The following is a 288,358-nucleotide window of genomic DNA, read 5'->3' as shown; positions in this document are numbered from 1 at the left end:
CACTGCTACACTGGAAACTTGAGTGCCAAGGGATAAGTGGTATCTAATAATTAATAAAAAGTGGTTGTGAAGCATTTTGCAAATATAAAATGCTAGATAATTTATAAATATTTAAATAGTTATTAAATTTAATATGAATATTACATAGATTCCATTTTGATTTTCTATGCTACTTTATTGCCTCAGAGTGCTTCACTGATATTAATTATGTTACTGTTGGTGTTATTGCTGTTAATTGTATGGTTTCTGGAGGGGTATATCCCAGGTAAGGAAGAGAGGGAAACTGGGGTGAATAAATTAATTGTAGGATTTTATTGCTGGAAGGAGTTATTCTCTTCTGTTGCAGTATATTTGAGGTTTGTCAGTTAAATGCCTGGTTCATAAGTTTCTGTCGTTACTTAGATCTGGTTTTGACTTTGCTCCTTCTGATCTTCTTTGCTGAATTATAAACTCCTCCAAGTCACACACTTTATTCAGCTTTGCATTCCTCCGAAGCTTCTTAGTGCAATGTCTACTTGACTGCTTAAAAAAATACTTGCTTGAAAGAGAAGAAAGCTAACACAGTAAATGCTCACATGTCCTAGTGGTTCCACTGCATAACTCAGGCAATGTTCATTCTCAAGGAGGCAAATCGTCCCATTTAAGAGATGAAGAAACTGATACCATGGCTGACCAAGGAGGGTTCAAAAATGTATCCACCTGGTAAGTGATGGCTCCAACTCCATTTGATGCTAAAGTGCTTGCCTTTTCTCATCGTTTAATATCTCCATAGAAATTCATCAATTAATGAAGAAGTGGAGTTGGTGGGAACAGAAGTTTGTAACGAATTATTTCATTTTAAAACATCAGTCTCAATTGAGGGTTAGAAAAGGCTTTGGAAACTTGACAAAGGAAAGAAAGAGGAAGCAGCAATGAAGGAGAAGGGGGAAACAATAGATAGACCCTCCAAAGCAAGAAAACATTAAAATACAAGGAATGCTGCGAACCCTTGGCTGCAGAAAAGAAGACAGACTGGAACTCACAGACCACCTCAAGGTAGTAACTTGCGCAGGGTGGGCACGGAGGATCATCAGGAATAGGATTTACCTAATACCCCAGAGGCTTAGTTGTGGAGGTGTGGTGGAGTCTATAAGCAAAACCACAAAGCAAGCACAGGAGAAAATAATTGGCTTTGCTGATAAGAGGCGAGCAGGAGAGCGGGCTGCAGGTGGGCCCAGTGATAAGCAGAATGTATGATGCTGTGAAGCCTTGATTGGAATAGTTTAATAAAAGCATGTGACTCTTGCCAATTAGAAGCTAGGGGTAAAATATGATTCTGCTGCTAATTTTGCATCCAAGTAGAATTATACCGTGATCAGGCTAATAGAACGGCATTGAAAATCCATCAGCACTGCATGGGAGACCCACTATCTAGCAAGCAGCTGAACAGCAGCAGTAAAGCATCACTATCTCCACCTTACCTGGCCCGGGAGTGGCTCATGCAGAAACAAACTTGTGCAGAGGCAGCTTGAGAAGGGGAATAGAGGATCCCCAATACACAGGGGGGCTTCCCAGGTGGCACAGTGGTAAAGAATCCACCTGCCAGTGTAGGAGACATGGGTTCGATCCCTGAGTCGAGAAGATCCCCTGGAGAAGAAATGGGAAGCCACTCCAGTATTCTTGCCGGGAAAATTCCATGGACAGAGGAGCCTGGTGGGCTACAGTCCATGGAGTCACAAAGAGTTAGACATGACTGAGCACGCTTACGAGGTGCACAGGAAAAGTGTGCAAGCCTCACCACCCAAAGAGTCCCTAGCCTGCTGGGAATTGGGTACCACTGGATACACTATACCCTGAGGGGCTTCTAGGGGAATCTAAGAGTAGTTCTTCCACAGCCTGCCAAGTGTCTTGCCCTGCAGGAATCCCGTGCCTATTGGAGGCCCCTCTGTGAAATGAGGTCCTAGTGTTTTAGACCAGGAAGGTCCTGCTGGAGATTTCTCCAACTAGGGTCAAGCTTCACTTCAACTCCAGTAATTAAGAAAGAAAGAGAGCACTCAACAATATATAGAGAGAAACTAGTGATCCAACCTGATTTAAAAAAACAAAACAAACAGGATATGCTCTTCTCTTCTTTGGCACAAGTTATGATTCTCTTTTCTCCTGACTCCCACCACTTCTCTCTTCTGTACTGTCCACACTGGGACTTGGATTAAAAGCTGATTTACATCTGCTGTGTGTCCTAATTTCCCAAGAGCGTATGCATGAATTTACAACAAAGGAGCTCTCCTTTTATTTCCATGAAATGCGGTGCACGGTGTCATTCAGCAGCTAGTGACATGTCGGCTAGCAGTAATAAGGCCTTGCCTTTTGAAATAATGTGAAGAGTCCATATTTAACCGTTCTTCCTATTCAAATGAATTCAGATATTGAGATCATACTGTCGAGCATCTGAACTCCTAAAGCACCGGGCAACCTGAGGCGCTATCCTGGTAGAGAAGCCACTGCCTTTTCTTTGAAACAGAAACTACTTAGCTGGTATGGAAAGAAAGATTAACACGATACAAACCACACCCAACCCACAGGCCTCCTGAGGCTTTGTACCGATACTGCTTTTCCAGTTTCATTCTTTAAGCCAGGCAAATACCATCCTAATTTCCACTCTAGTATTCAAATCCAAGTAGGTAAATTAACCCTGCTGTTTCTCCCAGAGGTGATAATACTTGCTTGATTTGGAAATACCGAAGTGAAGACCTTCTCATTCATTAACCAAGAACCCTGAATGTCTTCTTTCACATCTCAACAAAACTGAAAATAGAAAACTTTTTTTTTTTTAATCAAAGAGCATGCTGATTGGCTCAGACTGTTTTTAGCTCAAGTACATTTACTAGCAACAGAGATGCACGGCGTAGGAGGACCATACTCAAGTCCTTGAAGTGTTCTGACAAGGAACTAAATATTTGAGTCTCTATAATAATCTGATGCTGATGTTGCAGGAAAATGGGGTGCAAGAGAATGATCACGTCCCACGTCTCTGGCCAGTTCTTGGGAGGGGTTACCAAGTGAGGGTCCTTGACTTTACGCAGAAAAGAATTTGAGAGCAAGCCATAGGGAAGCGAAAGCAAGTTTGTTTAGAGAGATACACATTCCATAGACAGAGTGTGGTCTGCCTCAGAAGGTTAGAGTGGTCCTGAAATATAGGATAGTTAATTTTTATGGGTAAGTTTATAGGGTAATGAGTCGGGGGAATAGTCTAACTATCTTGGAGCATTGGTGAGAGTTTCCAGGAAGTGGGTCACTGCCCACTTTTTGGCCTTTTGAGGTTGGCCTTGGAACTATCATAGCATCCATAGTCATGACACATCCATGTGTCATTCAGCATGTGCTGTTATATCACAGTGAGTGTTTAATGGGCTCCAGGTCTACTAAAAATTGAATCTTCCACCATCTGGGCCTAGGAGGTTCTAACCAGTATTTCTGTACTATCTTCAACAGCTGTGTCATCCTGCTCTCTTCCCTCTTGTCTCATTAATTTGTACTTTATTGATTCTGTAGCATAATTGACAAGAAAGCTAATATGGTTAGTTCAAGAGGTCTAGTTGCTATAAAAATGCTTACTGAGTAAATGAATGAATTACAGTAATGCATAAAATAAATGTTGCTGCTGCTGCTGCTGCTGCTAAGTCACTTCAGTCATGTCCAACTCCGTGCGGCCCCATAGACGGCAGCCCACCAGGCTCCCCTATCCCTGGGAATCTCCAGGCAAGAACACTGGAGTGGGTTGCCATTTCCTTCTCCAATGCATGAAAGTGAAAAGTGAAAGTGTCCGACTCTTTGCAACCCCATGGACTGCAGCCTACCAGGCTCCTCCGTCCATGGGATTTTCCAGGCAAGAGTACCTGGAGTGGGTTGCCATTGGCTTCCGAAAATAAATGTTAAAACAATACAAATTCAAATGAGTACTCTTCCACATAATCTTTCCTCTTATATTTTATGGAAGTAATAATTGTAACCATTATCACTCTTGATAACTGATAATTCTTGATAACATGAGCATTCCTCCATATGTATTTTCTAACACATATATAATAGATCTCTCAAAGACATGCGTGATGTCATTCAGTCGTGTGTGATTCTTTGTGACCCTGTGGACTGTAGCCTGCCAGGCTTCTCTGTTCATGGGATTCTCCAAGCAAGAATACTGGAGTGGGTTGCCATGCCCTCCTGCAAGGGATCTTCCAGACCCAGAGACTGAACCAGCATCTCCTGCAACGCCTACATCACAGGCAGATTCTTTACCACTGAGACCCCAGAGAAACCCCTCTCAAAAATATTCATGTCCTAATCCCTGGAACCTGTGAACTTTACATAGTAATAGGGATTTTGCAAATGTGATTAAGTTAAGGATTTTTAGATGAGGAGATTATCCCTGATTATCCCAGATGATCTGGATCTACCAAATTAATCACAAGGGTCCTTAAAAGTGCAAGAAGGAAGCAAGAGAGCCAGAGTCAGACAGGAATTTGAAGATGCTGCAGCTGGTGCTTTAGAAGATAGAGGAAGGGACCACAAGTCAAGGAACGTGGGCAGCCTCAAGGATAGAGCCGACACTCTTAACCCGTCATGTATTAGTCTCAATGCATGATGGGTGCGTGACTCATTGTGCTAACATTCTTTTATCAGGAGTTATATTACTGAACTCAGGTTTAGCTCATTGCTGCTCAAAAGCCAATAATTAAGAGGCAAGTGTCAGTAGAAAGGAAAGATGCTTTAGTCAGAAAGGCCAGCAGTCTGGGGAGAAGGTGGACTTACGTCTGGAGATCATCTCTGCAGATTCTGTTCAGTTACTACAGTTTCTAAAGGGAAGGTGGGGGAAGAGAATCTCAGCGAATCATCCAGGCAGGAGGCTGGGTTCTGCACTGCCGTCTATTGTGTGCAGACTGGCTAACTCTTCAGATGTTATCTTCCTGCCTGCAGGATTGCTTAGGGGGGCTGCTGGGGGTTAGAAAGCTAATCATTCTTTAACTACTTCTTTCTTCATTATTACTTCTTTTTATCTAGGATAAGAATCAACAGGTTAGACTAGGCATGACGTGCATTCAGGAGAATATTAGTCAGGAGTTAGTTTAAATTGCCTGGTGATCTCATTCCTCATAATTAAGTTCTTTCAAGGTTAGAGGGAAGTAGAAATGGGCAAACAAGAAGGGAGCAGAGGAACTGCTTTCAGTTACTCAGCCACAACTTATTTGCATGACATGTGGGTTGCTTGTTATTAAGGTTCCCTCCATTCCATCACAATTGTCCCTTTGAAGCCGTCTCACTGATAACAGTAACTCACATCCTAATCTTTATGCCAGAGATGGTACATCTACAGCCATGCAGAGAAACAAGGGGCAGAGTCAGGGTTTCACCTTGTCTCTAAAGGACAGAAAGTTTGCTGCAAGCTGTCGCACAAAGAATGACTTCATTAAGTCCTAATTCAGGCTGAGTTAGAGTGCTGGGTGCCCTTGTTACTGAAGCAAAAGTTATTGTGAACAAAATTAGGTTGCAGATACAAATCTGAGTTTAAATATAACAAGCATTAATGAACAAACAAAAAAACAAAGGGTTAGAAAAATTAGAATGAGCTTTCAATTAATTCTTCCCTTGATTATGAGATCCTTCATCGTAAGGATTATGTTCAACTTTAAAATTCTCAGAAGCTAGTGCAGTTTACTGAATTTAGTAGAAGTTAAGTTAAATGTTCATTGTAGACTGGTCATTGACTGATGATACCATCAGAAATATATCTCTTATGGACATTGTTTCATTGCTCAGCAGTCTCTTTTGTAAGTTCTGGGATTTTTCCCATTAGTCTTGACAATATAGCTCTGTGACTCTCTCAAATGACATTTTCAAGGCCAGTAAACTGACTTCTGCCATTTTCTTTCTTACAAGATAATATTAGCGTGAGTTAATGTGTTTTCATAAGAATCCTCTAGGATATAGCAAATTTTTCAACTTGGTTTTAATAGAACAATAAATAAATTAGGGAAAAATATCCATGATAAATATAGCAACTGTCCCAGGATCCAGAATATGCAACCAGTAGTGACAAGAAGAATGGCCTTCTAAAATACCAGCTCTTTCTTACAAACAATTATAAATCAACAAAACTCACAGAAAATTATTAGAGCTTTCCAACATAAAACTTCTTTTAGGTAAAATTGCCATAACATTTAAACATTTAAACATAATACAAATAAAAGGTATGAAAGAATTAGCAGGCAACCATACTAGATCCTGCTCTTAGCTGAATTTTATGTCAACTGGGGCACATTTTCTAAAAGTAAATATCTATCAACTATCCCTGATTTAATATCAGCAAAAACGTGTGTGATCAGCTGGAAAGAAAAAGTTGCATAAGTAAGACATAGAGCTTAGGTCAAGTTTCTGAAATGTCTTCTTCTTGTCCACACTTTACTTGAAGGAGTCCCTCTATGTGGTTTGACACAGGTTATGACTGAGCAAGCCAGCAGGCTTGAGAAATTCTGAAGATGTCTCACATAGGATCCGTCAGTTGCTCAGAGGAATGATAAACCAGGTTCAATGGTGGAGCTGCAGAGAGTGGAGGCGAAGGCCCACTGAAGTCTTTCTGCAGTGACACTCTGCTCTTCTCCTAGAGTTTCTCTCTCAGGTCGAGTCCTATCCTCTTTCTCCTCTGTTCTACTTTTCTAATCCACTCGCCTTCTTTTCATCACTTTTCTTACCCTCCTTTATTTTCACATGTATTTTTTTTTCTGTCTACTTTTCTCTTTATATTTAACTGGACTTGACCAGATGTTGATGTATATTTTTATGACATGATATTCACGCAATACAGGTTTAAATGCTTTGCTTTTCATCTTGTCAATGGGCAAGTTGGACATTCTATGTATATTTTTCCTCTCTTAAAAAAAATTATTTCATTTTAAATTCTTCAACACTGATCGTTTTCTGTATATTGTCCTTCAAAGACTGGGTTTCCATTCTGCGGTCGACAAATGCTCCAGTTAGTGGGCAAGCTTTTCTTCAGTTCCCGCACCTGCAGAGACGTGGCCCAAGTGACCCAGTATTTCAGAGGGAGAAGCAGAAGGTGGCAGAGAGAGAAAACTGCTTTTCAAAAGGAAGCCGTCATTAAGCTAAGATGCACAAAGAGCAATTGTGAATTTGTGTTTAGGGACCTAGAATTCTCACCACTACCCTGATGGAATATAAAGGTGAGAGGTATTTTACTGATGTGTTTTTCCTTTAAAATAAATTGCAGTGTCTAATGCTAATGTAAAAACATGATACACATTTTCAACTCCATTTAGATTTTTTGTTACTGACAAAAATAGGAAATTCATCAATGCCCTAAAATATCTCCCTGTGGTTCAGGCAATATCGTCTAGGATAAGTTTTTCATTATGAATTTCAAACTCTTGAAAGCATTAAAGACAAAGGCTCCTCTATTCCAATGGGAATGTAGAAAATATGAATAAATCATAACACTCTGATGTTAAGGCATTACTAGAGGTCAAGTGGACTTCAAGCTATGTGGCAACTTCTTATCTGATATTTTAATAGAATTTCATTTCTCCTAAGAAGGATAAAAAATTTTGCATCCTGTATTATTTTCAGATGAGGGATACTCATTTGAATTAATATCAAGATGCATCCCACACAGAATTTTTAAAAAAATCATCAATCTGCCATCTTATCCACATTATTTTGTACCTTCGGGCTCTTGATGTAGTTTTTATGAACAGGATTCAAATAAATTGGCTCTTTTTCCTTGGTGGTTTCTTTAATTACTTTGTTATTATCCAAGGAACTGGCTTAATTTAAATGAACACTGTGTTCCTGCTACTACTATCCAGAGAAAACACAGACTCAGAACATGCTGTTTTGTAGTTAAAGTGTATTTCTCTGCACGGGATGCCAGAATCTGGCAGTTCAATAGCATCTTCCTGTTTTATATAAAGAGCAAATTCAATCCATCTTTTGAAATCAATGACTTCCCCCAAACACCTATTCATTTCACTAGCTACGATGAATAAGTAGTAAATATATAAAGCAATGCCTTGCTTTAAGTAAATCAGATAACATTTCATTCAAGACAAGCAATCCAGCAAGTGTATATAGCTTTTTTCCCCAAAAACATCTGTATAGGAGGTACTTTTTAAAACCAATTATGAGTCGATGTTACTGTGAGTGATCCAATGCCCCTCCCCTCAACTTCCCAGATTTTGACATTACACAGACTCTTACTGAACATGTATTTGGAACCGAGATGTTTGCAAAGGTGCAGGATTCCCTCCCTCCTCACAGCTTCGATCCAGCAAAAGTATAGAACAAGTTTCAAAGGAATCTAAAACACATATACATATGTATATAAACATTAAGATGCTATAAGTATTTTACAGACACCATGAAAATATAAAATTGCATTTCATTTCCTGAAATAGTTTTCAACCCCAGCTCCATCTCTTTAACTAAAGCCACGTGTGAGGAAAGCAAGTTTAATCTTCGGAAGCGTTCAGTTTGGGCTTATTGACTGAGCCCCTACAGAAATCATGGCCTTTCTCCTGTTGCAGGTAAAATGGAGATGAGACATGAGCATCTACTCGCAGAAGAGCCAGAAACGGAGCAAAGAAAGGCAAGTTCCCTGCCTGTGCAGAGGCAGCAGGCTCTTACTGTTTTGTTTCATATCTTTCACCTGAGACTGTACACGTCTGTCATACCATGGAGAATGGAGTCTTACTTTTTAATATGCAACAAGTAAGCTAAAACATGACCCTTTGCCAGAGGTGGCATTGCCTGTGACATCAGGAGAGTTGGTACATGCCCTTCAAATGATGGCAGGGACTATAGATGGCTATTGGAGGGAAGAAACAGTATCACTAATTGTAAGCTTCAAGGTCAGACTACAGTGATTGTAAAAGCTCACCTTCTGAAATCAAATACACCTAAATTTAAATGTTGTTATGTGGTCTCAGCTCCTGGAGGCCTTAGTTTCCTCTTGAAATGGGTATATGCACAGTGCCTGCCTCTTTGGATGGTATTGTGGGAATTCAACATGGAAAGGCACCCGAGACTTTTGACATGGCTGCTGGCATATACTGTTCAATGTCATCACCATTACTAAGGCGGGCTTGGAAACTTCTCATCGTGCCCTGAAGCAAACTGTCTGCTGTTACCCCAGGCATTGATCCTCTTAGCTGCTGCTGCTGCTGCTGCTGCTAAGTTGCTTCAGTCGTGTCCGACTCTGTGCAACCCCACAGATGGCAGCCCACCAGGCTCCCCCATCCCTGGGATTCTCTAGGCAAGAACACTGGAGTGGGTTGCCAATTTCCTTCTCTAATGCATGAAAGTGAAAAGTGAAAGTGAAGTCGCTCAAGTCGTGTCCGATTCCTAGCGACCCCATGAACTGCAGCCTACCAGGCTCCTCCATCCATGGGATTTTCCAGGCAAGAGTACCGGAGTGGGGTGTCATTGCCTTCTACAATCCCCTCAGCTAGTGTTTCTCAAACTGTACTTCTAGGACTGCCTGCATCAGACTCTCTTCAAGAGCTTGTAAATAGTACAAATTTCTGGCCTCTGCTCCAGACCCCAGAGTCTCTCGGTGTTAAGTTGGGACGCTCCACTTTTAACAAGCTTGCTAAGTTTGAAAACCACTGCCCGAAATGAGGTCACTTCTCAGCCTGTTCTCCAAAGCTTATGAGCTTGACACCAAGCGCACTTAACTCAGACAGCTAGTCATTACGGACACCTGCTGGGTCCCTTTTCACACGAGTACTTATTCAGGTACGGACTTAATGAGAAAGCGATGTTAATGGAACAAACTCTACTCAAGTGCTGTGCCCAGAACCTCCTGTACCTTCCTCTTCCAGCCTTCTGTAGCTAGGTCATTTTATGTACCCACCTCTCTTTCCTTCTCTTTACCCATAAATTCTGCAAACCCTTCACATCTAGCTCAGAGCCATTTCTTCAGGGAAAGTGGCCTGACCACCATTCCTTTCTTCCATTTTTGTGTTCCTACACCAAACAGCATCAGTAAAAGTCTGCTGGCTATTAACCATGTGGTCCCGGTTGTATTGTTTTCTAAAGCTGGCATTGTTACTTGTGCATGCCTTCTGCATATCTCTGTCTCTCTCCCTCTCTCGTGAAGGATATAAATCTCTTAAAGGCAAATGCTCTGTGTTAGATTTCTTAGACTTCTCAGTTGTCCTTGAGGACTGTGCATAGGGCTCTGAAGTTCATTTTCTGGAAATATCTGTTGAATGGGGAGGTGCGTATCAACATGGACACACTTCAGGTTTTCTTTCTTTGCAAAGTGTTGAGAAATGGAAGACTTGATGTTTCCTCTGATTAATCTTAACAATAATAAGTAGGACAGCCAGGCAGCACGTTTCCTGATTTAATGACACGGGAAATCTACAGCATCACCTACAAAACATCCTTGCTTGAAAATTTGAACATGAGTCTAAAAAAGTCTCGAGATTTACCAGTTTACAGAAAATTTGAGGGATGGAATGATAAGGTAAACTCCACCATACAAAGTTATCAATCAAATTCAGAGAATTGGAGGTGCTGTGACAAATGATAAATCAATGACAGAAAAAAGTTTGGGGAGGAACTGCTAACAAATAAAAGGGAATTTATAGAGACACACTGTGTGCAGTATGCTGACCTTTTAAGACAATGAAGGAAGTTTGAATGTGACTGGGCATTTCAATGAAATGAATAATTGCTACTAAACTTTTAGGTGTGAAATGGCATGGTGGCTCTTTTTATATGCTTTTATCAGTTAGACATGCATGCTAAAATATTTACAGGTTAAATGGACTAGTGTACTTTAAAATATTCCAAAGGAAAACGTGGCGGGACAGGTGAAGCATGATTGGCAAAGTGTTGATAGCTGTAGAAGCCTGCTGATGTGTACATGAGGGTTCACTATTCTAGCCTCTCTACTGTACTGTGTGTTTAAATAACAAAAAGCTTAAAAATATTTGGGCAGAAACATACCTCATACTCACCCTTTCCAATGGAATGAGAATAGAAATGCTTGTTTTGAATGTAAAAGGTCTGGCTTTCAAAACAGAGAGGATTTTTTTAAAGCTACCATTCAGAATATTTTAAATTTATTATTTATGTTATACATTTATATGCTGACTTGTTCCGCAAAGGATTTGAGAAGGAAAGTTTTTGGAACGAATATAATTGCTGCAGAAAGCATTGTTTATGCATTCATTCATTTAGGTCACTTAGAGGAGGTTTCAGCACCAGGGGTCTCTGGTTGCAAGTACAAAGAGAAGATAATAATCTAAGGGACCCCCTCACCTGGATGATTTTCCCATGTCAATCAGGCAAAAGCTTGATTGAACAGATGGGCCTTAAGCTGTGCCCTGAAGGCCAGCCGACTGTGTCAGAGCAGAGGGCGAAACAGACCAAATCATATGCCTTCCCTGCAAGATCTTTTCATCCTGGCAGAGGCACATCAGTGGAGTACAGGCATTAAAGCCCTGGTTGGCTGATTAAAAATTTATTTCACTGCTACTTCCAAAGAGGATTTGAAGTAGTGTCACAGAAATATATTCTCTGGGCCTCCTGCCCCAAATCTGGGGGTGAGTGGGGGAAATAGGGGGAGTGAGCTACATGACCACAGGAATGCCTGAGCTATGTAGGCACAACCAGAAAGCCAAGATCTTTCTCTCGCTCCAAAGCACCGGAAAATGCTTCAAATATTGAGAGTCAAGACAAGGTTGAGCTGTTTCTTAAAGGTCCAGAATCTAGACTTGATTAGTTTCCCAGAAATTGAAGAAGACAGCTCTGAGCAGCTACTGTTTTAAAATAAACCATTTGAAATTCCACTATTTGACCAGGTTGCCAAAGAAAGACAATTTCACGGGGCTCCACTTAAGAATATAATTGTCAGACGGGTTACGGTATGATTGTTAGAAGAAATAAAGACGAGAAAAGGCACAAAGGAGAACTAATAGGAAATACTGACTGATGGTAAGAGAGAAAGCAGACTGTCTTTCTTTGTTTTGAGGCTGGGTCCTTGGGACTATGATTAAATCATTAACAGAAATTAGAGAAGTCAGGACTGAGATGAATGGGATAATAAATTGATTAAAGAAATGTTGAATTTGAGATGATAGCCAAATTTGTAGGTAGAAACATTTCTACCTACATATTTGGAGAGATAAAAGGTAATACCTATTTATTTTATTTTTAATTGGAGGATAGTTGCTTTACAATATTGTTTTGGTTTCTGCCATACAACAATGTGAACCAGCCCCATATGGATACATATGTCCCCTCCTTGAGCCTCCACTCCACCCCCCGACCCCATCACACCCCTGCAGGTTGTCACAGGGCACCGGGTTGAACTCCCTGTGTTAAACAGCAACTTCCCATTAGTTGTCTATTTTACCTATGGTAATGTAAATGTTTCAATGTTACTCTCTCAATTTGCCCTACCCTCTCCTTCCTCTACTGTGTCCAAATCCCTTCTCTATGTCTGCATATAGGTTCGTCACTACCATTTTGATAGACTCTGTATGTGTATGTGCTAATATACGAAATGTGATTTTCTCTTTCTGACTTATTTCATTCTGTGTAACAGGTTCTAGTTCATCCACCTCATGAGAACTGACTCCGTGTTTTCCTTTCTATGGCTAACTAATATTCCATTGTGTATATGTACCACCACTTCTTTATCCATTCATCTGCTGATGGACAGCTGGGTTGCTTCCATGTCCTAGCTATTGTATAGTGCTACAACCAAGATTGGGGTATATGTGTCTTTTTCAGTTAAGTTTTTCTGAGTATATGCCTCGTAGTGGGACTGCTGGGTCATATGGTGGTTTTATTCCTGGTTTTTAAAATAATCTTCATACTGTTCTCCACAGCAGCTGTATCAATTTCAACTCCCACCAACAGCACAAGAGGGTTCCCTTTTTCCAAACTCTCTCCAGCATTTATTGTTTGTAGATTTTTTGATGATGGCCATTCTGATCAGTGTAATGTGATATAACATTGTAGTTTTTACATTTCTCTGATAAGGAATGATATCGAGCATCTTGTCACATGTTTATTGGCCATCTGTATGTTTTCTTTGGAGAAATATCTATTTAGATCTTTCTCCCATTTTTTTAATTGGGTTGTTTGTTTTTCTTATATTGAGTTGCATGAGCTGCTTGTATATTTTGGAGATTAATTATTTGTCAGTTGTTTCATTTGCAGTTATTTTTTCCCATTCTGAGGATTGTCTTTTCATCTTGTTTATAGTTTCCTTTGCTGTGAAAAAGCTTTTAAGTTTAATGAAGTCCCATTTGTTTATGTTTATTTTTATTTCTGTTACTCTAGGAGGTATGTCAAAGAGGATATTCCTGTGAATTATGTCAAAAGGTGTTTTGCCTATGTTTTCCCCCAAGAGTTTTATAGTTTTGGCCATACATTTAGGCTTTTAATCCCTTTTGAGATTATTTATGTGTGTGGTGTTAGAAAGTATTCTAATTTCATTCTCCTATGTGTAGCTGTCAATTTCCCAGCACCACTTATTGAAGAGGCTGTCTTTTCTCCATTGTATAACTTGCCTCCTTTGTCAATGATAAAGTGTCCACAGGTGTGTGGGTTTATCTCTGTGCTTTCTATGCTGCTCCATTGAGCTATATTTCTGTTTTTGTGCCAGTACCATACTGTCTCGGTTACTGTAGCTTTGTAGTATAGTCTGCAGTCAAAGGTTGATTATTCTGGCTCCATTTTTCTTTCTCAAGATTACTTTGACTATTTGGGGTATTTTGTGTTTCCATACAAATTGTGAGATTTTTCTTTTCTAGTTCTGTTAAAAATGCCATAAGTAATTTGATAGGGATTGCACTGAATCTTTAGATTGCTTTGGGTAGTAAAGTCATTTTCACAATATTGATTCCTCCAGTCCAAGAACATGGTATATCTCTCCCTCTGTTTGTGTCATCTTTAATTTCTTTCATCAGTATCTTGTGTTTTTCTGTATAGAGGTCTTTTGCCTCCTTAGCTAAGTTTATTCCTAGGTATTTTATTCTTTTTGTTGCAGTGATGAATGGTATTATTTCCCCAAATTTGCTTTCTGATTTTTCATTGTTAGTGTATAGGAATGCCAGGAATTTCTATGTATTAATTTTTTATCCTGCACACACACACACGTGTGTGTATATATACACACACATATATATTCATTATATATATATATTCATTTTATATATATATGGAAAATGAAAAATAAGAGGGAGAAAAATAATAACAAAGAGCAAAAAATAAAATAAGTTTAATAAGCTAATAGAAATAGTAGAAAAAATAAGAAAAGATAATAATTTGAAAACAAGAGAAGAGTCAGAAATAAAGCTAGATGCCAATAGTTAAATATGAGGATATTCATGTATGTTCACCAAGGAAAAGAATCTAAGAGAAAAACAGAATCCATGGGCTAAAACACAATGAGTTAGAAGCAGAATTCAGAGAATGAACTTAAGAAAGAAGATTCAAGGAATCAAGAAAAGATCATATCATGGTGACTATTGAATACAAAGTTCATAATACACAATATCTCCAGAGAATCCAAGTATATTGAATAATGCAGTTCAATGTCAGTTATTTCCCAGTTGACTCTGTCTGACCTTCTTGCCTTCATGATTAGTTATCATTTGTCTATTTGTTCATGTGAGGATAAGAGTACAACTAAACTGTTTCAGCTATGGTATTGGGGGTTTCTAGAATCATTCTTAAAGTAAATGTTTTCTCTCTCAATTTCTCTCTCTGTCTTTAATTTTGCATTCTTTCCAGACATTAAATGCTATACTTTTCTTTTTCTTATGAGTATTTCTAACCCTATGGTAGGTAGCATGTAGCAAACTGAGGTGCCAAGAGGAGGTGATTGCAGGCCCTTCCTGCCCTACCCTTCACAGGGCATGGTAGCTTTGGAAACTCTCAGCTGTATGCAGGGCTGAGCCACTGCAGCCTCTGGGACATCCTGGCCCTTTCATCATCTGTGTATCTGCATGGCTAGGTCTCAGCAGAACTTCTGTGATCATGATAGCCCTCATTTTCAAGGGAAGTTTTCTGTAAGTTAGAACAGGGCTATTGTATCTGGTCCCATCACTTCATGGCAAACAGACGGGGAAACAATGGAAACAGTGACAGACTTTATTTTCTTGGGCTTCAAAATCTCCGCAGATGGTGATTGCAGCCATGAAATTAGAAGATGCTTCCTGCTTGGAAGAAAAGCTATGACAAACCTAGACAACATATTAGAAAGCAGAGATGTTACTTTGGCAACAAAGGTCCATCTAGTCAAACCTATGGTTTTTCCACTAGTCACGTATGGATGTGAGAGTTGGACCAGAAAGAAAGCTGAGCACTGAAGAACTGATGCTTTTGAACTGGGGTGTTGGAGAAGACTCTTGAGAGTCCCTTGGACAATAAGGAGATCAAACCAGTCAATCCTAAAGGAAATCAATCCCGATTAGTCATTGGAAGGACTGATGCTGAAGCTGAAGCTCCAATACTTTGGCCACCTGATGTGAAGAACTGATTCATTGGAAAAGACCCTGATGCTGGGAAAGATTGAAGGCAGGAGTCCATGGAGCTGCAAACAGTCGGACATGACTGAGTGACTGAACTGAACTGATGGAGTATGCACAGTGTTTCCAGCCCTAGGAACTACTTAAGTCCCAGAAAAGATACACATTTTGAAGATTCCCTAGGGTTTCATCATGATTTAGAGAGATGCCATTGCTTAGGTTGTTACTAGTAATCTGAAATTCTCCCTTGTTTGACTCTTGCTGCCAGGACATTAGAGGACAAGAGAGAAAAAAGGGCAAAGACTTTACTTTCATTTAACTTGACCTCTAATTACAAAAGACCCAGCAAGTCTTCCTGAATGACTTAAGCTGGCTTCTCATTCCACCTGACCTCCCAGCAAGAAGGATTTTTGGTTGAACACCTGGACCTGGCCCCAGTGGTTCTGGGCCCAGTCCCAGCCCTGGCACACCTCTCAGCTGCACGTGTCTTGAATTCTGTTCTCTCTTATATAAATATAACCACCCAAACTGGAGAGAAAGGCTGGAATGAGAGGAAACTAATGGGCCTTGTGGAGTTGGTGGTTCTCAGGATGCCTGGAAATTGTGTTTGCCTAATTAGTTCTGCCCCACTATCAGTGTGGATAACCTAGAGAGCATCATGATTGGTTTGACAAAGTTAATGGATGATCTGCCATGAAAGCCTGATCACCAAGGAGCCAGCCACGGTTCCAGCTGGAGGCTGAACTGGGCTTCAGTCTTTCCACACATCATCTCACAGTTCTTGTGCCTGTGCAGTAATCCCTCTTGCAGGAGTCTTGAGCTTCTATGCTCCACAAAATATAAGCAATCCTCATTTTTCTCCATTATGCTAAGCTCCTATGGCCTACAGCTAGCTAAATTTGGAACAAGCATCACATTGGTATTTCAAGATTCCTTCTCCCCCCACCCCTCCAGCTCCCATTGCCAGATAGACAACAGAAAGTTAAATATCATTTAGCTTCAGGCCATGCTTCTGAGATTTATTCTTGACATTAGTGTCTGACACAGTAAGAGACAGTGCCTCCCAGATCAACAGTACCCCAGGAGCCTGTGAATAGGGGTGGCTTAGACAGTTCACTTCTGTGAATTCTAGACTTTGTTGGATCTTGCTACCTGGCTCCTCTGGACTTGCTTGTGGTTGTGAGTGTGACTGATAAGCATATCAAACAAATGCCACACAGATCCTGGGGTAGCTCAGATGGTAGCAAGATGACAGAGGAGAAAAAAAATAGAGTGATAGAGCAATGGATGTCTACAAGCAATACTATTTTACACATTTTCTGCTTATTCCATCAGCCAGCGTTTATGGAATACGTACCCTGTGCCAGGCACTAGTCTAGTTTCTACAGATAAAATAGTAAACTAGAAAGAGCACTTTTCCTGAAGGAGATTTTATGGTCTAATGGGGAAAGCAGGCCCGTGTCTTAGGTTTTCTGCCATGCCCTCTCCATTATTCCAGACATACCATTTATGGGAAATGGAAGTAGGATAAGAAGTGGCTCTGGTTTTTCAACACACAAAGGAAAAAAGATTCTCTGCTCAGCTTTACTCTGGCAGACTGTCTGGAGCATTCAGCCCTGGGATAAATCATCTTGCAACCGTAGTGGCCAGGCTATGGCTTGCATTTCCACTCCATGTCTCTAGCTTTGATGTAACTGTATAGTAAGTCCAAGCACGGTGTAACAACTGCAAGAGACTATCACCATATCACCAGGCATGAGGAAGATAGACCTGAAATGGTCGATGGTCTTCAGAGGTCTGGAGACTCAACTCAAATTGACAAGGGCAAAAGTAGTTAATGAGCTGAAAAGAACTGAGGTGGTGTGGTCCAGTCATTGTTGGGATATAGGAACTCAAATGATGTTAGCAGTCTTCAGAATGTCTATATCCCTTTGTCCTATAGTCCTTCATATTTGCTCCATTTTTGAGCAAGATCCCTAAACCACTTGAGGTAAGATGGCTGCTAACAGCTCCTGCCGTATATCCTTCAAGTGCCAAGTCAGACAGAAAAAAGTTCCCCACAACTCATCCTCAGCAGTACTTGGAACAAAAGTTTTGATTCTTCTCTTATTGGCATAAATTTGGTAACACTCCTAAACCTGAGTCAATCATTTTGTCCAGGAAATTGATTATATTCATTTACTGGGTTACATGACTAATATGAAGGAAGAGCTGTTCTCAGCATCATCCAAAGCCATGTCGAACAGTCTCCCAGAGGAAAGTAAAGGCACCGTTTTCAGAAGGAAAAAGGATAAATATTTTGAAGGAGGAAACAAAACAAAACAAAAAATACCTACAAATATCAACTCTAAGAATGCCAAAGTGGATTTTCTGTGCTTATTTTATTTCCCCAAAGCAGGAAATACATGGGATATTTGTGTAAATTGAAAAATCTCATCAAAAGAGTTGATATTTCAAAATTCATGATAGACTTTCAGAAACATGAAACCTAAGGACAAAAGAGAAGTTGTACATTGAGGGCAGAAGCCCTCTGTCTTAGGAAGACCTGAAACAGGTCACTGAGGCAGGCTCAAAGCAGGGACCCAGTAGGATTGCCAGTAAGGCTATCTCTTAGACTCAGCCTAAATGTCAAAACTAGATCATTGCTTTGTCACTGACATAAGTGTGATGAGGGGTTGAGAATCAAAGGGAGAAGGTCAAGGTCAGTTCTGGAAACATCAGAGGGGTTCAAACAACATATAGCTGACAGTTGCATTTCACAGTTTAATTTGATGCACATCTACCGGAATAGGGACAACCCAGAGGGATGGGGTGGGGAGAGAGGTGAGAGGAGGCTTCAGCATGGGGGGACTCGTGTGCACCCGTGGCTGATTCATGTCGAAGTCTGGCAAAACCACCACAATATTATAAACGAATTGTCTCCAATTAAAGTAAATTTTGAAAGGAGACAATGTAAACATATATACATGTATATATTTCTTATATAACACTGAATTCAGTTTTTCTTACAGTTCCACTGGGGAATCAGATATCTGGGTCTTTGCAACTGATGAGACATAGACTCTTAAGTTTGAGCCCAAGTCTATGAAATCCTTCTGGTAGGAGAATCCTACTCTTTCTTCTCAGTGAGATATGATTGGGATCAAATATCTGTATCTGAAGTCAGGGATGACCTATCAGCAGGTCACAGAAGTGCAGAGACCTAGTTCCAGGCAAGCAGTATATAAGCTTCAATAAGAAGAAACTTCCCCTGTGACCTCAGGAATGTTGCTCTTGAGGGCAGTTGGCACTTGATCTGACAATAATTCACAGACACGTCCTCCTGGCAGTGGAGGCAGCCATCTGTCCTAGAATCTTCAGCAGCCACAGTTTTCTTCTGTTAGCAGCCTTTGCGTTGTCCCTGGCTCTTTCATATCTCAGAAAACTAAGAATAGCATCCAGCCCTCAACTGCTCATTCTCCTCTCAGGCTCTAAGCTAACTTTGAGAAAAGTTGAGTCCATTTTCCTTAGAGTTCTGGTAGCTGGAGGACACAGTTAATTCCCCAGTTCTATGTAACATAGGCATCAAATCAAATCAAGTTGTTCCACTAATCTTGGGTACTCCATACCATGCAAGGCATATCTTTAAGCTAACTTATTAAAGAGTACCTTTGAGATCATTTTGGTAGTATATGGCACTGTAAAGTCATTTGGAAAATGAATCCTCAATAAAGAAAAAAAATGACAAAATTACTGATAATATAATTTTCACAGGATTTTTCTCTTTTTCTCTTTCTTAGTCTCCCTAACTCCTGGCCATCCCACACAAATATTATTTCTTCATTTCCACCAAAACAATCTATACAACATTAGGAAGCAGAGCCACAACTTCCAATGCCATTTTGACCATCACTTCTTGGACAAGACCTCTGAGTTGAGATACCACCAATTCAACCCAGGAAACTTATTCCAATTCTCCAACCTCATAAAAACCTAAAGCTGGTAGCAAATTAAAACCTGCTAAAGCAGATCAGACAAGGACTCTTCCTATAGTTAGTTTCTGGAGCTTTGACTCGCCCACTAGTCTCAATTCCTCTTTAAGGTCCAGCTGTGAATCACCTTGAAGAATGGTTTTCCCTCACATAGATAAAATCTAAAACAAAATATAAAGTGCGTTTTAGATGCATATGCCTATAAAAATGCTTTTTCTTTCATTTATAATTCAGGGAAGAGTATTCTCTGAAGTTAGTTTGAGAAATATTTTTGGTAGTGAGTTGCCTGTGAAACTCTCCCCAGGACCAAGTCCCTTTCTGATTTATGTAGTCACTGGAGGAAGAAAGAGATGAGGGCTCTCAGCAGTGCCAGGATTGACAGCCATTGAGGGTTTTGTTATCCAACTTGGGAAATAGTCAGCTGTGTTGGTAGAGTGGAGAAAGTTTTTTTTTTTTAATTTTGATTTGCTCAGCAACTTCTGCTAAGTGCTAAGTCACTTCAGTCCTGTCCGACTCTTTGCAACCCTCTCGACTGTAGCTCACCAGGCTCCTTTGTCCATGGGGTTTCTCCAGGCAAGAATACTGGGGTGGGTTGTCATGCCCTCCTCCAAGAGATCTTCCCAACCCAGGGATCAAATCCGCGTCTCTTATGCCTCCTACATAGGCAGGTTGGTTCTTTACCACTAGCACCACGTGTTGGCAGGATTGGAGAAAGGTGTTTTTTTTTTTTTTTTTTTAATTTTGACTTATTCAGCAACGTCTGAAAGTGAAAGTGAAAGTGAAGTTGCTCAGTCGTGTCCGACTCTTTGCGATCCCATGGACTGTAGCCCACCAGGCTTCTCCATCCATGGGATTCTCCAGGCAAGAATACTGGAGTGGGTTGCCATTTCCCTGGTAACAACAATTCAAATGTGGTTCACTAATTTAAAAAGATAAATGCCAGAATTATTATGTAATCTATCAAATGAGATCACACACTTCTTCCTTCTTCTTTATAAAGAAGTCACACAGTTGATATTCTCTAAATCTGTCTTTTCTCACTTTGATTGAAAAATGAGAGTATTATTTTGCCCTCAGTGAAGTAAACCATCATCCAGCCTGAGATGATTTGGTGGAATAGAATGAACAAGTAACTTGCCATTGTGGCCTAATTATTTCTATCTTATTTACCCTCAATCACTACTATACGTTAGTACTTGTAGCCAATGCATTAAAATAAAATCTGTCATTTTCTTAAACAATAGACACCTCCAAATTAAAAGGGTAGATTTCCAAAATGTAATAAGGTATCCAGATTAAGCTTCTATCATAGTCACTGAGAGAGTTCCCGGATTTAATAGTTTCTGACACTGAGTAGGTATTTGGCAAATATCTGTTGAGTAGTTGATCAGCCACAGTTTCAATGTCTGGTGAGCCATGGAGGGACAAGAGTATAGTCTCCTCAACAAGGCACTCCAGAGAGTGCTGGATGAAAACTATCTGCAGAGGAAGCTTAGTAATCATTTGGGGAAAATCAGAGCATCAGGGCCCCATAACGGCAACCATTACTATAAAGTCTCTAATTTCACCCCAGACTGGTGTGACTTTAGAAATCATGGGCTGCAAAAGAAAAAAGATAGAATGGACCTTTCTTCCTCCTTACCAATAGAGAGCTTGCCAAAGACGTGTGTGTGCTATGTTCCTCCAGTCATGTCTGACTCTTTGCAGTCCTATGGACTGTAACCAGCCAGGCTTCTCTGTCCATGGGATTCTCCAAACAAGAATACTGGGGGTTCTTACCATGCCTTCCTCCAGGGGATCTTCCCAACCCAGAGATCGAACCTGTGTCTCTTACATCGCCTGCATTGGCAGAGGGATTTTTACCACTAGCGCCACCTGGGAAGCCATCAAAGATACTTTCTGTTGTGTTTAGAAAACAAAAACAAGGTAGATAAGCGTCTGCCTCTTCCCCTGAAACACTGGAATAGTCAGTGCCCTCCCAACCCTACCCAGGTAGCAAAGACTGGGATGAGGGCTGTTTGGGCTTATGAAATAGCATAATGATGTTTTCCATTTAGCAAGCTTCCATTTGTCTTCTTACCTACACCCACCAAAAAGCAAAGGCCAGGTCTGGTATGAAAATGTGTCCAATTCAAAGCCTGCCCTGTGAGACCTTCTATGCACTTAACATTTCAGAAAAAAAAAAAATGCACTGAAGTATTTGTTAACCATTTTGAGCATTTACTTTTCAACTTACTAGCAGACTCCTACCATAAGTCCTTAATGAGCACAGCTTTTGATTTCTAATGATCAAGCGAGTAGAGGCACATCAGAAACTGATATTCTTAAGTCCTACTTGACATGTTACAAAAAGCAGATACAGTTCTCCTGAAATAATAGTCTGTCTTTCAAGCTCACCAAGGAGTGAGGCTCAGCCAACGAAAATCATCTAGGAAAATATAGAGTAAGAAAGAATAGGAGAGTAAGAAAGGAGGAATCACAGCATCAGACTTACTGGACATAACCTAAGGCAGAAACATTTTCCCATACAAACCTGGAGAAAATGCCTCACTTAAAGGACTCAAACTGTAGTCACAGACACATAGATTAAGATTTTAGGTTGCAACACTTTCTATTTCTGGATCATTTGTCCAGTGGCCTGCTTTTAGCTGGACCTGGCTTGTCAGAAAAAGCCTTTTACACCCCCCTGTTTAACTTGTTTCAGCATTAAAGAAATAATAGTAGTAAAGTTTCGACTTAGATCTAAGTGGAAGCTCTTTAGTCTGTTTAGAGGCAAAGTAGGAGAGGGTGGGCATGAGTGGGTGACCACGGAGGGAGCAGGAGGAAGGTGGTGCAAAATGAACCTTAAAGGACGGAACCCTCAGGAATTGTCGGTCTCAGACACATGCCATGCCAGGTTGGTGACCTGTGCGCCACTCAGAAAGGGTGGAAGGACTCCCGGTGAATCACCGCAACTGCCTCAACGAAACCCATGCACACTTCTGTGATGCGCCGACCACCCTCTAGTGTTATTTCCTGCCACAAAAGGGCTGATAAAGGACAAGCTTTGAAAAATCATACCGTTGTTGTAGAGAGAATACCGTGGACAAGAAATGTTAGCGCTGCGGGGAGGAGGGGGCAGAGGGGAAACATCTGGGGGCCGTACCTGACACCGCGGTAGATTTATTCCTCACTGAGCCTGCTGTTGTATCATTTTGCCCTTCCAGAAAATGGAGATAAAGTGCTCACTTATTATACCTTAGCAAGGGAAGCTTCATACATTAATGTAAAATATTTTGAAAACGTCACATAAAATCTATTATAAAAATACAGGATGTTACTAGCGCTTCTTTCTCTGGCAGATATATTAGAGGGGGGATAGTCTCCAATAGGAATGGAATTGTAGTTTCTAGCCCCCCTTGCTGGACAAGTAATGTAAAAACATCAATTTCTTCACCTTCCAGCTGCACAGCAGATGTTAGTGGGAGAAAATTTGGGGCAGAGCAATAGGTCTGGCTCAGTGTTAGAACTGTCGCTCACAGTCTTATTTAGACCTCACCGGGCCCCCATTTCTGCCGCGGATACTTAGGCGGGAAGACAGCCCTGCCTTCCTCCAAGTGAAGAGAAGAGAAATAATTAAGCTCATTGATAAACAATAATATATTACAACTTTTTTTTAAGGCACCATGGTATTTCCACCACCACCCCTCCCCCATGGCATTTTTACAATTTGTCTGTGAAATTTTATAACCACATTCAAAAAAACAGCCTCTACTGGGATGGCAGCTTTAACACAGTAGAAGGAAAAAGATGGAAGGCCATCACGTCTAACCAAAAACAACGGGGGAGCAGTGAGTGCAGTCAGCAGGATGTAATTACTGGGACGGAAATGTGTGGCGAGGACGTTGCGCCTTTCCAACCCACGTGATCTCAGAGGCCTTTGCCTCCCATCTTTGATAATGACGCAGTCACACCCAGAAAAGAGAGACCAGTCTAGGATGAATCTAACAGGGGCTCTCCTCTCTTCTCTGCCACCTTCTCGCATGTCTAAAAGAGGTTAGCGAACCGGCACCTTTGAAGGACATTTGGAAGGCAGCGGACGCAGCTTGACTGTCGGGTGGTGGTTTTTTAATGGACTTGTCAGCAGCCTTGCTCATTCGCAATAGAATTCCTTTTCTCCTCTCCCCTCTCGCAGGTTCGCGTTTTCCCAGTGCTGTGCCAATGCTGAATAATTTACAAGGGCAGAAAAAGGAAACTGTCACTATCGCAGTCCCAGGGCTCTCCACTCACTCATCTGTCGCATGGTCAAATGTCACCGGTGCCATTATTTGTGAGGGGTGAGATTAACGCCGTGCAGCGCCTCGCCTCCTTCCTTTATCTATTGTTAATGGTACTGAACTCCAGTGTGTGTGTTTTTTAAAGAGCTGGTTGCCATTTCTTCAACAAATGTCCCACCTAAGGAAATCCAAAGAACCGACTCCTCCTTCCATCTCACTCTTTCATCGCTGTTCATCTGTTTCCTCTTATCTGGCATTTCCACCCACAGCATAAAAATACAAATTTAGTTAGAACTCTATTCAGAAAAAAAATGCCAGTGTTCAAAGTGATCCCAGTCGCTTTAGTTCTTTCTGTTCCTTATTAGGAAAGAGAGGGAGAGAGAGAAAGGCCCTCCGGCTGCAGTAATCGGGAGTCTCAGAGAATCACAGAAGGAGCCAAGGAAAGATGCCCTGCACTTTAGGAATCAAGGCCATGGCTCTCCAAGGAATTACCGCAGGGCAGAAATAGGAGGATTATCATATTTTTTTCCAAACCAAGAGGGTGAAATAGCAGCATTAGTTAAATACTACAAAAGGAGAAGAAAGTATGCTAAGTCGCTTCAGTCATGTCCGACTCTGTGCGACCCCACAGACGGCAGCCCACCAGGCTCCCCCGTCCCTGGGGTTCTCCAAGCAACAACACTGGAGTGGGTTGCCATTTCCTTCTCCAGTGCATAAAAGTGAAAAGGGAAAGTGAAGTCGCTCAGTCGTGTCCGACTCTTAGTGACCCCATGGACTGCAGCCCACCAGGCTTCTCCGTCCATGGGATTTTCCAGGCAAGAGTGCTGGAGTGGGGTGCCATATAACCAACATCTAATTTTAATGTAATAGAGAAAATAAATACCATATAGTTAGAGGCTGATATTTACCTGTGAATAGTTATTGCCACGTGCTAAGCAATGGTCAGGAGAGTACCTATCCCTGATGGAAGAGAGGCTTTGAAAAGAACGATGTAAACATTTTAATAGTTCCTATCTTCAGTGTCTCGAATGTGAATATACCAAAATACTAGTGATAGTTAATATCAATTCAGTACTTAATGAGTACTCTAAATGTATTATTTCTCTTAATTCTTGTAAATACTGCAGCTATCATTATCCCCATCTTATAGATAAGACAATCATGACACAGCTTAAGTAAAGGATTAAATCATATATGTGGTGGTAGACCTGAGATTAACCCAGAGAAGAGGACATTAAACTTATTTTTTTAACGTGTAGTTATACAACACTGAAAAATTGGAGAAAGGCTAAAAATGATAACTTACTCTTATAAGCTTGGGTCACGTGAAAAATCTTACAAAGACTACACCATTTGTTTCTGCTTCTCCTGGTTTGAGTGCCAATTGACTGAATTAAATGTTTAAGAATTAACTTGCTCCTGGCCTGTTGAGTGAGCTAATTTGAAGTGACTACAATTTATCTGCTTCCTGCTCTTGTTCATGACATATGATTGGATCGTGGCTCTGGTTAATTAACAGGTAGGCTACAGGCACAAGTTATCCTGTCCCAAGTTGTCTTCTCATCCTTCAGCACCTCTTTGCGCTCCCTTTTGGTTTGCTTTGGGGGACACCCTGATATCCTATCTCCTGTGATACATTAGAACAGTAGATAAAAACACAGAACAGCTCTGACTGCATTAGCTGCTTTAGAAGGGCAAAGAAGAACTGAAGAGATTTGCTATTTCATTCACTGCCAGCAGATAAGTGCTCTCAAAGAGCCACAAAGGCAAAATCCCCAAGGAACCTACAATAAAGAAACTTGGGTCATCTTGTGAAGAGATTCAAGTTGAAACTCAGGAGCTGTTTTGTGAACACATAGAATCATCTAGAAAAATCAAGCTTGACCCCCCCTGGACACACAGGTCACTTTTTCCAAATGCCAAATAAAAACCTAGAGTCTCAGGGTAAAGCTCTGGAACTTTCTATCTCTTCCTTAAAGGAAGAGAGATTGACAGCAATACAGTCATTTGGGATGTTATCAGGTCTACAAACAAATGGATGCTGCAGACTGCCAGGGGACAGACGGCACAGGGACAGGACCACCCCAGATGCAGACATTTGCTCCTACTTATCTCGCTGTGCTGACGGTGAAACAATGTCACCAAATCTGATGGGAAGTTAGCATTGTATCGACACAACTTGGGGTGGATACAGATGTGTGGGAATTAAACAAATGCTGCACACTGGCTGTTCCTTCACATTGAACCAATCTTTTCTAATTCCAGATACTTAGAGCACCAACAAAAGCTTAGGAAAAGTGGCCGTGCAAAGTCATTGTAGGAAACCACAAATGGTTGCCCTTAAGATAGTAATGCGTGTAGGTGTTCTCAGAGGGAAAATGAGTCCATTCCTACAAGACTGACAGTGAAACATTGAAAACAATGTTTTTGAAGTGCCCCCAGCTCTTCAAGAACAAAGAGGGGAACCACAGGCTTCTTGGATTGACTCACTGAAGAATGATCCTTTGCAATGTCTTGTGCAACAAAACATTAATGCTGCTAAATCTCAGCCAGACAACTCGAGAAATCTGGAAGGGCTCTTGGAAGCGGAAATTCCAAGAGCGCAGAATGAGTCTGGCGTCTTGCTCCATCTCCCACAGTTTCTTTTTCTTCCTGACTTCTGTTTCCCTAGATTGCTTCTTGGAACTGAACTTTTCTGTTTTCTAAACTGATAAACATGAACTGATAGGGCACCAATTGAGGACACATTTTAAGAACCCGTATTGAAAATCATTTCAGGTGATCCATTATTGCCATCATTAGGCAGCAGAATCTTAACCCTCTGATGCCTCCGTGTGTGGGAATAATTCTTAGTCACACTGAGAAAATCCAAGAAAATTGCTAGTGAAGCCAACACACTGATTCATTCAACAATGATTACTGTTGCTGACGTTATATGTGAGGCACTGTGTGATACACTGGTGACGAAAAGAACAAGACCCATCCTTAACCTCAGGAAGACTGAAGTCTTCTAGGGAGGAAAAGATTCACAAGACCCATCCTTAACCTCAGGAAGACGGAAGTCTTCTAGGGAGGAAAAGATTCACATGATTAAAAAAATATGTTACATAAAATGATGGACATGGACCCAGGCTATTATGGAAAACACCAGCACAGATATTTTCTGTGATTCTTCTTTTGTGTGTGTGTGTGGTGGGGTTGAGGGAACTGAGCTACTTGCCTTTATACCATATAACCAAAGGTATCATTTTTAAAACAAATATAGCCATTTCTGTAAAACACCTACTTCATAGACAAAATATTTTAAAGACCCTTAGCATGTTCATGTTAGCAACAGATGTGGCTTATTAACAGTTAAATTTATAATTCATTGAAGCAAGCTTGAAAAGAATGCTAATTTAATAAAGTACTATAATTTATTACATAAATTTATATAACTCATACTCTTTCATTAATTCAAACACATTTTCCTACAAATTAGTGAAGTTGTAATACATTCTTGATTTCTTAATTCAGGCATCAGTGAGTAAGGATCAGCCTACTCAGGTATGCAAACATTTTTGATCAAAGAAGTCCTAAAAATAGGCTTTTGAAGGTAATTGTATCACTGTGAAATAACTTGGGAACAACTGAATTATAGATTTTGTGTGGCTCTTACAAAAGGTTTATCTGTATTTATAAACACATATGTATAATATATATGTGTCTTCACACTGATCCCACAAACGGTAAAGCTTAATATTTTTATGTGCTAGGTTACCATAGTGCTCAGATCTTTCAATCTATGTATTCTTTCCCATTGTCAGACTCTGAGCCAGCAAATGTGTCCATAATTGGAGTTGCAAATGTATAATATGCATTTCCAGCTATATATTGATCTATTTAGTATTAGGATTCTTTCACTGTAACAGAATAGGAGCCAACTTTATTTAACTGAAGAGAGAAAAGGATATATATAATGAAGGCTCAGAATTTATAATTAAGACAGCGATATTCAAGGAAACCAGATCCAGGGACTGAAAATCTATCCTGAATCCAGGCAGCTTCTCCAGAAATTTGCCTCATCATTTCTTTCTGATTCTTTACTCTGCAGTAGTGTGTGAATTTATGATGGCACCCTATAGCTCCTGAGTTTAGGACTTTGCTAGTCAAAAGACTTAACTTAGGTTGAATAGAGACTTTTGGTTCCAATTCAACATCCCTGGAAGAAAAGTCAGACTGGGTGAGCTTTGATCTGATGTCTTCTTCTAGTCCAATAAACTCTGACCAAAGGAGAACAATCCAGAAGAACAAATATGAATCCCGAGGCAGCCAGTTATGTAAACTGAAAGAAGCTTTTAAGCATCAATACAAGATATGCAGACCGTCTCACATGTGCCTATGACAAATGACTAGCACTTTTAGCATTCTTATTTTACAAAAGTGTTTTCATAAATATTTTCAAATTTTACCTCATTTGCTCTTCACAATGCCCTTCAGTATTTATTCTTATTCCTATATTTTGGATAAAGAAATAGGAGTTTGAAAGACCCTGTAGCTTGCCCCAAAGCTCAGAGCTAGAACGTCCAAGAGCAAGAACTAAGACTGATTTTCTGGCTCCAAATTTAGTACTCTAGAACAGCAGTTTCTGATTTGTAAACCTGTGGATTCACTTGAAGAAACATGTTTCTGGTTATTATTTTTCTTAAAACGGGATTCTAGTCTCTTCCCTGAGCAGGTTCCCCTCCCCACCCCCTACTGAATGTACCTTGGCATCCTCGAACAATTGTCCCCCAAGTGCTCGCAAAGCAGTTTACCAAACAGACTCAGCACGAAGTGTCTGCTTTATTCAGCTTTCCCTGCTGTTTCTCCCCCATCAATTTCTACTGTCCTTGAAGGGCCTGAAGACTCTCACCGTTGCCTCTCTTGGTAGGACACTTCCTGGGGAGGCTGATGGTTTCCAAAGGCATTCTAGCTGATGTTTTCAAAGCTGCCCCTCCTTGACGCTGGAGAGCCATGCTGAGATCCCTGTGGATGAGATAATGGCCCTCCTGTCTCATCACACTGCCTCACCCAGGCCACAAAGCAGCTCTGCTGGAGCCACGTCCCACAAAATTCACTGAAAGCAAGTTTCCTTTTCTCACCCTGACCTCTCTCCTAGGCAGTTCCAGTAAAGTGAAAGGGGATGCAGAGACAGGGGTCACATCCAGGACGTCCCTTGCACCTCTCTTTCTCTTCCATTCACTTTTCATCTAGCCATTCATTCAATGGGCATTTATTTCATCCCTATTATATGTAAGAGGGTGTGCTGGGTGTTGGGAAACACAGTGGTCGTGGGAGTCTAGGTCTTGCCCCTCTTTGGGCTCACTTCTGATTGAGGGAGGGGAAAGGAAAACAAAGAACTGAACAAATCCATCAAATGAGGTCAGAGAGTGTGGAGTTTGAAACTGGAAAGGTAACGGGGGCCAGAAGATAGGAGATCCTAGAGACTCCTAAGTTCAGCCTTTAACCCAGTGTCACTGGAAATTCTTAGAGGACTTTAATTGAAGAGTGAATGGTCAGGTTGTCAGATCTGTGCATTAAAAGACCACTGTGATTTCAGGGCACAAAATGAATTGGAGAAAAGCAACAATACAGGTCAGGTTAGATGTTGTTTGCAGTAAAAATCCAGAGCAGATAAGAGGGTGACTTGCACAACAGTTAGTGGCAGTAGAGATATTAAAGAAAAAAATCAACCAGAGTTAATGATTAATTGGATGTGGGGCTGGGAGAAAGGAGAGTAGGCTCGATCCTGTTAAAACATCACACTGCCATAAATTTTTCACGATGACAACACGTAGAGTTTTAATACCTTTCTGGTTGTTATTAATTACCATTATTGGCATCATCATTCTTATCACTTCATATTTTATTATCTCATTGAGACTGGCTGAATTCATGTTATTTAGAGAGACAGTGTGATATAGTGAAAAGTGCGGGACTTGGGAGACAAGAGAGAGATGGTTATGCAATTCTGGATATTTCCCATAGTAGCATGTGAATTTGGGCAAGATATATGACCTCTCCCAGATAGTTTCCTTACACTGTATGTGAAGACGCAATGTGTCTCTGCTAGTTGTGTAGAATAAGGAAAGTTTATATTAAGTGTCTGACTTAGTGCTTCATTGCCTGACAAGGAGTGGGTGCTCCATTAATAGTCGCTATTATTATACCATTCATATAGCACTTAATTTGACAAGCCAAATGACCATTTAGCTGGTTATTTTTCACAGCAGTTTTATGAAATAGTGGAGAAGGTAATGAAAAGAGATGAAGTCATTAAGGTGGGGGACAGAGGGATTCATATTTTTGCTTCTACCCTGGTCTGCCAAGGACATTGCACAGTATTGGCCATATCCATGAAAGTTCAACAATCATGTGCAGACTGTCCTGTCCACGAGTAAGGGATATTTAAGCAGTGTGTTAGTGGGTGTTTCATGAATTTTTAAATCCAAGTTTTGTTGTCAAGTAAGTTTAAGAAATGCTGGGCTTTGTTAAACCAATTTCTTTTCTGCAGAATTTACCACCGTTTTAATATTCTCAAGTGTGCTGTAAATCTCCAAGAAGGGAGATCAGATGCAGCATCTTCCAAACTTCCTTGATGAAGGAACTCTTGAGACTAGTTTTTCACAGAACACAATTCTGGGAAATTTTGCAACAGACTGTATTTTCTTGAATATCTGCATCTTGTACGTATGCTATCTTTACCCTAATTTAGAAATAGCCACCATATCTGAAAAACATAGTAAAGATCACTTTTCATGACTTAGGAAAAGAAAATGTTAGAATCATCTGAATATAAGAACATTTATATTCCATGACCTTGTCAGAAAATAATAGAAAGGAAGAAAAATAAAACTCATGGAAAGTATAGACATATTAACCATTTCCATACTATCTTTGTGTGTATATAAAATAAGTTAAATGGTTCCTACCATAGCAAGACATTACTAATGTAAGGCATAAAGAAGCTTTTCCATGTATGTATTTAAACCTTGTGGATACTATGAAGATACCAAATCAATGAATAATAATCTTTAGAAGTATGCATCCATCCTCAACTATTTGAAAGAAATCAGGTATATATAGAGATACATGTCAAAGTAACATTGCTAGTTGCAGAAGTATACAAATCATATTGTAATATCACAGAAATCAGAGTAAGCTGAGCAGGGAAAAATACATCAGTGGCTGGCTATTAAATTTTATTTTTGAGTGGCACTGATATTAACATCAAACCTAATATCTGTCATTGAGAAAGAACTGAAGAGTCTGGTCCACTCAGTACTCTGACTCATCTGCCATCCCATAATACCTTCGAAGGCGGCCCTTACTTTCCTCCTTGGTCAGTATCACTGACCAGGCTGAATGCCTTATTCTTGGCATCTTATTGTATGATTTTCTTGGTTGGTCTGTCCCTTTAGTAGATTATCAGACATCATAATTTTGGTTTGAATATTTCAGTGAATAGCCAGGATATTTTCCACTGATTCCTGAATGTACTTTATGAAATTTATCTTTATTTATAGATAGCATCATGTCTGTAAAGCACAAATGTAATCTTTATTGCTCCAAAATCATGTCCTGGATGATACAACAGGTTACCTACATATTTCTAGAAAGACACTGGTTCCCTGTAACCCACTCACCTTTTATTTTTTTAACTCATGAAGCAAGTCTTTGTGTCCATTTTCAGAAGTATATGTACTGCGCATTAGATTTTGTCCAACAAACTCTCCCTGTGCAGTGATCCCTCGTATCATTGCTACAAATTGTCAGTGCCCCAGCGAAATGAAGATATTGATTTCGCCATAACTCCTTTCACCACCTCCATAGGAGGCTCTTTCTTCAGATACAGAAAATGCATTAAAACCCCATGCTGTCACGAGGTAGATTAATGCCCCTGTGTCACAGCTCTCCTTGGAAACTGCATCAAACACCAAGCATTAGAACTGGATTAGGAGTCACTGAGACCTTTGAACATCCCAAGATTGCCATTCTCTTCGGTCCCCTGTGAACAATGGCTCCATTTGCAAATAGAGTCATGAAAATGAAAACGCCTGGGGACAGGAACGCACAGACAAAGCAGAATGGACAGTCACGGGGAGAGAGGATCAGGAGGCATCACCAAAATGAGGCAGAAAAGGCAGAAAACAGGGGAACGCCAGATACGTGAAAATGCTTTTGAAATATAACACAATAATAAAAAGTTCCTAAGAAATGATTTACCTGAGTGACCTCCTTGACCCATCAAAGGGGCCATTCTCCTGAAACTTCACCTAATACTTGTTTCCTGATCTCAGCCTTCTGAAATAAGAGCTTCTGTTGCTTTCCAGTTAACCCTCGCTATTTGCTTATTATTTTCGGAGCTTATTCTCACACAGGATTCCTTGATACACCACTTGGTTGAGCTAATTACTTGCTTTTTTAAATTCTTATTTCTGATTTAGCATGACTCTAATTTCAGTTTTTCTCTCCAGAACACTTTAAGCAGACTTGCCATTTCTATCACCATATAAAGCATTTATTCCTCTTATTTATCTCCTATCAGAAACAAAGAGCTTCTCCTTCTAGAGAAAGGAGCAGTGTCTATGAGGGAGGATATAATTCTGATCCCTGTGAGTGCCTGAAAGAGTGTGATGAAAATCCCTTTGCTTCCATTTTCTGTGAGTGACCCTCATGAAGGCCCAAAGAGTTCCAAAATCCTCAGACAGGAACCAAAGAACATTTATAAGGCTCCTATGCGTAGCCCTGCAGGCTGTTTAACATTTAACCCCAAGGGGCACCACACACATGAGCTACAGTATGACTGGTGTCCATGATATTCATGCAGCTCACAATTGAAACTATCATATACAGCAGTCCTACTCACAGCCACTCACATGATAGGATGAGTGAAAGGTTGGATAGTCTTTGTAGGTAGGGTCAACTTTTGGGTGAATTTGAATTTTGAGGGGGAGCATTCCAGTAAGCATTTGTTAATTAAAGTTAAGAAGTCATTGGCCTTCTCACCTAGTCTGTTTTTGGTAACAAGTCATGAGATCAGTTCTCAAAATCAGTGATGGAGATTGCAGCTCCCCTGAAGGGACATTCATACTCTTGTATTTTCACAGCATCTCATGGACTAAGTTCTGGCCTAAAGGAGGATCTGGCACCCACATGAAACCCTCATTTGCCAATTGCTTATCCATTGTTAAGGCTATGGTTTTTCCAGTGGTCATGTATGAATGTGAGAGTTGGACTATAAAGAAAGCTGAACGCTGAAGAATTGATGCTTTTGAACTGTGGTGTTGGAGAAGACTCTTGAGAGTCCCTTGGACTGCAAGGAGATCCAACCATTTCATCCTAAAGGAAATCAGTCCTGGGTGTTCATTGGAAGGACTTATTTTGAAGCTGCAATTCCAATACTTTGGCCACCTGATGCAAAGAGCTGATTCATTTAAAACGACCCTGATGCTGGGAAAGATTGAGGGCAGGAAGAGAAGGGGACGATGGAGGATGAGTTGGTTGGATGGCATCACCAACTCAATGGACATGGGTTTGGGTGGACTCCAGGAGTTGGTGATGGACAGGGAGGCCTGGCATGTTGTAGTTCATGGGGTCGCAAAGAGTCAGACATGATCGAGTGACTGAACTAAACTGAACTGAACTATCCATTGACCATTCCACCAAAGTGGAGCTATGGGTATAGGAGAGGCCCTTTATTAACATGTGGCTGGAAAGGCACTTCTGTTTATATTTTCTGTTGTTATGTTCTGGATGTACAGATACTTTTGTTATTGAAGAGGGCAATGACAGCTTTCAAACACCAATCAGGCTAACCAAGACTGGGAAAGCCTAAATCCTCCCCCAAGATAACAGAGAGATTATTTTAATGCCTTTGTGAGAAATAAGAATCCCTATAAAAAGCCCAAATCTACTTACTGTTTTACTTAATCCCACACTTGGCCCTAGAAGAAAGTGTGAATTAAGTTTATCACAGTTTGCCACTATCAAAGGGCAATGGCTATCTTGGTTCATGGGCCTTCTCATAAAACACAACACAAACAAAAACATTTTAAAGACATTTTCAGATATGTTGAAATCTCAAAACCAGATAATTTTGGACTACAGACCCCTATTCCTGAAGGACTTTCTCTTTAACTAAAAAACAAAATACTCATGACCTCTGCTGCTGCTAAGTCACTTCAGTCGTGTCCGACTCTGTGCGACCCCATAGACGGCAGCCCACCAGGCTCCCCCGTCCCTCGCAAGAGTACTAGAGTGGGTTGCCATTTCCTTCTCCAATGCATGAAATTGAAAGTGAAGTCGCTCAGTCATGTCCGACCCTCAGCAACCCCATGGACTGCAGCCTTCCAGGCTCCTCCGTCCATGGGATTTTCCAGGCAAGAGTACTGGAGTGGGGTGCCATTCATGACCTCTACACACATACAATTTCTAATCTAAGAGCTGGAAAAGCAAGTGTATGAATCTCCAAGATGTTTATAGGGCTACATCTCATATCAGACGATTGTTATGACACACGTCCTTGCTCCAGTGTTTCTTCCCCCTGACTTGACCTTAGCAATACAATCCTGTTTTATGTCCATTAAGCTCTATGATGCCAGCAGTTCTGAATGACAAGCTTATAAGGGGAGGAGTGGCCAGAGATGAAGTTAGACATAAGAAGAATCAAATCATGAAGGGTATTGTATGCCCAGTGGACAGATCTGGACTTTATCCCACAGGCAAAGAGGAATTCTTGATAATATTTTAAGCAGTAGATTAATATGATTTCATTTTCGTTTTGTAGAAATTTTACTCTGTCTGAACTTGGGAGAGTAAGATGGCAATAAAGTGAAAATTAAAGTTGCTCACTCATGTTTGATTCTTTGCAGCCCCATGGACTGTAGGCCATCAGGTTCCTCTGTCCATGGAATTCTCCAGGCAAGAATACTGGAGTGGGCTGCCATTTCATTCTCCAGGGGATCTTCCCAACACAGGGATTGAACCTGGGTCTCCTGCATTATGGCAGAGACTTTAGCCTCTGAGCCACCAGGGAAGCCCAAGATGGCAATGGGAAGACCCATTAGAAACCTATTATAGTAGCAGTCAAGAGTTATGATTTGGGCTAAAACAGAGGGGGTGGGGAAAATGAAATTGGGGGTTAAATGAGAGTAAAAATGTTAGGGCTAATTGGGTTAAAGGAATGTGAATAAAGAAAAGGGGAGATATTTGTGCTGACAAGATTTCTGACCTGGGATGATTATCCTTATTCCTTAAGGATATCATTCATCAAGATAAGGAAAACTTGGATGGGAGCACATTTGTGGGAAGATAGAATAAGGGTGTGTCTGCAGGCAGGTGAGGATGTGTGGTTAGCAGTTGGCCGGGTGCATCTGCGTCTCAGGAGAGAGCTATAGATTTGGCAGTCTTGAGCCTACCTGGTAAGTATAATTGTATGTTACAGCTGTGATAACAAGATATCACAGACTGGGTGGTTTCCAGGACAAAATTTATTTTCTCACAGTTCTGGAGGCTAGAAGTCTGAGGTCAAGCAGCATATATTCCTTCTGAAGGCCATGAGAGAAGGATATGCTCCAGGGCTCTCCCCTTGGCTTGCAGGTGGTTCTCTTCTTGTGATTCACGTTGGCCATGCCTCTCCACCCAAACCTCGTGTGTGTGTGTGTGTGTGTGTATGTTTATGTCTAAATTTCCTCTTCTTGAGATAGCACCAATCTGTCATATTGAACTGAGGTCCACCCTGATGACTTCATTTTAATTTAATTACTTTGGGAGTGATCTTGTCTCCAAAAATGATCAAATTCCATGATGCTGAGGGTTGGAACTTCAAGTTATAACTTTTTGTGGGGTATGCAGTTCAGCCCATAAAGAGTGAGTAAAGCCACAGAGTAGAGGGGATCCCTCAAGCAAGTGTGAAGAGAGAAAAGAATGCAGGGGAACAGTGGAGAGGGAACTGTTTGCATGGAGAGGGAAAGACCTGGGAGCACAGAGCCTTTGGAGACCTGGTCAGCGGCCTTGAGGAGAACCAGCAAGCAGAGACCTCTAAGATGCTTGGAAAGTTTCACGAAGGCAGCAGTCTGAGAATGAAGTGCCTCTGAGAACCACATACAGTGAGACTATCCTTGGTAGTCAGGACGTCACTGGTGGTCAAGCACTTTAAGGGGCTAAATGGACCTATGAGCTGGATAGCATTGAGTTGAGGATTGGAAAACGGGCAGTGACGTGTGGGCAACTGGAGACAGTGAGTCTAAAAGGAAGGAGAGAGACAGCTACGTATGCTGAGGAAGGGTGGGGTTTTGCTTGCTTGGGTTTGTTTTCATTTTTTAGAGTAGAGGAAACATTAGCTGGGAATAAAAGGGAATACAAGAAAAAGACTGAAAATAACCTTAGATCTATCTGAGACATAAATCTGACAGCATCATTTTTGGTGCTTTAATACTTCCAGTGGTTTCTAACAGATGAAAATAAGGTTCAAGTTACACACATCACACATGCCCTTTACAACCCAACCCAGTACCCCTTCTGTTCTCATGCTGTCCAAGCACCTGCCCTGTGCCTTGGCTACAAGGAACCCTCCCCATTCCCAGGTCTCCACACACCTGCACCTGCTGCTTCCTTGTTTCCTGAGATGCTATCTTTTCTTTATCCACCTGAGATATCCCACTCAGCCTTCAGACATCAACAACCAAGATACCTCCTCTGTGGAGTTTGACCCAAACATTTCCGTATACCTTACTCTCTCCAGTGCCTGCCACCCTTTGCTCCATTTGCATTGTCCAGCAGGATGCATTCCACTGTATTGAAGTTATTTGTATCCACACTTAACTACCCCTACAGACTGTAATATCCCCAAGTTCATGGACAGTTCTTATGTATTTTTGTTCTCCAGCACTTACCGCAATGCCTGGCTGCTACTAGTGCTCTGAATTTTTAGTGAATTAATGAATGATTTAATAAATTAAAGCTTCTGTGTATCTTGGTACTCTCAGTTCAGTTCAGTCGCTCAGTTGTGTCCAATTCTTTGCGACCCCATGAATCACAGCACGTCAGGCCTCCCTGTTCATCACCAACTCCCGGAGTTCACTCAAACTCACATCCATTGAGTCAGTGATGCCATCCAGCCATCTCATCCTCTGTCTTCCCCTTCTCCTCCTGCCCCCAATCCCTCCCAGCATCAGAGGGAGTCAACTCTTTGCATGAGGTGGCCAAAGTACTGGAGTTTCAGCTTTAGCATCATTCCTTCCAAAGAAACCCCAGGGCTGATCTCCTTCAGAATGGACTGGTTAGATCTCCTTGCAGTCCAAGGGACTCTCAAGAATCTTCTCCAACACTACAGGTTTTTTTTTTTTTTTTTGCTGGACTGAAAGAAACATAAGCTGGAATCAAGATGGCCGGGAGAAATATCAATCACCTCAGATATGCAGATGACACCACCCTTATGGCAGAAAGTGAAGAGGAACTAAAAAGACTCTTGATGAAAGTGAAAGTGGAGAGTGAAAAAGTTGGCTTAAAGCTCAACATTCAGAAAACGAACATCATGGCATCCGGTCCCACCACTTCATGGGAAATAGATGGGGCAACAGTGGAAATAGTGTCAGACTTTATTTTTGGGGGCTCCAAAATCACTGCAGATGGTGAGTGCAGCCATGAAATTAAAAGACGCTTACTCCTTGGAAGAAAAGTTATGACCAACCTAGATAGCATATTCAAAAGCAGAGACATTACTTTGCTGACTAAGGTCTGTCTAGTCAAGTCTATGGTTTTTCCTGTGGTCATGTATGGATGTACTTGGTACCTCTACTAATTTGCAAACATTTGTTTCTTCTTTCCAACTCCATTTTTTCCTTTGACTCCATCTAAGTTCTACTTATCCTTTATGGCCTGGTTGAAGCTCCAATTCTTCTCTCAAAGTACCACCATGCCCACCTCAAAGTACACACACGCACACACACAGAGATTCCAAATTACATTGAACTTGTCTTGAATTTCCACCGGTTCCATCCCTGCCTTTTAGGTCTTCATTTACTTTCAGTATTATTTTAGCTTCTAAGGACCTAAATATAAAGTGATTCCCTTAAGTTTTAAGGCATCCCTTAATCTTAGAAGGTAAAATTAAATTTGGAGCTTCTCTGGTGGCTCAGTGGTCAAGAGTCTGCTTTCCAAGGCAAGAGATGAAGGTTCAGTCCCTGGATTGGGAAGATCCTCTGTAGAAGGAAATGGCGACCCCCTCCAGTATTCTTGTCTGGGAAATCCCATGGACAGAGGAACCTGGTGGGCCAAGTCTGTGGGCCTGCAAAGAGTCAGATATGACTGAGTGACTAAGCACAGCACAGTGCAGAATTTAGCACAGAGCTTAAACTAACAACAACAACAATAAAAATTAAATCTAAGACTTAAATTTGTTCTCTACATCTGTCTCTATTTCTGCTTTGCAAATAGGATCATCTATATCATTTTTCTAGATTCCTCATATATGCATTAATAAACAATGTTCATTTTTCTCTTTCTGACTTATTTTACTCTGTATGATACACTCTGGCTGGAGAACAAATGTATGGGTATCAAAGTAGAAAGGAATGGTGGGAGGAATTGGGACATTAGGACTGACACATACACACTTTTGATACCTTGTAATGGATAACTAATGGGAACATACTGTATGGCACAGGCAATGCTACTTACTGCACTGTGGAGTTTCCATATGATAGATAGAAAATCCACATAGCAACACGAGTGTAGAAAAACAAGCAGGTGTTAGTAAATTTCCAAGAAACATTAATCTGTTTCTGCAAATACATCCTGCTGTTCATTTAAATGGAATGATCCCACTTTTAGGAAGACAACCCAAAAGGAAAGGAATATATTTTGATCATTTTGTTGTACACTAGAAACTAACACAACATTGTAAAGTAACTATGCTCCAGAAAAGATTAATTTAAAAAGTTGAGGCTTAAAGCATGGATTGTAAAGCTTCATTCAGGAAAAAAGAAATGCAGCATTTCCTCTCATCTAAGCTACTAAATGTTGTATCCCAAATAGTTATGTTCTTAAGAGCAAGGTAAGAGACAAGAGTCCAATGTTAGCAGAAGGCATGTTTGTAAGAGTAATGAGGAAAGGAATGGAGAGAGTGCCTTCTGACTATTCTTGTCCAAAGGCAGTAAATTGAAAAGTTCTGCCTTCTTACAATATATGGTCAGTTTTGTCTTGGTTACCTAAGTTTTATCCCAGAAAAAAAAAAACCTTCCTGTTAAAATCAGATTCAGTCTAGGTATTTCTGCTTAAATAGGCTTACTTGGGTGATAAAAGAGGTTCCCAGGACTTTTTAAAGAATACAATATATTTATATGGATTGCATCCAGTTGGCATAAACCACAGATGGTAATAATGACTATGAAAGTCCAAATTCATGATCTGCTGATCTCTAAAATTAGAGTTAAAATGATTTAACAAGTAAGCGGACATCAAGTAGTTTAAAGTTATAAATTATTTTATTATTGCTTATTCTATTTACTTAAGTAATATAGGCATGAAGGAAAAATGAAACATGGCAGAATGACTCGGGGTAAAAAGCAAAAGTTACTCTATTGCTACCACTTTACTCTGTCTAGACCCATCCCTTCATCCATCTTCCCAGACAATCACTTAAAATTCTTCTTCGATTTCAGTTCCATCAATGTTTCTGCCAATCCCTTTAAATGATGAATCTTTCTACAGCTTCTTTATTGTCAACCTCAGAATTTATATATTGGCCACTAATGCCACATGGATCCTCATTTCTCATTTTTTTCCGAGACAGATACAATCCCATTCACAGTTCCCCCAATGGTTATCTCTAGTTCAATCAATGACTACCACTTTTGAATAGTACAATGATAAATTATTTTAAATCTTCAAGTCTGACAGAATATAGTTTTTTTTCTTTTATAGATACAGTTGGTTTAGTATAGAACTTTGTTTTTGGCAGTTGCAAGATTCCATGACAGCTTTTGAAGTATACCTGTGATGTGTGTAAGTAAGATTGAAGCTTGATTCAAATGAGAGCTGAAACACAAAAGTTAAATAAAGAGCTTAAATGGTGAAAAAAGAAATTGGATTTCTAAACTTACTTTCACTTTGATCATCGAAGGTGTTATATATTACATTTTGATAGCTCAGAAAGTGACTGAAGTGGTAATTTTATAGAGTATCATTCCATTTAAATGAACAGCAGGATGTATTTGCAAAAACAGATTAATGTTTCTTGGAAATTTATTAACACCTGCTTGTTTTTCTACACCCATGTTGCTCTGTGGATTTTCTATCTATCGTAAGTAAATTCTATTCTTATTTTTAAAAATGAAAGATAATGAAACTGAAAGATCTGTTTCACACTGCAGCTAGTGACAAATGCCGTCAAATGTAGTCTATGCCCCATTGTCGGGAAGGGTGGTGAGACATTGTGGAAAGCCTAAGGACAGAGAACTCAAAAGAGCAACAGAAAAGCAGGTTGGCTGTTTCTCTCACTTGCTGCTAAGTAAGTACATTTCCTCCATCTACCCAAGCTCAATCCCTCATAGCTTGTAGCTTCTGGAGCTGCTGACAAAAGAGGATTCTGTGATGTTCTAAAACCAGTGTGATGAATGTGGAAAGGGGCAAGAGAGCCTTTTGGCTCAAGCACTGAAATGAGCCAGAATCCCTCTGAGAATAAAGAACAGACTTCACTGGACCTAGGCACCATCTCACTCATTAGCTTGGACTTTCAGGTTTTTAATACTAGATATGTATACGTGACATAGTCCCACTCCAGCTAACCATCCAATAAATAATCTTTGCCTACTTTCACAATCCTCAGTTTGATATCTCACTATGAACTTCTAGAACTTTGTTCTTCAGTGAAGATCAGAATGCTGTTCAAGGTTTGTTCTGTTGTTTGGGGCTTTGTGTGTATGTGTGTGATGCATTCCTGAAATTTAATACCTTTATATTTTATATTGCCCTAAATTTAACTGTTTTGGGATCTTTCCTTTCCCTCTTAAAATGAAACAAATAACATCTAGTGAAAAACCCTCTGTAAAAATTGAATCTTAGGAAGATGGCTCATGCAATTTAAGGCACTTATTGTATGAATTTGTGGTATTTTTTTTTTTTTGAAAGTGGGGATTTGCTAGACCTAAACCTGAACACATCACACCATATAGCATACAGTAAGGGCTGTCTGTCCATAAAGCCAAGTGAAAAAGGTTGATCTCTTTGGAGTTTCCACAATCCTATTTCATAAGGAGTTTTTCTCCTTCTAGGTTTAGATATGGAAAGAAGAGTTATTTAGAAAAGCCAGTGCTTTGAAGTGGATCAAAGTCTAGAGCCTGAGGGTCTCAGCTGACTGTTCAGAGCAGGCACCAGAGCTGGATGGCAAAATGGATCTAACCAGAACAGATGCCAGATAAACCAAGAGGCAGGAGCCAGAGAGGAAAGGCAGGTCAGGTGGACCAGTTCAAGGGTAACTGCAAGAGCCCTGCCCCATCTAATCCGGATCTTTGTGATTCCAAGGTCACATCATGCCATCTTCTTCACTGCCTTGCAGCTATACACCCACAAGGATTAAGTTCAAAAAAATTTTTTTTCTGCTAATATCACCAGGTGTTCTAGAAACCAAAAAATTACAATCACCAATGCCACCTTATTTTATTGGGTGGATAAACTATGGATCGAAGTGAATGAGAAATGCTTCAGTTAAGGTCATAAGCTAAGAGGTTTGGAGCTTTGACCTTTCTCGGTATTGCTGGAAACCTTTGATTTAGAACTCAAAATCTGAAAGGGCCTTGCTCACCTTACTTTTGGACTTATTCCTGCAAATAAAAGTATGATTTTTCATTTTGGAGCATCAGGGCTCTCACTCTTTTGGACTATGTCTATGAAGACGTGTTCTGAGATCTAATGTACCATGTCTCATCTCCACATTCCACATTTCATCTCTTCACTGCCGCCTGTTCTCACACAGCTTCTGCACCATCCTTGCTGCTTTTGGAAGCCTTCATTAAGCATATGGATGCCTGAGGATTAGATCTACTTCTAGATTCATTGAAATGAGTTCCTTTGATTTTTTTGTTAAATCCCAGTTATTGTTTTGCATGATTTCTAGATGTTTAAGGATGGAGATACTAAATTTTGTAGCCATGCACATACTAGAAACTCTTCAAAAAGTAATCAAAGAGAAATGGTCAGGACTTGAGGGTGAAAGGGGAGAAAGGAACATAAGATAGCAAAGAAGGAGCCGTGTTAGGGTTAACTAAGTGAAAGTGTTAGTCGTTCAGTCGTGCCCAACTCTTTGCAACCCCATGGACTATAGCCTGCCATGGACAGGCTCCTCTCTCCAGGGAATTCTCCTGGCAAGAATACTAGAATGGATAGCCATTCCCTTTTCCAGAGGATCTTCCTGACCCAGGGATTGAATCCAGGTCTCCTTCATTGCAGACAGATTCTTCACCATCTGAGCCAGTGTTAACTAAGGACAGTATGTCGTTCACATTTTATTAACTAATTCATTTTCAATTTGTGTTGGAATGAGAAGTGGGCACTTTCCCTCATTTATTTTTTGCTGGTAAATCTGTTTCAGTGTGATTAATATTTCACCTAACAAGAAGCATTTATAAATGATCCTAAAACCTACATACAGATAAGCATTCTTGTCCTCACTGTATCCCACCTCCCTTCAAATTCTTTTGTTTGATGAAAATATTGACATAATGTAAACAAGACATATTTTCTTCAAAGAAATATTTACTCTTCAGCATCTACCGAAAAGGTTCAGGTTTCTGAAAGCGGTCAACCAGACGACCTTAACTTTCCAGTCCATTCATTCTTCCCGGTGACTTCCTGTGTGCCCTAGTCTACGCATCCCATCACGTGCCCAAGCCTGTAGTAAACAGTACTCACCGTGTTCAGTGTAGGTGCCTGTTCCCGGGTACATGTTCATGCTGCACTTGTAACTTTCTGTGACCTCAAAAACTGTTTCAAAGGCCATTTTTTTCATAAGTCTTTACTGCCAATTTAAAGAATCATCCATGCAAATATTAGATGCATAGGAAATATTTCAATAATTTATCAAATACAAGTGAGCATCTTCTAACCTTGGTCTTGTCAACAGTGATGAAAGCACTTTTCTCTATGACTGGTTATTTTCGATATGCTCTCCTTATAATAATATTATTAGCTGGGTTTTTCTTCTTAAAGCATCGGTACAACTCATGATAATGCTTTTTTTCTCCAAAGTTGCTTCTAAGTTCATACATGAAGTGTTTAAGACCTATTTAAAATCTGAAGATTATGTCATGATAATCACCAAGGAGACCAGTGTCTGTGTGTCATTTGCGGAAGGAAATAGGAAGGCTTAGTTTGAAATATGATATGTAGAAAAATAACATTAATATACAACTATTATCTTTTTTTTTTGTATGACATCATCTTTTTCCTCATTTAAGTTTTGAGAAGAATTGCATCTTTGCCAGATTAATTTCTAAGGTTTTGCTGGGTAGAATTGGGATAATACTTGAGAGGGAGAATTAAGAAAACTGATCTGAGTGATTAACTGGAAAGAACAGAGAGAGATTTCTAGATAAGACCATTACATAGAGATTGAAAGGGTAGCAACAAGACAAGAAATATCTAGAACACAATGTGTTTGACAGAGAGTTAGAAGGATCTCCCAGAATGAAAGGAAGAGTTATTTGATTAGCTGCCATGATATAATTTCAAAAGATTGTATCTAATCTATCCACAAGATATATTTAATCTCTCAGAAGATAGATTGATAATTAAATTTCCTCTCCTTAATAGAAAACTATCCTTTGGTTTTTTGCAGTGACTGTTATTAAATCCTTTTGGATGTCAAAATTATTATTTTTTTTTTCTTGAATGTGATAGTACATGTACCAGTTTCACAGGCATTCCAATTAGGTTGCCACGTTAGAGTTAATAAAAGATATAGCAAAGCAGAAATGTCTTATAAGCAGTGAGAGTCACGTGGCTTGAGTTAGATCAGAGATGGCTTGGTGAGATTTATATATCATTTGTTTGGTTGTGGCAGCTGACACTAGGAAAAGAAAAGATCTCTTTGAGGACTGTAGTGTAACAGTGAAAAGCACAGAGGCCGTAGCCTCAGGAAAACAGTTATCTATACCAAGACTTGGGCCAAGGGGCATACAGATATTCACATTAGATATTCAGTAATGAAAGGGTTAGGAGCCCTGTAGATGACTAAATAGGAAGTTAAACAAAATAAGCCCAATGAGAGTGACTGAGGAATGCAATCTCACCAGAAAAGGCTGAACATTTAGAGTTTGAGTCAAAGAAACAGAATATGAGCAAGGACACAGGAAAAATATGGGTAAGAGCTACAATCATCCCCAAAGAAGTAACTGGTGCTGACAGAGTGGCTGCTGGCAATTTGGAGAAACCCTGGAAGAACTTATATCAGGCTTTGAAGAGAATATCTTCAAGTGGAAAGTTGTCAGGATGGCGGTAGGAGAAAAGGAGGCCATATCAGCATCTGGGGGCATCAGGACATCACTAAGAATGGCAAACTAAGGGCCTCTGGAAACTCACTTCTCTATAAAAGCAACTGGAATATTGACAAAAATTGTCAAAATCAACCATTTCACAATTCTGGAATTTAGGCTTGCAACCATCCGAGGAGTGTTTATTCAAGGATCTAGGATATCAGGATCTTTGGCCACCTGATGCAAAGAACTGACTCAAAAGACCCTGATCCTGGGAAAGAGTGAAGGCAGGAGGAGAAGGGGACAACAGAGGATGAGATGGCTGGATGGCATCACCAACTCAATGGACATGAGATTGAGTAAATTCCGGGAGTTGGTGATGGACAGGGAGGCCTGGCGTGCTGCAGTCCATGGGGTCACAAAGAATCAGACACGACTAAGAGACTGAAGGTAACTGAGGATATCAGTGCTCCATCCTATTCAACTCAGGAGTTCTGTGAGTTTCTCGGTAGAGGCTCCGTCACTGCTTGGGGCACTGTAGGGACTCTGATGTGTGGGTAACAACAAACCCCACTGAATCTCCAGCTTCCTCCCTCTGTCTTTCCTATAAGAGTTTTACTTGGTTCAGTAAGAGAGCTCAAGAGAACTCAAGGTTCTTTGGAATTGCAAAAATGAGATCCAGAATGGATAAAAAGTGGTGGTGGTGAGGTGTTGTGTATATATGTACAGAAGAAAGAAGCTATTTACAAGTTGAAAAAATCTGCTTAATTACACATAACTATATTTTCATATTCCCTCTTAATTCAATTATATTGTTTTCTGATGAATGCTCTGAGCAATTTTTGAAGATTCAATCAAATCAAACATGATATTTTCATGACTATTGCAATTCCAGAATGGTATTAGGTATTAGATAGTATTATTATAATACTATTTTTCCCTCAAACTTTATAAGGTGCTTTATGTCTTTATAAAGTTCTTTTACATGCAGGATCTCATAATCCTCATGAAAGTTTGGTGAGGATGGTGACATGATTCACAATTTGCAAATGAGCAAATTAAGATTCACAGGGATAATGTAATTTGCCTAAGGCTACCAAAAGAGAGAATGGTGATCTGTTCCTCACATTTTCTTCTTCTCCTCCTCTTCCTCCTCCTTCTTTTAAAATATTTTAGGGTAAAGTTTTAAAAGCACACAGTTATAACCATCACTCAAGTCAAAAAATAGAACATTATTACAGACATAGAAAATAAACATGATAACCAGCAGACAAGGGAGGTGAGGGAGAGGGATAAATTATGAGTAGGGTTGAAAAGATACATACCACTATATATAAAATATATAAACATGGTTTTACTGTACAGCACAGAGAAATATATCAATATCTTATATTAAACTATAAATGAGAAATTGAAAAGCAGAGACATTAGTTTGCCAACAAAGGTCCCTCTAGTCAAGGCTATGGTTTTTCCAGTGGTCATGTATGGATGTGAGATTTGGACTGTGAAGAAGGCTGAGCACCGAAGAATTGATGCTTTTGAACTGTGGTGTTGGAGAAGACTCTTGAAAGTCCCTTGGACTGCAAGGAGATCCAACCAGTCTATTCTGAAGGAGATCAGCCCTGGGGATTTCTTTGGAAGGAATGATGCTAAAGCTGAAACTCCAGTACTTTGGCCACCTCATGCCAAGAGCTGACTCATTGGAAAAGACTCATGCTGGGAGGGATTGGGGGCAGGAGGAGAAAGGGATGACAGAGGATGAGATGGCTGGATGGCATCACTGACTCGATGGATGTGAGTCTGAGTGAACTCCGGGAGATGGTGATGGACAGGGAGGCCTGGCGTGCTGCGATTCATTGGTCGCAAAGAGTCGGACACGACTGAGCGACTGAACTGAACTGAACTGAGAAGAAGCAAGGAATGCATAAATATATGCATGTATGTATATATAACTGAATCACTTTGCTGTACACCTGAAATTAACACATTATTATAAATAAACTAGAATTTAATAAAGAATGAATTAATTTAAAAAAAATAAAAAAGAAGCATTGTCAGAGTCCCAGAGGCTTCTTCAATATCAACTCTTAATCATATCCCCTCACCACCTGGTGTCTCAGACGGTGAAGAATCCGCCTACAATGCAGGAGACCCAGGTTCCATCCCTGGGTGGGTACGATCCCCTGGGGGAGGGCATGGTGACCCACTCCAGTATTCTTGCCTGGAGAATCCCATGGACAGAGGAACCTGGAGGGCTGCAGTCCATGGGGTTGCAAAGAGTCAGACATGACTGAGCGACTAACACACAACACCCTTCAAAAGTAAGTATTGTCTTTGCAAATATGACAATACTTTGTGTTCTTTACATTTTACCATCTAAGCAGTCATCTCTAGACTATGACTGTATTTGTGCTTTAAGTCGTACATAGAATCTATATATGTGTGTATGTGTGAATGTGTGTGTTTAAACACACTTGACTGCATGCATGTGTGTACATATGTATGTAAGCACATACATATAACTTGAATCCGATGTTTTTCATTCAAACTATACTTATCCATGCTTAGAAGTAGCTGAACTCTGTGTATTATTATCATTATTTTGCTGTATACCACATGGTGATTGTCTAGTATTAATTCCATTATTGATGGATATTTGTTTCTCATTTTCAGCTCTTTACAATAACGCTGCTGGGAGCATATTTGTATGTGTCTCCTGATGTGCCTGTGCACACATTTCTATTAAATATATCACTAGAAATGGGACACTGGGTTGTTAATTGTGCACATCTTATACTTTGGTAGAAAATGCCAACTCATTTATGCATCATAATTTGTGAAGTGCATGTTCCATTCTTCCATTTGGTTGTCTTTTTCTCACTGATTCTTCAGAGTTTAAAAAGAAACAGTTTGATTATCAGCTCTTTCTTAGTTCTGTGTGAGAAATGTCTTTTCCTAGTCCTTGATTTTTTTTTCACTCTCCTAATAGTGATAAGCAGGAATTCTTAGTTCATTACTTTTTCATTATGCCAAGTTCCATGTACTACTTAAGAAATATTTCTGTATCCTGAGCTCATTAAGATATTTTCTAAATTACCTCATAGAAGTTTTATTATTTAGTCTTTCACATTTAGATCTAAAATTAATCTAGAATTTTTATTTTGTTGGTATCATATATGGATTCCAATAGATACCCAATTGCCTTGGGGTATATTTAAAAAATTCTACAGTGGTATCTTTAAAAAAAAAACAAAAAACAAAAATCTCAGGTATCTGCACATATGTAGATACATTTCTAGAATTCCCATTATGATCCATAGGTTTGTATTTCTTCTCAGATCAATACCTCACTTTTAATTATTGTAACTTTATGAAAAATCTTAATATCTTGTTACTTAGATCTCTGAACTGTTCTTTTTCAATATTATTTTGGATATTTGTGGTCTTTAGCATATTTGTATGCAAACTGAGAAATCATTTCCTCAGTTTTCAAAAACTCCCCCCCCAATACACACACACAAAGAAACTTAATAAAATTTTGTTTGGAATTATACTGAATCTATAAATCAGTCTGGGAAAAATTGGCATCCATATAATATTGTATCTTCTAATCCATAAACATGGTATATTCTTTCATTTATTTAGGCCTTCTTTCATCTTAATCAGTAATATTTAATAGTTTTCTAAATAAAGTTTTGGTACATTTTGAGTTTTTTAACACAAATAATTTGATAAGAATGCCATTGTAGGGCATCAAAAGGAATTCAAAATTTTATTTTTCCAAATGTCTGTTGCTGGTGTATAGAACTATAATTGATTTTTGAATGTTGACTATATATTCAGCAGTCTTGCTAAACTTACAAATTCATATATTTAATTTATATTTTTGTATGTTTTATCATGTGATTTGTGAATAATAAATATTTTTAATTATTTTAAAATCAGGCTTAATATCTTTTATTAGTTTTGAAAATGTTTCATCATTATCCCTTCAAATATTGTTTTGCTCCAGTTTTTCTCTCTTATTTTTGGCCTCCAATTTCCCATATTAAACTTTTTCTATGTATTCTCTATGCTTCATACTATCTCATCTCTATTTGCCATAAATTTTGTTACTCCACGCTCTATTCTGAACATTTCCTTCTGTTTTATCTGGCTGTTCACTAATCCTCTCTTCTGTGGAATCAAATATGTTTTGTTAAATCCATCCTAATTTAGGTAATTTAAAATTTCAATTCTAATATTCTTCTTTGGATCTTTTGTTTTTTTAGAATTTTTTAAAAATTACTTTACAATACTGTATTGGTTTTGCCATACATCAACATGAATCTGCCACGGGTGTACATAAGTTCCCACTCCTGAACCCCCCTCCCACTTCCCTCCCCATACCATCCCTCTGGGTTATCCCAGTGCACCAGCCCCAAGCATCCTGTATCCTGCATTGAACCTAGACTGGCGATTCATTTCTTACATGATATTATACATATTTCAATGCCATTCTCCCAAATTATCCCACCCTCTCCCTCTCCCACAGAGTCAAAAAGTCTGTTCTGTACATCTGCGTCTCTTTTGCTGTCTCGCATACAGGGTTATCGTTACCATCTTTCTAAATTCCATATATATGTGTTAGTATACTGTATTGGTGTTTTTCTTTCTGGCTTACTTCACTCTGTATAATCGGCTCCAATTTCATCCACCTCATTAGAACTGATTCAAATGTATTCTTTTTAATGGCTGAGTAATACTCCATTGTGTATATGTACCACAGCTTTCTTATCCATTCATCTGCTGATGGACATCTAGGTTGCTTCCATGTCCTGGCTATTATAAACAGTGCTGCGATGAACATTGGGGTACACGTGTCTCTTTCAATTCTAGTTTTCTTGGTGTGTATGCCCAGCAGTGAGATTGCTGGGTCATAAGGCAGTTCTATTTCCAGTTTTTAAAGAAATTTCCACATTGTTCTCCATAGTGGCTGTACTAGTTTGCATTCCCACCAACAGTGTAAGAGGGTTCCCTTTTCACCACATCCTCTCCAGCATTTATTGCTTGCAGACTTTTGGATCGCAGCTGTTCTGACTGGTGTGAAATGGTACCTCATTGTGGTCTTGATTTGCATTTCTCTGATAATGAATGATGTTGAGCATCTTTTCATGTGTTTGTTAGCTATCTGTATGTCTTCTTTGGAGAAATGTCTATTTAGTTCTTTGGCCCATGTTTTGATTGGGTCGTTTATTTTTCTGGAATTGAGCTGCAGGAGTTGCTTGTATATTTTTCAGATTAGTTGTTTGTCAGTTGCTTCATTTGCTATTATTTTTTCCCATTCGGAAGGCTGTCTTTTCACCTTGCCTATAGTTTCCTTTGTTGTGCAGCACTTTTAAGTTTAATTAGGTCCCATTTGTTTATTTTTGCTTTTATTTCCAGTATTCTGGGAGGTGGGTCATAGAGGATCCTGCTGTGATTTATGTCAAAGAGTGTTTTGCCTATGTTCTCCTCTAGAAGTGTTATAGTTTCTAGCCTTACGTTTAGATCTTTAATCCATTTTGAGTTTATTTTTGTGTATGGTGTTAGAAAGTGTTCTAGTTTCATTCTTTTACAAGTGGTTGACCAGTTTTCCCAGCACCAGTTGTTAAAGAGACTGTCTTTACTCCATTGTATATTCTTGCCTCCTTCATCAAAGATAAGGTGTCCATGGGTGTGTGGATTTATCTCTGGGCTTTCTATTTTGTTCCATTGATCTATATTTCTGACTTTGTGCCAGTACCATACTGTCTTGATGACTGTGGCTTTGTAGCAGAGCCTGAAGTCAGGCAGGTTGATTCCTCCAGTTCCATTCTTCTTTCTCAAGATTGCTTTGGCTATGCGAGGCTTTTTGTATTTCCATACAAATTGTGAAATTATTTGTTTAGCTCTGTGAAAAATACTGCTGGTAGCTTGATAGGGATTGCATTGAATCTGTAGATTGCTTTGGGTAGTATACTCATTTTCACTATATTGATTCTTCTGATCCATGAACATGGTATATTTCTCCATTTATTAGTGTCCTCTTTGACTTCTTTCATCAGTGTTTTATAGTTTTCTATATATAAGTCTTTAGTTTCTTTAGGTAGATATATTCCTAAGTATTTTATTCTTTTTATTGCAATGGTGAATGGAATTGTTTCCTTAATTTCTTTTTCTACTTTCTCATTATTAGTGTATAGGAATGCAAGGGATTTCTGTGTGTTGATTTTATATTCTGCATCTTTACTATATTCATTGATTAGCTCTAGTAATTTTCTGGTGGAGTCCTTAGGGTTTTCTATGTAGAGGATCATGTCATCTGCAAACAGTGAGAGTTTTACTTCTTCTTTTTCAATTTGTATTCCTTTTATTTCTTTTTCTGCTCTGATTGCTGTGGCCAAAACTTCCAGAGCTATGTTGAATAGTAGCGGTGAAAGTGGGTACCCTTGTCTTGTTCCTGACTTTAGGGGAAATGCTTTCAATTTTTCACCATTGAGGATAACGTTTGCTGTGGGTTTGTCATATATAGCTTTTATTATATTGAGGTTTTTTTCCTTCTATTCATGCTTTCTGGAGAGTTTTTATCATAAATGGGCGTTGAATTTTGTCAAAGGCCTTCTCTGCATCTATTGAGATAATCATATGGCTTTTATTTTTCAATTTGTTAATGTGGTGAATTACACTGATTGATTTGTGGATATTGAAGAATCCTTGCATCCCTGGGATAAAGCCCACTTGGTCATGGTGTATGATCTTTTTAATGTGTTGTTGGATTCTGATTGCTAGAATTTTGTTAAGGATTTTTGCATCTATGTTCATCAGTGATATTGGCCTGTAGTTTTCTTTTCTTTTTTTTTTTTTTTTTTGTGGCATCTTTGTCAGGTTTTGGTATTAGGGTGATGGTGGCCTTATAGAATGAGTTTGGAAGTTTACCTTCCTCTGCAATTTTCTGGAAGAGTTTGAGTAGGATCGGTGTTAGCTCTTCTAAAAATTTTTGGTAGAATTCAGCTGTGAAGCCATCTGGACCTGGGCTTTTGTTTGTGGGAAGATTTCTGATTACAGTTTCAATGCTTTGGATCTTTTCCAAAACTTTTATTTCCTTTTTTCATAGTGTCCAGTTCTCAACATTGTCCTTCACCTTCTCTCTGAGTTTTAGATTATCTATCTTCACTTAAATATTAGTCTAGCAGATAAACTAAATTTCAAAAATATTTTGCCCAGCTTGTTGACAAAGTTGCTCTGAGTTATTACCCAGCCATCCATTACTGGAATCAGAGTCAAGCATCACTGGATTTTTTTTATCTTTTCACAGCTGCCTCCTTTTAGACACAATGCTTTCCACTCTTGACCTTTCATATGGCCAAGCAGATATGGTACATGTCCATTAAGCAGTTACAGAACAATAAAAGGTAATTAGTGATTAAATACTAATGTGAATGATATAGACATTAAGTGGTTTTGAAGCCAAGGGAAGGCAAAATATTCTGTAATAGAATTGTATAGAAGACAAGATATAAAGAATATTAAAAGTGTACAGGAGGGAAGAGGACATCTGAGTGGAAATGTCGAAATGGGAGTAAACATAAAGGTAAAGACAATAAGAAAAATGAGCGTAGGCACCTCCTGAATTGGGAGGGTCTTCACCCTCTTGGAGGATCATTCAAAGATTTTTTTAATGTCTGGGGGGCATATAAGTATGATTGGAAGTTGAAAAATATATTAATGGAAAAATTAAAGTTAATCTGAAGAGACTGGGGCTTTATTTGAAAACAATTGTGTCAATTAATGGTTCAGAACTTTGATGAGAAGTTCTGAAACACTGATGACATGGAAAATTAATTGCATAAGTCTTCCTGAAGATGATTGAAGGATTTGAGATGAAAAAATAGAAAAAAATTTAAGCAAGAAAGATTTTGCTTGTTATCACGGAGCCCAACATCTAAGGGAAGACCATATCCAATGGTGATAGCAAGAAAACAATGGAGAATATAAGAAAATACATATCCATGCAAAAACTTGTATGTGAATCTTCATAGAAACACTATTTATAATAGCCAAAAAGTAAAAACAACCCTAATGTCTATCACCCATTAAATGGATAACCAAAATGTAGTGTGTGCATATAAGGAAATCCTATTCTTAACTCACTCCAGTTCTTTCACTGTTGAAAGAAGAATAAGAAGCATCCTAAATGTGTGATATTTGTCACCAATACCTCAAAAAGAGTAGAGATTTTGATACAGAAGTCATTAAATTTTGTAAATTAAAAAAAAAAATGTATCATTAGCTGCACCCAGAATGTCATAGAGCATTTCACAAATCTGCTTGGGTAGAACCAAGTATACACAAATTATTAATAAAAATAGAGGACTAAGAATGAAAACTTCAAAAGACCCACATTTAACCATCTTTCAAATTAGTTTAAACTAAAAAAAAAAAAAAAAAAAAAAAAACACCTCTTGGTTCAAGTAAGATTGTGAGCTTCAGGCATAGCCTGATCAAGGAAGTTAAATGAGGTCAAGATTCAGTCTCTTTCAGTATTTCTGGACCCTGCTTTCCTCCTTCTTAACTTCATTCTTAGGTAGGCTCTTTATGCTTATTGTTCTCCAGTTGTTCTAGGTTTCATTTTTCAGTAAAAGAAGGTTTTCTCTCCCTAAACTTCTAGAAAAGGGCCGAGAAGCACTTTCATTGGTCTGGGATGATCTTAAACCAATCCTTGAATCAATCACTAAGACCATGCTCTGATTGGCCTGTCTGGGTTGCATGCCTGCTCCTAAAGCTCAGTGGTACAGTCAATCACACATGAACCACATGCAGAGAGGAAGAGAGTTGCTAGATTTAGCAAATAAAAATTCAAGATGCTCAGTTAAGTTTGAATTGCAGATAAATAATATTGTCTCAGTATAAGTATGTCTTATACAATGTTGGGAACAGGGGCTTCCCTGGTGGAGAAATCCACCTGCAATGTGGGAGACCTGGGCTCGGTTCCTGAGTTGGGAAGATCCCCTGGAGAAGGGTATGGCAACCCACTCCAGTATTCTTGCCTGGAGAATCCCATGGTGGGGGAGACTGGCTGGCTACAGAGAGTTGGATATGACTGAGCGACTAAGCACAACACACAATGCTGGGGACATATTTACATTAACATATTATTCACTCTCTGAAATTCAGATTTAACCAGGAGTTCTATATTTATCTGACAATTCCAAAGAGGATGCTTCGATAAAGGAAAAAATGGAATGCCATTATAGAATGGGAAATAGGTGCTCAGCAGGCAAAAATGCAAATATCTGTGAAGAATAAGCTAAAGAAGAAGCCAGTAAACAACCAGCATCTCTTTTTATCCTTCTGAAACTCTATCATCCAGGGTACTGAAAAATCTCTTCAGTATAGCCAAGGAATAAACAAAGGTCATGCTGACAACATGCCAAATTTGCAATCCTATTATTTAAAGCACTTGGAGAAAGTATAAATTATTCCAAAATTTGTCAAAATGATTTATTCACCTATAGAGTCACTTTCTTTTTCCCTGAATGTTAAAATAAAGGGGTTTGTTTCCATAAACCTGAAGGTTCCATGAGGTTTTAATGAAACTAAGTGTATTAATCCCCAAATGCCCATTTAACAAAAGAAATAATTCACGGAAGTACAAAGAATCACAAGTACGTATAAGTAAGTGTTACCACTCAAAGCTCATTCAGGCAGAAGCTAGAGGAGAATTTGACCATTATGATCTCTTGAATCCATATCTGAACCCTGATCTACAAAACAGAAAATGCTATTTTGGCCATTTATATAATTAAATCCCAGATCAACAGCATGATTGGAAAAATCAAGATTTGTAAGTTTTGTAACTGTAACATACTTGCATAAAGTGTTCCATAACAAAAACATTTTGCAGAGGGACAAAATGTTCCAAGTGAAATAAGCTAAAAGATAAATAAATGCGATATGTGTGCAGACATAAAAATTCATATAGAGAAATACTTATTCTTTAATTCCTATAGGAATATAAGTATGATTTTAAGGAGACATGATTGTACAAGTCACAGATCTTCCATTTAGCTGATTAAAAAAATGTTTTAACCAGGCTTCAGATCCCTCTCTCCACCACTCTGGACCTCCAGCGTCTACCTACACCTATCCATGCTCAGTGCCTCTCAGGAATCAACAGGACAGCTGAGAGGATTGAGGCAGATGCTTCACGTCATACCAAACACATACAGTTTCCATCCCTATTTGTGGTTGCCAGTTTTCCATGGATCATTCTCTCCCTCTTCTCCTTCTCTTTTCCTTTCTGCCTTCTCACACCTGTGTTTGTGAAACAACCTTAAGATCTTTTTACAAAAGCAAAGCATAGCAGCTGGGGGTTGTTTGTTTCACATACCTTCTGGCGAGTGCCGCTCCACAAATGTCCAATTTGCACTTCCATCCTGCCAATCTACAGGGAATTTTCTGCTATTTGTTGCCTTATTTGTGGACATGTCTTTGCTGTTTGGGGGTGTCTATCTGGGGGTGGGGTTGATGGGAAGCAATATGCTCTTTGGTTTCTGGGTTTAGCTATCATCATTTGTGATAGAGAGACAACGTTTAGTGGTTCAATGGAACCATACCAGTCTTCCTAACAAGAGAATAGATTGGTACTTACTAGAAACAGTGGTTTGCTATAAGGGAAACAACCAACATCCTATTTGCATCTGTGCATATCAACAATGCAATTAGGGCAAACTTCTTAGAGAATTAGATTGAGATGGTAATTAACGAATTGTGCCATGCATTTTAATGTGATCACAGAGAAGTAGATTATTTAGTACTGCCATACTCTCGCACTTTAGAATAAAATGCCCTGGGACTTTTAAATGAAAATTCCTCAAAATTGCACAGCTACTAGGAAACTGATAAAAGCAGAAACTATTTGTTTAAGACACAGTAGCTCAAAGGCTCACTACATTAAATCTCTCCAACAGAGGTGCAACTTACAGTGCTTGAATATGGGATACGTGATGAGATGAACTGAAGTTTGGGCCCCTAAAGCTAAAGAAATTAGGCAAAAGTACTTTCACATCCTAAATAGAAGTAGCATGCAGCTCCATCTTATTTTCACTAAAAAGTTATCAGAACTCATTAAATGATCAGCATCCCTCATTCCTATTACTTGCTTCCATTTAGAAGGGGAATAAAAACGCCTCAAGTTTGAGTATTATGGAGCCAAAACTGTGACATTTGGAGAAGGAAATGGCAACCCACTCCAGTTTTCTTGCCTGGAGAATCCCATGGACAGAGAAGCCTGGTGGGCTGCTGTCCATGGGGTCGCGCAGAGTCAGACACGACTGAAGCGACTTAGCAGCAACAGCAGCAGCTATGACATTTCTCCTTTATCCCACCCAAAGAAGAAAGGGTTAAGAAAACTGCCTTATGAAGGTCTATGTAAGGACAGACAGGAAACTGCTTGCCTGGTTGGACCTTATAGTAGCCTCCATGAGCTAGGAAGCGACCTGTGTTCCTGGAGCTTGCGTTCCACCTGGTAAGTTCATAAGGCCTGAGACTGCCCTAAACTACACGTGAAAGCAGGGGCTGAATTGGGAGAATGCCCTGTGTCAGTTGGCTTGGTGGAGTGTGTTTGTCACGTTGGCTCACGCCCTCATGACTGGAACCTGAACAAAAGGGAGGCCAATAGAGATTAGCAGATATCAGCAGGGAGAGGTTGAGAAATAGGGCATTGCCACAGCTAGCCAAAGAGTGTACCACTCACATCAGGAAATTACACAATGATTAGGTCCTAGTGGGTTTAAAAGATATCCAGGATTTGTTTTAACCAGGTATGCTAGGACAGAAAGACACAGAAATGATTGCTATGAGGAAAGAAGTTTATTATATGCACAGATCCCTAGAAACATGAAGTGTGACAAGCCACACAAAGGGGCCACTTGGGGAAGCACCAGGGTTGTTAGTCAAGGGCAGAGGGAACAAAGAGAAAATGTCAGAAGAGCCTTTATTATGGTTTCCACAGGAAGGAGTATGTGAAGGTGGGTAGGCAGGCTTAGGGTAGACTAGTTTGAATAATTGCAGCAGGCTCTGGCAAGGCAAACGGTAACAGAGTTTTGTCAAGAGAACTGGACATAGGAAAAAACCTTTTTTAACAACCCAAGAGACAGTTGTACACAAGGACATCACCACATGGCCAATACTGAAATCAGACATTACATTCTTTGCAGCCAAAGATGAAGAAGTTCCACAGAGTCAGTAAAAATAAAACTTGAAGTGGACTATGGCTCAAATCATGAGCTCCTTATTGCAAAATTCAGGCTTAAATTGAAGAAGGTAGAGAAAACTAATAGGCCATTCAGGTACAACCTAAATCAAATCCTTTATGATTATACAGTGGAAGTGACAAAGAGATTCAAGGCATTAGATCTGATAGCATGCCTGAAGAACTATGGACAGAGGTTCATGACATTGTACAGGAGGTAGTGACCAAAACTACTCCAAAGAAAAAGAAATGCAAGAAGGCAAAGAGGTTGTCTGAGGAGGCCTTACAAATAGCTGAGGAAGGAAGAGAAGCAAAAGGCAAGGGAGAAAATGGAAGATATATCCAACTGAATGCAGAGTTCCAGAGAATAGCTGGGAGAGATAGGAAGGGCTTCTTAAATGAACAATGCAAAGAAATAGAGGAAAACAATAGAATAGGAAAGAGTAGAGAATTCTTCAAGGAAATTAAAGATATCAAGAGAATATTTCATGGACGAATAGGCATGATAAGGGCACAAAGAAATCGTAAGGACTTAACAGAAGCAGAAGAGAATAAGAAGAGGTGGTAAGAATACACAGAAGAACTATATAAAAAGGTCTTAATGACCCAGATATCCATGATGGTGTAGTCACTCACCTAGAACCAGGCATCTGGAGTGTGAAGACAAGTGGGCCTTAGAAAGCATTACTATGAACAAAGCTAGTGGAGGTGATGGAATCCCAACTGAACTCTTTAAAATCCTGAAAGATGATGCTATTAAAGTGTTGCACTCAATATATCAACAAATTTGGAAAACTCAGCAGTGACCACAGGAATGGAAAATGCCAGTTTTCATTCTAATCCCCAAAAAGGACATTGCCAAAGACGGTTCAAAATACCATACTCATTTCACATGCTAACCAGGTTATGCTCCAAATCCTTCAAGCTAAGCTTCAGCAGTATGTGTACTGAGAACTTCTAGATATACAAGCTGGGTTTTGAAGCACCTGAGGAACCAAAGAGGCAGAGTAACCAGAGAACAAATTGCCAACACCTGCTGAATCTTAGAGAAAGCAAGAGAATTTCAGAAAAACATCTACTTCTGTGTCATTGACTATGCTAAAGTCTGAGTCTGTGGATCACAACTATAGAAAATTCTTAAAGAGATGGGAATACCAGACCACCTTACCTGTCTCCCTAGAAACCTATTTGTGGGTCAAGAAGCAACAATTAGAAGTGGTCATGGAACAATTACTGGTTCCAAATTGGGAAAGGAGTACAAGTCTTGTATATTGTCACCCTGCTTATTTAATTTATATGCAGAGTACATCATGCAAAATGCAGGCTGTATTAAGCACAAGCTGGAATCAAGATAGCCAGGAGAAATATCAACAACCTCAGATATGCAAATGACACCACTCTAATGGCAGAAAGTAAAGAGGAACTAAAGAGCCTCTGCATGAGGGTGAAAGAGGACGTGAGAGTTGGACCATAAAGAAGGCATGTTTACTACAATTACAGCAATGCCTGGCACATGGTTAGATCTCAATATATATATCACCATTAGCATCATCATTATTCTTAGACAGAAGACTCGTGTTAATCCAATAACTCATGCTAATCCAATAAGACATGAATGTAAAATCCCACGCTGAGATAAAAAGAATAAATACCAACTCATGATAGCGTGAGTCAGAGAGGAGACAGAGGAAAGAGGCAGTGGTTTCATCACAGAAAGCTTGCTTGACTAAGTAACGTTTAAGCTGAGCTGAGAGAAGTGATATGTCAATCAGCAGCATTTTGCCTATGAGCAGATACAGCAAACAGGTTTAAATAAAAGTCACTGATTGATTCAAGGAATTGAGAAATCTAAGCCAGGCCAGGCTTCCAGCAGGGTTGGTTGAGTCCAGGGAATTTGTCTATCATCCGACTCTGTTATCTTCTGTGTCAACTTCATTTTTCCAGAAGATTCCAGAATTCTCAGAAAGATCAAAAAAGCTCCATATTCATTCAACCATGTCTGCTACCTGAACAAGAGAAGGCTTCTCACTGCCAATGACTGCAGCATCAGTCTCAAGAATAAGTCCTGTGTCCTTCCCCAAGTGAGACCAGAAAAAGCGAATGCCGTGTGGCCAGGTCTGAGCCCTGTTCTCTTCTACCTGAAGCAAGGGCTGACTGAGGGGGAGAGAGAGCTCTCCTAGAAGGAACAAGAGAAACTGTTACTGAGGAAAGATACGGGTTCTAGGCAAGCAAAAGCAACCGCTGTACTACAAGCAACCAAGTCCATATGTTTGGAAGATCATCTCATTCAAAGGGAGCAACACATGCAGAATAGCAAAACCACCTTACCTGTCTTACAGGTAAGGTGTCCAGGCTTCATTATCCCCCGATTTTTTTGTCTGTCTCTGCCTTCAGCACCTTCAGTGTAGTTTCTACTGATGGTCGTGATCTTTGGATGGTAGCAGAAAAGAAGTACCAAATCTGGCCATATTCAAACCCCCCTGAGCAAGGGCAGCCTTTGTAATTTAACTACATCCTGTGTCTCCAAGACAGAGTCAAGTGGTAAGGAGAAGCCCTTCCTCTCATAATACCTGTTCAACTACACGACTTTATTTCAGAGGGGAAAATGTCTATGGGATGCGGATTAAGTTCAGCAAATCAGCTCAAACTAGCTTTTAAAAAAGTAAAAGAGGAACGAATGAATTCTGTAATTAAAGAAAATTCCTCTCAGACGCCCATAAATTGCTGACTTCAGTTGCTAGTGTTATGAGGTTTTATCTTAATTGTGCCATCATGAATTTTTAAATTGAGAGCTGAAGGAGACGCTTTCCAGGGACTGATACTATTTTATCCTGGCTGATGGCACAAGATACACTAGAGAAGTAATCAACTCTTTGTGACCAGTTGTATGCGGTAGTTGTTGGAGGAAAGCTTGCTTCTGGACTGGCACAGTGCAGGCAGGACTTCTACCTGGCCTGGGTTGATGGGTTGGCAGAAGGAAAGTTAATCATTGGGTCAAGAATGAAGGTGGATTTAGCCCTTGGATCCCCCTCCTGCCTTAAAATTCTGCCCCCATTTTTCCATATTAAAAGAATTTATAAAGTAATGGCCAGTAAATTCAGCCCATGGATAAATTGGTTGACCTGCATTGGGCATGGCACACTGCCTCCAGTTTACTACTTATCTGATGAGAAGAGAGAAAGAAAGGATAACTTATAAAACAAATTAATATGTTAAATTAAATAAACAAGGAGGCCATTAGATTGAAGTAGCTCTAATTTCTTGGCAACCTAAGTTTGCAAACCAAAACTCAAGTCAGAGTCAACACCTACAAAAGCACTCATATTAAAAAAAAGAAGAAGAAAGAAAAACAACCCTAAATAAGAAACAGCCAATCACACATTGCCACTTAAGCTTTCCCAGATTAGACAACTGCTTAAGTGACAGCCTATCAAACGATGTCCCTACTTGGTTGGGTTCACGGGCTGCTCTCTAAAACCCTTTCTCTTAGCGTCTGTGGATAGAGTGCTCTTGAGCACTTTGTTTTGGCACTGCCCAATTTGAATCCATCTTTGTTCAAATAAACTCTTGAAAAATTCAGTGTACCTTTAGTATATCTTTTAGCACCTGAAGTTATCAAGTTATTGTGCAAAAAAAATTTTAAAGGCAGATTCTATAAAATTTCTGTAAGTCATAGCAACTGCCAATTCTTCCTGAAGGATTCCAAGCAAGTGAGTCCATTTAAAACAGAAAGAACTTATCAGAAAGTAGATGGTGTGAAGTCTTCTAAACCCAAGGGAACTGCTTAAGAGAGGGCAGCAACCTAGAGGGGTGGGGTGGGGAGGAAGATAGGAAGGAGGTTCAAAAGGGAGGCTGATTCACGTTGAGGTTTGACAGAAAACAACAAAATTCTGTAAAGTTATTATTCTTCAATTAAAAAATAATTTTTTTTTATAAGAGAGAGAGCATCAAACACCAAATGTCTCTGCCGTGTTTCATCAAATTCAGAGGGGTGCCATTTGACAATAATAGAGGAGCTCCAGGTAGGTAAACGAAGCTGGAGATGCGGGATCCAAATGTCAGATTTGCATGAGGGGCAATGTGGGGACATCTTGTAAATCTCTTTATGCAGTTCCATATTGTTCTACATATCTGTTCTACCTGGTTAGTGAAGGAAACTGTACTCTCTTCATCCTCACAGAGGGGAAAAGGCATGATAGCCTGTGGTCCCTTTTTTGCTTATAACAATTATAATGCAGACTAAAGAGGCACATTAACCCTGAAGATCAATACTAACCATCTGCTGGGCTCGGACCAAAAGGATACCCCAAAAGGACTCTCTCAGCAGTCACCAAAAAATTTAGGGTGAGTCATTATATCTATTCCACAAAGCAAAGACTCAAAAAGTCTTGAGTTTTTGAGCAAAAACTGGGATGTAACAAACTACATCACTAGTTTGCTCTAAATAGCAGAATAAATCACAAACATGAAGGAAAGAGGTATTGCATATGAAAGGAAGGAAATGAAAATGAAACAGAAAAGGCAGAAAAAAGGAAAACAGAACCAAGGACCTTCAGAATAAACATTATTTAAAGAATTATGATAGATTTCACTCAGAAACTCAGTGATCTAGAAATTCAATGATATAGAGATTTATTGCTAATTTTTAATTAATTTGTTGATTAATATTTTTGGCATTGGCTCTACATCATTCGACCTTAAAGATGAATAGACAAAATAATAGGAATGTCACCTGGTACTGTGGTCATTGCTGTGCAGAGTGGGTCGAGCTGGTCCCACGGCTACAGTCAGGGCCTGTTCCCAGACATAATCCTATCAGACCTCATTTTGCTTATCAATAGCAATATCCATGCTTCTTAAATATCAAATATTCACTATATCCAAAAAGCAAATATCTGATCTAAAACTTAATGCAAATAATAACTGAATCAGATATCCCTGGAAAGCAATTATTTTTAAACAGCCATAGCTATTTTTATTACACGGACATTTAGGTTCTCTCTTTCCATGTTTAGCTTCTAAAGAGAGATGTTAGGATCAAAAGAAAAATGTAGCATGGGTTTCCTGACAGCTTAAAAGATATTTTAACAATTTCAGGTTATGAAGTGAGAACAGAATCCCTGTAGGAGTTTAGTCTTACCGGAAGTTATGTGGAGATGCCACTGCTATTGTTTTTAATAATAGAAAAGAGAACTTGGGATTTTTTTCTCCAACTTTTCTTTTTCCCTTTGTCATGGGAAAATGGTTTTATAAGCTGCAAATACCTGAAATGTACTTAAACATCGCTGGAACATGTACTAGTCAGAAAACTTCACCATGTATCAGGTGTCTTCCATCTGTAAAATGAGTTCAGCAGTGTTGTGTGACCTGGAATCCTCGTGAATAACTTCTTGTGCTATCCCAAGAAATGGCTGAAAAACTGTACAGATTAGATCACATACCTAATTCTGATGACAACACTCTAAAACAAGCTTTTAATTCCTGACACCCCTCTGTGAATCACCCTCCTTCTGCCCCTTATCATTTACTGACCCACTGTCTCTATCTCATTTCCTGTCTTTCTTTCCTTTATTCATACATCATTTCTTACCACTGACTTTCTCTCAATGTACTTTCTATATTTCTACTCTTTCTTTTCCTTCCCCCTTTAATTTGATCTTCCACTATTCATCCCGCACTCAAATGAGCAGACCTTTACATATAGTGTGCCGTGTGTGCTCAGATGCTCAGCTGTGTCGCACTCTTTGCGACCCCGTGGACTGTAGGCCACTAGGCTCCTCTGTCCATGGGATTCTCCCGGCAAGAATACTGGAGTGGGTCGCCATTTCCTCCTCCAGGGGATCTTCCTGACCCAGGGATCGAACCCGCATCTCTTATGTCTCCTACATTAGCAGCCAGATCCTTTCCCACTAGCACCGCCACATGCACGCATAACATATAATGTATCTATGTTTAAAATACTGACTAGATGAATTTCAAATATTACATTCTCTACTTAAAAAAAAAAAGACTTCAGTATCAACTACACTGAGAGAAAGGGGCTGTGTGTGTGTGTGTGTGTGTGTGAAAGAAAGAACCTAATGACTTTTCCCATTGGATTATTTTTCCTAAGGGCAGACGATGGTAATACAGGTTGGGGGAAGAGAAGGGGAGAGAGAGAGAGCAAGAGGAGAGAGAGATTAAATTCAGCAGAGAATCATGTCCATTTTATACCAGTATTTAAAAAATATAAGCTAAATTTTCACAGATCTGGGGAGTGCCCAGTTTTCCAGCCACCCATTAAGTACTGTGTTGTTACTGATGATGGCCTGATTTATATTTTTACTCCATTTGAAATTTTTCACTTTTTCTTTTGATTCTTTATGCTTAAATATTGAGTATCTAAATTATACCACGATTCAAATTATGCCATAAGCCACTATGTATTAAAATTATTTACAACATAAATTAACAAAGTAGCTATTTAATACATGCATTGAGATTTAATGCATTAAGGTTAATTTTTGCACTGTAATGAACTTTATGCATTAAGGTTAATTTTTCAAAGTATGGCAAATTTTTAATTTATGTTTTAATACTGAAGAAATTGTATTATGACTAATGAGACTGTGTGTTTGATGTGCTATTCAATAATTACCAAAATATGTGTTTTGCTTTTTAGTACAAAGGAATTATATATATACATATATGTATATATATGTTTCTACTTTTAAAACCTGAATATAACAGAAGGCTATATTACTTTTAGGGGCTTCCCAGGTGGTGCTAGTGGTAAAGAACCCACCTGCCAATGCTAGAGATGTAAGAGATGCAGGTTCAATCCCTGGGTCAGGAAGGTCCCCCGAAGGAGGGTATGGCAACCCACTCCAGTATTTTTGCCTGGAGAATCTCATGGACAGAGGACCTGGTGAGCTACGGTCCATACGGTCACAAAGAGTCAGACATGACTGAAATAACTTAGTATGCACATATAACTTTTAGTAAAAACTAATCTCCAATAGTTTACAATAGTATTTCTTTTATGCTTATATGTAGTCTACATAGATATGACTGATAGAGTTTTTAATTCTCAACAAATCATTAAAATTACATACGATAAACATTTTGACACCTATCTTAATCCTATTAAGGCAAAACACAATTTGAGATATGCAACTGAAATTATTATTTTTTCCTCCCCATAGTTCATGTTAATTCATGAAGGAAATCAAATTGTCAGTTAATTCAGATGCGTAAGATTTGCTAAAAGTCATCCCCACTTTTGGCAGTGCATTTCTGAGTGTGGCACGCATTTTGGAAAGTTTGGCTCATTTCCGTTTCCTCCTCACTATGTGCAGATCGTGGGGTCAAGTTTCATAGTGCACCAGCTTTGTTTATGTCACCTTCCACTGAGTCAGGGGTGCACCTTCTTCCTGCGGGTCTCAATCCAAGAGCAGTCTGCCCTCCCGCAGCTGGTCCTCACTGCCCTGCTGACCTCCTATGAGCTGGTCTGGCAGCCAGCTTCATCTCCTGTCTTACTTTGTACTCTCCTCCCTTCTATACCTCTTTCATCATGCCCCCTTCCACTACCAACAAAAATGCTACTTAAACACCTCTTGTTTCACTACAGATGGGTCCATGGCGGACACCAGCCTCCTTCAGTCCCCTGCCAGACTGTCCATCATGTCAAATTGCAGAAGTTAATGCAAATTGGGAACTTAAGCTGTGGCAATTAGTGAGTAAGGTGCTTCATAAAGCTAGAAGGTAGATTCATTTGTTATCCCTGTTTTATAAATCATGACATTAAATCTTAGAAGAGCATATGGTTAGTAAGCCATGGAGCCAGGATTCAACCCCAGAAGCAAGATTAACTTTGCTCTGTTAGATTCTTTTCTTAACTGAACTAAACATATAGCTTCTTATTAAAAATAATACTGCTAATACAAATAATTGGAGTAGGGCTACGGTTGTGAAAAGTCTTTGAGGACTATAACATATTCCACCAATGTCAGATATGAGAAAATAATAATTTATAGCATTCTACCCCTTTTACATCACCTCATTTAACTATTTTCAGAAAATTATACAGATTATTCTAATAATCTGACTAATTGAGTATGTTCTGTATAAACCACACATGGGCTCACAGTTTTAAAGAGTTAGAAAAACAAGTTTATTCCATTTCAGGACAACTTTAATATGATAGACTCTTTCTTTGGCAGAGGAGGAAGACATCACAGGAACTTATGGTCATGAGCTTAGGTTCTGCTTAATTATATTATTGTACAATAAGCGTGCATTAATCAGGCAACACCCATAATCAACATGAAAGAATAAAAACAGCTCTTACTACTAAAGCATTACTATTGATTTCTATAAACACCAAAATAATATCCCTTCTAGGCCCATTACACAGGTAATAATAACCATTCACTTAATTAACACTGACTCACAGTGAAAAATTCAATCTGAGTACTTATAACATCCACATTAATATCAAGAAGCTTCATTAGAATTAATACCACAATAAATATAAAATGAATTAGTAATGACTACACCATTATTTTAAAGCATTCCTATTTGTACTCCTGTATTTACTTTAATCATCATCACTCTAAATAGCAATTAACAATAGCTGGGCTGGGCCTATTTGTGTAGAAATAAAAAAGGCGTATAACTGCTACCCAGTGTAAGTCTTCTTGTACATTTTATTTGCACTCATGCATCAACACACTCAAGCATATGGAAGGTTACTTCACATATTCTATATGGCATTGGGGAGAAAAATAAAACCATTCTACAATCAAGTTTCCTCACTGGTTTCAAATGGTCATTCTTTCTCTTTTGATTTAAGATGTTGGCAGAGTGCCCAGCACATAGTAGGCATAAATATTTGTTAATCATCCCTTCACCCATGTGATATATAAAAAAGAGTGCAAAATACAGTACTTGGGTGCAATCTTTAAAATGACAGAATGATCTCAGCTCATTTCCAAGGCAAACCACTGAATATCACGGTAAACCTAACTCTATGCCCCAATCACTCATGCGAAGAAGCTGAAGTTAATTGCTTCTATGAAGGCATACAACACCTTCTAGAACTAATACCGAAAAAAGATGTTCTTTTCATCATAGGGGATTGGAATGCAAAAGTAGGTGATCGAAGAGATGCTTGAAATAACAGGCAAGTTTGGCCTTGGAGGGGCTTCCCTTGTGGCTCAGCTGGTAAAGAATCCACCTGCAATTCAGGAGACCCTGGTTCAATTCCTGGGTTGGGAAATCCCCTGGAGAAGGGATAGGTTATCCACTCCAGTATTCTTGGGCTTCCACTGTGGCTCAGATGGTAAAGAATTCTCCAGCAGTGCGGGAGACCTGGGTTCAATCCCTGGGTTGGGAAGATCCCCTGGAGAAGGGAATGGCTTATCCACTCCAGTATTCTGGCCTGGAGAATTCCATGAACAGAGGAACCTGGCTGGCTATAGTCCACAGGGCCGCAAAGAGTCAGACACAACTGAATGACTTTCACTTCACTTCACTTGGCCTTGGTGTACAAAATGAAGCATGACAAAGGCTAACAGAGTTTTGTCAAGAGAACACACTGATCATAACAAACACTCTCTACCAACAACCCAAGAGACACATGGACATCAGAGGTGATCAATAATGAAATGAGTTTATGTTCATCACAGCCAAAGATGAAGAAGCTCTATATAGTCAACAAAAACAAGACTGGGAGCTGACTGTGGCTCAGAGTATGAGCTCCTTACTGCAAAATTCAGGCTTAAATCAAAGAAAGTAGGGGAAAGCACTAAGCCATTCAGGTATTGGTATTGTTATTGTTCAGTCACTAGGTTATGACTGACACTTTATGACCCCATGGACTGCAGCACAACAGGCTCCCCTGTCCTTCACTATCTCCTGGATTTTGCTCATATTCATGTTCTTTGAGTCAATGGTGCTACCTAACCATCTTATCCTCTGCCACCTCCTTCTCCTTTTACCTTCAATCTTTCCCAGCATCAAGGTCTTTTCCAGTGAATTGACTCTTTACATCAAGTAGCCTAAAATATTGGAGCTTCAGCATCAGCAACAGTCCTTTCAAAGAATATTCAGGACTGATTTCCTTAAGGATTGATTTGTTTGATCTTCTTGAAGTCCAAGGGATTCCCAAGAGTCTTCTCTAGCACCACAGTTCAAATGCATCAATTCTTTGGTGCTCAGCTTTCTTTATGGTCCAATTCTCACATCCATACATGACTACTGGGACCATGTCTTTGACTATACAGACCTTTGTCAGCAAAATGATGTCTCTGTTTTTTAATATGCTGTCTAAGTTTGTCATAGCTTTCCTTCCAAGGAGCAAGCACCTTTTAATTTCATGGCTGCAGTCACCATCTGCAGTGATTTTGGAGCCCAAGAAAACAAAACTTGTCACTGCTTCTACTTTTTCCCTTCTATTTGCCATGAAGTGATGAGGCCAGATTTCATGATCTTAGTTTTTCGAATGTTGAGTTTTAAGCCAGCTTTTTCACTCTGATGAGAAATTCTTTAGTTCCTCTTTCATTTCTGCCATTAGAGTGATAGCATCTGCATATCTGAGGTTGTTGATATTTCTCCTGGCAATCTTGATTCCAGCTTGGGATTTATCCAGCCTGACATGATGTACTCTGCATATAAGTTAAATAAGCAGAGTGACAATATACAGTCTTGTCATACTCTTTTCCCAATTTTGAACCAGTCAGATGTTGCATGTCCAGTTCTAACTGTTGCTTTTGATCTGCAAACAGGTCTCTTAGGAGACAGGTAGGAGTGGTCTGGTATTCCTATCTCTAAGAATTTTCCATAATTTGTTGTGATCTATATAGTCAAAGGCTTTAGCCTAGTCAATGAAGCCGATGCCAATATTTTTCTGGAACTTCCTTGCTTTCTACATGATCCAATGAATGTTGGCAGTTGGATCTCTGGTTCCTCTGCCTCTTCAAAACCCAGCTTGTACTTTAGAAGTTCTCAATTCACATACTGTTGAAGTTTACCTTGAAGGATTTGGAGCATAACCTTGCTAATATGTAAATGAGTGCATCTGTCTGCTAGTTTGAGCATTCTTTGGCATTGCCCTTTTTTTGAGATTGGAATGAAAACTGACCTTTTCCAATTCTGTGGCCACTGCTGAGTTTTCCAACTGGCTGACATACTGAGTGCAACACTTTCACAGCATCATCTTTTAGGATTTTAAATAGCTCAACTGGAATTCCATCATCTCCTCTAGCTTTGTTCATAATAATGCTTCCTAAGGCCCACTTGACTTAACATTCCAGGATGTCTGGCATTAGGTGAGTGACCACACCCTCATGGCTATTAGTGTCATTAAATGCTTTTTGTACAGTTTTTCTGTGTATTCTTGCCACCTCTTCTTAAACTCTTCTGCTTCTGTTAGGTCCTTACCATTTCTGGCCTTTATTGCCCATCCTTTCAAGAAATGTTTCCTGGCTGTCTCCAATTTTCTTGAAGAGCTTTCTAGTCTTTCCCATTCTATTGTTTTCCTCTATTTCTTTGCATTTTTCATTTAAGAAGGCCTTCTTATATCTCTGGGCTATTCTCTGGAACTCTATATTCAATTAGGTATATCTTCCCTTTTCTCCCTGACTTTCACTTCTCTTCTTTCTTCAACTATTTGTAAAGCTTCCTCAGACAACCTCTTGGCCTTCTTGCATTGCTTTTTTGGAATGGTTTTGATCACTGCCTCCTGAACAATATTATGAACCTCTGTCCACTGTTTTTCAGGTAATCTGTCTACCAGAACTAATCCCTTGAATCTATTTATCACTGTCTAATCATAAGAGATGTGATTTAGAATCACTGCAGGTAGTGACTACAATCATGTAATTAAAGACGCTTACTCCTTGGAAGGAAAGTTATGACAAAACTCGACATTGTATTAAAAAGCAAGGACATCATTTTTCAACTAAGGTCCATCTAATCAAAACTCTGCTTTTTCCAGTAGTCGTGTACAGTTGTGGGAGTTGGACCATGAAGAAGGGTGAGCACTGAAGAATTGATGCTTTTGAAATTTGGTTCTAGAGAAGACTCTTGAGAGTCCTTGGACTGCAAGGAGATCAAACCAGTCAATCCTAAAGGAAATCAGTCCTGAATATTCATTGGAAGGACTGTTGCTGATACTGTAGCTCCATACTTAGGCCACCTGATGCAAAGAGCAGACATTGGAAAAGACCCTGATGCTGGGAAAGATTGAAGGTGGGAGGAGAAAGGGGCAGCAGAGAATGAGATGGTTGGGTAGCATCACTCATTCAATGAACATGAATTTGAGCAAACTCTGGGAGACAGTTGAGGACAGAGGAACCTGCCGTGTTATAGTCCATGGGGTTGCAAAGATTCAGACTTGACTGAATAAGAACAAATGATATATAGTCCAGGAGGACTCTAGTTACACTTGGGTATTTAATTTTAGTGTTGATCCCAAAGAGTCTGTCACTGACTAGCTGTGTATACAGCCAAACTGGACAGATGTTATTTAGTTGGGATAATACAGGGAGGGGGTATAAACTCCTCCCTGTCTCCAAGCTATCCCTACTGAATTGGAATAAGGAATATCATAAACTACTTTTCATTCCGAATGAGTCATTTGGGAAGAAAATTAAGGAAAGAAACTATGAAGACCTCTTTTCATTCTATTTCCATTCTAATTGGCTGAATCATGATTTCTCAGGATGTTAGGAACTTGTTTGCCTTAATCGGAGCAACTCTGATGGAAGAAGACAGAGGATAAGAAATGACGCTGACAAAACTGTCCTTCCACGATGAATCTCCTTGCTGATGAAAAGTATCTCCACACTGGCTTTTGCAGAATCTTAAGTATTGATCATATTTGAATTGAAGAAAGCAGAATGGAATGGAAATAATTTAAGTTGCTGTTAATTGAAAACACTATCTGAATGGATAAAGAAGACATACATACATAATGGTATATTACTCATCCATAAGAAAGAATAAAATTCTGCCATTTGCAGCAACGTGGATGGACGTGGAGAATATTACACTAAATGAAGTCAGAAAGAGAAAGAAAATTACCATATAATATCACTTATATGTGGAACCAGAAAAATGATACAAATGAACCTATTTGGAAAACAGAAACAGACTCACTTACAGAAAACAAATTAGTGGTTACCAGCGGGGAAGAGCAAGATAAGGGTATAGGCTTAAGAAATACAAACGACTATGTGTAAAAACAGATAAGCAACAAGGATATATTGTATAGCACAGGAAAATACAGCGACTGTCTTGTAATACTTTGAGAGTGAAAGTGAAAGTCACTTAGTCGTGTCTGACTCTTTGCAACCCAAAGGACTATACAGTCCATGGAATTCTCCAGGCCAGAATACTGGAGTGGGTAGCCTTTCCCTTCTTCAGGGAATCTTCCCAAACCAGGGATCGAACCCAGGTCTCTCACATTGCAGGTGGATTCCTTACCAACTGAGCTATCAGGGAAGCCTTAATACTTTAATAGAATATAATCTGTAAAAATACTGATTACTGTGCTGTACAACTGAAACTAATATAATACTGTAAATCAGTTTTACTTCAAAAAACTATTTATTATGTGTATTCATTCTTAAGTACTGGATAGTCAGAAGTCTGTCATTTCACACACTGTTGACAATGCAATAAAGGGGAAATTCCTCCAAAAGAACGTCACAGAGGCCTTGGGACACGGGAGGGGAAGCTAATAGTATGTGTTTGATACATGGAAGAGGATGCATCTACCTGGAAGTTTGGTTCTGTTTGGGGTTCACAGGCTACTTGATGGGTGCTGTCGATTATCAAAAGTTCTGCTCCGCACTTATCATCTAAACCATCTGCCTTTGCTTTTAATTGCTTTAATTCTTTTTTCTCTCCAATTGTGTGACCATTTGTCTGCCAGAAAAACTTGGAATTTGCTGACCATGGAGAGAGTAACTATGTTTCAAGACCCTACAAGCTTTGAAAACCAGAGGCAGCAAAGAAGCAAGCTGCTGTTTATATAAAAGGTAAACATTAAACCCAGGTAGAGAAACAAAACACAATTTATTATCCTATTGATCTCTAAGAGACTAATGCCTTTCCCTTTCCTCAAGACATTTATCCAATATGCTTTGCATGCACCACAGCAACAATCTGTAACCCACTTATGGAAGTGTCACCAGGATAGTCTTTAACACTGACAGTGCGTGACTTGGAAACGGTATCCTGGGTGAGGCTGCTAGTGCAGTTCACAGTATGTCATAAAACCACGTCAGGCCTCTTCCACCTCTAGCCTGAGGCCGTTCTCTGCCTCTGAAAGGGAACGGAGATGGGATTCTGAGAAGTGAAATAAGAAAATCCAGTGCTCCTTCTTTTCCATATCTCCAGGCCGGCGCTCTAATCTGACCTAGAACCCACCATTCTTTGCACCCTCACCTTGTGCCAGGGACCTTACATAAACTTTTTTATATCTTTATAACGAATTACTAATGTATGAGTATATCCATTTGTAGATGAGATTCTATGTAAATGACGCAACATATTGTGTGTTACAATGAGAAAGCAACTTTTAAATGAGCGCCTCCACCGTAAAGAAAGCTCCAGCTATTTAGTCATGAAGTTCCATAACTAAAGGAAGGTGAGAAACTGAAGACTAAAGTTTAAAATACACAGGTGATGGTAAGACGAATATCTCCACAAATATCAGAGCCGCCTTTGTGGGAGGTTATTTGTAAGGACATTTTATCCTAGCCCTGCATGTGAAGTGGATGAACTCTTCTCACAAGTCTGGTCAAAAGCATCTATTAAACACCAGGCTGAAATACAGAATCCTGTGCTAGGTACTGCTGGGGTTTTAAGCCTTTATTTCTAATATGTGAGAACGCAAGCCTTTCTCTCTCATTTTGGATCAAGCAATCGCCTCTTTTCAATTTTGCGTGATAGCTTTTGAGAGCACTCTTGGAGATCATAAAAGTATCTGGGCACTCTGCCACCATGTACTTTGGACTGTAGCTTGGTGGAAAAGAGAGTGAGAACAAGGAGAGTGGGTAGAGGGGAATCTAAATAGATGATGCTGCAGTCTAAATAGACCAGGCAGGATGAGAATGTAACATGAAATCAAGGAAAGTGGAGGTTAATAATAATAATCATCACATCTAATCTTTGTCAGAACTTGCAGTTTTCCAAGTGCAGTCCTAAGAGCTTTATGCACATTACCTAATTAAGTCCTCATGATAATCCTTTCATTTAGGAACTATTATTTTCCTCAAGTTGCCAATGAGAACGCTGCAGGTTGAAGGTTAGCATCTAACTCAAACTAGTTAGTGGGTAGTGACATCTGGATTCTAATGCAAGATGTCTGACTCCAGCCATCCTTAATGCATCTTGTGTCAGGAAAAAAAAGGAGAAAAAAAGAGAGAGAGAGAGAAAGAGAACCTGCAAGAACATAGTGGAAAAGTATGAACCTGTGCTCCTAATGCAAATGGCATGATGCTGAGTAGGGCACCAGCACTCAGCACCAGCCTGAACAATAATCTACATACAAAGAAAGTAAACAAATCACAGGGGTTCAGTTCCACAAATTTTCACAAAGGAAGCACACACCTATGTGACCTCACCCATGCAATGTGTACAGCCTTGTAACCAAGAAACAAACTTTTTGCCCCCTCCACCCCTCTCTCTCCAGTTACTAACTCCCTTAAAGGGTGATCAGCTGACTCTGCAACTAGAAATTAGTTTTGCCCATAAAAATGGAACCGCATACTATATGTATATTTTCGTGACTGGCTTCTTTTTTTAAAAATGTTTTGTTTGAGAAATCTATTCATATGAGAGCGACTGGCAATATTTTATTTATTCTACTGATGCATAGGACCCACCGTGTAAACATACTATCATTGGTTTATCCAGTACACAGCTGATGGCTGCATTGTTTAGTGTCGGTTGCGACTGCAGAGAAGTCTTGCAGCAGTCCAAGGACAGTTTGATAGGAAACAAAGCAAGAATCCTAAATGGTTCTACCCTCAGTAAAAGAATGAATTTAAAATAAAATAATTGCATAGAAGAAGCAGCAGAAATCTTTCATATCTAGACCTTGGCACTAAATGATAGAAAAAAAATAAATATAGTCCTTGACAATCTGCAAACACAAGTTGGTTTCTATGTATTTTAATGATTTAAATTCACATTATCTGAACAATTAGCTTCCTAGAGTCCCAGGCCTTTTAAATATAAGCTATAAATTCCCAAATAGATAAGTAAATAAATTCACATGGTGTACCTCAATCCAAAATCAAAGTATTCCCACAGATAAAATTCTAAGAAATATGATCTAGTAGTCCAGAAAGATAAAAACACTCAATGGAATAAAGTCTTATAAGGGATCATCTGCAGACATCTAAAACTCTTTTCTGCTATTAGCATTTAAAAATGGGAAATAGAGGTTACACACAGACGCACATAACAATTATGTTTTTAAAAAACCATTTAGATTTGCAAGATATACATAGAAAATTCTGTAAATTAAACTTAAAAGCAGAAATTTTAAAATTCAATGAGTAAGTTTAAAAGAAGCCTGGGCAGAGGTGATGAAATAATTTAAAATAACAGAATATTTAACTCAACAAATTAAATTTAACGTAGCAAAACAGGGAGATGGAGAATATAAAATAGAGATTGAGAGATACGAAGATAAAAGAAGTTCTAACACATCCTATTGATGCTCCAGGAATACCAGTATAGGTGGGCACCATCCAATCTGCCAAGGGCCTGAAGAGAACAAAAAGGCAGAGGAAGGGTAAACTTTGCCCTCTGCTTGAGGCAGGACACGCATCTCCTGTCTGGGGATATTGGTGCCACTGCTTTGAACTCAGACAGGGATTTACACCTTTGTCCCTGGATCTTGGGCTTCCCAGGTGGCTCAGTAGTAAAGAATCCACCTGCTAATGCAGGAGACTCCAGAGAGGTGGCTTCGATTCCTGGCTGGGGAATAAACCCTGGAGTAGGAAATGGAATCCTGACCAGTATTCCTGCCTGGAAAATTCCATGGACAGAGGAGCCTGGAGGGCTACAGTTCATGGGGTCACAAGGAGTCAGACACGACTGAGCGGTTGAGTGCACACACACACACACACACACACCCTGGTTCTTGGACACTTTGGACTCCACCTGGGACTTAACATCAGTGCCTCCGCTGGTTCCTAGGCCTTTGGATTTGGACTGAAACTACACCACTGGCTCTCCTTACAGACAGCAAATCATGGGACGTCTCAGCCTTTAAAATCATGTGAGTTGATGTCTCAAAATAAATCTTTTTATTTTATCTATATATCGTCTATCATATCACAAGAAGGGCAGTACTAAAGAATGTTCAAGAGAACTGAAGTGAAGTGAAAGCTGCTCAGTCGTGTCCAACTCTTTGCATCCCCATGGGCTATACAGTCCATGGAATTCTCCAGGCCAGAATCCTGGAGTGGGTTGCCTTTCCCTTCTACAGAAGGGAAATTTTGGGCAAAGGAGAATTTCAACAGAATTTTTATTCATAAGTCTTTAAGCCACAAGCAAAGAAAATAAAGAACTAGAAGTAGAAAGAGTTACTCTGATCTTCTGTTGGGTTGGCCAAAAAGTTTGTTCAAGTTTTTCTGTAACTTTTTCCTTCCCTTTCTTCCTCTTTCTCTCCTTCCCTCTCCTGTTTTTTTTTTTTTTTCTTTTTTCCTTAGTTTTGTATATTGATTCTCAATTTGTTTTCTTGATTCTTCAATGTCCTTCTCATCTCATTCTATTATTTTACTTACTTTCTCTTTGAATTCTCACTGTACTTCTAGTATGAAACATATTACATTCTTTTTACTTTCCTTCATAACCAATATTCTAATATTGCATGGTTTTCGTGTCATTTATTATATTCTTTCCATGCTTAATTTGAGAAAGTATATTGACCTTAAAGGTAAAAGGCTCTGAAGGGCTTCTGTGGGGCTGCTACTGCTATTTCGTCACCATTGTGTCCGACTCTTTGCAACCCCATGGACGGTAGCCCACCAGGCTCTTCTGTCTGTGGGATTTCCCAGGCAAGATACTGGAGTAGATTACCATTTCCTTCCCTAGAGGCTATTCCCAACCCAGAGATCAAATCAGACGAGAATACTGGAGTGGGTTGCCATTCCCTTCTCTAGGGGATCTTCCTGACTCAGGGATGGAACCTGGGTCTCCTGCACTGTGGGCAGATTCTTTACCATTGAGCCACCTTGGAAGCCCATAGGGATCTTAAAAGTCTAGGAAATACAAATTATATTTTCTCAATAAAATTTTCCTTATTTCCAGGCATTTTGACAGCTTCTATTTGCTATGACAGAGTGTGATAGAATCAGCATGATTTCTTTCCATTCTATCTCTAGCTAATTATCTTTCCCACTGAGTTACGAGCTAAAGACTAGGCCTATGCCAGATACACGGGAGATGGCAATGTGTATGCCTGTCTGGGTGTTTGTGGGAGGCGTGCGTGTACGTGTGTGCACGCCTCATAACGTAGAGAGAGAGAATGATTGAAAGATCATCTGGATTCCCTCCACACCTATCTTTCACATCAAATGGTCTATACTAAGTTTGACTTCATGTGGTTTGAGGGTAATCAACCCCAAGAAAGAATAATTCAGGGATGGTAATCATTAAACTATTAAAAGCAGATTCTATGTCAACTGAAGATTTTCGTAAAGTTTTCTTTTGCAAGATCTTGCTCTAGAAACAATATTGGTTAACCACTATTTGATACTAAATTGAACATTAAACTTATCCATTCTTCTTCAGGCAGAAAAAAAGATTTTTAAAACTAAGAGATTCCTGAAATCTTAAGAAGTAATGGATGAAACATTCTAAATATGAGTGTGAAATTACTAATGTAGAGTAACCTTTCCTGGAGAGTGAGACTAATTCTTTATCACAGGGCTCAATAGGCTTTATTTTGAAGGTGCTTAGGATGGCCCATAAGCCCCATGTCAAATCCCCTAATATTCCTTCAGCGTATTAGGAGATGATGCTTAAAATTCTGACTTTTCTATAACTGAAGTTAGCATTCTCCCTGCAATATATATAACTGATCATCTGCTGAAAATAGGTTTTGGTAAGGGTGCGGCATATCTAGAGAACTTGGCACTTGAATTGGAGGAACCGTCTGAAGGCACAAGACCACCAGGGGCTCGCGTGACCACTGACAGCTATTTCACAAACTGGCCTACGCTTGGTCTTTCTCCCCTTCAAAATGCTTTTCCCAACAGGAACTGCCTGTGTAGGACATACCCAATCGATGAATTTCAGCTGTCATCATGATCGACATGGATCACTGAACAATTGAATAGACTTTGATGATCAGTATTGATTGTGAATGTTTCTGAAATTAAAATATTGGATATTTTATGGACTATTCATTCATGAATGTAGAATACAGTCATTGAACCATGAGTCTTTAATTCCCATGATGGTTACCTCATCTTAGGCAAACTGAAAACTTTTCTTCTAAAAGAAGGAGAATTTTAAATGGCTACAGAAAAGATGTAGGTAAGAGCCTAAGATTTCTTGAATTCAACATTAAAAAAAATTAAAACATGCTCTAAAAAGTCATTTATATGTGGTGATCATTCTTATGCAGTCTGTATAGAAGCCTTAGGTCTCCAGTGTAAACTCTGTAAGTGTTAAGGGCAGTGTTAATTAATTTAATCAACAGTTACTGATGAAGTGGGCATTATATCAGGTAATTTCTACATACAGAGATTCGGGCACCTTTCTAAATGCAGAGAGGAAATAGCGTCATGTCTTTTGTTGCATGGGGGGAGACAGCCATGATGAGATCATCACAGGGAGGCTGCATTGTCAGGGAGGTATCTGGTGAGTGCAGAATGAGGGAACTAGCTAAAGGACACAGGAAGGATGACGCTTTCTGAGGAAATGATCACAGGCTGATGCCATATTAGAATAGGGTTTTGCCTAAGGAAAGTAATTAACTATGTAAAGAGAAGGGTAGAACTCGAGTGGATGAAGAGCAACCCAGACAGAAAGGAAAGTGCTTCTACAGCTAACATGGTACAGCACATTTAAGAATCCAAGGGAAACCTAGTGTGGCTGAGGGTAAAATGCAAGAGCAAGCAAGCTGAACCATGAGGCTGGAAAAAGAGGAAGTGAGAAGCAAAGAGAGAGGTTCAGCATAGCATGTCTTAGCCTCAGAAAACCCAAGGTAGTCTCAGTTTATGCCTGCTGTCTAATATAAAAATAACATACCCTTTCATTCTTAAATGCACTCCAGCCTGCTGAGGAAATTATATTATTACCCTAGTTAAAGGTCATGTTACAGATTTTGGTCTTTATCCTAACTTCTAACAATGGGAAATAATTAAAATGTTCAATGGGTTGGCTATGGCTCACTGCAGGAGCAAGAACACTGACACAGGAGGCCCTAGGAAAATATTCTTCTTATTATTATTCTTTTGTTTCCTTTTGTTCAGTTGTTGGTATTGTTTTTATTAATTTAATTGAAAACTTTTAAAAATATCTTTTCAATGTTTCTATTTTTACTTTACTATAGTTTTACATTTGTTTCCTGTTCTAGTTCTTTTTTTCTGCCTAACTTTTCGTTTCTGTTTCTTTGATTTCATTTTTAATCATTTGTCTTGAACTTGTCTATTTTCTTCTTATTTGTGTGTGTACATGTGTTGTTGCTGTTTTTTGTTTTGCTTTTGCTCCTTGTCTTGGGTTCTGTTTGTCTGGGATTTTTTCTTTTCTTTTTTTCTTCTCTGGCAGCATTTTGTATCTTGTGGGTTCTAGGTTCCCTGGCCAGGGTTCAGGCCTGGGCCTGCAGAATGGAAGGACCAATTCTATGACCCTGAGCTGCCAGAGAATCCCAAACCCCAGGTAACATTAATCCATCAGAACTTGCATGGAAGCCTCCATCTTGACACCAAGATTTGGCTCTACTCAACTGTCTCCAGGCTCCAGTGCTAGACACTTCCTGCCAAACAGCCAGCAAGGCAGGAACACAGCCCCATCCATCAGCAGACAGGCTGCCTAAAGACACAGTAAGCTCACCGATACACCAAACACACCACTTCATGCAGCCTTGCCCATCAGAAGAAAAGGACTCCATCCACCAAAGAGCAGGTGCTGTGATGAAAAGTCTTATATCAAACAGAAGTCCAGGGCCAGATGGTTTCCCAGGCAAATTCTTTCAGATGCTTAGAGAAGAGCTAACACTTATCCTTAAACTCTTTCAAAAAATAGCAGAGGAAAGAATATTCCCAAGCCCTTTCTACCAGGCCGCCACCATTGTGATACCGAAACCAGACAAAGAAATCACAAAAAAAGAAAATTACAGGCCAATATCACTGGTGAATATAGATGCAAAAGTCCTCAACAAAATACTGGCAAACCAAATCCAACAACACATTAAAAAGATCATTCACCATGATCAAGTGGAATTTATCCCAGAGATGCAGGGATTCTTCAGCATATGCAATCAATGTGATATACCATATTACCAAAGTAAAAGATAAAATCCATATGATAATTTCAATAGATGCAGAAAAAGCTTTTGACAGAATTCAACACCCAATTATGATAAAACTTTCCATAAAGTGGGCATAGAGGGAACTTACATTAACATATTAAAGGCCATATATGGTAAACCCACAGCAAGCACCATTCTCAATGGTGAAAACCTGAAAGCATTTCCTCAAAGATCAAGACCTCGTGGCGCTATTATAAAACATAATTTTGGACATCCTAGCCTTGGCAATCAGAGAAGAAAAAGAAGTAAAATGAATCCAAGTTGGAAAAGAAGAAGTAAAACTGTTACTGTTTGCAGATAACATGATACTATACATAGAAAATCCCAAAGATGCCACCAGAAAGCTACTAAGTCTAATCAATGAATTTGGGAAAGTTGTAGGATACAAAAATAATACACAGAAATCTGTTGCATTCCTAAACACTAACGATGAAAAATCAGAAAGAGAAGTTAAGGAAACAGTCCCATTTACCACTGCAACAACAAGAAAATACCTAGGAATACACCTTACTTAAGGAGGCAAAATACTTATACTCAGAAAATAAGATTTTGATGAAAGAATTCAGACATGACACAAACAGATGGAGAGATATACTATGTTCTTGGACTAGAAGAATCAATATCATGAAATGATTATACTACCCAAGCCAGTTTACAGACTCAAAGTTCAGTTCAGTTCAGTTCAGTCGCTCAGTCATGTCTGACTCTTTGTGACCCCATGAATCGCAGCACGCCAGGCCTCCCTGTCCATCACCAACTCAGTAATCCCTATCAAATTACCAATGGTATTTTTCACAGAACTAGTGGAAACGCACACAAAAAAACCCAAATAGCCAAAGAAATCTCAAGAAAGAAAAGCGGAGCTTGAAGAATCAGATTCCCTGACTTCAGATTATACTACAAAGCTACAGTCATCAACATAGCATATTACTGGTATAAAAACAGAAATACAGATCAATGGAACAGGATAAAAAGTCCAGAGATAAAGCCTTGCACCTATGGTCACCTAAACTATGACAAAGAAGGCAAAAATATACAATGGAGAAAAGACAGGCTTCAGTAAGTGGTACGGGGAAAATCAGACATCTACATGTAAAAGAATGAAATTAAATACTCTAAAACACCATACACAAAAATAAACTCAGAATAGGTTAAAGACCTAAATGTTAATCCAGACGCTAAAAAAGTCTCAGAGGAAAACATAGGCAGAACACTCTTTGATATAAATCACAGCAAGATCCTTTTTGACTGACCTCCTAGAGTAATAAAAATAAAAACAAAAATGAACAAGTGGGACCTAATTAAATTTAAAAGCTTTTGCACAGCAAGGGAAACCATAAACAAGATGAAAAGACAACACTCAGAACCAAGAGAAAATATTTGCAAATGAGGCAACTGACAAATATCACTAATTATTAGAGAAATGCAAATCAAAACTGCAATGAGGTAACACCTCACACTGGTCAGAATGGCTATCGTTCAAAAGTCAACAAACAACAAATCTAGAGAACGTGTGCAGGAGAGGGACTCTCTTACACTGATGTGGGATGGAAATTGATATAACCACTAAGGAGAATAGTGTGGAGGTTCCTTAAACAACTAAACATAGAACTATCTTATGACCCAACAAACCCACTACTGGGCACAAACCCAGAGGAAACCATAATTCAAAAGGATGCATCCATCCCAGTGTTGATTGCAGAACTAAATGTCAACCGACAGAGGAATGGGTAAAGATGTGGCATATGGATCCAATGGCATATTATTCGTCCATAGAAAGGAATGAAACTGTGATTTTCAGAGATGTGTGGGGACCTAGAGACTGTCATAGAGTGTGAAGTCACAAAGAGAAAAGCAAATATCATATATTAATGCATATATGTGGAATCTAGGAAAATGACATAGATGACCTTATTTGCAAAACAGAAATAGAGAGGCAGACATAGAGAACAAGCACATGGATACCTGTGGGAAAGGGCTGGGGAGTGGATGAATTGGGAGACTGCGATCACATATTTACACTACTATGTATAGAAATGATAGCCAGTGAGAGCCTACTGTGTAGCACAGGGAACCCTGTACTTGGTGCTCTGTGGAAACCAAAACAGGAAGAAAGGCCTGAAAAGAGGGGACATATATGTATATATATGTATACATGGGCTTCCCAGGTGGCTCAGTGGTAAGGAGTAACCTTGCCATGCAGGAGGCATGTGTTCCACCCCAGGATAGGGAAGATTCCCTAGAGAAGGAAGTGGCAATCCACTCAGGTATGCTTGCCTAGGAAATTTCATGGACAGAGTAGCCTGGTGGGCTATAGTCCATGGGCTCCCAAGAGTCGGACGCAACTTAGCAACTAAACAACAACAACCTGTGTATATACATGGCTTATTCGCTCTGCTGTACAACAGAAATGGATGCAGCAGTGTAAAGCAGCTCTACTCCAATAAAAATACAAATAAATTCGTTAAGCAAGTAAGAGACATGATCATTGTAAAGGCTTGAAGATGCCATAGTATAAGGTGTTCAAGAGGTTCTTAAGGGCAATGATAGATGCAAAGAGACCAGATAAGAGGCTAACGGAAGAATAGGGAAGGCATTGCAGTAATATGGACAAGTTGATACTTGAAGAGATGGAATAAATGAATTTGAGGCAGTGGGTGTGTACTTCACTAATCATATCTACCTCTGCCTGCACAAGAAATTAGCCAGGCTTTGAGAATATATTGAGACCACTTGCTACCCAAAATAAGAGAAACTGGTGAGAAACCCATGCTAAGGATGAGAGAAGACAGTACAGAATTGTAGTTGGATCAAACAATTGAAATTCTGGCAGGATGATTGATGCTGCCACTTGGGGATTGATGGAAGCTACATGAGGGTCACCATGTTCTATCAAAAAAAAAAAAAAGATTCTGGCCAGAAAGAGATCAGTCTTTATAGAGAATTGCTAGATACTGGTATACAAACACCCCACTCCAGTACTCTTGCCTGGAAAATCCCATGGACGGAGGAGCCTGGTAGGCTGCAGTCCATGGGGTCGCTAAGAGTCGGACATGACTGAGTGACTTCACTTTGACTTTTCACTTTCATGCATTGAAGAAGGAAATGGCAACCCACTCCAGTGTTCTTGCCTGGAGAATCCCAGGGACGGGGGAGCCTGGTGGGCTGCCGTCTATGGGGTCGCACAGAGTTGGACATGACTGAAGCGACTTAGCAGCAGCAGCAGGTATACAAACCAGTTTATAGTATTGCAATGAGCTTCTAGAATTCACGTGTGGAGCTCTTAACTGCCCATCACCATAAAGGGGATGGGTGTTTTACATGTGTATTGAAGCAATTTCTTCAATCTGTCCTCTGGCAAGGTGTAGCAGAGTATAGCTTTAAAAATTAGAAACTCCTCAAGTCAGATTAGGAATAATTCACAGCAAACTGCAGCTAAACACACTTCCATTCCACCTCATAGAGAAGGAAATGGCAACCCACTCCAGCCTTCTTACCTAAAGAATCCTGTGGACAGCAGAGCCTGATGGGCTGCCATAGGGTCGCACAGTGTCGGCCACGACTAAAGCGACTTAGCAGCAGCAGCAGCATTCCACCTCAAATGCAAGAGGTCATTGAAATATATGTGATTCCTGAATCTCATTTGAGAAGAGAAAGAATGACAACAACACAGCCGTCCTTTGGGATCAAGACCAAAGAAGGATACTTAAAAGGAGGAGGCAAGGGAGTCTTGGTTAGTTAGAAGTACTACGAGAAGGGTCACCATCTCATAAAGTTGAAGCCTCCTCAGGGAACACCCTAAGGGGCAGTTCACAATGTGGTTTTAGACTAGACTGTGATGTCTTGTGTGTGTGTGTGTGTGTGTGTGTCAGATTTGGTCCCCAGTGGAATTCTTGTGCAAATCTGGGCATTAATCTCTTGGTGCCTTAGAGACCTCAAAATGCATATGTAATTCACTGGCAAATGCAGTACTTGGGATTAGTGATGCCCACATGATTATTTCACTTGTAGCAAAAGTTGCACACATAAGGGAAGAACCCAGTGGACACCCATTTCTCTTCTGCCATCCTAGACACAAATTGTGGCGAATGCTGGAGATATTGTCTGAAACTGTTGGACTTGTTCCCAGTATCATTTCTAACTCCTTGGCTTTAAGAAGAAACTTTGATAAACACAATGTAGTTAAGAGAAGCAACGCTATGCCCAAAGGCATCTGAATCATCTCTCTAAATCTAGCGGTAGATAAGGAAGCTGGAGTCCCTAGAGGAAAGTTTGGGTGTCCTCTACAGCAATTTGTAGGGGGAAAGAGTGACAGTGATCAAATAATTAAATAACAGTTCTTCATCCAGTCAATCACTCAGCTATTAAGTGCCTATAGTTCATGCGGTGTAGTTGGCTATGGAATTAGAGCCACAGATATGGAAAACATGGTCCCTATCCCCCTGGCAGTTAGCCTCAAATGAGACATATGAAAAACCAACAGAAGACAGAAAATGAACAAGTATGTGAAATTACGTGTGTATATTAAAATATATACTATATATCCACTCAACGGACGTGAGTTTGAGCAAACTCCATGAGATAGTGAAGGACAGGGAAGCCTGGCGTGCTGCAGTTCATGAAGTTGCAGAGTTGAATATGACTGAGCAACTGAACAACAATATGTACTACCAAATTATTATCGAGGGTTATGACTGATATTAATAAAACAAACTTGACCTAACTTGAAGATGTTTCAATAATGTGATAAGGGAAAGCTTCTTACCAGAGTGATGGTTGAGTTAAAGCTTGAATCGAAAATGTTATTTGAAACGAGGAGGAAGAGTCTAGAAACATGAGACAAAGGTAAGAGCTAAGAAATTTGAGATGTAGTGAGAGGTAGGAAGTGTTCTGCAATGAGGTTGGAGGGTTAGAAAGCAGAAACTGAGTAATAAGACTTTATGGGTCACAGAAATTTGGGATTTGCCCCAAATACGATGGATGTCATTGGAGACTTTCAGAGAGAAGAAATTCATGATATAAACTTTTTTTTTTTTAAAGAAACTTTTGGCTTCTGTTTTAAAAGTTCACTGTCAACTGTTAGTAATTATGAGTCCAGTTTGTGATTTGTTATGGGAGACCATTTGAGCAGGGATTATATTTGGATCTAGGACGATAGAAGTGGGTAGATTTGCCACATGTTTTGAGTTAGAAATGAAAGGCTTTGATGATAGACTCAGTGAAAGGTTTAAGGGAAAGAAGGAATCAACTCTTCCCTTTAAGAAGGTTGGCAGATGATTGCACATTGTTGATACAGGGAAGAATGGGAGAATAAAATAATTTGGATGCTAGGAATCAAGAGTGATGTTTTTGGCCTGTCAATTGGAGATAACATGTAAGTTTGTAGTGGGTTTAAGAGTGTTTATTGTCAGGGGCTTCCCTGGTAGCTCAACTGATAAAGAATCTGCCTGTAATGCAGGAGACCCCAGTTCAATTCCTGGATCAGGAAGATCCACTGGAGAAGGGATAGGCAACCCACTCCAGTATTCTTGGGCTTCCCTGGTGGCACAGATCGTAAAGAATCCACCTGCAATGTGGGAATCCTGGGTTCGATCCCTGGATTGGGAAAATGCCCTGGGGGAGGGCATGGCAACCCACTCCAGTATTCTTTCCTGAGAACTCCTATGGACAGAGGAGCCTGGCGGGCTACAGTCCCAGGGGTTGCAAAGAGTCGAATACGACTAAGTGACTAAGCGCAGCACAGCACAGTGACTGTCAGATGCTGTGGATACTTACCAAGTACGGTAACTTGGTGGGCATTAGCATATAGACGTTATATAATGTTATACAATGTCATGGGTGTGGAGGAGATCATTAGGAATAAAAGTGTTCATTTGAAGTTCAATTGGAAGGAACGAAGACCAGAAGGCATTACATGATGAATGGACCGGAGTAGGTGAGGGGAAGAGGGGAAGAAGTTCCAAGGTGAAGGAAGGAAAAAGCAGGTTTAAGAAAAGTGTGTACAAAGAATCAGGAAATTTGGGGGCAGCTGCCCTGTGGGATTCAGTCTGGGGGAAAAAGATGGATTAAGATGATTTGTGTGTGTGTGTAGGGTACTGTCTAACCTCTTCCCTAAAGTTCCCAAGTGATTTTCAGAGAACATATTCATGATTTTTCAGAGATTTCTGTATGAACTCATATTCATTTCCTTTAGAATGTTTGGCAAAGCGAAGACTGGTCTTGAGGTAACTAAGTTATATTTCAGTTGTTCATATATCATTTCATTTAATTCATTCAAAAGCCGATTTCATTATTTTTCCCATTTTACATTTCACATGTAAGAATAAATAGTTTGTTGGAGTTCAGAATGCTTCCCACTGCATTTTCAAGAGCAGAGGTCTTCCAAGCTACTGTCTTTTTAGATGGCTGCTACAGGTTTCTCTGATCCTAGACTCTTTTTTTTCAATGGGATTTTGGGTTAAATGGCCTATCTGTCCAGCAACTATTTTCAGGACCCCAAATAGATTTTCTGCCTTGAGAACTGATTCTCCTTTCACATATCTTTCCCTTAGAAGCACCATCCATGACTTTTTCTGTCATCAGTTTAGGTAATTTATAAAGGTAAGTTTAATACATATTCTGTTTATTATATTACAAAAAAATTAATTGATCATTTTTTGCTACAATCCAGGTTCATAAGTAATATTATATAGCACACTTGCACCAGAAATTGAAACAGTGAAATGTGTTTAAATAGATATATTTCATCTTCAAGGAATTGAGGCTTTCCCCATACACGTCTCTCTGATACCCAAAGGTCATGTACATTGTCTAAAGTGTTAAAATATTAGTCTTTCAGTCATGTCCAACTCTTCACCACCCCATGGACTGTGGCCCACCAGGCTCCTCTGTCCATGGGATTCTCCAGGAAGAATACCGGAGTGGGTAGCCACTCGGACATTGTCCAAGGTCACAGCTAAAAAATGGCAGCATCAGGAATAAAATTAAATCAGTTTGACTCCAGAGTACTTGCTTTCTGAATTCCTAGCATAGTAAGTACTCAATACATGTTAGTTCCTTTCTAGTATTACTGCTGTTGCTGTTTAGTCGCTAAGCCATGTTTGACTCTTGCAACTTCGTGGACTGTAGCCCACCAGTCTCCTGCATCCACTGAGTTTCCCAGGCAAGAACACTGGAGTGGGTTGCCGTTCCCTTCTCCAGGGGGTCAGCCCAACTCAGAGATGGAAGCCATGTCTCCTGCAGTGGCAGTTGGGTTCTTTACCACTGAGCCGTGCGGGAAGTCCTTTTCTAGTATGCATGAACAAAATATTTGGGAATAAAAGAAATATATATTCAGAGCCTGATTTGTAGTTATATATTTGTAATTTACAATCTTTTGTATTAAAGTTTATGAATATTGCTAGCTTTATTACCTACTTAATGAAATAAATATAGTCTTTTTTTTAGAATTATGTTATCAATAAATGAAAAACAGCTACATAATACTAGAGAAGCTTTAGGACTGCTAAATCACATTACATTCTTTTAAACACATATTACTTTCATGCAAAACTTGTTTCCAGGAGAAGCAAAATGTTCGCTAGGACCTTGACAATCACCTAGTCCAACATTTCTCCCATACACACTTTTTATCAAATAATGATGATGAAAGTGACTTGCCCACAGTCACATTACAATGAAAAAAATTAGAACCATAGCTCAAATGTTCTGATTTTAATTTGCGTGCTCTTTCTAACACTTTTCAGTTGTTGCTGTTATCCATGTTTACCTTCTCTTTAGGATCTGAGATATTTGAAAAAGAATTCCTCTACCCTCCCACCCCATGAGGTATAAGTTATTTTCTATGCTTTAGAAAACCTTTTTCTTTCAAGAATATATGCAAATTAGGTGTCAAAGTTTCTACCTTAGAGGTTAACTAGTTACACAGATATGCTAAACAAAAAGGTAAAATGGACAAAATGATTCTCACTAGCAATACAGAATGTTCTTTATATTGCTGTTTAATTAATGACAACTTAAGTCAGGCATTGTGCAAAGCAATGGAGTTCCAGTGTACATTCAGGGGGTGGTGAGGAATCACTTAAAAATTTACCCTAACTTCTGCAGCCCACAAGATAATGCTCATTGGAATGTTTACTTTTGCCTTTTCGTATTGAATAGTAAATATTCTGTAGTTCCATATATTGTTATGATAACTATGACAGATTCCCGAACAATTTTTATTACCAATTCCTTTCAACCTCAGATGAACTGAGGAAATCATTTTATCATAGGCTAAGACATTTCTTCAATATGAAGGTAAATAGGAATTACTTTGACACAGTAGAGTGTAATAAAGCAATTTGTGATCAATTTGAATGAGATGAGTGAAAAAGAAAACACAGTCTTTGGCCCTGGGAGGGTCTGCCTCTTGCTTTGATATCTTTTTGAACACTGCAGAGGCAAGTTGGGTCACTTCTCCTCCTCCCAGGCTGTTCACTCACCATCTGTCAATGTTGTAAAAATACAAAGAACACTGTATAATTATTTTCCTTGCGAAAACCATGAATGCAAAGTTTCTTAGAACTAAAACTTCCTTAGAGCTGCACAATCAGCTGCAAAATCTGCTCCTAAAAAATCTATGTAAAACTCCATTGCTATCTTAGCACTTATTTATCCTAATAGTAACTTATCAAGAAAAAAAAAGCATATATCCACATAGTAAAATACTATGCAGGTGTTCAAAAAAAAAATGCAGGATGTTCAAAATATTTTGTAAAGTGAGAAAAACAAGTCATAAAAGAAATATACCTTTTAGTAAATATTTAGAATGCTATACTATTTCAGTAAACTCACACATATACATATGAAAACAAACAATCATTTTAGCAATAGAAATGAGTTCACTTCACAGCAGTGGGACAAAGAAACATCCTGTGTCTTTATTTTCCTGTCCCTCCAGGCTGGTAGAAAATTCAATCTCAGTAATATTTACAGTGTTCCTCCTCCTTCCTAAGTTTACAAAAGAGTTCTGAGAGCTTAAAAATCATAAAAGTTTGGGAAAAAACTCTGTGCTTGCACCTATCATGGCCACCGACACGATGAGACTTTCCCAAGCCCGAGTAGTATTTGGAGAGTAGGGGTGGCTTTGTTCAAAGAATCCACTCATTCCAAGTCTACTGAGTCCCCAGGAAATCTGTTAGACGTCCAAGAAGAGAGTCCTCTCAGTCCCTTTCCATTCCCTCCCTGAATCTCTCCTCCATGGTCTCTGCCATCTTGGAAGGTACTGAGCAGGACTGAATCTCTCCTGCATGGTCTCTGCCATCTTGCAAGGTACTGTGCAGGACCGAATCTCTCCTCCATGGTCTCTGCCGTCTTGGAAGGCACTGCGCGGGACTAGGAACAGGATTCTGCTGACTACTGATCTATCAGCTTTTCTCTTCAGCTTCCAGGGCCCTACTGCTTACTTCATGTTCAATTCCACTGAACCCTTCCTCTCCTTCCAACCCTATAACACAGCTTTATTATCTCTTAGGAGACAATTAAACCTATGTACCCAAGATAAGAACTAATTCTCTTTAAAGGCAACACAGACAGACGTGCACAAGATTATTCACTGAAGAAATATGCAGAACAACAAAATATTGGAAATAGCCTAAACATCTAAAGGAAGGCTAATTGAGCTGTGTAAAACTCTATACATGGAATAATACAGCAATGCAAAAGAATGAGATAATCTCTATGAAGTGGTAAGAAGTGATTTCAAGGATGTACTATTAAGCCACAAAAGAAAGATGCATGTGAGTACACATAGAAAGAAGAAAGAAATAGGAGTATATATGGTAAGTGGATAGATGCTATTAATACTAACTTTCACAAAAAACCTAAAACTAGATAATCTAAACTATACAATAATAATTATTATGTACAGGAGTAAAGAAAGTAGTAGAAGAGCTAGAAATAGGGATATCTCTGAATATATTTTAATATATATAGGTTTAACATTTGAGCTATAAAATCTTTTTAATTAAAATAATTAAATCAAAAGGATGTAAAAAGTTAACCCTAAAGTTAAATACAAGCAGAAACAAATAAACCTAATTTTTAATCAAATTGATAGCATAAACACACAGGAAACATTAAATTAAGTTACTTGTAAACACAGCACCTTTACTGCTTATTCTTGGTGAGATAGTACAAAAAGAGAATTGCAAAGAAATTGTAAACTTTACATAGTGGGTTTGCTACTAATTAGTACCATAATCTAAATGCTTTATATTACACAAGAACCCATACATAAGTAGAATGATGTATTTGGAATCAGGGTTCTCACTATGGGGCAAAAGTGATATAAATATGGAAAGAGGAGAAGATAAAGAATTCCAGTGATGAATGTAAATGGAAAGAACCCCTATGTACTTACCACGTTTTTAACGATCTACGTTCCAAACTGTCCATTGAAATAAACTAGAAGAAATGACAGCCCAATAGCAATAAGCAAAACTAGCGAAAGGATTTGGTTTCAAAGCACTATCTTTCTCCAAAAGAAAACGAAGCTCCTTGGAGAGATTGTTGATTCCAAGTACAGTCAGGGAATATACAGTCTGGAAAATCCCGCATTGAAGTGCCCAAAAGGTGATGGAGACCTGTCCAAAGATTCAAAAGCCAGCTCGACGGGCTCCCACTCATCAAGTGAAAGTGAGGTCAGTCGTGTCCTACTTTGTGATCCCATGGGCTATAGAGTCCATGGAATTCTCCAGGCCAGAATACTGGAGTGGGTAGCCTTTCCCTTCTCCAGGGAATCTTCCCAACCCAGGGATCAAAGCCAGGTCTCCTGCATTGCAGGCAGATTCTTTACCAGCTAAACTACAAGGGAAGCCTCACACTGGTCAAACCACTTAAAATTTGAGCATCAGAAAGAATCAAGATATGATAGGTTGTAACATATCCTATTTAAAAATCCAGGAGATCATAATAATATTCCACAAAAAGTGGAGATACAGAAGGTAAAGCTTTCATTTAAATAAGAATAGCAACGAATACATGTGAAAGAAATGAAAAACTTAGAAAACCATCCTTTTATTCAAATACCAAATTGGGACATTATTGAAAGACAGTTTATTCACTTAATTTCAAAATATTATACCACAGAGGACTTCTTGGTTGCAAAGAGAGAGCTGGGAGGAAGGCCTTTACCAAATATTCCAACTTAACATCACCAAAATGAGACAAACACATAGACTTCCTGGCGGGATGCAATAAAAAGTCCAAGACAGCACCCAGGTAACACTCCTGCCAAAATGTATAACTTGAATACAGTAATGAGGAAATTACTGGACTAATCCAGCTTTGAAGGCATTCTACATACCAAGTAACCTATATTCATAAAAATGTTGATGTTCTGAAGAACAAACAGATAAAGAGTCAGGAAGGCATAATTGTATTAAAAGGAAACAAAGATATTTGACAAATAAACACAACTGTGATACCTACTTGGGTTCCACTTCAGGGTGGGGGTGGAGTGGCAGGGACTATCCTTATTCTAAGGGTGTATGTTGTTGATTCAGGCTCAGCGGCTCAGTCGTGTCCGACTCTTTGCGACCCCATGGACTGTAGCCCACCAGGCTCCTCTGGCCATGGGATTTTCCAGACAAGAATACTGGAGGGGGTGCCATTTCCTGCTCCAGGGGATCTTCCCGACCCAGGGACTGAATCCGCGTCTTCTGCATCTCCTGCACTGACAGGCAGCTTCTTCACCACTGCACAACCTGGAAAGTACCAAGGGTGAATGTGTTGAAGTATAAAAGGTCAAAGGTCACAATGTCTGCATGCCTACAACTTTCAAACATTTTGGTAAAGTAAATGTAAGAGAAAGAATGTAAATGTGGGAAAATTTTAATAATTTGTGAATTCAGGTGAATGTTATATGAGTATTAATTATACTTTTCTGTAGGCTTGAAATTTTTGAAAATAAAATGTTTGAAAAAACAGCTTTAAAGAGAAGGCAAAAGTATGACTAAAACAATCAAGGATAAAATTCAAATTTTGAAAATGAAAAGAGGAAGAATCAGTTGTTTTGGGGGCAGTGGCAAAGACGGGTCAGATGGAGACAAGTACTTCTCATACTTTTATAATTACCCTAGGGCTTCCCTGAAAACTCAGTTGGTAAAGAATCCGCCTGCAATGCAGGAGACCCCAGTTTGATTCCTGGGTTGGGAAGATCTGCTGGAGAAGGGAAAGGCTACCCACTCCAGTATTTGGGCCTGGAGAATGCCATGGACTGTATAGTCCATGGGCTCCCAAAGAGTCAGACACGACTGAGCGACTTTCACTTTACAGTGGAATATTATGTATAGCTCATTTCTCTGAAATTAATATGGTACATTAAAAATATAGGAGCAAAAACCTCCTGAAGCATCTAAAACAAAGCACAAATAAATAGTGAATGAAAAAAAGAGATTCTGTGTATGGAGTGGGGTTAGATACAGGTTTCTTCTACCAGCTAAATCACAGGTTGTCCAGCCCTTAAACCAAATCTGATTCCTGATCTTAAGTCAAACATATGTTTGAAGTTTTAAAAAATCAAATATATTCTAGTGTTTCAATCAGAAAAATAAAAAATAGAAAGGATTAAACTGCTCAAAGCTTAGCTTTTTCAGACCTTATTTCATCAAATGAAAGCTATATAGGTTGGTTTTCTAGACAGAGGGAAAGCATAGATAAAATGAACACATAAAGAAAGAAAACCTGGCATATTCGTTTAAAATAGTACATTGGAATAGATGAGCAAAGTGTTTGAAAAGACTTATTTTCACTAGCCTGTGCTTATAAAAAGCATGAGCTTACTTTTCCAGGAATCATGAAACCCATTTGCTGAATCATTTGCTAATTCCGCTGGCGCCTCCAGAGAAATGTGTCAAGTATTTTGAAGTTTTCTAAACTCGGGTTCAGAAAGGTTAAGTAGCTTGCCAAGCAGCACAGCACAGCACAGCTCAGCAAATTACTGGAAAGAAAAAAAAAAAAAAAAGAAGAAAGAAGAATCTCTGTACTTGGATCTTGATTGAACTTAGAAGAACGTCAAGAATCTTCTCTGAGACCTTTACATAAACTAGAACATTTTCTACTTTAAAAGGAAAGGGAAGAACACTGGCTACCTCTTGAAAACTCTGTATACTAACTGTATTTACAGAATTAGATCTATTTATTTTAAGAGGGTAATGCAAACTGACTAGTAACCTTGGGTTTAAAAAGGTTTCAGGACTCAAATCAAAAAAAAAGAAAATTCAAAGCTTTTTTGTTCTTATAATGCATATATGTATTTTTTCTTTTTTTTAGAAAAGGCAGCCTACAGATCCTCTCCTGTCACTACTAGCAATTATGCCTTAAAGAAACAAAGACCTCAAACCCAAGTGAGTAGACTTGAGTCTATTCCCCCTGGTTCTCTTATGTTACTGAAACGGAAGCATTGGCAGCGCCCACCACCTCACTGCCTTCCTCCACACACATAGCTCCCATCCCCGGCAGGCATGGGAAAGAGGAAAAGCTAAGCACTTTGTGTGCTTGTTTGATTAAATCTGGCCTCACCTGATCTTACAGCAAGATCTGCAATATGAATTGGCCCCCACCCACAGTTTGTCCCACCCAGACCCAAGGTAAGAAGGCCTGCTACACCCTTAGCTCAGTCAGTCTCGCTGTGGGCTGCCTCTGGCAAGATGCTGTGTCCTTCCAGGGGTTCTAAGCAGGATGCCTTCTACAGAGTGAGATTTTGTTGCTGCTGTTCAGTCACTCAGTTGTGTATGACTCTTTGCGACCCCATGGACTGCAGCACACCAGTCTTCCTTGTCCTTCACTATCTCCTGGAGTTTGCTCAAACTCTTGTCCATTGAATCCATGATGTCCTCCAACCATCTCATCCTCTGTCGTCCCCTTCTCTTGCCTTCAATCTTGGCCAGCGTTAGGGTCTTTTCCAGTGAGTCAGCTCTTTATATCACGTGGCCAAAGTATTGAGCTTCAGCTTTAGCATCAGTCCTTCCAATGAATATTCAGATCGATTTCCTTTAGGATGGACTGGTTGGATCTCCTTGCAGTCCAAGGGACTCTCAAGAGTCTTCTCCAACACCACAGTTCAAAAGCATCAGTTCTTCAGGGCTCAGCCTTCTTTATGGTCCAACCCTCACATCCATACATGAGTACTGGAAAAACCATAGCTTTGACTATACAGGCCTTTGTCAGCAAAGATATGTCTCTGTTTTTAATATGTTGTTTTTTGTCATCGCTTATTGTCCAAGGAGTAAGTGTCTTTTAATTTCATGGCTGCAGTCACCATTGGCAGTGATTTTGGAGCCCAAGATAGTAAAGTCTGTCACTCTTTCCACTGTTTCCCCATCTATTTGCCATTAAGTGGTGGAACCAGGTGCCATGATCTTAGTTTTTTTAATGTTGAGTTTTAAACCAGCCTTTTCACTCTCCTCTTTCACTTTCATCAAGAGGCTCTTTAGTTCCTCTTCCCTTTCTGCCATAAGGGTGGTGTCATCTGCATATCTGAGGTTATTGATATTTCTCCTGGCAATCTTGATTCCAGCTTGAGCTTCCTCCAGCCCAGCGTTTCTCATGATGAACCCTGCATTTAAGTTAAATAAGCAGGGTGACAATATACAGCCTTGATGTACTCCTTTCCCAATATTGAACCAGTTTGTTGTTCCATGTCCAGCTCTAACTGCTGCTTCTTGACTTGCATACAGGTTCCTTAGGAAGCAGGAAAGGTGGTCTGGTATTCCCATTTCTTTAAGAGTTTTCCAGAGTTTGTTATGATCCACACAGTCAGAGTCGTTAGCATAGTCAGTGAAACAGAGGTAGATGTTTTTTCTGGAATTTGCTTGCTTTTCCTATGATCCAGTGGATGTTGGATGTTGGCAGTTTGATCTCTGGTTCTTCTTCCTTTTCTAAATCCAACTTGCACATCTGGAAGTTTTTGATTCACATACTGTTGAAGCCTTGCTTGAAGGATTTTGAGCATTACCTTGCTTCCGTTCATTTCAGTTCAGTTCAGTCGCTCAGTCGACCCCATGGACTGCAGCATGCCTGGCTTGCCTGTCCATCACCAACTCTCAGAGCCTACTCAAACTCATGTCCATCGCTTTGGTGATGCCATCCAACCATCTCATCCTCTGTCGTCCCCTTCTCCTCCAGCCTTCAATCTTTCCCAGTATCAGGGTCTTTTCCAATGAGTCAGTTCTTTGCATCAGGTGGCCAAAGTATTGGAGTTTCAGCTTCAGCATCAGTCCTTCCAGTGAATATTCAGGGCTGATTTCCTTTAGGATTACCTTGCTAACATGTGAAATAAGGTGGTTCCCATCAGCCAATGGCAAGCCTCTAAGAAAAGACAGGAGTATGCTGTCAGCAGCAACTGAATCACAAAAGCACAGTGCCAGTGAAGCAGATCTGGTCAGAGCACCAATAGTATCTATGCCAATAGCCAAGTAGCCAAAAATAAGCATAGATGCTATGAATTCTGGGGAAGGCAATGGCACCCCACTCCAGTACTCTTGCCTGGAAAATCCCATGGATGGAGGAGCCTAGTAGGCTACAGTCCATGGGGTCACAAAGAGTCGGACGCAACTGAGCGACTTCACTACACTTTCACATGCTCATGAATTGCAAAACTGAAAATTAAAGCCCAGCGAGATACCACATGTTCCATATGTGTTTGAGAAGAATGCATGTTCTGCGGCTCTTAGGTATGGGCTTCTATAAACATAAATTAGGTCCAGTTGGTAGTCATTCATGTCTATCTTTTCTGCTTTGCTGTCCACTTGTTCTATCAATTACTGATGAAGGATTGTTAATATCTCCAGTTATGATGGAGTACTTTTTCTATCTGGCTTTTAATTTCTGTCATTTTGTCTCCATGTACTTTGAAGTTCTGTTATTAGATGCATACACATTTAGGACCATAATGGGTTCTTAGTAACTTGAACCATTTATCATAGCCATTTATCATTATGCTATGTTTTTCTTCATCTCTCTAGCAATAGTCCTTATTTTGAAGTTTACTTTGTTATATTAATTGATGATTTGTTTCCACATTCTCTATTAAAAGACAAGGAAGGAAAGAAAGAATGAAAGAAAGAGAAGAAGAGAAGGAGGGAGGGAGGAAGCAGAGAATTAAGTCCAAAAAGAGCAGTCCCTTGGTGTTTCTCCGTGACTGCACCACAGTGACCACCTGGCTGCCTAGGGAGGGATATCCGCACGCCTACTGACACTTGGTGACTCATTGCTCTTGGGGTTTCACTTGTGGAAACTCCCAGAAGGACTGAACAATAAGCAATAAGCCCACTTTCCAGAAACCACGGTTCCTGTGCCCACTTAGTTCTTTTCATATGTACAGTATCCTTGACTTCATTTATGCCTTGTGGCTTAGCCTTGGTCCTGGTATATCTTCCTCTGGATACACAATCTCAAAATTCAGTATCCAAAGAAAGACAGTCATAGGATCAGCGTTCCTTTCTTTTAGGTTGTGGAGACAGGAGGTGAGGAGGGAAGGCCGCGTCTCAGCTATGTCTTGTACAATATAACAAATGTATGTTTTGAAGAGTTATTTCCATTTTATTTTTGAATGTTTTTTAAAAAGTTTGTTAATATCCGAATCTGTTGCACTGGCTGGGCATCCATCCAGGTTTCCTAATGATGATATGACATGTGTCCTTTTGTAGTAATTTGTAGTTGATATAAAACTACATAATAGAGGGATTTTTAAAAGCAAATTTATATGGTAAAATAATTCTGAGGTTTTTTTTTTTTTAATAGTGTTTCTTTGGCAACATCTTCATGCTATTTTTACTCTAACAATTTAATATGATAGACTCAAATTTGAACAGTCTCAAACCCTGAACCAGAACCTGGGTTTATCCAGGTTCCTCCAAAACTATACTAGACACATTTCTCATTAGGCATCTGTTTATTCCAAAACATACACATACACAGGGGATAGAATTAGATAACACTTTTTTGGCTTCCTAAATGGGTTAGACTCAGTAAATATGGTACTCGCTTTTCAACTGATTCTGCCATCTGTCAGCAAACTTATTGCTTTTAGCAGGGGTTTTTCTTGTGATAATTTACAAGTTGTTTTTCTTCCTTTGTTCTTTTCAGGAAGATACGTGTCTTTAAAATTTAAAAGGGAAATAACCATAAAATAAATTCATCCACAGAATAGAAACAGCAAAGACCAAATGACTGTTGGAGAGTTAAAAGGCACATGAAATTTAACCACAGAAATTGTTTTTTTCCCCCTGGGGAGGGAAGGAGAGTGAGTCTCAACATTCTGCAGGTGACTCCGCCATCCCAATTCCAGCTGGGAAGCATCTGTAACAAGAGAAGCAGTCCACAGTGAAAGGAATTCATTTCTCAGGAAAAGATGTAAAACAAGGAACCCCAGGGTCAGGGGAGTTTCCAATAAAGCCATCTAGTTTGGATTCTGCCCTCTGCCATGATCATAGCTGCTAACTTTTAAATAGAGCTTGCTCTATAGATTATACTCCTAGGGTTTATTGTAGTTGGTGTCTGACCCTGCCTCCTTGAATACGCTTGGGAAGTTACCTAACCTCCTGAGCCTCAGTTTTCCTAAGAAGCAAGTAAAACAGCATAATGTGTTTAGTATGTTATCTGACATCTATTATGTGTTCAGTATTACAGTGAAAAGTGTTAGTTACTCAGTCGTGTTGGACTCTTTGCGACCCAGTGGACTGTGGCCTGCCAAGCTCCTCTGTCTATGGATTTCTCCAGGCAAGAATATTGGAATGGATGGCCATTTCCTTCTCCAGGGAATCTTCCCAACCCAGGGATCAAACCCAGGTCTCCCGCATTGCAGGAGGATTCTTTACCAGATGAGCCACAAGGAAAGCCCAAGAGTACTGGTGTGGGTAGCCTATCCCTTCGCCAGTGGATCTTCTTGACCCAGGAATCCAACCGGGGCCTCCTGCGTTGCAGGCGAATTCTTTACCTCCATGGAAGTCCAATATTATGGTAGCCAGAGCTTATAGATATTTTCTTAAAAGAGTGACTGCTTTGAGAGGATTATATCTTCTTCACTTTTACATGCCTAGTTCCTTTCCCAGTGCCCAAAATGTAATAGGCAGTTAATAAATGTTTGTCAAATGGATGGATGGATGGACAAATATATAATTAAAAAGTCTCTTTATTTTTATTTGATTCTCAAAGCAACCCTGCGTGCATGCTAAGTTGCTATAGCTGTGTCCAACTGTTTGCAACCCTATGGATTGTAGCCCACCAGGCTCCTCGGTCTGTGGGATTCTCCAGGAAAGAATACTGGAGTGGGTTGCTTTGCCTTTCCTTTAGGAGATCTTCCAGACCCAGGGACCAGACCCTCATCTCTAAGTCTCCTGCATTGGCAGGTGTGTGCTCTACCGCTAGCACCACCTGGGAAGCCCCAAAGTAACTGCACTAATTATTATTTCTCAGATCTTATAGGTGAGAAAACCAAGGCCCTGAAATGTTCTGTGACTTGGCCAAGCTCACGTGGTTGGGGTGGGAGGGAGGAGCAAGGTTCAAGAAGGAGGGGACGTACATATACCTATGAGGGATTCAAGTTGATATATGGCAGAAACCAACACAATAAATAACTTTTTAAAAAATGAACATAAAAATAGAAAAAAAAAGATAATAAGATACTGGCACACACACACAAAAAAAGGAAATTAATTGATACTCAAACCCAATTCCAGGTATTATTCTCGTTACTAGGAGAGTTCCTGAAATGGTAGCAAGGGTTAACATTTAATCCATTTGTCTGCTTTGTATACACGATTTTAAACATTTGCTTAACATCTCTTACTATCTTTATAACTCACAAAATAATTTGGCTTTCATCTATATGGCTTGAGAAATGTGGGGTGTTGTTTCAGATAGCAGGGGGGAAATGACAGTATTTTCAAACCAGGCTTTTTCCTTTTAATGACTACAAACTTAAAATGTAGTCAGAGAAACTAAAATCCCCTCCTAGTTTTATCTTTTAAGAAATCCATAAGTATAATCTACTGTTTACCAACTGTAAGAATTATACACATTTTATTTCTATTTCTTAAAACAAACTGCACGATTCTATATTATTACTCACAGTTCATGGGTCAGTAAACTGAAATTCAAAGAGCCCAAGTCAAAGTCTGCCTAAAAAGTGCTAAAGCTGAACTGATCTGAGTTTTAAGGAGGCTCTTCTCGATGCCAGTGCTTTCAAACTGTAATGTGTACGCATCTGTTAAAAACGCAAATTCTGGTTGTGGGGGTCTGGGTTGCAACCAAAGGGACTTCATTCCTAACAAGCATCTAGGTGATGTCAAAGCTACTACTAAAGATGGACTACGCTTTATATAGCAGCTCTTTACCACACTACAACCTCAGATTCAGAGACCCAGGCAGTCATCTCTATTATGGCCAGAGTTCTGCTTATAAGAATGACATTTAGCTTTATTCTAGCTTGTGTGGATAACTTACCAAAGTAGTCCTTTATATATTACCTAATTCAGAATATTTCTCCTTTATTTGCAGTCCTACCACAGCATAGCAGAAAATTTGGAGTGGTTGCAGTTGAAGACTTCTTCATCAGCTTCTTTAAATCAGAAGACTGTATAAGGACTCAGCAGTTATGTTCCTAAGTATGAAAAAGGAGGGAAAAAAATAAGAAAACCAATAGTTAAAGTAAGCAGAGAAAGAAGGAAAAAATGTTAAGTCGTGAAGCAGAAAGCTTATGGTGCAAGGAGAAAATATATATGTAGAGAGAGGCATTTCTTAGCCACTCCAGGGAAATTTCTGAGGAAATTCTATGCAGGAGCAAAAGAAGCATGACAAGGGAAAAAGAGGAAAGAAAAAGCTATAAAGGATATTTGACATCACGGTCTTAACTAAACTGTTATGTGCAAGTGGAAATCAATAGAGACTAAATATTTAAGCATAATGACTGCCTAAAAGTGATGGGAGGGATTGGACGCAGTAGCTATCCACTTTATTGAAGCTGTTGATGGAAAGGAGACAGGAGATCCTGGAGAAATAACAAGTGGGGCAGAATTATTATAGAGTGAAATCAGAGAGGATTAAGAAAGAAGATCCATGAGTCAAATTCCAGCATAGACCATGAACAGGTCAAATCAAAAAACAGCCAAGGAACCAATAATAAATCTAAATGGTTATGGGCAAAGTGTGGAGGCGGGTGGAGGAGGAAGGGAGAGGGAAAAAAAAAAAGAGGTCAAAAGGCAGAAGCAAAAAAAAAAAAAGATGGAGGAGGAGGAGGAATAGTGGTTAATCAAATACAGATTTTAAAGAGTCTTATGTCTTTTCATTCCGTCAGTAAGGAAATGGGGCTCAGTGGCCAACAAAATCTTGAATACTTAACTATTGACTTAGAACAGAGCACAAACATAAAGTGTCAGTCTCTCAGTCATGTCCAACTCTTTGTGACCCCATGGACTGTCACCCACCAGGTTTCTCTGTCCATGGAATTCTCTAGGCAAGAATGCTGGGGTGGGTTGCCATTTCCTTCTCCAGGGAACCTTCCTAATCCAAGGATCGAACCCAGGTCTCCTGCACTGCAGGCAGATTCTTTACCATCTGAGCCACCAGAGAAGCCCAACATAGTCATGTGTGAGATTAAAATTATCCAGAAAGTAAAATAACCATGTCTGGACAAGATGAACAAGATCTGGAGAAAGGATCTCTGCCCACTGTGTTGATCCACCCTCCCCCTCCCTCCTCCTGGCTGCCCCTTCCAGGCTCTTCTCTAGGGCTTTGTTTCTATGGGATTCTGTGAAGAGAAGCAATCTTTCAGTTAAGTGCTTGCAGGTCACTTGTTCACTGATATCAGAAGCCATGGAAAGACAGGCCAGAGGAGAGAAGAAGGCATAGATTGACACTAACAACTTTTATGTACAATAAAAATTATACATAAAATTTGCATTGTGTGGTTTATGCTTGATCTGAAATGTTTATATATTTTTTGGATGTAGTTTAATATGCAAGAATAATAAGCTAATATTTTATTGAGCACTTACTGTATCCTTAATGTTAATTAAATATTCCACACATTATCTCATTTAATCGTCACATGAACCCTAGGAGGTGGACATCACTATTATCTCCCTATTATAAATGAGGAACAAGAAGTTTAAAGATGAGACATTAAAGGAGATTGAGTCCAGAATGCAAGCATTCTGTCTTTTAAAGGAGACAGTTTAGTATCTTCATTCTTATAAAAAAGCTATTGGACACCAAGAGCCTGGGCACTCAACGAAAATGATAACCAGTGGCCACCTTAGGTAAGACTTTCCTTTGGCGCTCCATCCAGTCCCCTTCTTCCCTCAGCATGGTTCTCACCAGTGCCCAGACTTCTCCCACTCCATGTAAACAGGGACAGATCTGATATGATCACAGATGATCAGAGAAAATAGTTGATTGCCCAGAGACAACCTAAGTGCAAATTTAAATATCCTGATTCCCAGATAAGTTTCCTTTCTATCAGATGGCATACAGCTAAGTTCTGAAAGCCAGGTTCACCCCAGCCCAACCCAACTATACAAGTCTAGGGACATTTTCTAAGTGCCTAATAGCTACTGATCCATCTGCTCATCCAAATTAAGTCCTCAAGGATTGCTGCCTCTCATACCAAGGAAAAACACTGATAATTTTTGCAATATTGGATGATGAGTCTGATTAAGAGGTGGCCCAATGGAACTGTATGTTCTAGAAACTTTAAAATAGGCAATTACTTTGTTAGGAAATCAAGAAAGGCTCCAAGCAGCACTGAGAATAGGTAGAGAATAGAGCATTTGAAGTGACATCCTAGGTAGAGAAAAAGTATGAGCAAGATACGGAAAGTTCCAGATGTGTTTGGGAAGGGAGAAAGTTTGAATTGTACTGCAGGATAGGGTGTATGTAGACAGATAATAGCAATGCTAGAAAAAATAAATTGAGATGTATTTTTGGCCTCCCTGCCAGGCTGAGAGATTTATGTTTTATTCTATATGCTTGTATTTCCTGAAGTGTGAGACCAAGATAACCAGTGGTTAAAAATATTATTTTAAGGAGAAGAGTACATAAATTTGATGTTGTGTAACATTTAATCACATGGAGAGAACGCTATTCCCATTCTTGGAATAATATTAAGGAGAAAGTTTCCAAAAGGCACTAAGGGTTGAAACACTTTCAAAAATGTTAACCCCCTCTGTAAGAAAAAGAGTGAGGATTTCAGGATCAAAGACTTCAGCAAAAACTTGTCAAGAATTTAAGAATTTATTTTATTCAAATATTATTTATATAGTATTTATCTTCTGGTTATGACAGATGATACTCGCTTTTCTGTTATAGTATTAGCATTGGTTCTTTTTGTTTGATAGATCTAGATTTTTTTTTAAGTGAGGACATAAATAAAATTACTGATTAAATCATAGTAGAGATAGAATACAGAAATGGAAAAAAAAAAAAAGTGGTATGTGAACAGCCAAACCTTACAAAGAAAAGACTTTAGTGCAACTGTGCCACCCCAAGAAAGCCCACTTAGGAAGGAAATACAGAGGGGAAGTGGATGATTATATTAAATGCTCTACAAAGTCAAAGAGGATTTGGTTATTCAAAGGGCCCTTCTGAGAGCCTTCCGCAGTCAATGTGGGTAGATATCAGAATAAACAAGGATGCAGTTGGTACTAAGGAGATGAACATGAGCTAGATAGCCATGGATCACATTTGGAAGGAAAATGTGGTGCTATGGAATGGGAAGTATTATATATTATGTTTCTGGCTTGGCTAAATACTCAGTATGTAAATCTGAGATGGCATTTGCTTCTCAGAGACTCAATTCTATCTCAGTGGTATTTTTTTAAAGGGTAACCATCATCTACTTCTATTGGGTTTGTTCTTGTTCAGGCACTAAGTCATGTTCAACTCTGAAAACCCATGGACTGCAACATGCCAGGCTTGTTTGTCCTTCACTACCTCCTGGAATTTGCTCAAATTCCTGTCCATTGAGTCAGTGATGCTATCTAACCAACTTATCCTCTGCCGAAGTATTGGGAGCTTCAGCTTTAGCATCAGTCCTTCCAGTGAATAATCAGGATTGATTCCCTGTTGGACTGACTAGTTTGATAGCCTTGCAGTCCAGGGGACTCTCAAGAGTCTTCTCCAGCACCACAATTCAAAAGCATCAATTCTTTGGCACTTAGCCTTCATTACAGTCCAACTCTCACATCCATATATGACTACTGGAAAAACCATAGCTTTGACTATACAGATCTTTGTTGGCAAAGTGATATCCCTGCTTTTTAATACACTGTGTAGGTTTATCATAGCTTTCCTTCCAAGGAGAAAGTGCCTTCTCAATTCATGGCTGCAGTCACCATCTACAGTGATTTTGGAGCACAAGAAAAAAAAAAATCTGTCACTGTTTCCACTTTTCCCCCATCTATTTGCCATGAAGTGATGGGATCGAGTGCCATGATCTTAGTTTTCTAAATACCGAGTTTTAAGCCAGCTTTTTCACTCTCTTCTTTACCCTCATCAAGAGGCTCTTTAGTTCCTCCTCAATTTCTGCCTTTAGAGTGGTATCATCTGCATATCTGAAGTTGTTGATGTTTCTGCCGGCAATCTTGATTCCAGCTTGTGATTCATCCAGCCTGACATTTCACATGATATACTCTGCACAGAAGTTAAATAAGCAGGGTGACAATATACAGCCTTGACGTATTCCTTTCCAGTTTGGAACCAGTCAGCTGTTTCATGTCCGGTTCTAGCTGTTGCTTCTTTACCTACATACAGGTTTCTCAGGAGGCAGGTAAGGTGGTCTGGTATTCTCATCTCTTTAAGAGTTTCCCACAGTTTTTTGTGATTCACACAAAGGCTTTAGCATAGTCAATGAAGCAGAAGTAGATATTTTTCTGGAATTTCCTTGTTTTCTCTATGATCCAATGGATGTTGGCAATTTGATCTCTGGTTCCTTTGCCTTTTCTAAATCCATTGAACATCTGGAAGTTCTCAGTTCACATGCTACTGAAGTCTAATTTGAAGGGTTTGAAACATTACTTTGCAAGCATGTGAAGTAAGCACAATTGTATAGTACTTTGAATATTCTTTGGCATTGCCCTTCTTTGGGACTGGAATGAAAACTGAACTTTTCAAGTCCTATGGCCACTGATGAGTTTTCCAAATATGCTGACATATTGAGTGCAGCACTTTAACAGCATTGTATTTTAGGATTTTAAATAGTTCAGCTGGAATTCAGTCACCTCCACTTTGTTCACAGTAATGCTTCCTAAGGCTCACTTGACTTCACATTCCATATTGGATGGTTTGATTGTTTGACTCTAAATAAGTAACCACACCATGATGCTTATCCCAGTCATTAAGACCTCTTTTGTATAGTTCTTCTGTGTATTCTTGCCACCTCTTCTTAATCTTTTCTGCTTCTGTTAGGTCCCTACAGTTTCTGTTCTTTATCATGACCATCCTTGCAAGAAATTTTCCTTTGATAGCTCTAATTTTCCTAAAGAGATCTCTAGTCCTTCCCATTCTATTGTTTTCCTCTGTTTCTTTGCATTGTTCATTTTAAAGGGTCTTCTTATCTCTCCCTGATACTCTCTGGAACTCTGCATTTTGGAAGTTTGTATTTCCCTTTCTCTATTGCCTTTCACTTCTCTTGTTTTCTCAGCTATTTGTAAAATCTCAGACAACCACTTTGCCTTCTTGCATTTCTTTTTCTTTGGGATGGTTTTGGTCTCTGTCTCCTGTACAATGTTATGAGCCTCCGTACATAGTGCTTCAGGCACTCTGTCTACCAAATCTAATCCCTTGAATCTATTTGTCACCTCCACTGTATAATCATAAGGAATTTGATTTAGGTCATACCTGAATGACCTAGTGGATTTCCCTACTTTCTTCAATTTAAGCTTGAAGTTTGCAATAAGGAGCTCATGATCTAAGCCACAGTCAGCTCCAGGTCTGACTGCCTTCTTTTGCATTTCAGTCCCCTATGATGAAAATGACTTTTTTTTTTTTTTTTTGGTGTTAGTTTTAGAAGGTCTTGCAGATCTTCACAGAAGCAGTCAACTTCAACTTCTTCAGCATTAGTGGTTTAGACATAGACTTGGATTACTGTGATGTCGAATTGTTTGCCTTGAAAATGAAATGAGATCATTCTCTCATTTTTGAGATTGCACCAAAATAGTGCATTTGAGACTCTTTTGTTGACTATGAGAGCTACTCCATTTCTTCTAAGGGATTCTTGTCCACAGTAGTAGATATAATGGTCATCTGAGTTAAATTCGCCCATTCCTGTCCATTTTAGTTTACTGATTTTTAAGGTGTTGATGCCCACTCTTCCCATCTCCTGCTTGACCACATCCAATTTACCTTTACTGATGGACCTAAGATTCTAGGTTCCTATGCAATATTATTCTTTACAACATCAGACTTTACTTTTACCACCAGCCACATCCACAGCTGGGTGGCCCAGCTGCTTCATTCTTTCTGGATCTATTTTAATTGCCCTCCGCTCTTCCCCAGTAGCATATTAGACACCTTCTGATCTGGGGAGCTCATCTTCCAGTGTCATATCTTTTTGCCTTTTCATACTGTTTATGGCATTCTCACAGCGAGTATACTGGAGTGGTTTGCCATTCCCTCCTCCAGTGGACCACATTTTGTCAGAACTCTTCACCATGACTTGTCCATCTGGGGTAACCCTGCACAGCATGGCTCACAGCTTCACTGAGTTACACAAGCCCCTTCACCACAACAAGGCTGTGATCCATCAAGGGGTCTTGGTTAGAGGTCTCAAATATATACACCATTTGGATTAATCCAACCACATTTTCCATCTAGTTCTTTGTCTAAATATGCCACTCATTCTTCTCAATGTGAAAATCAGAAAATGAGGATTAAGGAGGTTTATTCTGATGCCAAGGTGTTTTGTTCCCTTAAAACTTAAGAAAGTAAAATACTACATAATATGGTTTGTCCAAGATGAAGGAATAAGTTCCAGAAATATGAGCATGGATTATAACTTCAAAAATATTCTCTCAAAATATGATGGGTTTTACAAAGATAAGTGATTAATTTTTGGTTAGATACCCTATACTTATCAAGTACTAGAATATTTTTTATCAAAATATACTTTTTTTTTATCTCCCTCCTAGGCACAGCTCAAGAATCATATCCTTCATGAAGCTTCTCCTGACCATTTTCCTTCTCTAAATTCCTGCAGCATTCAGAATCTTTGTCCCACCACTGCCCACTTGATAGACAGGTATATATTACACTTTTGTGTATGCTATGTCCCTGGGAAACATGCAAAATTTTACATGTCCTCTAGAGAGAAGACTAGTAGTTGCCAAGAGAGAGCGGGCTGGGGGAAATATGGAGAGGTAGGTTGGGGTTGGCAGATGTAAACTTTTACATGCAGAATAAACACCAAGGTCCTACTGTATAGTACCAAGAACTATATTCAGTGTCCTATGATAAACCATAATGGAAAATAATATTTAAAATGAATGTATATATGTATAACTGAATCATTTTGCTGTATAGCAGTAAAGAACACAAAATTGTAAATCAATAGTAAATAATAAAATTTGAAAGTGAAAGTGAAAGTCACTCAGTTGTGTCCAACTCTTTGCAACCCCTTGGACTATCCATGGAATTCTCCAGGCCAGGAAACTGGAGTGGATAGCCATTCCCTTCTCCAAGGGATCTTCCCAACCCAGGGATCGAACCCAGGTCTCCCACAGCCACAAAGGAAGCCCATAACAAAACTGACATGCCCTCTGTGGCAAAAGGTGCCTAATAAATTATTTCACGGAATATTCAAGATCCACTGCTGAAGTCACAAATCAACAGAAAAGTGAAAAGACCACCCTCAAAGCAAAACTTAAAGATTCTTCCTCCAACTCCAGTTTACACTCAGCTGGATAGTCATATTCTCAGCTTTGCTAATGTTTCCATATCTAAAGCCAGACTGCATCAAATTCTTTAAAGCTGAAGCAAGCTTATTCAGTCAGCTATAAATATAAATGTTTACTGGAACACAAACTAGGAGGAAGCCAATGAGAAAAATAAAGGGAGTAGAGTTTTCGCAGTCCTTTTCCTTCTCCTAGGCTCATTTCTCAGAACTAAATATTTAAATGGTATTTTAACTGTCGTTGAAGTTAGCCAGGCTTAAGAAATCTAAAGATAGAAGACTAAACTAGGCCTAACTTTAAAAAAAAAAAAAAAGAGAGAGAGAGAGATCAGCAAGGAATTCAAATTAAAACCAAAAGTCACAAATCAGCACAAATGTTCTATGAACTACAGTTCTTTTCTCTAATGTTTATTATGCCAATTATGACATTGCAAATATTGATCTGTTTATTTGTCTGTCACCTCTGTGAGTACCTTACAAACAACGGCTATGCATTTGTATATCAAAGGATCAGTCTTGAATGAGTTTATTCCACACTAACATCTGTGCCTCCCCATACATTTCCTGGAAAGGGACAATGGTTAACATTCATTTAGTGGTTCATTCTCTTCTATTTGGGGCTTCCCTGGTGGCTCAGAGGGTAAAGCATCTACCTGCAATGTGGGAGACCTGGTTCAATTTCTGGGTTGGGGAGATCCCCTGGAGAAGGCAACGGCAACCCACTCCAGTACCCTTGCCAGGAAAATCCCATGGATGGAGAAGCCTGGTAGGCTACAGTACACAGGGTCGCAAAGAGTTGGACACAACTGAGCAAAGATGGGCTCAATAAAGGACAGAAATGGTCTGGACCTAACAGAAGCAGAAGATATTGAGAAGAGGTGGCAAGAATACACAGAAGAACTGTACAGAAAAGATCTTCATGACCCAGATAATCATTATGGTGTGATCACTAATCTAGAGCCAGACATCCTGGAATGTGAAGTCAGGTGGGCCTTAGAAAGCATCGCTATGAACAAAGCTAGTGGAATTCCAGTTGAGCTGTTTCAAATCCTGAAAGATGATGCTGGGAAAGTGCTGCACTCAATATACCAGCAAGTTTGGAAAACTCAGCAGTGGCAGGCCACAGGACTGGAAAAGGTCAGTTTTCATTCCAATTCCAAAGAAAGGCAATGCCAAAGAATGCTCAAACTACAGCACAATTGCACTCATCTCACATGCTAGTAAAGTAATGCTCAAAATTCTCTAAGCCAGGCTTCAGCAATACGTGAACTGTGAACTTCCAGATGTTCAAGCTGGTTTTAGAAAAGGCAGAGGAATCAGAGATCAAATTGCCAACATCCGCTGGATCATAGAAAAAGCAAGAGAGTTCCAGAAAAACATCTATTTCTGCTTTATTGACTATGCCAAAGCCTTTGACTGTGTGGATCACAATAAACTGTGGAAAATTCTGAAAGACATGGGAATACCAGACCACCTGACCTGCCTCTTGAGAAATCTGTATGCAGGTCAGGAAGCAGCAGTTAGAACTGGACATGGAACAACAAACTGGTTCCAAATAGGAAAAGGAGTAGGTCAAGGCTGTATATTGTCACCCTGCTTATTTAACTTCTATGCAGAATACATCATGAGAAACGCTGGGCTGGAAGAAGCACAAGCTGGAATCAAGATTGCCGGGAGAAATATCAATAACCTCAGATATGCAGATGACACCACCCTTATGGCGGAAAGTGAAGAGGAACTAAAAAGCCTCTTGATGAAAGTGAAAGTGGAGAGTGAAAAAGTTGGCTTAAAGCTCAACATTCAGAAAACGAACATCATGGCATCCGGTCCCATCACTTCATGGCAAATAGATGGGGAAACAGTGGAAACAGTGTCAGACTTTATTTTGGGGGGCTCCAAAATCACTGCAGATGGTGACTGCAGCCATGAAATTAAAAGACGCTTACTCCTTGGAAGAAAAGTTATGACCAACCTAGATAGTATATTCAAAAGCAGAGACATTGCTTTGCCGACTAATGTCCGTCTAGTCAAGGCTATGGTTTTTCCTGTGGTCATGTATGGATGTGAGAGTTGGACTGTGAAGAAGGCTGAGCGCTGAAGAATTGATGCTGTTCAACTGTGGTGTTGGAGAAGACTCTTGAGAGTCCCTTGGACTGCAAGGAGATCCAACCAGTCCATTCTGAAGGAGATCAGCCCTGGGATTTCTTTGGAAGGAATGATGCTAAAGCTGAAACTCCAGTACTTTGGCCACTTCATGTGAAGAGTTGACTCATTGGAAAAGACTGTCATGCTGGGAGAGATTGGGGGCAGGAGGAGAAGGGGACGACAGAGGATGAGATGGCTGAATGGCATCACTGACTGGATGGACGTGAGTCTGAGTGAACTCTGGGAGTTGGTGATGGACAGGGAGGCGTGCTGCAATTCATGGGGTCGCAAAGAGTGGGACACGACTGAGCGACTGAACTGAACTGAACTGAGCGACTTCACTTGCACTTTACTTCTATTTATGTACTAAATCACTAACCTTTCAAAAATCTGATAAAAGAAGTGCTTTATAATTCCCATTGTATAGATGAGGCAACTAAGGCATAGAGAGATAAAGAGAACTGTCAAAGCAAAACCAGAATTTGACAGCAGGCTCTCTTACCGCAGCCAGCACACTGCTACCAACTATACTGCAATGGTGCTGTCAGAACAGTATGGGTGACTAGAAAATGTGGGTGGAAATAAGTCTGAAGTAAAACCTCTGTACTTTGGATAAGTGCCTCGGGTGATTCTGTGTACATAGTGTGAGAACCTAACAACATAATTCTAAGTAGTTGTCATAGAAAGGGCTTCCCAGGTCATGCTTCCCTGGTGACTCAGATGATAAAGAATCTGCCAGCAATTCGGGAGAACTGGGTTCGATCCCTGGCTTGGGAAGATCCCCTGGAGACAGTCATGGCAACCCACTCTAGTATTCTTGCCTGAAGAACACCATGGACAGAGGAGTCTTACAGTCCATGGGGTCGCAAGGTGTTGGACACAACTGAGCAACTAAGCACAACAGAGCCCACAGGAGGCGCTAGGGGTAATGAACTCGTCTGCCAGGACAGGAGATATAGATAGGCGAGTTCGATCCCTGGGTTGGAAAGATCCCCTGAAGGAGGGCATGGCAACTCACTCCAGCATTTTTACCTGGAGAATCCTATGATCAGAGGAGCCTGGCGGGCTACGATCCATAGGGTCGCAGAGTCAGACATGACTGAAGTGACTCAGTATCCATGCATGCAGTCATAGTCTTAAGAACTGATATTTATTATTGCAGTTCAGCAGACGTTTCCATACACATTATCTGATTCCATCCTGATAACAACCCTGCAGGTAAGAGCTACTGTTTCCCATGTTTCTGAATAAAAGCAGGCCTCAGGAAGCCTACCTATGACCACACTGCTGTAAACCACAGATTTTCCATTTCTAGACCCTGTGCTTTTTCATGATGCGGACCCCCTGACCGGCCTTCCTAATTCTGCTTCTGCCCTTCTACAACTCATAGTCCATACAACAAAGGACATTTTTAAGGCCTAAATCTCGTCATGTGATTTCTAGTGGATTCTCACTCCATTTGGGTGAAATCCAGTTTCCTTACCATGAACCGAGAGGCCTCTTATGATCTGGCCCCCACCCGCCTCCCTCATCTGATCTCCTCCCGGCCTCCTCCACCTGTACGCAGGCTGTCCTCTTTCCTTTCTAAGATCTCTCACATCGAGCTTTTTCTCCAACTGAAACTTGGTCCCTTTCTTATTTATTTCATACCAGTATCTGAAATTAACCAATGGATTGCTTGATTGATCATGAAGATGAAGCAGGAGCCCTTTTCTGCTTGTCTAGTAGTTAACATTTACGAAGTGCCGGGTAGAGGTCCAAACACTTTATACATGTTGATCTATGTAATTTTTATGACCAAGAGCCTAGGACCATGCCTGATGTTGCCAGTGAGTAAATGACAGCAGAATTTTACCCAGAGCTTGTGCTTTTCATCGCTTACCTGGACTATCGCTTGAAAGGAATATGTGATCCCACCGCTTCACCTTTTGAAATAAGCTCACCTCTCTTGTTATCACGCAGACACAGCAGCAGCGTGACCAAGCCACTGGTGTCCGTGGTTAAGCCCATGATGAAATGAGACACCGCTGATGGAGGCATACACATGACCCCCTTTTCTAGCCTCATCCCCAAAGAAATACACTTAAATTCAGGCAATGAAACTAACTAGAAACTGCAGAATGAGAATCCAGCATGACTAAGAATGTCCTTAAGATCAGCATTATGTAAGACAATGTAGAATTTAGAATGGCTCTTTATTTGGTGGTGATGGTAGGGGGAGGGGGGAGGTAAAGGGGTGAGGAGAGGGTGCCTCAGAGTAGACTCCACACGATCTCATTGGAGACACTTCCCAATGAGTGCAAGCATCCCAAACTAACTGGAGTAGACGCTTATTAATCAAGATGACTCGGCAAGCGGCCATTTTTTTTTTCCTTCCATTCCGGACATCTCACTGGTTTGGAGGTCAGATATCTATTCTTCGTCTAGTATAAAAAGCTGCCATTTGGGGGAGATTGGGTATTACATTATTATTTTGCTTTGTTTTGCTTTAAGACATCTGTCATTTCTGAGAACAAAGATTTCTATTCTGTGGTTCTTAATAAGCTTTGCAAGGTGGTTTTCCTGGCATATGAAGAAGTCATTTGAATAATAAAAGCTCATATTTATAATTACAGTGAGTTAAATAGATTTGCTTAGCTTAGAGTTTGGGGTTATTCATAAACAGATGTGAGAGTCCAGAAAGCCTCTGTAACTCCCCAACAATCTCACTGCTTTGGGTTGCTGAAGAGCTGAGCTGAGAATCCTGAATGGAAGTTAAAGTAGCTTTCCCAACTCCCTGAATAATCAGCACGGAACCTTGACCTGAGTCCACACATCACAACCCAATAGTACACATGTGTAGTAGGTATTTGCCAGTATGAGGACAGTGAATGTGCCTGACTCTACACTGATAACGTTCACCCTCTTAGCATTCAAGGAGAACCTTTTATAAAATGCTTTGCTCTGTTCTCAGAGTATAAGTGAAGTGAGTGAAGTCGCTCAGTCGTGTCCAACTCTTTGTGACCCTATGGACTGTAGCCCACCAGGCTCCTCCATCCATGGGATTTTCCAGGCAGGAGTACGGGAGTGGGTTGCCATTTCCTTCTCCAGAGGATCTTCCCGACCCAGGGCTCAAACCTGGGTCTCCCTCAGTGTAGGCAGCCGTCTGAGCCACAAGGGAAGCCCTTTCTCAGAGTGTAATAACCCATAACTCCAGTTCTTTTGGAAGCTGCTGGTTTCCAAACAGTGATGAAAAAAGGTCTCCTGGTGAAGTAGCACCTCAGCGTCTCGACCTTCCCTATAGACACCCCTTGAAACTCACCAACTCTGTGAGTCAGTCCTTCAGGTCCTTGGAAAGTGATGGAGTTAAGTAAGTAAGTGTTAGTCGCTCAGTCATGCCCGACTCTTTGCAACCCCATCGACTGCAGCCCACCAGGCTCCTCTGTCCGTGAGATTTTCCAGGCAAGGATACTGGAGTGAGTCGCCATTTCCTTCTCCAGGGGATCTTCCCAACCCAGGGGTCAAACCTGGGTCTTCTGCACTGCAGGCAGATTCTTTACCGACTGAACTAATTCTGAAAACCATAACATGCTTTCTTATTCGAAAATATGTGTTTGCAGCGATGGAACTTTTGGTCACTAATTTTCAATCATTTGTGCAGTGGATTTTCTTTTACAAACATATTTTTATAATGAACCTCAATACATAAAACAGGAAAAATCCCAGCCACTGTAGTTAAGGTATTGTTTCATTTATGTAGAGATCCCCCAACTGTTCTTATGTAGAGATCCCCCAACTGTTCTCCCCCAATCCCTGGATACCTCTTGCGAAACCTAGAATCCTCCTATCTGTCATTTAAAGACATTGCTCAGAGTCAACCTATCAGATCCCTGGATTTGGCCAAAGCTCTGATCATGAGCTTCAGTCGGGACTTCGCTCCATGTACCTAATACACTAGACATCTCTGGGACGTTGAGCAGGCCCAGACTTGTGATCTAAAGCTCTGATAATTTATTAAGCCAAATCTAATTTAATCTGTGCTGTGGATTTAATACTGCTTCCCCCAAATTTGTGGCCACATTAGAATGGGACTTCTTTTAGAATAAGGGTCTTTGCAGGTACAATAAAGATAAGGTTCAGGAGATTAAATCATAGTGGGCTAGGGTAGACCCTAAACCCAATGACAATGTGTCCAGCACTGAAAAGACAAATGGAAGGCAGCATTGGGAAGATAGGTGCAGAGACTGGAGCCATGTGTCTACAAGCCAGTAGGTGCCAAGGATTGCCAGCGGCCATGAGAAGCTGGGAGAGGGGATGAGACTGTTCTTTCCTCATGGTTTCCAGAAGGAACCAACCTGCCAACACCTTGATTTTGGACTTCCAGCTCCAGAACTGTGAGACAACACATTTCTTTGTTTTCAGTTACAGCAGCCCTCGGAAAGTAAAACATTCTGTCTTTCACTTAGTAGGCAAATATTTGTGGAAAGAATATTTGTTGAGTGAATATAATCAATCAGTTCAGTTTGATACAGTGACTAAGAAAAGTAGCAATAAGTGTTTGAGGAGGAGAGAGAATGCTTACGGCTGGGACTAAAGGACCTGTTTTTCCTTTCATCTTATTCTAAAATAAGACTTAGGCAGAGCCTCCAAAGGATCAGATGTGGATGATTCATGGATAAAGGACTAACCAGAGAAGATGAAACGCATTATTGCCTCCTTAAGGAATAACAGGGACTCGCTGAGGGCTTTCTCAGAGATATACTGACACAATGAAAAGCCATTCATTTTGTCTTGGGCACTTAAAAAAAGTACAAATATCATAACAGCAGATGAGAATTGGTAATCTATTTCATATTATTTACATTAAGATTATTTTAAGGATATTATTTTCCAGTAGATAACAATAATAGCTGTGAAGTTGTTATGGTTTCTTACATTTTTCACTTATTGCCACCTTGGCTTTTTCCTTTTTTCAGGACAAAATCATTAAGTTTTATTGGTCATGTTTAGAGGGCTCACTTGCTATCTGCTTGATGACTTCCCTCTCCTTGCGTGACCACGGTTTTATTCTAATGCAGTATACCTAATGACTAAATTTCTACTTATTGAATGTCCCTGAAGAATTCTTGAAATATTATGAAGTAACTATTTCCCCTCTAATTTATGCATGCATTTATATACTGAACTGCAGTTTAATCAAACTCCTTTGCCTTGTGTAGTATAATAGCAATATCTAATGAAAACATATGAAGTATGTGTTTCATAATTACTCCAGACAGCTCATTTCAGTTTGCTTCCTACTTAATCCCGAAATTCCTATCTTCCTGCTCTGTAAACACTTTCTTTCCCGGCTCATCAATCTCAGTTATGTAAATGAAGCAGGGGCGGGGGCACAATTACTTTTTTTCTGAATGTTATCAAAGGCCCTATTCTCAGAGAAACAGCTGACAAGGGCACCCGCTAAAAATGATCCTTTCATTTGCTTGAAAAGCTGGAGCAGACATAAAGCAGAGAGAACTTTGCACACTCCACCAGAGTGGCACTGGCTGGGGCCAGCGGAAGCTGATTTCCACGCTTGGTGGAAATGCCCCTCATGGCCCAGTGATGGCCGTGAACCTCGTTCAATCCTCTACTTTCTACATCCCCACCTGGAAAAAAGCCATCTCAGTAAAATCACTTTCATGGAATAAAACGAAATCTCTGATTGAACATTAGCATAGTGATGGTCCCTTCGACTTTGCAGAAATAAGCTCACCAGTCATCAGAGAACAGTGAACTTCCTGCTACATACTGAGTTTGTCCTTTATCAAGATCTAGATTCAGTCCTGGCTTCCTATCAAGGATGAAGGCAGAGGGTAAATACAGAAAAAGTGACACCTCTTTTTAGACTTTTAGAGCTAGTTTAATGCGGGAGACCCCAGTTCGATCACTGGGTCAGGAAGATCCTCTGGAGAAAGGAATGGCAGCCCACTCCAGTATTCTCACCTAGAGAATCCCATGGACAGAGGAGCCTGGTGGGTTACAGTCCATGGGGTCACAAAGAGTCAGACACAACTATGAGACTAACACTTTCACTTTTCACTTTTCAAATGTCTTTTCCCTTATTTTTTCTCCTCCACGTGATCCTTTTTGTCTATTCCTCCTAAGGGAGAAATATATTTTGCACTCCCCACTTTTCATGGTTCCAGAGGCTATTGTTGAAAGAGACAAACCACTTTGACAATGGGACCATGAAAAAATGCACAACAGTTGACCCAGATATTCTTGGTACCTACTGACTATAATGTTATAGTTCAAGGAGTCACAAAGAGTTGGACATGACTGAGTAACTTTCACTTTCACTGAGTATAATCTTAAGTGACTTAATCTCTGAAGGTTCAGTTTTTTCATCTGCCAAAATGGAGATAATGCCATCTCTCATTTCAGGTTGCTATAGAAATAAAATAATAAGTATGGCATAGCGCTAGGCTCTCCAAACAAATTTTTCTCTTTCATTTCTAAGACATTTTCAATCTACCAAGTGAAATGAAAGTGCATTCAATTATTTGATAAACACATATGGAACACCTTAAATAATATGCGCTGTGCTGGAATTTGGAGTTTGAACACGGTCACTGGCCACACTGGTCTGAGTCTCTGGCAAGGAGGGTAGACGTTAACTAATTAATGGGGCACAAATTACATCTACAAACTCTATGTATGCCAAAGGAAAAGCTCAGGCTGTGTGGGCATCATTTGGGTAGGGAAGGGTAATTTCTGAGTTGAGATGATTAGAATGAGTAAGTAGAGGGAAGGAGGAAGCAGTCCTTGCAGAGGTTGGCAGGCATATAGAAAGGTCTAGAGCTGACAGAATTTGAGGAGCTGTAGGCATTTTTAGACCTCTAGGTTAGGAGATTCTCAGGCTTATCATTAAGACCTCCAGGGAAAGATTTTACACACTTTCCCTTGGCAATCTACTCCAGGTGTTTTTTTGAGGGGAGAAGCCATATATTATAGGAAACTTGATATTAATGGTTTTTGGAATACATGTCATGGTAATGTGGCAATATAATGGTTTTAATCATTAATTTGTACTTATTCTTACTGCATTTTCCCCCTTTCTGTTGAAAGAAGTAGTTGGATCCTAACATTACCTTACAGCACTGAAGGTCTTTGTTTCAAAGCATAATAAAAATTTTCTGGGATATGAATTCTTCAAGACTGAACAACTTGAAGGGCCTACAGAAAGAAGGCAGAAGTAAAGGTGGAAAGAAGGTCAGGAGAGAGAGGAGAAAGAAAATGAAAGGGAAAATCTTACTAACATCTAAAATCAAAATTTCTGTCCTCTTCAGAGAAGTTAATTAGATTTAGTTCATTTTAAAGAAAATAGAAGAATGCAATGGTTCCTAATTTTCAGGTGGGTAGAGTAAGAGTCACACATTCTACACACTACAGTGAGAAAATCATTGTTTAAGTAAAAGGTTTTGGACATCCCCAATGTCTAGAACTTTCTCTACAATGCACACAGTGGACTCTCTACTGTGCTGAAGGCAGCACCATCACAGGACCATGTTAGGAGACCTTTGGAGATCTCTGGAGCTGAGAATTGTGGGCCAGGTCCTTCCAAGTCCCTGTTGCCCTCAGTTCTTCCTGGGCATGTCAAACCACAGACTAGTCTTCATTAGGTACGTGTCATGACTAGTCATCATCACAGAACTTGCGGATAACTCCCTGCAGCGTCACCTTCACACAATTCCTATGCCGACTGTCTGTTCTCTGAAATAAAACAACCCATCTACCAATTCACTTTCTGTATTCTCTGGTGTAAGAGTCAAGTTTCACCACAGAAGTCTTAGGAAAACAGTTTATTGTACTCACAGTCTTAGACAGGGTCACTAAATGCCACACTGGGTCACAGGGGAAGTGCCAAAAATATGGGGACAGCTGAGACTGGAGTCTTGACTGGGATTTCTTCAGGAAAGGTCAGACAGGATGGACACAGTTTTAGCTGGTCCAGCTTGGATAATTTCCATGAACTCTAAGCTATGAGGTATAGTCGTTACTGGTTATCTGGCCCTGAAATGATTACAGCAGATGAATATTGCCTCCTGAAGTATATGGGGCAATAGCTGAGTTGTGGCTGTGGTATGGTAAGCCCATCACAGACTGTTTCTAAGAATTGTCCAGCCCAATGAGAGGCAGTCTCTCCTTAACTGGATAAGTTTAAGAGGTTAAAAAAAAAAAATCATAATATATAGAAAATTTAAAATATATATACAATGTAGTCACCACGCACATGTAAAACTCACCTTATGCCAAAATTCACCTGACGTGTAAAATTCATTTTACTAGAGTTTTAAAATCAGGACTTTTTAGTTGTGTAAGACCCTTTCTCACCCCCCACCCCCATCCCCTCCCACCAGTGCTTTTGAAAGTCTTTTGGACTTCAGTTGTCGTTACTTGCAATTAGATTTCTGACACAAGGTTTTTGTTTTCTCTCCAAAATCACTTTATTTTGATTCTGGCACTAAGAAGTGAATAGAAAGCTTACTCAATTTCTTTTCTTCTGTGTTATGAAGAACAAAAATGAATTAGAAAAGGTAAATTGCACCTTTACTAAGTAATGAATTTCGAATAACATAATAATAGTGTTTAAGAGGAAAAATTAGCCAAAAAAGTACACTTATTATATATAAGCAAAAATACACAATTACACCATTTTATACACATGCTCAGAATTTCCTGACTTTGCTACCATTCCTTTTTCCTTGTGAGAAGGCTCTTCTGGATTTCTGGGACGATAGAGCCAATGCCGGGCTCCTTGATAGAGTACATTTGACTCTTAAACAATACGAGTTTGAACTACATGGGTCCACTTACATGCATATTTGTTTTCAAAAGTAAATACCATAGTACTATACATTCCCAGTTGGTTAAATCCTAATCCTTGATTGGTTGAATCCTCAGATACAGAAATGTATAGACAGAGGGCCGGCTATAAATTACACTTAGATTTTCAGTGGGGTGGAAGGTCAGTGCCCCTAACCTCTGCTTTGTTTGAGGGTCAGCTGTTATAGTTCTTACCCACAGTAGAGCTGAAAATTGGAGGTCTTTCAGATAATTTCAGCATTTGGCCATGGATTTTCTAATTTTCTCTTCATAAAGCAGAAAAGCAGGGGAGGATAAGCAGCAGAATATGAGAAAGAAAAATATACACAAATAGGTAAACTTTTATTTTTAACATTTTTAAGGAGAGAGTCAAAATAAAATAGTCAGAAAAATGTTTGTTTGTTTTTTTTTTTTAATCATTCTTCACCTTGTTCTTCTGTCCTTTCACAGTCTGTCCTAGATAAACTAATAAAAAAATGAAAATGAGTTTCATTAAGTAGACCACTTTCTTTGGACTCATTCTAAAGTATGAGCCAGCTGAGAGAGGATGAATCTTGCCCGTGATTAACTCACACTTCTGAAGTAGCCAGGCACCTGTGAGGATATCGGGTGGAGAGAAGATAATAATTGGGCTCTCATCTTTTATAATTACGTGTGTTTCAAGTGGATGTGAACAGTAGGGTTTGAGAGGGCTGCATAAAAGGAGAAAATTCTGACATGAACACTTGAGTCATTAACTCGAGTATTCGAAAGGAAAGGGAGGTAAAATTTTAAACAATAGAAGACTTAAGAAACAGAGAAACAAACAGAAATAATTGTTTATTAATTTCACACCATACAGCATCTTCATCACACTAAAGAATAACCACAGTTATTGACTGGACACACAGTGAGCTGTTTTTACCCCATTCTGTACAAAAACCTATGAAGTCTCAGGAAAAATTAACAATTTTTTTTTCCTTTTTATATTTATCAAGTGAAATAACCAGTAATGAGAAGACTCTAATGTGCTGTTTATGTGTATGTGGATCATGAAAGAACTTTAACAAAATATCACGTAGTATAGATTATTTTTTACCTTTTATAATGTGGTACTTTTCCCAGGAGTCTGTTCCTATGATGTTCTTATCTTTTAGATTAGGAGAAGGCAATGGCACCCTACTCCAGTCCTCTTGCCTGGAAAATCCCACGGACGGAGGAGCCTGGTGGGCTGCAGTCCATGGGGTCGCTAGGAGTTGGACATGACTGAGCGACTTCACTTTCACTTTTCACTTTCATGCACTGGAGAAGGAAATGGCAACCCACTCCAGTGTTCTTGCCTGGAGAATCCCAGGGACGGGGGAGCCTGGTGGGCTGCCGTCTCTGGGGTCGCAGAGTTGGACACAACTCAAGTGACTTAGCATAGCATCCACATAGCATATAAGTGAATTTAATTTTCTCCTTGATATTTTGTCTGTAATCAGAGCATAGTCCCAGCAAATGCATAGCAAGAAGTGAGGTTTAATTAGGTACTTGGGGTTTCTACCCCTTATTAAAACAGGAAAAATTACTGTCTGCCTCCCCTATATAACCATCAACTAGCACTTTTTCTATTTAAAAACAAGCTTTCTTTTTAATGAAGCAAGATTTAAAAAAGCAAGTAGGTATAGTTCCACCAGACTGTCATCTCCACGAGGACAAATGATTTAGTTTATTGATGTATTTCCAGAAGTTAGGACAGATGCTAGCATACGATATTAAACCAGCACATCATCAAGCATCTGCTGATAGTGTATAAGTACATTTTTCCAACGTATCATTCACCAAACTTCCACTAGGGCTAGTTGTCATTTAATCGCATTGTACCCATGACTCTCAACCAGGCTTGGGTGGGATGGTCATGTCATCTCACCGTGAATATCTGTGTCTAGACAAGAGCCCCTCTGAGGCATAAATACTGCTAGAACAGGTGCTACAGTGGCGGCGACACAGAAAAGCAAAACGCATTTGGTCCTTTGCTTCTTACAGACGGCTATTTCCTAGAGAAAGAGCTCTCCCCGCCTGCTTATAGTCAGCCAGTTGGAGGAAAGGCCCTAATTATCCTCCCACTCAGACTCTATTTCCTCTTTTGGCTTAAGACCAAACAAAATGTGAAAGTGAAAAAAAAAAAGAAAATCAACAGGGCAATAATATTCTTCCGTGCAGAACACAATCAGAAAATTATTTCCTTTGCTAACAAATACTTATATATACTCTCTTCTATTTGGTTAGAAGTTTGCGATTTCATACAATGCTTAGGTTTACAAAGAAAACCCTATAGGCATATATATTCTTTATTACAACAAAAAGTCTTTTGAAGGGGGCATACTATACACAGGTGCAAAATGATTTCTATTGCTAGAGTTTAATTTTCAACATATTTAAATAGATATAAAGCATTTACTCTACTTGATATTGAGAGAGTCATTTCCTAGGCAGGTTGATAAGAAGTCTAGGGGTCCCCAAGGAGAGAGGGGTCTGGAATTCTCAGGAGGAAGAAAGGACAAACTTTTTTTCCTTCTCTACATACCTTAGGATTATATAACAACAATGTATTATGCCTGAAGGGGCTTCCCTGGTGGCTCAGAGGTTAAAGCGTCTGCCTCCAATGCGGGAGACTGGAGTTCGATCCCTGGGTCGGGAAGATCCCCTGGAGAAGGAAATGGCAATCCACTCCAGTATTCTTGCCTGGAGAATCCCATGGACGGAGAAGCCTAGTAGGTTACAGTCCACGGGGTCGCAAAGAGTCGGACAGGACTGAGCGACTTCACCATAGGCCATTATGCCTGAGGACAGTCTCTGGATTAAACCTTCTGGCTAATTCTGTAAATTATGGGAGTAGACCTGCTCTTTACAAGGATTATATAACAACAGTGTATTCTGCCTGAGGACAGTCTCTGGATTAAACCTTCTGGCTAATTCTGTTATCTTAAAATGTAAATTATGGGAGTAGGTCTGGTGAGGTCTTTACAACCTCCAGACATTCTTTGGATTTACTGGAGAGTATATAAATTTATTGCTAACACTAACAAGTGGGTACTCTTTCTACCCCCTTCTGATGCCTATGTCAGAAGCTTTCTCTATCTCCTTTATACTTTAATAAAACTTTATTACACAAAAGCTCTGAGCGATCAAGCCTCGTCTCTGGCCCCGGATTGAATTCTTCTCCTCCGGGGGCCAAGAATCCCTGTGTCGTGATTCAACAACAACCTTCCATCACTTGGTGACAGGTGTAAACTTGTGTGCTTCCTTACTTCTTGATCATGTTAAATTAGTTGTTGTTTAGTCACTAAGTCCTGTCTGACTCTTGCAACCCCATCGTCCGCCAGGATCATCTGTCCGTGGGATTTTCCAGGCAAGAATACTAGAGAGGGTTGCCATTTCCTTCTCCAGGGGATCTTCTTGACCCGGGGATCAGACCCAGGTCTCCTGCCTTGAAAGGCATATTCTGTTACCACTGAGCCACCTGAACACCCTAGGTGTAAGCAAACCAATACCTAAACCTGAAAGGCCTCAAGGTTAAGAAATGAAACCCAATCACAAGCAGACAACTAGGCTTTCCCAAAGAAAGCATCCACTTCAGCTATCAGAAGTCAAATGATTTTCTTGCTTTTCTTTCTCCTCTTCTCTGTAAGTCTTTCTCTTATGTCAATTGGGGGGAAAAAATTGCACAACTTGAGATTCGTGAGTTTTATTTGGGGCAAAATGAGGACTACAGCCCAGGAGACAGCATTTCAGATAGCTCTGAAAAACTGTCCCAAAGTGGAAGAGGGGGAAGGTCAGTGCTATATATGACTTTAGTGAAGGGGGTATGTGCAGTCAAGCACACATTTTTGCAGAGACTGGCTGATAGTCACGAGGAGCAGATGATGCCAAAAACTCAGCCTCTGTGCACTGATGTTGAACTGAATCTTGAAGACAGAATTTTGGGTGAAATAAAAAAGAACAGCTTTATTGCCTTGCCAGGCAAAGGGGAACAGCCGGCTCATGCCCCCAAAACTAAGCATTCCTTTCCGGGAGTATTTGATGAAGAGTTTTAGAGCAGTGGTTAAAGGTCAGGGTTGTTGATAAGGATCAGAGTGTATACAGGGTCTGCATTCCTTTAGTCTGGCCTCAGGTGATCTCCTGATGAGCTTCTGCTATTCTTGTTATTAAACTGTGACCTTCTCTCCAAAATGAAGATACTTCATCAAATAGTTTACATCTTCCATTTGTTGAAGGATTTAGTTCTGCAGAAGAACTCAAAGATATTGTTATGTATATCCCTTGAGGTGGAACTGGGATCCTGTCCTAAGGTTGCACTATCTTTCCTCGACTGCTCCTTTCTTGACCCTGCATTCCCTCCTTTCCCCGATTAGCGACTATTTGAACCTGCTCTTGGGGGACTCAGGAAGATCTTGGGGGCTGAAGCCTGTTCCCCACAATCAGAAAATGGGGACACAGAAAGGCTTCCATACCCAGGAGTCCCACAGGGTCATGATCAGTTTCCCAGATGTTATCACTAACAATTTTAGTGCTTTTCTAGGTGTGAGGAGATGCAAGAATTGAACTCATAAAATCTTCTCCTGAAAAGATTTATCTGAAGTCCTGTTCTGCTAGTTTGATGTAGACAAAGTAAAGTTGGGAGTTGGTGATGGACAGGGAAGCCTGGCGTGCTACAGTCCATGGCTTCACAAAGAGTCAGACACGACTGAGCGACTGAACTGAACTGAATAAAGGGACAAAGTAGGTGATTCCACTAGGAGATTGTGAGTCGAAAAAAAGATATTGGAGACTCCTGTACGTTAATGATTACTGAAGAAAGCAGGTTTGCCTAACCACAAAACCAAGCAAGCTTGCTTACCAACAAAGCCATTCAACAGAAGCACAAGGCAAGCCCCCAAATAGTAAGACAGTGGTGGCACGAGCCCCACGTCCTGCCAGAGAACTCAGTAAGTTGGGGTGTACTCTCTGAACACTTAGAAAACATTAATTTGTGGACCTATAAGAATCTTATCCTAATAAATCACTTATCACTTTGCTCTCATTGCATTCCTCTCTACACTGAGACATAAAGGGCCAGAGTTCTTCAGAGCCCATCAAAACACCACCTAACAGTTTCAGCTTTTCCCAGAACACAGAGTGCCTTATCCTGATCTCACGCAGCAGCTCATGACTTAATCCTTATAGAGATAGACGGCAAGTGCCAATTTGTAGTTGGCACCTAACTCCTGGGGTGGCACCCCCCTAAACAATTCTGGTTAGTGCTGCATGACTTGAATTGGTTTTTGTTCAAATATACTCTTAAAATTGTTAACATGCCTCAACTGCATGCTCCCATTTGATCTGCCACACTTTGCAGTAAAGATTTCTTCTGTTCATTGAATTCAAAGTACTTTACATTTGGTTCTTATAATATTATTGACTCCTAGCTTGGCCATTTCTTCCTAGCATGTTCCCAGAATTTTCACTGTTGCATCACAGCCCTCCTTTGATTCCACCTTCAGTGATGGACAGAGCACATACCAGCCTAAGAGAGTAAGAGGTCAAAAGACTATTTGCAATTCGCTTGTATGGGTTTTTCATGGAATCCATTTGTTCTCAAGTATACTCAGTTAAAAACAGACTATTTCCAAGCTTCCTTCCTTTTTCTTTTTCTTCCTCCTTCAGGATCGCTGACCTAGATTCCCCACACCAGATGTGTTCACCTGGATCTCAGATTAAAGGGAAGAATGTTCACTCCCTGCTCCCATTTATGCCTCAGGTCACAATCTGGAGAATTCCTCTACAGAGAGAAAGGTTGGAAAACATATTTCTAATTCTTAGGAGGAGGTAATTAAATAATTTCCTTTTATGATACTGTCTTTGTTCTCTTCTTGAAAGGAAAGAGCATCCCCTTTATCACTTTAAACAGGGCAAACTAGTATTTCTAACCCTCCTCCCAAAGTTAATTAACATGTAAATACTTGTCAGTAAAAGGTAACACTTCAGCAATTAGCATATAAATGGGCCAGGGACAATATTCTGCCATAAAGAGACAGCTTGGAAGATTTTGCCAAATGTATTTGGAAAGAAAAAAATAAAGTAAAATAAAGCCCTCATCATTTCCATGCAAACAGTTATGAAATAGAATGTCAGCCAGAGCCTGGGGTAAAGGGAGAACTATACTGCCTGGATAGAATGTGGTGAAGTTTGCATACTCAACTCGGTTTTATGTACATGTTTACTCAAAAAAACGTAGGTGGAAAGTGACTAATTGTTTATGTCCAGGAAACACATCATGTTTGTTTGATTTTAATGGATAACATCAGTGAAGGAAACAGAAAGCCATGGGTGGGAAAAGGATTTAAGGGCTAATTTTTCCCTATTGGGTGTAACGATGAGCACACTCAGGAAACTGCACATGCACGGGTTGCTTCCACTCAGCCCTGAATTTGTGTTTCAAATGAGGTAATTGTGCACCTAATGATGCATTTGCACAAGCAATTACCTGATTGGCATATGCCAGGTGAGCTTTTGAGAAATAAAAGGGCAAAGGCAGGCTTGCTTGGCACCCATGGCACCTTAGTCTGTAAAAGTAAAATAATAATTATAATCATATTTGTGACGTTCTTATTGGAATCACATGTGAAGGGGACATTCATGCTAGTGAAAGATAAATCATTAACCCAAGAAGAAAATAAACTTTCTGACCACACTAGCAAAGATACTAGCTATTCTATATTTATTATTAAAGCTAAAACATATCCTGATTCAAGAGGCAAGTCTAGGATTTGTTATCGGAAAATCTGGATTGGAACTGTAGCTATGTCAATTCCAGATAGCCAGATTTAGACAGATCACTTACAAACACAGAATTAAAATTGAGAACAGCTTTGTTCATGTATAAACTGAATCTGATAATTTATTGCATCTTGTATTACTAGTGCTGGCATTAAGTACATTGCGTTAAAGCTTGTTGCAGGTCAAGGTGAACCCTAGTGGGACTTTTCATCTGTCAGTATTGGTCAGTTCAACATGTGACCCCCCTCCAATGGGGATGATGACCACTGGGACCCCACCTCTCTCACAACCAGGTAACAGGTGACTCAACTCAATTAAAGTCATCCTGGACAGAGCCACCCTTGGAACCAATTTCCCTGACTTCCTCCAGATAAAATCCCTCAAACTAATCCAAGGTTCAACAGTTGGGTCAAAACCAGATTAGTCATCTATTATTGAAGAGTGAGTCCGTTTTCAGGGTACCTAAGCCTAGGAAGTATGATTCCCACAGGACAGTGAGAAGGATCTGCACATTAGTTTCAACCATCCCGAAGCTGACCTTTTTTCCCCTGCACCCTAGAAAGTCAAGCATTCCAGGAGAACTTTCTGGGCTGAAAGAAATGTCCTATAGTCTTCACTGTCCAATATGGTAGTCACTAACTACACGTAACTCGAAGTATAGTTGTTTGCTCATCTAATTGACATGAACTATTAAGGAACTGGGCTTCCCTGGTGGCTCAGACGGCAAAGAATCCACCTGCAATGCAGGAGATCTATATTCGATCCCTGGATCAGGAAGATCCCTTGGAGAAAGGAATGGCAACCTACTCTAGTATTCCTGCCTGGAAAATCCAATGGACAGAGGAGCTTGGTGGGCTACAGTCCACAGGGTTGCAAAGAGTCCAATGCAACTGAGCACACATTAAAGAATCAGAGTCTGTGCCCTAACCAAGCACCTAAAGTCCTTAACACATTGTTCCTAAATTGACTGGGCTTTGAAAACATAGACAAATATATTATTAGTAGTAATAATAATAATATAGTAACAACAACAGTTAATCATTTATTGCCTTAGGCACTCATCTAAGAATTTTGTATGCTTTATGTAATTTGTTCCTTGTGAAACCTTATGCTATGGTTGTTATTATTGTCCCCATCTGGTTTATTGAAGAATTGACACTTAGAAAGTCTGCATAACTTGTCCAAGGTTATGGCAAGAACATGTGGCAGAGCTGAGGTTCAAACCAGATGGACCAGACTCCACGGCCAACTGCCCTAACCGCTGTGTGATGTGGTTTTGTACCACTTCAAGGTAAGAATGTTCTAGAAAGATGATAGAATTTCTTGGACTTCATAGGAGAACAGAAGTTTCCATGCTAGACAACCTCTCCACCAATGGATTAATATCAGTGAGTATGCAACTTGGAAAACTGCTTCCTGGGCAATTTAAGGGAATACTGGGACAAAGGAATGTCTGGGTCAAACTTTCTCCAAGGCACACAGTCAAAGGATGATCTCACTTCTTCTGAAAGGGCTGGAATGGAATAAACCACATGAGTCTAGATTATTGAAAAGGCTAATTTCCCAGAATGAATATAGTCTGGACTGACAGGAGCACGTTTGTGCTGTGGTCACTGTAGCCCATCAATTCCCTGACAGCCTCCTGACTCTCTTCCTTCCTCTCTTCCATGTCAGCCTGCGCTTTTGTGAATGATTTACAGTACCAGTTGAGATTGCCATTCTTCCCGAAGAAAGATTGCCATTCTTACTGACTCACTCACATAAACTGCCGAGGTTGACTTAGAACTGAAAAATGATAATCTGATCCAAAGTAAAAATATTCATAAGTCTGGTTTCCAGAAGAGGTATGTGAAATAGAGGTCATGGGTGAGAGGTGGGGGAGCAGGAGATGGCACCTTCCTCTGATGTTGCAAACAACGTTAGCATTGTGTGTGTGTGTACATATGCGCGCATGCACATATAGCATTGTGTGTGCACATGTGCGCACGTGTGCATACATACAGCATTTTGCATGTGTACATGTGCACACGTGCGCATACATGTTTGCACCCACATTTCAAGCCCATCAGTGTTCACTGTGCTGCCCTGTACCTCCCTCTCTGCCTATTAAACTTGTAGCCAGTGATCCTTGCATATATTCTTCCTGGAACCTAGACATACTATAGTTACTGAATATGTTTAGAACAATTTTTTTTAATGTTGATGAAACCTTCCATAGATTTGGGAAAAAAATTAAATGTAAAATATAGCAGAAATAAGGATATTGGTGACAACTAAAAACACTAACTTCCTGGATGATAGTTCTACTTACCGGGACATGATCATATCCAATTAAGTTGAGCTCTATTCAGTAATCACTGTGTAATGGGATAGACTCACAGAGTAATAGGATTTGTTTAAGGCAAGGATAGAGGAGCTTAACACACATTAAATATCTCGAATGCATTAAGGGTAAAAAATACCGATTGATGCAAAATCACTTGGAAGAAACAGAGAAAAATGAAAATATTCTTAAAGGTTAGATGCATGGTTGCTCTGAAAAGTCTTAGTGGACATTCACAAACTTTGTTGCCCAGTAATTTTCGTCACAAACTTAAAAGTAGAATTGAAAATAGAAAGCTCTCAATATGAAAACACTCACCCTTAAACTTTTTTGTAAGATCACTGACCCCAACTGATCAAAGTTTGGTCTGGAAAAGCCAGGACAAGATCTCAGAAGGTCATGATGGCCCCCAAACACACTGTTCGGCTTCTCAGATAGAGAACTTTCAAAAGGCACTGTGAATGCTTTGTCACGCTTGAACTAGATATTAGTTGGCTAAGCTGAGAATCAAATATGGGAAATTAGTTGCCATTAAAAGAACGCTTCAGGCAGTTCATTTCTCATCAGCCAAGCTGTGCGGGCCTCCTGCTGTGGACAGTGAACATTAGCTTACTAAATACTTCAGCTCATCAGACCCTGCATCACTCATGGATGGGCCTGAATTTTGGTGATGGGGGAGGGGGAAACGGAAATAACAATTAAAAAGCATAACTACTGGCATTTATCTGGGTAGAGATTAATGCTCTATGATATTAGAAAGAAACAATAAAAATTACTATACATTGACAGGTACAGATATTCACAATTTATTTTTAAGAGGGAAATAAACTGGTTAGAAAGCCATTTTTATATGATTTTATTTTTGGTTAAAAAGTGTGTGTGTGTGTGTGTGTGCACCTGTGTAGGGTTATGTGTCATTTTAACTGGGAAACAATTTTCTAAAATGACAAAATTTTTACAAGTATGATTTGGTAGAGGGGGATATAAAGGAAAGCTCTTTATTATTTGTTTTATTCATCTGTATTTTCAATAATTTCATACTTCAATTATGATTTTATAATAAACACCTATGATTTATGACATAAGAAAATAATAAACATTAAACAAAAGATCATGTCTTTCTGTCCTTTTTGAAACAGGGAGCCTTTCAAATACATGAAGGGGAAAATTCCAAAGTGAGTATAAATGAATTGTGAATAGAAAATACCATATATCATGGGGCTCCTCCTGTTTTACGAGCTCTAGAATTATATTGTATAGTCCTGCCTTAAGACTGGACATCCAGAGTCACCTGACGTTCTCCCTGACCTTTCTACAACCTCAAAGTTTGCACAGACTCCCCTTTGTTTTCCCTATGTGGAAAAAAAATGTATATTCTTAGTGCAAAATAGTGCAATCTGTATACTCAGAAGTTTGGGTCAGAAGCTCTTGATCTGAACCATGGCTCCACTGGATAATAGCTACATGAAATTGAACAAGCCACTTAAAATTTCTGAATTTCAGATCCTTTATCTGTAAAATGAAATGGTAAAATCTACCTCTAGTAACCTTCAGGATTAAATTAGATAATGTATGTAAAGCCCCAAAGAGAGGTAACCTCTGAGTTCTGGTTATTCTTACTTTACCATTTGTCATGCAGTGATGTCAAAATAAAGACTATGGATAGGAAAATGGGCCGTGATGGCGGAGTTTAACACAAGGTTTAGAAAGTGTAGGCAACCCCCAGACTTAGCAAAATGGAGGTGGTAGGAGTCTCTAAAGGTGCAGGTTGTAACTGGTGGATTGCCCATGAATTGCAGATCCATTTCTGCAAGATGCTTAAACCCCTACATACTGAGAAAGAGCCTACCCAGAAGTACAAAGCTCCTGAACCCTTAGCTATATGATCTTGAAACATGTCTCCGAGATTCCAAGTCCACTCTCTCTTCTCTAAAATGAGGATGTCGTCTACTTTGTTTCAGAGTTGTTGTGGGACTCAAAAACTCTTTGTAAGGTGAAAAATGCAGCCTATTTTTTTCCAGCGATGTACTGGTAAAGAATCACCCGTCAGTGCAGGAGCTGCCGGAAATGGGTTCGATCTCTGAGTCAGGAAGAACCCCTGGAGGAGGGCATGGCAGCCCACTCCAATATTCTTGCCTAAAGAATCCCATGGACAGAGGATCCTGGTGGGCTGCAGTCCATAATGTTGCAAAGAGTAGGACACACCTGAAGTGACTTTCAGTTCAGTTCAGTTCAGTCACTCAGTCGTGTCTGACTCTTTGCGACCCCATTAATCGCAGCACACCAGACCTCCCTGTCTATCACCAACTCCCGGAGTCCATCCAAACTCATGTCCATCGAGTCAGTGATGCCATCCAGCCATCCCATCCTCTGTCATCCCTTCTTATCCTGCCCCAATCCCTCCCAGCATCAGGGTCTTTTCCAATGAGTCAGCTCGTCGCATCAGGTGGCCAAAGTACTGGAGTTTCAACTTCAGCATCATTCCTTCCAAAGGACACCCAGGACTGATTTCTTTTAGAATAGACTGGTTGGATCTCCTTGCAGTCCAAGGGACTCTCAAGAGTCTTCTCCAACACCACAGTTCAAAAGCATCAATTCTTCGGCGCTCAGCATTCTTCACAGTCCATCTCACATCCATACATGACCACTGGAAAAACCATAGCCTTGATTATACGAACCTTTGTTGGCAAAGTAATGTAGCACAGTAGAAACCCTAATCAGCAAAATGTAAATCAAGAGAAGAATCGCTCCTAGAATCAAGTACAAAAACAAAGCTGGGTTACAGGAATTCTTCGTAAGGTGGCCAACTCATCCCAGTTTGCCTGGAACTTTCTTGAGTTTAGCACTGAAAGTCCACTGACCTGGGAAACTGTTCAGTGTAGGCTGTTCCCATCCCTCATGGCTGTGTCCCTTTGTCTGCTTCATTTTCTCCCATTGCAGACCAGCTTCCTCCATTTCTCTGGCCACATGGTTAGAACTAAAGTTAGAAGCAGGTTCCAATCTCTACTTTCTTTTTTTATATATAGTTTGTTTATTTTTAATTGAAGGATGATTGGTTTAAAATACTGGATTGATTTCTGCCATACATCAACATGAATTAGTGATAGGCATACATAGGTCCCCTCCCTCTTGAACCTCCTTCCCACCTCCCACCCCTCTAGGTTGTTACAGAGCCCCGATTTGAGTTCCCTGAGTCATACAGCAAATTCCCGCTGGCTACCGATTTTACACGTGGCAGTGTGTATGCTTCCATGCTACTCCCTCCATTCAGTCTCTGCTTTTGCTATAGCATGGGCAATTTCATTTCTTATTGCCCATGATGTACTATAGTTTACTCCATTTTTAAAAGTCTCATATTTTGCGCTCAGAAAGTAATCAAAACGATATATCTAACATCTCTAATTTTATAAGGAAAAGCCTGCTTAAGGAGGTACTATACTGAATGAATTCAGCTCACTCCTGAGATTATATACTTTCAGATGAAACTGTTTAGACACCCGCTTTGAGAAATCATGGAATGTAGAAAGGGTCCCTGTTTTTAAGGAACTTTCATTAAAATCTGCACCCCCACCTGATGCCAAGTTCTATGAACACAGCAACCTGGCTATTATGCTTGTCATACTGATGCTAGTGCAGTTGACCAAGAGGATGAGCATTTGAGGTAAATTAAAATGAAAACCTGAAAGTTAAGTGTTGTGTGTTACATGGTCTATAGGATAGAAACTCAGAGAAGCAAAGGAAGCACTGAAGTCTATTGGGCTTGGTAAAGATTTTGGAATGGATGCAAATAAATCTGCAATGAGATGGGGAAGCCAGTTTCTTTATTGACTTCCTCATTTAGTTCCTGACTCACAGTAGTAAACAACAATCATAGTTCATGTACCACCAGAAAACTAAGCTCATAGCCCAGCTTCTATGGATCAGGCGAATGACTTTCATATCTTGACAGGTCACACAGCATTTCCCCTCTTTGAAAATTACTCATACTCTGCAAGGATGTAGATACAGAGCAAGATCGGACATTTCAGCTACTGACAGTTCTCTTCTTGATCAACCCCAAGTTCCTTCTGTCTCAATGGATTGTTTTTAAAAGCATGCAGATTTTATGAATGTTTTTTCTGTTATATGATTAAACACCGTGAAAAAAAAATAACTAGCCTGAATCTCATTTTCATTTGCTTTTTAACCTTTCTTCCCATTTCCTCAGTCATTTTTTTCCCAGCTGCCCAGCTCCACCTCATTCTTTTTTTAAATTAAAGTATAGTTGATTTATAATACAATGTTGTATTAATTGATCCAGCTACACACACACACACACACACACACACACACACATATACATACTTTTATATTATTTTCCATTATGGTTTATCATAGAATACTGAATATTCTCTGCGCTATACAGAAAGATTTTGCTGTTTATCCTCCCTTTTTCTTGCACATAGATTTCTATTGGATGCTTCCACTCTGGCAGTCAGCTATGGGCCTTAATCGACACATCATTAAATACACTCAGGCATCATTTGAACTGGAACAAGAATAAACTCCAAGCAAAGGGCTCAAGTCAGCCTTCCAGATTTCTGTGTCAGAGTGCCATCTCAGAGGAGTGAAATCATTTTTTTCCCATCACCTTTCTCCAGCATTGCAGGGATTCTAAACAAGCCAGATTGGACTAAAATCTCCATGATGCTTCTTCACCACGTAGATTTCATAGTGGTGACTGCCTAACAGTTTATATTGAACCCATTTGGTCTGACAGCTCTGTTATTATAGATGAGCACCCCAGATCGTGAGAGGGCCACTTAGTCCAATATTGGTTTCATTTGAGTATTTTCAGTTTGATCAGCATTGTTTACTGAGCAAGCTCTGCCAAACCTCCCCTTGCACTGACTACCTGCAGGGAGAAGGGAACAGGCTCAGTTTCCTGGTTCCAAGAAAAATTCAGCAAGCTAAGGGGCAAATTACTCCCAAACTCCAGATCACCTATGTAAACAGTTGTCATAGGTGTCTAGGAAAGAGAAGCCTTATTGTTTGTCCTGCTCGATTTTTCTGGAGCTAAGAAGACAATTGCTTCCTTGCAAACATGGGCAGATTAAATATACTACATTCTGTCCTTTTGCCATCTGCTTCTTGCTTATTTTATTTTAAGCTGCATGACTAAACTTTATTATCCGACAGTGAAGGTGGGCTCTGTTGTTGCTGTGCTCAACTCCTAGAGGTTTGGAATGAATGCCAAGTTGCAGGGCTGATCTGCAAAGGGTGAGTCAGAAATCAATTGGCCACTGTGCAATTATCACTCGCTGTGTCAAATACTGAGACATTAGCATTCTAAGATTCCTTCTGGCAAGATTCACAGCAGGAGGGAGGCAGTGAACAGCAGCAACAAAAACCTTGTTTTGTTTTATTCCTCTAAATATCTGTATTTACATAATATCCCTCTTTGTGCATGCCTCCAAGTAATGCAAGGAAGAATCTGTTCAGGAGCTCTGTCTCTAAACTTTTCCTGAAGTTTTTGTGGTTTCCAGTCTTATCTTTTGTCTTATTTCCCCAAATATCTTAGTCTTCCATCATTGGAAGCAAGTGGAGGGCTCCTTAGGAACTTCTGACTATTCCTTTCTACCCCCATTTATTCTGGCTTCTTCTTCATTTAATCTGACTTCTATAACTGAGATTACAGTGAGGTGAGAAAGTCACTCTTCGCAGGTAGAAAAGTTAAGGGAGAACCAAAAAACTCAGCAACGTATACAAATAATGTTTCAGTACAATATTATTTTCAACCACGTTTCTAATTATTAAAATTTTCATATACAGTTTCATAAGCAGCTGTAAGAAATAATATAAAGAAATTTCCCTACCACTACCCTTTACTCAATTTCCCCCAATGGTAACTTCTTGCAAAACTATAGTATATGTCGCAACCAGGATATGGACACCAGTACAGTCAAAATATACAGCATGTGGCCCTTTTATATTCATGTCCACTTTTCTCCCATGCCTGCCCGCCTTTAGTCCTAGGCAATTGCTAATGTCTTCTCCAATTTCATAGTTTTGCCATTTAGAGAATGTTGGATCAACAGAGTCAAACAGTATATGACTTTCAAGGATTTCCTTTTCACTGAGTGTAATTCTTCAGAGATCACCAGGTTGTCGCAGGCATTGATAGCGTGTTCCTTTTCATTGCTGAGTAATATGCCATGGTGTGGGTGATTACAGTTGTTTATGCTTTCACTCACTCGAGGGTCCTCTGGTTTATTTCCACTTTGGAAACCAATGAAGCACCTATGAAACATCATGTACAAATTGTTGTGTGAACATAGTTTTTCTTTTAAGGGACAAATGGGCAGGGGTGTGACGGCTGGGTCATATGGGGGTTGCATGTTCAGGTCTCTGAGAAACTACTACTAATAAACTGTTTTCCAGAATGGCTGTACCATTTTACATCCCATTAGCAATGTATGAGTGATCTGTTTTCTCCCTGTCTCCTAGCATTTGTCTTTGCCACTATTTTTCATTTAGGCCATTCTGACAGGTGAAATGGTTTTAGTTTGCATTCTCTAAACCCCAACATCTTTTCATTGCTTACTTGCTATCTGTATAACCTCTTCAGAAGAACTTTTCTTCATGACTTTTGTCCATTTCCTAATAGGATTTTTTTTTTTTTTTTTACTGTTGATTTGAGTTCTTTATATATTCTAGAAGCTTGCCCTTCATTGTATGTGTTTTGCAAATATTCTGCCCCCACTCCCCCAACCCCTGCCAAATTCTGTAGCATGTCTTTTTTTATCCTCCTCACAGGGTCTTAAAAGGGTAACAGTTGTACATTCTGATGAATGGATTAATTCCAATTCATTGATAACTTTCAGTTTTAAATTGTCCTTTTAGTGTCAAGTCTAAGAACACTTTGTCTAGTCTCAGATTCCAAAGATTTCTCCTATGTTTCCTTATTAAAGTCTTATAGTTTTATATTTAATTCCATTTTGAGTTATTTTGTTGCATGAGAAGTAAAATTTAGGTTGAGGTTTGGTTTTTTGCTTATGATGTTTAATCGCTCTGGCACTATGTATAGAAAAGGCAACATTTCCTCCCTTGAATTCTATTGCACCCTTGTCAAAAATCAATTAAGTGTATTTAGTTTGTCTGTTTATGGGTTCTTAATTCTGGTCCATTGATCTATACGTTTATTCCTCCATCAATACCATACAATCAAAATAAATACAAAAAAAAAATCCATGATGAACAAAATATCAAAATTGTAGATGATACAGAATCAGGAACAGTGCTGTGCTGAGCATACTAGAGCCTGAGGCAGAAGAAAAATCAATACTAGTGATCCTTCTGGTGATTTCCAGTCATCAGTATGAACAACTGCCCATTTGCACGTTTGCTAACCAGTCAACACACCACATATTTGTGTGCAGGTTGGAAAATAACTCATTTCTTATCCAAGAAATTCCGAAAAGACATAACAAAGATGAATACCAATAAAGTAACTGTAAAACTTATTTCCAAACTTCTGAATAATTTTTAATTTAACATCTGTCAAAGTTTTCATCTAAATGTTTAGCACTGTACGATGTAGCTAACAAGAACTATGCAATACAGAAAGTTTCCTAGAAGGGAGCATTTATCACTATTACAGATGCTCTGTGCAATTTATGATGTGTATTCCTTAAGAAGGGCTTCCCAGGTGCCTCAGTGCTAAAGAATCCATCTGCCAGTTCAGGAGATGCGGGTTCAATCCCTGGGTCTGGAAGATCCCCAGAGTAGGATATAGAAACCCACTCCAGTATTCTTGCCTATAAAAATCCATGAACACTGGAGCCTGGAGGCTACAGCCTATGGGGCCCCGAAAAGTCAAACACGGCTCAGCCACTGAGTACATACGCGCTCATTCCTTAAGAAAGGGGAGAAAACAGTTGCCCAGATCTTGCCCATAACGTAAGTAAACCACAAATAATGGTGACTAATACACAGTAGTAATACAGGGCTTCCCGGGTGGCTCAGACGGTAAGGAATCTGCCTGCAATCCAGGAGACCCAGGTTCGATCCCTGGATCGGGAAGATCCCCTGGGGAAGGAAATGGCAACCCACTCCAGTATTCTTGCCTGGAGAATTCCAAGAACAGAGAAGCCTGATGGGCTATAGTCCAGGGGGTTGCAAAGAGTCGGACATGACTGAGCATCTAACACTTTCACTTTCTCTAGTAATATAGTATGATAAGAATGAATGGGATATCAACCAGTTATTTTTTTTTTACAATTCTGAAAATGTCCTTGTAAGAGTGAAATTAAAGTCACTTAACACCTCTGTTATGGACATCAGCAAATCATAAAAGATGTTGGCCTTAAATAATAGGTAAGCCTGTTCTGAGGTGCATCCGTCCCAAATCTTCCCTACCACAAAGGGTGTGTAATTCAGATATAATGGTAAGAGGGATCTTTTGCTTTTATATTCTGCACATAAAATCTTCAGTTACTTGATGAAATTTTTTATTTTGATATTCATCAGAGTCATTTAAAATATGCTAGCAAATATTTATTGATTGCCATGTTCAAGATGCTCACATGTATGTAACTAATTGATAACTATATTCTTTCTATACTTTGATAGACATGTCTGAGTGGCAGACAAATGTAAAGAAACCTCTTTTTGTTTGTTTTGTTTTTTGCTGTAAAATCAGTACACTTTACTGTAATAACTATTGTTTTTATATAATTTGGATAATCGAGGTGTTAATTTAGACCCCCAAGGGATAAGTGTATCAGGCAAATTCAGTGAATTCTCTTAATAATCCTGACTGGTATTAGCATACCCTTTCTACGGAGAGGAAAACTGATGACCTTGAAAGTGGCAAAGTTTGAACCAAAACCCACATACTCTGACTGCTGATCCTGTCCCCTTCATCATATATGTAAAGAAATTCTCTGCAAGTGACAGAACTTTGTATGAATTATAGACATTTTTATTCCTATTAGAAAAGAATGTTCTTCTCTATATATGAAAATGACTGTGGAAGGTGGTTTACAAACCACCTCAATGCTAAAAGACAAGTAATCGATTTATAGTTGGTTTTGCTTTATTGTTCATTAATGTCCAAGTCCTTGTTAGTCCCCAGGCAGAGACCCGTACTTCATTTCTTGCATGCTGGGTTTTAAAATTGTTTTTATTATCTGAAGAGTGAGTTACCTAAACCAACCAGCTCTGTTGATGGATTTGTTTCGTAAAACAACAAGTGCCTTGCCCAGGTAGGCCACTCTATTAGTCCAACATCATTCGAATCCTTTCAGGCTATATGTGACACCTTGGTTGAAGACCTTGTATTTTAGTTATTTTTGAACCACAAGAACCAGACACATAATTGGTGTTCTAGAAAGATGTTTGCCTTCATGGGCTGAACATCTTACTTTCTATAATATCCTTTAGGTCATATAGCATATTATAGTTAAAAAAATCACAAGAGTCTTACATTGATGAATTAGAAAACTCCCTGCCATTTTCCTTCTCTGGCTCCCCCTACCTTTGACCTTTCACCTCCTGCTAGTGTTCTACTTGTTACGGTCCTGGGTGCCTGTCGCTTCATGAAGTGTCAGGAATAAGTCAATGAGTGCCACTGCAAAAAAGAAGAAAACATAAAGCCTACCATTTCTCAATATTTACTGAAGTTACAACCAAGTAATATTTTGGGGGGTTGAGCTGGGAGGAGAACACATGAGTCAGCCCAGGAGACTTGCCAAATGATTCAATTAAATTGGAAATATTAATTTAGTTGAGTGGACATCGATCAGCTTTACTCTGTTGAGTCCAGTGTTAATTTTATCAACTCATTTTATGAATCCATTGTTGGTATAAGTCTACAGACTCACTAGCATTTTCATAAAGCTGTCACATTACCTGGGTATACCTCTTTCAATAGTATGTAATTATGATGAGTAAAGATAACAGCTATATTAAGTAACTTTTGGGGAGGGACTGTTTTAGAAGGGACAAAATATTCCTATAGAATAAACAACAGTAACCATTTGCATAAAGGAGCTAAAAAGGAAAAAGTAATAGAAAAGCGTAAAAAGAAAAGGCACAGAACTGACACCCAAAGCAAAGGGTAGAAAGAAGAGAGTGAAGCAGGTACATACATATATATTGTATATTTTTAAAACAGAATATTAAGAATGATGCATGATAAGCAGATGGTCACAAAAATTTTTTTGGAAGTATATGGAAAGAAATAACGGTCTTTGAACTTAACCTGGAGGAAATTACTGGTGATTCTATGGAGAGCACTTCTGTTCGTTATAGTGAGAAGAACTAAGGCAGCTGGTAGAGCCATAACAAGTAATCAGTTATCTGCGTTTGGAGGTGTCCAGTAAGAGGAAACTTCCCAGGGGAAAATGATAGGACATAAACTATTCCATCCTCATATGCCTCCTGGGATGTGGTCAATGTCCCTTGCTCCCCTGAGCTCCTGTAGTCTATCTATCAGCAACCTTCATTTGGCACTTAGAATCTGCTGGCTTATATCATTCTTTATTTCTCAAAGAGTTGGGCTGCTTCCAAAACAGGCTGCAAGTCCTTTAACAACTGCTTTATATTGTCTGCCACAATGCCTTGTACATAACCACAGTGAAAGCAGTATCAGTAGTTGTTGAGGTAGTAATGATAAAAGTAACACTAGAAATAGCTGTTACTATGACTGTGCTAAGCAATTTATATGTTTTATCTCATTTAATCTTCCTGCCAGGGAAGCTGCTCAGTCGTGTCCAACTCTTTGCGACCCCGTGGACTGTAGCCTACCAGGTTCCTCTGTCCATGGGATTTTCCAGGCAAGAATACTGGAGTGGGCTGCCATTTTCTTCTTCAAGAGATCTTCCAGACCCAGGGTTTGAACCCGGGTCTCCTGCACGGTAGGCAGATGCTTTACCATCTGAGCCACCAGGGAGGCCCTGCCAGGGTAGCTATTCTTACCATCTATCATTATCTGCAACTTGAAAGTAAGGATGTGGAGACTCAAATAGCTTGCTTCTGCTCATACAGCTTGTAGGTGACAGAGTGGGCATCAAATCCGAGGTGAGTTTCAGCGGCCACGCTTTAGTGAGGAGGACTTGGTACAGTCTTTTTCTTTCGCTGATAGCTAAAATTCTAAACAATGAGAATTTTGCCAAGATATCCAGAGAAACAAGTTGTTTTGTTTTTACCGCTGGAATCTTAAATGTTCTTGGCTTTATGATTTGTAACCAGTGGCAAAATGGTTTATGTCTGAGAGAAGCTTGAGGTCATGGTGTCTCTGGTGAGGTGGCAGGGCCCGGGGGGAGGAAGTCTGGAGAAAGAAGCCCTAGGTCCCAGCAAGGTAGATAAGCAGCTCCGAGCACGTTGTGCGTCAAATCAGCCACTCACGGAAACACAGCACAGGCAGAGGGCAGGCAGGGTTGATAGACGAAACACAGAACACTGAGTTGAATGTGAATTTCAGATAAACAACAAAAGATTTGAGTATATCTCCGATGTAACATGGGTCATCTTAAAATATGAAATGCAGGTTTGACTGGACAGTCTATGGTTTTATTTGCTAAATCTGACAACCTTAAGGCCTGTGTACATTTCCTGCAGCTTTGGAGGTACTGAGAAAGGACAGATCTGAAGCATAAACCAGGAAGGGAGGAAGAAAAGGAACATTTCTGTCATTCTTTTGAAAACCAGGACTGCTATCAAGTAAATTTGATCAGCTTTCCTGGTGACTCAGACAGTAAAGCATCTGCCTACAATGCAAGAGACCTGGGTTCAATCCCTGGGTCTGGAAGATCTCCTGGAGAAGGAAATGGCAACCCACTCCAGTATTCTTGGGCTTCCCTGGTGGCTCAGAGGTTAAAGCATCTGCCTGCAATGCAGGAGTCTTGGGTTTGATCCTTGGGTTGGGAGGATCCCCTGGAGAAGGAAATGGCAACCCACTCCAGTATCCTTGCCTGGAGAATCCCACGGACAGAGGAGCCTGGTGGGCTACAGTCCACGGGGTCACAAAGAGTCAGACACGACTGAGCGAGTTAACATTCACTTTAACTTTCCAGTATTCTTGCCTAGAAAATCCCATGAATGGAGGAACCTGGTAAGCTAAATACAGTCCATGAGGTCACAGAGAGTTGGACACAACTGGGCAACTAAACTTTCACTTTCTTTTCACTTAAAAGAGTTAATGTTTTTAAGTTTGAATCATATTCATTCAAAATACAGGAAAAACATTTAACTAAATCATATTATTCGGTTCTTTTTGTTTTTTCTATCTTACACACACACACACACACCCACACAAACAACTTGTAGAATTCCAATCCCTTCCACATGCAGTAACTAATTTTATTAGTTTTATGGGTTCTGCAGGACAAACACCAAACACTGAGCCCAGATTACAATGTGTGAAATGTGTCCACTCAAGATTCTGGGAACCATCTATTTTCTCTCAGCAGTCCCATCTATCAGGTGTCTGGCAGAAAACCACAGGGCCTTTGAACAGCAAAAGGACTTCAGAGGTCACCACGCTAAATCCCACTCCTCTAAAAATGGTTGTTCTTAGTCATGGACAGACATGTCTACAGATTTGTGGTTCCGTTGAAACTCTCTGCTTGTGATAATTCAGATAATCATATTTCAAAAGTTGCATCTTACCAAATTTGCTCTAAACATGACACTTAGGAAACAAATCTGGTCCCCAACCCAGCCTCAGTAGCTTGTAGTCAGTACCCAGGCATCTAGACACACTGGTAGGACTGGGGGAGCTTGGATACATCTCACAGTTTCCAGGGGCTGCAGTTCCTGCAGGTCAAGAACTTGGACTCACTCTCCTTTCTTCCCTCTCATCGCCCTCCACCTCCTATTCTTCTCAGCAGTCCTCCTCGACTCTCTAAGCTTTCGACACGTTGGGTGCGGTGTTGTGATCCCCCTCTGGGAATCATAGTGCCAAGTTCCTCCTGGAATGAAAGAAAGATTCTGGTTAGTCTAAATATTCATATTATTGAAATATTTCAGAGGAACAAAGAATCATATAAGGCAATCCATATTTCTTAATTCATCAGAAAGTGTCTTTCTACTTACTTAAAGTTTAAGAGTAAATTACTCTCTTAAGAGTAAATTTACTTTTTTAAGAGTAAATTACTTTCTTAATTCCCAAAGGTGGTTGGCCACCTTTGGGAATTAAGAAAGTATTACTTGATACTAGAGGGCATGGCAACCCCCTCCAGTATTCTTGCCTAGAGAATCCCATGGACAGAGGAGACTGGTGGGCTGCAGTCAACAAAGTCACAAAGAGTCACATACAACCGAAGCGACTTAGGACAGCATTGCAAAAAGCATGATTTCATCCCAAAGTTCTCCACTGTGTCAATCAAAAGAGCTTGTGAAAGGTTATGTTCCCAATCAAAATGTCAGTCCTCTGAACTTCCTTATATGTTATCCCTCTAAATGAACCCCATTGAAAATGAAGTAATTTTCATCTCATGAAACTAGGTTCTCAGTTCAGTTCAGTTTAGTTGCTCAGCCGTGTCCGATTCTTTGCAACCCCATGGACTGCAGCATGCCAGGCCTCCCTATCCATCACCAACCCCAAGAGCTTGCTCAAACTCATGTCCATCAAGTCAGTGGTACCATCCTACTATCTCACCCTCTGTTGTCCCCTTCTCCTCCTGCCTTCTATCTTTCCCAGCATCAGGGTCTTTTCCAACTAGGTTCTAGAAGGAACATTTAAAACATGAAGCAAATTTCTTTAGGATTAATGACTCAGCCATATCTGTGGTATCCAAGGGAAATGATAAATCACTATCATTTCCATTGCTTATCCATTTTAGAAGAAAAAAATAAGAAGTAACTGACTATCAAACTGGAAAAAAAAATAAACCTTAAAACTCAGACTATAAATACCCACTTAAGTAGAAAAATAATGTTCAACTGAATTTCAGTAAAGAATTTCAATTACTTGTGATGCATGACAATGATTCTAAAAATATATGTATGTGACTATAAACATTTGCTTCTGAGATTTTCTTTGTCCTCTCACAATTTCACTGTTTTAAAGAGAAGTTATGCTTCTGTCTAGGTTATAAGGTTGATGAAATGACATATTTTGAAACCATTGAAGTTTTTACTTTGGAAAAACAATAGTGTGCCAGGGTTACTTTATTAATATTCCAACTTTCTAAATACCAACAACTTATTAAAATGTTTCCTTAAAATACTTTGTAGCCCTGAAAATTTAAAGACAAATCAAAGAGGTGGAAAAATTGGTGCCAAGGCCCATGTGTCTCACAGTAGCTTTTGACTTAAAGTAGTTAAAATATTCAGCATTTCAGGAATTTCACAAGAATAATTTAGCAAAATACCAAGAATGTCATGGATTCTGAGCATGAAATTTGTTTTTACATGCAAAGAGGTCCAACCAGTCCATCCTAAAGGAGATCAGTCCTGGGTGTTCATTGGATGCTGAAGCTAAAACTCCAGTACTTTGGCCACCTCATGCGAAGAGTTGACTCTTTGGAAGAGACCCTGATGCTGGGAGGGATTGGGGGCAGGAGAAGAAGGGGACAACAGAAGATGAGATGGCTGGATGGCATCACTGACTCGATGGACATGAGTTTGAGTGAACTCCGGGAGTTGGCTGTGGACAGGGAGGCCTGACGTGCTGTGATTCACGGGGTCGCAAAGAGTTGGACGCGACTGAGCAACTGAACTGAACTGACATGTGTTTTTTATCATAAACTGAATAATTTTGATATTATTTTCTCCCACAAATTGGCTGTAGCTTACATTTCACTTCACATTTCTTTTAGAAGGAGAAGAAAAACAGCATAGAACATTGCAGGACTCTTGAGCATTAAATCAGGAATCAGTACTTATTCTCCAGCGTCCAGGACCTGATGACCCAACTTGTAAATGAGTTTGAGCTCTTGCTTTTCTACCCCAGCACCTGCTTTGAGGTTATAAATTTCTCATTAATATCTCCATTGGCTAGAATAAGGGAAAATACCAACACAAAATATCTTTTTCTGTTTCTTTTAAAGTGCAAATATTAGACAAGGTAGAAGCTGCTATAAAATGATGTTATTGAATGGTGTGGAATTTTTAATTGACATTTTTATTAAAGTAAAACACAACTGAACAACTACTATGAATGAACTAAGCTAGGTGCAATGAAGATATCAAGCTGAAGCAAGTACATAGACAAAACTCAAACAGAAAACTGCTTCTGAATTTTACTAACTTAGACTTAATGATAATCAGGAGTGGACTCCTTTGGCCTCTTTTATGTTCTCTGCGTGTCTGTGGATATCTCTATGTTATACATGCATTTGAGTGTGTGTCTGTATGTCTGTAGGTCATACCTGTATTCTGATGTTGTGCCTCCAGATTAAATTACATGAAGGAATAAGTCCATAGAAGGTGCTACCACCCAACCTCGCTATTCTTCTCAGTGCAGTAAGTAGAAAGTGATGAGTTGTAGCATTCTCCCTAGCCCCATATTCAATATTTATATCCAGTGCTATCACAGAAATCATATGTATAAAAATGCAGATTGCTGAATTATTGATATCATTTGTCTTAACTTAATGTGACATATTTGTAAATTACAGATAGTTTCCAAAAGACCAAAATCAGTTAAGCTAATTGATACATTATACAAACTGTATAATTGGTTTTTAAAATGAATTGGTCTCTGAGTTTTGAGTATTCTATAATAGTTGATTTCTAATAAGGATAATAAATGAGTGATTAATGAATTTATAGAGAAAGCAGTTGACAGTTCTTTAGTTCACCTGAAAAAAAAACCAGTATATTGGTACAGAAAGTCCAGTAGAATGTTCAGCATTAAAGTCAGAATGTCATGCTACAAATTGAAAATTTTAGATTGCAATGAAAAATGTCTATCACTCATCCTTTGACTGTGAATGCAGGTAGTCACCTATTTTAATCAATAAAATATATCATTTACTTTAGCTGTAAGGTTAATTTAGTTATGCATTGTAAGGACTAAGAAGTTCTAAGCACTTAGGTTCCTAGTGTTGATCTCAGTGATTGAATGGAGAGGTAGCAGTTTCTTTTACAACAGAAAAATGTTCGCTCAGGAGAAGATATTTACAAAAGCACATTAAATAATGAGTGCATTGGGGTTGTTTTTCAAGTTGATTGGGAAGGACACTCTCTTTTAAGAAGAGATATGTGACTGCATATAGTAGACCTCGTGGTCGCTGGCCAAATATTAATGTTCAGCACTTAGCATCTCTGGCTCAGACCCAGTCTTAGCATCTCACGATCTGTTAAGTTGTTCTTTCTTCTAAAAGGCATTTGGCACTTGAGAGCAATTCTGACATCTTTGTGCAAATGGAAACTGTAAGTCAGAAAACAGAAGGAAATAAGTGGAACTATTGCATAGGTATTAGGGATACCTCTGCTGTGACATTCACAAATGTCAAAGTGGCATACAACTGGCAAGGAACCTGTGTTTCTAGTTGGCACTGTAAAACCAATTCCTCCTTCTTTGAGCACTCAGGACTCTGATTTCCTGGTGAGGGCTTTCCCTCTTTATCACTAAGTGATACAATTGGGTGATACTTTGGGTGGTTTGGGCTTCCCTGGTGGCTCAGCTGGTAAAGAATCTGTATCAGTCAAGGAACCCCCATTCTCCCTTTATCCAGGTGGCGAGCACATGATCAGAGTTCTTTCCCTAAAATAAAACATGGCAGGGAATGAATATGCTTGGATGGGATTCATTCCTATCCCAGTGCCTGGAGAAGACTATCGTGATACCTACTGTGGTGATTCTGAGTCCCTTGAAACTGCCTGGCTCCTGTCCTTTCTATGGTTTTCAGCTTCTTTTTGATACTGAAACTTTCCCATAATCTTGCAATAAATTTTTTTTTTTGTTTGTTTTGAAAAATGGAAGTGAAAGTCACTCAGTCATGTCCGACTCTTTGCCGCCCCATGGACTATGCAGTCCATGGAACTCTCCAGGCCAGAATACTGGAGTGGGTAGCCTTTCCCTTCTCCAGGGGATCTTCCTGACCAAGGGATCGAACCCAGGTCTCCCGCTTTGCAGGCAGATCCTTTACCAGCTGAGGCACAAGGGAAGCCCAAGAATACTGGAGTGGGTAGCCTTTCCCTTCTTCAGGGGATCCTCTCGACCCAGGAATTGTACCACAGTCTCCTGCATTGCAGTCGGATTCTTTACCAACTGAGCTATCAGGGAAGCCCTATTTCCTTTTCAAGTTAGCCAAATACTGCTGATACCCCAAAACTCTAACTGACAGGATTTCCTACTTTTTGGTTTGTTTAAGGTTACCCCAAGGACTGTAGCTTGCCAGGCTCCTTTGTCTGTGGAATTCTCTAGGCAAGAATATTCTAATGTGTAACCATTCACTCCTCCAGGGGATCTTCCTGATCCAGGAATCAAACCTGAATCTTCTACATAGCAGGCAGATTCTTTACCATCTGAGCCACCAGGGAAGCCCTAAAGAATAAATAGGAAAAAAACCAACAAATATTTAGTAACTAGTCTGTGGTAGCTTAATTAATCACTGGTCCAGGAAGGAAAAGAGAGTCAGATGCGATCAATCAATACAATTAAAGGCATTCTTTTCAAACACTGCATTCTCCATCCTAATCTAGTGAGCATTGGTCCAGATAGTCAGCTCAACAAATTCCAAAACTATTTTCAACCAACAGTTCTTTATTTTTGTAGTATTTTCTGCTATATATGTATATGTCATATATAAATATACATGGGGCTACTCAAGTGGCCCTGGTGGTAAAGAATTCTCCTGCCAGTACAGGAGATGCAAGAGATGTGAGCACTCCATCCCAGTATTCTTGCCTGGAAAATTCCATGGGCAGAGGAAGCTGGCGGGCTACAGTCCATAGGGCTGCAAAGAGTCAGAAATGAGTCATATTTATATATGAATCAGACATGTATATACATATTTATATATGACACATATGACTTGTGCTCATATATGTCCTATATAAATATGACAATTTCATATTAGATTATAAAATTCTCAAGGCTATCTGTGCTTTATAAAAGTAAGTTTTCAGTTTCACTCAACACTCAGTCTACCCTCTTGCAATTGCAATATCTAGTTTTCCTAAATGCTGTTTTCAAAACACGGAGGAACTAGGGTGAGAGATCTTTCTCAAGCACACATGTTATCGCTTTACTTTTTCTTTCACCTTTAAATTCTCTTCCTTCCCCAATCTGGGATAACTGGTTTCAAGTCTTGAGATTGTGGGGCTGGGGGAAGTATACCTTGCTTTTCCCCATCAGCTATTCACCCAAAATAATGCTTAAATACACAAATCCTTTTTATTTGCATTTGACTTAAGATTCTGAATCTCAGAAGCCAAGGTGTCCTGGTAAGCAATGAAAATATGCACTAGCTAATATTTCAGTTTTGCCCTGCTGTACTATGATTATTTTTCATTGTACAACAGGTCAAAATTCATCATGTGGAAGCCCCTATTTTTGCTCATTTTAATTAACCTTACTTCTGCTCAAATACAGGGGATAACAGCTTTATGGGGCTGTGTTGGTAAGAGGTGAGTGTGTCCCTACTAGGCTTTGTCAGTTTACACTTGTATGCCCTGGAACCAGATAGACTCCATCATGAAAGCTGGGCAGAACCTTAAGGGGGTGGTCCTCTTAACCAGCTTCCTTCTAAAAGCCTTTACTTATGCCTGAAGTATTGTGAGTGGGGAAAATTAATGTCCCACTAGATAGATTTTTTCTAAGGGAGCAGAAATCAATAAAAGAATGATCAACCTTGTCATTTAAGCCAAACCTTTGGACAAGAATTTCTATGGCACAAGGTTTTTACATTTCTTCACAGAAAATCTTTCCTAACTATATTTAGCGTATTCTTATTACTTGGTTTGAACACTGACCATTTGGGAGCAAAGAGAGATGAACCTGAGTGTCCAGGGGAAATCATGCTGGGATTACAACTCTGACCAAAAATGATAGGTGTGCACACGTGAAATGAGAACACAAGCTGTTACTCCCTTGATAAGTCCTTAGACCATTTGGAATATATAACTTCCCTCATATACTGGGTTCTTGGCTGAGACTGAGCCAGGAACTATTAAAATACTTCCTGCCTCTATGCTATTTTTCAATAATATTGACTTTTAGGAAAGAAGAGAATTAAACTCAGAAGAGAGATCTGAATTTTCATCTCAGCTTCAACACTCACTCTCCAATGGATTTAAACTCAGAAACTTTCATCCTAATTCTTTGAAATGATAATTTGTTATAAATGCAATCAAAATGATGGTATTGAATAGCAATGTTCCATAAAAGACATATAGAAACCATGCTTATAAATTTTTTCATTAGTTAAGAATTTTTATTAATGCAATTGTTGGGATGGAGATGTTACATTAACAAGATGAATACAAGAAATTATCATCAGCTAATAGTTAAGGGGAAAAATCTGGTATCTAAAGAAAGTGGGCTATTTTTATTCCTTGCTCATTTTGACTTTCATTCTACCTTTCAGAATTTTGCAGATCAAGTAATTCAAATTGAATGTGTTTTACAGATTTTTAACACCCTATAATGTCAAAATTCTTTAAAAATAAATCAAAGTAACATTCCGTTCAATTCAGTTCAGTCACTCAGTCGTGTCCAACTCTTTGCGACCCCATGAATCGCAGCACGCCAGGCTTCCCTGTCCATCACCATCTCCCGGAGTTCACTCAGACTCACGTCCCTCAAGTCAGTGATGCCATCAAGCCATCTCATCCTGTGTTGTCCCCTTCTCCTCCTGCCCCCAATCCCTCCCAGCATCAGACTCTTTTCCAATGAGTCAACTCTTCTCATGAGGTGGCCAAAGTACTGGAGTTTCAGCTTTAGCATCATTCCTTCCAAAGAAATCCCAGGGCTGATCTCCTTCAAAATGGACTTGTTGGATCTCCTTGCAGTCCAAGGGACATTAATATAAACCCAACAAAATGCTATAAAATAAATTAATATAATTAGCCTTGTTTGCAGCACAAAGTTCTGGGAGAGAGAATGGGACTTGAGATCAACCTATTCCAAAAATAAAAAAATATAAATAAATAAAGAAGCATGTGGGTTACCAGTTTTTAGTAAGATGTTAAGCATAAATTTGGGAAAATCTCACACTGATTATAAGTAGAAAAGAAGACTATTAGGCTGAGTTTTGCAAAAATATGTTTGAAACATGCCCCTCACATATAAGACGGTGTCTTCTAGGTAAGAAAACAAATTTTATTTCTTGCTGTGCAACTTTATAATTATTAGTTCACTGATTACGCACACATGTGAAGAAAGCACCGAATTCTTTCCACCATTCTCCCAGACAGAGGCACCTTGATCAGCACCAAATGGAGGAGAAAAGGTGATCAGATTACGCCTTTCCCCTGTGAAAGAAGAGCACCCTAAAACAGATCGGCCAACAGCATGGAAAGAGCAGCTCTAAATCTTTAGTGAGATATTTACTTGGTAAAGAGGAAAGCCAGGTCATCACATCTCCCATGAACAGAGGACTCTCAAACAGAACGTAACCAAGATGAGCCCTGCTGCTAGATGTGGAGAGCAAACAGACTTCAGAGCTCAGAGATGTGAGAAGTCAGAAGTTCCTTCTGGCACTCAGGTTGTGAAACTCATCAGGGGATACAGAGAAGCTGTTCATACTGCTGAGAGTTCACATCCATTGTTTATGGAATTTTTAAAATATTTTTTTAAATACTGAGAGTGATTTCAGTTTATTTTTTACAAGTTACCCAAATCTAAATACCAGTGCTTTGAACTACCTCAGAAAAATTAAATTTACCTTTCACTTTTGAACTTAAGATGAAACAAAAAACTAAAAAGTCATTTTAGTGTGGAGTGTGAGTTATTTTGCCATTTAGAAATTGTTTCATGTTAACAAGGAATGGCATTAGAATTTTGTTCTTGTCCAAATGGTATGAAAAACATCAGCAATCACTATTAAATAAAGTGACTCAAATAAATAAACGCCTAAGTCCTACAAGCTTCGTGGACTTAGAAGCCATGCAGCTTAGATGGAAGCCACCCAAGAGCTGAGGACACCTGGGTCAATCTAGCCCATCTACAGTTGTACCAATAAAGTGAATTCATCAATAAAATATATACCTAGTAAGTATAAACAAATGATCTATACATTTTATACTGAAGATTTAGCCATCATAGGCTTCTAAAGCATTCAACATCACAGTAATCCAAGTCTATGCCCCAACCATTAATGCCAAAGCAGCTGAAGTTGAACAGTTCTATGAAAACTTACAAGACCTTCTACAATTAACAACAACAAAAGATGTCCTTTTCATCATAGGGAGCTAGGGTGAAAAAGTAGGAAGTCAAGAGATACTGGAGTAACAGGCAGGTTTGGCCTTGGAGTACAGAATGAAGCAGGGTAAAGGATAACAGAGTTTTGCCAAGAGAACACACTGATCATAGAAATACCCTCTTCCAACAACACGAGAGACGACTCTACACATGGACATCACTAGATGGTCAGTACTGAAATCAGATTTATTATATTACTTGAAACTCTACATAGTCAGCAAAAACAAGACTGGGAGCTGATGGTGGCTTGGATCATGAACTCCTTGTTGCAAAATTCAAGCTTAAATTGAAGAAAGTAGGGAAAACCACTAGACTATTTATGTATGATCTAAATCAAATCTCATGATTATACAGCACTTTCACAGCATCATCTTTCAGGATTTGGAAAAGGTCAGTTTTCATTCCAATCCCAAAGAAAGGCAATGACAAAGAATGCCCAAACTACTGCACAATTGCACTCATCTCACATGCTAGTAAAGTAATGCTCAAAATTCTCCAAGCCAGGCTTCAGCGATACGTGAACCATGAACTCCCTGATGTTCAAGCTGGTTTTAGAAAAGGCAGAGGAATCAGAGATCAAATTGCCAACATCTGCTGGATCATGGAAAAAGCAAGAGAGTTCCAGAAAAACATCTATTTCTGCTTTATGGACTATGCCAAAGCCTTTGACTGTGTGGATCACAATCAACTGTGGAAAATTCTGAAAGAGATGGGAATACCAGACCACCTAATCTGCCTCTTGAGAAATCTGTATGCAGGTCAGGAAGCAACAGTTAGAACTGGACATAGAACAACAGACTGGTTCCAAATAGGAAAAGGAGTAGGTCAAGGCTGTATATTGTCACCCTGCTTATTTAACTTCTATGCAGAGTACATCATGAGAAACGCTGGACTGGAAGAAACACAAGCTGGAATCAAGATTGCCAGGAGAAATATCAATCACCTCAGATATGCAGATGACACCACCTTTATGGCAGAAAGTGAAGAGGAGCTAAAAAGCCTCTTGATGAAAGTGAAAGTGGAGAGCGAAAAAGTTGGCTTAAAGCTCAACATTCAGAAAATGAAGATCATGGCATCCGGTCCCATCACTACATGGGAAATAGATGGGGAAACAGTAGAAACAGTGTCAGACTTTATTTTTTGGGCTCCAAAATCACTGCAGATGGTGACTGCAGCCATGAAATTAAAAGATGCTTGCTCCTTGGAAGAAAAGTTATGACCAACCTAGATAGCATATTCAAAAGCAGAGACATTACTTTGCCAACTAAGGTCCGTCTAGTCAAGGCTATGGTTTTTCCAGTAGTCATGTATGGATGTGAGAGTTGGACTGTGAAGAAGGCTGAGTGCCGAAGAATTGATGCTTTTGAGCTATGGTGTTGGAGAAGACTCTTGAGAGTCCCTTGGACTGCAAGGAGATCCAACCAGTCCATTGTGAAGGAGATCAGCCCTGGGATTTCTTTGGAGGGAATGATGCTGAAGCTGAAACTCCAGTACTTTGGACACCTCATGCGGAGAGGTGACTCATTGGAAAAGAGTCTGATGCTCGGAGGGATTGGAGGGAGGAGGAGAAGGGGACGACAGAGGATGAGATGGCTGGATGGCATCACGGACTTGATGGACGTGAGTCTGAGTGAACTCCGGGAGATGGTGATGGACAGGGAGGCCTGGCGTGCTGCGATTCATGGGGTTGCAAAGAGTCAGACACGACTGAGAGACTGAACTAAACTGAACTGATGATTATACAGTGGAAGTGACAAACCGATTAAAGGGATTAGATCTGATAGACAGAGTGCCTGAAGAACTATGGATGGAGGTTCATAAAACTGTACAGAAGACAATGACCAATACCACCCTGAAGAGAAAGAAAGGTAACAAGGCAAAATGGTTGTCTGAGGTCTCCTTACAAATACAAGAAAAAGAGGAGAAGCAAAAGGCAAAGGAGAAACAGAAAGACATATCCATCTGAATACAGAGTTCCAAAGAATGGCAAGGAGAGATAAGAAACCATTCTGAAGTGAACAATGCAAAGAAATAGAGGGGGAAATAGAATGGGAAAGAGTAGAGATCTCTTCAAGAAAATTAGAGACACCAAGGGAACATTTCATGCGAAAATGGGCACAGTAAAGGACAGAAAGAGTAAGGACCTAACAGAAGCACTTTAAGAAGAAGTGGCAACAATCCACAGAAGAACTGTTCAAATAAGGTCTTGACCCAGAGAGGATAACCACAGTGGCGTGCTCCCTCATCTAGAGGCAGACATTCTGGAGTGTAAAGTTAAGTGGGCCTTAGGAAGCATTACTACAAGCAAAGTGGAAGTGAAAGAACTCCAGCTGAGCTATTCAAATTCCTAGAAAGTAATGCTGTTAAAGTGATGCACTCAACATGTCAGCAAATTCGGAAATCTCATCAGTGGTCACAGGACTGGAAAACTTCAGTTTTCATTGCAATCCCCAAAAAGGACAATGTAAAAGAATGTTCAAAGTGAAAGTTGCTCACTTGTGTTCTCCTCTTTGCGACCCTGTGGACTATAGAGTCCATGGAATGCTCCAGGCCAGAAAACTGGAGTGAGTAGCCTTTCCCTTCTCCAGGAGATCTTCCCGTCCCAGGAAACAAACCGGGGTGTTCTGCATTGCAGGCAGATTCTTTACAAATTGAGCTATCAGGGAAGCCCAAAGAATGTTCAAACTACCACACAGGTGAGCTCATTTCATATGCTAGTAAGGTGATGCTTCAAATACTTCAAGCTAGGCTTCAACAGTATGTGAACTGAGAACTTCCAGATGTACAAGCAGGATTTAGAAAAGAAAGAAGAACTAGAGGTCAAATTGCCAACATCCACTGGATCATTGAAAAAGCAAGAGAATTTCAAAAGAACATCTACTTCTGCTTCATTGACTACCCTAAAACCTTTGACCCTGTGGATCACAGCAAACTGGAAAATTCCTAAAGAGATGAGAATACCAGACCACCTTACCTGCCTCCTGAGAAATCTGTATGCAGGTCAAGAAGCAACAGTTAGAACTGGACATGGAATAGACTGGTTCAAAATTGGGAAAGGTGTACATCAAGTCTGCATATTGTCACCCTGCTTATTTAACTTATATGCAGAGTACATCATGCAAAATGTCCGGTTAGATGTCTCACAAGCTAGAATCAAGATTGTCAGCAGAAATATCAATAACCTCAGATATGCAGATGACACCAGTCAGAAAGTGAAGAGAAACTAAAGAGTCTCTTGATGAAGTTGAAGGAGGAGAGTGAAAAAGCTAGCTTAAAACTCAGCATTCAAAAAAGTAAGATCATGGCATCTGGTACCATCACCTCATGGCACATCAGTTGAGTTCAGTCATTCATACAGACAAGAAAATCAAGTCTGTCACTGTTTCCATTTTTTCCCCATCTATTTGCCATGAAATGATGAGACCAGATGCCATGATCTTAGTTTTTTTAATGTTGAGTTTTAAACCAGCTTTTTCACTCTTCTCTTTCAATTTCATCAAGAGGCTCTTTAGTTCTTCTTCACTTTCTATCATAAGGGTGGTGTCATCTGCATATCTGTGGTTACTGATATTTCTCGCTGCAATCTTGATTCCAGCTTGTGAGACATCCAGCCTGGCATTTTGCATGATGTACTCTGCATATAAGTTAAATAAGCAAGGTGACAATATTCAGCCTTAGCGTACTCCTTTCCCAGTCTGGAACCAGTCCATTGTTCCATGTCCAGTTCTAACTGTTGCTTCTTGACCAGCATACAGGTTTCTCAGGAGGCAGGTCAGGTGGTCTGCTATTCCCATCTCTTTAAGAATTTACCCCTGTTTGCTGTGATCCACCCAGTCAAGGGCCTTAGCATAGTCAATGAAGCAAAAGTAGATGTTCTGTTGGAATTCTCTTGCTTTTTCTATGATCCAACAGATGTTGGCAATTTGATCTCTGGTTCCTCTGCCTTTTCTAAATCCAGCCTGAACATCTGGAAGTTTCAGTTCATGTACTGTTGAAGCGTAGCTTGGAGAATTTTGAGCATTACTTCGCTAGTGTGTGAGATGAGTGCAATTGTGAGATACATAGAAGGGGAAAGAACGGAAAGAGTAACAGACTTTATTTTCTTGGGCTCCAAAATTACTGTGGACGGTGACTGCAGCCATGAAATTAAGACTCTTGCTCCTTGGATGATAAGCTATGACAAACCTAGATACCGTAATAAAAAAACAGAGACATCACTTTGCTGACAAAGGTCCACATAGTCAAAACTATGGTTTTTTCAGTAGTCAATTACGGATGTGAGAGTTGGACCATAAAGAAGGCTGAGTGCTGAAAAATTGATGCTTTTCAACTGTGGTGCTGGAGAAGACTTTTGAGAGTCCCTTGGACTGCAAGGAGATCAAACCAGTCAATCCTAAAGAAAATCAACCCTGAATGTTCATTGGAAAGACTGATGCTGAAGCTGAAGCTCCAATACTTTGGTCAACTGATGTGAAGAGCCAGCTCACTGAAAAAGACTCTGATGCTGGGAAAGACTGAGAGCAGGAGGAGAAGGGGACAACATAGGGGGAGCTGTTCGGATGGCACCATCACCCCGATGGAGGTAAGTCTGAGCAAATTCCAGGAGATAGTAAAGGACAGGGAAGCCTGGCGTGCTGCAGTCCATGGGGTTGCAGATAGTCGGACATGACTGAGCAACTGAACAACAACAGCAAATTCTTCTTAAGTGAAATGTGTATAGACACACACACACAATTATGTAGTAACAATTCACATTACTGTTAACAAAAACATTTCTGACACATGCATTCTCAGGAGGAAAACCTATCTTCTTTTCTGAAAGTTATCTTTATTTTTCCAATCATATTTAAGCTCCCACGTGGAGAAAACCAGCCAAATACATCTCTGGAAACAGTCTGATAGCATAGACTTTGAAGCCACGGAAACACGTTTATGTCATCTGTTGTTGCAACTGTTTGGTTTGGGGCAGGTCTCAAATTCTCTGACCCATGGGCTTTTCATTCGTAGGTGAACAAACACTTCCTTCTACTACTAGGTACTCTACTCATGCGCCCCTATTCCTTTCTTAATAGTCAGGACCTATACGTTTTGCACAACAAAGAACTCAGTTAATGAGTGTTGAATTAGTTTGTAAATAATTGCCACAGGTTCAAATCAAAATCCTTTTCTATACATCAGTCTTTGTTTGTTTACTCGTTTGATGCAAGAACAGGGTCCATTCCTCTTTTATTCAACTTCTACACTGAGCTATTAATCCACTTTTCACCCTGTTTAACTTGCCTCTCTCTAAAGAACAGCTTTATTTCCAAACTCAAGGAGGTAGTGCTCATCCAGCCTTTGTGCAGAAATTCCAGTGAACATACAGGATGAAAAGTGGTGCAAGCATCAGCCATGGTTTGGCAAGTAGTCTACACAGTAACCTGGAGCAAAGCACTCTCCTCCACAGGGGTGATGGTTTCCACATGGCCAAGCAGACACACTCTTCCCTATGAAGTCCTGCAGAAAATGGAGAAACTGGCCAATCAGCAATGGGTAGAGATTGGGTGAGGCATGCAGGGACACTGACTAGACTTGCTGCAAATAACGAGTTCTTATTTTCCCTGAGTCAGGAAGATTCCCCTGGAGAAGAAAATGGCAACACACTGCAGTATTCTTGCTTGGAAAATCCCATGGATGGAGGAGCCTGGCAGGCTACAGTCCATGGGGTAGCAAAGAGTCAAATACAACTGAAGCGACTTCACTTTCACTTTTCATTTATTTTTCTCCTAGGCTCTGGGTGGTCCTTTGCTTCTAATTCTTCATCACACTTATCCTTAAAATAAATTTCCTTTTACTTAGAGTAGCATATGTGAGTCCCAGATCCTGGCAACCAAAAGAATAAAACTAATTAAGCTTTTTGGCACAACTTCCATCCCAAGTACATTCCAGTCCTTGGCTATACTGCCGAGGCTACAGTAGGAAGACACCGGAAAGGAGTGTGCTGCAAACCTGGCGTCGCTGTGACTCCAGTGCCCCTGCCCTTGTCAGATTGCACCACTGTATATGCCTGTGTTCCCCACGGGACACTATCTGCCACATCCCAGCTCCCCAGCATGCACAATCTTAGGTAAGTTAAAACAGAATCCTGCCCTTACGCAATTTAAAAAATCATGCTGTCTCAGAGAAGAAAGAAACGAGCAGAACCTGTGTGTGGCACACACCCTGCGCAGACAGTTATTTGTACATAATGTTCTCATCTCCCACCAGGAAGTTGTCTATGCTCCATGAAACTTCTGAATCCCACAGAAGTTTGGGCAGCTCACGCTGTGGGATTTACGCCGATTTCGGCTCCCAGGATGTCCTTGTTTCACTTGGCAAATTCTTTGAGCTCCGCTGAATCCCTCTGTGGGGCAGAAGGCGGACTCTTATGTCTGGCAAAAAAGGAAGAATACACACACAAACACACACACATGCTTAGAGTCCTTATTGACTAAACGCTACCTGGACTGTTAAAGGAGAATGGTGAGTGTCGAAATGCATTGCTTAAGTGCCAGGCAGCAGTCAACTACATTTTGCTTTATAGCATTGATCAGAGTTTTACTAGACTACACTTAGAGAAGTCATCATTTGTTTTTATTTTCAGAGAGGGCAAGTGAGACAGAGCATGGTTTATCAGGACTCCAAGCCAAAGGCTGGTAGGAGAGAGCACAGAGGTGGCCGCGTATTCGCTAAGAATCGCTAGCAGCAGAATAGGCAGAGACCTTCTCCATCACCGCTAGTAAATGGCTGAGCGAAGTGGAATATGTGAGCCCCAGAAGCCGTATCGCCTGGAGTACATTTATGTGACTGAAGGGGAAAAGCCCACTCAAATAATAACAGATAAAAGGAGCAGAATCCTCCTATGGTTCACTCACTCTCTTCTCGTGGAATAGCACTCAACCAAGAAGGCGAGACTCATCAACTCCTACTTCAACCCCCACCCCCAAACTCCAGACATCAGGGTGCTGCCTCTGGTCTGCATGCTGGTAACAGTGTGCCAAAATCTTATCTGTCTCTGTGAGCTGCTAATCAAGTCAGCCGAAGAGCCGTGCTGACCGAGTCTGAGTCGACTGTGCGCTGCCGTCTTTGGGAACTCAAGGAAGGGAAGCTGTCTTTCAGGGAAGGTGAGCAGTCTGACTTTGCCTAGGGTCACGTGGATGGAAACAGTGGACGTGCAAGACCAAGCGTCTCCCAGTCCCACCCGGGTACAAAGTGCTAACTGCTCTTGTCCCGGAATTCAGTCTCATTTTGCAAATGGAGAGAGATCATTTTAAAAGTCCAGGTTGAATCAATGTACCATATGACTCCACAATTCCACTTCGAGTAATCTCCCCAAGAGAAATGAGAACACATGCAAAGGTTCACCAGTTGGCAAACAGATAAACATAATGCAGTGTATCTATTTGATGGAATACTATACAGCCATAAGAGGTATGAAAACACTTATATAAGCTACAACATGGGTAAACGTCAAAAATATTGTGCAAAGCAAAAGACATCAGACATAAAAGATAGACTCCTGTATAATTTTAGTTATGTGAAAGTTCCAGAAAAGGCAAATCTTTATGTCTATAAAGATATAAAAAAGATTACTGGTTGCCTAAATCCTGGGGTGAGACAGGGGACAATGAATCTTTTGAAAGTGACAGAAATGCTCTAAAATTGAACTGTGATGATTGCTGCACAACTCCGTAAATTTATTAAAGATCACTGAGTTGTGCTGTTAAAATTGTTGTGCTGGATGAATTTTATAGTATGTAAATTATACCTCAATAAAGCTATTTAAGTAAAAATATCCAAGGTTTATTATTCAGTGTAAATAAGATAAGGGAAAGGAAAAAAGATATTGTGATGAAAGTGTCTCTGTTCATGGAAATCGCCTGAGCCCTTTCTTTCCATCTGTGCATTTTCACCTCAGTCATCCCAAATGAGTGACCGGCATGCACTCTGCCTCCATTGCCTTCTTTTGAGTCTTTTTGTTTGCCTATCAAATGGTAGAGAACATCAGGTAAAAAGAATTGGGGAGGATACATGACCACCTTTATATTTCATTATTTTTTTTTAAACTGTCACAGTGAAAAAGCAGGCAAGACATGAACACAGCATCAGAAAACAATTCTTGATCATTTTATGTTTCCTCTATAAAAAGTATTTGCATAGCCATTTCTGTAACCCAGGCTGGTATTCCACGAAAGTATAATACATGTAAAGTAGACCTCTGCATGTATGACTATTAAGAGAATAGGGAGGATTATATATAACTCAGGAGACAATGGAAAGTCCACTGGGGAGAACTTTCCTCCTCTTGCCTCCAGGGGCACCTGACCTACAGCAGCCATGGTATGTAGCTTCACTAGCACATGTTTACAGATTGGTGAACACCAGAAACATTCACTTTATTAGGTAGTTGCATAATAGCCTTTTATTTTTGACCATGCATTAGCAGCAAGCAATGGAGATGTGCTATGTAGGAAAGTTATTATTTGCTAATTTGCTGCTTTTAAAATACACGGCACACTATCTATTATGTATCATGCATTACAATTACAACAACAGTTTAATTAATCACCAGCACCCTCTTTTGTACCAATCTACAGCAGAATTCTGGGTAATGGTGTTGTTTACCATTTAGCAAGCAGCAACATTTCACTCTGTTTCACTACATTAAACTGCTCAAATAAAGCAAACGGATATTGAAAAGAGTTGGCCATCTGCCTTTATTTTCTTTTACTTTTGTTGAAAAAAATAAAAAAACTCTCGAAAGAGAAAGAACACAGCCATGAAACTGATAGTGACAAAAAGCACTCGTTTTTTTTTAAATCAGGTCAGAATCTCATCTCAATGCACTTCTGATGAATAGTTTAAAAAATAAAAAAGAAACCCGCTTTGTGGATTTGGAGTGGGTCTCAAGACCAGCCGTGAAGCCTAATGATTATTTAACGGTGCCGCACTTGAGGCTGGATTCTGCAAGTCTCTTTCCCCACCCCGACCCCCCGCCCTTAAGAGTTTGATGAATAGGTCTTGTGACAGCCATTTAGGAATAAACAAGAATTCATCAGTCTGCATAAGAAGAAGCCAGTTTATAGATTAAGTTTCCTGAGGTAATTCATGAGGTCAGTCCCATTTAGATGGAGACTATTAGGGCCTGGCTCTCAAGAGTGGCCATCCGGGGGAGTCAGTCCAATGGACCCTACTCCCACAAAGCCCCCTTTCAGGGAGAAGCCTGCCATTTTTATGACCCTGCTGCTAGGACGCACATCAACTTGTCACTGTGCAGATCTGCTAGGGCGAGACCTCATCACTCTATTAAAGAGCTCTGTGACCCTATTGATTTGAAGTATTTAAAGCAGGGGTGAAGTTCAAAGCAATCTCTTTTCTATACTATTACTCAGCCTCTCTGTGTCTTGGCTCTAAAACATCTGCTGTCAGTTCCTTTCTGTTGTCTGATTCTGGAATCTGTCACTGGAGAACAGAGTAGTTTTATTTAAAATAAATTGGATTCCTTTTCAGTTTTCAGCATTTCGCATGTGATCAATGGTTTATGCTCCTTCATCTGCCAGGAGACTTAACGGCAAGTGTATCCTTTTATGTCTTTTTAGGGCAAGACTGAAGCAGCATTAGCCTCTGAGGCTTTATAATAGAATCAAATCTTAGAAGTAGGTAGCAGCCACCAGCTCGTCTAATTGGCCAATCAACAAAAATAACAACCTTTCATTAAAAAAAAAAAATACAGCAAGAAGGAAAGAGAGGGGGGAAAAAATGCATCTCCAACTGTGGCTCCAGGACCCAAATGCTAACACTATCTTTTTTACTTTTGTTTGCTCCAAGAAATGAAAACAAAGTAAACAGCTCAGTTATTTTTAAATGTCAGCAGGTAAGGCAAAACTGAGAGTCAGTTTTGAAAGGTGTTTTGCAAAACAATGCAGGCTGCCATACTTGTTCTGTGAAACAGCAGGAACCGGAGTACATTTTGAGTGGCTAATAACACATTAGACGTTGTGCATGTGCTTCTGAAGTTATGGTGGGAAACTGGGAGCCTTTTACTGGCCTTACTGGGAGACTACTCTAGCTTTTCAAATGAGTCTGTCCTCAGCCTGTGTGACTGGAAAATTTGTTTGAACTGCCAAATCTGAGTTTAATTTTTTTTAACCTAGAAAATTAAAGAAAATATGACTTTCAATAATCATTTTAAACTCATGAGCAAAGGACAGTATACAAAAGGTCAGGACTGGTGTTTGGTTTAACATTATTACCAACAAATCCAAAAAAGGTACTTAGCCTCTTACTTTGTGGATAGACCAGGGGTATCCAATGACAATAGAAACACAAAGAGCTTCTAGGGCATCTCTTTTAAATGCATTTTCTATTATTCCTGGGTCTGAGTGTGGACGGTAATTTCTCTAGCAGGAAATATTCTCACGGAGTCAGCTATCATCTCCCTTCAGATGACTCCCAATTTTTCATGTCCATCCTGGACAGCCTCCCTGGCTCTGGTCAGAGCTAGAGTCAAGTGTCCAGGCCTGTGGGCTGAACTCCCCTGCCCCTCCAATGCAACCTGTTTAAATTTGCAACTTTACTTGATATATGTCCTACAGTCTTCTTTTCAAACTCAGCATTCTGTTTTCTAAATGGTGCTTAATGTCTTCTTGGGCACATAAGTCTTTTCCCCAAACCCTATCAGATGCCCAGTTCTGTAGAATCTGCCACGGTAATGTCTCTGACCCCACACCTTCTCCAAAGTCTTATGATATGAATCATCTCCACATGGATTTCTGGTATATTTCACTGACAGTTGCTTCTAGCCCAGGTCATCTGGCTATTTTTTTTTACTCCAAATGAATTCTCTGATACCAAGTTTTAAGAAAGACACTGTACTATCATTCTACAGAATCCAGGGAAATAAAATCCAATTTATTTAGCCTGACGTTCAGGGACCTCATGATTCCAATCCTTCCTCTCTTTTGCCCAGGCTATGCTTCAGTCTAACAAAGCCATTGGCCGTTCTTTTCGTCAAGTCTTCTCTCTATATACACTCACTCTAAGGGAGCTTTCCTACTAGAAGGCTTCAGAGAGCATCCCCATGCTAAAGACTTCTAGCTCCAGTACCACCTTTCTTTAAGAGCTCCAGCCCTGTGGATCCAACTGCGAGTGGAATCTCCTCTCAGATGTGCCCCAGGCAATTAAATGCAACAAAGCTCAGTTATCTTGTCATCTACTCTCTCAGATCAAAAGCAAAATGGCTGTCTGAGGAGGCCTTACAAATAGCTGTGAAAAGAAGAGAAGTGAAGAGCAAAGGAGAAAAGGAAAGATAAGCATCTGAATACAGAGTTCCAAAGAATAGCAAGGAGAGATAAGAAAGCCTTCCTCAGTGATCAATGCAAAGAAATTGAGGAAAAGAACAGGATGGGAAAGACTAGAGATCTCTTCAAGAAAATTAGAGATATCAAGTGAACATTTCATGCAAAAGGACAGAAATGGTATGGACCTAGCAGAAGCAGAAGATATTAAGAAGAGGTGGCAAGAATACACAGAAGAACTGTACAAAAAAGAACTTCACAACCCAGATAATCACAGTGGTGTGATCACTCACCTAGAGCCAGACATCCTGGAATGTGAAGTCAAGTGGGCCTTAGAAAGCATCACTACGAACAAAGCTAGTGGAGGTGATGGAATTCCAGTTGAGCTGTTTCAAATCCTCAAAGATGATGCTGTGAAAGTGCTGCACTCAATATGCCAGCAAATTTGGAAAACTCAACAGTGGCCACAGGACTGGAAAAGGTCAGTTTTCATTCCAATCCCAAAGAAAGGCAATGCAAAAGAATGCTCAAACTACCACACAATTGCACTCATCTCACACGCTAGTAAAATAATGTTCAAAATTCTCCAAGCCAGGCTTCAACAGTACGTGAATCGTGAACTCCCTGATGTTCAAGCTGGTTTTAGAAAAGGCAGAAGAACCAGAGATCAAATTGCCAATATCTGCTGGATCATGGAAAAAGCAAGAGAGTTCCAGAAAAACATCTATTTCTGCTTTATGGACTATGCCAAAGCCTTTGACTGTGTGGATCACAATAAATTGTGGAAAATTCCAAAAGAGATGGGAATACCAGACCACCTGACCTGCCTCTTGAAAAACCTATATGCAGGTCAGGAAGCAACAGTTAGAACTGGACATGGAACAACAGACTGGTTCCAAATAGGAAAAGGAGTACATCAAGGCTGTATACTGTCACCCTGCTTATTTAACTTCTATGCAGAGTACATCATGAGAAACGCTGGGCTGGAAGAAGCACAAGCTGGAATCAAGATTGCCGGGAGAAATATCAATAACTTCAGATATGCGGATGACATCACCCTTATGGCAGAAAGTGAGGAGGAACTAAAAAGCCTCTTGATGAAAGTGAAAGAGGAGAGTAAAAAGTTGGCTTAAAGCTCAACATTCAGAAAACGAAGATCATGGCATCCAGTCCCATCACTTCATGTGATATAGATGGGGAAACAATGGAAACAGTGTCAGACTTTATTTTGGGGGGCTCCAAAATCACTGCAGATGGTGACTGCAGCCATGAAATTAAAAGACGCTTACTCCTTGGAAGGAAAGTTATGACCAACCTAGATAGCATATTGAAAAGCAGAGATATTCCTTTGCCAGCAAAGGTCTGTCTAGTCAAGGCTATGGTTTTTCCAGTGGTCACGTATGAATGTGAGAGTTGGACTGTAAAGAAGGCTGAGCGCCGAAGAATTGATGCTTTTGAGCTATGGTGTTGGAGAAGACTCTTGAGAGTCCCTTGAACTGCAAGGAGATCCAACCAGTCCATCCTGAAGGAGATCAGTCCTGGGTGTTCATTGGAAGGACAAATGCTAAAGCTGAAACTCCAATACTTTGGCCACCTCATGAGAAGAGTTGACTCATTGGAAAAAGACTCTGATGCTGGGAGGGATTGGGGGCAGGAGGAGAAGGGGACGACAGAGAATGAGATGGCTGAATGGCATCACTGACTCGATGGACATGAGTTTGAGTGAACTCCAAGAGTTGGTGATGGACAGGTAGGCCTGGTGTGCTGTGATTCATGGGATCACAAAGAGTGGGACACAACTGAGCGACTGAACTGAACCTGACTCTCTCAGATCACGGCCTCTCAGTAAACAGAAAGACTGTTCAACAAGTTGCTTGTGTCAAGAGTTTCTCTCTCCCACCCCCTTAACAACAAGTCAGTTGCTGTCTCCTCATCTCACGTCTTCACACCTCAAATCTTCACTGCTTCCACTCTGGTTTGGCGTTCTCTCCAGTTTAACTCTGAAACATACTAAGCCAGGACTCGGTTGTCTTGCTTCCCCAGGGAGAATTGAGACACCATTATACATTGCACATGCCAATATTATTTTTACATTATCAGGGTTTTGCATGTATTTTTAGGAACCACTTCATAACGAGGCATTAAAAATTATTTCTCAGTGGGACTTCCCTGGTTGTCCAGTGGTTAAGAATCTGCATTCCAGTGCATGGGCCATAGGTGTGATCCCTAGTTGGGGAACTAAGATCCCACGTGCCCTAACTACTGATCCCATATGCTCTAGAGCCCACACACCACAATTAAGACCTGATACAGCCAAATAAATGAATAAATATAACAATCAATCCTGATAGGAAGAAACAGAGCTAAGTTTTCTCTTTCCTAGCTTCAGTTCAGTTCAATTCAGTCCCTCAGTCATGTCCGACTCTTTGCGACCCCATGAATCGGAGCACGCCAGGCATCCCTGTCCATCACCAACTCCCAGAGTTCGCTCAGACTCGCATCCATTGAGTCAGTGATGCCATCCAGCCATCTCATCCTCTGTCGTCCCCTTCTCCTCCTGCCTCCAATCCCTCCCAGCATCTGAGTCTTTTCCAGTGAGTAAACTCTTCGCATGAGGTGGCCAAAGTACTGGAGTTTCAGCTTCAGCATCAGTCCTTCCAAAGAAATCCCAGGGCTGATCTCCTTCAGTTTGCAGAATTAATGCCCAGTTAATTAACAGAAACATACCAATGAATATTGATAATGTTCACCTCCAGATTAAACCCATTGTTACTTTTAATACAATTTACTATAAGTGCTAATATGTTTAGGCATATAGAAAAATAGCTTATTTTTATTCTAGCTTCCCTTCTTTGCAAACATGCTAATGTCATGTCTATGGAATGTAATGACAAATATGAAAACTGCCTCATTTATTCTGTTTTAAGCTAGCTGTGCCTCAGATGATACAATATGTTCAATACTTGTCAATCAGAACATAGTGCAAGCTTTTTTTTTTTTTTTTTTTTAAGAAACCTTAAATGTGTATCCTTCTTTTCCAGCTTTTTTATTTGTTTTTGTTTTCCCCAGCACAAAAATTGTAGTACCATAGCTTTGAGGTCAACAGTAAGAACACTAGTTCAGGTCTCCCTGAAAATTTTCAATAGTGATAGCACAAAAGATTTGAAGGAGATAATACTTTCTATTTAGATCCTCTGGGGAAGTAAGTAATAAATTATATTCACAGTATTTCTTATACCTTTAATTTGGAAGAGGAAAGGGGGAGAAGAAGCTTGTGGTTGTCAATAGAAGCAGAACACTATTACAAGCGAATATCGTCTTCATCATGCAGTGCTGAATATGTTGAAATTTATGGCATGTGTTCATAGAGTGCATTTCAGAAAGAAACTAAAATTAGTGAACCAATTGTGCTCCATTCAAAGAAAAGTAAGATGAAAAATTCTATCTACAAAGAACCAATGATTTCATATTCAAGTACTTTTCCTTAAAAAAAAAGTCTAAATGTTAAGTCTGCCCAACTTCAAACCCACTTTCTTTGCTAATCTAATATTTTTACTTCCCAAACTAGGGGAAAATGATACTTACTTTTTTCAGTTATTTGGATCTTAGAGTAGGCAGAGGAAACCTTAAATAAAAATATGAATCTGTCTTTTTATTTTCTGCATGTGTACACATACGAAGACACTGAAGCAAAATCAAAGAATAGAGCCTTTCCCTTCTTAAAAGATGAAGGACATGATAAATTAGGTAAAAAAAAAAAGAAGTATTTTTGATAAATCTCCTATATATATCAGATTCTAAGTTCTGTGATTGTGTATGCTGGTCTTTCACTAAAATTCTATATTTTTTTCCATAGGAAATTGTTTTCAAAAGGCTCATTTTACGCCAATGCATCAGATCCATAATCCTAAATATTGAGTGCCTCTGTTATCACCAAAAGACAGTAGCTAAGATATTCAACAAAATTATATGGCACCCCACTCCAGTACTCTTGCCTGGAAAATCCCATGGACGGAGAAGCCTGGAAGACTGCAGTCCATGGGGTCGATGAGGGTTGGACATGACTGAGCGACTTCACTTTCACTTTTCATTTTCATGCATTGGAGAAGGAAATGGCAACCCACTCCAGTGTTCTTGCCTGGAGAATCCCAGGGACGGGGGAGCCTGGTGGGCTGCCATCTATGGGGTCACACAGAGTCGGACACGACTGAATTGACTTAGCAGCAGCAGCAGCAAAATTGAAAATATTTTTTCATTTTTGAGAATAAATGATTTAAATGTTTACAAATTTAGTCTAAAGTTTTCTTTAAAATTGTTAGTGACTCACCAAGAAAGGAAAATATTCATCCATTGTCTTTTTAAAAATAATGTCATTGACACTGATAGGCATGTTTCCTGGTTATCTATTTATGTGTATATGTATTTCGGCTGTGCTGGGTCTCTGCTGCTGTGTGGTGAGGGGCCGGAGCTACCCTCTCGTTATGGTGCACAAGCTTCTCATCGCTGTGACTTCTCTGGCTGTGGAGCTGGTGCTCTAGGCATGTGGGTTTCAGGACTGGCATCACGCAGGTTCAGTAGTTGGAGCTCAGGGACACTGGAACTCAGGCTCAGTAGCTGTGGCACACAGGTTTAACTGCTCCATAACGTATGGAATCTTCCCAGACCGGGGATCAACCTGTGTCACCTGCGTCAGCAGGCAGATTCCTAACCACTCGACCACCAGGGAAGTCCTTCACCCATTGCTTTTTCCATCAGTACAATTCAAATTTCTCAGAATAGATCTTAGGTCTCTTTTTGTGTGTGGTTTTTTTCTCTTGTTTTTTCCTTCCCTTTTTGAAAAATATTGGAGAACTAATATGAACAAACAATTCAGAAATTTAAAAGCATCCCTCCATTTACATTTTATTTCAAGATGATGTTGCTTTACTATCTACCTTGATTATAAACCATTTATGAAAAAATAGAAAGAGCTCAGTATATACAAATTAAACTTTTATCTAAATGTTTAGCACATCTCTATGAAAGTCACTCAGTTGTGTCTGACTCTTTGTGACCCCATGGACTATGCAGTCCATGGAATTCTCCAGGCCACTGAAGTGGATAGCCTTTCCCTTCTTCAGGGGATCTCCCCAACCCAGGGATCACACCCATATCTCCTGCATTGTAGGCAGATTCTTTACCAGCTGAGCCACAGGAGAAGCCCAAGAATACTAGAGTGGGTAGCCTATCTCCTCTCCAGCAGATCTTCCCAGGGTCCCCTGTATTGCAGGCAGATTCTTTATCAACTGAGCTAAGAGAGAAGCCCTCTTTCTTTATGCTATTAATGTGATTATGCTTCAGATTATGTGGAAAAAGCTGGGGAGAATGATAAATAAAATCCAGTCCTTATATTCAAGGAGCTCAGTAGACAGACAAAAAGATAATTCATAAATTTAATACATAAACTTGATCAAGTCTTCTATTATTAGTATATGTTAACAAGCAACATACAAACATGCACCTTTTTCTGAGGAATAATGATTATGTAAATCAGATGATTGCATTTATTAGGAATTACTTTTGGATGCATGCCTATAATGTCTTAGTCAAATAGGGATTTATTTTAACGTGAGAAGGCTGGTGATGCAATTCCTTAATATCATCAATGTTCCAGGATTCTTTTACGTTTCTGCTATGTCATCTTTACCATATGATTTTCATCTCTGAGTCCATCTTATAAAGATGCCATTCCACACCACTCCAAGTTCACACATGTGTTCCAGATTATAAGAAGAGAGCCCCAAGAAGAGCAGGGGAGACTTTATTAAGAAAGTAAAATTCTCACAAAAATCCCCAGGAAACCTTTGCTCCATTTCATTGGTTAGAACCATATTGTGTGGTCGTCCCTAATTGCAAGTTTATCTTGGAGATACAGCTTCTAAGCTAGAAGTATTGCTGCCCTAAACAAAATCAGGGCTCTATTCATAAGAAGGAATAGGAATATGGATATTGGTTAAACAGTTTAGAAGTGTCCACCATCAAAATCCATGGCATGAGTAGTTTAACGTCCCAAATTTGACATTCCTGTATATTTATAATCCTAATGCACTGGGTCAATCCAGTTAAGAAAGACCCTGCTCTGGGCCTAGGAATCTGAAGAACCTGCTCTGGTTCCCCAGTGCCATGGGAGGGGAGTTTACTGGATCCAGGGGAGGTATCTCATGGAAGCTGTGTTCCCACCTCTGCCAGATCATGCCTTGATGCTTAGGCCAAGGAATCTCCTATCCGAATGATTTCTTGGCCACTCTTCCATGGCCTGGGTGGTTGTAATTCGGTCAGTGCTTCTGAAGTCTGAATTCACCATCGGTGTAAATGCCTGTACGACTAAGAGTGGCCAAGAGACAACAAAGGGTGTGGACAAAGCTTGGATAGGTAGGCTGGTTGTTTACAAGTATGTATGCAAAAATCCTTGCAGGGCAGGAGGGCCAAAGTTGGGAGAAAAGGGGTAGGGGGCAGGCTATAGAATGAGACTAAATTGACCCACTACTTTGAAACATGAACATTGAGTAGTCTCAGTTCAGTTCAGTTCAGTTGCTCAGTCATGTCCAACTCTTTGCGACCCCATGAATCACAGCATGCCAGGCCTCCCTGTCCATCACCAACTCCCGGAGTTTGCTCAAACTCATGTCCATCGAGTCAGTAAGGCCATCTAGCCATCTCATCCTCTGTCGTCCCCTTCTCTTCCTGCCCCCAATCCCTCCCAGCATCAGAGTCTTTTCCAATGAGTCAACTCTTCGCATGAAGTAGACAAAGTATTGGAGTTTCAGCTTTAGCATCAGTCCTTCCAAGGAACATCCAGCACTGATCTCCTTTAGAATGGACTGGTTGGATCTCCTTGCAGTCCAAGGGACTCTCAAGAGTCTTCTCCAACACCACAGTTCAAAAGCATCAGTTGAGGAGTCTAAGAATTCTAAATTCAAGCCTGGTTTTCCAGGCATTGTGAAAATGTATTTATCAAAGTTATAGGATAAGATATTTTAATAAAACTTTAAGTAACTGATTTGGAACTTACATTTCGATGTATGACGTGTGGGTCTCCGTTTGTACTCTTATCTTCAGCCACACACATGTTGGGATGGGACGGACAGGGCCAAAAGTTCATGGGTTTTGAGAGAATGAGTTCTTATCTCTAAACTGGCATTAGTTTAGCATACCTCCACACTTTGAGAGGGTAGATGTTGATATAATTGACTGTAGTCCAGACACCCTAAAAATGTTTAGTCAAATAATAAAACCAATAGCCCCACCTCACTTGATCAATACTTTGTTAAATCTTGCTAAATGTGCATATTGACTGGATATTATCAATTCTCAGTACCTAATACCTCATGAGAAGGAGCATGGCTCCCTTAAGTTAGTTAATTCAGCCTAGCACACAGAATGGTTCAATGTGATTCATTCAATTAAAACAGAAACTAACAATCCAAGATATGGCTATGATACTTGTATAAGTTTATTATAATGTTTATAATACTAATTCTTATCATCATAGAAAGTTCCATCTTGAACACCTAAAGTTCATTTAATCAGCAAATGTTTCATAGTCCTCCACTGTATGCCAGGAATGATTCTAGGTCCTTAGGATATAGTTGCGAAAAGGACAAAGTGTATCAAGAACAGTTGGTGCCTTATATTTATATAGTCATCTCTCAGTTAATACTAGTAATTCAGAAATTTCTGAAATTTAGAGCTTGTCCATGATATAGATAAAAAAGAGCCTATTTCTCATTATTTTAAATAGGAAAAATTACAATGCATTTTACTGTGGCCGAAATCCCCAAACCAGCTTTCCATATTCACTAAAAAATAGTAAAACACCTATAAAGACATAAAAATTAGCAAATTAGAATGCAAGATACTGAAAATACCACTTCATTATTAAGCAATTAATATGGTTGTTAATAAACAATTCTGTTATAAGCAATAACATAACCCTTTTTAGAAGCACCAAGAATGTGGAAAACTCACAGAATACATCCCCTTGCCTGACATGATGTACAATGGGAAAGTCAATGGATGATTCTGCTTCCCCTCAGTACCAAGCCAGTTTTTTTTAATCACAAATAAGAAAACTAAATAAAATACATGAAACAACAATTTTCAGAAACATTAGATAGCAGGCAATGCAGGACTGTAATCCTTGAAAGAAAAGAAATAAGGTGAGACTATGGGCTTCCCGGGCTTCCTAGAAGGGCTAATGGTAGAGACTGCCAGCCAGTGCAGGAGACACAGAGATGCGGGTTCAAGTCCCTGGGTTGGGAAGATCCCCTGGAGGAGGGCACGGCAACCCACTCCAGTATTCTTGCCTGGAGAGACTCATGGACAGAGGAGCCTGACATCTACGGTACATGGGGTCTCAAAGAGTCGGACACAGCTGAGCACGTGTATACTCACACACACACACACACACACACACACACACACATACACATACACACCCCTGTGTGGAGGCACTCTCTGAGACACTGTGCGTAAAAAGGAGAAGCCCAAACATCTCACCAAGTGCAGAAGTTTCGCTGAGATAAGGGCTCAGACATCTGAGTCTCTGGAACCTAAGACAGCTAAAACTTAAGGGACAGAGAAACAAAGAGGAAGGAATTTCACAGGGAAAAAGTTCCAGAGATCTGCACAAGTTTCCATTCGAATCTTTAGCTAAATATCTACCTTCCACCTAGACATGGTAAGACTCCAGGAAGCCAGGCATAGGCAGTAAACAACTGTTGGAGAAACAGCAGCCAGTGGAAAACTGTAAGCTGGGTGAAAGTGAGGTCGCTCCATCTTGCCCGACTCTTTGCGACCCTGTGGATGGTAGCCCACCAGGCTCCTCCGTCCATGGGATTTCCCAGGCAGGAATACTAGAGTGGGTTGCCATTCCCTTCTCCAGGAGATCTTCCCAACTTATGGATTGAACCCAGGTCTCCCACATTGCAGGCAGATGCTTTTCCATCTGAGCCACCAGGGAAGTCAGCTGGCTAGTTCTCTGCTAGCCCACAAAAATGAAAGATGCTCGTGTTCTGGATAGCCAGAGTGGAACCATCACATTGGACACCTAGGGCCTTCAGTACTATTTCTATGTACTATTAATGAGCAATTTAAAATAATTGCTACCATTTAGATTAAGTCCTGTCATCAGGCACATCTGTTTCATCAGGAATTGAAATTCTTCTGGAAATGTACAAGATTTCTCTTAGCATTTCAGAATTGGGTGTCACATATATTCTTAGACCAGGAGCTGCACTCACCTTTAGATCAAAGGATCTTTTTCAAAGACATCTTCTTTCTTAAATATATAATGTAGTCACATTACAAATAATTTGTAAATTAGACAAATAATCCAAAGTATAGCAAAACTCGGGTCATATTTGCAAGAAAAAAAGGAGATGGAAGGATTTTTATCAGTTTCTATCAGAATGTCACCATTTTGGATGTTACACCAGTAGAATGGTTCAATGTGAAATATGTTTTAGAAATATGTTTTAATTTACTTATTTAATTCATTATTTTATTAAATTTATTAATTTATTTAATCACTATTTCAAAAATCTCTTAACACACAGCTTGTTTGCCCACACAATAGTTATGCTCTGATCAGTGTTTTCCAATAGACAGTTTTGTGATGTTGGAAATGTTTTCTCTGTCTTTATTGTCCAATATGGTAGCTACTGATTACATAGTGAGTCCTTGAAATGTGGCCAGTGCAACCGAGAGAAAGAGTTTTTTATTGTATTTAATTTTAAGAAATTTAAATAGTCACAGGGCTAGTATCTGCCATATTGGACAGCACAGCTCTAGAGCAATGCCTATTGCAAAGAATATACTTTTGAGGAGGCCACTATGTAACAATAATATGGTTACATGAAAATCAAGTTCAAGTGGTTAAGTGGCTTACTACAAATAGCCACAACGTGAGAAAAGAACAGGGATTTAAATCCAGGTAAACTCAAATAGGGCTTCCCAGATGGCACTAGACGTAAAGAACCCGCCTGACAATGCAGGAGACGTAAGAGGCACGGGTTTGATCCCTGGGCTGGGAAGATCCCCTGGAGGAGGCATGGCAACCACTCAGTATTCTTGCCTGGAGAATCCCACGGACAGAGGAGCCTGGCAGGCTAAGGTCCATAGGATAGCAGAGTCGGATATGACAAAGTGACTTCAACAGCCATGCTCACAAACCCAAATAACTGATTCCAAACTTCTCTGTGTTCATCATTCTACTCTGCCTCTGCGATGCTGCAGAGATGAGTATTTGGTGGATTTTTGCTGGTGGTGGTAATGGTGGGTTTTGTTTTTTTGTTTCACTGCACAGCATGGAGGGTCTTCATTCCCCAGTCAGAGATCAAACCCATGCCTCTTCTGTCCTCTGCAGTGGAAGCACAGAGTCCTAACCACCAGGGAGTTCCATCTCTGTAGTTTCAAATTTTTGTATTTTGTATTTTAATCTCTGCATTATGTTTGCTAATTTACATTCATAAAATTTTACTTTTTCCATTTATTTTGCTTCCTAGGGAAATCATATAGCTCCAAGTGCTTTGTAGATAATTCTTTTCAAATAATTTATATAAGTAGTTCAGTTCAGTTCAGTCTCTCAGTCATGTCCAACTCTTTGCAACCCCATGAGCTGCAGCACATCAGGCCTCCCTGTCCATCAACAGCTCCCAGAGTTTACTCAAACTCATATCCATTGAGTCAGTGATCCCATCCAACCATCTCATCCTCTGTCATCCCCTCCTCCTCCTGCCTTCAATCTCTCCCAGCATCAGGGTCTTTTCAAATGTGTCAGTTCTTCACATCAGGTGACCAAAGTATTGGAGTTTCATCTTCAACATCAGTCCTTCCAATGAACACCCAGGACTGATTTCCTTCAGGATGGACTGGTTGGACCTCCTTGCAGTCCAAGGGACTCTCAAGAGTCTTCTCCAACACCATAGTTCGAAAGCATCAATTCTTCAGCACTCAGCTTTCTTTATCGTCCAACTCTCACATCCATACATGACTACTGGAAAAACCATAGCATTGACTAGATGGACCTTTGTTGGCAAAGTAATGTCTCTGCTTTTTAATATGCTCTCTAGCTTGGTCATAGCTTTCCTTCCAAGGAGTAGTAGATATTACCATTTTATTGTTGGAGAAACTGAAACAGAAAGAATAAAACCGTAACAGTGAATTCTGTATCTGCTTTACCTGAAGACATTTTAAAGCTATATGTGCAAGCCTAGAAATAGAAATAATTTTGATCACTTATATTAAGTGGGTTATCTTAGAGGACAAGAGTAAGTACTCATTTATGTGAACACAAATAATATTTGAATCCTTAATCATGTTAATTCGCTACGATGCACAAAGTGTCAAAGCCACTTTACAGAAGTCTAAGCTTCATTTGTAGTTTGTTTGAGTAGCATAAAACAATCATCATCTAAGAGCTGGTAGAAATGTTCATAAGTTTAGCTTTAAGAATTGTATTTCTCAGCTTGTACTGATGTGTACTAAGCATGACCACTACTGACAGGTTATTAGATTTACTGACAGTATGAGGGCTCCAGTTCACCCAGACAAGACTCTATTACATATAACCATTGGTGATGGTTATTTATGTCTTAAAGGTAATAAAGAAGTTTATTATACCACAGGAAGAGACAAATAAGTCAAGTTTGGTGTGTCTTCAAGTTTGTAAGATTGATTTTCAGAATATTATCTGAAAAAGAAACATTCTGTTACATTTTAAAATAATTTTGATTTTTCTAATTTACATATTTGGTAAATATTTCATATATTATGATTATAACTTTCAATGAAAAATATTTCAAACATTTTTAAATATTTTATTTAAAGTATTTTAAATGGTGCCTACATTCCAGTTTTAATTATGTGGCAGTTACTGGCATAGGAAAAAATAAGGAATGAAAAAATGGCAAATTGCTACAAATGGTGATGTCCAAGGGATAAAATTCTGTGTATTTTGTCAAAGTGTTAGTAATATAATTACGTTATTTTTGTAAAGGAAAAAACAGCTTCAAAAATATAACTCAAGGGAGATATATTCTTTTCCTGACTACACAAATTGATTAACCCAGCTTTGAAGTATTTAGAAAACAGTTAAATTCAAATGAATTTTCCTTTTTTAAAACGGTCTTGCATGGCAAAGTGAAGTGAAAACCGTGAGCTAATTATGTGGTAAATTCAATTAGTGTAGCCACCTAATCTAAATTATTCAGGCTCATTGTAGCTCCAAGAAAGCAAGGACACCCTGCCCAGGACCCAGCCATGTGCAAACAGACCATTAGTAAATCCTGCCAATGGTAAAAAACAAAATTGATAATTTCCTTCCTATTCTAACCACTTTTTTTACTTGTGGGAGTTTGAAACATCAGATAATTTCATCAATGGCTTTATTTAAATTTAAAAAAAAGTCATTCCTATATCTACTGATTTTTAATACATGTAACTTGTTGTTCAGTTGTGTCCAACTCTCTGCGATCCCATGGACTGCAGCACGCCAGGCCGCCCTGTCCTTCACCACCTCCCGAAGTTTGCCCAAGTTCATGTCCATTGCATCGGTGATGCCATCCAGCCATCTCATCCACTGATGCCCTTTTCTCCTTCTGCCTTCAATCTTTCCCAGTATCAGGGAATTTTCTAGTGAGTCAGCTGTTCTCATCAGATGACCAAAATACTGGAGTTTCAGCTCCAGCATCAGTCCTTCCAATGAGTATTCAGGGTTGATTTCCCTTAAGATTGACTGACTGGTTTGATCTCCCTGCTGTCCAAGGGAATTTCAGAAGTCTTCTTCAGCACCACAGTTCAAAGACATCTATTCTTCAGAGATCTGCCTTGTTTACAGTCCAGCTCTCACAACCGTACATGCACTGGGAAGACCATACCCTTGACTATATGGACCTTTGTTGCCAGAGGACTGTCTCTGCTTTTCAACACACTGTCTAGGTTTGTCACAGTTTTCCTGCCAAGAAGCAAACATCTTCTGATTTCATGGCTGCAGTCACCATCCGCAGTGACTTTAGAGCCCAAGAAGATGAGTTATGTCATTACTTCCACCTTCTCCCCCTCTATTTGCCAAGAAGTAATGGGTCCAGATGCCATGATCTTAGTTTGATTTTTTTTTTTTAATATTTAGTTTTAAGCCTGCTCGTTCACTCTCCTCCATCACCCTCATCAAAAGAGTCTTTAGTTTCTCTTTGCTTTCTGCCATTAGAGTGGCACCATCTACATATCGAAGGTTGTTGGTGTTCCTCCTGCCTATCTTGATTCCAGCTTGTCTCATCCAGCCCAGCATTTCTCATGATGTGCTCAGTATATAGGTTAAATAAACAGGGTGACAGCAGGCAGCCCGGTGGTACTCCTTTCTACACGTTACATGTAAGTAACTTACCCACAACTAAATGTTCTCAAAATCATCTGCATGGGCCACAGGTGACTGGGACCTTAGGTCAGGGGATATTGGAGAAGATACTTTTCCTCCTGTTTGAGATTTGAACTGTTGAGGTAAGAAAACGAATAGCCCATCATCTATTTTCAGTTTGCCTATTTAGAGAGCAACCTGCGATCAACCCCATACTCTCCTCATGGAACAATCTGGGATTTAAAAAAGAAGAGACGCTATCTACCACTTCTGCACAGGTATATAAACTGCTCATCTTGGACTTCCTCCCTGGAAGAGAACAGTGTCAAAATGCCATTTTGGGAAATATAAACTCTGTATTACTTAGGAGTACATTGGAAGCCCTGGATAGTCCAGGATAATCTCCCCACCTCTAGATTCTTAATGTAATCATGTCTTCAACATACCTTTTGCCAGATAAAGTAATATTTACAGATTCCAGGGCTCAGAACCTGGGTATCTCTGGGGGGCTATTATGCAGCTTATTACAGAAATGTTAATGGTTCTGATGGCAAAGATAATGAAGATGGCAATGATGTGACTGTAGACAACAGCAGAAATGGTAACAAATTTCATGCTATTAATATGAGCTGTGATAGTGGAGGTGATGCTGATGCTGGCAAAGGCAATGGTGAGGTTAATGTGAGCATCATGGCAGGACTGGGCACTTTAATGAAAGTGAGTTAGTCTCGATGGTGGGTTGGACACCACAGAGCAAACAGCACCTTTGAGTCTAACTCCAAAAGACAGAACACAATGCCCTAAATGAACTAACCAAGCTATTGGCTTGTCTTTCAGCAAGTAATGTCAGCTAGCTGAGCAACTTAGAGCAGCAGCTGAGACAGCGAGAGATAAAAGTCTCACAGTTGCAGGGGAATAGGATTTACATAAAGATTTCCTCATGAAAGGGAATTCGCCAACATGAATGCCAGTGTTCCAGTTTCTGAAAGCACTTGGGCATTCTCCTGAAGTCTCCAAACGCTTCCCCTCTGATGTAAGACCTCAGGCATCCAGGAGCCAGGCCACAGATTTTGACAATAAGCTACTCCAGTTTCCTGGAAAGAGGACAATTGGTGCACCAGGCCGCCGGTAGGGCTGATCATTGTTCTGAAATCCAATCTGTCTTGGTGCACTGATGTATTGTAAATGGCCCCCAGCTCTACCACCCGATGGACTAAGCTTTCCCGAGAGAAGTTTCATCAGTTCCCTCCAAACCTTTCTGCTCCCTTCTTTCGGCATGCTCAGCACCCTGTCCTGAGAAGTCTGAGTTTATTAGACGTCTATTATAACTGACATATTGTTGCAGTGGGGGTGAAGAGATGCCTTAGACAGATGATCTTAACTGGCTTTCTTCCAAAAGAATTTTTTTTTTTTTAAGAGGAGACAGCTGAAATTCATCCCCATTTACAATTAGTAAAACTTCCTTTCATTATTGAAATGCTTGCTGAAACAGCAGCCACATCAGGGTGACAAATCCCGTTATCATGCTTCTGGCGATTGTCTCCCCAAAAGACGCCGATGGAGAGCATTGTCTGGGTTTGTGTATGAGACTGACAATCAAGCTCCAGGCAGAGGGTGGGGGCAGCTGCACAGCCTGCTGCAAAGTGCTTTTGTATGTGTGTGTGTGTGTGCATGAGCACACACACACACATTTGTGGTTGTTCAGCAGAGAGATCTAAGGTTCTGGAAAAATCCGAGCATGCACTATGTGCGCTAACAAGATCAGTCATCGGGCATTAGTGAGATTCTCAAGCTTCGCCCCTTTAGTTTTCCATTTTCTTGTATTTTTCTCTGTGAGCGGTGGCAGGTGCTATTTGTTTGTCAGGCTGTTATGGGACAAAATGAGGGTGGGAGTGGGGAGGGACCACTTTTTTAAGTGAGCAGTTACCAGCTGCTTACATGGTTGACAATAGAATAGTGATGAGAGGCACCAACAATAGTGCATAAGACTCACCCCTTTAGAGTCTCGTGGAATGAACTGTTTCTGAAGGGACTGAGGAGGCACACTTGCCTCTGTCCCCCTTTTCTGCCTGGTGACGGGAGCTGGACAGGCCCTGCTGGTTGAGTCTGTCAAACTTAGAGGTATTTCTCTCTATGAGAATGGAGAAGAAATAGGGAAGACCTTCACATGTTGAGTGGAAGGAGAGAAGGGAAAGGAAAGTGGGGAGGAAGAAAGCATCCATGGAGCAAGGCAGATAACTGCTCTCTCAGTTCCCGTGAAACATGAGCCTCATTTTCTTCCATCAAACGAACTACCTCAGCCGCGCTGTTTAAATAGCTCTGTTGACTTATCGTCTGACACACACCAGGCTGTTTTCTCCCATACTCATCTTGAGTGCTGACGGTTCCTTTCTCTTTGACCAACTCACCAGAAGCCTGTTGGCTAACCCAGTCTGTTCTTTCTCCAGAGAGCCCCTTCTAGTTTTAAAACCACACTTCAAACCCAGCGAAGCCTGCTGTCCATGACGATGAGCCTTGTTCTGATAGAGACAGAGCTGTGTGCGCCCATTGTCATGGTTTTGCTGAGGGCTTTATGGCAAACGGGCTTCTCTTGTGGCTCAGTGCTAAAGAATCCACCTGCCAGGGCAGGAGACACAGGTTCTATCCCTGATAGGAAGGGAGATTCCCCTGGAGAAGGAAATGGCAACCCAATCCAGTACTCTTGCCTGGGAAATCCCATGGACAGAGGAGCCTGGTGGCCTACAGTCCATGGGGCTGCAAAAGATTCAGACACAACAAGCATAACAAAATCAGGGCAGATGCACAGTCTGAGGCTGAGAGGCAAAGCAATAAATAATGCTGCTTGAAAGAGACCTATTGAATTGACATCAGAAAATCTCCTGCCCTTGGGATCCTAGGGGGACTGGAATGAAAGCTGAACTCTGTATGGCATTATCATTCGTATATTTTCATGATTTCCATACTTGAATGAGATCAAGAAAGTCAGAATCTTTCTCAGTGTAAGCACTACGAGGGTACAAACCACTTTGCATCATGATCACCTCTCTAGGTACTAGCGCATAGTAGGTTCTCAAAACCTTTTTATCAAATGAAGGTATTACTGAGTTTAACTCAGCTTTACCAGGTACTGTGTGCCAGCAATAGCTTTCATGCTTATAATAAATATCAGACACTCAGCATCATAGGCAAAACATCACATAAAATAGTACCTTTGCTTTCAAAATAACCTAGAGTTGAGGACAGGAGATGGAGAATATAAACTAAAAGGTATAAAAACTAAGATTGCAGCATCTGGTCCCATCACATCATGGCAAATAGATGGGGAAACAATGGAAATGGTGACAGACTTGATTTTCTTGGGCTTCAAGATCACTGTGGATGCTGACTGCAGCCGTCAGTCACTTTTAATTTTATTCTTTTAATGAAATTACAAGATACTTGCTCCTTGGAAGAAAAGCTATGACAAATCTATCAGTTCAGTTCAGTTCAGTTCAGTTCAGTCGCTCAGTCATGTCTGACTCTTTGCAACTCCACGAATCGCAGCATGCCAGGCCTCCCTGTCTATCACCAACTCTCAGAGTTTACTCAGACTTACGTCCATCGAGTCAGTGATGTCATCTAGCCATCTCATCCTCTGTCATCCCCTTCTCCTCCTGTCCCCAATCCCTCCCAGCATCAGAGTCTTTTCCAATGAGTCAAATCTTCACATGAGGTGGCCAAAGTATTGGAGTTTCAGCTTCAACATCAGTCCTTCCAATGAACACCCAGGACTGATCTCCTTTAGAACGGACTGGTTGGATCTCCTTGCAGTCCAAGGGACTCTCAAGAGTCTTCTCCAATACCACAGTTCAAAACATCAATTCTTCGGCGCTCAGCCTTCTTCTCAGTCCAACTCTCACATTCATACATGACCACTGGAAAAACCATTGCCTTTACTAGACTGTTTGGCAGTAATATTTCTGCTTTTGAATATGCTATCTAGGTTGGTCATAACTTTCCTTCCAAGGAGTAAGCGGCTTTTAATTTCATGGCTGCAGTCACCATCTGCAGTGATTTTGGAGCCCAAAAAAATAAAGTCTGACACTGTTTCCACTGTTTCCCCATCTATTTCCCATGAAGTGATGGGACTGGATGCCATGATCTTCGTTTTCTGAATGTTGAGCTTCAAGCCAACTTTTTCACTCTCCTCTTTCACTTTCATCAAGAGGCTTTTTAGTTCCTCTTCACTTTCTGCCATAAGGGTGGTGTCATCTGCATATCTGAGGTTGTTGATATTTCTCCCAGCAATCTTGATTCCAGCTTGTGCTTCTTCCAGCCCAGCGTTTCTCATGATGTACTCTGCATAAAAGTTAAATAAGCAAGGTGACAATATACAACCTTGACATACTCCTTTTCCTATTTGGAACCAGTCTGTTGTTCCATGTCCAGTCCTAACTGTTGCTTCCTGACCTGCATATATGTTTCTCAAGAGGCAGGTCAGGTGGTCTGGTATTCCCATCTCTTTCAGAATTTTCCACAGTTTCTTGTGATCCACACAGTCAAAGGCTTTGGCATAGTCAATAAAGCAGAAATAGATGTTTTTCTGGAACTCCCTTGCTTTTTCCATGATCCAGCAGATGTTGGCAATTTGATCTCTGATTCCTCTGCCTTTTCTAAAACCAGCTTGAACATCTGGAAGTTCACGGTTCACATATTGCTGAAACCTGTCTTGGAGAAGTTTGAGCATTACTTTACTAGGTTGTGAGATGAGTGCCATTGTACAGTAGTTTGAGCATTCTTTTGCATTGCCTTTCTTTGGGATTGGAATGAAAACTGACCTTTTCCAGTCCTGTGGCCACTGCTGACTTTTCCAAATTTGCTGGCATATTGAGTGCAGCACTTTCACAGCATCATCTTTCAGGATTTGAAATGGCTCCACTGGAATTCCATCACCTCCACTAGCTTTGTTTGTAGTGATGCTTTCTAAGGCCCACTTGACTTCACATTCCAGAATGTCTGGCTCTAGATTAGTGATCACATCATCATGATTATCTGGGTCGTGAAGATCTTTTTTGTACAGTTCTTCTGTGTATTCTTGCAACCTCTTCTTAATATTTTCTGCTTCTATTAGGTCCATACCATTTCTGTCCTTTATTGAGCCCATCTTTGCATGAAATGTTCCCTTGGTATCTCTAATTTTCTTGAAGAGATCTCTAGTCTTTCCCATTCTGTTCTTTTCCTCTATTTCTTTGCATTGATCACTGAGGAAGGCTTTCTTATCTCTCCTTGCTATTCTTTGGAACTCTGTACTCAGATGCTTGCATCTTTCCTTTTCTCCTCTGCTTTTCTTTTCTCTTCTTTTCACAGCTATTTGTAAGGCCTCCTCAGACAGCATATTAAAAAACAGAGACATTATTTTGCCAACAAAGGTCAGTGTAGTCAAAGCTATGGTTTTTCCAGTAGTCATGTACCGATGTGAAAGTTGGACCATAAGGAATCACCAAAGAATTGATGCTTTTGAGCTATGGTATTGGAGAAGATTCTTGAGAGTCCCTTGGACTGCAAGGTAATCAAACCAGTCAATCCTAAAAGAAATCAACCCTGACTATTCATTGGAAGAACTGATGCTAAAGCTGAAGCTCCAATACTTTGGCCATATGATGCGATGAGCCAACACTTTGGAAAAGACCCTGATGCTGGGAAAGATTGAAGGCAGGAGGAGAAGGGAGTGACAGAGAACAATATGGTTGGATGGCATCACTGACTCAATGGACATAGCTTTGAGCAAACGCTGGAAGATGGTGAAGGACAGGGAAGCCTGGTGTGCTGCAGTCCGTGGGGTCTCAAAGAGTCGAACATGACTGAGCGACCGAACACCAACAGCCACAATAGCTCTGATAAAAGCATGCTTGGGGTGAAGGAGAAAATCATTCCCATATGAGAGGGAGGGCTAGGAAAATAAGTTTCTGTAAGTTGACTTTTGAATTGAGTTTTAGAAGATGATTAGGAATGGAGCAGTAGTCCATGCCTTTGAACTGCCAGCCCTAAACCTGATTCTGCCTCATCATGACCTCAGCAGTGTCCCTTCCAAAGCATGAATTTATCTGCTGTGATTCTCTTTGAACAGTCACAGAAGACTCTTGAAACCTGGATACCAGTTCATTTCAATTGATCCTCTATCACCATTAGCTGAAACATCAGCCCTAAAGATCATCGTCTTCTTCATCCCAAACTCCCCTGGCCTCCCCACCTCCTACCTCCATCCAAATGAGCAGAGAAGCCAAGGGATGGATTACAGAGGATTCTGTATTCAGCCATCTGAGGAAGCAAGGTATTTATTCTGCAAATGCAGCTTCCAGGTAAGTCTTCAAGGCCCCACTTGCAACCAATTTTTTACCTATAACCCCCTCTTGTATGGAAATTCTAGAACTTCCACTGCTCTAACAAATTTTAAGTGCATCTTCTCAAGCTCTCATTTCATGAAAATGAAATTATATCCTCAAACTTCTTAAAAGATTCTTTTTCCCTATTTTAGCCTGTACCAAAATCATCATGCTGTTTTCCTTACACCTTCCCTGATGGAAATATCTTATTCTCCTGGCACTCATAACCCACAGGCCTCCTGAGGAGATCCAGCATTATTCCTGCTTTGCCTGGCTGTTTCCAAATTATAATACTTTGCACACTCCATCTTTGAAATACTTGGCATCTGGTCACATACCACTGACTAACCTTAATCGTTATCTCTCCCAACTTTCTTATGTCCCTCATTAATTATAAATATTAGCATATGACTCACAGCTTTAGCCCTAATTTAGCCACTGTCCTACGTATCTCCAGTAAATATGGGGAAGACCAACTCCATGTTCAAATCTCAGAGTTCCTTATCATCCACAACTCTATTCGCCATCAAAATCACTCTACTTCTTGAATTGGTCATCATTTTGAATCATTCCAACATGTGCTGTCAAACTCCAGCTCATAATTCTTTGACAACCATTTCCTATATTTTTTCAACCTGTCCCCTCTCTCATACACCTAGTCCCATCACCCCACCTCTAATATGCCCTCAAAGCCTGACCGTCACCAATCTTTGATACATTTTTCAATTTTTCTCACTTCTCTGATGATATGTTGCTTCCAGAAACTTCAAATTTCTCCTTCTCTGTAATGCAGAATAATTCTAGTCTATCCTGACCTAATCATAGAATAGCAATTCTCAAAGTGTGGTCTAGAGACACTTGCAGTGTCACTAGGATCTTTTTAAGGGATTTGCAAAGGAAAAATTATTTTTGTAATATAAGTTAAGAAATTATTTGCTTCTTTCACTGTCAGTTTTTCCATAGTGTATAATGAGTTTTCCAGAAGCTACATGACATGGGATATTGAGATGCATAAAATGTAGAGTTAGATACAGCAATCCAGCTCTCTTATACTAACAGAGACCAGAGAGAGATTTGCAAAAATGAAAAACAACAGTTTTTTATAAATTAAATTGAATTTTTGAAAATACAATTATTTTTCATTAAAAGATACCATTAGGATTTGATTGGCTTGTTATTTTTTAAATAAAATTTTATATTAAATTTCCATCTCAATTTTTAATATGGTAAACATCTATAATTACAACCCACATAAACAGAAACTCTTGGAAGCCTTTGATACTTTTTCAAGAGTATCAAGGGTCCTGGGAACCACAATTTGAAAACCACTTAGGCCATACTGTCAGATTTCCATCTTTTACCTCCAAGAGGCCTCTTCATTTTGAAAATTTTCCATTGAAGGTCAAAGTGTTTTCCTTTTGCACTCAATTCTTCTGATATGAATTAATAAATTTTTCCAGAATTTATAAAAATATAAGCATATGATTTTTTTTCTGCTAAAAGCCAGATAATCTATAGCCCTTGTTTTTGCTCACTCACTAAGTTGTGTCCTACTCTGCTACCCCATGGACTGAAACACACCATGTTCCCTGTCCTTCACCGTCTCCCAGAGTTTGCTCAAATTCATGTCCATTGACTCGATGATGCCATCCAAACATATCCTCTGTCACCCCCTTCTACTCCTACCTTCAATCTTTCCCAGCATCAGGGTCTTTTCCTATGAGTTGGCTCTTCACATCGTATGGCCAAGGTATTGGAGCTTCAGCTTCAGCATCAGCCCTTCCAATGAATAGCCAGGGTTGATTTCCTTTAGGACTGACTGGTTTGATGACCTTGCAGTCTAAGGGCCTCTCAAGAGTTCTCACCAGCACCATAGTTTGAAAGCATCAATTCTTTGGTGCTTAGCTTTCTTTATGGTCCAACACTCAGAGCCATACATTTCTACTGGAAAAACCATAGTTTTGACTATACAGACCTTTGTCAGCAAAGTGATATCTCTGCTTTTTAATATGCTGTCTAGGTTTGTCACAGATTTTCTTCCAAGGAGCAAGCATCTCTTAATTTTGCAGCTGCCATCACTATCCCCAGTGATTTGGGGCTCCAAAAAGGAAAATCAGTCACTGTTTTCACTTTTCCCCATCTATCTGTCATGAAGTGATGGGACCAAATGCCATGATCTTCATTTTTTGAATGTTGAGTTTTAAGTCAGCTGTTTCACTCTCCTCTTTCACCTTCATCAACAGGCTCTTTAGTTTCTCTTCAGTTTCTGCCATTTAAGTGGTATCATCTGCATATCTGAGGTTGTTGATATTTCTCCTGGCAATCTTGATTCCAGCTTGTGAATCATCCAGCCCAGTATTTCACATGATGTACTCTGCATATAATTTAAATAAGTAGGGTGACAATATAAGGCCTTGACATACTCCTTTCTCAATTTTGAACCATCTTATTGCCCCATGCCCTGTTCTAACTGTTGCCTCTTGTCCTACATACAGGCTTCTCAGGAGACAGGTCAAGTGATCTGGTATTTCCATCTCTTTAAGAATTTTCCACAGTTTGTTGTGATCCACACAGTCAAAGGCTTTAGCGTAATCAGTGAAACAGAAGTAGGAACTTTTAGGAATTCCCTTGCTTTTTCTAAATCCAGTAGGCAACTTGATGTCTGGTTCCTCTGCCTTTCCTAAATCCAGCTTGTACATCTGGAAGTTCTTGGTTCACATACTGTGGAAGCCTAGCTTGAAGGATTTTGAGCTTAATCTTGCTAACATGTGAACTGAGTGCAATTGTGTGGTAGTTTGAACTCAACTGGGCATTGCCCTTCTTTGGAAACTGGGATGAAAACTGACCTTTTCCAGTCCTGTGACCACTGCTGAGCTTTCCAAATTTGCTGGCATATAGCTCTGTATATACTTTATTCCTTCCCTCTGTGCTCACTAATAAGGATCCTCATTCCAGTCAATTCTTATAGCAATGTCCTCAGGCTCATTTCATACCATTTATTTTCATCAGTCAGTCAGTCAGTTCAGTTGTTCAGTTGTGTCCGACTCTTTGTGACCCCATGGACTGCAGCATGCCAGGCCTCCCTGTCCATCACCAGCTCCCGGAGTTTACTCAAAGTCATGTCCGTTGAGTCAGTGATGCCATCCAACCATCTCATCCTCTGTTGTCCCCTTCTCCTCCTGCCTTCAATCTTTCCTAGCATCAAGGTCTTTTCCAATGAGTCAGTTCTTCACATCAGATGGCCAAAGTATTGGAGTTTCAGCTTCAGCATCAGTCCTTCCAGTGAATATCCAGGACTGATTTCCTTTAGGATCGACTGATTGGATCTCCTTGCAGTCCAAGGGACTCTCAAGAGTCTCCTCCAACACCACAGTTCAAAAGCATCAATTCTTCAGCACTCAGTCTACTTTATGGCCCAACTCTCACATCCAAACATGACTACTGGAAAAACCATAGCTTTGACTAGATGGAATGTTGTCAGCTAGTTTATTTATTTTCACAATCATCCTTAAATACTTGCTCCTTTTTTATATCTTAATTTCTTATCTATTCTTATTTTCTTCAGCTTATAAACTGATACGAATTCATCTAATTTTTTCAATTTTTGTTGTCAATTTGCAATGTCGTGGTAATTTTAGGTATACAATAAAATGAATCAGTTATACATAAACATATATCCACTCTTTTCTGGAGTCTTTTCCCATATAGACCACTATAGAGTATTAAGTAGCATTCCCTGTGATATACAGTAAGTCCTCATTAGTTACCTATTTTAAGTATGCTGCTGCTGCTGCTGCTGAGTCGCATCAGTCGTGTCCGACTCTTAGCGACCCCAAGGACAGCAGCCCACCAGGCACCCCTATCCCTGGGATTCTCCAGGCAAGAACACTGGAGTAGTTTGCCATTTCCTTCTCCAATTCATGAAAAGTGAAAAGCTAAAGTGAAGTCACTCAGTTGTGTCCGACTCTTCGCGACCCCATGGACTGCAGCCTACCAGGCTCCTCCATCCATGGGATTTTCCAGGCAAGAGTACTGGAGTGGGTCCCCAGTGCCTTCTCTAATTTTAAGTATAGTAGGGCATATATGTCAGCCCCAATCACTTAATTTATCCCTCTGGAAACCATCTATCTATGACTCCATCTATCTATGATTCTATTTCTGTTTTTTAGATAAATTCATTTGTACTTCTTTTTTAGATTACATGTATAAGGGATATCATATGATATTTGTCTTTCTCTGACTTACTTCACTCAATATGACAATCTCTAGGTCAATCCATAGTGCTGCAAATGGCATTATTTTGTTCTTTTTTATAGTTGAGTAATATTCCATTGTGTATATATCACATTTTCTTTATACATTTCTCTGTTGGCGAACACTTAGGAGGCTTCCATGTTCTGACTACTGTAAATAGTACTGCAATCAACATTAGGATGCATATAGCTTTTCACATTATAATTTTCTCTGGATATATGCCCAGGAGCAGGATTGCTAGATCATATGGTAGCACTATTTTTTTTTTTTTTAAAGAAGACTCTATACTGTTCTCCATAGTGGCTATATGTGTGTGCTTAGTCATGTCCAACTTTTTGCAACCCTTTCAAAGGCTGTAGCCCACTAGACTCCTCTGTCCATGGGATTTCCCAGGCAAGAATACTACAGTAGGTTGCCATTTCCTTCCCTCAGGGATCTTCCAGACCCAGGGATCAAACCCATGTCTCTCGAGTCTCCTGCATTGGTGGGCAGGTTCTTTACCACTAGTACCACTTGGGAAGCTAAACCAATCGGTAGAGTGGCTATATCAATTTACATTCCCTTCTTCCACATCGTCTCCAATATTTGCTGCTGCTGCTGCTGCTGCTGCTAAGTTGCTTCAGTCGTGTCTGACTCTGTGCGACCCCATCGACGGCAGCCCACCCGGCTCCCCCGTCCCTGGGATTCTCCAGGCGAGAACGCTGGAGTGGGTTGCCATTTCCTTCTCCAGGATCTACTGTTTGTAGATATTTTGATGATGGCCATTCTGACCAGTGTCAGGTAATATACCACTGGAGTTTTGATTTTCATTTTTCTATTAATTAGTGATGTTGAGCATTTTTTCATGTGTTTGTTGTCTATCTGTATGTCTACTTTAGAGGACTGTCTATTTAGATCTTCTGCCCATTTTTGATTGGGCTGTATTTTTTTTATATTGAACTTCATGAGCTGTTCGTGTCTTGGAGATTAATCTTTTGTCAGTGTCTTAGTTGCAAACAATTTCTCCCCATTCTGACGGCTGTCTTTTCATCATGTTTATAGTTTCCTTTGCTGTACAAAAGCATTTAAGTTTAATTAGGTATTTGTTTATTTTTGTGTTTATCTCTAAGATATGGATCAAAGGAGATCTTGCTGCAATTTATGTCAAAGAGTGTTCTGCCTATATTTTCTTCTAAGAATTTTGTAGTATCCAGCCTTACATTTATATTTTTATCCATTTTGAGTTTATTTTTGTGTATGGTGTTAAGGAATGTTCTGATTTTATTCATTTTCATGTAACTGTTTTTTCCCATCATCACTTATTGAAGGGACCATCTTTTCTCCACTGTATATTCTTGCCTACTTAGTCATAGAATTGTGATGCTGGAGGAGACTCTTGAAAGTCCCTTGGAATGCAAGGAGATCAAACCAACCCAGAATATTCACTGGAAGGACTGATGCTGACTGAAGCTCCAATACTTTGGCCACTTGATATGAAAAGCTGACTCATTGGAAAAGACCCTGATGCCTGGAAAGATTGAAAGCAGGAGGAGAAGTAGACAGTAGATGAGATGGTTAGATAGCATCACCGACTCAATGGACATGAGTTTGAACAAACTCCAGGAAATAGTGAAGGACAAGGAAGCCTGGCATACTACAGTCCATGGCATAGCAAGGAGGGGAACACAACTTAGTGACTGAACAACTAAGCAACAACAGAACATAGGTGCATAGATTTATTCTATCATGTTCCATTGATCTATACTTCTGTTTTATGCCAGTACCATACATACTGCATTGGTAACTGTGGCTTTGTAGTTTAATCTGAAGTCAGGGAGCCTGTTCTTCCAGCTCCATTTTTCTTTCTTAAGATTGCATTGGCTATTCATGGTCTTCTGTGTTTTCATACAAGCTGTAAAATTTTTGTTCTAATTCTGTGAAAAGTCCCATTGGTAGTTTGATAGGAATTGTATGGAATCTGTAGATTGCTTTGGGTAGTATAGACACTTTCACAATAACGACTCTTCCAATCCAAGAACATGGTATATCTCCCTGTTTATGATTTTTTATTTCTTTCATCAGTGTTTTATAGTTTTCAGAGTATCTCTTTAGATAGGATTATTCCTAGGTATTTTATTCTTTTTGTTGCAGTGAGAAACGGGCTTGTTTCTTTAATTCCTTTTTCTGATATTTTGTTGTTAGTGTATAGGAATGGAAAAGATTTCTCTGTATTAATGTTATATCCCCAAATTTATCAAATTCATTGATTATCTCTAGTCATTTTCTGGTAACATCTTTAGGATTTTTTTTATGTATAGTACCATGCCATCTAGAGAAATAACTCCAGAAAGAATGAAGGGATGGAGCCACAGCAAAAGCAATACCCAGTTGTGCATGTGACTGGTGATAGAAGCAAAATCCGATGCTGTAAAGAGCAATATTCCATAGGAACCTGGAATGTCAGGTCCATGAATCAAGGCAAATTGGAAGTGGTCAAACAAGAGATGGCAAGGGTGAATGTCGACATTCTAGGAATCAGAGAACTAAAATGGACTGGAATGGGTGAATTTACCTCAGATGACCATTATATCTACTACTGTGGGCAGGAATCCCTCAGAAGAAATGGAGTAGCCATCATGGTCAACAGAAGAGTCCGAAATGCAGTACTTGGATGCAATCTCAAAAATGACAGAATGATCTCTGTTCGTCTCCAAGGCAAACCGTTCAATATCACAGTTATCCAAGTCTATGCCCCAACCAGTAACACTGAAGAAGCTGAAGTTGAACGGTTTTATGAAGACCTACAAGACCTTTTAGAACTAACACCCCAAAAAAGATGTCCTTTTCATTATAGGGGACTGGAATGCAAAAGTAGAAAGTCAGGAAACACCTGGAGTAACAGGCAAATTTGGCCTTGGAATACAGAATGAAGCAGGGCAAAGACTAATAGAGTTTTGCCAAGAGAATGCACTGGTCATAGCAAACACCCTCTTCCAACAGCACAAGCGAAGACTCTACACATGGACATCACCAGATGGTCAACACCAAAATCAGATTGATTATATTCTATACAGCCAAAGATGGAGAAGCTATATACAGTCAACAAAAGCAAGACCAGGAGCTGACTGTGGCTCAGATCATGAACTCCTTATTACCAAATTCAGACTCAAATTGAAGAAAGTAGGGAAAACCACTAGACCATTCAGGTATGACCTCAATCAAATCCCTTATGATTATACAGTGGAAGTGAGAAATAGATTTAAGGGTCTAGATCTGATAGATAGAGTGCCTGATGAACTATGGACTGAAGTTCCTGACATTGTACAGGAGACAGGGATCAAGACCATCCCCATGGAAAAGAAATCCAAAAAAGCAAATGGCTGTCAGGGGAGGCCTTACAAATAGCTGTGAAAAGAAGAGAGGTGAAAAGCAAAGGAGAAAAGGAAAGATAAAAGCATCTGAATGCAGAGTTCCAAAGAATAGCAAGAAGAGATAAGAAAGCCTTCTTCAGTGATCAGTGCAAAGAAATAGAGGAAAACAACAGAATGGGAAAGACTAGAGATCTCTTCAAGAAAATTAGAGATACCAACGGAACATTTCATGCAAAGATAGGCTTGATAAAGGACAGAAATGGTATGGACCTAACAGAAGCAGAAGATATTAAGAAGAGGTGGCAAGAATACACAGAAGAACTGTACAAAAAAGATCTTCACGACCCAGATAATCATGATGATGTGATCACTAATCTAGAGCCAGACATCCTGGAATGTGAAGTCAAGAGGGCTTTAGAAAGCATCACTACTAACAAAGCTACTGGAGGTGATGGAATTCCAGTGGAGCCGTTTCAAATCCTGAAAGATGATGCTGTGAAAGTGCTGCACTCAATATGCCAGCAAATTTGGAAAACTCAGCAGTGGCCACAGGACTGGAAAAGGTCAGTTTTCATTCCAATTCCAAAGAAAGGCAATGTCAAAGAATGCTCAAACTACCACACAATGGCACTCATCTCACATGCTAGTAAAGTAATGCTCAAAATTCTCCAAGCCAGGCTTCAGCAATACGTGAACTGTGAACTCCCTGATGTTCAAGCTGGTTTTAGAAAAGGCAGAGGAACCAGAGATCAAATTGCCAACATCCTCTGGATCATGGAAAAAGCAAGAGAGTTCCAGAAAAACATCTATTTCTGTTTTATTGACTATGCCAAGGCCTTTGACTGTGTGGATCACAATAAACTGGAAAATTCTGAAAGAGATGGGAATACCAGACCACCCGACCTGCCTCTTGAGAAACCTGTATGCAGGTCAGGAAGCAACAGTTAGAACTAGACATGGGACAATGCCGGAAGCCACCACAGGAGATCCCACCCATGACAAGGTCATGTGGAAGAGAACTGTTAAGCAAGGCTTCAGAACTCAACAGACTCCCTAGGCTTTTTCGAGCATCTACCCCCAAACCAGAATCTGTCTGTTTTACTATTTCATGACTTTCACCAACTCCTCTGACATTAACAGGGGGCTATTCCTGACCACCTTTCTCTGGAGAAAATCAACTTAGGGCTATAGCTAATAAGTCTCCTGGACATGAGAGAAATATTTCAAATCAAACCCCCTCTGTTAGCATTATAACTTGTTTGGCAGGTATATTCAGACCCTTGCAGCTACGCATATGATTATTTACAGCCTCCCAACTGTGAGAGGCACAAAAAGCCTAAAACATAGAGCCTTTCAAAGAGTTAAAAGTTATTAGAGTAGTGCTAATGTAGGATTTCATTATTGGGCCAATGCTTGTTGCTAAGTTCCCTTATCTCTTATCCACTGTGCACCTGGGAGTGCATTAGTTAACATAGTTGGAAAGTAAAAAAAAACAAGTGTAGCCTTGAAATTAACTACATCAAACTTTTGAGCTAATTGGTTCTTTCTTGTAACTCACTGCACCTTTGCTTCGTGAGAATGTAACTTTGTTTAATACTTTTTGAGGCTGACATAGATTAGAAATATAAGAAAAAACATTTCAAGGGAAAATAAGTTTTCTGGTTGAACAGCCTTTATCAAAAGAGGGTCATAAAATGTTCACAGGCCTCCAAGGCCAAAAGATAATGTACACAATATTGTTTATGGGAAAAGTTTGCAGAAAAATCCTGGTTTCGATAAAGACAAAACAGATATAATGTTTGGGCTGACTCTGTATGACTTTGCATCTTTCATTTCCCTCTATGTACAAGTAAAGATATAAAAGACCCTTCTGAAAATAAAAAACAATGGGCCTTACTTGAAGAAGCTTGGTCACCCCGTGTTTTTCTTTTTTCTCTCTTACTTTCTTTTTCAGGCTGATCCCTTGGAGCATGGAGGCTCCCTGCGTTCACTTATCTGGCCAGGTTTCTAAGACCTAAACGGAAAGACGTTCTGTGTCTTCACTCCCTCGGGAGACCAGGAAGGCACCTGTGGCCTCCGTGAACAGGGCAAACTTCTTGTCTCAAAGTTTTATTGGCTTTCTATGTAAACCAAGAAATATCAGCCTCTTTCTCTCCTCTATTTTCTCATCTATAATATTCTTTCCTTATCTCTCTAAATCATCCACCGATGCCGATTTTCCTTCAGGTTCCCCTGGATCCTGCGGGGGCTGGACCCCGGCAGCAGACTGGTTCCAAATAAGAAAAGGAGTACGTCAAGGCTGTATATTGTCACCCTGCTTATTTAACTTCTATGCAGAGTACATCATGAGAAATGCTGGACTAGAAGAAACACAAGGTGGAATCAAGATTGCCGGGAGAAATATCAATAACCTCAGATATGCAGATGACACCACTCTTATGGCAAAAAGTGAAGAGGAGCTAAAAAGCCTCTTGATGAAAGTGAAAGAGGAGAATGAAAAAGTTGGCTTAAAGCTCAACATTCAGAAAATGAAGATCATGGCATCTGGTCCCATCACTTCACAGGAAATAGATGGGGAAACAGTAGAAACAGTGTCAGACTTTATTTTGGGGGGCTCCAAAATCACTGCAGATGGTGACTGCAGCCATGAAATTAAAAGACACTTACTCCTTGGAAGAAAAGTTATGACCAACCTAGATAGCATATTCAAAAGCAGAGACATTACTTTGCTGACTAAGGTCCGTTTAGTCAAGGCTATGGTTTTTCCTGTGGTCATGTATAGATGTGAGAGTTGGACTGTGAAGAAGGCTGAGTGCCGAAGAATTGATGGTTTTGAACTGTGGTGTTGGAGAAGACTCTTGAGAGTCCCTTGGACTGCAAAGAGATCCAACCAGTCCATTCTGAAGGAGATCAACCCTGGGATTTCTTTGGAAGGAATGATGCTAAAGCTGAAACTCCAGTACTTTGGCCACCTCATGCGAAGAGTTGACTCATTGGAAAAGACTCTGATGCTGGGAGGGATTGTGGGCAGAAGGAGAAGGGGACGACCAAGGATAAGATGGCTGGATGGCTTCACTGACTCGATGGACATGAGTCTGAGTGAACCCCAGGAGTTGGTGATGGACAGGGAGGCCTGGTGTGCTGCGATTCATGGGGTCGCAAAGAGTCGCACACGACTGAGCGACTGAACTGAACTGAACTGAACCATGCCATCCAAAAACAGTAACAGTTTTATTTCTTCTTTTCCAGTTTGGATTCCTTTTATTTCTTTTTTTCCTCTGATTGCCATGGGTAGGGCTTCCAAAACTATATTTAATAATTGTGGCCAGAGTGAACATACTTGTCTAGTTCCTGATCTTAGGGGAAATGCTTTTAACTTTTCCAACATTAAGAATGATGTTTGCTGTGGATATGTCATATAAGGCCTTTATTATGTTATGTAGGTTCCCTCTATGCCCACTTTCTAGAAAGTTTTTATCAGAAAAGGGTGTGAAATTCTGTCGAAATGCTTTTCTGCATCTATTGAGATGACCGTATTTTTTTTTTCTTCAGTTTCTTAATGTGATGTATCACACTGATTGATTTGTAGATATTGGAAAATCCTTGCATCCCTGAGATAAACCACATTTGATCATGATGTGTGACCCTTTAATGTGTTGTCGGATTAAGTTTGCTAGAATTTTGCTAAGGAGTTTTGCATTTATGTTCCTCAGTGATACTGGACAATAGTTTTCTCTTTTGTGATGTATCTATCTGGCTTTGGTATTACAGTGACTGTAGCATGAGCTTGGGAGTGTTCCTTCCTCTGAATTTTCAGAAGGTTAGGTGTTGACGCTTCCCTAAATGTTTGATAGAAACTGCCTGTGAAGCCATCTGGTCCTGGACATTTTTTTCATTGTTTATTGGAAGTTTTTATATCATAGTTTAGTTTCAGTACTTGTAATTGGTCTGTTCATATTTCCCATTTCTTCCTGGTTCAGTCTTGGAAGGTTGTACCTTTCTAAGAATTTGCCCATTTCTTAAAGGCTATCCATTTTATTGGTGTACAGTTGCTTATAGTAGTCTGCCATGATCCTTTGTATTTCTGTGGTATCCATTTTAACTTCCTCTTGTTCACTTTTAATTTTATTGATTTGAGTCCTCACTTTTTTTCTCAATGAGTTTGGTTAAAGATTTATCATTTTTTAATCTTATCTTTTTTTTAATCTTCTCAAAGAACCAGCTTTTAATTTCACTGACCTTGCTATTGTCTTTTCATTTTTATTTCATTTATTTCTGCTCTGATCTTTATGATTTCTTTCCTTCTACTAAATTTGAGATTTTTTTTTTTTTTTTTGCTCTTGTTTCTCCAGTTACTTTAGCTGTAAGATTAAGTTGTTTATTTGAGATTTTTCTTGTTCCTTGAGGTAGGATTATATCACTATAATCTTCTCTCTTAGAACTGCTTTTGCTGCTTTCCATAGGTTTTGGTCATAAAGAATTGGACACGACTGAGTGACTGAACTAAATTGACAGGTTTGGGATCATCATGTTTTTTGTTGTCATTTTTCTCTAGGTGTTTTTTAATTTCCTCTGATTTTTTCAGTGATCCATTGGTTATTTAGTAGCAAATTGTTTAACTCATGTGTTTGTGCTTTTTACAGTGTATTTCTCCTTGGATTTATCCTATACGGGACTCTCTGCACTTCCTGGACTTAGGTGACTGTTTCCTTATCCATGTTAGGAAACGTTTTGACTATAATCGTTTCAAATGTTTTCTCAGGCCCTTTCTCTTCTGCTGCTGCTGCTGCTGCTAAGTCGCTTTAGTCGTGTCTGACTCTGTGTGACCCCATAGATGGCAGCCCATCAGGCTCCCCCATCCCTGGGATTCTCCAGGCAAGAACACTGGAGTGGGTTGCCATTTCCTTCTCCAATGCATGAAGGTGAAAAGTGAAAGTGAAGTCACTAAGTCGGGGGACCCCTATAATTGGAATGTTTGTGCATATAATGTTGTCCCAGAGGTCTCTGAGATGTTCACTTATTTTCACACTTTTTAAAAAATTCTGTTCAACAGCAGTGTTTTTCACCATTCTATCTTCTAGCTTACTTATCCATTCTTCTGCTATTATTCTGCTATTGATTCTTTCTAGTGCATTTTTTCATTCCGGTTGTTGTATTGTTCATCTCTGTTTGTTCTTTAGTTCTTCTAGGTCTTTGTTAAGCATTTCTTATCGTCTAGATCTATGCCTCCGTTCTTTCTTCAACATATTGGATCATCTTTAGTATCATTGCTATGAATTCTTTTTCAGGGAGATTGCCGGTCTCCTCTTCATTTAATTGTTCTTGTACTATTTTTATCTTGCTCCTTCATCTGCAACATATTTCTTTGTTATCTCATTTTGTCTAACTTCTTGTATTTGTGGTCTTCTTTCTGCAGGTTGCAGAACCTTAGTTCTTGCTTCTGATGTCTGCTCCCTGGTGGGTGAGGTAGCTTTAGGAGCCAAGATGGTGATTAGGGGTGAGTGGGCCACCCATGTGGCAGGCTTCTACCAGGATCCTCTGTCCATGGGATTCTCTAGGCAAGAACACTGAAGTGGTTGCCATGCCCTCCTCCAGGGGATCTTCCTGACCCAGGGATTGAACTCACGTTTTCTGCAGCTCCTGAATTGCAGGCAGATTCTTTTACCACTGAGCCACTGGGGAAACCCCTGTAGAATCACCTAATTTGTTTCCTTTTTCAGCTAAGTTTTTGTAAGGGACAAACGTTTTCCATCTCTATTTCCTTACTCTTCAGCTCCTTGGATCTGACATCTGACCGAATTCCTCCACAACAACTGTTTTAGTAATGGTTACTCATGATTTCCAGTGGATTGATACCAGCAGTTCTCATAAACAATGGATACTTGCAACACTTCACACTGCTAACCACTCTTGTTGTCTTTGCCTGTTCTTCATTAATCTACTTTCTCTCTTTTTTCTCTTACTCTTCTTTTTTGCATTCCTCTTCATACTTTAACACCCCAAATTTTATTTTCAAAATTTGTGTCAATATTTTCTAAACTTTTGTCCATACCCTGGTTGGATGTGAAAATCAGTCAAAAAGACTTGCAGGAGACTGGCAAATTCCTGACTCAGTTAATGGCTGATGCCACCACCTAAATCACACAATATGGTTCAAGCAAAGTATTAATATGATCAAGAAGGGAACTGCACAGAAGAGGAAGAGGAAGAGAAACCTGACAGTAAAAAGATTGAAATGTGCAGATCACATCATCTCAGAAGTTTTATTTTTCTCTTCTAAAATCCAAGTATTCAGACCCATTCTTGAATGAGATGGAAATTATGGATCAATATAAGGGAGAACATAATTACAGAAACGTAGGTAAGCTGCAGGGCCATTTTCTAGAACTGCTGTGGACTAAGGAACTTCACAAGTCCCTTTGATATTTAGATGCTATGATTCTATGGATATCATCACTGTATTAAATACAGGACCAAAGACAAAGAAATCAAGGCAGACCCCCAACAAAACAGAGAACGGATCACAGTAAGAATATACTTTCTTCCTTGCCCTGAGGAACTAGGAATTTGTTGCCTAAATTATATAAAACTCATTATAAAGGACATTCCATACACAACCCAAAGAATTTCTTCTTGACTGACATTTTAGCAAGCAGTGAACAGTCTTCTGAATATTTCTGCTTTCCACCTTGTGATAAACGTCTTCATTTATTCACCTCGGCACCTTCTGTTGTTTCCACCTGAGTAAGATCCGTTTCAGGGCTAAAGCTGGCAACCAACACTTGACCAGTGGCTTGTGACAGCTGACATCTGATAAATGGCTGGAATAATCCCTAATGTTGCTAGGCAATTTTCTCATAATTTGGCATGGACATTATCACTCTTCTCAGGGACTCTGAGCCTATGAAGAGAAGTACTTGTTGCCATACCACTTTAACTGCCGTTTGAAGGAGCGCTGTTGACCCATTCACTATTGTTATCTTCTCTGAATAAGTGCAAGCTATCTTTGACCTTTCAACTAGACAGCAACTAGGGTATAAACCACAGTATCCTAGAGAGCTTCTGATTTGGGGACATGTCAGATTTAAATATCTGGCTTGAAATAAATGAGCAAATAGGTGAGCATCTAGGGTTGCTGAAAACCAACCAGAGTAAAGGGAAAGAAAAAAGAATGAGGTGGAGACAGACAAGAAGTAGGAGTGAGGAGAAAGAGAAGAACATTTATTAAATGCCTGTTGTGTGCGAAGAGCCAAGAGGATCCTTTTATTCATAGCATCTAATCTCAGGAGGAGCATACTTACTGTCTCATGATTTCAGATGGGGAAACTGAAGCTTAGAGGTTAACCTGCCTGAGTATACACAGTTACTGAGCACCTGCCTCTGCCACACTGGATTCAGGCTGAGAAAGTCAGCAGGAAAAGGTTAGATTTGAAAACGGTTTACAGAAGTTGAGAAAAATACTACAAGGCCTTGCATTCTTGATGTTTGAAACTTGTGCAACTGTTTTTTAAGTTAACAAATAAAACCCTTATAGCACCAAAATAAGGGAAAGTATTACCCAAAATTCCTGCTATATGGAAAAGAAGAGTTTTTATGTATATCAAGATAAATTAGTTAACAAGTTCTGCAACTATAACTCTTCTAGAATGTCTTTTAGTGTTTAAGAAAAAAATAGACTTAGATACTGTCATTACCAAGAGATATATTACAGTACTTTGGAATTACTGTATAAACTGCATAAACAGCACAAAACACTAGCAAATGTTACAAATACCTAAAATTTTAAGGATATTTCATTTTGAATTTATTGATCTGCAGTACCATTCTGTTCAGATAGAATGAATGTATCTAACCATATCAGAGCTGCCTGCTAAAGAATAGAAGCAAGTTAATGTCAGGAGCTGGGTGACTTCTATCTCCATTATCATTTTGACCTTTGATTATAAACATAGCCACTGTGATCTTAGAACTTTACAATCATGTAGCACTTCACAGGCACATAGCACTTGAAAGGCACAAAGTTCTTTTATATATCATCTCATTAAATTCTAATAACTCCCCTAAATTGCTTTTGTTTCTTTGAGAATCTCCAAAAATGGACATGCTCCAAGCCACATCTATGATAGGTATCAGAGTAAGGATTCCAACTTAGGTTCTCTGCTTCCACTAACTTATTATGCTTATAACCACGTTTGTGATAGTTCACAACATATTTATTCTCTGATGATAAAACCACTTACATAAGCATTTTTACATGATTTCAGTAAAGTTAAACTTAATTACATGTTAAAGGTGATGGCAGATAATTTCAATTCAAAGTGGACTGTATTAGCTATTTTATGACTTGACATTTTAGAGTTTATCAAAAACACTCAGGCATAAAGGCAAATACTAACTTCGCCATGAACTTGCCTGGTGAATGTCTAGGTTAGGGAAGGAATGTTAGAGTGCAGAACATTATGTATCTGTGATCTGATAAGCAGCTTGATAACCAGAAGCTGAATCCAAAAAGTTCATCTTGAATTGCACTCTAGGCTGTGATGTGTCTCTCCACATATCCGTGTATGTGTATGCAAATACAAAGTATGTAGATACATGTATATTTATATCTATACACATATGTATTTATATATATATAGTAATATATAAATATAGATGCCACTTTCTAAATACCAAAACATGCAGTCTGCATGAGTCTGTTACTACGAAGAGTGTGAGGATTGTGACAGACCGCCTGGTGAAATGTTATCCATGTTATTCACAAGACAAAAATTAGCATCACTCCCTCACTGAGCTTATTAAAAAAAATAGGAGAATGAAATAAACTAAAACTTCCCGTTGAAAATCCAAGCAACATATAGCTTGATTTCCTTCTGAAAGATTCTCTTTGTTCTGACACAACACAGAAATCATTTAAATCACTCAAATTGCTCTTTGTGGGTTGTGTCTGGAGACACGCTTGGGTGAAGGTGTCTCTGCTGCAGAAAAGTGGAAAAGTTCGCTTGGCACCCACCGTTTCAGCTGGGCCCTCTCTCTCTTTCTTTGTGTCTGACCTTCACTGACATTCAAGCAGAAAGCCCATCCCTGGCCTCCTGTTGTAAGAACTGGGGCAGGGTTCCAAGAAGAACAGGGTTGGAAGAACCCTGTCGTGTTCCACCCTCATCCTTCAGGGCCTTTAAAATATTTCTGGGCTTTCTCTTTGAGCATTTCCTTCTAACTGCCAACCTCCAACTCTGGAGAATTTAGAGAACTGGTTACTGGAGTGCTTTGTTTACACAGAGGGCTTTTATGGGGTCGCACAGAGTCGGACACGACTAAAGTGACTTAGCAGCAGCAGCAGTGGTAATATATGGAGAAGGCAATGGCACCCCACTCCAGTACTCTTGCCTGGAAAATCCCATGGTTGGAGGAGCCTGGTGGGCTGCAGTCCATGGCGTCGCTGAGAGTTGGACATAACTGAACGACTTCACTTTCACTTTTCATTTTCTTGCATTGGAGAAGGAAATGGCAACCCACTCCAGTGTTCTTGCCTGGAGAATCCCAGGGACGGGGGAGCCTGGTGGGCTGCCATCTATGGGGTCGCACAGAGTCAGACACAACTAAAGTGACTTAGCAGCAGCAGCAGTGGTAAAATATCCCTGAAGCATGTCAATCAATTACTGACAGAAGAGGAGGAAAGCTCTTGCCAGAGTTGGGACAGAATCAGAAGTATACTTTATACTGTCTATCTTCCTTGCAGGATCAGACTGAGACTAGGACTTTGGCTGGAATCACACCCTTATTCAACTTCCTCCCCTTTCCTTTCAGTGTGTCCTGGAGCACATTCTTAGTAAGTTACTTGCATGGGGTCTGCTCCTGGGGAACCTAATCACAGAGGACACCTTGGACCTTCCTTTCCTGTTTCCCTCCTCTCCTCCTCCTTCTCCTCTGCTTTTTCTTCTTCTCCTCTTTTATTTTGTGGTTTCTCATCTGAATTCTTTTGAAAGATAAATTTATGGCATATAAATCAATAAATTAGTGAGAGCTAAGATTTATGGAACACTCACTATCAAATATTGTTCTAAGTGACTTGCATGTATTAATCCTCAAACCAACCCTAGATACGGGTATTATTATTATTATCTTCACTTTACAGGAAAGGAAATGGAGGCTTTCCTATAAATTGAGGCAGAGAGATTAAGTAATTTGTTTCAGGTCATACAGTTGGGATTTGAAGGCAGGGATTCTGGCTTCAGAGTCCATGCTCTTTCCAGTTCATCACATTTCAGAAACAAGCCTGGCTTTCTAAGTCCCAGATCTGATTCCTTCCCTAATGATAAGAATTTAGAAAAGTTTCTGAATTTTCTGTGCCTCAGTTTCTCTTCTTACATTCTTTCTGTAAAATGGGACTTCCTTGCAGTTTGTATTCATAAACTAACAAGAGAGTTTTTTAAGTAATTTATTATTCTATTAAACTCTTGCTTGGAAAACGCTTAGGCATAACTTTTGTCAAATGTCAAATCACTCCTCTACTAAAATCTTCTTTCAGATGTGTTGGAAATTGTGCACTAATACTTTTTATATTGTTGCCAAATAGTAAACAGGATTCAGTTTCCAAATTGTTCAAAGATATTCCCAACAATGTTGAAATAATGAGCACATTGCCATCACACCATACTGCCTGTTAGCTAGTTACATAGAAATGGAGGTGACATCATTTGTAAAGATTAATTCAGTACAGCTATTTTTTTCTTTTTCTTGTAAGTTTGAAAGAAATTCCACACCAACTCACTATGACTAAGAATTTTGGATACCTCATGAAAAAGATGGTGCTTTACTATTTCTGTAGAAATGAAGACCAGGGCAAACAACTTCATTCATGTCTTGTGAATCTATGTTAATGAAATCTGGAATCAAATTAATCTGATTTAGTTAACATGAAATAAACATGAGGGCTGTAGCAGATTCAGGAATAGCATTTCAGAGGCATGTTATTCCTATGGAAAGTTGTCTGGTGAAAGCCTGTCATCAGACACTGTGGTGTCTGGGCGTTGGTACCTGATCAGTCACACAGTGGTGGGGTTAAGGGGGGGAGCCCTGCCTGGTGTGTGACGCCGTGCAAGTTTCATAACTTTTCTTCCTTAGGTTCCTTGTATAATGTAAAGCAATTTAGACAGGAAACTCCCTGATCTTAATCAGGTCCATGAATATTTGGTTTTGTTAAAGCCTGAGGGTTTGCTTTTGTTTGGATTTTGACTGACAAGAAGCACCAGGATTCCAGTTTAATTTATTAAATGAATATTGTCTTGTGCTTTGGTAGATTCTGACACTACCTTCCCAGGATATACCCAGACAGTCCTTGTGATCCCCCGGTCTACTCATCAGCTGACATGTTCTGCTGGTACATTAAATAAAGAGGAAGTAACAATAACTCTTGGATTTTTGGCCTGAGAACAACACACCTGCTGTGCATCAGCTGTTGCCACAGGCCACGGGGGTCTTACAATTTCCAACCAAACTGCTGTTGGGGGGCAGGATAGCAAGATGAGAGAATGGTAAGGGGGCAATGGTGAATGTTACTAGACAAGGAAAGACAACTGGACCTGCCCAATGACTTGCAAAAGTCCCACCAGCGCTCTCTTACATTTAAAGTTGGCTGTCTACTAGCCACTCACCTGTTAGTGTTAATTCATGGAGTGAAAAGGAATGGGGAAAAACAATATGGTCTCTCATTCCGCGCGATAGGGAGAGTGAGAAACAAGGAGGAAATAACAATGACTCCTGAATTTTTGACCTGAGAGAATGGTTTATAATGGTGCTACTAATTTACTTGTAAAAAACTGGGGAAGAATCAAGATTAAATCTCAAAAGTTTCATTATAGACTTGCTCAGTTTGAGACTCTTAGGAGACAAAGTTAAAGATATTAAGTACGCGTTCAGATACATGAGTCTGGTGCCCTGAGGACAGGTCTGGGTGGAAACATAAATTTGGGGTTCCTTAGTGTTGTTTGAGGTTTAAAACCATGGCCTTCAGGGAGATACATTCTGTACAGAGAGAACATAGATGGAGAAGTGGATAGGACCCATGACTTGAGCCCTGGAGGAGCCCATCATTTCACGCACTAGAGAAGGATGAGGAAGAATCAGAAGAGTGTGCTGTCTCAGGGATCAAGAGAAGAATATGTTTTAAATAATAAAGACTGTCAGATTACAGTCAAGAGTGAGCTGCTGAGTCACCAGGTAACACCAGGTGGAGAAGAGACTGCTAGATTTAATGAAATGAGGGTCAAAAAAGTGAGATATAACAGCAGAAACAATTAACTGCTTGGGCTATATTTTTTTAATATCTGCAAGTCAATCAATGTGATATACCACATTAGCAAATTGAAGAATAAAAATCATATGACTACCGATAGATATAGAAAAAGTCTTGGATAAAATTTAATGTTGATTTATGATAAAAATTCTCCAAAAAATGGGCATAGAGGGAACATACCTCAACATAATAAATTTCATGTATGACAAACTCACAGCAAATATTATACTTAGTAGTTTAAATCTGAAAAAATCCTCTAAAATGGGGAATAAGATAAGAATGCCCACTCTTGCCACTTTTATTCAACATAGCATTAAAACTCCTAACCATAGCAATCAGAGAAGAAAAAGAAATAAAAGAAATTCACATTAGAAAGGAAGAACTAAAACTGTCACTGCAGATGACATGATAATATACACCAGAAATCATAAAGATACCACCAGAGAACTACTGGAGCTTATCAATGAATTCAGTAAAGTTGCAGGATACAAAACTTAATATAAGAAATCTGTTGCATTTTTATACACTGTGATTAGTCGCTCAGTCGTGTCAAACTCTTTGCGACCCCATGGACTGTAGCCCACCAGGGCTTCTCCAGGGATTCTCCAGAAAAGAGTACTGGAGTGGGTTGCTATGCCCTCCTCCAAGGGATCTTCCCAACCCAGGAATCAAACCCAGGGTTCCTGCATTGCAGGTGGATTCTTTACTATCTGAGCCACCAGGGAAGCCCTTTTCTACACTAATAGTGAAATAACTATTATAAGGAGAAATTAAGAAAACAATCCCATTTACCACTACATCAAAAAAATAAAATAAAATATTCAGGAATAAACCTACCTTAGGAAATAAAAGACCTGTACTCAGAAAACTGTAAGACACTGATGGAAGATACTGAAGAAGACACAAACAGATGAAAAGATATATCATGTTCTTAGATTGGAAGCATCAATATTGTTAAAATGAGCATACAACCCAAGAAGGCAATCTCCATAATCAATGCAACCCTATCAAAATGCCATAATCCCATAATCTCTGTCAAAATGCCAATGGCCCATGCCTATTGCCACAAATGGCATTATTTCATTCCTTTTTATGGATATGTAATATATTCCATGTCTTGGCTATTATAAACAGTGCTCCAATGAACATTGGAGTGCATGTATCTTTTCAAATTGTGCTTTTCTCTGGATATATGCCCCACAAGCGGGATTTCTAGATCAAATGGTAACTCTATTTTTAGGTTTTGTTTTTTTTTTTTAAGAAACTTGAAGTAAGCCAGACAAAGACAGACAAATGTCATATACTATTGCTTACATGTGGAATATTAAAAAAAAATGATACAAATTGAACTTATTTACAAAACAGAAATGAACCCACCGACATAGAAAACAAAATTATTGTTACCAAAGGGGAAATGTGGTGTTGAGAAAAACTAGGAGTTTAGGATTAACATATACACACTGCTGCTGCTGCTGCTGCTGCTGCTGCTGCTAAGTCGCTTCAGTCGTGTCTGACTCTGTGTGACCCCATAGATGGCAGTCTACGAGGCTCCCTCATCCCTGGGATTCTCCAGGCAAGAACACTGGAGTAGGTTGCCATTTCCTTCTCCAATGCATGAAAATGAAAAGTGAAAGTGAAGTCATTCAGTCATGTCCAACTCTTAGCGACCCCATGGACTGCAGCCTACCAGGTTCCTCCGCCCATGGGATTTTCCAGGCAAGAGTACTGGAGTGGGGTGCCATTGCCGTCTCTGTATACACACTAGTATATATATATATATAATCTGATATCTGATATATAATTTCATATATATATATATATATATGATAACCAACAAGGACTTATACCAGAGAAAACTACATTCAGTATTTTGTAATAACCTATAAGAGAAAAGAATCTGAAATGGACCAAAAGACTCTGTTAAAGCCTCTTGCCTAATTCCATTAATTTCACTTCTCTCCTTCAAAGACCGGAAATATAAAACTCTGCCTTTTAGCCATTTCATATTTATTGTCATTTGGGCCACAGCAGTTCTTTTCTGGATTATGATAGCTATTGACTTGATTTTCTTTTTCTTTCAAAAATATTCATATTTGAGAGCTATTGAAAGTGTTAGTTGCTCAGTTGTGTCTAACTCTTTACATCGCCATGACTATAGCCTGCCAGGCTCCTCCGTCCATGGAATTCTCCAGGGAAGAATACTGGAGTGGGTTGCCATTCCCTTCTCCAGGGATGAAACCTGGGTCTCCTGCATTGTAGGCAGATTGTTTGCCATCTGAGGCACCAGGGAAGCCCATGAGAGCTATTAGAAATATATATTGTCTGCCCTACCCAGAGTCTTCAGAAAAGGCAAATTCACAGTAAAATCAAAGCCAGTGATCAATCAGTCAATCAGTGACCCAGCCAGCCCAGCATCCTTAGCTGCGCTTAGAACCTCTTACTTTGCTCCCATACCTGCTTTGGTCCCTGATTGTTTCCAGAAGCTGTCTGGCTCCCAACCCTTTGGCTTTGCTTCCTTTTTCTGGAGATGCCCTCAAGCTGATTCAGTAAGCTTGGTTTCAAGCCTCATCATTACTTGGGTTGCAAGGACCTTCTGGACTTCCCTGTTCCTGACTGCTTTTCCAACATTCCTCCCAACCCAGGTTTGCAGATCCTCTTAGTTTTTCTGTGTGAATAACAAATTTTTATTTTTTAACTTGAAGTTTATATACATTTTATTACTTTCCCTTATTTTATCATATTGGAAAAATTCTAGTATGATTCTTGATTCATAATGAAAATAATAGGCATCATATTTTATTTTTTGACTTGAACATAGTTCTTTCTCCATCTTTAGTCAGTTAATGCTGTAGATTATACATACATGCATAAAAATCTCAGTGTGATTCACTTAAATTATGATTTTTCATTTATTTTAAAATCATTTATTTTATTTTTTACTATCCTGGGGTTTTGTTGCTTTGCCTGGGCTTTCTCTAGTTGTGGCAAGCTGGGCTCCCCTTCGATGTGGTGTGCAGGCTTCTCCTAACAGTGGCTTCTCTTGCCTCAGAGTACAGGCTTTCGGCACACAGTCTCAGTAGCTGTGCTACACAGGCTTAGAGCTCCATGGCATGTAGAATCTCCCCAGACCAGGGGTCCACCCCTGTCCTCTGCATTGGCAGGCAGATTCTTACCCATTAACACCACCAGGGAAGTCCTGATTTCGCATTTATATTCAATTTCTGACACCTACCAGCTGTTATCTTGGACGAGTTATGTAACCAACATATGTTCCAGTTTTCTCAGCTGGAAATTAGAGTCAAGAGTATAACTACTACATTCTTCAAAAGCTTGTCCCTAGTATTAATGAGATAATGCTTAAAAAGTGCTTATAACACAGTCAATGCTCAGTTTTAATGTAGATTTTAGTGGGGAATGGCAACTCACTCCAGTATTCTTGCCTGGAAAATACCATGGACAGAGGAACCTGGCAGGCTACAGTTCATGTGGCCTCAAAGACTCTGACATGATTGAGCACACAAGATCTTCATCATTGTAGACGATATTCGTTTATAAATGTCCTTCCTTGTATTGTCTGGATTTAGTATCAAGCTTATACAAACATCATAAAAAGATTCTCCAGCTTTTATTATGTACAAAAAAATTGTATGAGATATAGATTATTTATTCCTTCTAAGAAAACTCACCTGCAAAGTCATCTGAACTTTTCATGGTAGATTTTTTATTACTGAGTCCTTAGTGTATTCAAATTCTTCAATATTTCTTGGGTCCTCTTTGGCAATTATTATTTGTCACAAAATTATCAGATCTCTTCAAGAAAATCAGAAGTATCAAAGGAACATTTCATGCAAGGATGGGCATGATAAAGGAAAGAAACAGTAAGGATCTAACAGAAGCAGAAGAGATTAAGAAGATGTGACAAGAATACATAAAACTATACAAGAAAGGTCTTAATTGTCCCGATAACCACAATGACATTGTCATTCACCTAGAGCCAGATTTCCTGGAGTATGAAGTCAACTGGGCCTTAAGAACCATTAAGACAAACAAAGCTAGTAGATGTGACTGAATTCCAGCTGAGCTATTTAAAGTCCTAAAAGATGATGCTATTAAGGTGCTGCATTCAGTATGTCAGAAAATTTGGAAAACTCAGCAGTGGCCACAAGATAGAGAAAGGTCAGTTTTCATTCTAATCCCAAAGAAGGGCAGTGTCAAAGGATGTTCAAACTACAAAACAATTGAGCTCATTTCACATGCTAGCAAGATAATGCTCAAAATCCTTCAAGCTAGGCTTCACCTGTACATGAACTGAGAACTTCCAGATGCACAAGCTAGATTTTGAAGAAGCAGAGGAACCAGAGATCAGATTGCCAACATTCACTGAGTCAAGGAGAAAGCAAGGGAGTTCCAGAAAAACATCTACTTCTGCCTCATTGACTATGCTAAAACCTTACTGTGTGGATCACAACAAACTGTGGGAAATTCTTGAAGAGATGGAAATACCAGACCACCTTACCTGTCTCCTGAGAAACCTGAGTGCAGGTCAAGAAGTAACAGTTGGAACCAGACATGGAATGAAGGACTGGTTCAAAATTAGGAAAGAAGTATGATAAGGCTGTATACTGTCACCCTGCTTGTTGAATTTGTAGGCAGAGTACATGACGTGAAATGCCGGGGTGGATGAATCCCAAACTGGAATCAAGATTCAGTTCAGTTCAGTTCAGTCGCTCAGTCGTGTCCGACTCTTTGCGACCCCATGAATCGCAGCACACCAGGCCTCCCTGTCCATCACCAACTCCCGGAGTTCACTTAGATTCACATCCATCGAGTCAATGATGCCATCCAGCCATCTCATCCTTGGTCGTCCCCTTCTCCTCCTGCCCCCAATCCCTCCCTGGGAGGAAAATCAACAACCTCAGATATTCAGATGATCCCACCCTAATGGCAAGAAAGCAAAGAGGAACTGAAGAGCCTCTTGATGAAGGTGAGAGTCAAAAGGTGGCTTAAAATTCAACATTCAAAAATCTAAAATCTAGGTATCTGATCCCATCACTTCATGAGAAATAGATGGAGAAAAAATGGAAACAGTGGCAAATTTTCTTTCCTTGGGCTCTAAAATCACTGTGGACAGTGACTGCACCCATGAAATTGAAGGACATTTGTTCCTTGGAAGGAAAGCTATGGCAAACCGAGACAGCATATTAAAAAGCAGAGACATCACTTTGTCAATCAAAGTCTGTATAGTCAAAGCTATAGTTTTCCAGTAGTCATGTGATGATGTGAGAGTTGATCCATGAAGAAGGCCAAGCACTGAAGAACTGATGATTTTCTGGCACTGGAGAACACTCTTGAGAGTCCCTTGGACAGCGGGGACATGCAACCAGTCTATCCTAAACGAAATCAGTCCTGAATATTCATTGGCAGGTCCATGCTGAAGCTGAAGCTCCAATACTTTGGCCACCTGACAGTAAGAGCCAACTCATTGGAAAAGACCCTGATGCTGGGAAAGATTGAAGGCAAAAGGAGAAGAGGGCAGCAGAAGATGAGATGGTTACATAGCATCACAGACTCAATGGACCTGAACTTAAGCAACCTCAAGGAGATAGTGGAGTACAGAAGAGCCTGGCGTGCTGCAGTCCATGGAATCACAAAGAGTCAGACATGACTTAGTGACAGAACAAGAACAAATGTAAAGAATTTCAAATTTATTGGCGTAAATCACGGATAGTTTTCTCTTGCATTTTTCATTTCTATTGTAGTTATTCTTATGTGTTCCATTTTTAAATTTCTAACATTAGTATTTCTACTTTCTTGTCTTTTTACTTGATTGATTTTTAGCAGTTTCTTAATGTTATTAGTCTTTTCAAAGAAAATAAGCTTTTGCTATTGTCAGTCTTTTCCATTGTTTTAAAGGTATGTTTATTGCTTCGATTTATGCTGATTTACACTTCCATTTTTCTGTTTTTTTGGATTGACTGTGATGCCCTTCTTCTAATTTCTTAACTTGAAAGTCTAGCTTGCTATTTCCTATTTTCTACTTTTCTTATGTAGACGTGTAAAATGACAAATAGCCTTCAAGCGCTAAGTTAGCTTTATCCTACAAGTCTTGATGTTTGGAAGGTTTTTTGTTTTCTTTCTATATACTTTTTCATTTTCATTATGATTTCTTCTTTAATCCGTACCTTACTTAGAAGTGTGGTTTCCAAATGTATGCTATTCTTCTGGCTCTGTATTTGTTTCCTATTTCTAACTCCTAATATGATTTCATCATAGTAAAAAATGTGGTTTGAATTATTCTGATTCTTTGGTATTTTTAAAGATTTGCCTTTTGGACAACTCGATGGTAAGTATTTGCAAATGTTCCATATATGCTTGACAAGGATTGTGAATTTCTGAATTTGTTAGTTAGAGGTCTTCTTACCTGCTCATCATATAAGCCTTATTACCTGTATTATTCAAAGATTCTATCTTTAAAAATTCAATGTGAACTGAATAGTGTTTTACTATAAAGTCTGTATGTTTAATATTATATTGTACCCAAGTTTCTTTCAGCTCATATTTATCTAGTATATATAGGCTTCCCTGGTGGCTCAGATGGTAATTCAGAAGACCCAGGTTTGATCCCTGGGTCAGGAAGATCTCCTGGAGAAGGAAATGGCAACCCGTTCTAATATTCTTGCCTGGATAATCCCATGGACAGAGGAGCCTGGCGGCCTACAGTCTGTGGGATCGCAAAGAGTCAGACAAGACTGAGGAACTAACACTTTCAGCCTCATCTAGTATACATTTTTCACGGCTTTACCCTCAACCTTTTTTATCATTATTCTTGATTTTGTCTTGTTCAGATAACATACAGAAAGCTATTTTGTCTCTTTGCATAATCCCTTGCTCTCTTTCATGTAGAGTAATGCATTGAAGGTACCTGTATAAACAATCACTTATACGCTAGACACTACTAGTGATACAAAATTGAATAAGATATGATTCTTTTCCTAAATATTGAATAAGATATGATTTCTTTTCCTAAATACCTTCAAAACTAATCTATAGATCATTATAAGCAGACAATTCCAGTATTAAGGCCAAATGTGAAGACAATGGTATGCACTTGATAATATCTCATTTTGAGGCTAACTTCTCACTGTTTCCCTACAGTGTCTGGTGAAGAATCTTAGGAATTTTCTTCAAAAAAAAAAAAAATCTAGGCTCTGTGCACATTGATTGGCATACGGAAGGCAATCACCTAAGGTCCAACTTCATCCCTGTAGCCACTCTCTGGGTTCTTGACAGATTCATTTAGATGAACTTAGACAGGACTTCCCTGGTGGCTCAGACAGTAAAGCATCTGCCTATAGTGCAGAAGACATGGGTTCAATCCCTGGGTTGGGAAGATCTCCTGGAGAAGGAAATGGCAACCCACTCCAGTATTCTTGCCTGGAAAATCCCATGGATGAAGGAGGCTGGTGGGCTACAGTCCCTGGGGTCGCAAAGAGTCAGACATGACTGAGCGACTTCACTTTCACTTTCTTTTCAGACATCCTTTAAAAAAGTATCAGTGAACATAAGAAATAAAAATGCCCTTAAGCCACAATTTAAGAAGCAGTATATATGGTTTAACCTGATTTGTCTGGAACACAGTTACACAAAGAGATACAGCAGAGTGTGTCCTGTGGCTGGGCCATCACATATGCCTTTGGGAACCTTGTGAAGCACCAACCTACACAGAAGTACGTTAATGGACCAATAACACATGCTTTGTCTTGTCCAGCAGCCATTAGAATCTGGCTATTTTCAGTGATATATATATATATATATATATATATATATATATATATGTAAGTCCTTAGCATGTTTGTGATTAATAGTCATTTGGGGAGCAGTCATACTGCGGTATTGATTTTTTCAAATTAAAAAAAAAAAACCATTATTTGGAGACTTTAGGGGACACTAAATCATGCCAACAGACATTTGTTCCAGGACTACTTTGTGCAACATAGTTCCATGTTAGATGTGTGGGTAGAAGATACTGGAGGGGTTCAGACATCCAGGGAGAACACCATAGGATACAGGAGTGGAGACAGGCGTGATGCGTCTGAGATGAGGAAAGTCGAAGATTAGCATCACCCTCACCAGGAGAGCAACCTGGAATAGATTCTTCCTCTGAACCTTCTTCCTCTAAACCTCCAGGACTGTCAAACAATAAATTTCTAGTGTTTTAAGCCACCCAGTTTGTGGTGATTTGTTAAAGCAGATCTAGGAAGTGAGTAAAAGAGAGATTGAATTAGATAGAAGGATGGTGAACTTGGAGGTGTTCTCTGAAGATTGGTGGCTCTTTAGCTGGTGCTTGTGACCAGAGTCTACCCTATAAGCACTGGGCTGTGAAAGAGTGATTCTCACTCCTTTGGTGAACACGGATTGCTTAGGTGGGATGAAGATTCATGTCCTCCATTCCTGCCTGTTCCTAACTTTCAATGAATAAAATAAAATAATGCCATTTGCAGCAACATGGATGGCCCTAGAAGTTACCATAATAAGTGAAGTAAATCAGACAGAGAAAGACAAACATATAATATTGCTTATATGTGGAATCTAAAATTAAAGATACAAATGAACTTATTGACAAAACAGAATCAGACTCATGAACATAGAAAGCAAACTTATGAATACAAAAGGGCAAAGGAGGACACTGAAGGATAAATTAAGAGTCTGAGATTAAAATATACAGATTACTATATATAAAACAGGTAACCAACAAGGAGCTGTATGGCACAGGGAACTACATTCAATGTCTTGTAATAACCTGTAATGAAAAGTGAAGAGTTAGTCGCCCAGTCACGTTTGACACTTTGCCACCCCATGGACTTGGACGATAGCCCACCAGGCTCCTCTCTCCATGGAATTCTCCAGGCAAGAATACTGGAGTGGGTTGCCATTCCCTTCTCCAGGGGATCTTCTCAATCCAGGGATCAGACCCAGGTCTCCTGCATTGCAGGCAGATTCTTTACCATCTGAGCCACCAGGGATGCCCCCATATACATTATATGTATATATGTATAACTGAATCACTTTACTGTACACCTGAAACTGAAAGAGTATTATAAATCAACTATACATCAACAAAAATTAAAAATAAGTAAATAAATAAGGAACCCATTGGTCAAGAAAAAAAAGATGATGAACAAAATTCACAAGTTATTTTTAAGCTTACATGTAGTTTTATATTATAAAACAGTGACATAAAGTTAAAAATAATCTGGTGCTTTCGTTACATTTATTGTGATAATGCATTTTATTTAATAGAGCAAATGTATAGGCAGCACATGATGAGTGAAGGCAGCATCTTTGGGCAGATAATGTGTGTGTGTGTCTGCTTTGTCTCTGGATGTATAGCCGATTCCTCTGGAACTCACTGCAGGCATGCCTTCAAATGTAGTTATTGGAAAATTATAGACCAAAATAATGTTGATGCAAATGTGCAGAGCTACATATTGTAGGGTTAGCCAAACAACCCACATCTTACTAAAATTAGTAATGATGAGCTAAGCTAACAGCAATTTATAATTCTAAGGCAAGATTAGCATCAATTGAAAATTACAACAAACTCTTGATGTAATAAGAACATTGTATCCTTCCCCCAAATTGTAAGAAATTAAATTGACTTGATGCCTATGCACCTGTGAAGAAGGAGCTGCCATTTGTTCAAATATTTCAGTACGTACCCAGATATTAATCAAGTGTCTTGTAGGTGCATCGTGCATTTTTCTTGATGCTGGGGATAGAGCAGTGAAGAAAACCAAGTCCTTTCTCTCGCAGAGCTTACATATTTCTGAACATGTGCAATACGTATTTAACTTTGAGACCTCAGTGAACTCTGGCAAATCTAATCTTGTTTTTAATATTAAAACATGATAGGCTTCTGTCGAATAGTCTTAGCCATATATAAAAGAGAAATCTAAAGATTTACGTATCATCCACACTCTGAAAATGTCTGATATTTTTGGATCAGTCTACAGCCCATTAGGAGGGTAATTGCTGCTCACCCCTGGGCCACACACCATACTTAAGAAACACTTATCTAAAACATCGCATCTAGATCGCTGCAGATAACTGCTGGCATAACTTGACCTTTGACTTCCTGAAACAACTCGGTATTTTCTTCCTCTTCATTGGAGTACAAGCAAAACATCAGCCTTGTTCTGATAGATTCTGCTTTCACGGGTAAGGGATGGTGGAAGTATAATCTGTTCCCCTTTGATGTGCCTGGAAAAGAAACTAGAAGTTCAGTCTGCCTCTTCTGTTGGGACACACTGGACATACCAGATCCTGCCAGCTTCTCCAGCTAGTTCCTGCCCAAGCAGACATGGAAGTCTGCTTTGTACTGGAAACTAAACTACAAGGTCCAAGTGGTTCCTGTGTACCTGATTAACCTTATCTTTTATTTGTCTGGAGTCTCCTCTATTAGATCTGTCTTACTCCTATTTCAGTCTGAAAGGAAATCAACCCTGAATATTCATTGGAAAGACTGATGCTGAAGCTGAAGCTCCAATATTTTAGCCACCTGATATGAAGAGCAGACTCATTAGAAAGGACCCTGATGCTGGGAAAGATTGAAGGCGGGAGGAGAAGGGGACGACGGAGGACGAGATGTTGATGCCATCACCGACTCAATGGACATGAGTCTGAGCAAGCTCCAGGAGATGGTGAAGGACAGGGAAGCCTGGCGTGCTGCAGTCCATGGAGTCGCAAAGAATCGGACATGCCTGAGCAACTGAACAACAACAAATTCCTATTTCAGATTTATCTAGTTCACCTATTCAGCCTTCTCAAGTGTCAAAGTTTAATTTTGTAACAAGTTAAAAAATTGACAAAAAGCACATATCGAAATTTCTTTTGACTTGTTAATGAGGGAACCAGCAGGCTGGTAAAGCTGGTTCAGACGCAAATTTGAGTAAGTCACGTTTAAGTAAGTTTGCTAAGTAAGAGACAAACCTAGTCAAGGTCCATCAGGACAATAAAATAACCTTTGGGGTTAATCTACCTGTGGACAGAATCATTTACATGTCTCTTGAAGAGACTGTCCAAGTTGACATATTGTCACAGAGTCTGGGCCCTAACCAGCAGTAGACAGGAGGTAAAACAAAGATTTAACCTTTAAGGAAGCCTGTTAACAATGCTCCAGAATAACAATGCCAGGACTTGCATATACCTTATTTCCAAAATTTAAATAATCTTTGCTAACGCTGGGTTTTGCTTTTTTAAAGACCACAATGACCAAGCAATTTTTAAAATATATGTGCCTATTACTATGTCTAATGCTTGTCTGCTGGTTATATTTTGAGTACCCATTTAACACCCACTGTGATATCTTTAAAACCTTTGGCTAAAATATAAAGCCTTCCCAGACTTACAAAATGTATGTATGGCCTGTCTCTTTCTGTGGTTCTCTTTCTGTGTGTGTGTGTGTGTGTGTGTGTTTACCTCTTTGCAGAAGGAGCAATATATGAGGTGATGAGATGGATTTTTCTTGTGCTAGCATTATTGGTTCCAAGTCCCTTGTCTTCCATTTAAAATTGCATCCTCTAGGCGGAATAATCTGCTGGATAAGAACATGAGCTTTGGCTTCAGAAAGCTTTGAGTAATAGTCCTGGCTCTTTTATTAACATTGTCTCCTAGCAAGTTAGTTAACCTTTCTGAATCTCAGTTTCTGCTTCTCGAAACTAGAAAAACAACACCTACAGTTGTAGGGCTAATGCGAAAATTGCATCTGAAGACCTCAGAACAATTCTGGCACATAGGAAACAGTATAATAAATATTAGCTGTTTTTCCCTCTTCTAAACTTTATAAACCCATGCGCCAAATGGAAAAAACTAGTACACCAAGGTCTTTAAGATAAAAATGTATGTTTTATATGGATGTTCAGTTTAGTTAAGACAACCACATTGCTACTCAGTCTAATATTAACAATTATTTTCTTTTCCTCAATCTATTTTAAATTGAAGGATAATTTCTTTACAATATTGGTTTGATTCCTGCCATACATCAGCATGAATTAGGCATATTTGTACATGTGTCCTCTCTCTTGAGCCTTCCTCCCACCCTTGATTTTCAGTTGTTTCATTGTTTTTTTTGTTTATTTTGCTCTTCATTTTCTTTGGTTCCATAGCTTCTCCATGAATCTGGGTCCATAAAATAAGTGTGCTGTGATGACATCAGATATCTCTTCAAATGCACTAGGAGTTCACGGTTACATGTGGCTTTAATATCCACTAGTGGTGTCACTGAATCCTAATCCTCACTGTTTCTGAGGTAGTAACAAGGTGAAGGCATGAAACCCTAGGATCTACTTGTCAACAGGGAGTATATTCTTTGTGTTTATTCTTAAAGTCAAAATATCAGTTCTCTTCTGTATGCATCTCGAGAGGCCTCTTCACATCAGACTCATGGGCCATCTGTTCAAATCTAAAGTTTATTCAATCATTTTAGGTAAAGAGATATATAGTAGTATCTAGAAGAGAATCTCACTTAACTTTAACTTGTTCATGATAGAGTGTACTCCTTTGGAAAAAGTTGTGTCAGAACCAAGTTTTAATTTCCTAACTTTTAATTTCTATCTGGGCTATCAGGTGGCACAGAGGTAAAGAACCCACCTGTCAGTGCAGGAGACCCAAGAGACACAGGTTTAATTCTTGGGTCAGGAAGATCGTCTGATGTAGGAAATGGCAACCCACTCCAGTATTCTTGCCTGGAAAATTCCATGCACATAGGAGCCTGGTAGCCATTGGCTACAGTCCACAGGGTCACAAAGAGTCAGACACAATTGAGTAAATGAGTGTGCACAATTTCTATCTATAGCCTGCCCTATAGATGCAGAAACACTAGAAGCTAACATTCTAGCGAGATACAAAGTTAGAAAACTCAGTCACAGATACATAAAGAAATCCACTGTCCTCTGAACTGTTTCATCAACAGTTGAGGAAGTATAGGAAATGTCGAGAATTGCTCCTTTTAGCCTGAGATTTGACCAAAACACCTGTCACCTGGCTAGTGAACTGATTTCTGAGAAACCACTAGACAAGGGAAAGGGAAAAGAAAGAATAAAAATTCCATTACCCAGTCGACAGGTGCAGTGGGTACTGTATCTTTGGTTCCTCTATGGATTTTTTGTTATTGTTAAATGAGATGAAAGGCTATATAAAACACCGTAAAGATGTGAGGTGTTACAATTATTCCCACAGATTAATATTAAACCTGGAGAGTTTAGATGTGTAACTGTGCATTTTCACTGGTGCTCTTGGCAGATTCTCTGTGAAGCAGCAATAGCTGTGGCATCCATGGCAGCACACATTGCCTGTAAACCAGGAAGGCCTGCCTCAGAGTGGGGTTGAGGGAATTGATGCTTCACTCGAGTGCTTTGAGAGGCCAAGATCAAAAGCACTTTTAAGCATATCATATAATTATCATCATTAAGAAGCATGAGGCAAGGAGTCCTAAACTCCCAAATTTTCAAAGCAACAAAAGCAGCACAGCTTTAATGGGACTTTGAAGTCAGATAAATCTCCAGGTATTTTTATTATAGAAACTCACAACTAATTAAGGAAAATTCTATCTGGGCCAGTGTTTAATTATGTTTGCTTGTCTCTCTGTGTCATGTACTATGTTCTGAAAGTAGAAGGGTGTCAATTGGATTGTACCAAAGACTGTGCTGGGACTAGCCAACAGCAATCCATTTTGAACAAAGCACACCAGAGCAGAGTTTTGATCTCTTTTGTCTAAACAGATAAGCTCTTAATGCGCATTGATGATTTTTGTACTTGTCCACAGAACCCAAAGGTTAGGCAGAACTTTCCCTGCAAAAATCGCATCTGCTTTATATTACAGGTACTATATTAAGTCATGAAATTAAAAGATGCTTGCTCCTTGGAAGAAAAACTACACCAAACCTAGACAGCATATTAAAAAGCAGAGAAATCACTTTGCCAACAAAATTCTGTACAGTCAAAGCTACGTTTTTTCCAGGAGTTATGTACAGATGTGAGACTTGGACCATAAACAAGCTTAAGCACCAAAGAATTGATGTTTTCAAACTGGTGCTGGAGAAGACTCTTGAGAGTCCCTTGGACAGCAAGGAGATAAAACCAGTCCATCCTAAAGGAAATCAATCCTGAATATTCATTGGAAGGACTGATGTTGAAGCTGAAACTCCAATACTTTGGCCACCTGATGTGAAGAAATGACTCACTGGAAAAGACTCTGATGCTGGAAAAGATTGAAGGCAAGAGGAAAAGAGGGCAACAGAGAATGATATGGTTGAATGGTATCACTAAATCAATGACATGAGTTTGAGCAGACTCAGGGAGATAGTTAAGGACAAGGAAACCCGGCATGCTACAGTCCATGGGGGGGTCACAAGGAATTGGACCCGGCTTAGCAACTGAACAACAATTAAATCATTTACATGTGGAGATGATTGGAAACTCTATCTGATATTAAAAAGAAAAACAAATGGCACTAAATATATCATTAGAAGAGGCTATTTATTTAAAAGGTAGACCAGAACTCATAAATGGTTGCCCAAGAGCCAGGTCTTACCTAAAGTTTCTTTCTTTTTGGTATACAACATGGTCCATACTGTGGTTTTCCTAAAAATTTAAAATCATAGACAGCATTTAAATATTAAGAAATATCCCCAAATGTGTAAATTTCCTGAAATTTTTAAAAACTTGAAAGGTATAGAAATAATGGGCGCACCTGGCAACCGTGGGCTGGTTTTGTCTTAGGAGAAAGATTGATCTGTTCCCACAGACCCAACCATGATGACTGGATAAACTGAATGTGGTACATCCATACAGTGGAACATTCTGCTAAGTCTGATAAGTCACTTCTGTCGTGTCCAACTCTGTGCGACCCCATAGACAGCAGCCCACCAGGCTCCTCCGTCCCTGGGATTCTCCAGGCAAGAACACTGGAGTGGGTTGCCATTTCCTTCTCCAATGCATGAAAGTGAAAAGTCAAAGTGAAGTCACTTAGTCATGTCTGACTCTTAGCGACCCCATGGACTGCAGCCCACCAGGCTCCCCCGTCCCTGGGATTCTCCAGGCAGGAACACTGGAGTGGGTTGCCATTTCCTTCTCCAATGCATGAAAGTGAAAAGTGAAAGTGAAGTCACTCAGTCGTGTCCAACTCTTCGAGACCCCATGGACTGCAGCCTACCAGGCTCCTCCATACAGTGGAACATTATTCCTCCATACAGTGAAACATTATTCAGCCACAAAAAGGAGAGAAGTATTGATACATACTACAAATTGGTTGAACCTTGGAAACATTGTGCTATGGGGAGAATAATAGAGATGAAAGGCCACCTATTGTATGATTCCATTCATAGGAAGTAACCAGAAAAGGGAAATCCATGGAGGCACAGACAGCAGATTTGTGAGTGTTAGAGGCTAAAGGAAAGGGGAAGTGGGGGTGGCTATTGAACAGTTATGGGGTTTCTGTGTGGGGGATAAAAAAAGTGCTGGAACCAGACAGCAGTGATGGTTACACGTTATTGTGCGTGTACATAATGCCATTGACCTGGATGTCTAAAAATGGTTAAAATGGCAAAATTTTTGTTCTGGGTATTTGAAAGTGAAAAGTGAAAGTGAAGGCCCTCAGTCGTGTCTGACTCCTTGCAATCCCATGGACTGTAGCCTATCAGGCTCCTCTGTCCATGGGATTTTCCAGGCAAGAGCACTGGAGTCGGTTTCCATTGCCTTTGGGTATTTATAGTCTAACAAAAGATCACAAGATACCCGTCCTCACAGTGTTCAGGACCCTGAGAAGACATGATTGATATGGCAGAACACACGAGCCCCACTGGCCACAAACCCCTTTGGCTGGTGTGAGTGGAAAAGAAATTGGCCTGAGTTGCTCCAATGCTTCTCTGTGCCCCAGGTCGGGGATGGCAAAAATCTCTAAAGTTTACTATGTGTGGCCAGGTCCTAAGCCTTGCTGCCAGTAAAATGCACAATAGGACTCAAAGGCTGGTGACCTGTGTGGCAAAAACCCACCTTATCACACAGGGCGTCCCTGAGGCCGTGACAGATCCTTACTCATGGAAGCTCCTTTGGCCTGTCACTCTAGGCCAGCTGCCGAAAATTACTCCAAGTTCAATGCCACATCCCATGATTGGTCCCACAGAAAGGAGCCAGCATCGTACAATCTCAGTACAGAGGGTCCCCTAGCTGTAGAAATTAGAATATTTACATCTTTTTTTTTTCATGAAAAGAGGAAGCCCCAAGTTATGAAAATACAATAAAATAGCTTTTTATTGAGCATCTATGAGGTGCCTGGCACAGTTCGAGGCACTTTAGTCACTTAATGTTCAGAATGACTCTGAGAGGTGCTTTATAGACCAGATAGGCCCAGAGCCCTTCTGGAATTTGCCCACTGCCCTTTGGCTACCAGTATACACCCTGAGACACAACGCCGAGAGCCTGTCTCCAAAGCCAGTGCTCAGGTACTATACTCTTCAGCACTGTGCCCTAAATTCTGTACACTTCAGCCTCTCTCAATTACCAGCCACTGGCTGCCCCTGCAGAAGAAGGCCCAGCAGACTGACTAGGGGGTTTCTGAATTTCTCCTGGGGAGGTAAAAGAGGATAGGCTGGGATCTCAAGCAGGTGGTGGTGCGGGTGTCCCTGGGGAGCTGGCGCCTAAGGCACCCATTTGAAGAGCACTGACTTCCAGGACCACGTGCTCTCAGTCAGGAATTAGAAAGGAGGACAGCCCCACTGTGTGGACCCTGACTGTGGGAGCCCATGGACCAGGAAGGCTTTGCCTGGCCTCCAACCCTGGCGTGTCTTGGCCACACAAGGTCCAGTCTACAGGTCCTGGTTAGAAAACAAGTGTGTCTTCCTTGATATTTTACAGCATCTGTGGCTGTGACCGTGGATACAAAGCTCCCCGTATTACCAGCAGAATGAATTACACCGTGGCCAGCAGGGCCAAATTCATGCTATGAACGCTCTTTTTGTTTCAGCAAAATATCATTGATCACCTAAGTTAATGTTGAGTTAGATTGCTCAGGTTTTTTAAGTTTATCTTTCACTGGAGAATTCAGTTTGATTTTATAGCTTTATTAGGGCCTAAGTACAAGAAATATAAAACTACAAATACTTTTTTGTATTCATGTAATACGATATTTAAAAATAATGTAAGTCAACAATGAGGGTTCTTGTGAACTTTTTTCCTTTAAATGAAAGTTTCAGGAATATTTGATTTTACTAATTCCTCCTTTTCCCAGTAGTAACCCTCCACGTCACTTACAAAGTTTTTTTTTTTAATGGAAAAATAATTATGCTAAACTAATCATAAGTGTAATTATGTTAAACTAGTAGTAAAGAAAGCTGAGCATCAGAGAATTGATGCTTTTGAAATGTGGTGTTGGAGAAGACTCTTGAGAGTCCCTTGACTGCAAGAAGATTCAACCAGTCCATCCTAAAGGAAATCAGTCCTGAATATTCATTGGAAGGACTGATGCTGAAGCTGAAACTCCAATACTTTGGCCACCTGATGGGAAGAACTGACTCATTTGAAAAGACCCTGATGCTGGGAAAGATTGAAGGCGGGAGAAGGAGACGACAGAGGATGAGATAGTTGGATGGCATCACCGACTCAATGGGCATGAGTTTGAGCAAGCTCCGGGAGTTGGTGATGGACAGGGAGGCCTGGCGTGCCGCAGTCCACGGGATTGCAAAGAGTAGGACACGACTGAGTGACTGAACTGAACTGAACTGAGTCATAAGATTCTTTCATTGGTTCCCATCTCATGAAAGTCCTCAGTATAATCAGCTCTCACGTTTTGCTGATTTAACACCGAAAACCTTGAGCCCATGTTCTTCCTGTCCGCTGCCTTGATGCTCTGTGGTTTGTTGATCAGCTCTTCAGTACAGTGCAGTTCACTGTGCTGAGCACTGCGCCAGGCACTGGGAACACCACAGCACCCCGGTCCCTTCCCTGGAGGGCAGTACAGTCTGGCAGGGGAGAAAGACCCAGGAACAAAGACACAGCCCAGCAGTGAAAGTGAAAGTGTTAGTCGCTCAGTCGTGTCTGACCCTTTACAACCCCATGGACTATATAACCCGCCAGGCTCCTCTGTCCATAGGATTATCCAGGTAAGAATACTGGAGTGGGTTGCTGTTTCCTTCTCCAGGGGATCTTCCTGACCCAGGGACTGAATCCACATCTTCTGAGTTTCCTGCATTGCAGGCAGATTCTTTAGCCCCTGAGTCATCAGGGAAGCCCCCCAGCCCAGCAAGGGTGCTGTAAAAGGAAAGAGGACATTACTCTGTAGAGGAGAAAGAGTGTGCACTTCTGGACACCAAGGAGGATATCACAGAGGAAGTGGTTGCCGAGCTACATCCTGGCTCTTCACCACGTGATATTCACCCAAAGCAGAACACCCAACCTTTGCACAAGTCCTTTTTTCTTACACAGTGTTTTCAAATAAAACATAGTAAACAGTATTGAGGCCATTTTCTTTCATTTCGTTTTTATTTTTCATTTCCCTGAAGGCATTCAATCAGATGAGCTTCGATCTGAATTTTTCAGTTACTATCCCTACGGTCTTGGATAAATGGCCCCTACTCTTCTGAGCTTCAGTGTCCTCATCTGTATAATGGGTGTGATATGATGCCCACTTCACCTGTTTGTCTTCCTCTAATCAGGTAATGTAAATAACATGCTAAGAATAAGGCAGTACACGTATCAGAGTACCATGGGTGATAACTGCTGATATGTTTTAGCAGTAGAACCCTTCAGATGCAAGGCTGGGAGACAGATCACATGCCTCACTATATCCTGATCACACTAAGATCCCGTGGGAGAGAATCTATTTGCCAGGTTCTGGATACTCAAGAATGAACTTGTTTCACTTCTAACACAGTTGCCAAGGGATTCAGCTGCTTTCAAAATCTGCTTTCTAGAGCCTATACAGAGTGTGCCCTTGTGAAATACCAGCTGGACTTTTATTTTCAGCTACATTAACCAGCCAGTCATAATTAATTTAGGTCATAATAGGATACCAGAAAAGAATTACCCAGAGGAATAGTCTATGACCACGAAACTGTGGTAACACTTAAGTAACCGAGAGAAAAGTTAAAAAACAGTAAACAAACTTTTTAAGTCCCCCAGTACATCTATAGTTTTATTCTGGGGCCAAGCTTGACATAATAGGTTTTTAGCATTTAGTAAAAATAAGTAAATAAACAATATGGAGAAAGTTCAAAAAGAGAAAGAGAATATCATTCGTTTCAGCTTTCCAAGGGATGTTGGGCCTGCGTATTTTTGTAAAGAAACATCTGTCAGGGTTTGTGAACCCACCAGAGTGCCAGAATTCACTTGTTTAATGTGGGGATAGATTGTAGAGCCAAAAGCCCCAGGCAGATTGAGCAGGCTGGTTGCCCCTGGGAAGGCAGGAATTTAGCTGAATGCCTGATGCCATTTTGGTGCCAACTAACAGAACTTCTTGATACTAATGAGGCTTCACCATTTCAGAGCAGTTACATTAATTGACATTAATCAAAACATCTATTGGAAAGCTCACCCTTTCTTTCAGAATATCAGTCAGAGGCCACTGTGTTTGGGAGCCCCTCTGTCAAATAGCAAATCCCTTGCTTTCACAGTCCTGAGCCCTAGAGGAGGCTTAGTAATTTCTGCTCACCTCTGTGCGTCTGTCACCTGGCTCACCTTTCAGTGGTGCCAGTATGGGAGAATGGAATCCCAAACACTGTTTTTTATGCTATGATTGCTTTGGAAATTTCATGGTGGAAATGTCTAGATGTCGACAGCTCTTTCAACCAAGCTTCCTGATCCATTCAGGCAAAAGGGAAGAGTCCTTAACCACAGTCAAAGCCTCTCACTGCTGGCTGCCCTGCCAGTCTCCACACTGGTTTCAGTGGTGATTGTGAACCAAATTGCACAGTGGGATAATTTCACAGTTCATTATCTAAGAACTAGTGGAACCTCAAGAATTTCTTCGAGGGCAAGTATACAAAGGTTTTATATATATATAAAATACCTAAATTTGATGAATTTATTGACATTGAGAGTTGTTGAGCTTTGGTCAGAATTACCTAGAAGGAAGTAAGAACTATCCTTTGCTATATAACATTATTTGTGGTAGTAATCGAAATAGCTTTACTGTTCGTTTAGGAATTTTGTGAGGCCTGTTTGAAGGCAGGAAAATGGACTTGCAGGGTCCCTGCCAGCTCCATGAGTTTATGAGTCCACAATCGGGCCGAAAATATACACAAATAGTCTTCCTAGAAGATTTTGGATCATACCAATTTTACCAGAACAACATAAAGACTGACTTTATCTTTTCATTTTCTTCACACAGCCTGGGCTAAAGAAAATGCAGGCCATGGCATCTGTGCAAATGAAAGCTGACGGCAGGCTCAGAAGTCACCGTGTTCCAGCTGCACCTCAAAGAGAGGTGCTCTTCGTGCAAGTCCTAGGATGTGTGAGGGTTCTGGCTTCGCTATAGCTTGGCTTGCTCACATTCAGCCATGACCAGGGACAGGAGAGGCTTCAGCCAAGTTTGAATCCTGCTTAGCCCCTGTGGGATTTGAGTTTAGTTCTTTTAAAACAACATTTTGATGAGTTGTGTGTAAATGAATCAGAAACATATGGATTCAATTTCCCTTGAAGTGTACGTGGGTTTAAAAATTAAGGGGGAAATGTGTGTGCTTGGGTATGTATCAAAGGCAAAATGTTTAAAAAATAATGCAAGATGCTTTGCAGAACAGAAAACATGCCTTCCTTCTTGAAGCCAAAGCAATCACAGCAGATGAGGAGGCCAGTCCTGTGACTCTGAAGTTACAAAGTATGCATGGGGCCTGGCCTTCCAAGATCTGCTGTTGCTCTGCTAGCAACCCCCTGCAATGTCCTGCTGCTGCTGCTAAGTCGCTTCAGTCGTGTCCCACTCTGTGTGACCCCATAGATGGCAGCCCACCAGGCTCCCCCATCCCTGGGATTCTCCAGACAAGAGCACTGGAGTGGGCTGCCATTTCCTTCTCCAATGCATGAAAGTGAAAAGTGAAAGTGAAGTCGCTCAGTCGTGTCTGACGCTACTTCAAGTACAACTAAGGAGACAGCAACAAAAACTCAATCTAATTGTAAAGTACATTAATATCACGGATCGTCAGGAAGAATCAGATAGGAGCAATCAGGGTGTTGCAAGTCCTGATTATGCAGAGCCATTAATCATGAATCATGAGAGCTCCAATCATCATGTTCCTGCAATGTCCTAGGACCTTGTGAACAACACCCAGAAAATGAAAAGCAGACACAATCCAACAGGGAGGAGCAATCATATCTGGGTTGAAAATTAAATCACCAGGGAAGTCAGAAAGATTTTCAAACAAGGTACTTGCACTCTCTTCTCCAGTTAATTTAATTCTAAATGGAGGACAGTCTGCAGACTGAGATATCAACTGAAGCTGAGAGATACAAACCATGAATTCTGTCTTCTGAACCATGAAGATCCATAGGGCCCAAGGCCATGAATATCAGTGAAACAGACTGTTTTGGAACTGAAACTTGGCCAGAGAAGAGCCCAGCTATTAAATCCCTTCTGGCTTCTGCTGCTGCTGCTGCTAAGTCCCTTTAGTCGTGTCCGACTCTGTGCGACCCCATAGATGGCAGCCCACCAGGCTCCCCTGTCCCTGGGATTCTCCAGGCAAGAACACTAGAGTGGGCTGCCATTTCTTTCTCCAATGCAGGAAAGTGAAAAGTGAAAGTGAAGTCACTCAGTCGTGTCCGACTCTGTGCGACCCCATGGACTGCAGCCCTCCAGGCTCCTCCATCCATGGGATTTTCCAGGCAAGAGCACTGGAGTGGGGTGCCATTGCCTTCTCCGCTTCTGGCTTCTGGGGTGTCCTTATTATTTTGTCACATCCTCCCTCCTGTAGAATCAGTTTCATTATAAATGATGAGTCCAGACTTATGGCCAGAGACCAGCCAGGTTCTGAAACCGTTTAGAGACAGGTGATAAAAGCGATTGTTGCTACATGAGGCCATCAAAAACAACCTGCAATCTACTATTATATTAATTGTGTGAAGGGTAGGACAATTCAAAACCAAAATATATATGTAGGTAAAAATAAGAAACAAAAGGAAATCTTTCTTAACTAAGGTAGTTAATCAGTACATGCTGACATTTTTTTTTTAAATGAGGTATCTTAATAATAATTTCCAATGCAGTTAAGCAAATCTTCATATGTTGTCTTAAAATTTCAATTACTTTTCACTGTTAATTGGAGAGGGCCAGTTTGTTCCAACAAGTAATGGAAGAAAATCAGATTACAAAGAGACAATATGCCATCACTGTTTCCTCAGCTGGGGAACTTGAGAGAGCTGAGGCATGGCAGCACTGCCGTGCTCTTGGCCTTGCACACTCCTCTGTCTTCTGGGTAAAGTCTATGGAAGAGGGAGACCAGATATCCAGCCTTGGCGCGGGCCAACAGCAAGGCTGCAGACCGATCCAGCATGACTCTTTCCACCCACGGCTCTGCAGGTCTTAATGTCCCTACAGTGCAAGCAGCATGGGGACTCCAGAGCAGGACTTAGCCTTGTAAAAATTTATCAATCACAGGCCCTGTCTTGCCAATTCCATTGGATTCAGTCCAGCGCTACGAGACTAGATTTATCTCGTTGCTTTCCCACCAAATGCTCATCTACTCTGGGTCTCTTACCTCTGCTGATATGGACTTCCTCTCCTTTCAAACAAGTTTGAGTTATCCACAATCACACTGAGCATTCTCCCTGTTTTAAAATTAGAAAAGAATATCTGTCTATTGAAACTGTGGTTCCCTGACAAGCAGATTGTGGTTAATAAAACAACTGTGATTTACACGATAGTTCTCTGAATCGATTTCCCAGGTCATTTCATTCTTTGCTTTCTACTACTCAGAGTTTCCAAGTGGAAAAGAGGTATAAGCTACTAGTTCTTGTCTCACTACCTCAGATTACTCCCTCCCCTCCCCGGCAAATTGTAGCGTAAAGCAGATACCTCCCCTACCCTTCTACAAGCAATTATTAGACTGATAAAATTTCATTTTAGTTCTTTGTGCTCAAATTCAGGAAATTCTTAATACCAGCACAAGCTATGTAATGATTTTCAAAATCCATTTATTCATCAAACATTTACTGAGTATACTAGGCACTGTCATCAGAACCAGAAATATAAAAGCACGAGAAATTGTTCCTACCATCAGCTTTTAGTTTCTAATAGAAGAACGTAGGTGTAGAAGTAAATTATTGCAAATGAGAGGTCTGGTCACCAAGATAAATATATGCACTAAGTGTGATGAAGGAAAAGGGATGGTCAGCTCTACCTTGAGACAGGAGTGTGGCTTATGAAAAAACACATTTGCTTTAATCACCTCCTATTCACTCTGCTGATGACAGAGAAGGAGGAGAAGGGGACGACCGAGGGTGAGATGGCTGGATGGCATCACCAACTCGATGGACAGGAGTTTGGGTGAACTCCAGGAGCTGGTGATGGACAGGGAGGCCTGGCGTGCTGCGATTCATGGGGTCGCGAAGAGTCAGACACGACTGAGCGACTGAGCTGAACTGAACTGATGACAGGGAGATTCCACCCCAGGGTTATGGCAATGGCCAAACATGTAACAGTGAACACTAGACAGGAGAGACTGACAGCAGTTTATTAGTCACAAGTCCTCACATCCAGGGAGAGGGAGAGCATACCACAGGCTATACAGGGTCACATTATGCTTGGAATCTGGAGGGACGTGAACCGCCAGGGACTGTGAGAGGCAAGCTTTCCCTTACCGAGAGGGTGAGATGCCCCTGGTTCCCACTAGAGGCTGCGGTTGGCTTGTTTCAGTAGCTCTGTGACTGGTGAGGGATTGAAACCCGCTACTCAGAGTTAAGCAAACACTACTTGTCCACTTGACAAGGAAGGTTATTTGTCTGGGGGCGTTTATCTATAGCAGCAGAAGAGGGAGGGCATCTTGGAGGAGACCATTGGAGGCCTTCCCACTTTCACCAGACATCAAAGCAGTTAACAATGCTGAACTTTAATGTCAGGCTTTATATCACAGTGATACCAGAGACAGGTCTTGAAAAATACATGGTCAGCCACCAGGTGGCTGGACAAGGATAGACTGATCCCAACAAGGGAGAGCAAAGGCCCAAAGGCATAAAGCAATGCTTAATGGAAAATATGCTGAATATTTCTAAAAACATGAAGGATTTCTACAGCTGTAGAAAAGAAACCATGATCTATCTTTAAAGTTTAAAATATTTAAACTTATTAGAGGTAGTGAAAGATGAGACTTGTTAATACAGAGCAACACGATCCAACAGAAATATAACATAAGACAGAAAGGTGAGCCACCCATGTAATTTTAAGTTTTCTAATAGCCACATTTTTAAAAAGTAAAAAGAAATAGATGAAATTAATTTTAATGATATAATTTAACTCAATATATTAAAAATATTATTTCAATATGTAGCAATATAAAAATAGTAGTAAGTAGTAGAATAGTACCTTTTTCATACTAAGTCCTTGAAACTCAATATGTATTTTTATAGTCACTTTATACCTGCACTTGTACCAGCTACACCTTTCAAGTGCTAGATACCACCCTTAGCTGATGGCTGCTATATTGGACAGAACAGATTTAGAGCACCTTGAATTAGCTTAAGTTTGGAACAAAATGCTATGTAGCTTTCTCATCTGTAAATCAGCTGTTACAATAGCAAGCTTGCACAGCTGAATGTAAGTTTTTAGAGGAGGGATGGCAATGCTTGGCATATGTATTGCTGCTGCCACAAACTCCTTACTGTAACAATTACAGATACTGCTTCTACATCCCAGCACTCTTTCCTGCTAAGTCTGCAGACTGCCACTCTCAAAAATTGGAACTGGCATGTAAGATGAATCCATATGCTGTCCGTTTCCCAGAAACGCAAACCTTGTCTCCTTTCCTAACGAAGCTTTAGACAGTAGATTTTAGGACACCTGAAATATAATGCAAAAGAAGCTAGGGAAGGAAGTTTTAAAAAAAAACTCTTCAATTAATATCATTTGGTAGAACCTCTAGATGACATTTTTAACTTGGCTACTTGACTGCATGACTATACCTTTTATATCTGAAGTTAAGCACCTAAAAGACTGTTTCTGAACTTCTACAGAAAACACTAATGGTTTGCAACATAGTTCCACTGAGTTCTTCAGAAAGTAAAGGCCACTGCAAATAAACTATTTAGCAGGTTCTTATAAAGACACACTCCAATGATTCACACTCACCGACTGTCGCTCTACTAACAAAATATATTTTTAGTATACCTATATAACTCAAAAAATAATATATACCTGCTTCAATATAGTTTTGCTGAGTCTGAATTTTTTGGTTAAGAGATCTGTTTCATTTTGATCATTCATTTTTAAATACCTCTATGGGGTTCTTGGGCTTCCCAGGTGGCTCAGCGGTAAAAAATCTGCTTGCAATGCAGGAGCCGCAGAAGACTCAGGTTTGATCCCTGGGTCAGGAAGATCCCCTGGCAGAGGACAGGGAAACCCACTCCAGTTTTCTTGTCTGGAGAATGCCATGGACAGAGGAGCCTGGTGGGCTACAGTCCATAGGATTGCCAAGAGTCAGACATGACTAAAGCAATTTATCACACATGCTAGGGTTTCTTTCTCTTAGTGTGTTTTTTTTTTTCTGACTGCACCCAGATTGTTTTGACATCTTAAAGATGCCGTTGCCTATGAATTCATATTTTGTGCTATGTATTTACTATATGATATGGGAAATAATTTATATTTTGATATAGAATGATAGGAAGAAACCTAGGAAAGGAGATGCAAAGATTTAGAGACCTTAATTGTTCTTAGAGTTTCAAACTGAGAAAAATTAGTTCTAACATATATGGACTGTGATCTAACTGGGAAAATATCGTGCTCACAGTGTACAGGATTCAAAGCATGAAAAGGTTACAGAAGGAGGCCCTGATGCAGTCTGACAGAGTCTGGATATGCATTGATAAATAAAGGCACAGTTTACAGGATTATTAAAATAGTTATGAGGCAATATTAGAAACCTCTCCTAAAGGTTAACTAATAAAATACTCTATAGAACACTTTATGGACCAAACCAATACCTTTCTCCTTTAGGATGAAACTGTACTGCTTTTTTTCAGATCATATTAAAAAACTCTTGCTTGACTAATTTTTCCCTATGAAATGTATGCATTTCAGTCTGAAAATTCCCCCAACCCATCATTCTAAATTTCATCTTTGACATACATTAGGCAAATAGAAAAAAAAAAATTAAAAAGTAATGAGAAAGGGGCCAAACAGCTTTGAGAAGTTCCCACATATGTGCTAATTAGTGATTCCATCTGAAAATATTCCCAGAAAGCTGAATGAGTAAAGCAGACTGGGATAAATAATGCAAAAACCCTGTAGCATTGTCACAAACACCGCAATCAGGGCTGTTCATGAGCTCAGAGAATCTCCAAGTGCTATGCCTGAGAATAAAACATCAGTGAAGTAAAACTGTGCTAACAACCTTGGGTTATCACATATGTGCTCAAGAGTGTACGTACACACACACCACTTTTTTCTTTCAACCTTTTGGTTCAGCCTAAGCAACACTTTCAGGGTTTATATCTCACTCACCCTCCACTTTGAGGTCTGTTTTTACATGAATTGAAATAGAATTTCTTACATCTAGTTTGTGGTGCCGTTGAAATGTGCAGTCTTCTTTCAAACACTGGTCCAGTTACATAAGCACACGGTGATGATTAGCTGTGAAATAAGGCATTAGTCCACAGCCGCAAACACCAGATGAAATACTCTCCAATTACAGGCACCGCAACCTCTGGAGTCCCTTTTGTGAAATGACAAGCCTGCTGGCTTAGTCTTCGGATACAACGCCCAACTGTGTTTTTTAAGTACAATAGAGTTTCATTAACCAGACCAAAAATACTGCCGGTTGAAATGCATTCTGTAAAGTCAGTGGAAAAATAACACTAGTAGTTCCATAAATGAGGGGTAAATAGCACTATTACGGTAATTTCTGGGTTTAATGCTTTCAGCTAACACAGGAAGACTATGATTTGAAAGTTGCAGAGGAGATATTAGAAGAAACACCTAGATCCTTCACTAGGAGAGCTACAGAAATGACAGCATAAACTGTGCCATTTCACTCTGGGCTCCCCCCACCACCAAAAAAAGGAAAAGAAAAGAAGCCTTTAATGGCTTTATGAGTGTGTGTGTGATGTGTGCGTGTGTGTTTTATCAGCAGCATTTTTAAGGCTCCCTCCTTCCAGACCTTAAGATTGCACAAGAAGAAGTCACAGCCCCTCCTCCTCCCGTCAGTCCCCACCTGCTGAGGGGCACCCTGAAGCCTGATTGTTTGGGCCCCAGAAAAAGCTGTGTGCTCCCAGCCAGATTCTGGACACAGCAGCAGCCTGGTACTTCGCAAGGCCAGAGTGCGCTCCCACTCTGCGTCAGTGACCCATTTACCGGACTGATTTTACTGCTTCCTCAAACTTATTGGGCATGAAAACAAAGTCTGCTCTATAGGAGTAAACACAGGGTCTGGAAATAGTTTGAAGCCTGCCTGCTAATGAAGGCCTTTGGTCTCTTCTTTCTGTAAAATCAAGGCTTCTTACAAAAAGAATAAACTGCCCTCTATGACAGGGAGTCAGGTAACCAGGTATTTACATTTAGACAAGATAGAGTCTCATCTGGCAGCCCGGAAAAATGCACAGCTGTCAGGAATCAAATGAAGGCTTTCAGAAATCTTTCTCAAGAGCCAAGGATGCCATTTGAAGAACAAAGTAGTGAGCAATTTCCCACTAACATCACAAGAATTTTAAAAACTAATTCTGTTTGAAAGATACAACCTGCCTGTAACCATGGAAAAGTCTATGGCTCAAGCCTTTAAAAAATATTTTTATAAATTTTAACGTATTTCCTGTATAGTAATTTTTCTTCCTTAAAGTCCTGGTGTACTGATTTTTCACTATACAGAAATATTTTAACGTTTGAGGTAAAAAAAGTCCTCCCCTTCATACATATATCGCAATATGTACTCTTTTTATGAGTTTGATGAGAATGTAAGAGTCAATTACTATCCTTTGTCTAAATCTTGTTACAATCGAAACAGAAGTCTATTCATACCATACATAAGGGTCTTCTCATTTCTATGCATTTTAATGCACTAGGGTCCTCAGTAGCTTTACGCCCCAGAATTTGGCTTATGGATGGTCCTGAAAATGTCTGGAGAATTATAGAGACAAGGTGATAGAATCCAGAGCTTCCTTTAATGACATTGGGAAATGGAAAGTGGAAGAGAGCAATTCTGAGTTCAAGAAGACAACCCTAATTCAGACTACCTTCTGCCTCAGGCTTTTTGGGCTCCTGCATGTATCCTGAGAAAGGGAAGCTGCAATAAAACAAAGCAAAATTAACAAATAAGTGGATTATAAATGCATACACAAACGCATACCTAGACGCAATGTTTTATCATTCATCATTCAATGAGTTCCTGGCACTGAGAATACTGTAGTTACATTGATGTAGGACACAGACATTGCTGCTTACCTGAATTTTATAACCTGGTGGGCATGGGGAGTTGTGAGGAGAGAATGCATCTAAATAAAATAGGCAATATATTTATAAGATGCTGTGCTGTGTGTTGCTTCGGTCGTGTCCAGCTCTTTGCAACCCTATGGGCTGTAGCCTGCCAGGATTCTCTGGCCATGAGATTCTTCAGGCAAGAATACTGCACTGGGTTGCCATGCCCTCATCCAGGGGATATTCCTGACCCAGGGATCAAACCTGCATTTCCTATGTCTCCTGCATCAGCAGGTGGGTTCTTTACCACTAGTGCCACCTGGGAAGCCCATATTTATAAGGCACTCAGCTCTAAAGGAAACAAATCAGGGAAGGGACAATGAAACAGAGGACGTAGGTTGACATTTTAGGTAAGTTGGCCAGTTCTATCATCTCTGAGGTGACACTTGAGTAAAACACTGAAAGAAATGAGGAATAAAGAGAAGAAAGCTTTGCAGGCAGAAGGATCAGCAAATGCAAAGGCCTTGAGTGAGGACCATGTGTAGTTTTTTCAGGGAGCAGTGGAGTGAGTAGGTGAAGTAGAGTGGAAAACAGGTCATGATGAAAGGGTAAGGACAGAGAAGGGCAGGGCAGGGCAGGAAGGACCCAATCAGCCAACGTGATGAAATCCACTTTCCCTTGAGGGGCAGCTGTTGAAGTGTCTGAGCAGAGATCCAGTCCCATCACTTCAAGGCAAATAGATGGGGAAACAATGGAAACAGTAAGAGACTTTATTTTCTTGGGCTCCAAAATCACTGCAGATGGTGACTGTAGCCATGAAATTAAAAGACGCTCGCTCCCTGGAAGAAAAGTTATGACCAACCTAGATAGCATATTCAAAAGCAGAGACATTACTTAGCCAACAAAGGTCCATCTAGTCAAAGCTTTGGTTTTTCCTGTAGTCATGTATGGATGTGAGAGTTGGACCATAAAGAAAGCTGAGTGCTGAAGAACTGATGCTTTTGAACTGTGGTGTTGGAGAAGACTCTTGAGAGTCCCTTGGACTGCAAGGAGATCCAACCAGTCCATCCTAAGGGAAATCAGTCCTAATTATTCATTGAAAGGACTGATGCTGAAGCTGAAACTACAATACTTTGGCCACCTGATGCGAAGAATTGACTCATTGGAAAACACCCCAATGTTGGGAAAGATTGAAGGTGGGAGGAGAAGGGGACAACAGAAGATGAAATGGTTGGATTGCATCACCAACTCAATGGACATGAGTTTGAGTAAGCTCTGGGAGTTGGTGATGTACAGGGAGGCCTGGCGTGCTGCAGTCCATGGGGTCACAAAGAGTCAGACACAACTGAGCGACTGAACTGACTCAGCAGAGATGGGACATGATCTCAGGAATGACAGGGATAGAACAGAGGCTTGCAATTGGAAGAAGGGGCATTCAACTTGAGACTCTGAGGAAAAAACAAGAATTTCAAAAGGGTCTCCAAGCCAGACTTCAGCAATACGTGAACCGTGAACTCCCTGATGTTCAAGCCGGTTTTAGAAAAGGCAGAGGAACCAGAGATCAAATTGCCAATATCCGCTAGATCATGGAAAAAGCAAGAGAGTTCCAGAAAAACATCTATTTCTGCTTTATGGACTATGCCAAAACCTTTGACTGTGTGGATCACAATAAACTGTGGAAAATTCTGAAAGAGATGGGAATACCAGACCACCTGACCTGCCTCTTGAGAAATCTGTATGCAAGTCAGGAAGCAACAGTTAGAACTGGACGTAGAACAACAGACTGGTTCCAAATAGGAAAAGGAGTACTTCAAGGCTGTATATTGTCACCCTGCTTATTTAACTTCTATGCAGAGTACATCATGAGAAACGCTGGACTGGAAGAAACACAAGCTGGAATCAAGATTGCTGGGAGAAATATCAACAACCTCAGATATGCAGATGACACCACCCTTATGGCAGAAAGTAAAGAGGAGCTAAAAAGCCTCTTGATGAAAGTGAAAGAGGAGAGTGAAAAAGTTGGCTTAAAGCTCAACATTCAGAAAATGAAGATCATGACATCTGGTCCCATCACCTCATGGCAAATAGATGGGGAAACAGTAGAAACAGTGTCAGACTTTATTTTCCGTCTAGTCAAGGCTATGTTTTTTCCTGTGGTCATGTATGGAAGTGAAAGTTGGACTGTGAAGAAGGCTTAGCACCAAAGAATTGATGGTTTTGAACTGTGGTGTTGGAGAAGACTCTGGAGAGTCCCTTGGACTGCAAGGAGATCCAACCAGTCCATTCTGAAGGAGACCAACCCTGGGATTTCTTTGGAAGGAATGATGCTAAAGCTGAAGCTCCAGTACTTTGGACACCTCATGCGAAGAGCTGACTGATTGGAAAAGACTCTGATGCTGGGAGAGATTGGGGGCAGGAGGAGAAGGGGACAACAGAGGATGAGATGGCTGGATGGCATTACGGACTTGATGGACGCGAGTCTGAGTGAACTCCGGGAGATGGTGATGGACAGGGAGGCCTGGTGTGCTGCGATTCATGGGGTCGCAAAGAGTCGGACACGACTGAGCGACTGAACTGAACTGAACTGAAATGGGACTGGGAGAAATGAAACAGAAAGAATTTTTAGAGCCAAAACATGTGAGATGGCTCAGCAGAATTGGTGCAGAAATCTGAGCTATCAGCATGTAATGGCAATGATAGTCACACCTCCGGTATTCTCAAAATCAGATATCAAATTCCTTCCAAGGAAGAGTATCATGACCGCAGTTCCTGGGCATCGGTGAGGACAGCACTTCGTTATCCTCTGGTGTGTGTCCCTGCCATACCTGTGACCTGGGCATCAGCAGTGATGACTGACACGGCTACAATGGGCCGAAGCAGAGGAGACGAGGCGTGGTAGACACCGTGTGGGAGGCAGCAGAGACCCACCTGAGCAATTTGCAGTTACTGGTCATGACTCAGGGCCTTTCCATCCACTGTTTCTTCTGCCTGTAGAGCTTATCACTCAGACATCCCTCATTTCCTTCAGTGTCATCTTCTAAGGCAGAGCAACTGGTATTTAAAGATCTGACGCTGAAGTCTTTTAAAAGTTAAATTAAAGCAAAGCCAGACAAACAGAAAACAAAACTGTAGAAATGAGGGCTAAAGAGGAAACCTAAATGGATAGAAATTATGTGTATTTCTTTCAGATAACTTTTGAATCTGCTTATTCCTGTTGTCCACATAAGTATACAGTAAGTTAGAGAGGGCTAGGGAAGAAAGTGAGTGTCAGAGAGAATTAATGGATTACATAACACCCCAGAGAGAATGAATGGCAGATGGGAGAATGTGAATACAGGATCCTTGGTAACCAGCTCCGGTTCTTTTAGCTCAATCCCTTCACGCAAATAGAGACAGGCAAGAGGGAGAGGAACAGCAACGAACAGAACTTGTTTAGAAAAAAAGGGTAACTTGCATCTCCCAGAACAGTGACAGAAAAGAGCCATAGGCTTCCATATACTTCGGTGACAAGCTTATTTTCATGCAGCACAAAATAGACTTTAGCATATTAGTCAAGAGCTGCACCCCTTGCTTGTAGGAGAAAGAATTTGTAGAACTGGGAGGAGGGAGGTCTAAATTTATGCTTTTCATATTCTTTAAATCAGAATTTTAAGCTTTGTAGTAAGCTTAATTCTGACTAACATATAGCTGAAGCTCATTGGGCTACATAAGCACACAAACCCCAATCAGCCTGCTTTAGAAATGAGGAACTATATGGCCTCACAGAACTTACCATGCAACGATTGAGTAGGTTGCTGTCTTGACTTAGTTCAGTTGGTCCACTTCTATTCCCCATGACTTCTCGATTTGAGGCTCATCTATCAGAAGAACAATGAGGAGTTCTGGGGACCACATAAATATACAAAATAGAAAATTGATTAAAGTGTGCTGGGCTGTTATATAGTGATAAGAACATGCTGGAGTACTTCAAAGACTTGAAAATATAATAATAATAAGCCACTAAATCAAAAAAGCAGGCTTCACTGTGTTTAACATGATTCCATTTTTGTCAGAAAAAATAATGGTGCATGTTCAGAAAAAGGACTAGGCAGATATATATTGAGATATTAACCGTTGTAAAGTGTATTTGAGCCACATAAACAAGGGACCTTTCTTATTTTGATGTTGGTATTTTCAAAATTTTCTACACTGAGCACATATTGTGAGAAAAGATGGAAATTACTTTAAAATCATGTAATGATATTTTTGAGTTTCATATTAAATTTTTAAGTGAATTTTCTTCTCTCTCTTTTGGTCTGGTATATCTTAATCACTGATGCTCAGGTTGTTAAAGGTCAATGTGATATGGCTCAAGTCAACTTACCACGTGGAAAACTGTCCTGCTGGGCTGCTGGGTGAACTATACCACAGCCATCTAAGCAGATTATGTGAAAATAAGGCCTGTAGAAAGCTTCACATTAAGACTGGGGGGAAGGGATAGTTAGGCAGTTTGGGATGGGATGTGCACACTGCTATATTTTAAATGCATAACACGGACCTGTTGTATAGCACATGGAACTCTGCTCAACGTTATGTGGCAGCCTGAAAGGGAGGGAAGTTTAGGAGAGAATGGATGCATGTACATGTATGGCTGAGTCCCTTTGCTGTTTACCTGAATTTATCACAACAATGTTAATTGGCTCTACCCTAATGCAAAATAAAAAGTTCAAAAGATTAGAAAAACAAAATTATTCTGAAAATAAATTTTGTTGCTGTTTAGTCACAAAGTCATGTCTGACTCTTTTGCGACCCCATGGACTACAGTCTGCCTGGCTCCTCAGTCCATGGAATTCCCCAGGCAAGAATACTGGAGTGGGTTGCCATTTCCTTCTCCGGGAGACCTTCCCAACCCAGGAATCAGACCCATGTCTCTAGTCTCTTGCACTGCAGGAGGATTCTTTACCACTGATCCATCAAATAAATTAGGTTGTTAACAAATAATCTAGGCAGTTCACTTCCATGGAAGAGATGAGACTCTTTCAAAGCTTCTCATGAATTAACATTTATTGATAATAACCATTGTTTGTTAAAACTCACAATGTGACTAGTAATGGGTAGGGGCCTTTATAAATATCCTTTGATTAGGTATTAATAATTCCATTTCACTGATGAAGATGAAAGAGCTAACAGGGTTATATGACATGTCACACAGATGCTGGCACCAAAATTTGAGCTCAGGCTTACTTACTGCAAAGTCTCTGGGCCTTTCACAAGGCTCACACTGTTCCCAGTCAAGTTATTTGAGTGCCTTCATTTTATAATTCTCGTTCATCTTAGGAAGCTTTGTATTTCACTGCTCAAAAGTTGCCAACAGTTCATGGATATATTTTGAGAAAAAAAAAGAAGATATAGATAATTTTATTAATAAAAACCTGGCATGTGCTCAAATTTAAGTTTTGTTCATGAAAATTGTTCTCCAAAACATCTTCATTAGAAAGCTGTCTTCCCAATTGGACTAGTACTCATGAACACATTTGGAATATAAGATATGTCTTTCAATCGTGTGTACTATTTCCACTTTGGCAAAACATGAAATATCCCACTGCAGAAAAATAATTTCCTGGACTGAATCACAGCCACAGGAGTAGGCATTTCAGTCAATCTTACCCCACAATATGAACAATTAGGGAAGAGGCAACAGATATGCTGGAAGTGGAGCTCTAAGCCCAGGAGTGAGCAGAGGAATAATAAAAATCAGAAAGAGACATTAAATTGGTCTTTGATATCCTTCTTCTTTCCTCTGTGACATCAAGAAATTTCCAGCAGCTTGCTATTCCAAAATAGGTTATACTGTGGTAGTGTTATACTTGATAACATTTACAAGAGAGAAGAAGAGAAAAACAGGTCAAACACCCTTCATACCCATTCATTGTTTATAACTATACTCTCCTTTCCCTAGTGGCTCAGATGGTAAAGCATCTGCCTGCGATGCAGGAGACAGGGGTTTAATCCCTGGGTCAGGAAGATCCCCTGGAGAAGGAAATGGCAACCCACTCCAGTATTCTTGCCTGGAAAATCCCATGGATGGAGGAGGCTGGTGGGCTACAGTCCATGGGGTCACAAAGAGTCCGACGTGACTGAACAACTTCTCGTCACTCCTATAGATTGCTTCTGACAATCTATAGGGAATATGTTATTTTTTTTTCTCTGCAATAAAGCCAATTTATACAAATATATAAAAATCCACATAACAAAAAATGCATTCTAGTTATTGAGTACTTCCCCACATAGAAATACAATCTCCCAAATACTCCTCTGATATATAATATCATGCCACTGGAATATAATTGCAATGTAGTGATTACAACACTTAGCAGACTATTTTCCTGAGTGCTATTCCATCCATTTTTCTTCTCTGTACAAAAATGATTAGTTCATTTCATGATGAAATCAATATATATTTTTAGCCCCTCACTTCCATAATTTTACTCTTGGATCCAACCTTTTGAAAAATGTATTTCCAAGTAGGAAATAAAGCAAGGGATTTCCTCTCCTCTTCTAAGGCTCACACGTGCTTTCGTCTAGTGTAAATCAAGTGAAACCTGTATGCTATTTGGCAAATAATTCACATATCACAATGAGATTTTTGGTGGCTGGCTTATCCTGCTATACGATACACAAAACTGTGTTCTTTAATCCACAGAATGAAAGCCAGCAGAATTACACCAGCATGCAGATCAAACTTCCTGTTTATATGAATGAGGACTGAGTATCTCCTACAACAGAAATGACTGCAGAAGATCGCCTCTCCTTTGTGGTTTTGGAGGATGTACAACCTAACAGCTAAGTAAGACCTCCTAGCAGAAGAGACCCAGATGTTCTGTTCTTTAACCACTAAAGGACAACATCCAATTGGGATCCCCACAAGGAGGAAAAAGTCTGGTGCCAAGATCAATAAAATGGACAAAGCAATGTCAAAAACAAGACCATACTTTATTCTTCGCAATAGAATTCAGAATCTTACAACGAATCTGCAAAACCTGTTTTGCAGATGCCTGCTCTCCTGCCTCCTTCCCCCACCTAGACTGTTTAGAGACACCCACTTAGCTCCCCACAGAGACACGCGTGACGAGGAGTTTCCTCTCGATGATTCCAGCCCCTCCAGGACTTGGTATCTGCCCACCTCTACTACCACACTCCCTGTGATCGTCTCTTAGGACGCAAGCTCTCCTTCCTCTCCGAATTGTTTCCAGCTCCAGTCCCTGTTCAGGAAGTTCAGTCACTCTTTCTTACGCTCTCACTCTGTCCAGTACATAATCTATCCAGTATATGGCAGCATCTAGAATAATAGTGCATTTATTTATTTACTTATGTGACAGTCCCTATTTAACTAGAATCTCTTCGAGAACAATAATCACATTTAAATCATCATTTATCTCTGTTACAAAGACTTAGCATATAGTATTTGCTCAATAGATCTTTGATAAATAAATGAATAAATGAATGATAAGTGAGAGAAAAGTGAGGTTAGAGAAATTAAGAAAATCTTCCAGACAGGACACAAAGCCAGAATTGGAAACCAGACCCCATCGGTTTGACTCCAAAAATTCACACCCTTTCTACTACATCCAACAGATAAGGTAAAACTTATTCTTTCCCATACTTCAAAAAGATGGCTTAGTTCAGCATTTCAACATTAAAGGGACTTCGGGCATCACCCAAGTTCAATAGCCCAGGAGTTTCCAGGGAACACAACCGTCTCCCTCAACTCCCTCTCCACCCTTCCCTCCTCTCCCCCTCGACCCTGAGGATGGCCTTGTTCAGTCACAGTTGGTGACAACGTCTGAAAGAGGTCGACGGCCAAAGGAGAAGGGCCCGAGAACCCTGCTCCACCATCTCTGGGGCAGCCCTCTCCAGTCACAGGATGCTGAGCACCCAGGGCTGCACCGTCTGTTCCCTCATGACTGCTCAGAGTGCTCCTCTGTGACCCCCTGCCCTCCGGCCCCATTTGCAGCCTGCAGATTTCTTCACTGATACCCTCTCAGGACTTCCTTCCCAGCCCACTGTCCCAGTAGTCTCCTCTGGTGCCATCCCAAGCTCACCCTGGCCCCTGGGGAGCCCCAGGCTTCAGATAGCCTCATGCCCAGGAGGTCACAGAACACGAGCACTAAAGACATTTACGAAATTCTTTCCCTCTTGTTTTCCAGTAACATTTGAAAGATCCTTCTGCTGTCCTAGCACCTTAACAATCTGTTCCTCCTTGTCAACCAGCATTTAAATGAAAAAACCAAAGGTTTATCTCTTTTTCAAATCATCTATGCTCAATACTTCTAACAGAACAAAGCTAATCCATAAATATGCAAAAGGACTACAAGTAGTTGAAATGAGACTTTGCCTATGGTCTTTCCTTTCTCCATCAATTAATACCCAAAGGAGAAGCTCCCCAATCCTGATGTTTACAGAATGACATCCATCACACAGGTAATTACTCATCCATCTTAATGCTTCCTTTTAAGTTTGCCCTTAAGAAGCCTGTGATCTCCCAAGTCAAGGGCCTCAGTAAAATCAATAAAACCTCGTCCTCTCAGGCCACCAGCCAGATCATTTTCCACCTTTTAACAAGGCAGTGGTTATTAAATGCTTTGTTTGAAAACCCAAGTGGGGTCATCAGACTTTCATGATGAGAATAATCCATCAACTGTACATGTGCTATCTTTTCAGTGTCTTTGATATGAGTGATAAAGTAGGTAATGGCTTATGGTTTTTCAATATCTGAACATGTTCTCCATTGCAGCAGAGCAAAGGGAATTTCATGACTGGAGGAAGCTTGTTAAGAGAGAAAGGAATTTCACTGCATTATTTCAGTCAATGCCTAAGATACGCTGTTGGCTCCAGCCTTGAGAGCTGGGCTCCAAGCTGTCAGCACCTTCTTCAGCTATTCAATGACCAGAGATTCAGAATCCATACATTTACAATATAATACATGTGATCGTCGTAAGTCATATCATACCTTTTCATTAGCTGAATTCAGGCCATGAATTTGTAGAAGGGGTTAGAGATCTAGGATTATAAACATTATGAAGCATCAGTTAATGTCAGACTCTTCTTAAATGCCAAACGATTTTAAAACAGCTACAACAAGAAAACAAATGTATTTCTTGTGGGTGTTTATGAAAATAGTCCTATCATCATGCAGGTTAGAAGAAAGCACACATACAGTGCACAGAGCACAGGAATTTTAGCAGTTTTCCTAATAATTAACTCATTTACTTGTACACAAATGTTATGATCTAAATATTATTAAATCTATTTTATAGATGAAGAAACTGAGGCAGAAAACAAATGAGGTCACGATGTAGCTCTCTGAGCAGTCGTGAGGGACCAGAGAGGGTGGAGCCCTCTGGTACTTTGACATCATAATTGCCAAGCACTTGTGTCCTGCCACCATCAGACATTTGTGTCAATGACAAAACAATCTGTAACCAGACTACTGGAAGCTCCGTCTTTTCATTCCATATCTGCTGGTTTTGGTTGGGAAAGCATTTGGAGATGACGCATTTTCCACTTAAGACATAATCCTTTTTATTGTTTCACATTAATGATGAAATTAAAAGGAGACTATTTCAAAACAATCACTGCATCATTCTAAATTTGCAGAGTTAATCTAAAAATGTAATTCACATTTCAGTCTAAGACAATTTCCGTGTAAGGGATGATTATCTGGCATTCTACTGACTAAACATGGCTATTAAGCCGCCGCTCCTGCACTTTATCAGGGCAGTGACATGATGATAGAAATCTTGAGAAACAGCGTGGTTCTGAAGTATCTTTGAAATTATTAGTGAAAGTTTGAATATATGGTTTTGTTGTTAAATATATTTTTGAATTCTAAGTCTTTCAAATTAGGTAAACTAAAACGGATAGCTTTTCCTGGGATTTATTTAGAGAGAAAATAAATTAGGAAGAGAAATAAAGTGGATCAGCTTCAGCCAGTTTACATTTCCCTGGTTAAAATATAATAATAGAAGGAAAAATAATAGTTAGGAAGGTAATATGAATGATCACAGACTTTCTATTTATGGATTCAGGTTTACTTTATAAAACACCGGTGTTCTTTCTGAGGTCACCCTCTGGGGTGAGGCAGCGGGACCTTGGCTCAAATCTCTGGTCTGTTACTTAGAAGCTGTGTGATCATGGACAAGTTATTTACTGTTCTCTGCCTCGATTTCTTCATCTAGAAAATAGAACTAATAATATCTATATCATAACATTAATGTAAGGTAATCGTTAGGAAAACTGCTAAGATTCTAGTGCTCTGTGCACAGTTACGGGCCCTTTCCTATCTTCCAACCTGCACACTACCTAAGAGCTCCAGTTGTTATTTCTGTCTTTACCAAGGAGGAAACTGAGTCTTGGCAAGGTAAAGTGATCTGCTTGAGGCAACTTGCCTAAAGAAGTGGGAGTTCGGATGGGTCCACGGCATAGATTTACTCTCCCTCCCTTCATCATGATAGCCTTATTCAGGTCCTCTGCACACACTTTCCTCACCCACCCCTTTGCACTGCTGGTCCCTCTGCCTGCAATGCACTTCCTTCCCCAGTCTGCCTCCCTAACTCTTTCATATTCTCCAGATTTCGATTCAGAAATCATTTCCTTAGGAGAGTCTCCCCCAAGCTCCCTTGTAGATCAAATTCTTCATTACAAGCTCTCATTATACAGGTCAGTCTACAGTAACATGCTGTCGGGAGTATCAGAGTCAGAGAAGGAGGTGTGATGACCAAGAAGAGGTCAGAGTGATGCCCGTGCGAGGAGGCCACAAATCAGGGAACGCAGGCTGCCTCTAGGAGACAGAAGGGAACAAATGGATTCCTATTAGAGACCCAGAAAGAGCCAGCCCTACTGACAGCTTTCTTGTTTTTAGCCATGTGAGACCTACTTTCAGCCTTCTGACTTCCAGAACTTTATGATAGTATGCTCACGTTGTTTTATTTTGGCCTACCAAGTTTGTGGAAACTTATTCACAGCACCAAGATGTTAATAACCTCAGGCCCACTGATAAGGTCGTCTGGCTGGCGATGCAAAGGTGACGTGGCATTGCCATTTTGCTGCAAGGTCAAGGTCAGTGGATAGATGTAAACAACATACAACACACAACACACAACGATAAAGGACCGTTTGCTGAACATTATCTGTGCGAGTACTTACTCAAAACAGATATTTCAAATAGATGAACCAAAAACCTGTTCTTTAGTCTGTACCTCTGAATAATGTATATTTAAAGAAAGCAGATTCCATGGAAAATTAATCTTATCTTTGTGTTCTGAGATAGTGCAACATATTGGGAAAAGTCCCTGGCAAAAAGTCAGAAGATGTTGACTTGAGGGCCACTCACCACTTTTTAGCCATGTGACATCAGGCAGTGCCCTTTGTCACATAGAAGAAATGCCTTATTTTTCCCATTATTATATTAGAGGAGTCAAGAAGCAGAACCTAAAGCTGCTTCCCTAATCTACTACTCTACAGGCCCATCATATTTTCACTAGGTCTGAAGGACTTCACCTTTTCAATAAAAAATGCTTGCTATAGTCTATGCTTCTCCTACCATGACCTGGCTTCTTCTTACATATTGCCCCACACTGAAATCTAAAATTTATTGTACCCAAACATGAACCCCCCTCCCACCCGCCTCCCCACAACATCTCTCGTGGTGGATTCGTATCAATGTATGGCAAAACCAATACAGAATTGTAAAGTAAAATAAAAAATAAAATAAAATAATATAAAATTTATTGTAAAGGCAGGCACATTATTTGTAGTTCATGAAAATCACAAAAGAGTTGAAAGTTCAAGCTGTCATAGGTCATTCATGCTTGAGCCCAGAATAGTCAGTAAACTAAGTGTTAGAACCTGGCTCCACTCAGGGTCTGCCTCTAAGGTGTAGTAAAATCTACATGGGTCAGGAACCTCCTTCTTAATAAATTCTCTGCCCTAACTTATAGGGGTATTAAAAATAACTAATAAAATAAAGCTCCTTAAAGCATGATTTTTTAAAATTTTACTAATCTTACCAATGAAATATACATGTTCTTTTTCTTAGATTGCTTTTAGTACTTATCCTTTTAAAGATTCAAGATAATAAAAGATACTAGAGAGAGTGATAAAAAGAAATGGGTGATGAGGAGAATTTTCAAGTAATTCCTTGGACTTTTCTCTTCCTGAGAGCTGTAAAAGTAGAAAGATTTCAAAAAATAAAAATCAGTGATGCTACTGGCGTCACCACATGCCTGCTGACAGACAGATAATTTTGCTAATATACTCAGTGGAACTTGAAAAATTGAAAAATCTATTCCCTGTATATTGTAATGACTCAAGATATGAAAAATTTATATTAGTATTGATAATGACATCCTTGGAACAAGAAAGGAGCAAGGTTTGAAAGAGCATTGTATTTTTAAACATCACTCCAGACATCATCTCTGCAAAGACAGAGTTCCTGTCTTAACTACTGTTTCAGTGACTTATCTTCATTAAGTAATATATAGGATGAAGAATATTATTAGCAAGTTAGAGATGAGATAATAAAATGGCCTTCTTCCCAAAGAAACATTCTTCAATATGCTGTATATATATCCACAAAACAGCATCATTAATGTATGGGGTTATTTATAGCTCTTTATACACTATAGAGTTGACTCATGATAGGTTCTGAAATGGATTAACTAAGAAACCTGGTTCATAACTGTCTCTAGGACAAGAAATGACTGTTGGAGCTCTCTCAGAGACACCATCAGGGAGAAGACTGATCCATAGGGAAGCACCAGTCTTCCAAACCTATCCATAAGTCTCTCAATGGGTCAGATAGAACAGCCTCAGCTGTGAGGTTCTCTACACAGTCACTAGTTATAGTTTTGCAAGGAGGGTAAATCAGCAGCTTATAAAAAAGCAGGTGGAAAAAGTGAGTCATTGGTGAAAGCTCAAATTACATTATGTCATCTAGCAACATCTCAAAATACTGGGTTTCTTCACTTTCCCAAGTCCAAATATTTACTAAGTCCATTAGCTAGGCTTGTATCTGTTGAGCATCTATGATGGGCCAACGTAGACTAAGTGTGACAGGGTCAAAGTTGGAGGGGGCTTATGAAAAACGAGAGCAAGTAACGGGGCCGCTGTCGGAACAACCTGAAGATGGCCCCAGGGATTCATTCTTTCACCCTAGACATTCACACGCCTGGATTAGCCTTCAAACGCTGAATTAGAGTTGACTGTGTGACCAATAGAATGTGGTGGGAGTATCTTCCTTCCGAGGCTACATAATTAAAGGCATTTCTGCTTCAGCCTTGGTCTTTTGAATCACACATCACAGGGGAAGCCCGGCCACCATGCTGGAAGGACGCTCAATAGCCCTGTGAAGAAATCCATGTGGAAGGCACCAAAAGACCCTGCTAAGAGCAGTACCCATTTTCCCTGGTGGCTCAGATGGTAAAGAATCTGTCTACAATGTGGGAGACCCAGGTTCGATCCCTGTGTTGGGAAGATCCCCTGGAGAAGGAAATGGCAATCCACTCCAAGACTATTGGCTGGAAAATCCCATGGACAGAGGAGCCTGGTAGGCTACAGTCCATGGGGTCGCAAAGAGTCGGACACGACTGAGCGACTTCACTATATCACTATAACATGAGTACCCATCTGTCAAACACGTAAATGAGCCACCATACCATCCCAGTCAAGTCTTCAGATGGTACCTCAGCCAATATCTGATTCCAGCTTCATGAGATACCCTGAGTGAGAACTGCCCAGCTGATACTCCTGAATTCCTGACCCATAGAAACTGCCTGGAAACAAGTCACTATTGTTCTTTGAAGTGTCTACTTTTAGGGATGATTTGTTACACAGCAATTGATGACTAATCATTTCAAATGGATACAAGAGTTTAAGTGTAACTTAAAAAGCTGCATGATTCTGCAAGCTATTTTACCTTTCTAGACTTCAGTTTCCTCATCTGCAGAAGATGGATAATAATAGTTCAGTTCAGTTCAGTTCAGTTAATTTCAGTCGCTCAGTCATGTCCAACTCTTTGCAACCCCATGAATTGCAGAACGCCAGGCCTCCCTGTCCATCACCAACTCCCAGAGTTCACTCAAACTCACGTCCACTGAGTCAGTGATGCCATCCAGCCATCTCATCCTCTGTCGTCCCCTTCTCCTCCTGCCCTTAATCCCTCCCAGCATCACGGTATTTTCCAATGAGTCATCTCTTCACATGAAGTGGCCAAAGTATTGGAATTTCAGCTTTAGCGTCAGTCCTTCCAAAGAAATCCCAGGGCTGATCTCCTTCAGAATGGACTGGTTGGATCTCCTTGCAGTCCAAGGGACTCTCAAGAGTCTTCTCCAACACCACAGTTCAAAAGCATCAATTCTTTGGTGCTCAGCCTTCTTCACAGTCCAACTCTCACATCCATACATCAGTTCAGTTCAGTTCAGTCGCTCAGTCGTGTTCAACTCTTTGCGACCCCATGAATCGAAGCACGCCAGGCCTCCCTGTCCATCACCATCTCCCTGAGTTCACTCAGACTCACATCCATCTAGTCCGTATGCCATCCAGCCATCTCATCCTCTGTCGTCCCCTTCTCCTCCTGCCCCCAGTCCTTCCCAGCATCAGAGTCTTTTCCAATGAGTCAACTCTTCGCATGAGGTGGCCAATGTACTGGAGTTTCAGCTTTAGCATCATTCCTTCCAAAGAAATCCCAGGGCTGATCTCCTTCAGAATGGACTGGTTGGATCTCCTTGCAGTCCAAGGGACTCTCAAGAGTCTTCTCCAACACCACAGTTCAAAAGCATCAATTCTTCGGTGCTCAGCCTTCTTCACAGTCCAACTCACTGGAAAAACCATAGCCTTGACTAGACAGAATTTTGTTGGCAAAGTAACATCTCTGCTTTTGAATATGCTATCTAGGTTGGTCATAACTTTTCTTCCAAGGAGTAAGCATCTTTTAATTTCATGGCTGCAGTCACCATCTGCAGTGATTTTGGAGCCCCCCAAAAAAAGTCTGGCACTGTTTCCCCATCTATTTCCCATGAAGTGATGGGACCAGATGCCATGATCTTTGTTTTCTGAACGTTGAGCTTTAAGCCAACTTTTTCACTCTCTTCTTTCACTTTCATCACAGGCTTTTTAGTTCCTCTTCACTTTCTGCCATAAGGGTGGTGTCATCTGCATATCTGAGGTTGTTATTTCTCCCTGCAATCTTGATTCCAGCTTGTGTTTCTTCTAGTCCAGCGTTTCTCATGATGTACTTTGCATATAAGTTAAGTAAGCAAGGTGACAATATACAGCCTTGATGTACTCTTTTTCCTCTTTGGAACCAGTCTGTTGTTCCATGTCCAGTTCTATCTGTCACTTCCTGACCTGCATATAGGTTTCTCAAGAGGCAGGTCAGGTGCTCTGGTATTCTCATCTCTTTCAGAATTTTCCACAGTTTATTGTGATCCATACAGTCAAAGGCTTTGGCATAGTCAATAAAACAGAAATAGATGTTTTTCTGGAACTCTCTTGCTTTTTCCATGATTCAGCAGATGTTGGCAATTTGATCTCTGGTTTCTCTGCCTTTTCTAAAACCAGCTTCAACATCTAGAAATTCACGGTTCACGTACTGCTGAAGCCTGACTTGGAGAATTTTGAGGGTTAGTTTACTAGCGTGTGAGATGAATGAGACTGTGCAGTAGTTTGAGCATTCTTTGGTATTGTCTTTCTTTGGGATTGGAATGAAAACAGAGCTTTTCCAGTCCTGTGGCCACTGCTGAGTTTTCCAAATTTGCTGGCATATTGAGTGAAGCACTTTCACAGCATCATCTTCCAGGATTTGAAATAGCTCAACTGGAATTCCATCACCTCCACTAGCTTTGTTCATAGTGATGCTTTCTAAGACCCACTTGACTTCACATTCCAGATGTCTGGCTCTAGGTGAGTGATCACACCATCATGATTATCTTGGTCATGAAGATCTTTTTTGTACAGTTGGATGGCATGACTACAATGTAACTAACATAATATATTAGTTGCTCAGTTGTGTCTGACTCTTTGTGACCCCATGGTCTGTAGCTTCTGCCCATGGAATTCTCCAGGCAAGAATACTGGAGTGGGCAGCCATCCCCTTCTCCAGGAGATCTTCCCAACCAGGGATCAGACTCAGATCTCCCATATTGCAGGCAGATTCTTCACCATCTGAGCCTCCTCTAGGATTATAGGATATATTGAAACTATAAAATTTTGAAAAAAAACCCATATATATGTGTAAAATAATGTATTATATTATATATAAACAAAAGAAAGGAGAGATAAAAGACAGAAGAGACACTGTTTATTATAAAGCATTTATTCTATTTTGGCTATTGGACCAGATAGGTAGCTTACATATTTGAGGCTGCTTTTGAGTAAAATTTTACTTGATATCAATTGGGATCATATCATTTAAAAGCTCATTTTTAGAAGAATCTTTCCAAGAGGAAAGTTGAATGACTAAAAGCTACTGAATTCGAGTTCAAATGTGGCAAATTAATCCTTGTGCAAAACCTGAAAAGTATTCCATCAACCAGAAACCAAGAGGAAAGCTTTATTATAACCTAGCAGTGAGCTGACCCCATGATACTCTAGGGACAGGGAAAAGTAATCAATCCCTGGGTGTTTACAACCGGAAAAAGGGAAGCTTAGAGGGGAGAAGCTTAGCCCCGGGGGGCAACACTGCCAGTCTGTCGACTTCCTGATAGAGCTCCTGGCCAGGACCCAGCACTACCCTGGTCTTCGAGCAGTTGAGCCTACGTGTAACTTACAAAACAAAACAACAAAACCTTATTAAACCAGCCTCTTGTGACTAAGACCTGAAAATTCACTAGGTTACAAGTATCTTTTTGTGAGGCATTCTGATTTGAAATGTTTTATTATGTTTTTCTCTTGTGCTCTTTTCCCTGTTTTCTCCTCCCATGGTTTCTGGTAGTCATGAAAACTTTGGATATTATCATTCCACAGACTCTCTTTCCATTTTTTGCCAATTCCAATTTGTCCTGAGTCCTGCAATAAATGAAATAAATAATAGATGAAAAGGCCAGAGGCAACAGCACCATCACCCTGAACACTCAGGGGAGAACCCAGAGGTTACAGGGAGCTCTCTGCAGAGAAGATGGAAAACAATGTCTCAGGGGTCCAATTATTTATTGTAGCTGCTGAAATGAGATGATTTATGTTGGTGACAAGGCTGTCCTGAAAATCGTAACCAACTGGTATAAATTTAGACCTATTATTTAAAAAAATGATTCTTGGGCCAAGAAAAGCCCAATAGAGAAAGAAATTAAATGCCTCTGGATAGCACAAATACATGCTGCACTTTATATGTATAGACAGGTATTTGCTATTTAATAATAACTGGATATTCTGACATATTTAATTGGTTGAGTTTCAAGAAGCTAAAAATAGAAACATTTTGTATCTCAAATTCCTAAAGCCACACAAAATAATTTGAGCTGGCCATAGGTGGAAGAGGATGGACTTTTAATTAAGAATTAGCTTTAATCGTCTGGTACTTTTCATGAATACAGGAGCATTTAATTGGCCTTGACCTTGGTAAGGAAACAGGCAAGGGTTAAACTCACTTGATGAGATCAGGATTTGGTTAGTTTAAAACAACACCCTACAAGGTCACATTCTGAAATGAAAAATTCAAAATGTCAAGTAGCAAGACTGGTTCCATTGGATGAGCATCAGAAGGAAATCCTCATTAAACCCTGGGAGAGTCCAAAGCATGAAATTCCCAGGCCTCAGAGAGTCATCGAGAAAGGAGCCAGGTTGCTGCATTGTCAAGAAAGTTGCAAAGTTTTTTGAAGGTATACACGATCAGTTAAAGAAATGTGACCATAGGTATTATGTGAAGATATATATTGTCACTTGTGTCTCTGAAGCTCCCATACTTTGGCCATCTGATGCAAAGAGCTGACTCATAGGAAAAGACTCTGACGCTGGGAAAGATTGAGGGCAGAAGGAGAAGCAGGCAACAGAGGAAGAGATGGTTGGGTGGCATCACCAATTCAACAAACATGAGTTTGAGTAAACTCCAGAAGATAGTAAAGGATGGGGAAGCCTGGAGTGCCGCAGTCCATGGGATCACAAAGAGCTGGACATGACTTAGTGACTGAACAACTCAACAACATATCATATACATTATAAAAAAATGAAAAAATAAAAACTTAAAAAACAACAAAACAGAAATATAATTATATGTTCCTTTATATTCTTCTATCTATCTCACTGGACTTCCCTGGTGGCCAGTGATAAAAAGAATCGCCTACCAATGCAGGAGACATGGGTTCGATCCCTGGGTCAAGGAGATCCCCTGGAGAAGGAAATGGCAACCCACTCCAGTATTCTTGCCTCGACAATCCCATGGACAGAGGAGCCTAGCGGGCCATAGTCCATGGGGTCACAAAGAGTCAGACACAACTTAACAACTAAATAACAACATTTATCTCACCATTGTTAAAGCAATGTTGTCAAGATTTAGAGACGGGGGAAAGTGGTAGAAATAGGACCAGGAGTGGGGGGGGGGAGACAAAAAGGGGGTGGCATCGGACTGCTGACGTTTTAGGTTCACCTGCCTGGAAATGGCAACCCACTCCAGCATTCTCGCCTGGAAAATCCCATGGAACAGAGGAGCCTGATGGGCCCAGCTCGTGGGGTCACAAAGAGACAGTCATGACCAAGTGACTAAGAACTGCTAGTACTTAATGTTCAAGAAAATAGCCAAAAGAGACAGTGGATATCAGTATATTTTCTCACCCCTCCAAATAATACCTTATCCCTTTTCTTGTGATAGTCAAGGATTTGTAACCTCAGAGAGGTATATAGTCTTGATTTGCCCTCACCCCACCACTTCCTGGACTCCGCTTTTCTGCTATCCACATGGCCACTGGGAGGCCAAACACTGATGTGAACAAACAGAAATGAAAGCCAATACACGCTGACTTTGTGGCAGTAACAGTACTGACCCAAGGATTTTCTCACACATTGTCTGCGCATCTGTATAGAATGGCTCTCAGACCTCAGTCACCTACTCAGAATGCAGATACCTGAGCTCTGCCCCGTCCACCTGGACACTCTGCTTTGGCTGGCCTCCTGTGGGTCTGGTATTCTGCGTTTTATAATTTCCACGTGGTGCCGAGGCAGGTAAGTGAGGGCAGCCATAAGGAAGAGGCTAGACTTTCAGACCCTGAATCCTCAGTCATCTTGCCCAGTCGCCATTCTTCCATACCATTTTTCTGAAGACTGCCGACTGGAAGATACTGACTTTGAAGAATTGTCAGACACTCGCTAGGGAAAGTTCAGACAAGGTAGAAGGGAGTAGGTCCCCTTGACCATCTGTTCCATTAAGATCCGCAGATGCCTTCTGTCACCACTGCAGTGATCTCCTCCAGTGACCAGTCTGTGGGTACTGAGCTCAGCCGCCCAATCCTTCGGCTCCCACCCCTGACAACAGGCATTTATGCAGAAATACTGGAGCTGGAAGCACATTGGGTGAGCTGTGCCGGGACAGCCTTGGGATCCTGTGAAGAAGTAGAAGAAAGGACGGGCACTGTGGGACTGATGAGCACTCACGTGTGGTGCAGGAGGAGAGGTGGCATTGATGGAGTGGGAAATCTATGCGGGACAAGTAGGAAGGGCAGTGAAACGCTGCTAGGGAGACAGAATTCAGTAAAAATGGGAGCTCCTGAAGGTGTTTTCAGAAGGTAAATAGGGACAGGAAAGTGAACCTGGAGAAATTAGTCTCAGAGCACCATGAGTGATGTATTAGAGGCACGGGAATTTGAATGCAAGAAAACCAGGCAGACACGCAAGTTCCGTATTTCACTATTTGACCCTTTAATTCACTATCTGACACCTTATTGAGGAATTAACTAAGAAATTAATAAGCCCTTGGCTGTCAACAGCCTAGTGATAGAGATAGTAAAGGAAATTCTCAGCTCTGTGTGGTTGCCTACATAGACATACGTGGCCACCTATTCAGGAATAAATGCATATACACCAGAGTCTTAACATCAGTCAGCACGTTTAATACAAAAACACCTCCTCCACTCACTCCTGGTTCTCTACCCATACCACATCCATTATGACCAAGGAGAAAAAAATTAGGAATCTTAATAATTGAATTTCATTTTACACATAGAGAAGAAAATTCTTTTTGGTGCTGCACTGGCTTTAAAACACAGAAAGATATAACCTTATCTTTTTATCCAGAAAGAGGAGGAAATGCTGAAAATAAATACAGCCTACCCTGTCTTGCCTGTATAAAAAAATCCCATCGCTGTATTTTAAATAGCTGGTTTCCCTCCTAGGTTATAAGATCCCTTAGGGCAAAGGCCAAGTCTGTCTTGTTCCCTGTGTTAATCTCAATAACTAGAGCTCCAGTGAATAGTTTACATACAGGAAATGCTTACAAAATACTCTTGATTGACTACATTGTACATTAGAATGTCATAGAAATAATTTCAGAACTCACAACTAGAAACAGCTATTTTAAAACCCTAATGTTCTGCCAAACAAATCCAGGCCTCCAAGTGACCTGACTCAGACTGGATGGCCTTTTCCAAACATGTTTCCAAACACCAGGAGAACAGAGCAGGTTCTTCTCGTGTTACACATCTGTTGCCTGGGTCTAACACAGGGAACCTACTCTGAGGGGTCCCATGCAAGTGGTACATGAACCACATCATGTAGCCTCTTACAGAACTGAATGATGACGACCGGTATCTCTGATAGATTACAGTTGCAACGCCAACCACCTTGCTCAAGGTCTTAAGACCTTAATTCATATTGAAGATTTTGTAAACAACTATTGAATTAAATACAGTGCTTTGCATGATTATGAGAATGGATGAGGGGGCTAAAAGGAGGTAAGTATAAAAGTGAGAGCATTTTTTACCGTTTCACTGGAATGTACTAGAACAGAGTAACCACAACAACGAGCAATGCCAATTTTCAGTGGTCTTGCACAATATACAGTAGTACCCTGTTCATTCAAAAACCAGGGCAGGGATTCCTCGTGACACAGCTTTCCTAGGGAACTTGCCTCTCGGTCCTCTTTCCGTCTACTGAACCACTGTCTTCAACACTTGTCCCCCGTGGAAAGGAAAGTCAGAGACTAGAAAAGCAAGCAAGAATGAATCGTAGAGACCGGCTCTGGAAGTGGCAGGTAACAGCCAGGGCAACAGGAAACTGTTTAACAGTGGACCTGGAAGGAAAATGAAGTAGATTTGGAGAATGTGTGGCATTATTTGTCCATGAATGTTAGCAAGGTTTCTGTTCATCTCCTAAATCAGTCAAGCACAAACTAAGCTATGATTATTAAATTATATTGTATATAATTAACTGCGTGTCTTTATTAACACTATATTTATCAAATCCAGGAAAATTTTATCTCCTTCTTAGTTTCAAAAACCTTCTTTCTTACAAACTTTAGCACCTATACGCTTCTGGTGGCCATCCAAAATCAGTCTGGCATTTTTTAAATTGTTACTTTTTGTGAATGATCTACTTTTTCTATTTTCGTAAAGATGACCTTTGTAAATTCTAAGATCTAATCATTTTAGTTAATTCAAAACAGGTGGGAAATACCTTATAGGAAGTCATTTGTTATGCACGAGATCAAGCTGAAATGTCATCACCTCTCCATAACTCTCCTTGAGATTTCCTTTCCCAGATATAATTAATTGCCCCTCATCTGTGTTTTCACAGCATTTTACACATATTCAGTTTTAGAATGACTCATGTTATAGTATATTTATTTGCTTATGTACTTGACTTCCCCAGGAGTTTGAACTCCTTGGGACTAAGGGAGTTTGTATATTCAGGGTCCAAAAGAATTGCTGGCATGTAATAAGCCCAGAGCAAGGGCTACTGATGCTTCTTCCATCATCTACCTTATAGCACTGTGTCCACACCAACTTTATAGCACTTAGAAAAAGGCATTGTAATTTGTTTTATGTATTTCTATGACTCTCTGGCTACTAAATTGTGTAAATTAGCGATGGAATAATACCTTATTGCCAATTGTCAACCATATGGTTGTCTATATGTTCAAATCCCAATTTGTTCCAAAAATGATTTTGTGTGCTTCATGCTGTATATAGTACAAGGGGATAAAAAAGTAGGAACCTGAAAAAACAATGGCAAAGGGTAAATAAGGGTGGAAAAAAACTGATGTAAAGAGTCCCAGAATGAGATGGATGCATAAAATGCCTGGCAGAGCCGTCCTAAACTGTGTTTGTGGAAAATGAACCGTAAATGTGGCTCTGAGCCTTCTAGCAGTCAACACAAAAAGGGCCACATTCTCAGTTACAAAATGCAGTGTCTCAGACATTCAAACAAACTGTTTACTTGAGGCAATGGTGGTTTGTCTATTACTTTAAATTTTTATTTCTGGTTTTTAGTACCCAGTATTTTCTGTCAAACCAGATGTTATAACCATGAACCACATATTTGCTAGAACTTCTCCAAATAAAATTAGGAACTATTGTTAAAAGATGAAAGCGAAGACCTTTTCTAAGCTCTATAATGAAGTTCCAAGGATTCCATATCCAGCGGATATCCACATGAATTACAACAGCCCTTCAAGGAATGTCTTCTCCCTAGTCTCCCAATATCACCAATTCCAGAAGTGAGGTCACATGGATAAATGAATGAAGGAAGGATTTGCTACGTCAAAGGAACGAGGGAGAAAACAGAAGAAGGATGGAGGAAGACATGTGAAGTATATTTTATACTAACCAACTGCATTATATTTTCACACAGATAATCCACAAATTAGGACCTCCATTCATCACGTCAGACTTTCTTTGTGAAGGAAAGGATTTGACTCATGATTCCTAAGTTTTCTTGCAGCTCTTTTAAGGCAGGTACTATGCCCACTCAAATCTTGTTTCAAAGCAACTTCCAAGGAAGTCTGTAATGTTCTATTTTACATATATCATCAAGACAATTTGAAAGAGCAATTGTAATATTATAGACATTTAAAACAAGTTTTTGGCTCATATACTTATGTTGTCCAAGACTTGCTTTCACATAAGATCAGAGAACTAAAGTTGCTAGATAAATAATGAAATGAGAGAATTAATCATGTGAATGGGTTTGCATATCCTGGGACCTCTGGGCTTTGAATGCAAAAAGAACCCAATGTGCCTCACGTAAAGCACATCTGAAATGCATGCAGTTTGTTCAACTGATGCATTTAATTCTCAGGAATCATCATGTGGACATGTATGAATTTGCATATGCTAATAACTCTAGCATGAAAGAATATGACTAAGACCCCAGAGGAAAGACTACACAGTCCATGAGCATCAACAGGGAATGAGTCTTAATGGAAGAGGATTTGTGATCGATGTCAGATCGCACTTGGTGCAAGTACCAGGATATTTGCACGTCCATTACTGTCTCTGAGCACCCTCATATGTCCATTCACACACACACAAGCACAAACACACAGCTGATACAAATGCAGGAGAGTCCCACAGCTATGGCCATGGGAAGAATTTGGATCAGGGAAGAATGGAAGCCTGGAGCACCCCTCCTAGAATCCATACGGCACATTTGTCTCCTTCCAGTAAGAACCTTAAAAGCTAGACCTTGCTTACTCATTTGCATCCTACACATCTCCTTTGTGTCTGGGCACACAATCAGTTTTCAATACAACTTTGCTGAAAGATTGAATAAAGAAATCAATGAATGAATGAACGCTAGACCAGAACAGTCCACCATCGACAGAGCTCCTGTAGAATGACCATCCAGCCTCCTAATTGCTCCTACTGCCCAGACAGGAGCCAGATGATAACACTGCCTTCCATCTTCAGAGTGCTTTAAAAGGTACTAAGGAAGTTCATGTATCCTAAACACATTTTATCTCTACAGCAAGGTCTTGTTATACAAGGCAGACACCTTGACCCTAACTTTACCTTTTAGGGAACTAGGAGGCACAGAGGTAAATAAGCTTGTCTCTGTTCGGGCATCAGTGGGGCCTGTTGATAGAAAGGGAACCGAAACCAAGGTCTAGTTATCACTCCCTGTCTACTGATTCCCCTGGGAGACGCACATACACAAACACACACTGTACATATAATAATCAATTTTCATTATTTGTGGTAGTTAAGTTCTATAAAGTGAAAGTGAAGTCGCTCAGTCACGTCCAACTCTTTGCGACCCCATGGACTGTTGCCTACCAGGCTCCTCCATTCATGGGATTTTACAGCCAAGAGTACTGGAATGGGTTGCCACTGCCTTCTCCAGAGGATCTTCGTGACCCAGGGATCAAACCCGGCTCTCCCACATTGCAGGTAGACGCTTTACCGTCTGAGCCACTTTATGTTCTATAAAGTCTCTGCAAACACTGAATTAGCGAGTTAGTGAATACTGAACCATTGTTCCCAGGAAATGTATGCCTATGTGCCTGTCACATAGATCATAATCTTAAATTCTTAACATATCTCAGATCAGTAGATTCCATTTGATTTATTTACGAAAGAGAGCATGAGGCTCAAAAGTGCTGAGTGGTTGCCCACGGTCACTCCACGGACATACATGTGCCGAAGGTGGGCTGCCAACCTCATCCGGTGACGTCAGCGTCAGGGCCTCTCACGCCGCCTCCTGTCTCCAGCCCCGGTCCCTTCTGCGCGGGAGGGAGACAAGAACAGAGGGGCGCCATGTTGGGCCCCAGCTGGAAACTTGTCCTTAGGGGGACTCAAAGTGTTCTCACTCTGAACACATCTGTGAATGTCAGTGAAAGCACCAGGGTGTTGATTTGAAATTACAAGCAAATTCCAATGAGAAGGCAAATCCACAAATATGAAATCTGTGAATGATGAGGCTCAACGGGTCGTATCGTGTCACATTATATCCTCGGAATGACCTTTCCCTCGGGGCTGGTCTCCTGATGAGCGGAAGAAGTCCAGATTTGGGCTGTGCCCCTGGTAGGCCAGGCGACATCCAACACTTCTCCACTTTCGCTTTCAGCCTCCAGTCTGCCTGCTACACAGACACCGTTTATCTTCTGGCCTCCACACCTTTTGCATTTTTATGATACTTGTAGGCCCTGGACCAGTATAAAATGAGAGGGGAATGTATTTTATACAAAGAACTGCCTTCCCTCTCAGGCGGTCCTTTGCCAAAAAAGCGAGAGTGGGAAGCACGTTGAGGAAGCCACAGCAAGGCACAGGAAGCAGAGCTGGGAATGCAACTCTGTTATATGGTCATCGAAGGGGACAGTCGACTTTGAACAGGCTTTAGGTCTGTCTGCTACCTAAACGGCATAGCAGCAGGTCAGAGAACAGACCCCAGAGCCCAGTATGGGGAAAGCAGTGCTCCTTCTGCCTTGATCTCTGGAAAACCGCTGAGGAGAGCCTCCAGGGCAGCCCCTCTGAGCCACTGACATGATGCACCAAGTCCCTGCTTCCAGCAGGCCCTGCATTAGACATTTTGCATGTACTAAGCATTTAGATCTCACTAGAACACCACCAAGAACGGTACCGAGTTCTTTCCACATGTGAGGGAAAGTAGGTCTTAAAAAGGTGAAGAGATTTGCCCAGGGCCATTCAACCAGTCAGCAGCAAGGCCAGGATTCAACCCAGTGCTGGCTGAGCCGATGGCCACGTCCCCTCCACTTTGCAGCTGCCTTCTGTGAGTACCAGAGAGACACGTGAGTATGGATCTGAACATAGCTGGCAGCACTAGACTTCTCTACTCCATGCAACAGTGAAGCCATATTAAAGGGCTACCTCGAGAGAAAGGAAAATGCAATTCATCAAATTATTGGCTTGGTTCCTATAAAAAGAAATTGACCTTCTGAACTAAGTGTTTCAATCTACCAGGTAATGATGCATGTGTTCTAATGATTATAGATTTTCATTCTCACTATCATAAAAGAAATTATTTGTTGTAAAAAACATAGTTCAAAAGTTACCCACCTACCCTTATTGTCAAAAGAAGATGTTAAAGGCTTTAGAATCATGTATATTTTGTGTCCTCTCATATATGAATCAATTTTAAAGCTAAATATAGTGTTCAGCTAAAGATGTTTGATGCTTTTCTTGAATGCAAGACATTTGAAAAAAATAACAGACTGGGGTGTTCTATTCCCAAGCAGGCCTGGATGCAATCATCCTGGCTTAGGTACACCTGAAAACCAACCATCAACATGTAAGGAAACAGGCATTTACCTCTTCTTCCAGGAAACAAAAGCATTACTTTAACACTCTTCTATCCAGCCACCTCCTCAGCCTTTGCAGAAAAACAGATACCATTCCTACAGCTCCCAAGTTTTATGTATTGTATTTTTTAAATGATGTAAGATTGATTCAGTGCCTTTGAACTTCCTCTAAACATCCAAAGCACTTAGGATCATTAAGATGCTTTCAGAATGCAGAGAGTGTATCCCTCAAGTACTCTTTGCTGCTCGCTGTAGACTGAATGTTGTCTCTGTCTCACCCACCCTGGGTGTCAGCTCACAGCTCATTACTGTAAACTGCTAGCATGGTGAATCACGGAGATGAATTGTGGAAAACGTATACAAGAGGAGTTACTAGGCCACGTGTCTGTGAGAGGTGCTAGGTATTAATGCAGGAATATAAGAGTCAAGGGTTCTGAAGATACCTATCTTCTGAATCAGTGATCATACTGCTGTGTGGGACACTTTTTAAAGTAGGCACCACTTTCCTGATTTGAAGCCACTCATTCTGAGACATGGCACAGTATTGACAATGTATAGAAAACAATGGAGATGACAGCTGAGTGTCCACGCTAGGTGGCCGAAAGTAGAAATAACACTTGAGCAAGTTGAACTGAGTTTATTGTCTTGGGCCCCTCATTCAAGAGATCCCCAGTCTACTGTGGTGAGTGGCAAAGAGACAGGGACTCAGGGAGGCAGAACAATCAGGGGACCTAACATAGGGAGGGACAGTGAGTTTAAAAATAAGTACAGTTTCCATAAGTCACACAAGGAAATCAATACACTTACACTGTAGTAGGGCTACTCTAATTTCTACTCACATACCCTAGACTTGTGAAATCTTTCAAGGTTGCTGTCCTTGATGTTCATCTCACCCTGATTTGCCTTTGTAAAAAAAAAAGTTAAAGGATGACAGGTAGTTTCAAAAATACTTCTATAAGTAGTTTTCAGTGGCTTTCAAACTTTTTTGACTCAAATTCCATAATAAAAATTTTATATCATAACACAGTACAAATATATAAATATATAAACAAAAGTATACACATAGAGAGGCAAAAACTTTAATGATACTTTAATTGGTGATGATGACTGTAGGAATAAAATAAAGGAAGACTTTAACCAAGAAGTGGTGTATTATGAAGTTAATAGTTATATTTATCTAGAATATTTCATAAGATGGTACCATCCTGACAATAAAGCAATAAAGTGAAATAAAGGAAAAGATAGGCAAGTAATTGTGTACAAATTGTATGACCTCGATTTTTAAACCAATCTTACCTTGCTAATATCAGATTATTAATTCAATTTTTCTTTAGGACTCAGAAGGGAAAAGGACGTTCTTAAAGTGAAAATATTAGTCACTCAGTGGTGTCCAACTCTCTGTGACCCCATGGACTACAGCCCGTGAGGCTCCTCTGTCCATGGAATTCTCCAGGCAAGAGTGCAGGAGTGGGTAGCCATTCCCTTCTCCAGGGGATCTTCCTGACCCAGTGAGTGAACCTTGGTCTCCTGCATTGCAGGTAGATTCTTTACCATCTGAACCACCAAGGAAGTGAACAGTGTCCAATCCTACTTACTCCATAGACAGAAGTATGGCTTATCAAGGAAAAAGATGAGAAGTTCTATAAAATTATAAAAAGGAAGCCATGATTTTCTGATAAATTCAGACCGTGTACACAATCAATTTTTATTATTAAAAGTATGAGTCTTAATTAATTATAATAACAGCAATAACAACTATTAAGTACCTGCATTCGGGAATTCTCTTATTGCCTACTCAAAAGAAAAACAGAACTAGAGTGATTCATAATTTATGCAATGCCACTAATGAGAAGTATTGAATTACTTTACTACTTTTCATTCATTCATTCATTTATCTGAGCACATAGTATTTTCTAACCACTATGATATTCCTGGTTCTTTAAGAAGGCATGGAGACCCCAAAGATAAAGACAGAGATCTTGTCCGCAAGCAGCTCAAAACAAAGTGAATGACCCAGGCAAGTAGATACTGATATTGAATGTGAGATGCAAACACCCGAGTCAAACATCAAGGGTTTTAGAGACAGGGATGCTGTAGGTTTTGGGTAAATGGGAAAAGATTCTCCATTTGGGCTGAGTTGTAAAAAGTGTGTGGATTTTACCAGGTAGACAAAGGATAGGAAGGCATTCCCAAGAGAGAGAATATAGCTTCAAAAGCTCAGAGATAAAAGAGAATGAGTCCAGTCTGAGAACCCAAATATTTCAGAATGACTAGAATGTAAGATACGATGCAGAGAGAGTAGGAAGAGATGAAAAAAAGATTAAAAAACATAAAACATAAGAACAGTGCTTTTTATGCTCTTCTTAAAGCTCAACATTCAGAAAACGAAGATCATGGCATCCAGTCCCATCACTTCATGGCAAATAGATGGGGAAACAGTGGAAACAGTGTCAGACTTTATTTTGGGGGGCTCCAAAATGACTGCAGATGGTGATTGCAGCCTTGAAATTAAAAGACACTTACTCCTTGGAAGGAAAGTTATGACCAACCTAGACAGCATATTAAAAAGCAGAGACATTACTTTGCCAACAAAGGTCCGTCTAGTCAAGGCTGTGGTTTTTCCAGTCATCATGTATGGATGTGAGTGTTGGACTATAAAGAGGGTTGAGCACCGAAGAATTGATGGTTTTGAACTATGGTGTTGGAGAAGACTCTTGAGAGTCCCTTGAACTGCAAGGAGATCCAACCAGTCCATCCTAAAGGAGATCAGTCTTGGGTGTTCATTGGAAGGGCTGATGTTGAAGCTGAAACTCCAATACTTTGGCCACCTGATGCGAAAAGCTGACTCATTTGAAAAGACCCTGATGCTGGGAAAGATTGAAGGCAAGAGGAGAAGGGGACAACAGAGCATGAGATGGTTGGATGGCATCACTGACTCGATGGACATGGGTTTGAGGAAGCTTCCAGAGTTGGTGATGGACAGAGATGCCCGGAGTGCTGCGGTTCATGGGGTGGCAAAGAGTCGGACACGACTGAGCAACTGAATTGAACTGAGAGCGTGGAGTTCTCCCTAATGCAGTGGAGAGCCCACAGAGTGTCTGGGGCTAAGAAGTAACAGATCTTTTCTGTGTTTTAGAAAGATTACCCTGGGATGAGTTTGGAGGCATGCAGGGTAAGCAACAAGGAGGTTTATTTAGAAGGTGGACTTAAGCTTGCAGACCCTTGTAACTATTAGACAGGCTCTGCCAAGAGAATCTGCAGAGACACTACCCTCAGTGAATTCAAAGTCCAAGTTTAGATCCCTCAATTGCAGCGGATGGAGACATGCTCTTTCTTCAGATAAATGTGCTCTGTTTCCTAGTACTTGACACAAAGAGAAGTGCTGGCCTCATAGAAATAATTAATCCCCCTTTTTCTGCCACTGGGATAAACAAAGAAGGAGAAAAAAGAAATAGATGTTATAAAAAAATAAAATCCAAGGCAGATCAAAGGGGATGTGGCAGAGGATTCAGCAACTGCCACCCTTAAGCAAAGAACAGTAATGAAGAAATGAGTTTTGGCAGCCCAGCCAATGGGATATTAAAGAAATTAATCCAGAAGGGATGTAATGACCTGAAAAAAGTGATGAGCAAAGACCAGAAGGATCAGAAGAGAGAAAAAGGGAGTAGGCAGGTAAGAGCCATTTTCTTCTCTGCCCTGCCTATTTGAAGGGTATCAGATTTAAGACCTCAGCAAAGAAAGAAGATATGAAAAAGCAAGCCAAAGAATTGATTCGAGAAAGTCATTTAAATTTCTCATTCTTCTTATTCATTTTTCTTGTTAAGGCAAAGAATGGTATTTTAATTTACTGTCATAACAGAGGAACTGGCTATTGATAAAGGCAGGCTGGTTCAAGAATGATGAAGTTCCACTAAACTCAGGACGCATTTTCAGATGCTTTGTTTTTCCAGCTAAAGATTCGAGTTGCTTTTGAGACTCAGACCTTTAATATAATGTATGTTGATGGTTTTTTATTTTTTTCATTCCAGAATGGACTTCAGTACAACAGGGAATTAAACTGAGATCATTAAATTCTTTCTACTTATCACTTTAGAGAACATTTCTATCCAGCCTGTGTAAGGTTAGTGAATACTATAATAAACTGTTACTACTGAAGTCTTTGGGATTTATCTGATTTTTAAATGATTTTTCCGCATCATTAGGTGGTCTTATTTTCTTTTGGTTCTGTGAGTTGAAGGTAAACTTGATGGTCTAAGAATATTTTCCTAACCAAAGCCTCTCAAATGAACTTTGAAATGGTATGGCCAGTAACAAGAACAGGTCAGCATTTGCAGTGAGTTCTGAGTAAAAGCTGCACAGGTTCAAATTCTCATGTATTAACTGGTTTGTGCTTTTTAGACACAGTTTAATATTTCTTCCTTTGGCCTAAACTGAGGGTACTCATCGTGGGAAATTTAAATGGGCCATTCAACCCCAAGTTTTTAAAAAACATCCATCCTTACCCATTATTTTTATGAATCAGGAAGCTGTGTTACCAAAAGTTCTGATTATTGAAGAAACTGCAGAATAAACATCAAAATAAGGAACCCTCCAATAATTGACTTCAGTAATCAGTACTGTGCTCCAGAATATGAAAAAAAAAAGATAAGTATTTATAACATTATGGCCATTAACCTTTTTTTCCGGCTAAAATAACTTTTTAGTTCTTATATTTTCAACATCAGTTAAGTCTGCCTGTCATCTGATTTCTAGAATTTTAGCCTCCTTTTGCCCTATTCCAGTGTCTCCACCCCAATTACCACCCACACTGAAGAAAGGATGTATACCCACTGCCTCTAAGTCAAGATAAAGAGCATTTGCCAAGAAACCTGCCCTTCACCAGAAGTGGGCAAAGGGGCAGCCTCAGCACACAACCTCCTAAGGGCTTTGTTTTGTGGTTGGAGGCTGTGAGAATGTTCTCGGCTTCCAAGGGGAGGGAGCCCTGACCCAGCTTTCAGCCAGAGCTGCTGCTGCAGAACTAATTACCAGGGTGAAAAAAAAAAAGACTCGATTCAGGTCAGTGTTTCCTCAAACATTGTTTACATTTGATTTAAAATCCATACAATGGCAGAATTGACATTTGCAGCTCACGACCACATTAATTTGCGAGGTTTTATGTTATTTTATTTTCCGGTTAGAAATGTTTGAGGAGGCATTTATCATTAAAGCCGTGGCCTTTGCTCCTGGAGCTTTGCCTCCCAAGTACAATAACAAAAACTGCTAATTAAAGAGGGAAAACATTCAGGAGTGATCACAAAGGACATCCCTTCCTCATCAGCACAGAACAATGGACCTGCTCCTTCCCACCTCCTCGCAGGAGGCTTAGTCCTGGGAAGCCAGCTCCACCAGCCCAGGGCTTCACTTAATTCTACTGGCTTAAGAACAGGAGGGCAGATCCAAGGTAGACTAGCTTATGATAAAAACAAACAATTCCCAAATCTCTGTGCTTCACTCCAACAGAAGTTCATTTCCCACAGCCTCAAAATCATTGCAGGTGGAGGCAACACGCTGGAGAAACTTGCCCCTACAAAGTGACTGTGAAATTCTTCCTGAGAGAGGGACTGCCATCTTGTCAATACATCGTCTGGAACACTGCCTTCCTTGTTCTAGCCAGGAGGGGAAGAAAGTGCTAGTCTCACACTAGTACTTCAGTGCTTCATCCAGGAAGAAATGAATGGCACAGTAACTGGCCGTTAGTCACATGATGCCACCCACCTGTAAGAGGGCAAGAGAACATTGCTCTTCCACAGAGTAAAAGAAGAGAATCTGACAAGGGTGAGGACTTATACATGACACCTTACGTATATATGGTCCTTCTCAGTTTATTTAACACTCCTATGTTGTGTGGGATAGTTACTTTTTAAAGAGGGATACTTTCTCTCTTCCAATAAATTTTAAAATTCCTCAGATACTTCTATTTTCCTTTTCTCATTTCTTTGCTATTTCCATTATCATGTGAATTTTTTTTTCCTACCAAATGTCAGATAAGTCAGTTAAGAAAATTGATTTTTTCAAGAGAGAATATTCTTATATGCTTAACGGTTCTCAAAAATACATTTTTATACTCTCTACCACCATGAATTTTATCCAAAGTGCAAGTATATGACCTCTATGTTACAGACAAATAAAATGAGACTCAAAGGCAATGTGTTTCCAAAGCCCTCTGAATTAGGACCTTCCATTTTATATATGAAAAAACTAAATTATAAAGAGGATACATAAATTGTTGAAGGTCCCATAGCTAACCAGTGGCAGGGTCAGGATTCTTCAACCCAGATATCCTGGCTATGCTTTCCACTTTAAACCACAATGCTATACAACCTTATCCACACACACACTCACACACACACACACACACACACAAAGTCTAATATTGCTGTCTATTGAAGAAGGAGTTAAGGAACATGAGTTTGGAAAGACAGAGAATGTATGCTGGAGGGTTTTTTGTGCCATCCTAAGAAAGCTGGGTTAATCCTCTAACCTAGAGGCCTGCAAAGTTTTTCTGTAGAGTTAGATAGTAAATATTTCAGCTTTTATGGACTCTATACTAACTACAAATATCTAATGCTTCTTCATTGTTCATGGCTTTTTTTCATGTATGGAAGAGTTGAGCCTGTGCATGAGTTTTATTTGTATAAAAACAGGTGATGGGCCAAACTTCGTTCATGGGTCATAGTTTTCTCTGCTATAAGCAATGAAGGACCTTGGAGAAATCTGGCTGAGCACTGATATTTTCAGACTTGTGGTGGGTGGATGATGTTTGTGGTAGATGGATGGTGAGAGGCAAGATAGAAAAAGAAAAGAAAGTGAAGTCGCTCAGTCATGTCCAACTCTTTGCAATCCCATGGACTGTAGCCTACCAGGCTCCTCCATCCATGGGATTTTTTAGGCAAGAGTCCTGGAGTGGGTTGCCATTTCCTTCTCCAGAGGATCTTCCCAACCCAGGGATCAAGTCAGGTCTCCCGCGCTGCAGGCAGATGCTTTACCATCTGAGCTACCAGGGAAGCCCTAAGATAGAAAAAGGAAGAAAGAAAAAGAAAGCAGCAGAAACAGTCCATGTAAGACATGTGTGCTCACTTAGTCACGTCCAGCTCTTTGTGACCCCATGGACTGTAGCCCCTCTCAGTCCATGGAATTTTCCAGGCAAGAATACTGAGATACGTTGCCATTTCCTCCTCCAGGGGATCTTCCTTACCTAGGAATCAAAGCCACATTTCTTGTATCTCCTTCATTGGCAGGTGGATGCCTCACCACTGCCCCACGTGGGAAGACCACATGTAAGAAATGATGGACGCCCACATAGAGGCAGTGGCAGAAGGAAGCGAGAGAGGGCATGGGCAGGAAAACTCTTGGGCTGGTACAGGTGATGATATTTGTCAATTAGGTATGTGAGCTAAAGGAGGGGAATAATTCGGGAGGACAATGGGTGCAAAGCAGCACCAGGCACCTCTTAAGGAAGATCAGAGAGAGTAAAGGAAGTTGAAAGGGAGACACACTTGGCGTGGAGCAAGTCTGACGTGTCTAGAGTGGTCTGATGTAGCTGCCCATTAGATACTGTAACATTTATATTTGGGACATGGGAGAGATATCTGAGTGGGACAAGTGGGCTCAGAGTCAACAGATGGATTTTAAGTTATGAGAGTAAATGAGACAACCCAGGAAGGAGGCTAAAGAAAGGTTGATCAAAGACCCATGATACCAACATTTAAGTAAATATCAGTATTTAAGGATGTTACAGAAAGAGAGACACCTGAAAAGAAGACCAAAGAGCTCAATGAAGAAACTTAATAAGGGAAAAGATTAAGAAGGATAGAGAGGTCGGCCGGGCAAATACTGCAAGGAAAACAAATAAGATGTTTGAGATGTATCCACAAACATTGACCATCAGAGGATCAGTAGTGGTGTTAGAAGAGTTATGTCAGACTGGAGAGGAAGTATGCCAACTTGCAAAGAATTAAAGAGAAAGAGAAAAGCAGTTCAGGTGTAAAGATCTGTACATCGAGTGATGGGAAGGACCCACATAAGCAAAAGAGAGGGACCTTTGAAGATACAGGCAAGAAAGAGAGACATAACTCACTGAAACCAGATTCCTGACAGGTACAGGGTAGAATTCAGAACTCAGGGAATGGACACGCTTTAGGCGTGAGAATACAGAGAAGCAGGAGGAATGCTCAGTGTCACAGAGACTGATCTCAGAAATAGACAAGCAGAATGGTGAGGAAATTCAGAGCTGATGAAGCTTTCTTTGGTCTGTGAACAAGAAGCAGTCTCTTCAGTCAGTTCCGTCACTCAGTCATGTCCGACTCTTTGAGACCCCATGGACTGCAGCACCCCAGGCCTCCCTGTCCATTACCAACTCCTGGAGTTCACTCAAACTCACATCCATTGAGTCAGTGATGCCATCCAACTGTCTCAACCTCTGTTGTCCCCTTCTCCTCCTGCCCTCAATCATTCCCAGCATCAGGGTCTTTTCCAATGAATGAACTCTTCTCATCAGGTGGCCAAAGTATTGGAGTTTCAGCTTCAACATCAGTCTTTTTTTTTTTTTTTTTTTAACATCAGTCCTTCTAATGAACACCCAGGACTAATCTCCTTTAGAATGGACTGGTTGGATCTCCTTGCAGTCCAAGGGACTCTCAAGAGTCTTCTCCAACACCACAGTTCAAAAGCATCAATTCTTCAGCGCTCAGCTTTCTTTATAGTCCAACTCTCACATCCATACATGACCACTGGAAAAACCATAGCCTTGACTAGACGGAATTTTGCTGGCAAAGTAATATCTCTGCTTTTTAATATGCTATCTAGGTTGGTCATAGCTTTTCTTCCAAGGAACAAATGTCTTTTAATTTCATGGCTGTAGTGCCTTAAGTACCTGTATATCTGTATATTAGGTACCTGTACATCTGAAGAGTCAAGAAAGGTGAGGAACAGGGTAGTGCACAGGGTCAAAGGAGCCAGCACCCATCAGTAGCTGTAAGTGAGGAAGTCCAGACATTCTGTGCAAGGGTCTCTGTGTGTGGCAAAGGCAGCTTCCACCACTTTTGAAAAATTTTGACTAAAGTTCCTCTTAGAGTAGTCCCAATAGCTCTTTGCTCTCCTTGATATACAACCAGTAATTCTCTCACTACAACATTTCTTCATGGGATGGTCATGGTGCCTGTGATTCCACCATTAGAATGTGTCTCTGTAGTTAGGCACCATCTTCAGGTTGGGCTTCCCTGGTGGCTTAGACGTTAAAGCCTCTGCCTGCAATGCGGGAGACCCGGGTTCAATCCCTGGGTTGGGAAGATTCCCTGGAGAAGGAAATGGCAACCCACTCCAGTACTCTTGCCTGGAAAATTCCATGGATGGAGGAGCCTGGTGGGCTATAGTCCATGGGGTCGCAAAGAGTTGGACACAACTGAGCGACTTCACTTCCCTCACTTCAGGTTGAGAACTCACAGTATAGAGGGATTAGTTGACAACTAGTTGAAGACAAGAAGGGTGGCCTGAGCCTCAAAAGGGTGTGACTGTGGTTTGGAAATCAGGAGAAGGTGAACTGTCTTGAAGTTCAAGTTCACTTCCTTCATACGGAGATTTGTGCTGACCTTGGGTATGAGGTCACGGGCACGTGGCTGTTTGTAATAAGCCCCACAAAGCACACGTCCTTTGCAGCCTTGCAGTACCCATGGAAGTCAAGCCTCTGAAAGGGAAAAATACTACTAGTTATTTATGAAAAGATATTTTAACAACATCCTGTAAAAAAAAGCCCCCAACCTCCGTGCTAATGTGGGAGGAGAGGTTTACCTCTATGGGAATAGTAGTCTTAAGAGAAGCATTTCTATTGTTTTCAGAGATCAGCGAGACAAGTTAGTCCTGGAAGAAGGAGACACATTCTCAGCAGGAATCCACTGCAGTTCTGGGGTCCCTGGGAAATAGCAATGTGATGAGGGTGTTGATGAACCTGTGCTTTGCAGTACCGTCCTCATATACAAACACTTGGATAGGCTGGGAGTAGAGTTGTGCATCACGTCCCATTCTGAGGGGTGGGTGGGTAGCACTGATAGGAGGGTCTTGAAATGAATCCTGAGAGCCTCGGGCTTTTCATCCTGAGTCCTCAGATCCTGCAGAGCAGACACAGAGGATGAAGGTTCCTTGAAATGGGCCAAGGGAGGGTCTCAGTGAAGAGGTGGCTCAGAGAGCCTTTCCTCCCCACTACCTCTTTCTCTCCTTCCTTACCTCCCTTCCTTTTTCCCTCCCTCCTTCCTTCAGGTGCCCTGGGTGAGGTTCTGCTCACTGTGAACCTAGTTCTAACACAGTACTTTGAACTCAGCAGCTCGTTCTAATTGGCTGTGAATACGCCTTCCCTTCTCCCTGGACTCTGAGCACCCAGAGACTGGCCTCTGCCCACCTCCTTCAGTCCCTTTCTCTTGATCCCTAAGTGCTGCACACCTAGAAGGAATATCAAAAACATATTTGTGAATTGAAAGACATATGTGAACTTTGCAAATCAAGGATGTCTTTGAATTGCCAATTTCTTGGCTAATTAGACATAAAATTAGAAAAACGGCTAAAAATGACAAATATTAGACTCTGAATCCTCTTCAAGATGTATAATAATGTGTGGAGCAGCAGGAATCTTTATTCTCGTCCTCTGAAAATATAATTACAAAGCTAGAGAGGACTAGAAGAATCATTTGCTCAAGTCTGCCCTGCCTCCAGGTAGGCTATATTAAATTATCTCAGACAGATGAAAGTCTATCCTCCCTTTATTTCAAAAAATGAGATTTTAATTCCCCCATTCTAGTGTAAAAAAAGGCCTCAGCCAAGCATATCATCCTGATTTCTTCTCTAAAGTCCACCTGGCACACATTTTAAGTTACAATAGCACCAGCTGGATAAGATTCCTTTTATCATAATCTTACAAATTATATGTATGAAAAGAAAATATGACCAAAGCAGGTTTCAGGTGTGAAACGTGATGGTAAAAGGACATGATAAGATGGCTCTTTAAGTCACTATATGTACGGTAGTCTCTTCTCAATCCCTCTTGCCCACATTTGAAATTCTAGGATATGGGGATATATCTATTTATTCCTTTTTCTGTTGCCATGAGAAATTTAGATCTGAATTTGTAAACAGCAGTAATAATTCCTACTAATAACTAGAAGAAACTGAACGGACTGGCAAGAGAAGAGGATGGTGAAGTAAGGATCAAAGTTGTAGTGGGGAAGCCTCGAGAGATTGGGGGGCCAAAGAAAAACCAGGAGAGACTGTCCACACCATGGATGCAGGACCCAGGGGCACTCAGCAGGTGCTGCAGCCTCAGAATGGGGGGAGCTCTCTGAGGACCCTCATGTAGCTACTCCAGGGAGGTCAAGTATGTGTTCCTACTATCTGTTCCATGTCTTTTTTCTGAGGCTCCAATATTTTGGGGGGCTCCAAAATTACTGCAGATGGTGATTGCAGCCTTGAAATTAAAAGACGCTTACTCCTTGGAAGGAAAGTTATGACCAACCTAGACAGTATGTTCAAAAGCAGAGACATTACTTTGCCAACAAAGGTCTGTCTAGACAAGGCTATAGTTTTTCCAGTAGTCACGTATGGATGTGAGAGTTGGACTGTGAAGAAAGCTGAGTGCCAAAGAATTGATGCTTTTGAACTGTGGTGTTGGAGAAGACTCTTGAGAGTCCCTTGGACTGCGAGGACATCCAACCAGTCCATTCTGAAGGAGATCAGTCCTGGGTGTTCTTTGGAAGGCATGATGCTAAAGCTGAAACTCCAGTACTTTGGCCACCTCATGCAAAGAGTTGACTCATTGGAAAAGACTCTGATGCTGGGAGGGATTGGGGGCAGGAGGAGAAGGGGACGACCAAGGATGAGATGGCTGGATGGCATCACCGACTCAATGGACATAAGTTTGAGCAAGCTCCAGGAGCTGGTGATGAACAGGAGGGCCTGAAGTGCTGTGATTCATGGTGTCGCAAAGAGTCAGACACGACTGAGCGACTGAACTGAATGCTTTGGCCACCTGATGCGAAGAGCTGACTCACTGGAAAAGACCCTGATGCTGAGAAAGATTGAGGGCGGGAGGAGAGGGGACGACAGAGGATGAGATGGTTGGATGGCATAACCGACTTGATGGACATGAGTTTGAGCAAGCTCCGGAGATGGTGATGGATAGGGAAGCCTGGCTTGCTGCAGGCCATGGAGTCAAAAAGAGTCAGACACGACTGGCTGAACAACAACAGTCAGATTTCAGAAATGGATTTCCATAACTAGGAGGGTAAAAAACAGAGAGGCATCAGATATCTGGAAAGAGGAGCAAAAAGGAAAGTAAGTTACATATTAGGATAAAATTCAACATGATAGATTTAAAAGAGTAGAGCTTCCAGGGTCAGCTGGGTTCAGACCCCGATTCTGACATGTGTGTGTGAGCTGGACAAGGAATTTGTTTTCTTTAGTCCTGCATTTTCCATCCATAATAGGGATAATAGTGTTTTTCTTAGAGGGTTTTATGATAATTGAAGAAAATAATAAATGTCTGCAATGCAACATGTGCTCAGATAATAGCAGTTATTTCTGTACTACTTGTAACAAAGAAAAACATATTTATCAGTAGCTCATTAAAGCTTAGCAGGAAGGAGACCCTGAAGGAGGTAAATAGTAAATTTATTGTACAGCATTAATTATTACTGATTTAGGATGTGGAAAATAGCATTGACAACATCTATTTTATTGTTATACTTCAGTAAATGTAAAGAATAGGTATGAGATTCCTCTTACCTCTACTTGCAACCTTCATTTTTTCTCCATAAAGTCCTGTTTTCCTCCGATGGGAATTCTACAATGAGGGCATGGTGGATGCAGTGTGCCCACCCAGATGCACCCTTGTATGACCTGATGCTCACTCCGCCAGCTGCCAGGCCTGTGGGCAGCTGAAGACCCCCAGCTAAGACCCTTCACAGGAGAGAGTGGCCCTCAGTCACGGGAGCTGCCTTACCTAAAGCCATGCCCTGCCCAGAGCAGCCATGCTTGGTACAATTTGTCATCACTTTACAAAAACCCAGCCCCCCTGGCCTCCATTTGGAGCAACTGGGAAGGGAGAAGGCAGTGGCACCCCACGCCAGTACTCTTGCCTGGAAAATCCCATGGATGGAGGAGCCTGGTAGGCTGCAGTCCATGGGATCGCTAAGAGTTGGACACGACTGAGTGACTTCACTTTGACTTTTCACTTTCATGCATTGGAGAAGGAAATGGCAACCCACTCCAGTATTCTTGCTTAGAGAATCCCAGGGACAGGGGAGCCTGGTGGGCTGCTGTCTACGGGGTTGCACAGAGTTGGACATGATGTTCAAGCTGGTTTTAGAAAAGGCAGAGGAACCAGAGATCAAATTGCCAACATCCGTTGGATCATCGAAAAGGCAAGAGAGTTCCAGAAAAACATCTATTTCTGCTTTATTGACTATGCCAAAGCCTTTGACTGTGTGGATCACAATAAACTGTGGAAAATTCTGAAAGAGATGGGAATACCAGACCACCTGACCTGCCTCTTGAGAAATCTGTATGCAGGTCAGGAAGCAACAGTTAGAACTGGACATGGAACAACAGACTGGTTCCAAATAGGAAAAGGAGTATGTCAAGGCTGTATATTGTCACTCTGCTTATTTAACTTCTATGCAGAGTACATCATGAGAAACGCTGGACTAGAAGAAACACAAGCTGGAATCAAGATTGCCAGGAGAAATATCAACAACCTCAGATATGCAGATGACACCACCCTTATGGCAGAAAGTGAAGAGGAACTAAAAAGCCTCTTGATGAAAGTGAAAGAGGAGAGAGAAAAAGTTGGCTTAAAGCTCAACATTCAGAAAACGAACATCATGGCATCCGGTCCCATCACGTCATGGGAAATAGATGGGGAAACAGTGGAAACAGTGTCAGACTTTATTTTTGGGGGGTCCAAAATCACTGCAGATGGTGACTGCAGCCATGAAATTAAAAGCTGCTTACTCCTTGGAAGGAAAGTTATGACCAACCTAGATAGCATATTCAAAACCAGAGACATTACTTTGCCGACTAAGATCCGTCTAGTCAAGGCTATGGTTTTTCCAGTGGTCATGTATGGATGTGAGAGTTAGACTGTGAAGAATACTGAGCACCGAAGAATTGATGCTTTTGAACTGTGGTGTTGGAGAAGACTCTTGAGAGTCCCCTGGACTGCAAGGAAATCCAACCAGTCCATTCTGAAGGAGATCAGCCCTGGGATTTCTTTGGAAGGAATGATACTAAAGCTGAAACTCCAGTACTTTGGCCACCTCATGCAAAGAGTTGACTCATTGGAAAAGACTCTGATGCTGGGAGGGATTGGGGGCAGGAAGAGAAGGGGACGACAGAGGATGAGATGACTGGATGGCATCACTGACTCGATGGATATGAATCTGAGTGAACTCCGGGAGTTGGTGATGGACAGGGAGGCCTGGCGTTTTGCAGTTCATGGGGTTGCAGAGTCGGACACGACTGAGTGACTGAACTGAACTGAAATGAACTGAAATGAAGCGACTTAGCAGCAGCAGCAGCAGCAGCAGCAGCAGCAGCAGCAGCAGCAGCAGCAGCAGCAGCAGAAGGGTCCACATGAGCTGAGCCTTTGTTGTGACTGAATTGTAGTTCGCTTCTCTTCCACCTCAGCCTGGCTTCTGTACGCCCCCCCAAAGGGTGGTCCTGAGAGTTTGTCCCAGGCTCCACCTCAGAGTTTGTTTTCCACAACCCAAGCCAGGGACAGAGGGTTTCAGGAGAAAGTTGCCTTTGGAGAGAGACCCCCAGAATGGCAGAGAGGAAAAAGAGAGGGATCTGGGGAGTGGTTGGTGCCTGTGTGTCCCAGGGGGTCCCTGATTCTAATGTCATCATTGTTAAAGAGCTGGAGGTGGGCCAACAGAAGAACTCAGAGGGTGAAACGTGAGGTGACTTGGTGTGAGCACGGAAGATTCCAGATTCGAAAGGCCCACAGAATAGTACATGTCTCTAGGGGAAACTCAAGCTCAGAGAGAGAGGAAGGCTCACAGTCACCTCCACCTGGTCCGGCTGGATGGGTGTGATGCAATGTCAGCCTAAGGTGGGTTACCACTAGGCTAACATCTCATTCAGCAACAGTTTTCTTTAGAAGTTTGCCCTCGACTCTCCAGTGAAAATCAAAGGGAAGATGGAATTCATATGATTCGAGTTCTCTTTATCAGCTTTTTCCCCCTGGGCCAAAACAATTCCACAACAATACTTAGTCCCCTTTTGGTTTTCTTTTCTTCAGCCAAAAAACTGGAGCTGCTTATTTTGACCTCTACAGCTCATCAAGTTACTATTATTATTATTCTAAACATTTATGTTATAGCAAAGGGTTATAAGGAATTTATAAACTCTGCAGACTCTGGCTTATAGCTTAAAGGGCATAAATGCTCCATGCCTCCAATTCTATGCTGTTTTTTAAAGGGCAGATTTTATACTGTTCTGTAAAAATTCTCAGCAGGTGTGCTGTAAACATGAGTGTTTGCAAGTTTCCTGGCTGGGCCTTCATAATTTGGGGTTTATTGAGCATTTTATTATTTCTAGCTAATAGTAGACTTATGTTTCTGGTGGCACTTAGAGGCAGTGGTGAGTTTGATAAAACCAGGTCACTTCCTCCAGAAGCTGATGGTCAGCTCACCTGGCCTGTCTAGGGTTCTTCCTGTGAATGATTTGAATGAAAGTCTTTGTTATCCCTTTGCAGAAGGTGAAACTTGTTTTCTTCCATCTCCTCACCCCTTCATAAGGGCTTTTAAGTTATTAAGAAATCATCAGTGTGTGCATTATTCAACAGTTCTGACAGATCATTCTCCCATCAATTAACGTCACTAGAGTTAGAATTAGAAACCACCCAGGGTAGGAGAGGGAGAGAAAGAAGTCTGCTCAGAACCACTGCTGTCTGCTCTGAGAAGTGTGAGATCAGAGGCACCAACAGGCCCCTCTCAGCTCCCTAAGTTGTCCATGGTGGGGCAGCCGGGGTCTAGCTTAGGCCTGAAGCCTGGAATAGTTTCAGCTGGCTGGAGCTCTAACTTAGACACTTTCCTCCTAAACCTGGTCTACACCTGCTCCTTGAACCAGCCAAGAGTCGATGGAGAGAATAGAAGAGATGGCTGGTCCCCAGGAGCAAGTCATCACCCACAATGTGGGAGAACGCGTGTATTAGCTCGCCAGACTGCTGGAACAAAATACCACAAACTGGATGGCTTGGAACACCAGATATGTACTCTCTCACAGCTCCAGAGGCCAGATGTCTGAAATCAAGAGGTTGGCAAGGCTATGCTCTCTCAAAGGAGCTGGGGCAGGGTCTGTTCCCGGCCTCTCTCCTTGTAGGTAGCTTGTAGCTTTGGCTTGGAAATGGCCATCTTTTTCCTCCATCTCTTTGCATTGCCTTCCTTCTTCTAGGTCCAAATCCCCCCATTTAATAGGGGCAAAAGTCACAGTAAATTAGGACCCACACTAATGACATTGCTTTAATTTGATTACCCCTGAAAAGACTCTGTCCAAATCGGTCATGTTCTGAGGTGTGGAGGTTCAGTACTTCCACAGATCCTTTTAGCGGGGGACAGTTCAATCCATAACAGCTGACAAATGGTCCAGCTCTGATAATGGAGAGGTGGAGAGGTTGACTTTCCACTCGGTTATGGAGAAAATTCTTTCAATATTGAGATAAATCCAAGAGAGTCCTGAAAGAGTGCCCAGCAGAGTGGTTAGTTATGAGCCAAGTGAACAGCCCTGGAACAAGGCAAAATCGCCTGAAAATCACAGTTCTGCCTCTTCACGGTGAGGCTTCCTGTTTCAGCCTTAGCTTTCTCACCTGCAAACTGGGGCAAACCATGGTTAACATTTTCATAGGATAGTTTGGAGGCGAGATGAGAACATATAAGGGAAACATTGGATATTAAGGACTAGGCACGTTTTGGATTCAAAAAACATATAAGCTATTTTCAAACATCAAGGTTTCTCCTCTACATTTAGAAAGAAAGAGCTTCTAGGAGCACAGCCTGTGCCTATTACTTTAAAGGACTGTCTAACACCCAAAAGAGCTATCAAGGCTAACATCGCCCCTCTCCACACTGCAGATAATGACAAAGAAATTGGGTCGATTTGGATCTGACTCTTTAGGCCAATCTAGAAATCTTTTGTTTCCAAGTTCTTCCAAGATTGCATTTTCCAAAGAGAGACAAGTCTTTCTCTCTTCCTTTAAAAAAAAAAAAAGTCACTGCCCACATCAATAGATTCTGTGGGACATGGAAGAAGCAAAATTACAAAGCTAATACAATGGATTTGAGAAACTGCTGATGTAATCAGATTTTGAACACGCTTTGGTGATGGTTCCTGTTTCCCAGCACCAAGGGTATTTTTCTAAACCGTTGGTTGCTTTCCACAATTGCATTATAAAACAAACTAAAAGCAAGAAAGGCAAATTCAGCAGCAACCTCTCCTGTCAGGACAAAAAAACTTCCTCACCAGGAAACTGTTTTTAGAGAAATATCCAACACCAAATAGCCCTATTTGATTTTTGTCATAGAAGTCTTAGAAAGGGGGTCTTGGTGGAATAAACTGCAGTGGGGGGAGGGGAGGGGAATAGAGAGTTGGAAGAACTTTGATCTTTGTTGCTTTCTACCTGGACGAACAGAGGAGACTCTGAGGGTCTGGACCTTTCGTTGTAGGTGACGAAAACGATGAGCTCTCACACCTCTGCCTTTTAATATACTATTTGAACCTCATAATAAAAACCTGAAGACTTTCCCTGCTTGACCAGTTAAAAGAGACACTAAAGTATGAAGGGCCCTAAGGTCTTGCCTAGCACACTGTAACTACTTAATTAACATAAGCTCTTTTTATCATTTCCTGTGTAAGGTGATCCACATGTCCTAACTGCCCTGAAAAGTCCCAGTTTACCCTTGTGGCCTCAACAAAAGTATTTATAATGTCCACTTCTACTCTCAAAAATAAACTAGCTTGGACAATAAACTGTATGGTCCGCTCTCTTGATAAATCTGTGAATATCCCACCATTTAGATTTCTTTTTATTTTTGGAAAGGGCGTCTGAAAGTGAAGCTGGGATTTGTTTCCCCTTGGGGACTGATTTTCTTTGACATTAGACATCAGCTTTTTTCCTTATATGATATTAGATATATGTGTTTAGGGTTTTTAAAATAACATCTGAGCAGTTCTATCAATCCACAAATATTTATTGTCTACTGTGTGCAAAATGGTCTTCCCAGGGGGTGCTAGTGGTAAAGAACCTGCCTGCCGATGCGAGAGATGCAGGAGACGCTGGTTTGATCCCTGGGTCAGAAAGATTCCCCTGGAGGAGGGCATGGCAACCCACTCCGGTGTTCATGCCTGGAGAATCCCATGGACAGAGGAGCCTGCTGGGCTATAGTCCATAGTGTCCCAAAGAGTCAGACACTACTGAAGCGACTTAGTATGCACGCATCACATGTGCAAAATAGATTTATATCCTATACCAGTCAATATTCAGAAGTGTACTTGAAAGCCCTCATTCAATTGACAAAGATTATTTCTATCTAACTGAGATATTCATTCAGTTACTTTTATAAGCCTTTTGAATTTGGAAATATGTAAAGACTTTAAACTGGTATGAAAGTGAGGCAGTCATCCAGACTGGAAAAGACACCAGGCTGGGTATTTGGAGACTTGGCTTCTCTGCCCAGCTGCTAATTAGCCATGGAATGCTAGGAAGGCATCCTCGCCCAGCTGGGTCCCAGTTTCCTCATCCATAAAATGAGAGAGCCGGATGAGACAAGCTCTGGGCTCCTTTCGGCTCTAAAATTCTATGATCTGATGAACCATCTCTTCTCAATTGATTAAAATGAGTGTTAAGAGATTTCCTAAAGTAAACAAGCCAGGCATGATTCCAATTTGTTTTGTTTTCCCATTTTTCTTTTCATTCAATTTTCCATCTTAAAGCCTTTGAGGGGGATGCAAAGTAAATATTTCTGAACTGTCATTTAGAAATGACCCTTGAAATCTTCCCCCACTTAGAATGCTTTAACATGTTGCCATTTAAAAATCATTTAGGCAGAAAATTTTTAAGGAAGTAAAATCTATACAAAAGTTGACTTAGTTTTAGCCATGTAGAGATTCAACAATCTTTTAGTTTGTTATCTTACAGCTCACAACTTGGAAAAATAAAAAGCAAAGGGGGTGATGAAAAATAAACCCTTTATAGTCCCACCACCAACTAAAGGATGGACCAGCCCAAAGCAGCTTAATGTTACCTGTGAACTAGCCCCTTTGTGGATTTTCATAGTCTCTCAGTATCAAATGACCTCATTTATTGGCTCATTGGTTTAAAAGAAGCATTCTATTTCCCGTGATTGTACTTCAATATGCTCTAATCCATCGGGATTATTATGGGAGAACATTTCAACCCAGTGTAGCTTTCTGGCTCAAATAATTTTCATGAGAGCAAAACTCAGAGTCAATTTATGATCAAGAAATATATAAAAACCTTAAAGTTATACGGCAGGTGCCAAAATCAAACTACCTCAGTGACTTAGTTATTTTTTTTTTAATTTACATTTTTGAAAATGTTTTAATACCACACACACACAAAAAAAGCTGCAACTTGAACCTTGATGAAATCAGAAAGGAATTTAAGGTTTTTTTATTTTATTTTATGTACAGCTGGTGGCCAGTGTGTTTATCTTGGTAGGGAGAGGGGGCAGGTGGGAGATAAAAATAGTAGTTACGATAAAAGAATGATCTCAGTATGGAATTTTTAAATAAATGAGAGAAAGTGGATGGCACAATTGAAAATCTATATACTCCACAGGAAGCCATGTGGGTATAGAAGAAGGAGCAACAGCTCACCTTCCGAGGAAGAACAAATGAAGACGTCATCAAAGCCCAACACTCATTAGAGGTGGCCCTCAGCTTCCCGTCTAATCTCAGGCTGAGGATATAGGACTATTCTAAGAGTGCTATATGTGCCTATTCTGTGTCAGGCAGAATTGTCTACATAACTCAAGGGGCCCAGAGAAAAATGAAAATACAAGGCCCCTTGTTCAACGATTATAGAGAATTTCAATATGGCAACAGAAAAAGGTTAAACCAAGGATAATACCCCATGCCACTGCACAGTCACACACTCAAAACTGACCCTGGTGCCAGCTATATCCACACCCACAATAGCCCCCATGGTCTCACTGAGCTGCACAACAACCCAGGAGGGGTTACCCCTGCTTTACAGCCAGGCCATTGAAGCCGAGAGAGGTATTTTACTCAAGTCGGTCAGCTAATTAGAGCTCCGATCTCCATCCTATAGGATAAGCACTTTCTGGCACCCCAACCAGAGTTAGCTTCCTTACAATATGCGCAATGCATGTCTTGTACACATACATATTGTAGGTCAGTAAAATCTTCAATGTTATAGTTGAACTTCTAATCTTCCAAAGAAGATCTGGACTTCAATCAGGCAAAACTCCCAAACTCACCCTACTTGTTCTATTTGTATGTTGTTCACAGTTTTGCCAGGTAAGTATTAAATAAATGAATAAGTGGATAAGCATGGCATTTATTACCATATAATGTACTTTGATAAATCATTTTCATTTTTTGGAAGCATTGGCACATCATTTTACATTTTTTATTATTTTTATTGAAATATAGTTGAAACAATATTATATTAGCTTCACATGTACAGTCGAGTGATTCGACATTTATATACATTACAGATTGATCACATGAGGAAACTAGCAACCATCTGCCACCACACAAAATTATTACATTATTGACTGTGTTCCTTATGCTATATATTACATCCTGATATATTTCATAACTGAACGTTTGTACCTCTTAATCCACTTAATTATTTCATTCATTCCCCCCCACCTTCTCCCCTCTGGCTACTGCCAACTTGTTCTCTATGGCTACGATTCTGCTTTTGTTTGTTCTTTTTTTTAGATTCCATTTATAAGTGAAATCGTAAGGAATCTGTCTTTCTTTGTGTGACTTATTTCACTTGGAATAATATGCTCTATATCCATTCATGTTGTTGGAGACGGCAAGATTCCATTCTTTTTTATGGCTTTGTAATGATCCATTCTATTTGCTAAGCATTCTGCTAATCACTGGAAATAAATATACATAAATGTAAACACGAATGCAGGGTTTTTTCCCTGTCTTAAAGGCCTTATCATCTAGTAGGACTGACAGAAAAACTAGAGAAAAATGCAGCAGTATGGTAAGTGCAAGATCAGGGTGTGGACAAGCTTAGCATTTAATGGAAATAAATCAGGATGGGGACTCGGAAAAGGTTTCCAAAGAACAAGATGCTTTTTGGAGGTGAGGAAAAGGTGCTTAGACTAAAAAAAAAAAAAAAATCCCTGGAAGAAAATTTCAGAAATAGGAACAATATTTTCTAAGATCCGTGAATTATCAAATGGCAAGCTTGACGGCAGAGTGGCAACAGACAAGGATGAACAAGCTGAGGCAGTCCATCAAAGGAGCGTGGGTACAAAGCCCAGAACACGAGCTTGCTCCTAAAAGCGCTGAGGGACCCTTCTGGGCGCTAAAAGACGTTCCCAGGACAAAAGACTTGGCTCTCAATCAGGAAACATTTAGAAACAGAAATCCTAAGCTGCATAGCCAAAAATTGGTCTCAGCTTTCCCAGCCCCGTTTATTCTCAGTTCTCCATAAAAGCTACCCTACAAATGTTCCAAAATTCCTGAGAATGAGAAAGACCAGACTTCATGGAATTCTTGTAAGAACTGATTTTATAGCTGAACATCCACCCATAACCCTTGGTTTATTAAGGTCGGCCCCACCAGCCTCGCCACTCCATTAGAGGTTTACAGTCACCCTTGCATGATGGAGATGCTGCTGGTCTTGAATTGAGAATCCAGTCTCTCTGAAGTCAGAGTACATTCTGTGGCAATTCTATAGACCTAGTTGATGCTTTTGAACTGTGGTGTTGGAGAAGACTCTTGGAAGTCCCCTGGACAGCAAGGAGATCCAACCAGTCCATCCTAAAGGAAATCAGTCCTGACTATTCATTGGAAGGACTGATGCTGAAGCTGAAACTCCAATACTTTGGCCACCTGATGTAAAGAACACTTTGGAAAAGACCCCAATGCTGGGAAAGATTGAAGGTGGAGGAGAGGGGGACGACAGAGAATAGATGGTTAGATGGCATTACTGACTCTATGGACATGAGTTTGAGTAAACTCCGGGAGTTGCTGATGGACAGGGAGGCCTGGCATGCTGCAGTCCATAGGGTCGCAAAGAGTCGGACATGACTGAGGGACTGAACTGAACTGAACTGAATGGACAGGAAGTCACAGTCTAAGCACTTAGTTTAAAGCCTGCCAATGTAAGCTATTTCTTGACTGTAACCATTGGGTATCTTGCTTCCACCACCCTAGTTCAGGGCTTTATCTTGGACATTCACATTAGGTTCCTATGTGACCACACCCTTCCTTTTCCGGTGTGTGAATTCACTCTGCACCCAGCTGCCAGAACAACTTACATAAAGCACAAATCTGACCATTTCCATTCATCCACTGGAAGAAGTCCAGGTGCACTGGCAGGCCGTGTTAGGGACCCCCATAACTGGCCCTTATGTACCTCTGGGTCTAATTACCTCCCACTCCTCAAATGTATCCCCCGACACAGCTGCAGTGGTTCCTGCACTACACGTTTCCCTTCCCCATGTATTTCTCGTCAATTCCATCTGCCTAAAATCCTTTCTTTACATTCTTTCCCTGTCTGGTTCTGACTCGTTCTTTAAGAGCTGATTCTATTGCCATCTCTTCCAGAAACCCACCGCTCCGTGTTCCCATAAACACTCTTCACACATATTTTCCTAAATGGCATCACTGTGATCATTTATGTATGTATCTCCCTTTCAGACCATGAGTTCTTTGAGGACTCTAACCATGTCTTATTTATCTCAAGATATGACAAAATGCCTACACCCACTGTATATGTGCATATATATATATCATGGCTTTCTAAGTTGGGATCCCAAGATGAAAAGGAAGAAATTAGATTGAATAGGTAGAAGTAAATGTTAGGTAGCCGTGCTGCTGCTGCTGCTAAGTCGCTTCAGTTGTGTCCAACTCTGCGTGACCCCATAGACGGCAGCCCACCAGGCTCCACCCTCCCTGGGATTCTCCAGGCAAGAACACTGGAGTGGGTTGCCATTTCCTTCTCCAATGCATGAAAGTGAAAAGTGAAAGTGAAGTTGCTCAGTTGTGTCCAACTCTTAGCGACCCCATGGACTGCAGCCATAAGAATCCATAAAAGAAAAAACTTCCTTTCATTTTATTTTTCTCGCTGCCTAAATTTAGAAAACCTCTTACTTAATAAATCTATCTTATAGACATTCATAGGGGAAAAAAATGAGATGATCTTTACTCTACCTTGGATTCACTCACAGACATGGTTTCAAGATAATTACCACCCTTCACGGAGGTCTAAAGCATTAGGAGTTCTCCAATTCCCCTGGACAAGATAGGCCATATAAGGCAACTTTATTAAGACAAAATTGATGAGGTTTTGACAGCCCTAATATTTTTTCCTTTCTGTGCCCAACTAAATTGTTAAAAGACAACTAACCATTCTCAGATGGTAAGAAAGTCTCACTTGAGGTGTCAAGATAGCCAGCAAGGTAAAGCCTTTTTTTTTTAAATCTCTCTCAAGTATAGCTCAGGACTAATTTGAGGACAAGAAACGATTCCAGTGCCTCGTAAATTGCGATCCACATTGCAACTCCTAGCAGCCACAGTTCAGCACAGTTAGAAGTCAATTAAGGCAGGCCCAGGATTAAGACATCATGGAGACTGAATTATCTCACGCCAGCAGGAAAGAGATGTTTCTTCAGTTCAGGTTCATGGTCTTTGGAGCAGAAGTGGTTTTGAAAAGAAAGAAAATACAGGCAATGGTGGTTTGTTACTTTCTGCAAGACAAGGAAATAGGGAAGACTCCAGCCTAAATATTCAGCCACCTCTTCAATATTCCTTAAGTAATGAACTTAGTTTTTAAAATACTTCAAGTAAAAATTTCAGGCCTTTAGATTCATTGGGAACAGCTAAAAATACCAAAACATGGAGTAAACCACAACATCCTGCCGTTCTCTCCATATGTTTTATTTTCTCTCCCTGTTTATGGGATAAAATAGGTAAAATAAAAGTAAAAGTTTAATTACAAGAAATAAAGTGTCAGCAGTGAAGTTCACAGCCAATTTCTGTAGCTGGAGCCACATAGCATGCTTCTATGATACAACTGTAGGTTTTTGATTGTGCAATAAAATAATTCCAACAATAAAAACCATTAGTATGCAGGTGTTCTACTGTGTTCTCAGGGAGTTTTGCAGGAGCTGGCTTGCATTGATAAATGCACTCCGAAACCCAAGCTTCTATGCAGAGACACGTGGCTTCACACAGGAAAGTTCTTGCACACCTGCAGTCATCCAGCAAACACACACCAGGAGATGAGGGGACTGAGGGACACGTGCCCTTCTCTCTTTGGGTGAACGTTGAAGTATTGGCGATATTGTCATTTGCTGTTTCTGCCCATCCTCCTTCTTTTCTATCACTTTATAGAGATTCACGTGTGACTCTGCAAATAACCATTAAAAGAACAAGTCACATTGTGACTTTATAACAGAATTCAAAGTCATAACATGGCCTTTAAAGTTGTTAGGTTAAAAAATTAGGGAGGATGTGAGCTTGTATTTCAGCCTTATGTTGAATCCAGTGGAATCTTTTGACAGGGTCCCCCTAAGCATCACCCATATTTACAGCAGAATGAAACTGCGCTGCCTGGTGAACAAAGAGACAAACACCCTCAGCTGGGCTCTATAGACACCCGCTGTGCTAAGGTGTACTGCCTGGGAGTCATCTCTCCAAACTCTAGCAAGAGAAAACACACTGGGTATGTTTCATGATAATTTTAGGAGGGAATTTCGTTTGCAACTGTAAGCAGAGTATTCTCTTTCCCTTTGTCTGGTTAGCCAGCCTTGACTTGAGCCAACGACTTGACTTCCAAGACCCAATAGCCTGGAGATATAGCAGTGGACGTGGAGTCACTCCCTGGGTCCCCAACCACCTCTCTGCTCATTTATGCAGCATCTCTTGAGGGTGTCCTCACAGAAAAAAAACAAGACGAACATGGAGGGGACATCCCTTCCCTCTGAGTTTGAACAGCCCTTGGGAAGAAGATGAGATCGGGATAGCTCAGTTGATAAAGAATTCTTCTGCAATGCAGGAGATATAGGTTCGATCCCTGGGTCGGGAAGATCCCCAGGAGGAGAGCACGGCAACCCACTCCAGTAATCTTGCCTGGAGAATCCCATGGACAGAGGAGCCTGGCAGGCTGCAGTTCACAGGGCCACAAAATGTCAGACATGACTGAAGCAACTTTGCACACACACAGGCACATGTCAAAAGAATTCACCGTTGGACAAGTCTGCCAAAAAATTGAACCCTGAGCCCAATATCTCTGAAACAGCATCTGGCACAGCAGTGGATAGCATCCCTTGGGTTCAGCTTGTATGTGACTCTTCTTAATCCGGAAATCTGTGGATTAATAGACAAGGTATTTGCTCCCTTCTTCAGTATGCCTAACATATGATAGTGAGATCATTATAATAAAATTTTCCATTCAAGAAAAGGAGAGATGGGAAGCATATCGGATTCATTGATCCATAAGAATTCAAGAATCTAGACACATACATACTTTGCTCATAAGGAATAAATTTGAGGTCCCAACGTCTTTTCACATCAAACTGTATTCATCCCTTTTATAGGCTTATACAACCCCCTTTAAAACTTTTGTGAGTTTCTTATGTATCAGACTGTAGTCATTTAATTATACAAAGGCTATACATGCAAATCTTTTTGATGATATTTCCTTTCGGCAGCAAATCCAGATGCTTTGGGTTAAGTCCTTAAGAAAACTTGAGGAATTGTCTTGTCTGGTAAAAAGAATATTGTAGAAACCATCATAAATCTTTCAGAGGTCTTCACAAGGTCCTTACAGAAGTACCTTGGCTAATTTTTGCAAGAATCTTTTGCAAACTGGAGAGACGGGGAATGAAAAATAATTTTAGTTTCTAATCTAGAAAATCTTGGGTGCTCTCTATTTTCTCTACTTTCTGCTTGCAAACCAAATAGTTTTTTTCTTTAGTTCCTCTCTTTCTTCCTATACATCATCAACGTTTTGTCTGAAAATTCCTTTAACCAGATTCACAAGTTTATTAGGTATGCTTTTTAACTTCTAACTTAAAACACATGCAATAGTTTTGCCAGCTGTATTGATCCAAAACTAGTGCCATGCATTTTAGGCTTTCGCAATAGCAGCAGTCCACTTCTAGGTACAATTTTTTTATTTAAATTACCTTTGCTGCACAACAAACCACCTCAAAAATTAGCAGCTTAAAACACTTATTTCTCATGATTCTGTGGGTCAACAATTTGGACTGGGCCCAATAGCACACTTATTGGGCTGAACATGCAATTTGTCAACAGCAGAGATGAACATGTAGCCCCTGATAGAGCACCATTTCCTGAGGAACCCACCAGCTGTCTAATGGTAGGTGAATTACACCAGATCACTTCTCTGCGGTCTTCCATGAAGGGCAAGACTTTGTTCTCATGGAATGGACACTTACTCTAGATAGGAATTTGCCATCGCTTTTCATAATACTTATGCCAAAGCCCCACCCATGGACCTACAGGACGCCGTATCACTACTAGAGTACTCTGCACAGTATTCCTCTTCATCAGGGAACTTGTTCTTCAGCAAAAAGTGGATCGTGGGCTCATGCTCATGAAATTTACTGGGCTGACCCTGGTCCTCATCCTTCTGAAGCAACTGGCTTGAGAGGAGTGGAAACGCCTTTGAAGACTCGGTGCCAGCTGAGTGCCAATCCTCTATGGACATGGTGTGATGTTGTCCAGGAGGTAGCGAATGCTCCAGAGTAGTGACTGTTACATTGCGCTGTTTCTCCCCCACACAGGATTCAGGGGGTTGAGAACCAAGGGATGCAAACAGAAGAACTCCTCTCATATTCCCGCTAACCACCTACTAGTGAAAAATTTGCATCCTATCCTCAGTGTTGGGCATGTCAGTAAACCAACAGTCACAGAAGGCACTTACTTCATTCCTTCAGTGTTCGATTCTCTAAAGAGGAAATTGGTTTAGTGCTTGTGAGGTAATTTCCTTCCCCCCAATTCTGACACCAATGGGTGTCCTACAATTCAATTCTGACAGTATCTGAATGAGCCTCAGACCCCGCTATTTTAAGCGCTCAGTCCCGCAAGACTCCCCTCACTTCATATGCCAGTTCCACAGGTTCCCTACCTTTATGTCCAAACTGACTCCAAAGAAAGGCATTCCCACAACTACCCCCCGCCCAAGATAATTTCCTAGAACAATTTACAGAACTCAGATAAATGCTATACTTACTATTAGATCAGTTCCTGGAGGAGGAAATGGCAACCCACTCCAGTATTCTTGCCTGGAGAATCCCATGGACGGAGGAGCCTGGTGGGCTACAGTCCGTGGGGTCACACAGAGTTGGACATGACTGAGCGCCTGAGCACACATTATTAGATCATCACAAAGAGTGAAAATGAACAGCTACATGGAAAGACACATAAAGCAACACCCAGAAGAGTCCTGAATGCAAGAGTCACTCCTGCCCATGGAGTTCAGGTGTACCACCCTCCAAACAAATGTAAGTTCACCAACTCAGAATCTCTGGAGTTTCAATGAAGGTTTTATTACATAGACATGGTTGACTGAATTGCTAGCCATTGGTGATTAACTCAATTCTCTGGCCACTCTCCTTTCCCAAGAGACTAGGGGTGGGGCTGAAATGTCCAACCCTCTAAACTATGGTTCCTCCAATCACCAACCCCCATCCCAAAGCTACTTCTCATCAAGAGTCCCCTTATTTGAACAAAAATGCTCTTATCACTCAGGAACTCTCAAGGGTTTTAGGAGATCTATGCCAGGAATCAGGATAAAGACTATTTTTCTTATTATACCACACTACTCCACAGTGAAGCAGAGGCCTCTTAATATTTTATACTCTGGGATAAAAGTAAATAGGAAGCTACAGTAACCCAGTATAGATGGACTGCTAATAGCACAGATGCTGCAGGAGTAAAGGTTTAAAGGTTGCCTCCCATCATCAGGCAAAACGGTGGTGAGTTAAGGTACTTGCCTAGGGCAAAGGGAACATGACATGCGACCAGCTGCCAAAAAGAGGACCATAGTACTTAGCATTTCTTCCTTATTTTGATATGAATATATATATTATATATATATATTCTTTCTTTTCCTTTCTGATTCCCATACTATCAAACCTGAGACATATTCACAACGGTTAACATTATATATCAATATTTAAGTTACAGGATACCAGTGGATGAATATGATTGGGCAGGAAAACGAATGAACATCCCCCAGTGATGAGGAAATTGACATTTGGGACCATGGAAGATTTTAGGGGGGATGGGTACAGTATTTTTCATTGTATTGTGTTAAGTGGAAGCAGGATTTATCTCGTCTTCACTTTGACATAAGCGTGGCTAGGAGTAGGCAGATGTCATGGTGTCAAGGTGTTGACTGCTGGATTGCTGTATCACCAGCTTGCTTAAGCTGAGAACTACTTTTCCTGGAATCGCCTCCCCTCTCCATCTGGCGGGAATTGGCCAAAGGAGGAACTGAAAGAGGAGCGGTATCCATTACTCCCCAAGTTGTTCACAGACGAGACAACAGGCTGACGGCAAGGACTGGGAGGACCCCCAGGTCTGGGGCCCCCGACTGTGGCACTGCGGCTCACAGCAGCCCCCTGGCCAACCGCCAGATTCTTAGCAACAGGACTGCAAAGGCAGGAGCTACTTAGGGCAACAGCCTCCCAGAAAATCTTCACACTCCGCCTTTCATGGTCTCGTGGTGGCAGCCAGAAGTGGTAGGATATTCAGCTCTCCTCCCCAGACTGTCCACCCATGGTTCATGATCCTCTGACCACCCGACTTTCCCTTTGAGACTTCAGTTTCCCCCACTACTGTGCAATGCCCTAATGTCTGTAATAAATCCCTTATCTCCTAACACCCGTGACGGCAATAGAACCAAAATATATGAAAATAGGACATCACAGATAGAACGACCCCTGAAGAAATGTTTCTAAAGTTGGTTGCTGTTGATGAATAGCTTTTTCCCTACTCCTGATGTCTTTCCGTGTGGGAGAACCCCACCAGTGAAGGCCTCCCAGCCTCTCCCCCACCTGCTCATATCTCACCGGTTGATGAGCTTGAGGAAAGGAAGTGGCTCTGCACACCTATCCCTGCTTCCTACTCTTGGGAGTGAGCCCACCCTGGAAAGCACAGGGTAAGCTTGCTCTAAGCTTGATGGTGGGGTCTCTGTGGTGGGCTGGCTCTGCCCTAGGTGGGGTGGGCATGGCCTTCTGATCCTGGATTGGGAGATCCACTGGCCACATTCTCCAGCCTTATCAGAATAAAGATCATATTTCAGGCTTATCTGTCCTATTTCCATATATTTCTCAACTAATTCAGACCTCAAAAGGGGAAGGGGAGTGCTTACTATTAGGCTCCCTTGACCAGAGTGGAATACTCATGGAGACATAAGGCAGCTCTCCCCCGGCTCATAAAGGATGTAATTGCAACAGAACAAAATAGAGTGAGAAGACAGGCAAAGGAAACTGTAAGAGCAAAGAAAGGATGCAGTGGCCAGCAAATGAAAGATGAGTTTGAAGAACAAAGTTTTTCAAGTGAAAAATAACGAGGGATGAAGTTTGACAAGGAGCAGGACCATGGAGCAGTTGATGAAGGGCCTTGAAGACAAAATTTAAGTTTTTAATAAGAGTTACTTTACATTTTTGCCTATTCTACTTTCTCCTAATATTCAATTTGGTGATCAGCTTCACTTCCAGCTTAATGAAATACACCATCGACTCTTTCAGAGATCTTTTTTATTGTTAATATATGCTTCTTAATATCTGAATCAGATGAATGACCTCCCAGTGGTAATAATGGTCCCATGCCCATTTCATCTGTCTCTGACAGCATCTTTACTTTATTTGACTTCACTTGAAATATATTTTGCAGTCTTACACTATGAAAGACACTTATCAGGAGTGGAAACCTTTTTTTTATGTAATAAAAATTATTTCATGGTGCTTTACCAAGGAAGACAAGAAGAGAGAGAAACTGAGATGATAGAAACAGCTTACCCTGGATCAGTATCTGTCAGGAGTGTAACCGATGAATCGCACCTCAGTGTCTGAGTTCATCTGTGTATTACACATCATACTGTTGGAAAATGTAGTGATATTTCCCTTTGGTCTCCCTCCTCTCAGCCCCGGCTCCCCCTCTCCACATTTCAAATTCATTTTTGCATCTGTTCCAGCCCTAATGAGACTGTGATCAATGTACCTGGAGCTGACCCTGCCTTCAGGTCTTCAATCATATCTTCTCTGTCTAATCCACTACACACTCCTCTTTGTCAACTGATGGATTTATTTAGTTAAGAAAACTAAAAATACAATCACGCCTCGACTCCGCAAACAGACCTCTGGTTTGATTTTCTTCATTTTATGAAATTCAGCCGACCACAGACAATAAACCAGGACTTTACAGCATCTGTCTCTGGGCTGATTACATTTTATTCCTTTGTGAAGACATTTTAAAGTCGGCCTCTTTCTCAAGACACGTCACGGTTGGAGGCCCCTGCTGGCTGGCTTCCTGAGCTGTTTCAGAGGTTAGATCTAGAAAGCTCTACCCCTAAACATTGTTTTGTGTGTGTGTGAGTTAGGTGCTCACAATCCCTCTGTCCTTACTAAACTGAGGCTCCACGCGGTGTCAGCAGTGCTGAGGAGAGACGCTGGGCCAGGCAGCGCGGACGCACTCAGGGTGGAGCAGGAAGGGGCACCGGGGCTGCACGCCGAGGAAGACCTTTCAGACTGCTTCCATCAGTCAGTTCAGTTGCTCAGTCGTGTCCGACTCTTTGTAACCCCAAGGACTGCAGCACACCAGGCCTCTCTGTCCATCACCAACTCCCAGAGTTTACTCAAATTCATGTCCATTGAGTTGGTAATGCCATCCAACCATCTCATCCTCTGTCATCCCCTTCTCCTCCCGCCTTCAGTCTTTCCGAGCATCAGGGTCTTTTCATCAGTTCACATCAGATGGCCAAAGTATTGGAATTTCAGCTTCAGCATCAGTCCTTCCAATGAACATTCAGGACAGATTTCCTTTAGGACGGACTGGTTGGATCTCCTTGCAGTCCAAGGGACTCTCAAGAGTCTTCTCCAACACTACAGCTCAAAACCTTCAGACTGCCTTCCTGTTTCCATAGTTGTGCCAATTTCACAGTTAGCCCTAAGAAGCCTTTAGGTTTGTCCATTGTTTGATGGTTTGGACAACATGTTTTTACACATACTATTCTACTTGTTACTTCCAACTTTTCTGAAGATCGTCCTCTTTTCTAAACCCTCTTTAGAGACAGAGAGCCTGAGCTCCTGACCGATAGTTCCTCACTAAGTCGGTTAGCGAGACAGCAGGGTGACTGGTCCAGGCCAGCTGCAGGCTCCTTCATCCTGTGTCGGTTTCCTCAACCTGACTTCCATCTAACCTCTGCCACCCCACAGTTCACCACTCAGAGGCCCCAGAACGGCGTCTCCCACCTAGTATCTCATCTCTTGCAACATCTACCTCTGGGCTCCCTCCTTGCTGGGCTACAGAGCTCCAGATACACGGTAGCATACCCTAGCCATGGTTCAGCCCCAGATTCTTAATACTTCCAAGGGATGTGTGAGGATTCTAAACCCCACACAAGCATGACATGAAAGTAAGCCCAGTGCCTTGGATTAATACACTTTAACAATCTGGAGTAACAGAGGCTCATGGTATACAAGAAGGAAAGGAAGAGAACTGGCCTGTAACTGGCCCTTTGCCTTTAAAAGCTAAAACAAAAACTTTTTTGTCTTTTTTCCTCTTCTATGATAGAGGAATTTGTTTTAACCTAATTTCACCCAAATGGAATTAAGGGAACAGACTGTGATTTTTTCCACTCTTTTTTTCTTTGCCTAATACGTTTCTCTGTGTAACCAGCTTACACCCACTAGCACTTACAGTATCCACCACCAAGGTGATTGCAACACTTCGGGTCATCAGTTTTCCCTGGTGACGGCTTCAAGTCCACTTCCCAAGGGTGACTTGCAACCCATGGAGAGAAAATGGAAGTTTGACCTTACCAATCCAATTTAAATGAAATATTCACCAAAGTAACAGATCTCAATGGAATTGATTTCTCTTATCATTTACACACTCACTGCTTTGATAAATAATCATCTGCATTTGGAAAGGAGTAGAATCAAGTAAAGCATAATTGAATTCTGATACCATTGGGACATATGGTCTTAGGTGCAAGGATATGAAAATGGTGCCAGGGACACTGAGAAAATCATTTGTGCAGCTAGCATGCTGTAGATTTTATCTGCAGATTCCTGGACAAGGTTTATGACAGAAAACACTCTGGGATCAAAAGTCATGTACATTTTCCACAAGAGTGAAACGCATGTTCCATCTGATGGCACTTTTCAGGAACAAAATGCTGAAAGAAATAGCTGTCCTATAGCTACCTCTATACTCAACCAGAAAGACAATCTAACTTTAATGACAGAAAAGCTGAACAAGGAATGATAGGAAGAATGGGGTTTATTTACTCTTTAAATAATCTGTATTGCAATATTTTAATGCAATTCCAGTTAGTCAAAGGGGAAAGTTTGGGACAATCTCATCCCATTTTCCAAAGTCACCAATAGCACACATTTGACATAAATAATGCTTTGTATCATTCTGAATAGTTCCATATGTTTCTTACTTTTATTCCATCTGCAACCCTGTGAGACTATCAGAAAGTGCATTATTTTGCAAGTGAGGAAGCTAAAAGAGGGAAAGCCTCTTGCCAAGGTTCACACAGCTAGTTAATGATGGTATTATATTGAACCCTGAGTCTGATGAACACCCATCAAGAACACCCAACATCATCCACCTATTACGCTGGTTCAGTTTCAGCCAGGAGCTTCCAGGCATTCCCAGGATCTGTGAAAATTGTCTTTTTGATTGAGACCCCGTTGATGAATTGTACTCTGTGTTCTAGCCAAAGAATGCCACATCTCATTTCAAAAAGGGGAGGTTTAACTGTAAATGCAGCCACGGTCTTGCACGACAGATACCTGCCTTGAATTTTTTGTAGCGTCTCTCTTTCAAAGAGCTAAGGAAGGTTTGCAGCCGTTTGCTAATCCTCCCTACATGCCTGTGAAAAGGCTCAGTGGGCAGTTTTAATTATGCCTGGTTTACAAATAGAAAAACTGAGACACAGATGGTGAAAAATGAAGCTGAGTAAGGGATTTTCCCAGAACCAACCAGCATATCAGACCCAGGCCTCTATTTGCCAGGCCTGCACAATCTCTACTTGACCACATTTTCTAAGATGCATCAAATGGCAGACAGTCATTACAGGTTCCGATGTGTTTCTACTGCAGTGCACACATAGTTTGAGATGTAATAAAGGTTTCAGAGCATGACGTTGTTGTGAGGGGTAAAGGATATATTTGGAAAGCACTCGGCAGGTACTGTGGCCACAAGAAATGGTAACAGGGAAACTAGTCTCTGCCTGGAAAGAAATGAGGCTGCTGGTGTAGATAATCAGTATGAAAGGAAGAAAGGAATTGGAGAAGGAGAAAACTCTTTAGATGGAACATCTGGTTCACAATACTTTTCCTGTGAGTTGTTAGTCTGTAAAACAGTTTTATCTGCTGTATCATGGGAGTTTGGTGGTCTAAAACATCATTTGAAAATGTATATTTTGGTGGTAACCTTTCTTAAGACTGCCCTTAACATAAGCCAATTCTACCTCATTGTGCAGGTTTCTTTGCTTGAATTACCAATAATTACATCAACTTAACCAATAAATTTCATGCAAAAATACATTCTGTCTATTATGATCTCTTTCAACTTTGTTATGAAAGAATTACAGCTTTTTTAAAAGTAACTAAATAGGTTTGACTATATTGCAATAGTTTCTGAGGTGTTTATCGTAAAACCTCTTTTTTCTATTTTTTAATCCTTTTCTTGATAATCTCCAAAAACCAAACACCTTTCTCTCTTATATGCCAGATGCACTATGAGGTAGGTAGGATACACAGTTAAGATTCTGAAAACTCTGCTAGCAAATTGAAGGAAAATTATTGAAAAATTTTATGTCATTCACTGGCCATTTGATATTCTTGATGGCTAAAATGCAATCTTCTACCCCTCAGTTCTGACACAGAGCGTCTGGCCACCAAGGATGATTGAAATGGTTGTCTGTCCTCTGGTTTGTCAGACTCAGTTGCTCTACTCACTACGATACTATTAACTATGCCTGCGTTAAAAAGCAATGAGCAAATATGCTTTATTGCTTAGAAGGAGGAATTGCTAAATATGAGAAAATTGAATTGCTTTTAACTTTGCCTAGGTAGTGTATACAACTATTCTTTCAATGTTTAATCCTATTATTTAATGTGTGAAAATAAATAAATAAAAATAGGCTGACAGAAGTGGCAATATAATATCCTTTAATCTGCAGTTCACAGTGCATTTAAAAATAATAATTTTGAAAGAAGCATTTGAAAACATTTGATCTTAAAAACGCATATTTTGCTTATTCTAGTGTTTGTTGATTTGAAGGTTTTGCGGTCAGCCCAGTAAATATTCAGTTTGCTTGGCACAAACTGTGCAGGAATCTAATAGAAAGCAATATTGTTGAAAATGGATATCAATTGGAAACAGAGAGCAGTGTCAACTATTCCCCACTGGGAACAGACAACAATAAAACCAGTCAAGCATTACACAGCCGAGCCTGCCAAATGTCATTAGAGTGGAGAAAAAAGGGAAGGAACATGGGTAGGGAAAGAAGCACTTTGCTTTATTTTTTTTCCCTCCAATTTAAAAAGACAAAAAGAAAAACTGGTGAGGGGTAGGAAGGGAACATTTGGAGAATAAGAACAATAAAATTGTCCACAGATTGCCTGAGGCAGTGTCACCATTATCTTAGCGCTGCATCTTCTCTTTTCCTCTCCAAAATGATCACATTATACAGATTTTTGAATAATTTTTAAGGCTCTTCAGCTGACCATTTTCCCCTCAATGTCTCCTGTAACCAGATGTATTTGTAATCACAAAGTTCCCAGTTTTTAAACCAGCATGACAATGTCATCCATGACAATCATGTTTCTATCTTCATTTAATTAATTGATCTGAGTATAGATTGAAAAGAAAAGGCTTGTGAAAATGTACGCTTCTTCATTGTTACCATCAAGCTTCAGTGGGGAGCCTTTCAAAAAGAATAGGCTTCAGAAAAGCTTTACCTATGGGTAAGAAGAAATATTTACAATAGTCCTGAGATCTTTTAAATGATAAGAACCCCAAAATAATTGCTGGGCAGAGGGGGCAAAGACATCATGACCACCATCCCCACCATCCCACTGAAGCCACAACTGGAGACAGTGACTTAACCCCAAAGCTTCTGCCATATCTGTGGCATTTTCATTGATGATTTGTAAATTTTCAAACAAAGAAAAATTGTCTCCTGCAGACAATGGTCAAGCCTCTGAACAGCCAGCCAAGAGCTCCCCCTAGTGAGGTTGCACACATATAAGCGTGAGATTGCTGCTGCGTGAGGTCTCCTGTGTATACACACGCACACACACACACACACACACACACACACACACACACCTGACTCTAATCCAAAATATTGTCCAGCCCCACATTCTTTTAGAACAGTATGAAAAAATTCCCCACACTCTCCTGGACTTTTCCTCTTGTTCACTATTACACACCTCACTCAGCAACAAAGAGCCTAGTAAGGACTCCCCTAGAAGGCAAAACTGTCATTCCGATCATATTATTTTGCAATAGTAATAATCACATATTGGCTCCCAATCTGCATCCTCAAGTAGATGTTATCAACATAGAAAGTCCTCAGGGGCTGCATATTACCGTGTAAT

General features: G+C 40.4%; 1 non-coding gene across 1 annotated transcript; it reads right to left on the bottom strand.

Moving 5' to 3' along the window:
- Positions 1–218,605: 218,605 nt before the first annotated feature.
- Positions 218,606–218,736, bottom strand: LOC120879166. The gene has a single exon (XR_005724731.1). It is a non-coding gene; the product is annotated as a U8 small nucleolar RNA (small nucleolar RNA).
- Positions 218,737–288,358: the final 69,622 nt, after the last annotated feature.

Source organism: Oryx dammah, unplaced genomic scaffold (genome assembly GCF_014754425.2).
Source record: "Oryx dammah isolate SB20612 unplaced genomic scaffold, SCBI_Odam_1.1 HiC_scaffold_19, whole genome shotgun sequence".
Taxonomy (NCBI): Eukaryota; Metazoa; Chordata; class Mammalia; order Artiodactyla; family Bovidae; genus Oryx; species Oryx dammah.
This window is presented reverse-complemented; position numbering and strand designations above follow the sequence as displayed.